The 288,358-nt window shown below is 43.2% G+C and overlaps 5 protein-coding genes, 2 long non-coding RNA genes and 1 pseudogene across 18 annotated transcripts in view; 3 read left to right on the top strand and 5 right to left on the bottom strand.

Moving 5' to 3' along the window:
* The window catches only part of LOC118402008 (adenylate cyclase type 1-like), a 69,999-nt gene extending 52,372 nt beyond the window's left edge, over positions 1 to 17,627 (bottom strand). For both annotated transcript variants that reach the window (XM_052476872.1, XM_052476873.1), the window contains exons 1-3: positions 16,703 to 17,627; positions 8,809 to 8,958; positions 8,036 to 8,154 (exon numbers count right to left, since the gene is read on the bottom strand). In XM_052476872.1, the coding sequence (XP_052332832.1) occupies positions 8,036 to 8,154; positions 8,809 to 8,958; positions 16,703 to 17,311 (878 nt within the window). In that variant the 5' untranslated portion in view covers positions 17,312 to 17,627. The remainder of the gene's footprint in view (positions 1 to 8,035; positions 8,155 to 8,808; positions 8,959 to 16,702) is intronic.
* A 37,184-nt stretch (positions 17,628 to 54,811) lies between these two features.
* LOC118402005 (phosphatase and actin regulator 1-like) lies at positions 54,812 to 140,045 on the top strand. Of its 4 annotated transcripts, none has more exons than XM_035799792.2 (12): positions 54,812 to 55,071; positions 99,438 to 99,602; positions 113,588 to 113,668; positions 120,980 to 121,186; positions 122,467 to 122,872; positions 125,462 to 125,658; positions 125,786 to 125,942; positions 129,159 to 129,223; positions 130,601 to 130,662; positions 133,222 to 133,366; positions 136,493 to 136,565; positions 137,757 to 140,045. In XM_035799792.2, the coding sequence occupies exons 1-12, from the start codon at positions 54,960 to 54,962 to the stop codon at positions 137,770 to 137,772; spliced, it is 1,686 nt and encodes a 561-aa protein (XP_035655685.1). In that variant the 5' UTR covers positions 54,812 to 54,959; the 3' UTR covers positions 137,773 to 140,045. The 4 variants fall into 4 exon arrangements, with proteins under 4 accessions (XP_035655685.1, XP_035655686.1, XP_035655683.1 ...); XM_035799793.2 differs by having other exon boundaries at positions 54,815 to 55,071; positions 129,159 to 129,214; XM_035799790.2 differs by lacking the exon at positions 54,812 to 55,071 and adding an exon at positions 85,998 to 86,734.
* On the bottom strand, positions 61,026 to 61,699 carry LOC127911025 (uncharacterized). Its single transcript, XR_008077394.1, has 3 exons — positions 61,517 to 61,699; positions 61,112 to 61,192; positions 61,026 to 61,057 (listed from the first exon to the last, which is right to left on the bottom strand). It is a non-coding gene; the product is annotated as an uncharacterized LOC127911025 (long non-coding RNA).
* A 1,758-nt stretch (positions 140,046 to 141,803) lies between the features above and the next one.
* Positions 141,804 to 218,545, top strand: LOC118402003 (PH domain leucine-rich repeat protein phosphatase 1-like). Its single transcript, XM_035799788.2, has 17 exons — positions 141,804 to 143,768; positions 194,960 to 195,156; positions 197,993 to 198,118; positions 198,664 to 198,812; positions 201,308 to 201,454; positions 203,358 to 203,585; positions 204,898 to 205,100; positions 205,379 to 205,439; positions 208,633 to 208,728; positions 213,136 to 213,291; positions 213,581 to 213,781; positions 213,927 to 214,089; positions 214,203 to 214,333; positions 214,457 to 214,570; positions 214,898 to 215,092; positions 215,216 to 215,444; positions 216,086 to 218,545. Exons 1-17 carry the CDS (start codon positions 142,160 to 142,162, stop codon positions 217,343 to 217,345), a joined length of 5,265 nt encoding a protein of 1,754 aa, XP_035655681.1. The 5' UTR covers positions 141,804 to 142,159; the 3' UTR covers positions 217,346 to 218,545.
* Positions 153,556 to 155,272, bottom strand: LOC127911023 (uncharacterized). Of its 8 annotated transcripts, none has more exons than XR_008077391.1 (4): positions 154,613 to 155,272; positions 154,409 to 154,510; positions 153,967 to 154,256; positions 153,556 to 153,919 (listed from the first exon to the last, which is right to left on the bottom strand). It is a non-coding gene; the product is annotated as an uncharacterized LOC127911023 (long non-coding RNA). The 8 variants fall into 8 exon arrangements; XR_008077390.1 differs by having other exon boundaries at positions 153,967 to 154,311; positions 154,456 to 154,510; XR_008077393.1 differs by having other exon boundaries at positions 153,967 to 154,311; positions 154,456 to 154,659; positions 154,715 to 155,272.
* Positions 218,546 to 219,151: 606 nt separating the features above from the next.
* mep1bb (meprin A subunit beta b) lies at positions 219,152 to 233,516 on the bottom strand. Its single transcript, XM_035799789.2, has 14 exons — positions 233,360 to 233,516; positions 233,099 to 233,117; positions 232,951 to 233,001; positions 232,806 to 232,849; positions 232,490 to 232,568; positions 229,619 to 229,736; positions 227,826 to 228,004; positions 226,249 to 226,467; positions 224,496 to 224,648; positions 224,015 to 224,230; positions 223,164 to 223,631; positions 222,687 to 222,869; positions 220,293 to 220,452; positions 219,152 to 219,924 (listed from the first exon to the last, which is right to left on the bottom strand). The coding sequence occupies exons 1-14, from the start codon at positions 233,429 to 233,431 to the stop codon at positions 219,699 to 219,701; spliced, it is 2,187 nt and encodes a 728-aa protein (XP_035655682.1). The 5' UTR covers positions 233,432 to 233,516; the 3' UTR covers positions 219,152 to 219,698.
* Positions 233,517 to 241,481: 7,965 nt separating this feature from the next.
* Positions 241,482 to 263,833, bottom strand: LOC118402002 (E3 ubiquitin-protein ligase RNF138-like). Its single transcript, XM_035799787.2, has 8 exons — positions 263,709 to 263,833; positions 260,694 to 260,876; positions 260,310 to 260,463; positions 253,670 to 253,818; positions 251,397 to 251,444; positions 251,175 to 251,307; positions 242,503 to 242,610; positions 241,482 to 242,160 (listed from the first exon to the last, which is right to left on the bottom strand). Exons 2-8 carry the CDS (start codon positions 260,855 to 260,857, stop codon positions 242,080 to 242,082), a joined length of 837 nt encoding a protein of 278 aa, XP_035655680.2. The 5' UTR covers positions 260,858 to 260,876; positions 263,709 to 263,833; the 3' UTR covers positions 241,482 to 242,079.
* Positions 263,834 to 270,527: 6,694 nt separating this feature from the next.
* On the top strand, positions 270,528 to 278,944 carry LOC118401674 (opsin-5-like; annotated as a pseudogene).
* The last annotated feature ends 9,414 nt before the right edge of the window (positions 278,945 to 288,358 follow it).

Below are 288,358 nucleotides of genomic sequence, written 5' to 3'. Positions count from 1 at the left end.
CAGGGGGACAGTGAGATGGAGAGAGGAGGCGGGGGACAGTGAGATGGAGAGAGGAGGCGGGGGACAGTGAGATGGAGAGAGGAGGCGGGGGACAGTGAGATGGAGAGAGGAGGCGGGGGACAGTGAGATGGAGAGAGGAGGCGGGGGACAGTGAGATGGAGAGAGGAGGCGGGGGACAGTGAGATGGAGAGAGGGGGCAGGGGGACAGTGAGATGGAGAGAGGAGGCGGGGGACAGTGAGATGGAGAGAGGAGGCGGGGGACAGTGAGATGGAGAGAGGAGGCGGGGGACAGTGAGATGGAGAGAGGAGGCGGGGGGACAGTGAGATGGAGAGAGGAGGCGGGGGACAGTGAGATGGAGAGAGGGGGCAGGGGGACAGTGAGATGGAGAGAGGGGGCAGGGGGATAGTGAGATGGAGAGAGGGGGTGGGGGACAGTGAGATGGAGAGAGAGGGGAGGGGGATAGTGAGATGGAGAGAGGGGGCGGGGGACAGTGAGATGGAGAGAGGGGAGGGGGTTGTGAGATGGAGAGAGGGGGCAGGGAGATAGTGAGATGGAGAGAGGGGGCAGGGGATAGTGAGATGGAGAGAGGGGGCAGGGGGATAGTGAGATGGAGAGAGGAGGCGGGGGATAGTGAGATGGAGAGAGGAGGCGGGGGATAGTGAGATGGAGAGAGGGGGCAGGGGATAGTGAGATGGAGAGAGGGGGCAGGGGATAGTGAGATGGAGAGAGGGGGCAGGGGATAGTGAGATGGAGAGAGAGGGGCAGGGGGATAGTGAGATGGAGAGAGGGGGCAGGGGATAGTGAGATGGAGAGAGGGGCAGGGGGATAGTGAGATGGAGAGAGGAGGCGGGGGATAGTGAGATGGAGAGAGGGGGCAGGGGATAGTGAGATGGAGAGAGGGGGCAGGGGGATAGTGAGATGGAGAGAGGGGGCAGGGGGATAGAGAGATGGAGAGAGGGGGCAGGGGAGAGAGAGATGGAGAGAGTATGAGGGGAGAGAGATGGAGAGAGGGGGCAGTGGGACAGTGAGATGAGAGAGGGGAGGGGATAGTGAGATGGAGAGAGGGGCAGGGGGATAGTGAGATGGAGAGAGGAGGCGGGGGTTAGAGATGAGATGGAGAGAGGGCGAGGGATAGTGAGATGGAGAGAGGGGGCAGGGGATAGTGAGATGGAGAGAGGGGCAGGGGGATAGTGAGATGGAGAGAGGGGCAGGGAGATAGTGAGATGGAGAGAGGAGGCGGGGGTTAGAGAGAGAGATGGAGAGAGGGGCGGGGGGATAGTGAGATGGAGGGAGGGGGCAGGGGGATAGTGAGATGGAGAGAGGGGGCAGGGGGATAGTGAGATGGAGAGAGGGGGCAGGGGGATAGTGAGATGGAGAGGGGGCAGGGGGATAGTGAGATGGAGAGAGGGGGCAGGGGGATAGTGAGATGGAGAGAGGGGGCAGGGGGATAGTGAGATGGAGAGAGGGGGCAGGGGGATAGTGAGATGGAGAGAGGGGGCAGGGGATAGTGAGATGGAGAGAGGGGGCAGGGGGATAGTGAGATGGAGAGAGGGGGCAGGGGATAGTGAGATGGAGAGAGGAGGCGGGGGTTAGAGAGAGAGATGGAGAGAGGGGGGGGGATAGTGAGATGGAGAGAGGGGGCAGGGGGATAGTGAGATGGAGAGAGGATGAGGGGAGAGAGAGATGGAGAGAGTATGAGGGGAGAGAGATGGAGAGAGGGGGCGGTGGGACAGTGAGATGAGAGAGGGTGGGGGGGGATAGAGAGAGAGATGGAGAGAGGGGCAGGGGGATAGTGAGATGGAGAGAGGGGGCAGGGGGATAGTGAGATGGAGAGAGGATGAGGGGGAGATAGATGGGAGAGAGATGAGGGGAGAGAGATGTATGGCGGGGACAGTGAGATGGAGAGAGGGGCGGGGGATAGTGAGATGGAGAGAGGGGGCAGGGGGATAGTGAGATGGAGAGAGGGGGCAGGGGGGTAGTGAGATGGAGAGAGGAGGCGGGGGGTTAGAGAGAGAGATGGGGAGAGGGGCGGGGGATAGTGAGATGGAGAGAGGGGCAGGGCTATAGTGAGATGGAGAGAGGAGGCGGGGGTTAGAGAGAGATGGAGAGAGGGCAGGGGGGATAGTGAGATGGAGAGAGAGGGCAGGGGGATAGTGAGATGAGAGGGGGTGGGGGATAGTGAGATGGAGAGAGGGGCGGGGGATTGAGAGATGGAGAGAGGGCGGGGGACAGTGAGATGGAGAGAGGGGCGGGGGATAGTGAGATGGAGAGAGAGGGCAGGGGATAGTGAGATGGAGAGAGGAGGCAAGGGGTTAGATAGTGAGATGGAGAGAGGGGCGGGGGATAGAGAGAGAGATGAGAGAGGGGCGGGGGATAGAGAGAGAGATGGAGAGAGGGGCGGGGGATTGAGAGAGAGATGAGAGAGGGCGAGGGATAGAGAGAGAGATGAGAGAGGGCGGGGGGGATTGAGAGATGGAGAGAGGGGGCGGGGGGATAGTGAGATGGAGAGAGGAGGCGGGGGGATAGAGAGAGAGATGAGAGAGAGTGGCAGGGGGATAGAGAGATGAGAGAGGGGCGGGGGGATAGAGAGATGGAGAGAGGAGGCGGGGGATAGAGAGAGAGATGGAGAGAGGGGCGGGGGGGATAGTGAGATGGAGAGAGGGGCAGGGGGATAGAGAGAGAGATGGAAAGAGAGGACGGGGACAGGGGCGAAGGTGTAAACAAATTACTTCGACATCAAAGCTGGTTAATCATATGAAAGCAGATCCGCCCACAAACCTCTAATTGATCACTGGCTGTTTGTTTACTGGACAGGGAGGGAGGGAGGGAGGGAGGAGGGAGGGAGGGAGGGAGGGAGGGAGGGAGGGAGGGAGGGAGGGAGGGAATACAGAGGGATGAGGGAGGGAGGGAGGGAGGGAGGGAGGGAGGGAGGGAGGGAGGGAGGGAGGGAGGGAGGGAGGGAGGGAGGGAGGGAGGGAGGGAGGGAATACAGAGGGATGAGGGAGAGAGGGAGGGAGGGAATACAGAGGGATGAGGGAGGGAGGGAGGGAATACAGAGGGATGAGGGAGAGAGGGAGGGAGGGAATACAGAGGGATGAGGGAGAGAGGGAGGGAGGGAATACAGAGGGAGGAGGGAGGGAGGGAGGGAATACAGAGGGATGAGGGAGGGAGAGAGGGAGGGAGGGAGGGAATACAGAGGGATGAGGGAGAGAGGGGGGGAGGGAATACAGAGGGATGAGGGAGGGAGGGCTATACAGAGGGATGAGGGAGGGAGGGAGGGAATACAGAGGGATGAGGGGAGGAGAGGGAGGGAATACAGAGGGATGAGGGAGGGAGGGGAATACAGAGGGATGAGGAGGAGGGAATACAGAGGGATGAGGGAGGAGGGAGGGAATACAGAGGGATGAGGGAGGGAGGGAATACAGAGGGATGAGGGAGGGAGGAATACAGAGGGATGAGGGAGGGAGGGAGGAATACAGAGGGATGAGGGGAGGGAGGGAATACAGAGGGATGAGGAGGGAGGAGGAGGGAATACAGAGGGATGAGGGAGAGAGGGTGGAGGGAATACAGAGGGATGAGGGAGGGAGGGAGGGAATACAGAGGGATGAGGGAGAGAGGAGGGAGGGAATACAGAGGGATGAGGGAGAGAGGGGGAGGGGAGGGAATACAGAGGGATGAGGGAGGGAGGAGGGAATACAGAGGATGAGGGAGGGAGAGAGGGAGGGAGGGAGGGAATACAGAGGGATGAGGAGAGAGGGAGGGAGGGAATACAGAGGGATGAGGGAGGGAGGGCTATACAGAGGGATGAGGGAGGGAGGGAGGGAATACAGAGGGATGAGGGAGGGAGAGAGGGAGGGAATACAGAGGGATGAGGGAGGGAGGGAATACAGAGGGATGAGGGAGGGAGGGAATACAGAGGGATGAGGGAGGGAGGGAGGGAATACAGAGGGATGAGGGAGGGAGGGAATACAGAGGGATGAGGGAGGGAGGGAATACAGAGGGATGAGGGAGGGAGGAGGAATACAGAGGGATGAGGGAGGGAGGGAATACAGAGGGATGAGGGAGGGAGGAGGAATACAGAGGGATGAGGGAGGGAGGGAATACAGAGGGATGAGGGAGGGAGGGAGGGAATACAGAGGGATGAGGGAGGGAGGGAGGGAGGAATACAGAGGGATGAGGGAGGGAGGGAGGAATACAGAGGGATGAGGGAGGGAGGGAGGGAATACAGAGGGATGAGGGAGGGAGGGAGGAATGAATACAGAGGGATGAGGGAGGGAGGAGGGAATACAGAGGGATGAGGGAGGAGGGAGGGAATACAGAGGGATGAGGGAGGGAGGGAGGGAATACAGAGGGATGAGGGAGGGAGGGAGGGAATACAGAGGGATGAGGGAGGGAGGGAGGGAATACAGAGGGATGAGGGAGGGAGGGAATACAGAGGGATGAGGGAGGGAGGGAGGGAATACAGAGGGATGAGGGAGAGAGGGAAATACTCCAACAAAAAAGCCCTCTGGAAGTGGAAAAGATACTGAAGTCCATGAAGAAGCACTCATTGAACCCACTAAAGAAATCGCTGGTCCCCCTCCAGCGAAACCACAGTGTATCGGCCAGTAACATTCTGTGCAAGCTAATGCCATTTGGCAAAAACTGACACCCACCACTGACTGAGACACAATTCCTCTCTGTCTGCTCACAAGAAGCTCTGCTCAATGCCAACGTAACCACTACAATAGTAAACCCTCCAGCAAACGCAACAGCATCCCAACTCATACATGTCTATAAATCCACTGGTAATGGTATAGTGGGTTGCTAGTGGTATACGGCTCTTTTAACTGGAGTTTAAAGCTCTAATCTAGAGGAGACAGCGTGAGCAGGTAATATGATGCTCTTATAACTGGGGAATAAAGCTCTATTTTAGAGGACACGGAACGTGAGAATTTGAGCTCAGCCAGTAGGGGGCTTGGTTTGGCAGCCAAGGCAGGATATTGCTTAAGAGCCGGAGGAGTCTACTGCTCACTGAGCGTTGCTTAATCCACCTTTCACTGGAACCTAGAGGAACTATGACTCCCCAGGCCATGTTTCCCTTCCCCAGGGACCCAAAAAGATGTGATGCTCCCAGAAGTTGTCATGCTCACCCATGGGCCATGGCATAGTGCCCTCGGTCTGGCCAAAACATGGCGGCATCCTGACCTTGGCGTGAGTTGAGGTTGGGGGAGCGTTCACTACAACTCACGTCGCTAGTTTATTATCGTTGAAAAACTGTTTCGATTTTTGCCCACGGAACCAAAACTTGCCGGTTCTAATCCTGTGAGGGACAGTGTAGCCTTAAGCAAGGCACTGAATGGATGATGGAACTACTCTATTGAGAAACGCAATATAATATTATGCAAGTGACCTTGAGTTGGATAGGGGGTGCATTTCACAGTGATAAAAAAAACACAGCAAGGAATGAAGATTACAATCAATCGTAATTCTGCAGTAACGATGGATTTGGATACAGGGTCTTTCTGGGACAAAGCACTCTGCCGTAATGTTAGATTGTGTTACTCTCTCTCCATCTCTGAGTTTAGCTACATCCACAGGGTCTTCCTGGGACAAAGCACTCTGCCGTAATGTTAGATTGTGTTAGTCTCTCTCCATCTCTGAGTTTAGCTACATCCACAGGGTCTTTCTGGGACAAAGCACTCTGCCGTAATGTTAGATTGTGTTACTCTCTCTCCATCTCTGAGTTTAACTACATCCACAGGGTCTTTCTGGGACAAAGCACTCTGCCGTAATGTTAGATTGTGTTACTCTCTCTCCATCTCTGAGTTTAGCTACATCCACAGGGTCTTTCTGGGACAAAGCACTCTGCCGTAATGTTAGATTGTGTTACTCTCTCTCCATCTCTGAGTTTAGCTACATCCACAGGGTCTTTCTGGGACAAAGCACTCTGCCGTAATATTAGATTGTGTTACTCTCTCTCCATCTCTGAGTTTAACTACATCCACAGGGTCTTTCTGGGACAAAGCACTCTGCCGTAATGTTAGATTGTGTTACTCTCTCTCCATCTCTGAGTTTAGCTACATCCACAGGGTCTTTCTGGGACAAAGCACTCTGCCGTAATGTTAGATTGTGTTACTCTCTCTCCATCTCTGAGTTTAGCTACATCCACAGGGTCTTTCTGGGACAAAGCACTCTGCCGTAATGTTAGATTGTGTTACTCTCTCTCCATCTCTGAGTTTAGCTACATCCACAGGGTCTTCCTGGGACAAAGCACTCTGCCGTAATGTTAGATTGTGTTACTCTCTCTCCATCTCTGAGTTTAGCTACATCCACAGGGTCTTCCTGGGACAAAGCACTCTGCCGTAATGTTAGATTGTGTTACTCTCTCTCCATCTCTGAGTTTAGCTACATCCACAGGGTCTTCCTGGGACAAAGCACTCTGCCGTAATGTTAGATTGTGTTACTCTCTCTCCATCTCTGAGTTTAGCTACATCCACAGGGTCTTCCTGGGACAAAGCACTCTGCCGTAATGTTAGATTGTGTTACTCTCTCTCCATCTCTGAGTTTAGCTACATCCACAGGGTCTTCCTGGGACAAAGCACTCTGCCGTAATGTTAGATTGTGTTACTCTCTCTCCATCTCTGAGTTTAGCTACATCCACAGGGTCTTCCTGGGACAAAGCACTCTGCCGTAATGTTAGATTGTGTTACTCTCTCTCCATCTCTGAGTTTAGCTACATCCACAGGGTCTTCCTGGGACAAAGCACTCTGCCGTAATGTTAGATTGTGTTACTCTCTCTCCATCTCTGAGTTTAGCTACATCCACAGGGTCTTTCTGGGACAAAGCACTCTGCCGTAATGTTAGATTGTGTTACTCTCTCTCCATCTCTGAGTTTAGCTACATCCACAGGGTCTTCCTGGGACAAAGCACTCTGCCGTAATGTTAGATTGTGTTACTCTCTCTCCATCTCTGAGTTTAGCTACATCCACAGGGTCTTCCTGGGACAAAGCACTCTGCCGTAATGTTAGATTGTGTTACTCTCTCTCCATCTCTGAGTTTAGCTACATCCACAGGGTCTTTCTGGGACAAAGCACTCTGCCGTAATGTTAGACTGTGTTACTCTCTCTCCATCTCTGAGTTTAGCTACATCCACAGGGTCTTTCTGGGACAAAGCACTCTGCCGTAATGTTAGACTGTGTTACTCTCTCTCCATCTCTGAGTTTAGCTACATCCACAGGGTCTTTCTGGGACAAAGCACTCTGCCGTAATGTTAGACTGTGTTACTCTCTCTCCATCTCTGAGTTTAGCTACATCCACAGGGTCTTTCTGGGACAAAGCACTCTGCCGTAATGTTAGACTGTGTTACTCTCTCTCCATCTCTGAGTTTAGCTACATCCACAGGGTCTTTCTGGGACAAAGCACTCTGCCGTAATGTTAGATTGTGTTACTCTCTCTCCATCTCTGAGTTTAGCTACATCCACAGGGTCTTTCTGGGACAAAGCACTCTGCCGTAATGTTAGATTGTGTTACTCTCTCTCCATCTCTGAGTTTAACTACATCCACAGGGTCTTTCTGGGACAAAGCACTCTGCCGTAATGTTAGATTGTGTTACTCTCTCTCCATCTCTGAGTTTAACTACATCCACAGGGTCTTTCTGGGACAAAGCACTCTGCCGTAATGTTAGATTGTGTTACTCTCTCTCCATCTCTGAGTTTAACTACATCCACAGGGTCTTTCTGGGACAAAGCACTCTGCCGTAATGTTAGATTGTGTTACTCTCTCTCCATCTCTGAGTTTAGCTACATCCACAGGGCATGTTTGGTTTCCTTTTGTGGAAATATTATAACATAACCAGACAGTATTTATGCTTCTGCTTTTAGCTGAAAATGACTAAGAGGAGAAAATGTCTCAGTCTGTTAATTCATGGCTAAATGAGTCAAAGAGGGTGTAGGCAATATGTGTGGGGAGTTTTGAGTTGTTTTAAATTAACCAATGCCAAGTTTATCACCCTGACGCTGGGTTGGGAGTTCGGAGATTGGGTGGGTGTCCTACCTGACGTTGTCATGGCGTTGGATGTAGATCTTGTGGAAGATCCTTTCAGGAGGCTTCAGGAAATCTTCTTTCATCTCCATTGCCACGTTCCTTGGCAACAAACTCATCAGAAGGCGCTCCTGCGTGTGTGGGAGGGAGAGAGGGAGAGAGGGAGAGGGAGAGGGAGAGAACCAGAGAGAGAGAACGAGAGAGAGAACGAGAGAGAGAGAACGAGAGAGAGAACGAGAGAGAGAGAGAAGAGAGAGAGAGAACGAGAGAGAGAGAGAGAGAGAGAGAGAGAGAGAGAGAGAGAGAGAGAGAGAGAGAGAGAGAGAGAGAGAGAGAGAGAGAGAGAGAGAGAGAGAGAGAGAGAGAGAGAGAGAGAGAGAGAGAGAGGGAGAGAGAGAGAGAGAGAGAGAGAGAGAGAGAGAGAGAGAGAGAGAGAGAGAGAGAGAGAGAGAGAGAGACAGACAGACAGACAGACAGACAGACAGACAGACAGACAGACAGACAGACAGACAGACAGACAGACAGACAGACAGACAGACAGACAGACAGACAGAGAGTTATACTGTATCAGACTTGAGAATAGGAGAGGAGAGAGTGTTGGTGCAGATAAGAAAAGTGAGAGACAAAAAGGTGGTGTATCAAACAGAATTGAAAAGGTGTGTGAATGAGTCACCAAGTGTGATAAAAAAAGAAAATGGGGGGGTGAAAGGAGCCATGCATAAATGAGACATCATACATGTGATTTTAACCTTATGCCTTCTGTTAATGTGTGTGTGTGTTTGTACCTGTTTCTCATTCTCGTCCTCCATGCGTAGCCTCTCCTCGATGCAGTTGCGTGCCTGTAGGAAAGCCTTCCTTTGGGCTCGCTCAGTCAGGATGCGCACAAACAATCCAGACAGGTTCACACTGGTAAACAGCACTGTGTTGGCCACCAGCTACAAGCACAAACAACAAACAACACAACATTATGCCACTTAGCATATGCTTTGATCCAAAGTGACATAGGATCCCTGCAGAAATTGAACGTAATGACCTTAAGAGTTGCTAGTGCCACGCTCTCACCAACTGAACTACACATGACTAGGTTCTCAAGGCAAGACTATCGTAAATAGCAAACACATGTATTGACTGTCTGATAATTGTGTAAAGTACATACAGTATGGTGATAGTGAAACTACACATTGACAGGTAGCTTGCTAACATGGCTATGCCCCCATACGATGACAATTCCCCCATCCACGGGGCACGAGTGGTCACTGAACGTTTTGATGAGCATGAAAACTATTGAAATAATATGCCACGGCAGTCTCAGTCACCAGATCTCAACCCAATTGAACTTTTATGGGAGATTCTGGAGCGATTCCTGAGACAGCGTTTTCCATCACCATCAACAAAACACCAAATGATGGAATTTCTGGTGGAAGAATGGTGTCGCATCCCTCCTATAGAGTTCCAGACACTTGTAGAAGCTATGCCAAGGAGCATTGAAGCTGTTCTGGTGGCTTGTGGGGGTCCAACGCCCGAGTAACACACTTTGTTTTGGTGGTTCATTCATTTTGAAAGTTACCTGCATTATATCTTTAAAGGGGAAATCTGTGATTGCTACATCCATTTTTGGACTTTTAAATGCACATATACTGTATATCCATAGATTTTTAAAGAACATAAACATTTTTTGTTAAATTGTCTTATCCCATCAGAACCCAAAATATTTTTTGTTTTTTGTTTTGCTTGTTTGACCTCTTTGGTTTGAAAACCATGTAATTGAAAACAAGCACTGTAAAGCTATCAGTGGGGGGTTATCCGCTTTGTTACTGTTTGAACTGCAGATTGCCCCTTTAACGCATGAAGGGCCAGGTGAAGCTGAGGTATCAGAAACCATCTGGCCTAAACACAGAGCACACTGACAGACTGATGCACTGTATAGATATAGGAAGAGAGAACAGCTGTACTGTACATTCACAAACATTATTTTGAAGCCAAAAATAACGTATTTGTTTTGTCTTGTGTCATTACACATTTGGAAACAATCAATAAATCAGTGTGTGTATGTGTATGATGAGTTACATCATTGGAAGCCAGCGACGCAGACAACTAAAGAGAGAGTCTGTCTGGGTGAAATAGTTGAGTGTTCTGCTTCATATAGGTAGGCCATCTTCCAGCTATCACACACCAAACTCTCCTTGGCACAGATGGGTCATTGTGTGTGTGTGTGTGTGTGTGTGTGTGTGTGTGTGTGTGTGTGTGTGTGTGTGTGTGTGTGTGTGTGTGTGTGTGTGTGTGTGTGTGTGTGTGTGTGTGTGTGTGTGTGTGTGTGTGTGTGTGTGTGTGTGTGTGTGTGTGTGTGTGTGTGTGTGTGTGTGTGTGTGTCAGCTGTGCTTCCAGCCGAGCATAGGACATGTAGGAGAGAACAACGGAACAACAGAACAACAGAGGCTGGAACAGTGAGTGTTTTCCATGTGGCTGGGCATGACTGGTCCTGGCACAGTGTGACCTTTACAACAACAAAACAAGGCCTGTACACAGAAGCACACAAGTACACACACACACACACACACACACTAGTCCATTAAAACTCTGGATAACCTCAGCCAGCCTTCCTCACCTGGAGCAATACTCAACATGGAATAATTTATTCCACAGACCCTGATTGGGGATTGGTCACTGGTGTTTACAAAGTCTACTCTGATATAGGTCATTGACAGAGTATGATGACTGGTGGCGAGAACAAGCATTTAGAAAACACAATACAGGCAACAGCAGCCAATGGGATAATTAGTTACACAGTACTGTACTGTGGGGTTTGTGATTGTATTTGATGAGGGCAAGCTTGATACTGTCAACCTGACTACCAACTGTTATAAACAGGGATCTGACCTGACCCCCAAGGCACAAGAAATCCATGGTCTCACAAGACTGCCATACAGACGACGACCCTCGAATATCCGTGAGTGTGTTGGTGGACTCTTATAACAGAAGTCAGCCAAATAACGGCTGCAGTGACTAATCAGGAGAGGGGAAAGAAAGAGTCTAGCTCAAGTCCTTCTCTCTCTGACTGAGGCTAGGCATGGCTATTGTTGGCTTGTTTACACCACACATAGACACACTGAGGCTCTGAAGAGAAGGTGGTCTATAGGTCCTGTACGGTTACACCGCTGAGCTCATCTTCAGGATTAAGGGATTAGCTTTCCCTCCCCAGGCTGCACTCTGCTTCTGCTAGCACTGTCCTTCACACACTGTCTTCCTGCCCCACATACAGTATAGGCTACAGGCATGAGATATTATAGGCCACATGCTAAAAAACAAAAAACACACACAACCTTAACCTGTAAGGAGAAGAACTAGAGCTGATTTGATAGAGCTCAACCTATCCAGAAAGAGAGAGAGAGAGAGAGAGAGAGAGGTAGAGAGAGAGGTAGAGAGAGGGGTAGAGAGAGAGGTAGAGAGAGCGAGAGAGAGAGGTAGAGAGAGAGGGAGAGAACGTGTTGAGATTGTCAAGACATTTTAGTTATTTCTGTCCTGAAATAACTTTTCGAGCTTTGCAATGCCCTTTATTTAACTGTCTGGTTGTCTGGTATCTGGTTCAGATCCTCAACCTTGACCTACTTTGGTTCTGCATCAAGGATGTTTTATCCTCATCCTCTGAGGCCAAAGTGGACCAGATATTCCCTATGAAACAGAGGCATATGTGAACCCTGTCTGAACACTGTCTGTCTGCTCTCTGTCTGCTCTCTGGTCCTGTTTGATTTGTTTCACTCTGTGTTGGCGGTGTAGGATGATATGAGGTTGGGTCATATTATTAGACATACACTCTCATATTAGCTTGATTTTCTATCAGACATGGCGGCTGATCACTTGATCTCAAAGGTGAGATTCCAGTAAATCTTGGATGTGCTTCAGAACAAGTATAATAAGTGAAGAGGCTTTCCATTTTCAGATAATGTGCACTGTGTTTTCATATTTGACATAGGCAGTTACAATATATAAATGGGGAATTGTACATTTGAACGGGAGTGTGTTTTCAGAGATGATCCCTATTCCCACATCTTGTGTGATATTGAAATTCATACCATAGACCCAAGTCATATCAGTCACACAGGCTATTTTGAAGTCAATGGTGTGAGACAGACACAGCTCTATAGGCTCTAGTGGATACTGCTCATTCGCCTGCCGCTACCACTATCAGGCTTGAAACTGAGTATGCATGTCGCACATGGCTAGTCGAACGCCAAACGCTTCATTGAGACAATGTTGAAACATCAATCCATGGGGGCGGAGTCAGTGGCACATTTTTATTTGTGCCGATGGAAAGCGGTTTTGACATATATTCATTGATTGATTGATTTTTTTATCGATCATTAGAATTCTTGATATCAATAATTCATTTTTTTTATTGATGATTATATTATATATATATATCAATAATTATATGATAATGACATTCATGAGAGCGGGATTGCATTTGCATGCTCCTACATACTGTTGCTAGTGAAAGTCTACACACCCCTTGCTGTCTTCCCATTTTGCTGCCTTTTAAAATCATATCTAATAAGAGATTACTAGATTTGATCATTTTCCTATAGATCTACACAAATTACTCCTCTTTTTAAAAATTGTAAGAACATTTTTGGAAAATTTTCCAAATTCATGATAAAATATGTTTTCAATGTATTGATTGAGTTTGTCTTCACAGCCCATTAGTTAATACTTGGTGGAAGCACCATTGGCAGCCATTACAGCTGTGATTAATTTGGAATAAGATTAACCTTGCACAACTCTTAGGGAATCATATACATTATTTTTGTCAAAATGACTCAAGCTCAGTAAATTTGGTCGGGATTCACTGACAGACTACTAACCCATTCAGGAACACTCAACACCTCTTAGAAAGCCATTGTGTTGATTTTTGGCATTAGCATTTGTGTAACTGTTCTGCTGAAAAATAAAACTATGGCAAGGTTAGATTTTCAGCAGACTATTGCAGGTTTTCCTCTAACTTTTTACCTGTCAAATGTATTTTGATGCTAACATACTCTCCAGCCCCTGCTGGAAACAAGCATACCCATAACATGATGCTGCCATCACAATATTAGTCTTATTCAAAATGAATCACTAATGATGTTTCCACCAAGTATTAACTATGGCACACCATTTTTGATTCATTCATTCAAAGTGTTAAAAAGAGTAGCAAAGTGCTTTTCTTTTTACGGATTTGCCTCATGATTTGTCAACTCGTGCACAATTTCTCTGTCCTTCACAACGGAGTGCTGCTGCAGGCTCTGTGCGTGTCTTGACCAATCAGATTCACAGAAAGGTCACACAAGCCGGGCAGGTCGCACGTGCCGGGCACAACGCACAAAGCTGAAGGCTCGCTTTCCACTTTCCGCCGGCATTTATTTAGCAATCGTGATAATACATGATGAATGCCTACAGGTCAGGCTACAGTCTCTATGTCTGCCCTGCTGTTAAGCAGTTTTATTGACAGGGGTACAAACTAATGTTTATATCTGTTTAGCCGGCATACAGGCACCCTGTAACGCCTCCTCGATGGCATCAGCTGGAACTCTGTGTTCAGTGCGTGAGTGGGGTCCCACATGACCTTTCTGGCCAGTCTGATGGTGGTCTCATCAAAAAATGTCCTGGAGAGAGGAGGGAAGTGTCATGCCTATAATCTTCCTTGCTGTCTTGGTCAGTCTCAAAATGTGGGCTTTGAGCTGAACTGTCAGGTTACCAAATCATGTAACAATGCCATAGAGTAGGATTGACTCAATTGTGGATCTATAAAAGAGGAGCATGATCTTCTGGTTAACACAATAGACCCTGTGTCGACAAATGCAAGTGCTGTTGGACGCTTGAGCACACTCTCCACACGGATGCACCAGCACAGCCCACTGTCAATGTGGACTCCCAGGTACTATGAGTTCACCTGCTCAAGGTGCTCTCTGTTTACCACTATGGGGCTGTGGTCCCCAATGGACTTAGGGTCAAGGATCATCTCCTCTGTTTTTTTTTCACATTCAGTTGTAGGTGATATTCATCACACCAGCTGATGAATCCTTCAATCTCTGCCCTGTGGCCAGTGGTGTCAAAGACTTTGTTTAAGAGCCTGAGGGCAGCAGTGTCGTCCAAGAACTTAACTGTGTAGTTGTTGGGATGCCTGCAGGCGTAGTCCCCTACACAGCATGATGCGTATAGGAGAACTTGGTGGAAGCACCATTGGCAGCCATTACATTTGTGAATGATTTTGAATGAGATGAATATGCTTGTTACCGGCAGGTGCTGGGAGTACTGTATGTTAGGATCAAAATGAATTTGAAAGGAGCAAAGGGCAGATAAAACATGAAGAGGAGAATCTGCCATAGTCTTCTGAAAACCTAACACTGCCATAGTCTTCTGAAAACCTAACACTGCCATAGTCTTCTGAAAACCTAACACTGCCATAGTCTTCTGAAAACCTAACACTGCCATAGTCTTCTGAAAACCTAACACTGCCATAGTCTTCTGAAAACCTAACACTGCCATAGTCTTCTGAAAACCTAACACTGCCATAGTCTTCTGAAAACCTAACACTGCCATAGTCTTCTGAAAACCTAACACTGCCATAGTCTTCTGAAAACCTAACACTGTCATAGTCTTCTGAAAACCTAACACTGCCATAGTCTTCTGAAAACCTAACACTGCCATAGTCTTCTGAAAACCTAACACTGCCATAGTCTTCTGAAAACCTAACACTGCCATAGTCTTCTGAAAACCTAACACTGCCATAGTCTTCTGAAAACCTAACACTGCCATAGTCTTCTGAAAACCTAACACTGCCATAGTCTTCTGAAAACCTAACACTGCCATAGTCTTCTGAAAACCTAACACTGCCAAAGTCTTCTGAAAACCTAACACTGCCATAGTCTTCTGAAAACCTAACACTGCCATAGTCTTCTGAAAACCTAACACTGCCATAGTCTTCTGAAAACCTAACACTGTCATAGTCTTCTGAAAACCTAACACTGCCAAAGTCTTCTGAAAACCTAACACTGCCATAGTTTTATTTTCAGCGAAACAATTTGAGAAATTCTAATTCGAAAGACACAGCAGAATGGCTTTCCAAGAGGTGCTGAGTGTTCCTGAATGGTCCAGTAGTCTCAGTCCTGATCTAAATCTGCTTGAAAATCAGAGACAAGAATTGAATATTGTTGTCTGGCAATTATTCCCAAACAAATATACTGAGCTTGAGTAATTTTGGCAAAAACAATGGACATTTTGCCATTAGAGTTGTGCAAGGTTAGTAGTATCTTATTCCAAATGATTCCCATCTGTGATGGCGGCCAAAAGTTATTCCACCAAGTATTACCTCTGGGGTGTGAAGACATTCTCAATCAATACATGCAATCAACACATTTTCATTTCTTACTTTTTAAAATTATTTTGAAAAAAGGTTCTAAAATGTTAAAAAGAGCAGTACGTTGTGTAGATCTATAGGAAAATAATAAAATGTAATCCATTTTTTGATTCATTTTCATAGCAGCAAAATGTGAAGACTGTAAGGGGTATGTGGACTTTCACAAGCGACTGTATGTAGGAGCATGCAAATGGAATTCAGCCCCTATGAAGGTCATTATTATATGATTATTGATATTTATATTTAAAAAATATTTTAATTATTAATATATATTAAAATGGCTTTCCACATAATGTGATATATTTTAACATTACTCTTTTTTTTAACACACAAACAAACGTTAATTATTAAAATATGTAATCAGTCATCTCTCAAATGAAGGGGGTGATGACGCAAACTTTGCAAGAGGGAGGGAATCTGATTTCATTGGTCCTCAACTCGTGGCTGTCATTTCATTCATGATAAGTGAAGATAGCGATGAGTTGGCCTGCCCCGGAGCAGGTTAGTTTTGAAGGACTCCTCGCCATAGAAATGTACCTGTTAAAAGGTGACACACTTTCGTATGGCCAGTTATCATGAACTGAACTCAAGTGTTGACCAAAGTTACCTCCTCAAACCTGCTTCGTGAGATACTCCTCTGCTCTACTGTCTGTAGTGGTTATCAAAATTCGCCTCACGTCGTTGAAGTCCGAGTTTAGATTGAGCTACTGAGCACCTCTCCGTTCATCATCTCGCACAGCCTTGCACTTTCTACAAGCTACTGTAGAGCCGTGCAATTTCTACCAGCCTACTGTAGGCCTACATCCAGAACACGCTCGTTATAAAAAGGAAATACATGGCTTGAGTTCACAATTGTTTCTATTCTACATACATCTAAACCATTACATATAGAAACCTAAAACATATTTCATTTAAGAATTTAACTTTGTAGGTCTTCTACAAGCGAGACATTGTAGTACGGTGTGGCTCATTTGTTAGAGCATGGCAACGCCAGGGTTGTGTGTTCGACACCCACGGGGGACCAGTATGAAAATGTATGCGCTCACTACTGTAAATCGCTCTGGATAAGAGTGTCTGCTAAATGACTGAAATGTATACGTATGAAAAGCTGCCGGTCGCTGTCCAGTTTGACGGTGCTGAACTTCATATTGACATAGGCCTACTCATTGCTTCCTCTCGCGGATGTTATCCCTAATCGGTTCTTCAAAAAAGCCGTTACCCATGCCTTGAACAGTCTGGTGGTTAACTATGTATACACACATACAAATTAGTATGCACCCACTTACCGTTCTCCATAATTTCTGTGTCTTGACTGTCACCGAGGTCGCTGTCACAATTACATGAGAGATGGCAATCATTATTCCAAACACTACTGCTAACAGAGTCCGCACGGGCAGGAGTGAGTAGGCGACGAATGTAACCAGCATGAGCTGCCACATGCCTTGCTCCGGGTTGGTAGGGGGCTCCAGCCCCACGGCTCCGAGAGAGAAGGGACAGCAGAGGAACGAGAAGGTGAAGGCGAAGAGCAAGGTCAGGTTGACGATCTGCTGGAGCTGGGTCACCTGTAGGTATTTGACGTTGGTGACAATGAAGAGGGATACGAAGACGATACAGTGGACAGGATGGGACCCCTTGGGGATGGTCAGATTGGGCCCGGAAAGCAACTCCACCACGGCCAGCGTCGATGCCATGATGATGAGCACCGCCAGGGCTTTGAGAGTGGACGTCTGCTCCAGCTTTAGGTTGTAGTTCTGGAACAGAGACTCCAGCTCCTTACAGTCGAACTCGTCCTCGCATGCAATGGTAGTCAGAGGGACGCCGGGTGGACAGTGGCTTTTCTTCCGCCGGGTTTTGACTTTCTGAAACGGAATTTCCTCCATGTCAGGGCCATTCATAAACGAGACACTGGACCACACAGCGCGCCACAGACCGACGCCGGGAAACAATCAAGCACGCTGCCGGCTAGAGGGGTGAGCGTCCCGAATCCCTATGGCTGGAAACTGGCGCACGCCACGCAATATCCACAGGTTGAAATCTGTTGTTCGTGGAGATCAGTCACCAAGGAAACGTGCAAGCATTTTCTCCCCTTTAGGAAGACTCCAAAAAGTAGGCTCTCGGCGGCTTTTGTTTCACTCCTGCGAGGAATACAGTGTGGAAACAGACTCGAGCACACGACGGTCGAGTTCTGAATCTGACAGCTTTTCGCTAGGCTTAGATTGGATCACGCCTGCGCATTATGAAGTGGAGATAAGAGACGTATTAGTAACTCAACAGATCTCCAACACAAAACAGAGATTTGAGAGGTAGCTGGCACTACAGTCCCCACACAGAGCAAATAATATCTTTCTCTGGGCTTAGTGAACTATACTGTAGCCTCTTTACTGTAGTTTTAAGTCAGAGAAGTATGTCGATTATTTCTTAGAACAATTCATTTGCACAAACTAAAGTAGACTACTGGGTTTCATATATACAAATGAAAACAGGTATGGCACTTCGGGGCCTATGCACAGAACACAATTAATGTCTGTGTATAACATGTATCAGCTAACAGGCATATACATAACATAATTTCTGTAAAACTGTTATTTATTGCAGTATAAAATGATATCCATTTTGATCCATTAATAGACTTTGTCCATTCCCCAATTAGAGAAACAGTAGCACATTCGCATATCTGTGAGCAGCTGTAAAAATAGCAATGCACAAGGGAGGCCACCTGTGTATTTTTATATAGACAGATATATCACCTCTGCCAGGTGAAGAGAGTTGTTTGGAAGATATCAGGAATGATCACAGTACTCATGGATGTGTGAATCCTTGTGCATATTGCTTGTGTGTGTGTATGTGTTTGTGTGTGTGTTCTGTGTGTCTGCGTGTGTGCGTTTGATTATGTGCATGAGTAAGAACGGAGGAGGGAGAGCATTTGTCATGTCTAAGTCATCTTTTTAAAGTTTAAAGTGAAGTTGTCATGTGTAGGAGAGCAGCTTGTGAGATCTGGAGAGGCAGAATGAACACCAAAAAAAGAAAAAAGCATGAGAGAAGGATAAATCCTTAATATCGCTTTGTCATTCTCCGTCTTCATCGCTCTCCTGTCTTGAACAAAAAAAAAGACCCAGTATTGCAGAGCTCACTTTAGACCGAACCGACAGTTCCCCTCTTCTCTCTCTGGTAAACTACAATATTATCCTAACTTTAGGTCCTAATCAATTGAATACACAGAAAATCCATAAGATACAATGTGATTCCACATGAAAAACTCCTATATTGGAAACATCTGTGAACACACAGTACCAGTCAAAAGTTTTGACACACCTGCTCATTCAAGGGTTTTTCTTTTTTCTTTTTCCTACATTGTAGAATAATAGTGAAGACATCAAAACTATGAAATAACGTATATGGAATCATGTAGTAACCAAAAAAGTGTCAATTTGGTTAAGGTCAAGTGATTGTGGAGGCCAGGTCAACTGATGCAGCACTGCATCACTCTCCTTCTTGGTCAAATAACCCTTACAGAGCCTGGAGGTGTGTTGGGTCATTGTCCTGTCGAAAAACAAATGATAGTCCTACTTTGCTAAACTTAGATGGGATGGTGTATCACTGCAGAATGCTTTGGCAGCCATGCTGGTTAAGTGTGTCTTGAATTCTAAATAAATCACTGGCAATGTCACCAGCAAAGCACCCCCACACCACCTCACCTCCTCCTCCATGCTTCACAGTGGGAACCACACATGCAGAGATCATCCGTTCACCTTCTCTGCTTCTCACAAAGACACGGCGGTTGGAACCAAAAATGTAACATTTGGACTCATCAGACCAAAGGACAGATTTCCTCCGGTCTAATGTCCATTGCTGGTGTTTCTTGGCCCAAGCAAGTCTCTTCTTGTTATTGGTGTCCTTAAGTAGTGGTTTCTTTGCAGCAAATCGACCATGAAGGCATGATTTACGCAGTCTTCTCTGAACAGCTGATGTTGAGATGTGTCTGTTACTTGAACCCTGTGGCAGTCCTCATGACAGCCAGTTTCATCACAGCACTTGATGGTTTTTGCAACTTCACTTGAAGAATTTTCCACATTGACTGACCTTCATTGCTCTTACAGCTACCCCCCTACTTTGTGCAATTTTTTTGCCTGAAGACATACCCAAATCTAACAGCCTGTAGCTCAGGCACAGAACCAAGGATATGCATATTCTTGGTACCATTTGAAAGAAAACACCCTGCAGTTTGTGTAAATGTGAATTGAATGTAGGAGAATATATCACAATAGATCTGGTTTAGATAAAACAATGAAAAAAACATACGTTTTTTATTTTTATTTTTGTATCATCATCTTTAAAATGAACAAGATAAATCAAACATTCAGATAAGATGATGGGGACGATTTCAGTGACAAATATAAGAGAGCAACAGTACTTGTGCAAAGTTTCAGAAGGATAACTTCCAAAATGAGTGTCCTACATGACATTTATCATGAAGTCACCCAGGTGTCCCACACAAGTAGCCCAAATGTACCCAAGGTATACATTTTGAAACAAATAACTACATACAAAATACCAAAATGGTATTCTAACACACCCCCCCCCAAAAAAAAAAAATTGAGAAAGAAAATGGAGAAAAAAAACATGGGGGAAAAAAGTATTATTGATTAAAAAATATGAAAAAAAAAAACATATATACATTTACAAAATAACATGGGTAACTATTTACACACTTTCAATATTTGGAAGACCCTCAGTCCCCTATCAAATCAAATCAATTTATATAGCCCCAGCCTAAAACCCCCAAAACAGCAAGCAATGCAGGTGTAGAAGCACGGTGGCTAGGAAAAACTCCCTAGAAAGGCAAAAACCTAGGAAGAAACCTAGAGAGGAACCAGGCTATGAGGGGTGGTCAGTCCTCTTCTGGCTGTGCCGGGTGGAGATCACAGTGGTTGTAGAGGGTGCAACAGGACACCTCAAGAGTAAAAATGAACAGTTTAGGGTTGAAACTGGAACAGCAGCAAGTCCAGGTGGACTGGGGACAGCAAGGAGTCATCATGCCAGGTAGTCCTGACGCAGGGCTCAGGTCCTCCGAGAGAGAGAAAGAGAGAATTAGAGAGAACATACTTAAATTCACACAGGACACCGGATAAGTCAGAAGAAGTACTCCAGATATAACAAACTGACCCTAGCCCCCCGACACAAACTAATGCAGCATAAATACTGGAGGCTGAGACAGGAGGGGTCAGGAGACACTGTGGCCCCATTCGATGAGACCCCCGGACAGGGCCAAACAGAAAGGATATAACCCCACCCACTTTGCCAAAGCTCTACACAATATTGTGCTGCTGATGCCAGGTGCCATAGCAGTCTCTTTCTGCTGTAAAGCAGAGGGTCACCAAACATGTGGCACAGGTGATGGGGGACTTAATTTGGCAAAGAACACAGCAACACCTCCATGCTGTGCCCTTTTGGCCCTGAGGCACATCCATGCCTGCAGAAATACATTTGGGCAGATGAACACCACTTGTGGCAGGAGCTGGATGAACCAGCTTCAGTGGGGGATGGAAACCTTGGCCCTGGGGGCTGCCATTATGACCTGCTAGATCTACTGTCTCTTTTATATTATGACATTTCAGCTAGATCTACTGTCTCTATTATATTATGACAGACCAACTAGAACTACTGTCTTTATTATATTACAACAGACCAGCTGTATCTACTGTCTCCATTTCACTTTGGCCGTTGTTGTGGGCCTGCCCTCCCCTCAACAGCCTCAAATAGGCTATTTCATGTGGGTTGGGGTGGGGCGGCAGACATGCATCTCTAATTTCATGACATTACATGTTTATATATTGCTTCTAAAATAAAATAAAAATAACAACTAATATTTTATATTATTAATTTCAAACAAGGGCATTAGAATGATAAGAACTTACCAGTCCAAAACGATGTCTTCTCCCATTCAACAAATATTCCTCCATTTGGGAATCGCTAAATGAATCGTCCTACAACAATCTCTGTCTCACCTTCCCAATCAATTTATTCTAAAATTGTGTGTACATCTGTATATCTAGACTTAGATTTAGCTTTCACTGACTTAGTCGCCATAATGATTGATATATAAACAGCTGAATCTGCACGTTTACCAAACAATCTAGTGCGTAATATGTGTTTCTCCTTCCAGTATGAAACTTCAATAGCGAATGACACTCGTTACGCTGGAGCTTACTACATGGGTTGGTCTTGCGACACATAAACATGACCTATTGTCGTTTAGCTCATCTCATTGGCTATCTACCCAGCTAGATTTCAAGACGATCAGTGGTCATTGGGTTAAAATACAGTCAATCAACGAAACAGCGGGCCAATCATTGGTGCACAATGATGTCATGACTTGTTGTCTTCAAATCGGTTTCTTTCAGTCAATACTCCAGCAAAATGGCCCATCATGTTTGATTGCAGTGAATTGTTACAAACAAACCAGTTTATTGCAGTGAAACCAAACATGACTGGAAAAGTCACTGTGTCGGTTATTTACCTGGAATGTGTCGTCGAAAATGGAATGAGACAGAATTCACGACACAAGCGGGTTCACAAAATGTTTCGTGTTAGGCTATAAAAGTGGATTTTATCAAACAAAAGATAATTCATTGTGTAACAATGAGCATTGGGATTTCAAACAGATGAAGATCGTCAAAGGTAAACTATTTATTTTAATGCAGTTTGTGATTATGTTACGCCTGTGCTGGTTAAAATTGTTTTTTTTTTATGGGGCTCTATGCTCAGATAATCGCATCATATTCTTTCGCAGTAAATCCTTTTTTTAAATCTGACAATGCAGTTGGATTAGCAAGATTCCAGCCTTTCAATACATGTGAGACGCTTGTATTTTCATGAATGTTTAATATGACTATTTATGTAGTGGTCACCATATGTTGTGGCATTTCAGCCCGCTTGCGGGCTCGGTGCGCAGAGAGGTTAAAGTAATGATGGACTGTCGTTTCTCTTTTCTTATTTGAGCTGTTCTTGTCATAATATGGACTTGGTTTACCAAATAAGGCTATCTTCTGAATACCACCCCTACCTTGTCAAAACACAACTGATTTGCTCAAATGCATTAAGAAGGAAAGAAATTCCACAAATTAACTTTTAACAAGGCACAGCTGTTAATTGAAATGCATTCCAGGTGACTTCCTCACAAATTTGGTTGAGAGAATGCCAGGAGTGTGCAAAGCTGTCATCAAGGCAAATAGTGACTATATTCTCATTTTTTAAACACTTGTTTTGGTTACTACATAATTCCATATGTGTCATTTAATAGTTTTGATGTCTTCACTATTATTTTACAATGTAGACAATAGTAAAAATAAAGAAAAACCCTTGAATGAGTTGGTGTGTCCAAACCTTTGACTGGTACTGTATATATATTATTTATGTCTTAGTGAGGGTGTGAATACAGTATAATTATGATTACAATATCCGGTTACTGCATTGAGCTGGCTGAGTGAAGAGAATCATTTCCTTCAAGCAGCCCCCTCTCCATTTTGCACTCTTGTATGTGTTTTATTGTATTTCATGGTCAAAAGCAATGAAACACGAAAGCTCATGTTGTAAACAGGTTATTACACAGGAGATCTAGATACTATCAGACTGAATCAGACACAGCTAGGGAATTCAGAAACACATGTCTCCTCTTTAAAATTCTTTGGGGCTTCATGGTGTTGTAGCAACTCTCTGTCTCCCTCCTCTCCATCTCCCTCCTCTCTTTCTCTCTCCCCTCTTTCTCTCCCTCTTACTCTCCTCTCACTCACCCTCTCCTTCTCTCCCCAACTGTCACTCCCCCCTCCTCTCGCTCCATCTCCTCTTATCCAGCTGCTTGGCATTCAGAAGGTAGCTCCTCCTCAGTCATTACCAGGAGAAGATTAGTCATCCATCAGAGGCAAAATGACGGCCACACACACACACACACACACACACACACACACACACACACACACACACACACACACCATGACCCATCTGTGCCAGGGGGAGGTTGGCGTGCAATAGCTGGAAGATGGCCTACCTATGTAAAGCAGAACACTCAACTACTTCACCCAGACAGACTCTCTCTTCAGTTGTCTGCATCGTTGGCTTCCAATGATGAAACTCACTCTGAATAAGTGATTATGCCATAACATGCAAACAGAGAGACGATGCACAGGATGTTGATGTTGTGGTGGAAGGAAGAAAAGAGACAAGAAAATTTGAGAAAGATGATATCTGATACTGTACGTATGTCAATGTTAGGGTTTGTGTAACATTGGAATTTCAATTCAGTTCCTTAACTGACTGTACTGAAATGGCATTGATCCCAACCCAAGTATACAGTAAATCACAAACGTTATTCCAACAATCACACACCATATGATGACCTATTTCTGGTTCACATCTAGGGATCACCAACTCCTCAGCATGACAATGAGAGGCCAAGGATGTGCCCCAAATTGCACCAAATTCCCTATAGTACGCTACTTTTGACCAGAGATATGATCAACAGTAGTGCACTACATAGAGAATAGGGTGTAATTTGGGACAGAGCCGGTGTGTGCATCTGTCAACTGCACAGACCACAGACAGCCTCTGGGCTCCTTCCCCAAAGGGCCTGGGCTTGGCACTGCTTTTCATCAGTGACATTTCAACACCTCGCTGGTCTAAAGAAGTACAAAGATGTGGGACTCAGGATGTCGACCACAAATTATTATGAGCCTGACATTCTGTCTTACATGTCTTGAACATATTGCTGCTCGGTAGTACTATACATCCTCATGTAAGAGTTTCATTATTACTGACACAGATAGATGGACAGGACGACAGACAGACATACAGATAGGCAGACAGTCTAAGTTGGGTGAACAGTATCTGATTAATCTGCTGTGTAATAAATATCTGGTATACACATGATGAATATTGCATCAATGGCTTTCATGGATTTTCAATTTTCAACCTCAATAAAAACAAAAAAATACTCTGAACTTCAATCCCCACGCATTCTATAGATGGATGTAAAACTGGATGATGACGAAGAGAACAAACAGATGCCAGTGAAAATTAACTAATTGTGTTGTGGTGCGTTAACAGACTATTTAAATGGCTGCTTCTGGTATCAGTCTAGCAGTTGAGATTGGCCCCTGGATAGAGACATACATGAGGAACTCCTTAGAAATGTTTATTTTTAGAACAACCGGTTGTCTGAGCTGCCTGTCACACTCTAAAAACATCCCCCACTCTAGGTTAGGCTCACACACACACACACACACACACACACACACACACACACACACACACACACACACACACACACACACACACACACACACACACACACACACACACACACACACACACACACACACACACACACACGTGCTGCTGCTCATAGTAATCTTCTCCATCTCCCTTCTCTAGCCCTTCCATGAACTGCCTCTGTTTATGTTATTGGGCAACAATAACACAGGTTCATTACTAATCCACAAAGTCGCTATGGAAGAGAAGGGGGAGTGAGAAAGAGAAAAACAGAGCAAGAGAGCAAGAGAGAGAGAGAGATCTGGTGAGTAAACTGATAAACTAAGGTGTCTTGTCCCCACCTGTATTTCCCTTTATTGGGCAGAGGCTAGAGGTTCTGGGTAGTGAGGCCAGGCTGATTGGGAGGGAGTTGTTTTTAAGACAGGCTGAGAATGGGGCTCAGGTGCAGGCTAATCTCCTCCAAAGCTAGGATAATTAGGATCAAGGCTAGCGGCCACCTAATTATTGATCATGGCCACAAACGCTAGCCTGCCTCAGAACCCAGTCTGGACACTCACAGGATAAAAGCAGAGCATAGGACATGAAAGAAACCGACATGAAAGAAACCGACATGTCAATTGATTCAAATCCCCCAAAAATTGTCACATGCGCCGAATACAACAAGTGTAGACCTTACCGTGAAATGCTTACTTACAGGCAGGTATTACAGACTCGGCCAGGGACAGGTTGAAAATGTCAGAGAAGAGACTTGCCAGTCAGAGTACAAGTCCTGGTAATCCGTCATCCACACCCCCTCCCAAAATGGCTGCTGTGCCATTTTTTCCCCTTACATTACTTGACATAGATCCAGAAAAACTAGATGTGTAAATCTAGTAAGTCCAGAACTGGCATAGTCCTTTAATGGGTCCTTTAAGACAACGGGGCAGATATTGTATGTTACCAGTGAATGTTGACCTGTCTTACTCACATTGGTTACCAGGAGTGTGATCACACAGTCATCCAAAATTGCTTTTGCTCTCATGCATGCTTCAGTGTTGCTTGCCTCTAAGCGTGCTTAGAAATCATTTAGCTTGTCTGTTTAGCTTGTGTCACTGGGCAGCTTGCAGCTGGGCTTCCCTTTGTCATCTGTAATAGTTTGCAAGCTCTGCCACATCCGACGAACGTCAGAGTCAGTGTTGTGTCTTAGTCCTGTATTCACGCTTTCCCTCTTTGATGGTTCATCTGAGGGCATAGCGGGATTTCTTATAAGCGTCCGGGTTAGAGTACCGCTCCTTGAAATTGGCAGCTCTACCTTTTAGCTCAGTGCGGATGTTGCCTGTAATCAAAGGCTTCTGGTTGGGGTATGTACGTACGGTCATTGTAGGGACAACGTCATCAATGCACTTTTTGATGATGCCGGTAAGTGATGTGGTATACTCCTCAATGCCATCGGACGAGTCCCGGAACATATTCCGGTCTGTGCTAGAAGAAGAGTCCTGTAGCTTAGCATCTGTGTCGTCTCACCACTTCCATATTGAGCGAGTCACTGATATTTCCTGCTTTAGTTTTTCCTTGTAAGCAGGAATCAGGATGATAGAATTATGGTCAGATTTTCCAAATGGAGGGTGAGAGAGAGCTTTGTATGTGTCTCTGTGTGTGGAGTAAAGGTGGCCTCGAGTTTTTTACCCTCTAGTTGCACATGTAACATGCTGATAGAAATGAGGAAAAATGCATTTAAGTTTCCCTGCATTAAAGTTCCTGGCCACTAGGAACGCTGCCTCTGGATGAGCATTTTCTTGTTTGCGTATGGCTGTTACAGCTCGTTGAGTGCGGTCTTAGTGCCAGCATCGGTTTGTGGTGGTAAATAGAAAGCTACAAAAAATCTAGATGATAACTCTCTTGGTAAATAGTGTGGAAAGCAAGTACAGGGAGTGAATTTAATAATAAATGTAACACGAGTAGCGTACAGACATGAAGCACAGAAACCATTCGGAGTGACAGATATAGGGGAGGTAATCAGGAAGGTGATGGAGTCCAGGTGAGTCACATGAAGCACAGGTGCGTGTAACGACGGTGGCAGGTGTGAGTAATAATGAGTAAACTGGCGACAACGAGCACCAGAGATGAGGAGCAGGAGTAGACGTGACAGTACCCCCTCCCTGACGCGCGGCTCCAGCAGCAGGACACCAGCCAGAAGGACGGTCACAAGGACCAGGAACCTGTAGAGCCATGGCTCATTAAAGAAAAAATCTTTGTACAGTTCGAGGTAAGTAATCGCTGTTCTGATGTCCAGAAGCAATTTTTGCCCATAAGAGACGGTGGCAGAAACATTATCTACAAAATAAGTTACAAACAACGTTAAAAAACACACAAAATAGCAGAATTGGTTAGGAGCCCGTAAAACGGCAGGCGTCTCCTCCAGCGCCATTCTTCTTCCATTGATAGAATGGATGGGTTGTATAGGACTTGAACAGGCTCTGTTCTATTTTCTTCCATTTTAATCTGTACATTGGAATTATATCCAGGTATTATCATGATGCATTAAGTTCTACCAGGTTTGAAAGCAAAAAAATGCATGTTAATTTGGTACATTATGTTAATATGTTACATTATGTTAATCTTGTACGTTATATTAATGTTTTACATTATGTTTATATACTGAACAAAAATATAGACACAACTTGCAACAATTTCAACGATTTTACTGAGTTACAGTTCAAATAAGGAATTCAGTGAATTAAGCCCTAATCTATGGATTTCACATAACTGGGCAGGGGCGCAGCCATGGGTGGACCTGGGAGGGCATAGGTCCACCCAGTTGGGAGCCAGGCCCAGCCAATCAAAATGAGTTTTTCCACACAAAAGGGCTTTATTACAAACAGAAATACCTCAGTTTCATCCAGGTGCCTGGTCTCAGACAATCCCGCATGTAAAGAAGCCGGATGTGGAGGTCTTGGGCTGGCATAGTTGTGAGGCCGGTTGGACGTCCTGCCAAATTCTCTAAAATGACATTGGAGGCATGCAGCATGTCAACATGCCAATTGCACGCTCTTTCAAAACTTGAGACATATGTAGCATTGTGCTGTGTGACAAAACTGCACATTTTAGACTGGCCTTTTATTGTCCCCCAGCACAAGGTGCAACTGTGTAATGATCATGCTGTTTAATCAGCTTCTTCATATGCCACACTTCTCAGGTGGATGGATTATCTTGGCGAGGGAGAAATGCTCAATAACAGGGATGTAAGGGCCTCCCGGGTGGTGCAGTGGTTAAGGGCCACCAGAGACTCTGGGTTCGTGCCCAGGCTCTGTCGTAACCTGCTGTGACCGGGAGGTCCGTGGGGCGACACACAATTGGCCTAGCGTCGTCCGGATTAGGGAGGGTTTGGCCGGTAGGGATATCCTTGTCTCATCTCGCATCAGCGACTCCTTATCTCTGGTGCAGTGTGCGCTAACCAAGGTTGCCAGGTGCACAGTGTTTCCTCCGACACATTGGTGCGGCTGGCTCCTGGGTTGGATGCACGCTGTGTTAAGAATCAGTACGGCTTGGTTGGGTTGTGTATCGGAGGACGCATGACTTTTGACCTTTGTCTCTCCCGAGCCTGTACGGGAGTTGTAGCGATGAGACAAGATACTAGCTACTAACAATTGGATACCACGAAATTGGGGAGAAAAAGGTTCATTTTATTTTTTTATTTTTAAATAACAGGGATGTAAATACATTTATTCACAACATTTTAGAGAAATAAGCTTTTTGTGTGTATGGAACATTTCTGGGATCTTTTATTTCAGCTCATGAAATATGGGACCAACACTTCACATGTTGCATTTATATTTTTGTTCAGTGTAAATTGCTCTTCTTATTTTCCACATACCTTGACAAACCTGTCTTGTTTTTGTTGTTGTCTTATTTGTCTTGTTTTTGTTGTTGTTCTGAACGTCACATTTGTTTACCTGACCCTATGACAACCAGTCTTTATGACTGTTGACCCTCATCCACTTATATCGCATAACTTCCTGCACAATCTTCTCTCGGTCTCCCTAGTCAAGGTCCCCAATATATCTACACTAGAAATAAACCATACCTGACTCATAGGTGTTACCTCTATTATTGCCATCAGACACCAATTTATAGGTATTTCCTATTCCTCCTTTTTCCTCTTACTCTATCTGTTTCTCTCTCCCTCTCTCTCTCTCTCTCTCTCTCTCTCTCTCTCTCTCTCTCTCTCTCTCTCTCTCTCTCTCTCTCTCTCTCCCTCTTTCTGTATCCCTCTCTATGTGTGCCTCTGTGTGACTCTGCGAGGGGGTGGGTGTGTGGCCTCCCATGTTCAGGGTAAGACATCGGGCACGTGGAGCAAAGCCCTGGAGGGAGGAGACAGGGCACATGGGCAAGCACACACACAGTGACTGGCCTCTACTAGATTACTTGACCTATCAGCAGCATTAAGAGGATTCTCCTGTCTATTGATCCAACCTAAGCTAGAGTACACACACACACACATGCACACAAACACACAATGTATGGCAGAGGGAATTAGTTTTGGAGCCTTTTAGGTCTACTGGTTTTTGATCATTAGCACTTCATTAGAGCATAGAAGTCCTCATACAAGTCCTCACAGGTAAAGTACTCACTCCATAAAATAATATGTTATCCTCTAGCAATAGGAAATAGCCTGCTGCTTTGGGGTCTGGAATGCACACGCTGATGTAGAATAGGCCCAGATTAATAATCCCAGTTCCCTGGCTGTTTCTCCAGATTGGCCTTTTGGACTGAAATCCTCCAGGCAATAACTAATACACAGTTTGTTAGGAAGAACAAATATTACTCTTGAATGAAAAACTGCTGCTATTTTTAGGCAGCCTATGCTTTTTAGCGAGTCACTTTGTTTACACACTGATTTCCTGCTTGGTAGCCTAATTAATCTAGAAATCAATAGAAAGTTAAATAAACAAGCATGCCCATATACTAAAAATGTATGGACTCACTGTAATGTGAATTGATTTATGGATATTGGAGTTGGCAGTGTGACTGGTACTACCATATTTAATAAAGCATCTCAGAGTAAGAGTGCTGATTTAGGATCAGGTCCGCACTGTTCATGTGATCTATTCATGTGTTCAATATTATCCTAAAGTTAAAACTGATCTTAGGTCAGCAGCACTACTACTCTCAGATAGTTCACATTGGTCTCCAACCCAGGAGCAGCAGGGTAGCCTAGTGGTTAGAGCGTTGGACTGGTAACCGAAAGGTACAAATCTACAAACCAGGTACAAATCTGTCGTTCTGCCCCTGAACAGGCAGTTAACCCATTGTTCCTAGGCTGTCACTGAAAATAAGAATTAGTTCTTAACTGACTTGCCTGGTAAAATTTGGGTTTTAAAAAAATACATCAGTCAGTCAACCACTTGAACAGAGGAAACTGGATGAGTTGAGAGATGCACAAACAGATGCCAAGCTATTAGAAGGGGTTAAAGTAGAGAACTGTGTTCATGATGTATACTACTGAAGTAGCGAGGCTTCTTTTATCTCTGGTACCTGGGATTTGTGTCATAGTCTCATAGTTTCATAGTTTCACCCGTATGTTGAAGAGCATGTGTAAGAGCTTTAAAATTGTTAATTATAATTCTGTACTTTAGTTCTAATTCCGTATTGACATTTTGTTCTCATCATCACAGTATCGAATCCCTTGCTTGACAAAAGAAAAGCCTCACTTCTATCGTACTGTTTTGAATATTGGATTGCAATTAAAATATGTGAACTGTAACAGTGTTGGATTGGCACTTAAAGGGTTTGTTGTATTGTATTAGTGTTATCACAGATACTGTAGATATCACTGTTTAGCAGTCACACACCGTTATTTAATGACAGGGAATTCATGAATTAAATATTCATTTCATCTGAAGTGTAAATTCATAATGGTTTGGCAACACATTTGACTTATGTTTTCCTTTTAGGTTTCAATTGATTTGAGATATTATGGAAATGTAATATTTTTGAAAGTTTCCTAGGCTATTGGTTATTTTGATACTCTGTCTCTGATATAATGACAGTTCTGTTTCAATTTCACAAAGTCTGGCTTTTACTGCTCTTTGTCGTTTCTCTCTGAATCATGTTGCTTTTCCTCTGCCATTGTGAAATATTGTGCTCTCTCTTTGTTCTTGTGGGTCATTCACTATCACTAAGATGACAAAAATAATTTGCACTAACGCCTGGACAATGGGCAGTGGGACTTGTATGCAACTCTGCTATAATCACTGATGATCACTTGTTGACAGCTAGCATAAACACAGACTTAGACTTAGGTCAAATGTGCAAGAGCCTGGACGTTGGGTTTTGCTTGGTATTCTATGCCCTTATTTATTCCCACCTGTGTGTGTATGAGATATAGAAATATAGAGAGAGAGAAAGAGAGAAAGAGATAGAGACCAGCCGCAGCCTCCCCTGCATAGTTGTGAAGCTGATTGACGGTTACTAAGAATAGAAGGTACCTACAGTACCAGTCAAAAGTTTGGACACACCTACTCATTCCAGGGTTTTTCTTTATTTTTTACTATTTTCTACATTGTAGAATAATAGTGAAGACATCAAAACTATGAAATAACACATATGGCATCATATAGTAACCAAAATAGTGTTAGACAAATCAAAATATATTTTATATTCTTCAAAGTAGTCACCCTTTGCCTTGATGACATCTATGCACACTCTTGGCATTCTCTCAATGAGCTTCATGAGGTAGTCACCTGGAATGCATTTCAATTAACAGGTGTATCTTGTTAAAAGTTCATTTGTGGAATTTATTTTCTTCTTAATGAGTTTGAGCCAATCAGTTGTGTTGTGACAAGGTAGGGGTGGTACACAGAAGATAGCCCTATTTGGTAAAATACCAAGTCCATATTAGTAAAGTTTCTTCAAAGGCAGATGCAAAAACCATCAAGCGCTGTGATAAAACTGGCTCTCTTGAGGACTGCCACAGAAAAGGAAGACCCAGAATTACTTCTGCTGCAGAGGATAAGTTCATTAAAGTTACCAGCCTCAGATTGCAGCCCAAATAAATGCTTTACAGAGTTCAAGTAACAGACACATCTCAACATCAACTGTTCCCACGGAGACTGAGTGAATCAGGACTTCATGGTCGAATTGCTGCAAAGAAACACAACTAAACGACACCAATAAGAAGAATAGAATTGCCTGGACAGAGAAACACGAGCAACGGACCATTGGAAATCTGTCCTTTGGTCTGATGAGTCCACATTTGAGATTTTTGGTCCCAACCACTGTCTTTGTGAGACGTAGAGTAGGTGAACGGATGATCTTTGCATGTGTGGTTCCCACTGTGAAGCATGGAGGAGGAGGTGTGATGGTGTGGGGGTACTTTGCTGGTGACACTGTCAGTGATTTATTTAGAATTCAAGGCACACTTAACCAGCATGGCTACCACAGCATTCTGCAGCGATACACCATCCCAGCTGGTTTGCACATTTGTTTTTCTACAGGACATTGACCCAAAACCTCCAGGCTGTGTAAGGGATATTTGAACAGAAGGATGGTGATGGAGTGCTGCATCAGATGATCTGGCCTTCACAATCAATAGACCTCAACCCAATTGAGATGGTTTGGGATGAGTTGGACCGCAGAGTGAAGGAAAAGCAGCCAACAAGTGCTCAGAATATGTGGGAACTTCTTCAAGACTTTTGGAAAAGCATTCCAGGTGAAGCTGGTTGAGAGAATGACAAAAGTGTGCAAAATTGTCATTAAGGCAAAGGTTGCCTACTTTGAAGAATCTCAAATATAAAATATGTTTTGATTTGTTTAACACTTTTATGGTTACTACATGACTCCATATGTGTTATTTCATAGTTTTCATGTCATCACTACTATTCTACAATGTAGAAAAAAAATAAAAAAAATAAAGGAAAACCCTTGAATGAGTGGGTGTGTCCAAATCTTTGACTGGTACTGTACATCAACTTCTGCTTGTCTGTTAGAATATTTCACAGCAATGTTGAAATGTGATTTTTTACACAAAGTGGCACCTTGTTTTGTAGGTAATTGAAATAATATCTGTCTTCACTAAGCTACTATGCTCTTTGAATGGGTCAAATTCATGGTGTGTTTTTGCTGACCTGGATAGCTCTGACAGTCTTATCAGTCTGCATAAAGAGAAACCCGCTTACGCACGCACACACACACACACACACACACGCACGCACGCACGCACACACACATACACACACACACACACACACACACACACACACACACACACACACACACACACACACACACACACACACACACACACACACACACACACACACACACACACACACACACACACACACACACACGCACACACATGCACACACACGCACACACACCCACATCACTGGTCAATTTCCTTTTCATTAAAATAGACACAAGGATATTTGCAGAACTGATACCAATGATGATGGCTCTATAAACCTGCAGCTGCCTGGGTCAGACAGGGACCTCTACACATCAACCATCTCATCCCTCCCTCAGTCCCCCCTCATCCCACTCACCTGCATCCAGTCACTGCCAATAAAACCACTCACACTCCAGCAGGCTTGCTCAATTGAGGCTTTAAAACCACTGTATCACATTATATCGAAGCAAGGAGAATCTTATCCTCTATTTAATGGCTTCTTTTTAGGATGTGAAAGGATGTTAGGATGTGAAAAACCATATAGCATTTTCCCTCACCTGACATTAGACATACTGTTTATAGAAGATAAAGAATATGAACAAAATAAATGGAAAGAAAAGGAAAAGGAAAAGGAAAGGAAAGAGAAAGGAAAGGGAAAGGAAAAGGAAAGGAAAGGGAAAGGAAAGGGAAAGGAAAGGAAAAGGAAAGGGAAAGGAAAGGGAAAGGAAAGGGAAAGGAAAAGGGAAAGGAAAGGGAAAGGAAAAGGGAAAGGAAAGGGAAAGGAAAAGGAAAGGGAAAGGAAAAGGAAAGGAAAGGAAAGGGAAAGGAAAAGGAAAGGATAGGGAAAGGAAAGGGAAAGGGCAAGGAAAGGGAAAGGAAAGGGAAAGGAAAGGGAAGGAAAGGGAAAGGAAAGGGAAAGGGAAAGGAAAGGAAAAGGGAAAGGAAAGGGAAAGGGAAAGGAAAGGGAAAGGGAAGGAAAGGGAAAGGGAAAGGAAAGGAAAGGGAAAGGAAAGGGAAAGGAAAGGGAAAGGAAAGGGAAAGAAAGGAAAGGGAAAGGGAAAGGAAAGGGAAAGGGAAGGAAAGGAAAAGGAAAGGGAAAGGAAAAGGAAAGGGAAAGGAAAGGGAAAGGGAAAGGAAAGGGAAAGGGAAAGGGAAAGGAAAGGGAAAGGAAAGGGAAGGAAAGGGAAAGGGAAAGGGAAAGGAAAGGGAAAGGGAAAGGAAAGGGAAAGGGAAAGGGAAAGGAAAGGAAAGGAAAGGGAAAGGGAAAGGAAAGGGAAAGGGAAAGGAAAGGGAAAGGAAAGGGAAAGGGAAAGGAAAGGGAAAGGAAAGGGAAAGGAAAGGGAAAGGGAAAGAAAAGGAAAAGGGAAAGGAAAGGGAAAGGAAAGGGAAAGGAAAGGGAAAGGAAAGGGAAAGGGAAAGGGAAAGAAAAGGAAAAGGGAAAGGAAAGGGAAAGGAAAGGGAAAGGGAAAGGAAATGGAAAGGAAAAGGAAAAGGGAAAGGGAAAGGAAAGGGAAAGGGAAAGGGAAAGGGAAAGGGAAAGGGAAAGGAAAAGGAAAGGAAAGGGAAAGGAAAGGGAAAGGGAAAGGAAAGGGAAAGGAAAGGGAAAGGTTAGGGAAGGAAAGGGAAAGGAAAGGGAAAGGGAAAGGAAAGGGAAAGGAAAAGGAAAGGAAAGGGAAAGGAAAGGGAAAGGGAAAGGAAAGGGAAAGGGAAGGAAAGGGAAAGGGAAAAGGAAAGGGAAAGGAAAGGGAAAGGAAAGGGAAAGGAAAGGGAAGGGGAAAGGAAAGGGAAAGGGAAAGGAAAGGGAAAGGGAAGGAAAGGGAAAGGAAAGGGAAAGGGAAGGAAAGGAAAGGGAAAGGAAAAGGAAAGGAAAGGGAAAGGGAAAGGAAAGGGAAAGGGAAAGGAAAGGGAAAGGAAAGGGAAAGGAAGGGGAAGGAAAGGGAAAGGGAAAGGGAAAGGGAAAGGAAAGGGAAAGGAAAGGGAAAGGGAAAGGAAAGGGAAAGGGAAAGGAAAGGAAAGGAAAGGGAAAGGGAAAGGAAAGGGAAAGGGAAAGGAAAGGGAAAGGGAAAGGGAAAGGAAAGGGAAAGGAAAGGGAAAGGGAAAGAAAATGAAAAGGGAAAGGAAAGGGAAAGGAAAGGGAAAGGAAAGGGTAAGGGAAAGGGAAAGAAAAGGAAAAGGGAAAGGAAAGGGAAAGGAAAGGGAAAGGAAAGGGAAAGGGAAAGGGAAAGGAAAGGGAAAGGAAAGGGAAAGGAAAGGGAAAGGAAAGGGAAAGGAAAGGGAAAGGGAAAGGAAAGGGAAAGGGAAAGGGAAAGGAAAGGGAAAGGAAAGGGAAAGGAAAGGGAAAGGAAAGGGAAAGGGAAAGGGGAAGGGAAAGGAAAGGGAAAGGGAAAGGAAAGGGAAAGGAAAGGGAAAGGAAAGGGAAAGGAAAGGGAGGGAAAGGGAAAGGGAAAGGAAAGGGAAAGGGAAAGGGAAAGGAAAGGGAAAGGAAAGGGAAAGGAAAGGGAAATGAAAGGGAAAGGAAAGGAAAGGGAAAGGGAAAGGAAAGGGAAAGGAAAGGGAAAGGGAAAGGGAAAGGAAAGGGAAAGGAAAGGGAAAGGAAAGGGAAAGGGAAAGGGAAAGGAAAGGGAAAGGAAAGGGAAAGGAAAAGGAAAGGGAAAGGAAAGGGAAAGGAAAGGGAAAGGAAAGGGAAAGGGAAAGGAAAGGGAAAGGAAAGGGAAAGGAAAGGGAAAGGAACGGGAAAGGAAAGGGAAAGGGAAAGGAAAGGGAAAGGAAAGGGAAAGGAAAGGGAAAGGAAAGGGAAAGGGAAAGGAAAGGGAAAGGAAAGGGAAAGGAAAGGGAAAGGAACGGGAAAGGAAAGGGAAAGGAAAGGGAAATGAAAGGGAAAGGGAAAGGAAAGGGAAAGGAAAAGGAAAGGGAAAGGAAAGGGAAAGGAAAGGGAAAGGGAAAGGGAAAGGAAAGGGAAAGGAAAGGGAAAGGAAAGGGAAAGGAAAGGAAAGGGAAAGGAAAAGGAAAGGGAAAGGAAAGGGAAAGGAAAGGGAAAGGGAAAGGAAAGGGAAAGGAAAGGGAAAGGAAAGGGAAAGGAAAGGAAAGGGAAAGGAAAGGGAAAGGAAAGGGAAAGGGAAAGGAAAGGGAAAGGGAAGGGAAGGGAAAGGAAAGGGAAAGGAAAGGGAAAGGAAAGGGAAAGGAAATGGAAAGGAAAGGGAAAAGAAATGGAAAGGGAGATGCCAAGTCAGTTGTACAACTGAAAACATTCACATTCAACTGAAATAAAGAGGTAAGAAGAGTAGGAGAAAGGTTCTGATGATAGTCATCATCATCATCAATGATAATCAACATTACAGTAGAAGATTCAATATGGTGGACATAAGGAGGATGTCATTTAGCCCTTAATTGTTGGTAAAGAAATGAAGCAGAGAGAAGCCATGAAGAAAGGGGAATTATTCCTTAATGAATGGGAAATGGGATGGGGTATTTTAGGACTTGATGAGTCTAGACAGGGTTGTGATGCATGTCTTTGTGTTTTGTTCCCTCGGTTTTGTGCGTGTGTGTGTGTGTGTGTGTGTGTGTGCGTGTGTGTGTGTGTGTGTGTGTGTGTGTGTGTGTGTGTGTGTGTGTGTGTGTGTGTGTGTGTGTGTGTGTGTGTGTGTGTGTGTGTGTGTGTGTGTGTGTGTGTGTGTGTGTGTGTGTGTGTGTGTGTGTGTGTGTGTGTGTGTGTGTGTGTGTGTGTGTGTGTGTGACACTCATTTGATAAGAGTGCTGGGAGCAGGGTGGGCATGATATGAACTGGGCCTGTATGACTCCCCTGGGTCGGCAACAATGAATCACCTTGCCCACACACGCACACACAAAATACACTGGGTGTACAAAACATTAAGAGCACCTTCCTATTACTGAGAGAACCCCAGCCTCAGTTAGTCAGGGAATGGACTCTACAAGGTGTCCAAAGCGTTCCACAGGGATGCTGGCCCCAGTTGACTCCAATGCTTCCCACAGTTGTGTCAAGTTGGCTAGATGTCCTTTGGGTGTTGGACCATTATTGGTACACACAGGAAACTGTTGAGTGTGACACAAACCCAATTATTTTGTGCCCTATAGAAATTAATGGTAAATAATGTATTGTGTCGTTTTGGAGTCACTTTTTTTGTAAATAAGAAAATAATATGTTTCTAAACATTAATGTGGATACTAGTGTGATTATACAGTATATAATCCTGAATGAATCGTGAATAATGATGAGTAAGAGCGTTAGAGGCTTAAATATCATACACTCCCCAAAAATGCTAACCTCTCCTGTTATTGTTTTGGTGAGAGGTTAGCATGTCTTGGAGGTATGATCTAAAATGCTTACCTCTCCTGTTATTGTTATGGTGAGAGGTTAGCATGTCTTGGAGGTATGATCTAAAATGCTAACCTCTCCTGTTATTGTTATGGTGAGAGGTTAGCATGTCTTGGAGGTATGATCTAAAATGCTAACCTCTCCTGTTATTGTTATGGTGAGAGGTTAGCATGTCTTGGAGGTATGATATTTGTGTGTATGTGTTCTTTCTCACTCATCATTATTCATGATTCATTCAGGACTATCCATAATCATGGTAGCATCCACATTCATGTAAAATAGAAGTGACTCCAAAAATGACACAATCCATTATTTACCATTAATTTCTATATGGCATAATCTGAAACACAGCCAAAACAAACAGCAAATGTAGAGTCACAAGCTTGATGTAATCATTGGATGCTAGGAATATGGGACCAAATACTAAACTTTTTACTATTTTAATATACAAAAGTGAATTTGTCCCAATACTTTTGGTCCCCTAAAATGGGGGGACTGCGTCCAAAAAGTCCTGTAATTTCTAAACGTATCCCCCGATATAGATTAAAATACCATTGAATTTAAGATGACAGTCTGCACTTCAACCCTCATAGTCATTGTATAATATCAAATCCAAAGTGCTGGAAAACCAGGTTCACCTTCCAACAGGACAACAACCCTAAGCACACAGCCAAGACAAAGCAGGAGTGGCTTCGGGACAAGTCTCTGAATGTCCTTGAGTGGCCCAACTAGAGCCCGGACTTCAACCTGATCGAACATCTCTGGAGAGACCTGAAAATAACTGTGCAGCGACACTCCACATTCAACCTGACAGAGCTTCAGAGGATCTGCAGAGAATGGGAGAAACTCTCCATATCAGGTTTCAGGTATAATCAAGATGTAGACAGTGTCGAAGAAACAAATGTTTATTTCTAGTACAGGGGCAGGCAAACGACAGGTCAAAGTCAGGCAGAGGTCAGTAATCCAGAGAGGGTGCAAAAGGCCCAGAACGGCAGGCAGTCTCAGGGTCAGGGCTGGCAGGCTCAGGGTCAGGGCATGCAGGCTCAGGGTCAGGGCAGGCAGGCTCAGGGTCAGGGCAGGCAGAACGGTGGTCAAAACCCGGAAGGACTAGAAAACAGGAGCAAGATCAGACAGCAGCATGGGAACAAACGCTGGTTTCACGAAACAAAACGAACTGGCAACAGACAAACAGAGAACAAGGGTATAAATACAAAGGGGATAATGGGGAAGATTGGCGACACCTGGAGGGGGTGGAGACAAGCACAAAGACAGATGAAACAGATCAGGGTGTGACACCCCAAATACAGTTGTGCCAAGCTTGTAGCGTCTTCCCCAAGAAGACTCGAGGCTGTAATCACTGCCAAAGGTGCTTCAACAAAGTACTGAGTTCAGGGTCTGAATACTTATGTAAACGTTATATTTTAGTTTTTTTATTTGATTAAATTAGCAAAAATGTCTAAAAACCTGTTTTTGCTTTGTCATTAGGGGGTATTGTGTGTAGATTGATGAGGAGTAAAAAACAATACAATCCATTTTAAAATAAGGCTGTAACATAACAAAATGTGGAAAAGGTCAAGGGGTCTGAATACTTTCCGAATGCACTGTATACTTAGTTTTATCCACATTCAATACTAGTTTAACGTCACTTAAGGTTCACAGTAAAACAATGAAGGCAGACTGTAGATCAGACAGAGCTGTGTCAACAGAAGGGGCAACACAATACACAGCAGTATCATCCGCATAACAAGTGAAGGTTACATTTTTTTTTCACAGACAAACCATTTCATTTGTATAGATAGTTAAAAGTACAGTACCCAAAGTCGACACCTGTGGGACACCTTTCATAATATCAAAGAAACTTGACTTAACACAATTTAAACCAATTGCATATAGCTTGACACAGGCCAATTTCTGACAACCTTTGAATTAATAATGAGTGGTCCACAGTGTCAATAGCCTTTGACAGGCCAATGAAAAGGGTAGCACAATGTTTCCTTTTGTTGATATTTTTAACTATATCATTTATAACCAGTGATGCAGCAGAGAGAGTGTTATGACCTGTCCTGATCAAAGATTGATGAGCATCTGGAATACATTTCATAGACAGGAAAGATCTTAGCTGAGAATGTATCAAAGATTCAAATATATTTTCAAGGCAGGACATTTTAGAAATAGGGAGTTAGTTACTTAGGTCACCAGGTTCACCACCAGTGTACACACACACGCACACACTTGGATGGACACACACACACACACACACACACACACACACACACACACACACACACACACACACACACACACACACACACACACACACACACACACACACACACACACACACACACACACACACACACACACACACACAACCCCCCTCTCCTCTTGTCAACCAGGCCTATAAGAACAGAACAGGCCCTGAAACAGATGGAGACTCAGCTTGATGTGAACTACTGTCTCACACAATATGAACTAACCTCAACCATCAACAACCAATTAACAGTGAGGAGACAGGCAACCCCACCTGTGATGAGTGAACTTGCCTCTTATTTTGGGATGTTTACTGTGGTCTCTCTTTTCCTGTATTTGTGTATTTGTTTTCTATAAGACATTCTAACTGATGTCATGCCCTCTGTATGACATTTCACCTTTGAACTTGTAGTTGTAAGAGTGGTCTGTCCTGCTTGGACCTTAGCATCCAGATCCTCTCCCCATACCCCATGCCTCCAAATCATGCTCTCTCTGGTTTCATAAGGTTTCTCATTCACTCAATAGATCAATAGAAATGGAGAGTAATTAGAGAATACATATGGGAACAGAGGAATAACTAAAATAGCTAAACAGGGTCATACAATGACCATGAACCTGTAGTCAATGTGGCTAGTAGTTGACGTCTACATGATATTTTTATGTTACAACATTATGATGGTTTGAATGAGCTCCCTGGGTCTGCAGTCTACTGCATTACTGCCAGTGTTAGCTCCACCTCGAGCAGAGCAAAACATTGTCGCAGGAGAACACAACTCCGTACTTCCTCTCACTCATTCATACAGTATATACATATACATATGAGATAAATAATGTATGGTATGACTGCAGCCTCTCCTGACTATTCTGTCTGTCTGTTCAGAGGAGTTTGTTATTGAAGCTACAGTATGAGGAAGAAGAAGCTAAACTGAACAAAAATATAAAGTCTTGGTCCCATGTTCCATGAGCTGAAATTAAAGAAATACCAGAAATGTTCCATATGCACAAAAAGCTTATTTCTCTAACATGTTGTGCACAAATGTATTTTACATCCCTGTTCGTGAGCATTTCTCTTTTGCCAAGCTAATCCATCCACCTGACAGGTATAGCATATCAAGAAGCTGATTAAACAGCATGATCATTGCACAGGTGCACGTGTGTGCCAGGTTGTGTGAGAAAACTCATTCTGATTGGCTGGGCCTGGCTCCCCAGTGGGCGAGCCTTTCTGCTAAGTGGGTGGGCCTATGCCCTCCAAGGCCTACACATGGTTGCACCCCCGACTAGTCATGTGAAATCCATAGATTAGGGCCTAATTTATTCATTTCAATTGACTGCTTTCCTTATATGAACTGTAACTCAGTAAAACCTTTGAAATGGTTTCACTTTGCGTTCATATTTTTGTTCAGTATACATACTGGCATCTACTGTTAGCTTTGGGAACTCCCCCAATGACTCATATCTTATTATGTAGAGACCGTTCACTGAAAGGACTGCAGTAATGATAACATTAGTGTGGATGACGGATCACCACCTCAAGCTGAACCTCGGCAAGACGGAGCTGCTCTTCCTCCCGGGGAAGGACTGCCCGTTCCATGATCTCGCCATCACGGTTGACAACTCCATTGTGTCCTCCTCCCAGAGCGCTAAGAACCTTGGCGTGATCCTGGACAACACCCTGTCGTTCTCAACTAACATCAAGGCGGTGGCCCGTTCCTGTAGGTTCATGCTCTACAACATCCGCAGAGTACGACCCTGCCTCACACAGGAAGCGGCGCAGGTCCTAATCCAGGCACTTGTCATCTCCCGTCTGGATTACTGCAACTCGCTGTTGGCTGGGCTCCCTGCCTGTGCCATTAAACCCCTACAACTCATCCAGAACGCCGCAGCCCGTCTGGTGTTCAACCTTCCCAAGTTCTCTCACGTCACCCCGCTCCTCCGCTCTCTCCACTGGCTTCCAGTTGAAGCTTGCATCCGCTACAAGACCATGGTGCTTGCCTACGGAGCTGTGAGGGGAACGGCACCTCAGTACCTCCAGGCTCTGATCAGGCCCTACACCCAAACAAGGGCACTGCGTTCATCCACCTCTGGCCTGCTCGCCTCCCTACCACTGAGGAAGTACAGTTCCCGCTCAGCCCAGTCAAAACTGTTCGCTGCTCTGGCTCCCCAATGGTGGAACACACTCCCTCACGACGCCAGGACAGCGGAGTCAATCACCACCTTCCGGAGACACCTGAAACCCCACCTCTTTAAGGAATACCTAGGATAGGATCCTTCTCACCCCCCCCCCCCTTAAAAGATTTAGATGCACTATTGTAAAGTGGCTGTTCCACTGGATGTCATAAGGTGAATGCACCAATTTGTAAGTCGCTCTGGATAAGAGCGTCTGCTAAATGACTTAAATGTAAATGTAAAAACATTGTGTGAGAAAAAAAGGACAAACGTAATGAAAATGTATTCATAATGGTGTTGACAGTATTATATTTTGAAGCATTGCATATGAGATCTCAACACCTACAATAGCTTATGGTAATTGTACAAAAGTACAAATACAATCATTGTATCGAAGTATATGCAGTGAATTTGGAAGGTATTCAGACCCCTTAACTTTTTCCATTCCTCTCTGCAGATCCTCTAAAGCTCTGTCAGGTTGGATGGGGAGCATCGCTGCAAATGATTTTCAGGTCTCTCCAGAGATGCTCGATGAGGTTCAAGTCTGGGCTCTGTCTGGGACTCTCAAGGACATTCAGAGACTTGTCCTGAAGCCAGTCCTGCGTTGTCTTGGCTGTGTGCTTCGGGTCGTTGTCCTGTTGAATGGTGAACCTTCGTCCGAGTCTGAGGCCCTGAGCACTCTGGAGCAAGTTTTCATAAAGGATCTCTCTGTACTTTGCTCAGTTCATCTTTGCCTCGATCCTGACTAGTCTCTCAGTCTCTGCCTCAGCATGACGCTGCCACCACCATGCTTCACCGTAGGGATAGTGCCAGGTTTCCTCAAGACGTGATGCTTGGCAGTCAGGCCAAAGAGTTGAAACATGGTTCCATCAGACCAGAGAATCTTGTTTTTCATGGACAACTCTCGCCAGTCTGCACAGCGCAATTCAAACCAGAGCAATTCAGACTTATTTTTCTCCATATGTCCGGATTCCTACCGCAAGCTCTGAACCCTTTTTTATTTTTTTTCCACCAGGATCGCCGCAGCTATCTAGCTGCTATTCGAGTGGCCACTCCTGGCTAATGTCACTGTCCGGAAGCAATAACCAATTAGCCTGGAGCTAGACTTGCTAGACCCATCTCCCGGCTAGCCAAAGAGGTCCATCAGCCACTACTTTGGCTACAATACCTATTTTTGCCAACTGTCTTGGAGCCCCACCGACTCATCACAACTGGACCACCGACGTGATTCGCCCGATGGGGTTTTTCTCAACTGGCTCCGCCGTCGCTTCGTCCCCTGAAATCCCATCCACTAGCATGCTAGCCGCGGCCTGCTAGCTGTCCGGAGCACATGGGACTGTTAGCTTAAGAGGCCTTCCGGACAAATTATTTGGTCACTATACCTATTCTGCCAATTGGCCTGGTTTACCACACGGAGCCCTGCTGATCTGTCTGCCGACGTAACAGCACGAGGGGTCCCACAACAGACTTTCTTCCGTCGCGACGTCCCTCCAAGGCACTTCTGTTAGCTTGCAAGCCCCGGCTTGCAAGCTACCTGAAGCCACTCACTGGACTCCCTTTAAGAGTGTGTTCCTAATTTCAGCTCGTTACCTGTATAAAAGACACCTGGGAGACAGAAATCTTTCTGATTGAGAGGGGGTCAAATACTGATTTCCCTCATTAAAATGCAAATCAATTTATAACATTTTTGACATGCGTTTTTTATGGATGTTTTTGTTGTTAGTCTGTCTCTCACTGTTCCTATAAACCTACCATTAAAATTATAGACTGATCATTTCTTTGTCAGTGGGCAAACGTACAAAATCAGCAGGGGATCGAATACTTTTTTCCCTCACTGTATATTACCCACCACTGCGACCTGTACGCTCTCGTTGGCTGGCCATCGCTCTTCACCAAACCCACTGGCTCCAGGTCATCTACAAGTCTCTGTTAGGGAAAGCCCCGCCTTATCTCAACTCACTGGTCACCATAGCAGCACCCACCTGTAGCACACGCTCCAGCAGGTTTATCTCACGGGTCACCCACAAAGCCAATTCCTACTTTGGCCGCCTCTCCTTTCAGTTCTCTGCTGCCAACGACTGGAACGAACTGCAAAAATCTCTGAAGTTGGAGACTCTTACCTCCCTCACCAGCTGTCAGAGCAGCTCACAAATCATTGCACCTGTACAGAGCTCATCTGTAATTAGCCCATCCAATCTACCTCATTCTCATGCCATGTAACAACAGTATAACCAATCTACCTCATTCTCATGCCATGTAACAACAGTATAACCAATCTACCTCATTCTCATGCCATGTAACAACAGTATAATACTTTATGATAGATATCAATATGGTACATATGGTTCAGGGACGGAAATACAATAGCACAGGTTCAAATGATCAAACAAAAGCCCAAACTCTCCCGTGTCTCTGTCCACCTCGTCTTTCCCTTAGCAATAGCCAGCTCAGTGAACTTGGCTGAAACTCTCTCTGTGGCATTGCCATGTACTTGATGTATTTGGTCATTGTTGTGTGTATTTGGTCATGGTTGTGTGTATTTGGTCTTGGCTGTGTGTATTTGGTTGTGTAAACAGTTGACCAAGCATATGGATTAGGTATTGTACTGGGTTATAGTTTATACAGTTCACAAGGGAAATAGTGTAAACATTTCCTCCAAAGAGAATAAAAACAAACATTCAGGTATATGATTACATTACTGTACGATCATATGGTATGCTATAAAAAATATATATACGTATATACAGTACCAGTCAAACGTTTGGACACACCTATTTAATCAAGGGTTTTTCTTTATTTTTACTATTTTCTACATTGTAGAATAATGAAATAACAAATATGGAATCATGTCGTAACCAAAAATGTGTTGTGATTCTTCAAAGTAGCCACCCTTTGCATTGATGACTGCTTTGCACACTCTTGGCATTTTCTCAACCAACTTCACCTGAAGGGCTTTTCCAACAGTCTTGAAGGAGTTCCCACATATGCTGAGCACTTGTTGGCTGCTTTTCATTCACTCTGCAGTCCGACTCATTTCAAACCATCTCAAATTGGGTTGAGGTCAGGTGATTGTGGAGCCCAGGTCATTTGATGCAGCACTCCATCACTCTCCTTCTTGGTCAAATAGCCCTTACACAGTCTGGAGGTGTGTTAGGTCATTGTCCTGATGAAAAACAAATGATAGTCCCACTAAACTCAAACCAGATGGGATGGCATATCGCTGCAGAATGCTGTAGAACTGTAGCCATGCTGGATAAGTGTGCCTTGAATTCTAAATAAATCAATGACAGTTTCACCAGCAAAGAACCCCCACACCATCACACCTCCTCCTCCATGCTTCCTTGTGGGAACCACACATGCAGATATCATCCATTCACATACTCTGTGGCTCACAAAGACATGGCGGTTGGAACCAAAAATCTCAAATGTGGACTCATCAGACCAAAGGACAGATTTGCACTGGTCTAATGTCCATTGCTCAAATCAAATCAAATCCAATTTTATTTGTCACATACACATGGCTAGCAGATGTTAATGCGAGTGTAGCGAAATGCTTGTGCTTCTAGTTCCGACAATGCAGTAATAACCAACGAGTAATCTAACTAACAATTTCAAAACTACTACCTTATACACAGAAGTGTAAAGGGATAAAGAATATGTAGATAAATATATATGAATGAGTGATGGTACAGAGCGGCATAGGCAAGATGCAGTAGATGGTATCGAGTACAGTATATACATATGAGATGAGTATGTAAACAAAGTGGCATAGTTTAAAGTGGCTAGTGATACATGTATTACATAAAGATGCAGTAGATGATATAGAGTACAGTATATACGTATACATATGAGATAAATAATGTAGGGTATGTAAACATTATATTAAGTAGCATTGTTTAAAGTGGCTAGTGATATATTTGACATCAATTCCCATCATTAAAGTGGCTGGAGTTGAGTCAGTGTTTTGGCAGCAGCCACTCAATGTTAGTGGTGGCTGTTTAACAGTCTGATGGCCTTGAGATAGAAGCTGTTTTTCAGTCTCTCGGTCCCAGCTTTGATGCACCTGTACTGACCTCGCCTTCTGGATGATAGCGGGGTGAACAGGCAGTGGCTCGGGTGGTTGTTGTCCTTGCTGATCGTTATGGCCTTCCTGTGACATCGTGTATCTTGGCCCAAGCACACCAAGCAAGTCTATTCGTCTTGTTGGTGTGCTTTAGTAGTGGTTCCTTCAAAGCCAAATGAGATGTGTCTGTTACTTGAACTCTGTGAAACATTTATTTGGGCTGCAGTCTGAGTTGCAGTTAACTTTAATGACTTTATCCTCTGCAGCAGAGGTAACTCTGAGTCTTCCTTTCCTGTGGCGGTCCTCATGAGAGCCAGTTTCATCACAGCACTTGATGGTTTTTGATCTTGACATTTTCCAGATTGACTGACCTCCATGTCTTACAGTAATGATGGACTGTCATTTCTCTTCACTTTATTTGAGCTGTTCTTGCCATAATATGGACTTGGTCTTTTACCAAATAGGGCTGTCTTCTGTATACCACCCCTACCTTATCACAACAAGACTGGGTGGCTCAAATGCATTAAGAAGGAAATAAATTCCTCAAATTGACTTTAAACAAGGCACATGCAGGTGACTACTGTAACGAGTGCGCTGAGAGTCGGTAAGCAAGTTCAGGGTGTGAGTCTTTTAATAATTAAATGAAACAATAAACATGTAAGACAAACAACGCACCAACATAAAAACAGTCGATAACACCTGAGGAAAGAAACAAGGGGAGTGACAGATATAGGTAAGATAATCAAGGAGGTGATGGAGTCCAGGTGAGTGTCATGAGGCGCAGGTGCTCGAGACGATGGTGTGCAGGATAATCAGCAGCCTGACCCATTTTCTTATTTCAGCTGAATATGCACTTAGCCCCTTTTCTGCCTTTCAAGAACCAACAATTACACACATAACATCTCAGTTCCAGTTAAGTTAACCTAACAAGTATCAAGTATCCAGTCAGACTATTCAGTCTTCTGCAGCAGACAGCAACACTCCCTCCACCAAGAATTCCTAGTTGAAAGTGTCTTCAGGTTTTTTGGATCTGAGAATAATTGCCATGGAATTGAACAACCCTGGAGTGGATATGAGAAGAGCCCCAGAGGTCAGACCCCATCAGACCCCGCCCCTCGGATAAATTCAGACGTTGACGCGCCAACACCAGGGGTAGTGTGGTCCCACACGGGCCCTGAAAATGGTACCTGTACAGCAGCATGCCGCGTCACACGCAAGACAAACACCTGTCAATGCATGTATAAAAGGAGTAATGTGACAAATCAGTCTACCGGTCTCCACAGTATCTCCCCAAGGATTAGTGTACCAAAGGACATTGGTTATTGATTTTGCTGCGGTACAAATTCAAATCAAATTGTATTAGTCACATGCACCAAATGCAACCTTACAGTAAAATGCTTATTTACGAGCCCCTAACCAACAATGCAGTTTAAAAAAAAAACGGATAAGAATAAGAAATCAAATAAACAAGGAATTAAAGAGCAACAGTAAAATAACAATAGCCAGACTAAATACAGGGGGGTACAGGTGCAGAGTTAATGTGTGGGGGCACCGGTTAGTTGAGGTAATATGTTCATGTAGATTATTAAAGTGACTATGTTCATGATAAGTTATTAAAGTGACTATGCATAGATAACAACAGAGCAGTGGTGTAAAAGAGGTCTGGGGGGGGGTGCAAATAGTCTGGGTAGCCATTTGACTAGATGTTCAGGAGTCTTATGGCTTGGGGGTAGAAGCTGTTTAGAAGCCTCTTGGGCCTAGACTTGGTGCTCCGGTACCATTTGCCGTGCGGTAGCAGAGAGTGGTGTCTACGGTGGCTGGAGTCTTTGACAATTTTTAGTACCTTCCTCTGACACCGCCTGGTGTAGAGGTCCTGGATGGCAGGAAGCTTGGCCCCTGTAATGTACTGGGCTGTTCACACTACCCTCTGTAGTGCCTAGTGGTCGGAGGCCGATCAGTTGCCATACCAGGCAGTGATGCTCTCGATGGTGCAGCTGTAGAACCTTTTGAGGATCTGAGGACCCATGCCAAATCTTTTCAGTCTCCTGAGGGGGAATCAGTGACACACATTTGATCAGATATAAGTCTAATGAGCCATTAAAGCTGACTGATTTTAAACCTGAACTGTGTGGTGCAGTAGAATAAAACATTTTTTTTCGCTGTTTTGATGAAGTATCCCCGTTTGATGAAATATGTTTTCCCCTACAAAAATGTACTAAACTAAATCCCAAAATAAAAACTTTTACTAAAACAAAAACATTGCATCTTATAATAGTGTCGTGGACGGCTGTGACACAGCCCGGGATCAAACCTGAATCTGTAGTGAAGCCTTAACCACTGGAGAGCGTCACTCGGGAGGCCCCTCATATATTATATCTTGTGCATAATGTATATCAAAAGTGGGTGTTTAAAGAGGGCATTTGCCACAAATAATGAATGAGATTCATAAGATACAGATTGAACATAAATTCCACAAATGCACCACGAGACACAGATCACAGGTGTCCAGTACTGTCTCCACCTTGGTCAGGATGTGCAAGTCCAGAGTTTCCCCAAACCAGGTCACATTGAGCCTGAGCAGAGCATGACAGGCTCTCTTCTCACAGCTGCACATGAAACCACCGCCAGACAACACCACCATCAGACACATGCAGGTTAACATCACACATAACAGGTATGTATGGTTACTTAGGATTGAGAAGAGGTTAAAAGCAAATAACTAAATATTGCCACTATGTAGAAAATTATTTTGTAACAAAATATGTCAACAAAGAGACACAGAACCAAACTAAATCGCCCCTACCGTGGCAGCTCCTCAGATGGAAACTTGGCATCACTGGTATCTGGGTCAGTGGAACTGTGGAACAGATTAAAACAATAAATGTTCTAAAAGTCAAGTCACACAGCCAATGCAGACAATTCACCGGACCCAAATGGAGAATGTTCATCATGTTGAGACAGAGGAATGTTCCTGCTGTGAGCGGGTGGTTGTGCTGTACTGAGGGGCTGTTTTGCAGCCGTAGTTACCCTTTCCCCTCTAGGGCACATATAGGGCTGCCCTGGTTCACAGCCACATGTCCACAGCTCACACAGCACAGACCTGATGATTCACAGGGGAGGAAAACACAGAACACCAACCAGACACTTATCGAGAAGAAAACAATGTATTTCTCTCTCCAAAGCATGCTGACAATGACATTTGTCCAAGAAGAAATTACATTAATTTTCAATTTCACCTTTACGTATACAGGTATTATTATTTACAATGATGACTTGTCAAACACATCAATAAACAACAATGACAATAAAGAGCACATCAATTACACAACACATGAAAAGCAAAACGATCACCTGAAAAACACAACACTTTCGAACACTCAATCCACCAACTTTAAGGACTTTTGGAGAGCATTCCACACCAGGCACAAAGAAACTGAAAGCAGATTCACTTAACTCGGTGGAGATTAAAGGGATCTCCAGGGTTGGCCATCCCTGAGCACGGGTCTGAAGGTCAACAATGACGTAAGGTACGTCGGACGTTAATGCAAAAGATCTTCGACAAAAAGAGTGCAATGCATCAATCTACGAGACTTCAGAGAGGGCCAGCCTACTTTCTCATTCAAAATGCAATTACCTGGTAATCGCTCGTAACAAAGCGCAATGTTAAACTGTGTCCAAGGGCTTCAATACAGTGAAAGCTGCATTCCTATAGACTATATCGCCAAATTCAATAACCGGAATGAATAACAACTCAATGATTTGTATTCTGCTATTTTTAACCATAGACGGGACCTGTTCTTATAGAAGAAGCCCATTTTAATTCTTAACTCATAAGAGTGGAATTCAACTCTAACGATGTGCATGAGAGACGCCAAGCAAGTCAGGGAGTGAGTGTTTTAATAAATAAACACAACATAATACAAAATAAAAAACACGAACAACGCACAGACATGACACAGAAACAATAACGCCTGTGGAAAGAACCAAAGGGAGTAAAATATATAGGGAAGGTAATCAGGGAAGTGATGGAGTCCAGGTGAGTCTGATGGCGCGTGTGTACGGGTAACGATGGTGACAGGAGTGCGCCATAACGAACAGTCTGGTGAACTAGAGGCCGAAGAGGGAGCACACGTGACATCAACTTTATGGTCAAGATTATTACTGACAATGCCCTTGGGAAGATGTGTACCTGTAGCAGTACGATAAGGCTGTGACATACTGGGTTACCTCAGCAGGGGTTTGGCTGTTTTTGAGTCAATGTTATGTTGGCCGAGAGAACGTATGCCCCTTTCATAATTGGATGCAAGCCATCCCTCTTGTAAAACTGGGGCCTCTCCCAAAAGTGCTGAAAATGGTCAATGTTTTCAAAATGCATCAAGGAACAGTAGGATTTAAGCCAGAGATGTTGCCAGAGGAGACAACTTAAGCATTCCATTCAGTCAGTGACCCTATGTTGGTAGAGACCCGGAAATGAGAACCCACTGCCTAGCCTGCCTATGAGCCCTCTGAAGTCCTCTTTTAATTGCTCTGATTTATGAAGATTGTTGTGGTTTGTACCAACATTATTTTTTATTTAACTAGGCAAGTCAGTTAAGAACAAATTCTTATAACAATGACAGCCTACACCAGTCAAACCCAGACAACACTGGGCCAAATGTGCACCACCCTATGGGACTCCCAATCACAGCCAGTTGTGATACAGCCTGGATTCAAACCAGGGTGTCTGTAGTGGCACCTCAAGCACTGCCTTAGACCACTGCGCCAATCGGGAGCCCGTGCCAACTGTGTGAGAATTTGGATGCTTCTCCATCACAGCATGGTCCTGGTGATCTATGTCACAAACACGGGCTCCAGGGAAGCAGTGGGTACTTGCTTCCACGTCCACCACACCCCTAACTATGGAGTTCCCTATAACTACCACTAGTAGAGGACGACGAGAATGTTGCTGCGAGCATGTGAGGCGTGTTATGATCCAGGGGATGGCCAGCTCATTAACCCAGGACCAGATACAGAGGAGCTTGCGCTGGGTGCTGAGGTGGAGTGGGAAGGGCCTCACCAGAGGGCCCCGGTGATGTCAGGGGACTCAGAGCCATAAAACGGTTAGAGAGCCGCAGGTCTGGACGTGAGGGCAGAGGGAGGATACTTTGGAATGTTCCTCCTCTTTTACCTCTAACGCCATTCCACTTTGCCTCCAATGGTGTAAAGCAAGACACAATAGTTCTCCAGTTCTCGTGTGTGAGATTTTTGACAACTAGTTTTGGAAACCACCACTAGAGCAAAGGCTAATTATCTGGCTACTGTATATCCTCTCAGTTTAGTCATAAACAATGGAGCCTCCCTTGAGGACAGGTCTGGAACCGGCCTGGCAGTGTAGATCATCTATGACCTGGGCGTTGACTACCACAGACCGGACCTGCTTCCCCTTACTCAGCATGTTTTCTCAACCTTGAGAGGTGCAAGTTCTGAAAGAAGTCCTCAGGGGTGGCTAGGTCCTGGGGACAGAGATTAACAGGGACATGGAAGGTTAGAGGTCAGCGTTTACAGGGCAAGGAAGTAGAAGTCGCATTCCCCTGCTCAAACTTTGCACGTATCAACCAATGGTTGTGCGCCACGTCATCGACTGTGTCGTGATTGCTATAACATACGGTGTAGTTAGCTGATACTTAAAATAACTATCCAGTCATTGTAAGATCTGGCAGGCGTCAGCAATGCCTGGGCAGCGGAACGCGGCCAGAGTCTGAGGGGTCAGGGTGGAGAGGGGTGGGTTAAGTTTACAGTGTTAGGGGCTGGTTGGGTGAGACTAAGTAGGTAGATATTTAACAGAGTGGGAACAAGCTCCCGTAAATAAACACTTCGTGGGCACTCAATCATGCAGGATGGAACAACCTGAGACTGTCCCACTTAGATGAACTGACACTGGCTCCAGCTTCTTGGCACTGCACACAGTAACCGTGGTTACGCAAGTAACACCCCACCCTCCTCCACCTTCTCACTTTTGTTGTCAAGATAAATCTGTTGATAGGGCACAGAGCCATATTATGTGAAGAAACAGACAGACCCCCATTACCACAATGACCCTGGAGCCACCCTGATGCTGAGATCAAAGACTAAACTTTGATCCAGCAACAAGACGGGAAATATTACCTATATTTAGCCACACACACACACACACACACACACACACACACACACACACACACACACACACACACACACACACACACACACACACACACACACACACACACACACACACACACACACACACACACACACACACACACACACACACACGCACGCACACACACACACACGCACACACACACGCACACACACACGCAGTGTGTTGATTCTACAATTTCATACAGTACATGTCATACAGTATGTGGGAGTTTATGTAGATATGAGAGAGAGTGCAGTACCAGTCAAATGTTTGGACACCTACTCATTCCAAAGTTTTTCTTTATTTTTACTATTTTCTACATTGTAGAATAATAGTGATGACATCAAAACTGTGAAGTAACACATATGGAATCATGCGGTAACCAAAGAAGTGCTACACAAATCAAAATATGTTATATTTTAGATTCTTCAAAGTAGCCACCCTTTGCCTTGATGATGTGGGGAGGCAGGTAGCCTAGTAGTTAGAGCGTTGGACTAGTAACCGAAAGGTTGCTAGATCGAATCCCCGAGCTGACAAAGTAAAAATATGTCATCCTACCCCTGAACAAGGCAGTTTAACCAACTGTACCAGGCTGTCATTGTAAATAAGAATTTGTTCCTAACTGACTTGCCAAGGTAAATAAAAATGACAGCTTTGCACATGCTTGGCATTCTCTCAACCAGCTTCATGAGGTAGTCACCTGGAATTCATTTCAATTAGCAGGTGTGCCTTGTTTAAAGTTAATTTGTGGAATTTATTTCTTTCTTCTAAATGCGCTTGAGCCAATCAGTTGTGTTGTGACAAGGTAGGGGTGGTATACAGAAGATAGGTAAAATACCAATCCATATTATGGTAAGAACAGCTAAAATAAGCAAAGAGGAATGACAGTCCATCATTACTTTAAGACATGAAGGTCAGACAATCTGAAAAATGTCAAGAACTTCGAAAGTTTCTTGCAGTTGCAAAAACTGGCTCTCATGAGGTCTGCCACAGGAAAGGAAGACCCAGAGTTACCTCTGCTGCAGAGGAGAAGTTTATTAGAGTTGACTGCACCTGAGATTGATTCAACCAATGTGCGCCTGCCCTGTACGATTGTTGTCGGATTATGCAGTCTGAATGGTTTTTACAATTGAGATGGGTTGGGATGAGTTGGACTGCAGAGTGAAGGAAAATCAGCCAACGAGTGCTCAGCATATGTGGTAACTCCTTCAAGACTGTTGGAAAAGCATTCCAGCTGAAGCTGGTTGAAAGAATGCCAAGAGTGTGCAAAGTAGTCATCAAGGCAAAGGGAGGCTACTTTGAAGAATCTCAAATATCAAATCAAATCAAATTTATTTATATAGCCCTTCGTACATCAGCTGATATCTCAAAGTGCTGTACAGAAACCCAGCCTAAAACCCCAAACAGCAAGCAATGCAGGTGTAGAAGCACGGTGGCTAGGAAAAACTCCCTAGAAAGGCCAAAACCTAGGAAGAAACCTAGAGAGGAACCAGGCTATATAAAATATAATTAGATTTGTTTAACACTTTTTTGGTTACTACATGATTCCATATGTGTTATTTCATAGTTTAGATTGTTTCACTATTATTCTACAATGTAGAAAACAGTAAAAATAAAGAAAACCCTTGAATGAGTAGGTGTGTCCAAACGTTTTACTGGTACTGTATATCTGTAGCATTGTGGAAACATCGGTGTGTACATGAGCATAACAAACATGACTATGAAATGAATGCCTGTAGTTCTATGTATGTGTGTTTTACATTACCTGAGATTGCCATTTCCTCCAGTAGCACCCCTAAAGGTAGGAACTCCACTTTTGTAGGATTATGCATTCTGAATGGGCATACCTGTTGGTTAAGGCCCCATTAGGCACAGACGTCAATTCAAGGTCTATTCCAGGTTGGTTGAAAGTAATTTCAGTGTGGAAACAACGTTGATTCGACCAATGCGAGCCTGCCCAGATGGAGTCTACCCAATGTTTTAAAAGTTCTGAATCTGAATGAGCAAACTCGTTCAAATCAGCTGGGGCTCGAAATTGTTTTTAGAAAACATTTAAATACAGCTTTTAATCAAATTAATATAATTTCCTCAACGATACATGTATAAAACTGAAAACAGTGAGGTGATGAGCCATCAAGTCAGGATAAAATGTACATGTTGGCAAATAAATTGTGTATCGATCATTACATTGAATAGCCTGTGTTCAGAATATCTTGAGTTCATACATAACTTTTGTAACACGTCCATACCGAACCAGTAGAGTTACCAGACTGCGAGGCAGAGTTTGTTTACTTTTCTTACAGTAATTAGTTTGAAAAACCGTAAAGACTCGCTTACTGTCACAAAGCAGTGAACGTTTCGCTCCAAAATTCGGCCATGGATAGAAGGGATCCCGCTTTTGTCAAATTATCTTAACAAGTATTTTTTTGTACTTTAGCTAACTCTAAACCTTTTCATAACCTGCTATGTTAATTATCCTGACCTGCTGCGTAGATTATCCTATACGAAATGTCAAATCTGACGTTAATTTACCAAAAACTGGATCCTTTCTAGCCAGACCTCAAAATCCACTGAGGGGAAAGATATAGTCTAGTTTATAAGGACCTCTGGTGGTGTTAAAACATAGAACGTGTTCTCTTTCCTGAGCTCACCCTTTCTTTCATTCTTTTTTATCTTAATTTTCATTCCACTTTGCTGATACGTCCATAAAGGACCCAATATTTCTCATTTAATTCCACAAGATGGCGTTGGATAGGCTATTTTGAAAATGTATCACGAATGTATTACACAATTTACAGTTATGTCTTTTGGTTTATCATAGTTTACATACATGAAGGGAAATAATGTTAATGTTCTCATAATGTTAAATTTCATATGTTAGTTCAATAACCTCGAATAAATGCACTGACTGGTCTGATGTTTCCATTTTAGCGATTTTCCCCCCCTCTGATATTCCATTCTCATTCCACTCTGCTGTTTGGTTATTAAGGAGCTCTGTAATAGCAGCTCCAAGCCTCGCTTCAAATCTCCCAGCATCTCCTTCTCCTGTTCTACCCTTTCTATTTATTTCTCTCCCCATCAATACCTTCCCGTGATCGGCCGTGGCTCTGTGTCTGTCCCAACACGCCAGTCGTCACTGGACGCTGCTCAAATTGATGGCGGCTTCTCCGGAAGACCATATAGACCGCCGGCGGATCAGGAGAGTCCGGTCCAAGAGCGATACCCCATATCTCGCCGAAGCCAGAGTCTCCTTCAACCTGCATACAGGTAGGTAGGTTTGTTCTCACGTGTGGCCATTGATTCTCGGAGCACCAAACCTTTATATTGTAAACTAACGGTTTTGTAAAATAGAATTATATTTTATAGTTATTTTTACTGAGACAGCTCGATCTACACTAGTGCATATATAATGTGGACATTTGGATTTGCCTATTTTGCCATTTTGGACACATTTATCATATCGAATTGTTTGATTGGTGAATTGATAATTTGCTATGAGGTTATGTAAGAATAAGAAGAAGATGAATGGTCATTGTACAACGTGTGAGATTCTATTTCGTTAGAGAACGGCATTAGGTCCTCTAATTCATTCCAGTTACATAATAGAGTGAGCATTCGACTGACAATCGAGCCCCAGCGTGATCGTGTTGTCACCAGCAAGGTGTTCAGATTATGCCGGAGATCCCTGACAGAGAGCAGATTGGTGTTGACTGTTAAAGCACTCGTTTTTGTTAGATACATCCAAGTTATTATATACAGTGCAATATTATTGATATATTATATGTTGATTATATTAAGTTTCTGGCTTGTGGGAAACGTACACAAATTGCTCCCCCCCGAGCGCCTAGGTGTATTGCATCTCTTGTTACCATGGTGACTTGGCATAATTTTCGGGCTGAGTCTGTTGTCAGCCCACGAGAGGCATTCATATTTTTTTGCATTGTAATAGCATACAACTTCAACCAAATACAGCCACATGTAGCCTAGGCATCCGATCACATATCGCAGTTAATTCGATATCATGCAAAATATGGTCTATGCGATTGCATGATTGCCATGATGAATTTGTTCAGAAATAAATAGCATTGGAGCCTTTTGCATGGTTTTAGTTGGCATATAGTCCGCGCATCAGTTCAATAGTATTGCAGCGCTTCTGTCACCTGGCCGGAGATGTCCACTGTGCTGTGGTGCTGAAACGGCTATATAGCCCAAATTGCTTTGCGTACGTGGACAAACGTCAAATAACTTAAGGTAAAGTCTTTAAATGTTTTCTTTTCAGATCTTTTTTCTGTATTAATCTGCTACATTTTGTTTCACCGTTAATGTTATGGTCACACCCACACCATTAATTATCTTCTGTGACTAAACTGCAGCATCAGTCCCTATGGTGTTTAGATGGACTTTACTGTGTTATTGGTTAACAGTCAATATTGCACCGACTTGTTGTACTTTGCATAGTTTCAGGAATAAATACTTTTCAGGCTATTGATGCATTCTGGAAATGTTTACTATCTTGTGTTTTGATTTGTCCAAACCATGTTCTTTTGGCTATCAACCGCAACTGCAATTTAAAGAGGACATTTGGAGCAGGTTACTTTCCCCCCCACCTTTCTAAAACAGTGCTCCCAATCCTATCAGGTAGGCTAAATGCTGTCTGCTATTTTGTGTGCTGTATGGGTGTGCCTTGAGGGAGAGTGAGAGGGAGAGAGGGAGGTACAGAGGGAGGGAGTGGAGGAGGGAGGGAGAGCTAAAGAGTGAGAATGAGGAGAGAGAGAGGGGGGAATGATGGAGGAAGGGAGAAAGAGATGAAGAGAAAGAGGAAAGTGGTGATGAAGGGAGAGAGCAAAATGAAGGGAGTGAGAGAGAAACAGAGCAACAGAGGCAGAGGGTTTACATATGGTTTGAGGCCAGCAGGAGGCCAAGCAGAGCTTCTATGTGGAAACAAGGTCACCAAGTAATTTAGTCCAGATGAGCCCTGAGGTAACCTGGACCCAGTTCACACTGTCTGTTCTAATGAGCCAGTCACTCTGTGGCAGGTACCATGCTGTGAGGGTTATGACTTTGCATGTCTGTCCTCCTTTTGCCACCTTTATGGGAGGTGGCCGTAGTGGAAAGGGGACAGAAGAATGGGAACCAGCACTTACAGGATTCATGGAATAGGAATGGAATGCTGCTGCTGGGTCGGAGTATGTGTTACTGTGAGTGTGTGTGACTGTGATTGTATGCTATCTGACCCCGTAATGTGACCTGTGGTGTCTGCAGCAGACAGATTGTCATACAGTATACAGTAGCAGCATGCTTCAGGTCTATTCCATGAATCCCATGAAGTGCTTATTTAACCAGGTAGGCAAGTTGAGAACAAATTCTCATTTACAACTGCGACCTGGCCAAGATAAAGCAAAGCAGTGTGAAAAAAACACAACACAGAGTTACACATGGGATAAACAAACGTACAGTCAATAACACAATAGAACAATCTATGTACAGTGTGTGCAAATGTAGTAAGATTAGGGAGGTAAGACAATAAATAGGCCATAGTGGAAAAATAAATACAATTTAGCATTAACACTGGAGTGATAGATATGCAAATGAGGATGTGCAGGTAGAGATACTGCGGTGCAAAAGAGCAAAAAAATAAATAAATAACAATATGGGGATGAGGCAGTTGGGTGGGATATTTACAGATGGACTGTGTACAGGTGCAGTTATCGGTAAGCTGCTCTGACAGCTGATGCCTAAAGTCAGTGAGGGAGATATACGTCTCCAGCTTCAGTGATTTTTGCAAGTCGTTCCAGTCATTGGCAGCAGAGAACTGGAAGGAAAAGCGGCCAAAGGAGGTGTTGGCTTTGGTGATGACCAGTAAAATATACCTGCTGGAGCGCGTGCTACGGGTGGGTGTTGCTGTGGTGACCAGTGAGCTGAAATAAGGCGGGACTTTACCTAGCAAAGACTTATAGATGACCTGGAGCCAGTGGGTTTGGCGACAAATATGTAGCGAGGACCAGCCAACGAGAGAATACAGGTCGCAGTGGTGGGTAGTATATGGGGCTTTGGTGACAAAACGGATGGCACTGTGATAGACTACATCCAATTTGCTGATGAGAGTGTTGAAGTCTATTTTGTAAATGACATCGCCATAGTCAAGGATTGGTAGGGTAGTCAGTTTTACGAGGTATGTTTGGCAGCATGAATGAAGGAGGCTTTGTTTCGAAATAGGAAGCCGATTATAGATTTAATTTTGGATTGTAGATGCTTAATGTGAGTCTAGAAGGACAGTTTACAGTCTAACCAGACACCTAGGTATTTGTAGTTGTCCACATATTCTAAGTCAGAACCGTCCAGAGTAGTGATGCTAGTTGGGCGGGCGGATGCTGGCAGCATTCCGTTGAAAAGACTGCATTTAGTTTTACTAAACATCTAGTGGAAATACTTTCCAGGGGAGGCTGTTATAGCAGCAAAGGGGGGACCAACTCCACTCCATATTAATGCCCATGATTTTAGAATGAAATGTTTGAGGAGCAGGTGTCCACATACTTTTGGTCATGTAGTGTGTACATTGACTCAGTGACTGAGTTTATCAGGAAGTGCACAGAGGATGTTGTTCCTCCTGTGACGATTAGAATCCAAAACTTGGACAGACGGCAGCATTTGCACAAAACTGAAAGCGCGAACCACTGCATTTATGCACAGCAAGGTGACTGGAAACATGGACGAGTACAAACAGTCCAGCTATGGCCTCTGTAAGGTAATCAAACAGGCAAAACATAAGTACAGGGACAAAGTGGAATTCAATGGCTCATACACAAGACGTATGTGGCAGGGACTCCAAAACAATCACAGATTGTCGCGGACACCGATGCTTTTCTCTTTGAAAAGCTAAACACTTTCTGCTTTGTGGAAAACACTGTGCTGCCGTGCACTGGCCACCGCCGCTCGCCAGGCCTGTGAGCTCTCGTTCTCCTCGGCCGACGTAATAAAGACATTTTAGCGTGTTAAACCTTGCAAGGCTGCTGGCCCAGACATCATCCCTAGCCGCATCCTCAGAGCATGCGCAGACCAGCTGGCTGGAGTGTGAACAGACATATTCAATCTCTCCATATCCTAGTCTGTTGTCCCCAATTGCTTCAAGATGGCCACCATTGTTCTGTTACCCAAGAAAGCGAAGATAACTGAACTAAAATACTATCACCCCATATTACTCACTTCTCTCATCATGAAGTGCTTTGAGAGGCTAGTTAAGGAACATATCACCTCCACCTTTATCAACACCCTAGACCCACTACAATTTGCATACCGCCTAAAGAGATCCATGGATGACACAATCACCATCGCACTGCACTGGCTTGTCCCATCTGGACAAGAAGCAGCTGATCGTGGACTTCAGGAGACAGCAGAGAGAGCACATCCCCATCCACATCAACTGGGCTGCAGTGGAGAGGGTGAAAAGCTTCAAGTTCCTCTGCGTGCACATCACTGACAACCTGAAATGGTCCATCCACACATACAGTGTGACGAAGACGCCACTACAGCACCTCTTCAAACTGAGGAGGCTGAAGAAATTAGGCTTGGCCCCTAGACCTCACGAACTTCTACAGATGCACCATTGAGAACATCCTGTCGGGCTGTATCACCGCCTGGTACGGCAATTGCAGGACATCTAGAGCACCCAGTGTTACAGGAAGGCCAAGAAGATTATCAAGGACCTCAGCCACCTGACCCGCAGCCTGTTCACCCTGCTACCATCTCAATGGTACATAGTTATTGAACACTGGTCACATAAATAATGTTTACATATTGTTTTACCCACTTCATATGTATTTACTGTAACTACTGCTGTACACACCTTTTCTATTCATATACTGTCTATATACACACCATCATATACATAGATATTTATATTCCAGACTCTGACATTGCTCGTTCTGATATTTCTTAATTCCTTTCTTTATGTTTTTGGAATTTGTGTGTATTGTTGTGTATTGTTAGGTATTACTGCACTATTGGCATTTCACTGCACCCTTTAAAAAAAAAAAAAAATTATGTTTTATTTAACCTTTATTTAACTAGGCAAGTCAGTTAAGAACAAATTCTTATTTACAATGACGTTCTATCGGGGAACAGTGGGTTAACTGCCTTGTTCAGGGGCAGAACGGCAGATTTTTACCTTGTCAGCTCGGGGATTCAATCCATCACCCTTCGGTTACTTGCCCAACGCTCTAAACACTAGGCTACCTGCCGCCCCAAAAGCAGCAGGTACACAACCAGTAGAATTTGATTTGGAGATAGAGTCTCTGCTGAGGGGCTAACTCGGCCCTGCAAGCCTGTATTACCCAGCCAGGTCACCCATGATACAAGTCAGTATTCGATGTCTGAGGACGTCAGGAGATGACGTGGAAACGAGCCACTAGGGGCAACAGTTAGCAATAATACCTACAAGTATTATTATTTTTAAAATATTTTTTTAACCCCTACCTTAACCATTCAGAGTTAATGCCTAACCTTAACCATAAAGAGTTAATGCCTAACCTTAACCATTCAGAGTTAATGCCTAACCTTAACCATAAAGAGTTAATGCCTAACCTTAACCATTCAGAGTTAATGCCTAACCTTAACCATAAAGAGTTAATGCCTAACCTTAACCATTCAGAGTTAATGCCTAACCTTAACCATAAAGAGTTAATGCCTAACCTTAACCATAAAGAGTTAATGCCTAACCTTAACCATTCAGAGTTAATGTCTAACCTTAACCATAAAGAGTTAATGCCTAACCTTAACCATTCAGTTAATGCCTAACCTTAACCATAAAGAGTTAATGCCTAACCTTAACCATTCAGAGTTAATGCCTAACCTTAACCATTCAGAGTTAATGCCTAACCTTAACCATTCAGAGTTAATGCCTAACCTTAACCATAAAGAGTTAATGCCTAACCGTAACCATTCAGAGTTAATGCCTAACCTTAACCATTCAGAGTTAATGCCTAACCTTAACCATTCAGAGTTAATGCCTAACCTTAACCATAAAGAGTTAATGCCTAACCTTAACCATTCAGAGTTAATGCCTAACCTTAACCATTCAGAGTTAATGCCTAACCGTAACCATTCAGAGTTAATGCCTAACCGTAACCATTCAGAGTTAATGCCTAACCTTAACCATTCAGAGTTAATGCCTAACCTTAACCATTCAGAGTTAATGCCTAACCTTAACCATTCAGAGTTAATGCCTAACCTTAACCATTCAGAGTTAATGCCTAACCTTAACCATTCAGAGTTAATACCTAACCTTAACCATTCAGAGTTAATGTCTAACCTTAACCATTCAGAGTTAATGCCTAACCTTAACCATTCAGAGTTAATGCCTAACCTTAACCATTCAGAGTTAATGCCTAACCTTAACCATTCAGAGTTAATGCCTAACCTTAACCATTCAGAGTTAATGCCTAACCGTAACCATTCAGAGTTAATACCTAACCTTAACCATTCAGAGTTAATGCCTAACCTTAACCATTCAGAGTTAATGCCTAACCTTAACCATTCAGAGTTAATGCCTAACCTTAATCATTCAGAGTTAATGCCTAACCTTAACCATTCAGAGTTAATGCCTAACCTTAGCCATTCAGAGTTAATACCTAACCGTAACCACTCAGAGTTAATGCCTAACCTTAACCATTCAGAGTTTATACCTAACCTTAACCATTCAGAGTTAATGCCTAACCTTAACCATTCAGAGTTAATGCTTAACCTTAACCATTCAGAGTTAATGCCTAACCTTAACCATTCAGAGTTAATGCTTAACCTTAACCATTCAGAGTTAATGCCTAACCTTAACCATTCAGAGTTAATGCCTAACCTTAACCATTCAGAGTTAATGCCTAACCTTAACCATTCAGAGTTAATGCCTAACCTTAACCATTCAGAGTTAATACCTTACCGTAACCATTCAGAGTTAATGCCTAACCTTAACCATTCAAAGTTAATGCCTAACCGTAACCATTCAGAGTTAATACCTTACCGTAACCATTCAGAGTTAATGCCTAACCTTAACCATTCAGAGTTAATACCTTACCATAACCATTCAAAGTTAATGCCTAACCGTAACCATTCAGAGTTAATACCTTACCGTAACCATTCAGAGTTAATACCTAACCGTAACCATTCAGAGTTAATACCTTACCGTAACCATTCAGAGTTAATACCTTACCGTAACCATTCAGAGTTAATGCCTAACCTTAACCATTCAGAGTTAATACCTTACCGTAACCATTCAGAGTTAATGCCTAACCTTAACCATTCAGAGTTAATGCCTAACCTTAACCATTCGGAGTTAATGCCTAACCGTAACCATTCAGAGTTAATACCTTACCGTAACCATTCAGAGTTAATACCTTACCGTAACCATTCAGAGTTAATACCTTACCGTAACCATTCAGAGTTAATGCCTAACCTTAACCATTCAGAGATAATGCCTAACCTTAACCATTCGGAGTTAATGCCTAACCGTAACCATTCAGAGTTAATACCTTACCGTAACCATTCAGAGTTAATACCTTACCGTAACCATTCAGAGTTAATGCCTAACCTTAACCATTCGGAGTTAATGCCTAACCGTAACCATTCAGAGTTAATACCTTACCGTAACCATTCAGAGTTAATACCTAACCGTAACCATTCAGAGTTAATGCCTAACCTTAACCATTCAGAGTTAATGCCTAACCGTGGAACCATTCAGAGTTAATGCCTAACCTTAACCATTCAGAGTTAATGCCTAACCGTAACCATTCAGAGTTAATACCTTACCGTAACCATTCAGAGTTAATACCTAACCGTAACCATTCAGAGTTAATACCTTACCGTAACCATTCAGAGTTAATACCTTACCGTAACCATTCAGAGTTAATGCCTAACCTTAACCATTCAGAGTTAATACCTTACCGTAACCATTCAGAGTTAATGCCTAACCTTAACCATTCAGAGTTAATGCCTAACCTTAACCATTCGGAGTTAATGCCTAACCGTAACCATTCAGAGTTAATACCTTACCGTAACCATTCAGAGTTAATACCTTACCGTAACCATTCAGAGTTAATACCTTACCGTAACCATTCAGAGTTAATGCCTAACCTTAACCATTCAGAGTTAATGCCTAACCTTAACCATTCGGAGTTAATGCCTAACCGTAACCATTCAGAGTTAATACCTTACCGTAACCATTCAGAGTTAATACCTTACCGTAACCATTCAGAGTTAATGCCTAACCTTAACCATTCGGAGTTAATGCCTAACCGTAACCATTCAGAGTTAATACCTTACCGTAACCATTCAGAGTTAATACCTAACCGTAACCATTCAGAGTTAATGCCTAACCTTAACCATTCAGAGTTAATGCCTAACCGTGGAACCATTCAGAGTTAATGCCTAACCTTAGGAATTTGGAGTTAATGCCTAACCGTAACCATTCAGAGTTAATGCCTAACCGTAACCATTCAGAGTTAATACCTAACCGTAACCATTCAGAGTTAATACCTTACCGTAACCATTCAGAGTTAATGCCTAACCTTAACCATTCGGAGTTAATGCCTAACCGTAACCATTCAGAGTTAATACCTTACCGTAACCATTCAGAGTTAATACCTAACCGTAACCATTCAGAGTTAATGCCTAACCTTAACCATTCAGAGTTAATGCCTAACCTTAACCATTCAGAGTTAATGCCTAACCGTAACCATTCAGAGTTAATGCCTAACCTTAAGAATTTGGAGTTAATGCCTAACCGTAACCATTCAGAGTTAATACCTAACCGTAACCATTCAGAGTTAATGCCTAACCTTAAGGATTTGGAGTTAATGCCTAACCTTAACCATTCAGAGTTAATGCCTAACCGTAACCATTCAGAGTTAATGCCTAACCTTAAGAATTTGGAGTTAATGCCTAACCGTAACCATTCAGAGTTAATGCCTAACCGTAACCATTCAGAGTTAATGCCTAACCGTAACCATTCAGAGTTAATGCCTAACCGTAACCATTCAGAGTTAATGCCTAACCGTAACCATTCAGAGTTAATGCCTAACCTTAAGAATTTGGAGTTAATGCCTAACCTTAACCATTCAGAGTTAATGCCTAACCGTAACCATTCAGAGTTAATACCTAACCGTAACCATTCAGAGTTAATGCCTAACCGTAACCATTCAGAGTTAATGCCTAACCGTAACCATTCAGAGTTAATGCCTAACCTTAACCATTCAGAGTTAATGCCTAACCTTAAGAATTTGGAGTTAATGCCTAACCGTAACCATTCAGAGTTAATGCCTAACCTTAAGAATTTGGAGTTAATGCCTAACCGTAACCATTCAGAGTTAATGCCTAACCTTAAGAATTTGGAGTTAATGCCTAACCGTAACCATTCAGAGTTAATGCCTAACCGTAACCATTCAGAGTTAATGGCTAACCTTAAGAATTTGGAGTTAATGCCTAACCGTAACCATTCAGAGTTAATGCCTAACCTTAAGAATTTGGAGTTAATGCCTAAACTTAACCTTAGACACTTTGAAATGTTAACTTTTGGAACAACAGAAACCTGGATGGACATGAGACTGTGAGAGCTTGCAGATAGTACCATAGCATCCAATGACTTTATGATAGGAATCACCCTATAATGGAATCAGAGTTGAGTACAGTAAGGGGTGAGTATGACAAGACGTAGGTATATTGAATTGGCCTGTTTAGCGCCGTGTGGATAATTTAGTCTCTTTGATTAGATTAACCTGAGCTGCGTCATACCGCTGGCTTTTCATCCTTAATCGAGGTGTTTGTTGTTGTTGGAAACAGCTGTTAAAATTAACCCTAGCTGTTGTCTCTCACCTCATGTTATGAAGCTCCCAGTGTGCACCCAGTGATACTGTACAATACCACAATGCCATCCTTTTGGAGGTTTTCTCAGAGCAGCTGGGGGGCCGTCCAAAGGATGTACTGTATGTGTATGTAAGAATGCATGTGTGTGTGTGTGTGTGTGTGTGTGTGTGTGTGTGTGTGTGTGTGTGTGTGTGTGTGTGTGTGTGTGTGTGTGTGTGTGTGTGTGTGTGTGTGTGTGTGTGTGTGTATGCATCCATCACTAATCTTTATATGGCTCTGCTTTGAGCTATTGGAACTACATATGTCAGACTTGTTCACTCAAGGCACTAGTGCAGTGAGGATTTCAATCAACAACCCCAACAGGAAATGACTACTAACCAAAGAAGCTGTGTGACACTTCCATAATACAGTACACTGTGCAGACAAACACAGGATGAATAGAATCCAGTCCAATCTGTACAGGATCCTTCCTGTATGGTAGACAGGCGTCAAAATCATTCAGGGAAGGTTTGGGTGAGAGCTGTGTGTGTGTGTGTGTGTGTGTGTGTGTGTGTGTGTGTGTGTGTGTGTGTGTGTGTGTGTGTGTGTGTGTGTGTGTGTGTGTGTGTGTGTGTGTGTGTGTGTGTGTGTGTGTGTGTGCGTGTGTGCGTGTGCGTGTGCGTGTGCGTGTGCGTGTGTGTGTGTGTCTGCATGCGTATGTGCGTGCCTGCGTGTACATGTGGTGTATTTGCCATGCAGTGATGTATGTGCAATGGTGTGTGTGTGTGTGTATGTGTGTGCATGTGTGACGGTGTGTGTTGCCTGCTTGCTCGACCGTCTGCTGATACAGCAGCTCATTAGATGTATTTGTTTGTTTTTGTTTGCTCATCATTCAAGCACAACTCAACAACAGTCACATCTGTTATCTCCCTCTCACACACAGATACACAGGCACACAAAGACACACATCCCTTCCCTATACACACTCCCCTCCATTTCTCCTCATTCTCCTCGTATCATCCGACACTGGAGCCTTTGATCTGTGTGTGATTACATTTGATCTGTTTTTGGTTTAAATGTAATCACATCCTTGAAGATAGCTACACTCATTGTTGATCTGTCTCACACAGTATCTGGATGATCCTGTAATGTAGTGTATTGGTCTGTGATACACTGTACATTCTACAGGGGTGGGCTACATGCTGTGCAGTAGTTCATTATCCTGTCCTGGGCAGGTGAATGCTGTGTGTGCAGACTGAGTCATGGGACAGGGGATGCTGATGGCTTTATCTCCACTACAGGACATGGGCTGAATATAAATAGCCTGTATGGGCTGGGCTGCATTGCAGGGGATGAAGGGTGTTTTTGGTGCTCCCCCTGGCTGTTCTCCAGAAGAGTAACTGACACCCATATGGAGTTGGAGCCAGTTTAATACACATATAGTCCTACAGATACAGCTACATAACAGGCACACACCTGCATGCGATGTGTAGAAAGACACACCGGTGGAGGCTGGTGAGGGAAACGTGTTTCTATCCACTCCGTTCCAGCCATTACTTTGAGCTCACCAGCCTCCACTGACTCACACCTACAGTACACACTCACTCACAAACACACGTGCACACATGCCGTGTCACAATACCCCCACGCAGTATACCAATTAACACACCTTCTGAGCACCAAACATTCTGACAGCCTCTTTACAATGTTACGGGATCATTCTTTCCCGTCTCCAGCCACCTAGTATCCTAGTGCCGTTGAGGTACTGAGTCCTCCATATTTCCCTCCCTCCCCCTCCTGCTCTCTGTAATCACTCCTGTCCTGGAGAGAACATTCAATATAGCCAGATGGATGGTGGTGGCGGCAGGGCAGGGCAGAGCCCATCCAATGCCACCCTGTAGGCGCAGGGCTCTAGTTGCCTGTTTCGCCTGGGCCTTTCTGGGGGAAATGACAGTGTGTCAAAGGAAGCACCTCACACAGCAACCTGCCAGACCAGACCCACTCCCAGCCTTAATACAGGCTGTATTGCATCTCTATTTGAGTCTGTCTGTGGTCTGCCCCGGGCAGATCAACTGTATCTTCTCTACTTCATACACTGTGTGCCTGGTTACTCTGACTGCCTCACTGCAAGGCAGGGTTTCATCTCTATTTGAGTCTGTCTGTGGTCTGCCCCGGGCAGATCAACTGTATCTTCTCTACTTCATACACTGTGTGCCTGGTTTCTCTGACTGCCTCAATGCAAGGCAGGGTTTCATCTAGTAGTAATTGCATCCCTGATATGAGCATCTATTCCTGAACAGAGATGACAGTTTAAAACACTTAGTGTGTTGTGAAAATCCGTTATGAATGTATTGTGAAATTATGAATGTATTGTAATGTTTTTTTAAATTGCATAACTGCCTTAATTTTGCTGGATCCCAGGAAGAGTAGCTGCTGCCTTGTAATAAATACAAATTCCAAAAGAACAAAGGCTCCAAAAACACCCAAATACCTTATTTTTAGAAACGGCAATGCCCTCAGTATATTGATGCAGGTCTTAAGATGTTTGTGTCTTTACAAACTTTATCCTCAACATTATATATCATTTTGTTGGACTCGAGCGTTACTTTTTTTGTGCTAGCAAGCTTGTACTTTCTCGTTTCTCATATCACCACAATGGGAATGAGAAATCTCTTTTATAACATGACATTTACATAGAAAACAGAGATTTGGTTCATAAAAGCGAACGTGTCCTTTAAATGTAAAGCATGACACGTGAGCCTATGGAGTTGCATTTCACAGAGATCTCAAGCAACACACGTATTTATTCCCACAGTGATTCACGTTGACCAGCACCGGTTGTACCCTACTGTACCGTCACTGTGAATAAAACATTAATATCATATTGAAAATAACTGTATAGTTGTGCTACACAGAGGCAACTAATGGTGCTACGATTCCTTTCAACTCTCAGAACCAACCATCCGACCAGGAAGTGTCCCATCATCCTCCACTTCAGATGAAAGAAGGAGACAGGCAGGTGTCAACCATGAAAGGCCTGGAGAGATTGCAAGATTGCTCTTCTCTCTGTCTGTCTGTCTCTCTGTCTCTCTCTGTCGCTCTCTCCCTCTTTTTTCTCCGGAAGTCTGGCAATGGCTCGAGCTGTAATGGGCATTCCATGTGCCCCTCCTTGTGAAAAAATGCTTTCAGCAAAAGCTCTCCAAGCTAGGGAAAGCTGCGTGACGATGCGGTTATTGATCATATTTATAGTCAGTGTGGAAAGGGGAAGGGGAAAGAGGGGTGGGGGGATAGGATGGGTTGAGGCACTGAATCCCAATGACAGCTCCACCACTGCCAAAAGCCAATATGCTGCCTGGAGGAGGGAGGAGGTGGAGGATGTTTACTGTGGTACAGTGCAGTGTCTCTTTTCCTACACAGCCTGTTTTATTTGATCCAATCTGAGGAAGGCCCGGTGGAGCACAGTTCGTTTATATCTGTTTGAGTTGGTGACAGGCAGGCAGCATTGTTGTGGAACAATGCGGAGAGGACGGCATAAAAGCTTGTTGGTAGTATCACACTACAGTTCCCACTGTGCACCACCAGCACTAGTTCTTTATGACACTTCTGCTGACTGGCAGAGGAGAGATCTGAGATAGAACTCTCAAAATACAATGCTATTGTTCAGTTGTAACCTTGGACTTCATTAAGTCAAAGCTACACTTCAGCATTTATTTACACAGTATACATATGGATAAGAAGCCATTGTCAAATTGCTTAATCATTTTGTACAGGTATAGTACTCTCACAGGTCGATGCTTCCACATTTTAGAATAAGACATGTGTGCATGAAAAATGAGACAGATCATGGGTATTGCTAGGGCAGGCATCATTTGATTGAATCCAGACCCTGTCTTGTCTGAACCATGACACTGGTACCAATTCCACATTTAGTACAACTAATTTCCCCCAAAAAGTAGGTTCCAGATGTGTTTTCTTTGGGGCAGAAATAGAGCAGCCAATGAGAATGGGCCAAATTTGACATGGTGGTTTGTGCGGCTCATCCATACAGACAGATCATAACGGGAAATAATGTACCCACTATTCAGAGTGACAGTTATGTAAGTCTACATTAAGCCTAGCCAGTAGGCTATGTAAGGAGGAAATGGGTGGGTGGAGTAAGAGGAAAGAGAGGTTGGATTAAGTGCCTAATATTATATTCATTTTTGTATATAATGCTCTTCCTGGAGCAATGTATGAATCAGGGGAGGCAGTATACTGATCTGGAATTCCACACACGTACACTACTACTTCACTCCCACCATGCAAGGTTAAATTGCTTCATGCATTACATTGTGTTGCCAAAGCTGCATCAGCATTAAATTGGGAGCGGTTACAGCCGTCTTCCTCCCCCCTCTCTCTTACCCCCTCCGCGTCTCCACCCTTTTCACTGTTTCCATGTTCTCCCTGGGACCCTCGGGGACCGGAGTCCTGTCACATTAGCATAATTGTTGTTGGGACTTGCTGGCGTGCTCTGTCGCCAGCGAACTCCTGGGTGTAAGCAGTTACATAAAGCAATGCTACCCGCCCATGAGATCCAGAGCAGAGCTGCGTGTATAGTGTATAATCTTCTACTGAGTCATCACAGGCCAGAGGGAATGACTGAGCCCTGATGAGAACCAGCAATCCATTCACAAAATGAGGGGGAGAGAGAGGAAAAGAGGGAAAGAGTGAAAGAGAGAGAGAGAGGGGAAGTATACAACAGGGAAAGCAGCGGCAGCTAGAGTGTTACAAATGAAAGATTTATAGATACACCGGAGGGAGAGTGATAGAAAGGAGATATGGGAAGAGAGAGACGGAGAGAGAGAGAGAGAGAGAGAGAGAGAGAGAGAGAGAGAGAGAGAGAGAGAGAGAGAGAGAGAGAGATACCTTACTACCTCTTATACACCTCCCAGCAGGCCATCATGTGCCAAGCTGCTGCCAGCTTACCTGTGAGTGTTGTTGCCGTGCTCAGCTCAGCAACAACTTGTCTCAGTGCCCATAGCAACGGTACGCTGAGAACAGATGCAGAAAGGAAGCACAGCAGAGGAGGCTGGTGGGAGGAGCTATAGGAGGATAGGCTCATTGTAACTTCTGGAATGGAATAATTGGAACGGTATCAAACAAATCCAACATATGGAAACCATGTTTGACTCCATTCCATTAATACCATTCCAGCCATTACAATAAGCCTGTCCTCTTAAAGCTCCTTCCACCAGCCTCCACTGAAGCACAGTCTATCTAGAGGAACATCAAACTCACAAGTACAGGTTTGACATACTGTTTATTTGGATATCAAACTCCATAGGCCTCATTCTAGAAGAATATCAGTCACAGATTTCAACCTCACAGAGCAAAGATTTTGAATTCTAGCTATCATTCACTGCATATCGTATGATAAAAAAGCTTGTATTGGACTGAGAAAAAATACACATGATCCTACATACATACAAAAATGCACAGATCCTACATCTCCTCACTGAGACCTGACTGTAGGGTTTACACTTCATCACACCTGAATTAGGATTGAAACATTTCCCTCTCCCTTGTATGACCTTGCTTCATTACACTAGCTATATACTCACACACACCCCTCACATATGAACGCACACACACCCACCCCTGTGCTGTAGCCACACACACACACACACACACACACACACACACACACACACACACACACACACACACACACACACACACACACACACACACACACACACACACACACACACACACACACACACACACACACACACGAACACACACACACTCACCCTTGATCCTCAGTTTTTAAAGGGATGTTCATTTTCTCCAAAAGCTACTCTGTGTCTGTCACCATCTTTCACCCAACCCGCAGTGCTATTTCATCATTAGCACACTGTTGGAAAAATCAGAAACAGTGGGATTCGGCACTGACTCTGCTGCTGCAGCAGCCTACTCTATAGGCAGGCGAATAAAGGGACGGGGAGGGGATAGGTTGAATATACTACTACACTGCATTAATATCAGTGGCGGTCAGTGCCGTTTATGATGAGGGAGGACATTTCTTTTTCATGAGCATGGCCTGTCATTCATATTCCATTCACCCAGTTCAACGTAACATCTATAGGTTTAGGCTACTACATTATACTCTAATTTTCCATATACCCATCATGAGGTTGCTACAACCTAGCCTATTAATTTAAGTTTACAACGTAGGTGCACAGGTCGAGAGATGTGTGAGATGACAGACAGTGACACATTCAATACCGCCTTGCACACTCTTGCCTGCATCTTGGTTGTCTATAGTGTAATCATTGGTCCAACAGTTGCAAATGAGAGTTTCTATTCTATTTTTATCCCAATTTAATTTGCTTCTGATAAAGAAACATTTTTCAACAGAATTGGTGGAATGAATACACCCCTAATCACGCATAAACACAGTTCAGTTTCATAGCAGCCCACATTGTATTCCTTCTCATCGCTATGCAGCTCCTCCTCTCACCTTTTCCCTTTGTTTGTGGACTTCAATGAACAACACATCAGCTGTATGTGACCAAGTGAAAAAACCTTTCAAAGCCAAACCATATCATAACCACTACACACAGCCTACATCGTTATCACCATATTAGCTAAACTAATGTCCTAGTCAACATAGCTAATAGAACTAATGAATTAGTAAATCCGCGACAATCACGCAGTAACGTTGTAGTGTATAGTCAGTAAGCAGTTACACCGGAGGACCCCAGTGGCAATAAATTAGTTAAACCAAAAGCTTACCTTGACTTGGAAGAGTTCCAGTGTTGTGTTGTGTTGGATAGTCATAGCTAGCTAGCTAACATAACATCCCTCTGTTTGAGACGAGTGTAACTAAACTAGCCAGCTGCATTTGCTAGATAAGTAAGTGAAACTGAAAGTGGCAAAAATACTACTCACATTTTATGCACTGCAGTGCTTGCTAGCTGTAGCTTATGCTTTCAGTACTATATTCATTCTCTGATCCTTTGATTGGTTGGACAACATGTCAGTTCATGCTGCAAGAGCTCTGATAGGTTGGAGGACGTCCTCCGGAAGTTGTCATAATGACCGTGTACGTCTATGGAAGGGGGTGAGAACCAAGAGCCTCCTAGATGTTGTATTGAAGTTAATGTACAAAGAGGAGGATGGAAGCTAGCTGTCCTCCGGCTACACCTGACATGGTTCTACCTGTCACTAGAGGGCGGCAGAGACCATCCTAGAGACATGAATGACACATTTACTCATTATAATTTCCCTTTTAAAAGAGGTGTGTTTTCTGTTGTCCTTTGCTGAAGCTGAAATTAATTGTGTGCCATGTGCGTTTGTCTCCTGAGTGAATTTTCTAGACTTAGTGTTTGTTGTTCTTCCAGTGATCCTTCTGTTAATATTTCTCAGTAAAGTATTATGTTTATCCTTAACCACTGATTCCTCATCGTGTCACGGCCGTTAAAAGGACTGGACCAAGGTGCAACGTGGTAAGTGTACATTTGATCTTTTATTCAAAATGACGCCGACAAAACAATAAACAATACAAAAGAAACCGTGAAGCTTAAGGCTATGTGCCATCAAACAATGTTAACTTCCCACAAACACAGGTGGGAAAAGGGGTACCTTACTATGGTTCCCAATCAGAGACAACGATAGACAGCTGTCCCTGATTGAGAACCATACCCGGCCAAAACCTAGAAATAGAAAATCATAGAACACAGAACATAGAATGCCCACCCCAATTCACGCCCTGACCAAACCAAAATAGACCCATAAAAAGGATCTGGTCACCTGAGTCCAACCTCACCATGTCACAACACCATGTTTCTACCCTACAGAGTGCTGTTGAGGCTACTGTAGACCTTCATTACAAAACCGTGTTTTAAACAATTATTTGTTGACGTGACTATATTTAGTGTAGTTTTATCTAAAAAGGGATAACTTTTTTCAATGTTTTACTATTTTTATTTTTATGAAATTCACTGAGGAGGATGGTCCTCCCCTTCATCCTCTAAGCAATCTCCACTGATATGTAGTAGCTCTGTTTATTGCAGCAACCAGTGGAATTAAAGTTTGTATGGCACTTAAAGTTATTTGGGTCATTCCATTACTCATTTTCAAATGAATCCTTTTAGAAACGACCAATGTGAACTATATTGTTCCTGGCTGTGCAAACCATGCAACTGAGTTTGACCCGTGTCTCCACCAGGGACTGCTGTACTGTACTCTCATAGACTCTCCATAAGCACCGAAGGCCATTGGTTTAACAGCGTCATAAAGATGATTTAAAAGGGAGGGTAGTGTGTTATATCTCCAAGCAGTTTAGAGAAGCGACCAATGATAGGCTGAGTCTCTAATGATGAGTCTTGTTTTTTTTGCACTATCATTCTTATTTGCATACCAGTTCGTTCAACACTCTTTCACTTGGTCATTCCAAGGACAAGAGGGAAAGTCTATGTGTCCATGTTTTCAGTGTAGAGACCAGTGTGTTCTAAATTATGTTGTTGTTGGGATTGCACTCAGATGCCCAAAATAGTAAAAGCATCTCAATAAGATGGTAATTATTTGTAAAATTATGGTCACAACTTTCGACATGAGCATTTTTGCTTTGGTGTTAAATCATCAAACACACACTGGTCAGAAGAGGCTTCAGTGACTGGGAGGTGGAAAACTACACCTGCAGCCTCCAGACCTGTTTCTGCTGTCTTGCCAACTAACTCCTATGGTCACTGCAACCAAAGTAAGACAGCACAGACAGATCTGGGACCAGACTATTTGGCACCCTACAGTTCTTGAGAGACTTGGCGCTGTTATCTCCCACCACAGAAGAAACTGGTCGAGTTCCTGCCAGACCAGATGTGAAGGCGCTGTATTGCATCACCAATTGTTGCGTGCCACATCATCGACTGTGCCGTCGGGTATCAGATTTCAATATCATATGATGTGGTTAGCTGATATGTTAAATACCTATCCAGGCGTTGTAAGATCTGGTGTGCGTCGGCAATGTAGTCAGGCAGGGACTCGACCTGAGTATTCTCTCATTTATTCAAAAGGGCTTGGTCCAGTTGTAGCACATAATGTATCACTGCTGCTCTCTGGTGGAGTACAATGCTTCTGCAACTGCAGTAGAATGAAAATGCACGTGCCTCTGGGTTCTTACATGCAGTTACTGGACCGCTGTTCACTAAACCCAAGGAAAAGGGTCACAATGGCAATGAATATTTAAAGGACATTCTGCGATTGAAACATACATTTTTGGACTTCTAAATCAATTATGTATAGACATTGATTCTTTAGAATATAACCTACAAATGCCTCATTAACTTAGTATAATTGTTTAACCCATAGAGATCGTTAGAGGATACAAAATGTTATCTGTCCTATTATGGATCTGTCCTATATCTGTAAGAGCATATGGGCAGCGCCCGAGAGAGGCAGGCGAACAGATAGCCGAGAAATCTGTCCATGTTAACCAGGTACATCATTATTAAGCAGTTGAGGAGTTTTTGTATGAGGGCAATGAGAGCGGGACTAATTTGGTCAAGATAAACTTGAATTGTTATTTTGATACCTGGGGCTTATTTGATCTAATATAAGTTTCATAATGCTTAGGTTGTTACGAGTGTACTGATATGAGTTTGATGCATGTGACATCCCAGGCAACTTTTATATTAAAAGACACTTCATATCGGAGTTCTAGACGGTCTATTCATATTCATGAGGCTAGCATATCATCTCACTTTCCATTGAAACAGGTGATTGACATCAACACGATTCATCGAATACATATCGATTTTTCAAATAACGAGATTATCCGGGCAATCCAAAGAGAGTAATAGGTGGGAGCCTGACAGCCCACTGTTCCGCTCTGTGGACAATGAATCCCATTGTTAGAGCGGAAACATAAGTATCTCATCAACGTCATTATATCCATACACTGTATCTCTGGCAGCGCCATTGAGGCCATCTCCAAGTTGAAGTGGTCAATTTTCTTCTTCGACTACTTCTATGAGTTGGTAAACAAACTGAAAGAGTGCATACTGCCACCTGGAGTGTGTTGTTGGAACAGGTATAAAGTCAAGGTTGGCAATTTACTGCCATCTACAGCTATCGAATGTTTGCTCAAATGCATAATCATTGGCTGACCACTCCTGATGATGGAATTTTGGGATCCTTCCTCAACCCATAGGAAGTCCTACCCAGTTGACTACTTAAAAATGGTGAAAGTCCTTGATGGCGTTGCCCATGCTAAAACAGGCTTTTGGGCACTAGAGTCCTCTATCTACTATACAGTTGAAGTCGGAAGTTTACATACACCTTAGCCAAATACATTTTCACAATTCCTGACATTTAATCCTAGTAAAAATACCAGGTCTTAGGTCAGTTAGGATCACCACTTTATTTTAAGAACGTGAAATGTCAGAAAAATAGTAGAGAGAATGATTTATTTCAGCTTTAATTTCTTTCATCACATTCCCAGTGGGTCAGAAGATTACATACACTCAATTAGTATTTGGTAGCATTGCCTTTAAATTGTTAAACTTGGGTCAAACGTTTCGGGTAGCTTTCCACAAGCTTCCCACAATAAGTTTGCTGAATTTTGGCCAGATTTGTAGGCCTCTTTGCTCGCACATGCTTTTTCAGTTCTGCCCACAAATTTTCTATAGGTTTGAGGTCAGGGCTTTGTAATGGCCACTCCAAGACCTTGACTTTGTTGTCCTTAAGCCCTTTTGCCACAACTTTGGAAGTATGCTTGGGGTCATTGTCCAGTTGGAAGACACATTTGCGACCAAGCTTTAACTTCCTGACTGATGTTGCTTCAATATATCCACATCATTTTCCTGCCTCGTGATGCCATCTATTTTGTGAAGTGCACCAGTCCCTCCTGCAGCAAAGGACCCCCACAGCATGATGCTGCCACCCCCGTGCTTCACGGTTGGGATGGTGTTCTTCGGCTTGCAAACCTCCCCCTTTTTCCTCCAAACATAATGATGGTCAATATGGCCAAACAGTTCTATTTTTGTTTCATCAGACCAGAGGACATTTCTCCAAAAAGTAAGATCTTTGTCCCCATGTGCAGTTGCAAACCGTAGCCTAGCTTTTTTGTAGCGGTTTTGGAGCAGTGGCTTCTTCCTTGCTGAGCAGCATTTCAGGTTATGTCGATATGGGACTCGTTTTACTGTGGATATAGATATTTTTGTACCTGTTTCCTCCAGCATCTTCACAAGGTCCTTTGCTGTTGTATTGGGATTGATTTGATATTTTCGCACCAAAGTACGTTAATTTCTAGGAGGCAGAACGTGTCTCCTTCCTGAGCGGTATGATGGCTGCGTGGTCCCATGGTGTTGTACAGATGAACATGGTACCTTCAGGCGTTTGGAAATTGCTCCCAAGGATGAACCAGACTTTTGGAGGTCTACAATTTTCTTCTGAGGTCTTGGCTGATTTCTTTTGATTTTCCCATGATGTCAAGCAAAGGACTTGAAATACATCCACAGGTACACCTCCAATTGACTCAAATGGTGTCAATGAGCCTATCAGAAGCTTCTAAAGCTATGACATAATTTCCTGGAATTTTCCAAGCTGTTTAAAAGGCACAGTCAACTTAGTGTATGTAAACTTCTGACCCACTGGAATTGTGATACAGGGAATTATTAGTGAAATAATCTGCATGTAAACAATTGTTGGAAAAAGGACTTGTGTCATGCACGAAGTAGATGTCCTAACCAACTTGCCAAAACTAGTTTGTTATCAAGAAATTTGTGGAGTGGTTGAAAAATTAGTTTTAATGACTCCAACGTAAGTGTATGTAAACTTCAGACTGTAAATGGTCTGACACCAGCAAACCCAACATATAATCTATTTGTAATCTATTTTAATGTAATTGTAAACAAACCCTGTATTGTGGTGGAAATTCTAACCAAGTGAGTGAGACTTTTTCATTTCTTCAAACAATCGTCTTTATTTAATAAGAATTGCAATAATGAAGCTGGTCGACCCCACACTCTTGAGTGTGAGGCCGAAAGTTCACAATACAGAAAAAACAGAGGTCCTATATAGCAGACCTAAAAATGCTTCGTCATGGCTGGTACCACCCCTCCCCGGCAGATCAGGGCATCATGATCTACCTTGTGTTCGTCTTGTGGTTATGTGCACCAGTGCTATTTATCACCCCCCCTCCGGCTTAGTTTCTCAAAAGCAAAGATGATTAGAAACAAATAGGTATTTGTTCTACTCCTCAGGTCATCTCTATCTCCTTGACTATACTCACAGACTATCAATATTCAGCAAAGCAGGTAAATACATACTTTTTCCTGTACAGCATAGCTTCAAAACATGGTTAAAACTATCATTTTAATATCACGTCTTGCATCCATAGCTCGGTCTATGAATTTGAGAGTGGATACATTTCTCCAGCCCCATCCCTCAGCTGTTTGCCAAATCTGTGGGAGGGTGTCTGCTTTGTTGATGTTTGAACTGCATATTGCTGCTTTAAACGCCCACACCAATAGAAATCCACTTTTTCGAGCTGAAAGACCATGGACAGAGCTTGATGTTGCACAAGTCATAGAGTCATAGTTTTCGTCAAAGTACGATATATTTGGGCTTGAAGTGATCAATCTGAACTGCCCACTTCATGCAAATCCATGTGAATGCAGTGTCTTTTCCTATGAGATGACATACACATTATTTTCAGCCTATGTTTTGTTTCAGGCCTGGGTTTTATTTGAATGTTACCACCTAACATTGTTTATTAATCAGAAACAGCTGCAAAGTTATACCTCTTTGTGCCTGAGATGAGCAGCCTTGTGTCCACTTGGCCCCCTCACCCATGGAGCAAATCAATTAGGGGGTGCAAACTTATGTTTTTGGATCTCCACTTTTTTTTACCACAAAATTATCATAATCCATTGATTCATTTGTATATTTTCACTTATTTTTGAGCTAGTCTGGATAAAATAAAATAAACATAATATAAAAATATGTATATATATATATATGGCCATTTTATAAATGGTATAATTGCATGGCATGATAGCATTTTGCAAACCCACTCGCCACAAGATGAATGGTTTTGACCACTAATGTTTTTCTTCACTACACGCTCCAATGCTTTGATTGGTATAATGTGAGATTGAAACCACAAGTGTCTATCCAGATAATGAAAAGAACCCAGTGAAAGACAATTCAAGGAACTTATAGTTACATGTAATTTGTGGCGTGAATGATCATTGTAGCCTATCATTTCACTTCCCCTGTGAGAACCATGAGCATGAACTGACTTGGCCTTGCTGTATCGCAGCCAAAGCCTGCCACTAGCCTACCAAAGGTCGCACCGTGTCCATTACAATGAAGGAAAACGCATATCAGCTATCTTTCAATAGTTATCCATATTACCAGAGCTTCATCTTATTCTTTCCAACTATTTCTATGGCGGATTCATGGCCACAATTTAATAACAATAAATGGCAAAGTCAAAGAGGTCAAAGGCCATCTGTGGCAAAGTTTTCCCTAAATCAATGCTTATGACAAATCCAGCTCCAGAATCGGCCATAGATGCAAATCTGGCTAATCTTTTGAATAAGGTGTAGTAAAACAAAAACAGCAACACAGATAACATAAGCTAGCTAGATAATGTTAGCAAGATAGCTAGCTAGCTATACTATCCATGTTTCATGAGCTGAAATACAAAAAAATCACAGAAATGTCTGATACGCACGAAAAGCTTATTTCTACATTTACATTTACATTTAAGTCATTTAGCAGACGCTCTTATCCACTCTTATCCACTCCACTCTTATTTCTCTCAAATTTTGTGCACAAATTTGTTTACATCCCTGTTAGGGAGCTTTTCCCCTTTGCCAAGATAATACATCTACCTGACAAGGGTGGCATATCAAGAAGCTGATTAAACAGCATGATCATTACACAGGTGCACCTTGTGCTGGGGACAATAAAATACCACTTTAAAATGTGCAGTTTTGTCACACAGCACAATGCCACAGCTGTCTCAAGTTTTGAGGGAGCGTGCAATTGGCATGCTGACTGCAGGAATGTCCAGCAGAGCTGTTGCTAGAGAATTGAATATTAATTTCTCTACCATAAGCCGAGTTTGGCAGCACGTCCAACTGGCCTCATAGCCACAGACCACATGTAACCACGACAGCCCAGGACCTCCACATCCGGATTCTTCACCTGCAGGATCGTCTGAGACCTGAAACCCGGACAGCTGAAACTAAAGAGTATTTCTGCCTGTAATAAAGCCATTGTGTGAGGGAAAACAAATTCTGACTGGCTGGGCCTGGCTCCCCAGTGGCGGCGCCTCTGCCCATTCATGTGAAATCTATAGATTTCCTTCTATGAACTGTAACTCAGTACAATTGCTGAAATTGTTGCATGTTGCATTATTATTTTTGTTCAGTATATATACAGTACATAGATAAGGTTAGATAAGGTTAGCATTTGTTGATGTTTATCAACTCCACATGGAAATTCCCACAACCATTTCATGAATTGGCTTGGTCATTCTTCGGAGGTAGAACCTAAATGTGCATTTCATCCCAGGACAGGAAATTACATCGAAATAGTGGCATAAACTTCCTCTGGGAGGTCCTTTAAAATGCCTAAAGGGATTCCTGGGTATTTTGGCAGTGGAGCCCTTTATATACTTCCCCAGAGTCAGATGAACTCGTGGATAAAATGTTGATGTCTCTGTGTCCAGTATGAAGGAAGGAAGAGGTAGTTTCACTAGCAGGTGGAATTGTTTTAAGATGGTCATACGAAAGATCATTTAGCTATTTGATTTTTAATTTTAGAACGCCTTTAGGTATAATTTATAAAACAATTATTTGGTGAAACATTGAATTTGGCCTTACTGCTATTACCCCATAGAAACGCATTGAATAACAGATTCATACATGGAAAAAAATGGTCAAAAAACGAATCGAACGGAGGTTTGTTTTATAGTGTCTGTCCTATATCTGAGAGATAGATTTTTACATGTTTTATTTACCCATATTTAACCAATTTCCTGAGACACTAAACTGAGTTTACAAAACATTAGGCTGCTCTTTTCATGACATAGACCATCCAGGTGAATCCAGGTGAATCCAACCCTTATGACTCTTGTTAAATCCACTTCAGTCAGTGTAGATAAAGGAGAGGAGAAAGGTTTAAGAAGAATTGTTAAGCCTTGAGACAATAGACACATGGATTGTGTATGCGTGCCATTTAGTGCCTTTGAACGGGGTACAGTAGTAGGTGCCAGGCGCGCCGGTGTAAGTGTGCTAAGTACTGTAATGCTGCTGTGATTTTCACATTCAACAGTTTCCCGTGTGTATCGAGACTGGTCCAACAATCAACGGACATGCAGACAACTTTACACAACTGTGGGACGCCATGGAGTCAACATGGGCCAGCATCCCTGTGGAACACTTTCGACACCTTGTAGTCCATGCCCCGACGAATTAAGGCTGTTCTGAGGGCAAAAGGGGTGCAACTCAATATTAGGAAAGTGTTTTGTACACTCAGTGTATACTTCCATTCATTTTTTAAACTGTTACCGGGCTACCTTCAGACCAGTATTGTGAGGCTTGTGGGTGTCCTAGAGCAAAACAACCAATATGTACGTGTTCGTGAGAGTCTCACCTTTCCATGGATATGTCATATTATTAGTGTGTAGTCCAAACGGTTTGGACGCTACAGATTTTGGGTGATGGGCGGTACTGACTTCAGATGAGCCCCGTGATGCTTGTGGGGGTCGTAGAGCAAAAGGGAAAACACCATTGTTTCTGGTAGTCTCATCTTTTCATCTTAGTTTTGTAGGCCAAACGCTTCAGATGCTACAGATGTTTTTGCGAGGAGACCGATTTTCAGGATGTCTCATGGTCTGTCAAACACTGCTGTGTCGGCAGATGTGCTGGATTGAGACGCATCCCATGAAAGATATATCGAGCTTAAACAGACGGATTTGAATGTGGATTTTTTCGGGGGCTAGTTACCATTGTATAGATATTTACTTTCCACTATTCCCTTGAACCACCTTATAAACTCTGGAATATAATGGTGTATTGCTGCCACAGAGAGGTTCAGTATGTTAATACCCATTTCTGACACTTAAGGTACAGAGTAGGCCTGTTGTAAAAATACAAAGGAAGTTTTGATGTCCCTGGGACAGCATACAGTATGACGGTATGTGGTGCACTAGAAACAATATAAAGGTATGAGATACATTTTATTGTATTTTATGATACTCCTGACCCGAATGAGGTCTGTGAAACGAGTAGGACTGATGTGAACTGAGTAACCACTAGGTGGCAGCATTATAAAGCCACAAATACGAAGTAATCTTTATCATCTTTCCACTGTAGCATTTTCACATAATGGACACAAGGTGGAACGCTTTCCACATTGCCAATGTTCATACTGTATAATTTAAGTGAAAGTTTACACCAGCTGGATTTTATGAAAACATGTATTTCAGCCATTTTACTGTATTTTTTACTGTATCTGGGCGTGGCGGTGCAGTTTGCTGTATCTGGGTAGTGGCAGTGCACTCTCCTGGAGCATGAACCTGTGTCTGTTGGCTATCATTTATTTCATGTTTCTCTCATGGGATGGGATTTATGTTATCATAGCTGCAATGTCGTCAAGGTGTTCCCCTACAGGGTCATATTGTTAACATAGCTAGTGATACAGTCTAATACCTCTGGGGTGATGGTCTCTCAGTCCTCCCCAATACAAACTCTGAGCTAGCTGAATCACCACCTCAGAAAATATAGTGTGTGTGTGTGTGTGTGTGTGTGTGTGTGTGTGTGTGTGTGTGTGTGTGTGTGTGTGTGTGTGTGTGTGTGTGTGTGTGTGTGTGTGTGTGTGTGTGTGTGTGTGTGTGTGTGTGTGTGTGTGAGTGAGAGAGAGAGAGAATTTACGTGATATATAAGAAACGGGGAGCTGAAGCCAGGGACTCAACGGGCCTCATTTATCTTTTCTTTCATAGCGTCTCAGTCAGACTTTACATAAGCGATTACGTTAGATTGAGCTTAGTTTTCAGGCTGGAGCCAAGAACTGTGTAACTAAATGGAGGAAAATTAGGTCCCTCCCAGATTATAATTGCATAACAATTCAAAACGCCAAGAGGAGACTCAAAGGAGAGAGAGAAAAAAGTCATCATGCTTTTATCATTTAAATGCCATTTCCTTTCAAATTTATGGGGAGGGAATACAGCAGATGTGAATGACCTGTGTGTGTGTGTGTGTGTGTGTGTGTGTGTGTGTGTGTGTGTGTGTGTGTGTGTGTGTGTGTGTGTGTGTGTGTGTGTGTGTGTGTGTGTGTGTGTGTGTGTGTGTGTGTGTGTGTGTGTGTGTGTGTGTGTGTGTGTGTGTGTGCGAGAGAGAGAGGGAGGGAGAGGGAGAGGGAGAGGGAGCGATAGAAGGGAGGTAGAAGGAGAGAGAGTGAAAGAAAGAGAGGGAGGGAGTGAGTGAGAGAGAGAGAGCGAAGTGGGACAAGGAAATGGAACAGGAGAAACTGAGGCGAGGTGGAGGGAGAATTCGAACATGGTGGTTGTTTGTGTCAGCGCAAGACTCATGCCCTAGTCACGCCCTCACTCATAACACAGCAGCAGGACTCTCCAGAGCGTGTACAGTGTACTGTCTCGGCCTAGGTATTAGCTCTGACAGATCAATTAATGTACTTCTCTGTCTGGATGAGTGACTATTCCAATCCACTTGGACAAACCGACTATACAGAAAAGTATGTTTTCTAATACAGGGTTTTTTGAGGGTAGCGTGCTGCGGAAAGAAACATAATCGGTCTAGGGAAACTGGAAAGGCTGTGTAGACTCATTTACATTATTACATCAAAGAAAATAACCGATTCATGAGGTGAGACATGGTAGCAGTATTACTGCAGAAAGCACAAACAATATCCAGTTCTGTCAGAAACTAAAATACACACACAATGTGCAAAATAAACTAAGAGCAATCATAGTGTCATACTCTACTTATGTTGTAAATGCAAAACTTTATCAAACAAGCTAAATAATTTAAAAATAATCTATTAATCAAAATACTGTACTTGATGAACATAGGTTTGAATGCTGGTGTAGGTTATTTAAGGCTGTGGCAGTGTTGATGTAGTGCCTGCCCTGCTGTAGAGGGAATATGTGACCAAATGCATTTCCACGGTATGGGCTTTGGTATGGGCCTTGTCTACAGCCTTTTAAATCTAAAGTATAAAATTAACTCTAAGCAAAGTCACTTCAAAAATCTCTGCCTAAAAGTTTTTTTTCCTTCAAGAAACACTACTTGTAGCTAAAAATAAACTTCCTTGCTCCGAGACAAAAATGAATATAAAACATCCTTCAGTTGTTTTCCCATGAATGAGCCCAAGTTATGTGGTTGGGCCCTATCCACAGCTTGTTGTTACATAAGAATGCTGTCATGTGTCATGTGGGCCAACAGCTAACACTGGAGCTGCATAGAGGGACACACTGACAGGGTCATGCAGCTTTAAACACTGTGCTGCTTCAAGGTTCAAGTTGAACCTTTTTAATGTCACATGCACAAGTACAGTGAAATGCTGTTCTTGCAAACTCAAAACCCAACAATGCGAGGCCTATATGTCTGTGTACTTCATCTCTCTATGTATGTGAGGGCTGGGGTCTCACTTCAATGATTCCTGTAAGCAGTGAGGTTGGCGCTAAACTAAACTATTGCACACAGATCTATCGTAGACAACACGGAGGCTACGGCTGAGGACAGGAATAAGTACAAGTCCCACTATGACCTCCACAGAGTCATCAAACGAGCAATAGGACAATACAGGTGGAATCATAATACACAGGCTCCGACGCATGTGGCCAGGGCTACAGTTCATTACAGATTACAAAAGAAGACCCAACCTTGATCTCCCCAACGATGCCTCTCTACCAGATGAACTCAATGCATTTTATGCACGTTTGACAACAACATTGTGCCTGGTGTGAGGGCCGTCACCGAGCCAGAGGATTGGGTGATCTCGCTCTCCGAGGCCGACGTGAGAAAGGCCTTTAATCAGGTCAACACCCGCAAGGCCGTGGGGCCCGATGGTATTCCAGGGTGCCTTCTCAGATCATGTGCAGAACAGCCGGCAGGCAAATTCAGAGTAATTTTCAACCTCTCCTTGTTCAAGTCTGTGATCCCCACAGGGGCTGGTTATTGTACACATTAACTCCACCATCCCAGACACCCTAGACCCACTCCAATTTGCACACCACCTCAACAGATCCATAGATGACGCAATCTCAATTGCTCTCCACACTGCCCTCACCCACCTAGATAAAAGGAATAAGAGAATGCTGTTCATTGACGACAGCTTAGCAGTCAACACTATTGTCCCCTCAAAGCTCATCACCAAGCTTAGGACTCTGGATCTGAACACCTCCCTCTGCAACTGGATCCTGGAATTCCTGACGGGCCGACCCCAGGTGGTGAGGATAGGCAACATCACCTACGCCACTCTGGCCCTCAACACAGGGGCCCCACAGGGGTGTGTGCTTAGTCCCCTCCTGTACTCCCTATTCACACCTGGAACTCCATAAATACTATCTGACAAGAGTCTGGGAGTATAGAGAACCTTACTGTCCATCGACCTAAAGGGTGGTGGGAATAGCACATGGTGAAATTCTGCAATCGAAAAATGGCCAAGGGCATTGACTCCACCGCATTGACCTGTGGCAGCAGTTGGAAAATCAGGTGCCTTTGTCCCTCATTTCAGATAGGGGCTTTGATGTCACTGGAATAATACACAGTTCATTGAGAGGAACATCAATTTTCACCCTGAAACATGATTGAAAACACCATGGAGACCTTGAGATATCTTCCCTATATTAAAGCTGCAGCTTTATTACTGCCTCATTTAACTTCTGGAGTTTAAATTTGTGAGTATCGAGATGCAGAGTGCAAGGGGAAGGGACTGCATGGCTATGGGGTGGCAGCGTTGGCCATTACGCACGACAGGCTATACCCAACTCTCCTGTTGCAAGTCTAGATTAATATATCAGAGGACAAGATCTATCTCCTCCTTCAGGATTTGAATAAACGTCATGACGCGTTGGTATAGTGCACTTGTTATGGTATGATAGATCCCATGATTGTGCACCTCCCTCCCTCCCTCCCTCCCATGACTTGCATCATGATTTACTTTCTTGACTTGTCCCCCTTTCGAGCATTGGGCAGCACTTCAAATGGGGAGGACAGTCTCATAGTAATGGCTAGAACTAAATTAATGGATTGGTCTCAAACACATCAAACACCTTGTTTTCTATGTGTTTGATACCATTCCATACACTCCATTCCATTCATTTTTATGAGCCATCCTCCACTCACCAGCCTCCTCTGGCATATACCATGGCTCTCCACTTCCTTTCACGGAGCCTAATAATTGTGAAAATATACTTAAGTATCAAAAGTTAAACTACAAGTAGAAATAATTTAAAATTCCTTATATTTAGCAAAGCAGACCGCACCATGTTCTTGTTTTGAAAATGTACAGATAGCCAGGGGCACACTCGTTTACAAATGATGCATTTGTGTTTAGTGAGTCTGACAGATCAGAGACAGTAGGGATGACCACGTGTTCTCTTGATATTTCCGTGAATTGGACCGTTTCCGCATTGAGTACTTTTGGGTGTCAAGGAAAATGTATTGAGTAAAAAGTACATTATTTTCTTTCGGAATGTAGTGAAGTAAAAGTAAATGTTGTCAAAAATATTAATAGTAAAGTACAGATACCCCAAAAAACTACTTAAGTAGTACTTAAGTATTTGTACTTAAGTATTTTACACCACTGAATATATGTTCATTGAAGGACATGTGTGATGTAGCCCAAACCCATGAAGAGACAGTAGCTGGTGACTAGTTTATTGCTAAAATGGATGCACTATAGGCCTATTGAATATTCTTGCCAGGAACTTTAGGGCTAATGACTATCTATCTATGTATATTACAAGGATAGTTGGCACAATGGCAGATAGATACATTAATTAAAGTAAGCAGGCTACTAATTAAATTTATTCTAAAATGACCAGATAATTTTGCTTCGTGCACAAACATTTTTATATCTCTCCTCTCCAGCAATGTGTGTGTGTGTGTATGTGTGTGTTTTGCTATAACGGCACATTTTATTATACTGTCTGAATATTTAACACTATCATAACAAGATCAGCAGTGAATTGTGTTCAATTGGAGTATAATTGCCTGTCCAATCAAGTATGCCTGTCCAATCAAGTATGAGAAAGCTCTCTATCCAAACTATCATGTAGGCCTATAGTTGGAGCCTATAATTTGTTTCAAACCCGTTACTTTCTTTCTGTCTGTAGACTATATTACTGCAGGGGTGCGCAATGGGTAGGTAGCCAATCATATGCTCACTTGCGGATTAGTTTTGCAGACGAGGATGGGTATTGAGGGAGAGACAGGCACAGCAATTCACTCACTCTATTTCACTATCAGTCATTATTTTGGGACAAGCTGTAAAGTAGCCTATAGCAGCAATGGTCTACATCATAGTATAATAATATCCGTGGTTTTGAATTCTGCCCTTGGCATTCCGGTGTTAGTGAGCGATATCGGAATTCAGGTCCATGTTTGGAATTTACAATATTATATCTGTCGTCGTTGATAGAAGAGAAGAAGGGGTTTAAGGAAGTGCTCAAGATCGAAAGCGTTGCGATTGGTTAAGGTCAGGTAGGAATCAGGGAGCCGTTCGTTTAAAACCCCGTCCCCGTATGCCTTGCGTTTAGATTTTCGTCTATCCATGTTCAAATCGGGCAACTATCCCATGGCGGCGGATACTGCGCCCACCACCATGCATGGGAGTTGGTTCAACAACACGGGCTACATGGAAAACAATATGCCGGTGGCGGTGGAGAAACCGAAGAAGGCATTTTACCTGGTCAGAATGATGTCTCTCAACAACAATAAGAAAGGGCAACAAACCAAGCATCAGCAAACCAACCACCAGCATCACCAGAATAACAATATGCCCTTCATGATACACTGTCACATCGGAAAAGAGATCAAACACATTTGCAGCAACTGCAGTCGCGGGAACGAAACCCAGGACGGTGAGTAGTCTTGCTGCATATGGATGCATTATGCCCATATATACAGTCATTGATTGTGGCACAGTCTCGCTTTATCTCTGCTGGCCATCAAACAAACGCTGGTTTCATTGAGCACGCTCAATAGGGGGGACACATGCGTTATTGTTTGTCCATTCCGCAAATATATATCCTAGAGGTGAAAATGTCTTGACGTATTTAATCCTGGTAACATCAATCACAGGCGCGCAACAATCCCAGTTGAGGCTTTACTGCGTTGCTCTGTGTAAATGAGGAGGCTATGCTCTGTAGGCTACCTCCTTTACCATATTATGTACACTGCCTTCATTAGTAAATCAACGTGTATTGGTGGCGTTAACGGATTTGAAGCTGTTATCGCAGATGGAGCTACAAACAACCATTTCGCTGCAACTGCAATTGTGTGTGTGTGTGTGCGTGTGTGTGAGAGCCATGACTAGAATACACGAAGTGGGTAAAACTGCTTGTAAACATGAATTAAAGTGAAGTGTTCCATTACTATGTACATTGGGCAGCAGTCTCTCAGGTGCAGGGCAGAGTACTGAGTAGTAACCAGCTAGAACGGTGACTAAGGTTCAGGGCAGGGTACTGTGCTAGACGTGACTCTAAGGGTCTGATGGCCTGAAGATGGAAACTGTTTCTCAATCTCTTGGTCCCAGCTTTGATGCACCTGTACTGTCTCAGCCTTCTAGATGGTAGCGGGGTGAACAGGCCATGGCTCGGGTGGCTGAAGTCCTTGATGATCTTCTTGGCCTTCCTGTGACACCGGGTACTGTAGATGACCTGGAGGGCAGGCAGTGTGGCCCTGGTGATGAGGATTAGCGTGGCGGAGGTGTTGTTGCCTACCTTCACCACCTGTGGTTGGCCCATCATCAAGTCCAGAACCCAGTTGCGCAGGGGTTCAGACCTTGGGCACTGAGCTTAGAGGGCACTATGGTGTTGAAGGCTGAGCTGCAGTCGATGAACCGCATTCTTACATAGGTATTTTCCTTGTCCGGGTGGGATAGGGCAGTGCAATGGCGATTGCGTCATCCGTGGATCTGTTGGGGCGATATACAAATTGTGGTGGGTCTAGGGTGGTGGGTTAAGTGGAGGTAACATGGTCCTGAACTAGCCTCTCAAAGCACTTCATTATGACAGAAGTGAATGCTACGGTACAATGATCATTTAGTTCAGTTACCGTCACTTTCTTGGGGACAGGAACAATGTTGTCCCCACTTGCTTTAAGATGTCCACCAGACCGGGATATGGTGAGATTGAATATGCCTGTAAATACTCCAGCCAGCTGGTCTGTGCATGCTCTGAGGATGTGGCTTGGAATGCCGTCTAGGTCGGCAGCCCTGCGAGGGTTAAAGTGCTTAAACCACTTACTCACTTAACTCATTCTGTTGCATTAGGTACACATTTCACAATGCAACACTTTGTAACAACATCCCATAGTGCAAAACTATGAGTAGTGGGTCAAACAAATGCATCATGAAAAACAGGCTTCTACAATGTATTATTTCTGCCAAAGAGTGGTATGAAACAATGTAGCAGCAGCTACAATAGAATAGCTACATGGCATTGTGGACTTAGAGAAATTATATTTGTGTTGTGTGTTTGACAGGTATTTTTGGAGCAGGTTCCTGGTGTGGTGTAGAATTGGCCAAGAGCCTGCCCCCCCCAAAATGCCTGACTCCACTACCCAAAATCCTCTCCTTCTACTGAGTAGCACCTGAAGTGGTCATTCTCAGTCCCCTGCTGTGCTGTTACACCCTAACCCCACCCTAACCCTGCATGAAGCCAATATGATTATGAGGATGTAATGAAACATGAGGGTCCAGTTTCCAGTACCCAGATTAATATTCTTTCAATGACTATGCTAAATCTGCCACTCTGGTTCTGGATAACTGGCCAGAGGAGTATATATGTGTTTATCAGGGAATACATGCTGGTAAAGAAACACTAGTGATGTAATAGCCTACAGTGTAAAGCCCTTTTATCTTATTCTTAAAGTCTTTGTAGCTTTCTCTTGAGAGTTTTTGTTGAGTTGGAAGAAGAGTGTAACTTTGCTGCAAAGTACTTTTTATTAATTTTGTTGCTGCTCGCGCAATATGATGAGTTCTGAAGGATGTCTGCAGGATGTTTGGCACGTTAACGGGCAGCTATGGGAGTATCTTTCACCAAACACAGATGAAAAATAAACTGTCACTTTTAATTTGCATCCCTGTCTACAAGGCTAGGAAGTGTGTGGTTGGCTGCAGTTGTCTCAAATGCAGAGTTGACAATGGTTAGTGAATTCTGTTTTTCTTATTGGACTTCATTTGAAGTCATTTGAAACATCACCTGGATTCAATTAGCATTGAATCTGATCTACAGAGACAGAGCTGTGGCTATGAGGTGTCAGACAGTGCATTTGAGTAATGGTCTGTGTTACTGGTTTCACTGCATTCATGTCTGCCTTGGTTCTGAATGAATCTAGCTAGAGAAGTGTTTCCTAAACTCAGTCCTGGTCACCCCGAAAGGGTGCACGTTTAGTTTTTTTGCCCTAGCGCTACACAGCTGACTTAAATATTCAACTCATTAGTCTTAAGATCATTTGAATCTGCTGTGTAGAAAAAAAACAAATTGTGCATCCCTCAAGGTCTCCAGGACCTAGATTTGGAAACACTGTGCTATACCATATAACCTTAACCCCAGTGGAGCTCCTGCAGTGATGTCATTTGAATTATGAACGCTGCGGTGGTGTGACACTGTAGTGACTGACGCACTGTCTCCTGTCCCCGAGCTAGAGGTCATCTCATACATCTGAACTACAGCCCCATGTAGCAATCAGTTATCACTTTTAGAGCTGAACTGTAAGAAAGTAACCTAGTGATAGCTGAAGTGGCAGATTGCATGGCTCTCATCAGGGCAGTATATAATATAATTACCACTATGGAACTGTTGTAGGCCAAAGACTGTAGGTTGGTTGTCTATGGGCTTAATTACTGCTTCTGTAGCCTGTGTGTGTAATCATTTGGTGGGTGCTTATTTCCTATTTCACACATCTACAAATGTGTATTATACGCATGTGTGAATGAGATATGCAAAAAACATTTCCAAACTCCTCCTGAGAAATCCTCCGGGATCAAGGGGTCAAGTCCAGGGTCAGCCATTTACCAACAAGAGTTTTTTTTGTATTGTAGCGTACCGTATTGGTATCCCCAATTCCCCTGCATCGTAATACTTTTTAGCAACTGTCGGGGTCTCAACTTACTGTTACTAGTTGATTACACAAGGTGCAATTTAAAAAATGTTGTATTTTTGGGGCGATCTAAACCTGTAGTAATCATGGTCGAATTACTGACCGGGAGGCCCTCCGTGATGATCAGATATCATATTAAAAATGGGTAATTTCTCTCCACCCCATGGCAAAATGAGTAGAAGTGCATGAAATTATACTGAACAAAACTATAAATGCAACAATTTCAAAGATTTGACTGAGTTAGTTCATATAAGGAAATCCGTCAATTGAAATTAATTCATTGGGCCCTAATCTAGTGGTTAGAGCGTTGGGCCAGTTACCAAAAGGTTGCTGGATCAAATCCCTGAGCTGACAAGGTAAAAATCTGTTGTTTTGCCCTTGAGCAAGGCAGTTAACCCACTGTTCCCCGGGCACCGACAAAGTGGATGTCGATTATGGCAGCCCTCAGCACCTTTCTGATTCAGAGGGGTTGGGTTAAATGTGGAAGACACATTTCAGTTAAATGCATTCAGTTTACAACTAACTAGGTATCTCCCTTTCTATGGATTTCACATTACTGGGCAGTGGCACAGCCATAGGTGGGCCTGGGAGGGCAAAAGCCCAGCCACTGGGGAGCTAGGCCCAGGCTTTATTACAGATTGAAAAACTCCTCAGTTTCATCAGCTGTCCGGGTGGCTGGTCTCAGATAAACCCGCAGGTGAAGAAGCCGGATGTGGAGATCCTGGGCTGGCGTGGTTACACGTGGTCTATGGTTCCAAATCAAATTGTATTTGTCACATACACATGGTTAGCAGATGTTAATGCGAGTGTAGCGAAATGCTTGTGCTTCTAGTTCCGACAATGCAGTAATAACCAACAAGTAATCTAACTAACAATTCCCAAACTACTGTCTTATACACAGTGTAAGGGGATAAAGAATATGTACATAAGGATATATGAATGAGTGATGGTACAGGGCAGCATACAGTAGATGGTATCGAGTACAGTATATACATATGAGATGAGTATGTAGACAAAGTAAACAAAGTGGCATAGTTAAAGTGGCTAGTGATACATGTATTACATAAGGATGCAGTCGATGATATAGAGTACAGTATATACGTATGCATATGAGATGAATAATGTAGGGTAAGTAACATTATATAAGGTAGCATTGTTTAGTGGCTAGTGATATATTTACATTTCCCATCAATTCCCATTATTAAAGTGGCTGGAGTTGGGTCAATGTCAGTGTGTTGGCAGCAGCCACTCAATGTTAGTGGTGGCTGTTTAACAGTCTGATGGCCTTGGGATAGAAGCTGTTTTTCAGTCTCTCGGTCCCAAGTTATGAGGTCGGTTGGACATACTGTCAAATTATCTAAAACATTTGAGGTGGCTTATGGTAGAGAAATTAACATTCAATTTTCTGACAACAGCTCTGGTGGACATTCCTGCAGTCAGCATGCCAATTGTCTTCAGTGGAGGGAGTATGCATCTGTGGCATTGTGTTGTGACACAACTGCACATTTTAGAGGCCTTTATTGTGCACAGCACAAGGTGCACCTGTGTAATGATCATGCTGTTTAATCTGCTTTTTGATATACAACACCTGTCAGGTGGATGGATTATCTTGAGAAATGCTCACTAACATGGATGTAAACAAATTTGTCCACAATTTGAGAGAAACTTTTAGTGCATATGAAAAAGTTCTTGGCCCTTACATTTTTATTTCAGCTCATGAAACGTGGGACCCACACTTTACATGTTGCATTTATATTTTTGTTCAGTATAGTTATACAATTGCTAAATGTTCTCGCCGCCCCATGGCAGCGTGTCAAGTCGTTTGTCTGTGCCTAGTAGTTTTTAACCTACGAATAACCTATTCATTTATGGTGGCGCAAGTCTACACTTTCCATGTGGTGTAGTGCAAATGTAGTTTTGCTGTTGTAAAGATCGTGGGTCCCCCTCAACATTTTTTTAATCACTATTTGCACTTCTCTACTTGTTGTTTACCAAAGTAACCCCCTCTCTGGCAGGCCTGGGTTCTATCCTCTGCTTTCCCTCTGTGGAGTGTCTCGTCCAAGCTGCTCCTTTTTGCTCTCCACCTGGTTGTCAGCGGCAGCTCAACAATCCCCAACCCGTTCTCTCAAATCGACCCCACCCCCAATCTACTCGCGCGTGCACACACTCCCATACAGATTACATGCTGACCACACCGCCCGCATCACGTGTGCTGAAAAATACATCTACACATACATCTTATTCAATCATTGCACCCATCAACGAGAGTCTGTGTTCCATGCGCTAAAACAGGATTGCTTCTGTTTGATGCACTGCAAGTCCCACCTCTCCACATCTCCTCATTGGTTTTTAGGAGCATATACCCACATGGGTGATTTGAAAGATGAACTGAGGGCCACACTCCAGTCCAGTTGGTGGTGGTAATGCATCTTAAAGTTGGGTGCTAAATGCCATAAAATCCAAAGAAGAAGCCTGAAGGACTTGGTTTACCCTTTTATCTCTGGATGAATTGTTGGAGTAGAGGCCCTTGTGTATTTCAGGTAAGATAACAACCCAATGTTTCTATCCCAGGACAAATTAGCGAGCAACAGCAAGCTAGCTAGCTAAATTTCCATACATGTTTTCATGCTTTTTTAATGTTCCCAAATTAATATAGTTGGTCCAGAGTTTGTTTTGATATTTCAACCTGCGTGTCCTAAGCGGATCTGTGGGTGGACAAAATCAACATGTGCACGCACGTAAGTGGTGTGGTCAGCATACAGTCAGTCCCTCTCTCCCCTTTCCTTGGCCTCTCTTTTTTTACATCTCTCAGAGAAAAATGACAATTTATGGTATTGCTTTGCGCATTGACTTTACTGAACTCTGGAGAAAATGAACATTGTCAGATGTACTCACCCATCAACAATGTGCTTTCCCCTCCATTGGACATTGTGTGTGCAGGAACTCACTCCTTTTCACTCGGTCCACTCATTCAAGTGCCTATGTGTTTGTGTCATGATGTGAACAGTACAAACTTGTTACTAAGTCTAATGGTTTTAAACGACTGTATTGTCTGGAAACTCACTTGTAGAATTCACTTGCAGTAAGTCTCTTACAGAGAAGCAGTGCAAGGTTATTAAAGAGGTGCCTAGTTATTCTTATTCTGTTGATATTAGGTGACTTGCAATCTGACCCTGAAATGCAATGTCTCCAAACCCCCTCTGATTTTATATCTACGTCTGGTCTTGGTATTCTTCATTTAAGATGTACACAGCCTGTTGTCTAACATTGGGAGTTAGGATTTAGGCTAAATCAACTGATGCTAATGTACTTTTATTTTCTGAAACCTGGCTCAGCAAGTCTGTTCTTGATAAGGCTATTTGTATAAATGGTTACCATGTGTATCGCACTGATGGAGTTAAGAAAGGTTGGTGTGGCTATATATGTAAAGACTAAATTCAAAGACGTTTCTGAGCCTTCTAGTAGTTGTTCCCCTTGCTCTGCATGGGTAACGCTGCTTCGATGGTGGCTGCTGTCGTGGTGTTGCTGGTTCAAGCCCAGGGAGGAGCGAGGAGAGGGACGGAGGCTATACTGTTACACTGGCAATACTAAAGTGCCTATAAGAACATCCAATAGTCAAATGTTAAGGAAATACAAATGGTATAGAGGGAAATAGTCCTATAATTCCTATAATAACTACAACCTAAAACTTCTTACCTGAGACTATTGAAGACTCATGTTAAAAGGAACCACCAGCTTTCATATGTTCTCATGTTCTGAGCAAGGAACTGAAACGTTAGCTTTCTTACATGGCACATATTGCACTTTTACGTTCTTCGCCAACACTTTGTTTTTGCATTATTTAAAGCAAATTGAACATGTTTAATTATTTATTTGAGGCTAAATTGATTTTATTGATGTATTATATTAAGTTAGTGTTAATTCATTATTGTTGTAATTGTCATTATTACAAAAAAGAAAAAAATTAATCGGCCGATTAATCGGCATCGGCTTTTTTTTTTTGGGCCATCAAATAATCTGTATCGGGCATTGAAAAATCATAATCGGCCGACCTCTACTTTTTACACACACACAAGATGACACTGATAAAGATGGCAGCTTCGCTTCTCGTCCTCAGGAAATTGTGCAGTATTTAATTTTTATTTTATTTCTTACATTGTTAGCTTAGAAAACCTTAAGTGTATTTACATACAGCCGGGAAGTACTATTGGATATCAGAGAGTCATCAACTTACCAGCACTATGACCAGGAATACAACTTTCCTAAAGCTGATCCTTTGCACCTCCCGGGGCATTTGAACTGATTCCAGAGACCGACCCAAAACAACGCTGCTGGAGGAGAGGGTGCCGGTCTTCTAGTGAGGCTTCGGGTGCGAGCACACCACCCACCGCTTCTGAGTATATTACTCGCTAATGTCGTGTCCCAAGTTCACATAGTCAATGAAATCAGAGTAAGAGTTGCTTTACAAAGAGATATCCGGGATTGTAACATGCTCTGTTCCACGGAAACATGGCTAGCTGGGGACATGCTGTTGGAGTCCGTACAGCCAACAGGATTTTCAGTGCACCGCGCCGACAGGAATAAACATCTCTCCAGTAAGAAGGGCGGTGGTGTATGTTTCATGATTAACGACTCATTGTGTAATTGTAACAACCTACAATAACTCAAGTCCTTTTGTTCACCTGACCTAGAATTCCTCAATCATTTCCCAAGAGAATTCTCCTCCGTTATCATCACAGCCGTGTATATCCCCCTGCAAGCGGATACCAAGACGGCCATCAAGGAACTTCACTGGCCTTTATGCAAACTGGAAACCATATATCCTGAGGCTGCATTTATTGTAGCTGGGGAATTTAACAATGCTAATTTGAGAACAAGGCTACCTAAATTCTATCAGCATATTGATTGCAGTACACGAGCGAGTAACATGCTCGACCACTGCTACTATAACATCTGCGACGCATACAAGGCCCTCCCCCGCCCTCCTTTTGGTAAATCCAACAATGACTCCATCTTGTTCCCCTCCTATAGGCAGAAACTAAAACAGGAAGCACCCGTGCTTAGGTCTATCCAACGCTGGTCTGACCAATCGGATTCCATGCTTCAAGATTGCTTTGATCACGTGGACTGGGATATGTTCCGGGTAGCCTCAGACAATAACACATTTGATGTATAGGTGGACTCTGTGAGCAAGTTTATAAGGAAGTGTATAGGAGATGGTGTACCCACTGACTATTAAAACCTTCCCTAACCAGAAACCGTGGACTGATGGCAGCATTCGCAAAACTGAAAGCACGTACCCCCGTATTTTAATCATGGCAAGGCAACTGGAAACGTGGCCGAAAACAAACAGTGTAGTTATTCCCAATCAAATAAGCAAAGCTTCAGTATAGCAACAAAGTGGAGTTGCAATTCAACGGCTCAAACACAACGCATGTTGGCAGGGTCTACAGAAAATCGTGGATTTACAAAAAGAAAACGAACCCCGTCACAGACATCGACGGCTTACTTCCAGACAAATTAATAAACATTTTTGCAAGCTTTGAGGACAATACAGTGCTACCGACGCGGCCCGTTACCAAAGCCTGTGGGCTCTCCTTCTCAATGGATGACACGAGTAAAACATTTAAACGTGTTAACCTTCGCAAGGGAGCCGGCCCAAAGGGCATCCCTAGCCGTGTCCTCAGAGCATGCGCAGACCAGCTGGCAAGGTGTTTTACGGACATATTCAAACATTCCCTATCCCAGTCTGCTGTCCCCACATGCTTCAAGATGGCTACCATTGTTCCTATTCAGTGTCGGCACTCACTGTCATCATGAAGTCATCAACTCATCCAGAATGCCGCAGCCCGTCTGGTGTTCAACCTTCCCAAGTTCTCTCACGTCACCCCGCTCCTCCGCTCTCTCCACTGGCTTCCAGTTGAAGCTCGCATCCGCTACAAGACCATGGTGCTTGCCTACGGAGCTGTGAGGGGAACGGCACCTCAGTACCTCCAGGCTCTGATCAGGCCCTACACCCAAACAAGGGCACTGCGTTCATCCACCTCTGGCCTGCTTGCCTCCCTACCACTGAGGAAGTACAGTTCCCGCTCAGCCCAGTCAAAACTGTTCGCTGCTCTGGCTCCCCAATGGTGGAACACACTCCCTCACGACGCCAGGACAGCGGAGTCAATCACCACCTTCCGGAGACACCTGAAACCCCACCTCTTTAAGGAATACCTAGGATAGGATAAAGTAATCATTCTCACCCCCCCCCTCAAAAGATTTAGATGCACTATTGTAAAGTGGCTGTTCCACTGGATGTCATAAGGTGAATGCACCAATTTGTAAGTCGCTCTGGATAAGAGCGTCTGCTAAATGACTTAAATGTAAATGTAAATGTAATGAAGTGCTTTGAAAGACTAGTGAAGGATCGTATCACCTCTACCTTATCGGTCACCCTAGACCCACTTCAATTTGCTTAACGGCCCAATAGATCCATAGACAATGCAATCGCCATCACACTGCACACTGCCCTATCCCATTTGGACAAGAGGAATATCTCATGTAAGAATGCTGTTAATTAACTACAGCTCAGCATTCAACACCATACTATCCTCCAAGCTCATCATTAAGCTTGAGACCCTGGGTCTCGACCCCGCCCTGTGCAACTGGGTCCTGGACTTCCTGACGGGCCGCCCCGAGGTGGTGACGGTAGGAAACATCTCCACTCTGCTGATCCTCAACACTGGGACCCCACAAGGGTGCGTTTTCAGCCCCCTCCTGTACTCCTTGTTCACCCACGACTGTGTGGCCACGCATCCAACTCAAATCATCAAGTTTGCAGACAACACTACAGTGGAAGGCTTGATTATCAACAACGATGAGACCGCCTAGAGGGAGGAGGTGAGGGCTCTCAGTGTGGTGTCAGGAAAATAACCTCACTCAATGTCAGCAAAACCAAACGCAATCGTTTACAAGTGCACAATTGAGAGCATCCTTTCGGGCTGTATCAACGCCTGGTACGGCAACTGCACTGCCCACAACCGCAGGGCTCTCCAGAGGGTGGTGCGGTCTGCGCAACGCATCACTGAGGGCAAACAACCTGCCCTCCAGAAGACTTACAACACCTGATGCCACATGAAGGCAAAAAAGATAATCAAGGACAATAACCACTCGAGTGTAGGTCTTTCTGAGCATGGTTTACAATCTTACAGAACTCAATTTGATGGGCTCATGTCTGTTCAATTGTCTCTCTGTAATGATGTGCCCCAAGGCTCTGTACTTGGTCACCTCTTCACTATTATAAATAATTTAGATGTGCAAAATGTGCAACTTCACTTATGCTGATACTGTTATTTTTTTATTGTGCCTCGTCTCTCACAAAAGCTTTACAGAACTTAAACGGCTTTTTATACTATTCAACATACCTTTGTATCAATTGAAGCTCAATGCTGACTAAACTAATGGTGTTTTCTAAAGCAAGAAATGGACCTGAATCTCACCTTTTACTACCTCTCAGGGCAATGAGATTGAGGCTATAACTTCATAGATAGAAATATGTATATATATATCTTGGACTTGTAATTGACTGCGTTTAAAAAAAAAATGTAATTGCATATTCAAAAAAAAAAATTGAAACTGAGGTTGGGATTTTATTTTAGGAATAAGGCCTGTTTTTTTCTTTTGAAGCCAAAAGGAGGTTAGTAGCGGCTACATTTATGCCTATACGAGACTGGTGATATTTTATGAATAGTTCCGCTCAGTGTGTGATAAATTAACACCCTTTTACCATGGAGCATTGAGATTTATTTTAAACTGCAAAACACCACTGTACATTATATACTAGGGTTGGCTGGCCTTTAGTCACTCGTATACTTTTATTTACAAAGCCATTTGGGGTTTACTACAGTCTTTTATTTGGACATTTTTATTCTACAGAAATGTGGTTGGTACTTGCTTCGTTCGCAGGACTTTATCCTGGTAACTGTTCCAAATGTCCGAACGGAATTTGGTAAAAGGGCTTTTATGTACTCTGTGCCATCGGCTTGGAACGCCTTACAAATAGTTCTAACTGAAAGAACTTGTCCTCATTTGGTGTTTTTTAAATCATTGAAGGATTTTGAGACTGATTCCTTGACCGGTCAGTGTTTTTAATTTGCTGTTTTATGATTTCGTTATATTTCTATGGTTTTTACTAGATTACTTGTAGTTTTTCATGTCTGTCTGTAATTGTGTAATGACTCTTGAAAATATATATTTCAAATCTCAATGAGGTTTCCTGGTTAAATAAATAAAAAATGGAAATGTGTTGAATTGCAGCAAACTTCTCTTAACTGCATGATTTCTGCTACGCCCCATGGGAAAATGTGTAGAATTGAACTATTTTAGGGAGCCCAAAAGGGCTAGGGCCGGCTCTGACTGCACGGGTGGGTACGAAGGCCTGCGATAGGTTCAGATTTTGTGGCCCCCATCACATTTGGCCATCCCTGCTCTAAATTGATCACATTCCTTGACTTTGTTTCTGATTAACATTTTGTATATACGCTAATCATGACTCAGCTGATTCCCAGCAAGTGCCCAGGTTTCTGTGTAACTTGAGTCAAGTATTTAATTTTTTTTTTGGTGGCGTTTGTCATGTTACTTCTACTTCTCAGTGGACATGTGCGTGTATAGCCCTTGTTTCCTACAGGATCTTTATTTATTTCTCTGCTATTGATGATGTACTGGTTTGAAATGAGGAAGGCCTGTGAATATTGTTATACTTTAAGATCTTTGATTGGTTGATCTGGAATGTATTACAGGAAATAATCTTGCTGGTCATGTTAGCATAGTAGCTAAGTGTAACACATTATCTCATGGGAATAAGCTAAATAGGTTTAAACTTTCTCAAATGCTAAGGTTTTAAGCACATTTAAATCCCGTTCAATGTAGAGTTGATGCTTATGTGGATTACAGTAGCCTACGTCTACAACACTTTAATCCGGACAAGTCTGAGTGAGTCATTTTTAATATGGATGCTATTAACTTGGACATTGTCTTCAACTACTCCTCTTGATGGTATTGAAAACAACATCAAATGAAGAGAAAAGCTCTAGTGACTATAAGGAGCTTGTAAACAGGACTATTTCTCCCTGGCCTGATATTGCGTGTCTGTTTCTTGGCAAGCTAGTACAAACTAATCCGCAGCTTCCTGCTGTTCAGATTTGGAATATATCATGCTAACACACAGGTCTATTTACCCATGCCAGATCACATCATTGAGGAAGGCCAGTTGGCATATCTTTATTTCTACACTGGAGTCTTATCAGAGACGCTTCAGTGGTTTTACTGCTGTTGAAATTTCATTTATTTGATTTGTTTGTGAGACCACGCACAACCAATATGACAACGGATTTAGCTATTGAATTCCATCTGTGGTCCCTGAATATAGCAGAATGCTAACTAACCAGCCACTCTTTCCATTCTGTGCCCTTATAGCAGAGGAGGTTGAAAGGCGGTCCGCAATGCGTTCCGAGTCTCTGGTCTCTGGCACACACACACCGCCCATCCGCCGCCGGAGCAAGTTTGCCACTCTGGGCCGTCTCTTGAAGCCCTGGAAGTGGAGGAAGAAGAAGAGTGAGAAGTTCAAGCAGACCTCTACCGGTAAGGGACACACAAACGCAAAACACACACCGCCTTCTTTCTGTCCCTCAAATTACCGCTCCCTTATAGCCTCCTAGGTATATCTCTAGTCTTTTAATCCTATATCCTCTACCTAAAACTGTCTGAATATTTAATCATGCAGTAAAGATTGAGCAACGTGCTGCTCTGAAATTATTTGTTATTGTTTTTCTAAATGCATCAGGAAAATATATTTTCTTGTTCCGCGCTTGCCAATCCAGAGGTCTGTAACAGTCAGGGGCATGTGAAGGGCACACGTTCTTCATTCTACTGCACATGCCCTTGGTTTTCTACAGCATTCATTTACTACTAACCATGGTGTGTATTCTCCTAACAATCTGACCTCTTCCCCTGACAATCCACTGCACATGAAAAGATTGAAAGATGTGTTCTGAATCAGCTCCCTTGCTTTGAATTTATATTGGGTCAGTCAGGTACAGAGCTGAACTCCTGTCTATATTTGGGTTCCTGCTCCTCCAGGCTCTGGTGATGGCTTTGTTATCCTTCTCTGTTCCCAAGAGTTTTCTTCCCTGAAGCTGTGCTGGGTAGAACTGGATTGTATGGTGCTTTTGTTAGTGGTCAAATGTCCTATGAATGCAGTTGATCTTGATCAGTCAGTAATTCATTGAGCTTGGCAGTGATGCCATATGCACTTTGATGTTTTGTGTATTTGCATGTAGTAACTTTGTAATATTCCAAACGGATATGACAGTCTCACCATTAAGGATTCTAGCTTTAAGGTTGAGGGCTGCTAAACTGTGACAGTCACCTTCCCCTCCAGTGCTCTAGCCTTGGGCCCTCCGCCTTGCCTTTCTATCCCTGGGGACACTGACACGAGTGAATGCTGACACCTTGACTTTACAACGACTCATCACTTTCTGCTGGCCACCATCTTTTTCTCACACATACTTTGTATGCATAATGTTGACTGCATATTTGAGTGAAATGTTTTGTTGTCTTTCCTTTCTCCTGAGCAAAACAGAGCAGCAGAATTTAACAAAGGGAGTTTTTTTTGTGTGTTAAATCGACAGTAAAACCCAATGGATAAGACTACTCCCTCTGTGTAGTATTATTTAGTTTAGTCTTATTCCTACTGTTTACACTAATGGCAGCATAATGGCATATTGTGACCTACTAGCTTTTCCCATTGGACTGGCTTCTGTAAGAGCTGTAAGACTTCAGTCCCTTTCTATGCTGAGGACACTTATTGTTCCAAACACAGCAGAGGACATTGTAGTTGGTTGTTTGGATACATAGTTTCTTTGTTGTAAATGCATTTTATGTTAGGATGGCTCTGTGAGGAGTTGGAACCAGGGAAGGCTATATGGAGACTGCTAAGCTCATCATGACTTACAGCAGTGACCTTGGTTGCCCCCTGACCATTGAGCAGAAGTAGTGCACCAGGTTTACGCCATCAGTCAGTTGTTCAAGGCCGTCACTGACGGATGGTTGGAAGTGTTCAGTAGGTTACACCATAGCAAAACCTTTTGCAAAAAAACTCAAATCTATGATCTTATTGGATTAGTTCAGCTATTACCAAGTTTGTTCTTTTGTGGTTGTTCTTGTTTATGATGTTCATCATGATCATTGTGACTGCAGGCAAGAAGCAGACAAGCTGCTGGGCATGCAGATGTTCTAACCAGGTAATTGGAGAATGTGCTTGTGGATTATATATTCTAGTCAGGCAGATGAAGGCCAGCTCTGGGGGGCTATACTCATAAATCCAGGAGTGGGCTAGCCACAGTGCTCAAAATCCTGAAAGCCTTGCCTCCTGTCCCTTCGGTTAGTCAGGCCACAGTGTTCTTATGGTAACATAATGCTATTGAATGGAATGGAAGTCAATGTACCTGGAGGAGGACTGAAACTAGTTGTCCTCTGGCTACACCATGGTACTACCCTACAATGTGCTGTTGAGCCTACTGTAGACTTTCATTACAAAATAGTGTGTTTTAAACAATTATTTGGTGAAGTGAATATTGTAAAATATGCTTTAGATAAATAACTATACTATTTCTATTTTTATGAAATTCACTTTTCTCCCTGGAGTAGATTTGGTGAGACAAAATCCATTCCATTTTTTGAATTCCGGCTCTAACAACCCCTTGACTAATGTGGAATTAGTCAAGGGGTATAAATACTTTCTGAAGGCACTGTTAAAAAAATGTTTTAAAAGGGCAACTAAAAGTAAATCCACCAGAGATGCCACCCACACACACTTTTTATTTAACTCGGCAAGTCACTGAAGAACAAATTCTTATTTACAATGACGGCCTACCCCAGCCAAACCCGGGTGATACTGGGCCAATTGTGCGCCGCCCTATGGGACTCCCAATCACGGCAGGTTGTGTTACAGCCTGGAATTGAACCAGGGTCTGTATTGACGCCTCGAGCACTGAGATGCGATGCCTTAGAACGCTGCGCCACTCGGGAGTGTTATCACTAGCGTACAAACCTTGTCCTGATAGTAAACACCGATGCTTCCCTTGCCTTAACTTCCAGATGTGAGAGCCACAACATCTGTGACACAAGACAGCATTAATGTTTTTTTACTTTGGTTTTGTGAGGCTAACGGGTGAGTGAATTGCCTCGCTAAAAGCCTCACTTGATACTGTAGGGAACGCTCTGTCTCCTATCTGGAGCAGAATGGATTTCTCTCTAAAGCTAAGCGTAGCACTTGCAAGTCTATGCTGTTGGAGAGTATTCAATGATGCCAGTTTCATTTAATATGCTCTGAGAAGCATCTCTCCAATGAATTCATAATCCCCTCATCTTGGTGCAGATCATGAGTAGCTAGCTTGGTCATGATTGCCAAGCTTTACTGTGAATGGACTGTGGCAATAATAACGGACTTCACATTGTCACTTGTTCATGCTCTGGGTCTGAACCAACTCACACTAGTGGAAACGTAATGTAGCCTAGCCTACTGCTGATTTTTAAAAAATAAATAAAAAATTCTATATAATTCTGGAACAGGGCAACAAGTAGTGATTTACAACATTTTGTAGTTAGAAGCTGTTGAGTGTTCACAAAAAAACATAAGTGTACAGTGATATCCTTTGTCCACATTTTTTAGAACTGCATGTTTGTGACAAACCTGCAGCCCTAGCTGGCTGAGGCGTGTTGCAAATCAGTGTTATCATGGCAATGCAAGCAGAGTTGTCATCTTTTGGTAATTACTTTTTCATTTTGATCAAATTGAAATGTAATCACAGAACATGTTACTGCAATTTCAGACACACAACCACCCTCTGACCCATTTTTACCTCAATGTTCAGCTTGGAATCATCTGAAATATTGTGACGCTAGTCTGTTCTGATTTATACATTAAAGTCATGCTAATCAGAGTAACAATGTCTCTGCTGGGTAAAATAATGTAGCTGTTTTGATAGAACATATATAAGGCTTAAAGTAACTGTCTAGTGTTTAGATTTCTATGAAATTACTTAAATTATAAATGTACTTTTTTGGGAAGGAAAACTGTTAAAGTTGCTTCTGTGTTGGAATGGTGTGGGTGTACCCCAACAACAGAATGGTGTGGGCGTATACTGGTGGTTTAAAAATATGAATTCATATTGTTGCTACCAGATCCACAATTTTTTTTTTTTTTTTTTTTCTGGTAGTGCTACATTTGGCTGGCACAGCAAAGAACTACAGAGCTTGTGATGTGAAGGTAGAGAAAGATCAGTTTACCTTGTTAAACCAACTATATAGATTTAATTTCTCACCACAGCCAACAATCACTAAACTAAATGTAGCTAGCAATAGTCTGACATAGTGCTGGGCGGTATACCAGTATTGATGCAAGGACCGGTTTGTTTTTACTTGACCTTCTATACCGGTATTTGAATGTTTGGTTTGTTAAATGTGTCACGCAGTGTAACGTCCATCTTTATAGTTTACTTCGCTACTGGAGTCATCTCTCCACTCTCTCTCTATGCCACTTTCCACACAGGTCTAGCCACGCCCCCTGTCACTCAAGGATAGCATTTGATGTTCCTCAGCCACGAGACACTTGCGTTTAGTCTGCATGGTCAATGCAGCATATGCAACACTGTTGCTGACAACTTTGCAGTTGTCACTTTGCTTCTTAATATAAATCTACTAGCATTAGTTTGTTTCTTACATCTGCAAACAGCTAGTTTCTTTTCTTAGCAAGTTGTTCCTAAATCTTGTTAGCCGCTAATGCTAATTGTTAGCAAATAAATGTACTGGGTAAGAGTAAACGTAATTAAAAATAAGGCCCAGATTACTTGCCCATATTGTGCAGCCCTACATGGCAGTGTGTAAATAATATCAAATGCAGAAATTTGAGAAGTTTCATTCAACAGTATAAAACAATCAGAATGGAGAAAGACTCATTGAAATCACTTAAATTACAGACTGCTTAGCATGTTTGTATTCTTTCTCAAAACAGCAGAAGCATCATTTCCATCAAACTTAACTGCTGGAAATGACAGAATGTGGAGGAAATTCCTGTTATTACTTTTTACATTTTAATTTTTTTAAATGGGCTTACTTAATCATGTTTTAAATTAATTTAATCTCAAATGCTCCAAGGTGTGCACAATTGGAAAACTTAAGTATTTCTTTGTGCTGTTTTGTGGCATCTTCTAAAAACAGAGGTCACCGACAAACAAAATAAATAAAAAAATGATCATATACGATACCAGGAACATCTGCAAAAAGACGGAGAGCATGTTGTCCGGTCCTCTGGCAGTCTCTATGGGGGTGCCACAGGGTTCAATTCTCGGGCCGACTCTTTTCTCTGTATATATCAATGATGTTGCCCTTGCTGCGGGCGATTCCCTGATCCACCACTACGCAGATGACACCATTCTGTATACCTCTGGCCCTTCCATAGACACTGTGCTATCTAACCTCAAAACGAGCTTCAATGCCATACAACACTCCTTCTGTGGCCTCCAACTGCTCTTAAACGCTAGTAAAACCAAATGCATGCTTTTCAACCGTTCGCTGCCTGCACCCACACACCCGACAAGCATCACCACCCTGGATGGTTCCGACCTAGAATATGTGGACATCTATAAGTACCTAGGTGTCTGGCTAGACTGTAAACTCTCCTTCCAGACTCGTGTCAAACATCTCCAAGCCAAAAATCTAATCTAGAGTCGGCTTTCTATTTCGCAACAAAGCCTCCTTCACTCACGCCGCCAAACTTACCCTAGTAAAACTGACTATCCTACCGATCCTCAACTTCGGCGATTGTCATCTACAAAATAGCTTCCAATACTCTACTCAGCAAACTGGATGCAGTTTATCACAGTGCCATCTGTTTTGTTACTAAAGCACCTTATACCACCCACCACTGCGACCTGTATGCTCTAGTCGACTGGCCCTCGCTACATATTCGTCGCCAGACCCACTGGCTCCAGGTCATCTACAAGTGCATGCTAGGTAAAGCTCCACCTTATCTCAGGTCACTGGTCACGATGGGAACACCCACCCGTAGCACGCGCTCCAGCAGGTGTATCTCACTGATCATCCCTAAAGCCAAAACCTCATTTGGCCGCCTTTCCTTCCAGTTCTCTGCTGCCTGCGACTGGAATGAATTGCAATAATATCTGAAGTTGGAGACTTAACTCCCTCACCAACATTAAACATCTGCTATCTGAGCAGTTAACCGATCGCTGCAGCTGTACATAGTCTATCGGTGAATAGCCCACACAATTTACCTACCTCATCCCCATACTGTTTTGTTATTTACTTTTCTGCTCTTTTGCACACCAGTACCTGCACATGACCATCTGATCATGTATCACTCCAGAGTTAATCTGCTAAATTGTAACTATTCGCCTACCTCCTCATGCCTTTTGCACACAATGTATATAGACTCCTTTTTTTCTTTCTTTTTTCTACTGTTATTGACTAGTTTATTGTTTACTCCATGTGTTGTTGTCTGTTCACACTGCTATGCTTTATCTTGGCCAGGTCGCAGTTGTAAATGAGAACTTGTTCTCAACTAGCCTACCTGGTTAAATAAAGGTGAAATATATATATATATATTATTTTTAATTAAAAGATACTGGAAGAAGGGAGAAGTGATAGATATCTCTGCGCTTACAAAGCGAGAACAAAGAAGCAAGAAATGGCAATGGAAATGTAACCAACGGAATAGAAGACAGACTATATAAAGAGAGCAGTTGCAATGGAGTCCTACCTATCAGGCAACAACACCTCAGTCACCAGATGACTTGCAGCCAGAACACGGGGCCATCATACCTGCCCTGATACTCCTTCCTCTTCTGCAACAGGAATGAGAATTCTAATACTTGCTGCAAGGACAAATGTTGGAAGAGGTCGCTCAAAAACAGATCTTTGCATGACAAATGTCAAACTTGATAAAGCTTAACGGAAAACTGAGAAATACAAAAAAAAAGGTATGATCAACTGATGAAGAAAATGGATAGACCAGATTCCCCAAAGACAAAACAGAAAATGAAGAGAACTCTGAACTTGAAGGATTTTATTGTTTCAAAATGCCATCATTGCAGAGTTAAAGCAAAATTATCAAAAAATGCGCAATGCCAAGGACAAACAAGTGACTTCAAAAATGCTTTGAGGCAACATCCTGAGAAAGTATGGCCTGGTCAAAGCTGCAAACAGAGAATTTGGATTTTCAGCAAAAGCAACGAGGGCAAATGAAAACAGGCCAACAAGTCTTCAATACTCCAGGAACAAGCAGTGTAACATAATTAGCACAGCTGCAAGAGAAAATCACTAATTATATGAACGTGATGTCAACAGTAGAGCAACAACTGGGGGAAAAAGGACACACTTGCGGGAACAAGAAGAAAAAAAAGCAGAAGCACTTCTTGAATGGCACAATTCAGAACCTTTATCAGGATTTTAAGAGGGAATGTCCTAATATGAATTCTTTAAAATACGTCTTTTTGGGTTGTCAAGGTTAAGGACACATGCCTCTGCAAAACCCACGCCAACCTCCACTTCAGTTCATGGCGGATAAACTACAGTATCACAAAGTGATCAGCTGCAGCAACAATGAGAACCTTATTGAGTCTTTGTGCTGTGAGAACGTGAAGAAAGAGTGCATGTACACAGTTCTCCCTTTGCCAAGCCAAAGAGCTTAAACATCTTGACTTTGATGCTGGTGAGCAGACATTGTGGTTTGAGTGGAAAAACCAAGCTGAAAAACAGAGGAAAACATGGGGAAGTTCACTGTACATTTGACAGTATAAGAAAAGGTGTGGGGCACACTGCATATTCTATTGGAGGACTTCTCCAAAGGATTGAAAAAAGTTGGAGAAACACATGTACAACATCTGACACCAATACTCCAAACTGAGAGAATTAAGAGAATCTGCGGAAAGAGGAGATCATTGTGCATATTGACTTTGCAGAGAACTCCGGGGCGCAACTTTCACTGGGGACGAGGGAATGCCCCCTCCACATTCTGAAATTGCATTTTTGTCCCATCCAGTTTCATCATTTGAATGTGAGGCAACTGTGTGCTTTAGGACCATGCGGTCGGGTAGGATGTTGAGTGTTTATCCGACTGAATAATACAAATGTATAATAATTATTTCACCCCCCCCCCCACTTCTAAAACCAAAGTTGTGCCACAGAGAACTAACTACCTGTTTAAATACACCAGTTAAATCCAGGCAGTTCACTTTGGTGATTCTCACATGCAGGTGACCCTCCACACCTGTGTTGGACATACCACAAATGATAACGTTTCACTTTGCTCACTGAGGTCTTCTATGCGGATGACCCCTCTGCAATCTGGGTTCATATCTCAAAAACACTGGCCTACTTCCTTGAGGTCTGCCCACTTTTGGAATCTTACTTTTTCTTAAATGAATTAAACACTCTATAATGGTTGTTCAAAATGTTTGCAATAAAATGGTTTCATCTTTTTTTTTTACATGTCATTTCCACCACACTCATATTCTTAGGGAAATTAGTATATTATGTATAATTTAAAATGGATTTGTTTTAGTGAAATAATATGGTTGTTATCTCACTAAGGTTGGGTGGAAATATTTTTTATGATAAATATCTTCAGCTGTCAAAGGCAGGTTTATACATTCAGGAGTTGTGTTGGATTGTTAATCTTAGGAAAACCTTAAAGCACTTGAATATTATTTTAACGCAACTTAATGTACAAATCTATAAGATGTTATAAAATTGTATGATATTTAATTTAACTAAAATGCATGTTTAATGATGCGATGGAAATGACATTTGTCTATGGCTGTCAGAGAAAAAACGACAAATATATAAATTCCTGAATAGTACAATCACAGCCATTATCAGATCTATTATTTCTAGACAAATCAAAGACTATTATAATACTGGTAAAATGGTGTTTCAATAGATTTTAATTTCTGAAAGCTTGCCAGGCCAAAGTGCCTGAAGTTGCAGAATCACCCTTGTATGTGTTGCCACCCTAGGGTCACGCCAGGATAACATGAAGCAAACAAATTGCAACTATTTCAAGCAACATGTATTTTGAAATGAAATGAACCTTAATATTCCTTTCTGCACACCCTCATTATGGTGATATTTGATACGGTCTCTGTCCTGTGCATGTCATCCTGAAGACTACCTTTATTACAAGGTTAGGGCTTTCACTAGCCCTTGATCATGACTCTGTTCCATTACATAAGTCATTGGACGACGGCGTCCTCTGTAGCTCGGTCTGAACATTAACATGCATCACGTGCGGTATGGTTATGGAAGCATAAGGACCTTTAACTTTCATATCACTGAGAAATCATTTTCAAAAAACAATGTTAAATTGATACACCTTGTTCGTGTTCCCACATTGCCATATTTCCATGTTAGAGCATTTGTTTACGGAAGACAAGAACACCTGTGCTTATTGGCTATCTAGCATGCTCCGAACACCTGTGCTTATTGGCTATCTAGCATGCTCCGAACACCTGTGCTTATTGGCTATCTAGCATGCTCCGAACACCTGTGCTTATTGGCTATCTAGCATGCTCCGAACACCTGTGCTTATTGGCTATCTAGCATGCTCCGAACACCTGTGCTTATTGGCTATCTAGCATGCTCCGAACACCTGTGTGTAAGTGTAACTCAGGGTAGTTTCGTCTGATGGAGACACCCATAGCTGTGTGGCTCTTTGCAAAACTGCTGATGAAAGATAAGGGCCATATGTTTCGAAAGCTGTATCGCAAGTGAATATTGACATTTTAGAAATGTGAACTGTAGGGAGAAGCCAATATGCCGCCTAGAGTTTGAGAGCTTGCACCAATCCATTTCATGACGGCATCTAAAGTAGGAGTCAAATCTAGTTGGCCTCAATTGTCTAATGACAATCCTACACACTGATCTTTCCAGTATCAGCCTTTTTAGTTATTAGCAAATGATTTTCCACACGTACATTCTCAGATGCGAGTGCTTTTCCTATTTGTATAATTTCAAATGAAGAAAACATCCCAATGTAAAGTGTGAGGATTTGCTAATCCTGTTTTCAGTGTAGAAATGACAAGCCACATGTACAAGTGCATTAGACATGCTCACGAGGCCAATACTAATCCCATGTCTGCATTTAGCATGTGTGTCATAAATAATATCCCATCCACTGTCACCAAAATGGTAGAGCACAGCTAGTGGAGGAAAGAGAAAAATACACTGACGAGTGACCACAGTGAATGGTCACTTTATGACTAAGCGGGCTCGGATGCAAACCCTAATCAAATATTACACTTGTAGCTAGCATGCCAACCACTGGAGGGTTCATTTCTAGATGGGATCCAGATTTTGTCCAATTTACATCAAGTTGATAGATCTTTTTTTGCATTTTAGCTAATCCTAACCCATTTTATAACCTTAACCTGCCACGTTAACTATCCTAACCTGTTGTGTAAATTCTCTAAAACCTGCTCGGAATAAGTACATTCTGACAAAAGCTGGATCCCTTCTAGCATTAACCCCTCCAATGGTTGGCATGCCAGCTACAAGTGTCATTTGATTAGGATTTGCGTCCCGGCCCACTGGAGGAGGACTGTGAGTGTAGCAGAATGAAGTAAATCAGTGCAAAATTGCAAAAGGAAATCAGCTGAGATGCTTATGCTATTAAAAATCTAGATCCATTCATGATAGACTACTACTCAAAGTATCAGGGGGATGACATCAGTGGTCACACCCCTCTCACCTATGCCATTGACTGTGACCGGTGTCAATGTAGCAGAGTTATTAAATACACAATGTATTCTGTGGGTGCTAGATTGACTCGGTTGTCTGCGCTGCTGCCTGCTGAGGTTGAAGCAGAGAAGGTCAGTGAGTGTAGCAGAGGGGTGAGTGCTAGGCTCTTTCTCAATTTATCCTCTCGATTCCTCTCCCCGCCTCCTAAAAACACATTGGAGAAAGTCAGAGGGGAGGGACCTTATCCTCCAATACATTTGCACTGGGATGCGAGTAATCAAGGAAAGACCAAGTGAGACACAGCCCTAGTAGCCATCGTGGTGATGTCAGCCGCCCTGAGACTGAAAGTACTGTTATCCTAGACCAACCAAGATAATGGATGCTGCTTTGTGAGTATGAAGTGCTGTTGTGGACAGAGGTTGTATCCTAGGTCAGCCATACAGGAATTGTTACACCCACTAATAATCAAGGACGTCCTCTGCAAATCTGTAATATCAGACAAAATGAGTGACAACCAGATAAAAAACGGAATGTTCAATGACCAAACTATTACTTTAATCAAATAATCAACACTTTCATGTCATGCAAAGGACGCTTGTGTAAATGGTTTGTGGGTTTAGACATTCATCTGACTCTTATAAGATTGAATAGTTAAAGTGTCTAATACAAATAATATGCAGAATGTCAGGGCTGGCCTGGAACTGGTACCTGCACAGAGTAGCTCGAGCTCTATAAGCAAGGTTGGCCATTCATGTTCTAGGTCTATGCATTGTTGCTTAACAGTACTTGTGTAGCGCTACAACTGACTCGTAATAGTAAACCAATAGCATATAATCCATTGGAGATATACCCTTCAATCTCTCCAGGACTTGGGACTTTCACAGGACTCTGTATCTGATGTTAGGAAACATAAAATAGACCAGGACTTGATACATTATTCTCAAGTGATAAATAACATTTGATATTTCATTGCAATTGTTTTCGTATTGCATTGGCAGTTCTCTCTTTGGGACTGTTCATTGGCTAGCTTAGCTACTAGCTAGCTAACATGGTTGTTTTTTAGCAGGTCAAGCTATTTAGCTGACGTTACCTATAAGATGGTTAACCAAATAACTTACCAGTGTGCTACACATCATGGCGCTGCTAAAAATGTTGTTAATGAGAAAACAACTAGACTATGTTAGCTAGCTGTTTACAAATGCACTTAAGTTCTTTGGGGTTCTGGGGTTCACTTCCACTCATCCTCAAAGCTGTTAAAGGTCTGCTATATACTCCAGCATTTTGGATTTGATATCAAATGTTTTATGAGTCAACATTACAGAATGTCCCCTTCTGTTTTTACCGTTTTAGAAATGAATGCACTTGATATCTTGTCCCCCCCATTTTGAAGGCGTCATAATTATTTGGACAAATACACGAAGTGTATTGGAGTATAACATATTCTAACACGCAAGGACTGTATCAAGTTTGATCGTTTCGAATTATGTTGTGCCTCAATAGAAATTAATGGTAAATGTATTGTCATTGGAGTCACTTCTATTGTAAATAGGAATTTAATGTTTCTGAACACGTCTACATTAATGTGGATGCTACCATGATTATGTATAGTCATGACTTAATTGTGAATGATTAGTGAGATCCTACCACCAAAACAATGCTAGCCTCCCCTGTTATTTGTAATGATTATAGTTTAGCATGTTTTGGGGGGTTATGATGTTGCCGTGATTGGTGCTTTATCAAATGAGGCCATTTATCAAATGCGGACACACACCCAGTATAGGGTGGGAGGCAGGGTTGTGCTCAATTCTGAATTTTCAAATTGACTCCCATTCAACTCATGAGTTGAACATTTTAATTGGCCACACTCCACAGGATGTATAATTTCAGTCACAGGAAGTAGAATTCAATTCTGTGCAATTCAAAGAAATTCCACTCAGTCGTAGAACATGCGTTTCATTGACTCTGACGGGTCACACTTCCAGATACATTATTTTGTATAACTTTTCTCTGGAAACAATGTTCTTTTACTCTTAACCTTAGTGCTTAGAATAGCCACTTATATTTCCACCAACCATTTCATTTGTTTGGCTTCTTTTGTAAGGCTTTAGGGTCAATTGGAGGGTTAAACTAATGCATTCTGGGACATGTAATATTTTCCACATATTGAACAAAATGTAGGTCATAATGAAACATAAGAATTTACAATCTTTACGTACAGGTTTTGTTTTCTTCGATCATTAATTTCCAGTTTGTCCTGAAGATCCAATATTTTATATGCATGTATGTAACGACATGTCTGTTTTGTGTACAGTATGTATTTGTATAGACTACACCTAAATATAGATTAGAAGAGGCATGTGAATTGCAATTCTGTATCCTGTTTACTACTTCAATTCAAGAATTTGAGTCTCAATTCTGAATTGAGCACAACCCTGGTGGGAGTATAAAAATAAATCTGTGCTTTTCTATTCCTCTGCCTGTCTGCTGTACTAGTAATGTAGGTGGATATCCTGCTCATGGCATTATATTTTGGTATAGTGGTCCAGTTCTTCAAAATGTAATGTTTTTTGCACACTGCCCAATTTCCACTTCTCCCATCCCCAACGAGCTTCTCTGGCTAGTCTTTGAAATTTGGATGGTGAATTAAAACATCGATGTCCTGGAAGAGCTCATAATGTTGAGAACTTTATGCGATGTGACATATTAGAACACGGAGGTTCACTCTGACTGCATGCACTAGAGACTCACAACAGTTTCTGACCTTTTTTAAATGATTCTCATGTGTGCCTTCTGTTTGGGTTCTAGGTGTATTGGCCCTGTCCCCTACTGCCGAGAGAGCTGTAGCTCCTTATTACACACACACCACATCTGCGCACATACACATAGTCTCACTTCCAGAGCCGGTGGCCTGCAGGGAGATTGTTGCACAGTGTGCTGCTCAAGTGTTTTTGCTGATCCTCATTTTACATTCTTAATTGGTTCCTTTGCTGGCGTAGATTTAAAAAAATAATAATAATAAAAAATAAAAATAAAAATATATATATATAACATGACGGTAAACTGCTTCTGTTCAGCACAGCGATAAATGGTTAAGTCCCTCAACTGCTGAGATCTAAATATAGAAGCATTAACTTTGGGACATGCCTACCCGATGTGCTCATACATAATGCATTACTCTGGGAGGTGATGTTGCACTACCTTTTGCCTTTTTTTTATTCTCATCACTCTCACAAATTAGGTTAACATCCTCCATGCCTTTTGAAGATCTTCCTTGGCTTAAGGCTAGTGCTTTACAACTGGATTAGGTGTTCGTTTTGACTATTTAGAGGCCTCTTCAATGTTTCATTTCACTGCCAATTTTACATTGCTAATGAATTTGATGGGCAGTGGTCACCAGTTCATAATATTTTAGACTAAGTGAAAAGGAATATAAATAAAAAATAAATCACCTGTTCCTCGTGTCCCCATGGTGAATGTATGACCTCTTGGGAATGTAGTGTGATGCATAGGACCCATGATTCAGTGCCCCCAGAGTGCTAATGGCGTTAGGGTTCAGTCGCAAGTGTGCCAATCAATGTTGGGAACCAAGTGAACACATTTATAGAAATAACCAGGGGAAAATGTTTCAATATTTAACATATTGATTACTGATCCCAAAATAAACCTCATCCTTGTTTTCCTAATCTTCTGATTTGGCTGCATTACAATCTGTTCAAGGATTTACTACAGGTTTGATATCGAAGATAGTTTTCCTGTTTTTCCATACACACTCTTGATTTGATATATGATTTAACAATCATGTTTCCCCTCAGCGTTGGAGAGGAAGATGTCGGTAAGGCAAAGCAGAGAAGAGCTGATCAAGAGAGGTGTGCTGAAAGAGATCTTTGAGAAAGGTGAGATGCTTTCCTCATTCACTTCATCATGTGCCATAAAGAAATAATGGTTTTGGTCATCTCTCATCGTTTTGTTGAGCTCAGTGAATGAGTGTGTGTGAACTGAGCTGCGTGAATGTGACTTGGGTGTTCTGCTCAGCTAAATGCCAAATTCCATCACTTTCAGAAAGTCATTCCCTCATGATACATACATATTGAGTACTCAAAATATAGAACATTTAGCAGATTGAGACTGTGCGTATACTACTGGTCAAACGTTTTTGGACACCTACTCAATCAAGGGTTTTTTGAAGACGTCAAAACTATGGATTCATGTAGCAACCAAAAAAGTTTTAAACAAATCAAAATATATTTGAGATTCTTCAAATAGCCACCCTTTCTTTGCCTTGATGACAGCTTTGCACACTCTTGGCATTCTCTCAACCAGCTTTGAGGTAGTTACCTGGAATGCATTTCAATTAACAGGTGTGCCTTAAATTAATTTGTGGAATTTCTTTCCTTAATGCGTTTGAGCCAATCAGTTGTGTTGCGACAAGGTTGGGCTGGTATACAGAAGATAGCCCTATTTGGCAAAATACCAAGTCCATATTATGGCAAGAACTGCTCAAATAAGCAAATAGAAACGATAGTCCATTACTTTAAGACATGAGGGTCAGGCAATCTGGAACATTACAAGAACTTTGAAAGTTAATTCAAGTACAGTTGCAAAACGGGTCAAGCGCTATGATGAAACTGGCTTTCATGAGACCATCACAGGAAAGGAAGACCCAGATAAATAAATGCCAAATAAATGCTTCAGAGTTCAAATAACAGACTCATCTCAACATCAACTGTTCAGAGGAGATTGTGTGAATCAGGCCTTCATGGTTGAATTGCTGTAAAGAAACCACTACTTAATGACACCAATAAGAAGAAGAAAAATGAAGAAAAATTAGCAATTGACATTAGACCGGTGGAAATTTGTCCTTTGGTCTTGAGTTCAAATTGGAGATTTTTGGTTCCCAACCGCCGTGCCTTTTGTAAGACCCGGTGTGGGTGAACGGATGACCTCCATTTATTTCCCACCGTAAAGCATGGAGGAGGAGGTGTAATGGGGTGGGGGTGCTTTGCTAGTTAACCAGCTTCTGGCTTCTGCAGCGATAAGCCACCCATCTGGTTTGGGCTTAGATGATCATTTGTTTTTCAACAAAACAATGACCCAACACACCTCCAGGCTGTGTAAGGGCTATTTTACCAAAAAGGAGAGTGATGGAGTGCTGCGTCAGATGACCTGGCCTTCACAATCCCCCAACCTCAACCAAATTTGAGATGGTTTGGTATGAGTCGGATCGCCGTGTGAAGGAAAAGCAGCCAACAAGTACTCAGCATATGTGGGAATTCCTTCAAGAACGCTGAAAAAGCATACCAGGTGAAGCTGGTTGAGAAAAGCCTGAGTGTGCAAAGTTGTCAAGGCAAAATGTGGATATTTCAAGAATCTCAAATATAAAATATATGTTTTTGATTTGTTTTACACTTTTCTTTTCTTGGTTACTACATGATTCCGTCTGTTATTTCATAGTTTTGATGTCTTCACTATAGTCTACAATGTAGAAAATAGTAAAAATAAAGAAACCCTTGAATGTGTAGGTGTACTAAAACTGTCTGTTTTGTTTTATCTAAACATGTTTTGGATCTGACAGAGGTTCTCCCCCCTGTTGGTCAGGATATCTTCTGAGGGAGTAGAAAGTCCATCAGGGTTTAAGAGATGCTGTTAAGTTGAGCTGATGGGTGAAGTAAGCATTCTGCCTCCCTCTCTGTGGACAACTTGTCAGAACACGAGCCAGTTTCCTAAATCATTGCTATACTACTGGTACTTACTGCTGGCTACAATAAATATAGAGCTGTTCGATCGGGTTCAATTCCGGGCTCTGGCTGGGCCACCCAAGGACATTGAGACTTGTCACTCTTGCATTGTCTTGGCTGTGTGCTTAGGGTCGTTGTCCTGTTGGAAGGTAAACCTTCACCCCAGTCTGAGGTCCTGAGCGCTCGCTCTGGTGCAGGTTTTCATCAAGGATCTCTCAGTACATTGCTCCATTCATCTTTCCCTAGTTTCCCAGTCGCTACCACTAAAAAACATCCCCACAGCATGATTTTGCCGCCACCATGCTTCACCATAGGGATGGTTCCAGGTTTCCTCCAGACATGGTGCTTGGCATTCAGGCCAAAGAGTTCCATCTTTTTTTCATCAGACAAGAGACTCTTGTTTCTCATGGTCTGAGAGTCTTTCGGTGCCTTTTGGCAAACTCCAAGCGCGCTGTCATGTGCCTTATGCTGAGGAGTGGCTTCCGTCTGGACACTCTACCACAAAGGCCTGATTGGTGGAGCGCTGCAGAGATGGTTGTCCTTCTGGAAGGTCCCCCCATCTCCATAGAGGAAGTCTGGAGCTCTGTCAGAGTGACCATCGGGTTCTTGGTCACCTCCCTGACCAAGGCCCTTCTCGCCTGATTGCTCAGTTTTGCTGGGCGGCCAGCTCTAGGAAGAGTCTGGGTGGTTCCAAACTTCTTCCATTTAAGAATGATGGAGGCCACTGTGTACTTGGGGAACTTCAATGCTGCAGAAATGTTTTGGTACCCTTCCCCAGATCTGTGCCTCTACACAATCCTGTCTATGAGCGTTTTGGACAATTCCTTTTAACCAGTGAGTATGCAGAGTCAGTGCAACAACAAATAAAGGGGGTTCAAAGCAAATAATCCAGCCATTTAATTAATAACACATCTGCTGTCACTGGAGTAGCTTGTTTAACTTTTTCCATTTTACCAATCAAGTCTCATCCTGGATAAGATGTTTGATTGTTTTTTTAGTTTATATCACCACTTAACTCTCTTTTTGGGAAAATCCACTTTCTCTTTTATGCTGAAAATGATTTGTTCTGATTGTGGGGAATAGTTGCAAGTAGTTTTTATACTCGTCACTGAAGAACCTGAAATTAAGTATGACCGGAGTTATTGAACAGAGTAGGAGGTGCCTTGCCAGTGCTGCTGGCATAAATGGTTGACGTATGTTTTCTGGATGAAGGTCTTATGAGACTTGCCATTAGCTGTCGTCCGAAAGGGAAAATAGATTGAATTGCATTAATCAGAATTGATTTAATCACATCAGTTCCCAAAACATTTGTTAATCTCTCCTCTGATTTGGCTTCTGGCGTGTAATCAGCTTTTAACTGGCTGACACTGGAGTGGTGCTGCATGTGCCTGGATTTAATGTAACACCCCAACTGTCTGTCTCCAAACCCTCCTACTGTAGCACTCACATGGGAGTGTTGGTCAATGAAAATGACAGCGATAGTGATAATATAACTAGTTTTCTACAATAGGAATGGTTATTTTTGTAGTAGCCTACTGTGTTCCAAATCACCCTTCATCCTTTGTATTGGTAGCACCTGGGAAAGGGAGAGGATGGTCTGATCCCTCTCAAACCTTGTTCTTGTATTGGAACGATTGTTTCTCAGGCTGATTTTGCTCGTGCTGTATTAGGCTTACTCATTGCATCTCAGCTTTCGTGGTCCTTAGAAACAACGGCCTCTTACCTGACAGTGTGCACGAGGAAAAGACTAAGTAAACCAAGACAAGTTGCACTACTGCAATTAACTTGTGGTCATTTGACAGCCCATATGAGGTCTCATGTGTCATACATCAGTCTGTCTCTCTACCAGGTTTCCCAGTAACACCTCCAAGGTAATTCCGTCATTATGCAACCATTTCATAACTTTTTTGATATGTGAGGATTTGGTCCAATAGAAGCCGTCAGACCTGAAGCGACGGGAACAAGGCGCTCTGGTGCGTTGCGGATGTCACAACAAGAAATGATGGGTGCAAAAACACCTGTGTGGGAGGATTTCTGTATGTTCTCACTGTATGTACAAAACATTAAGAACACTTGATCTTGCTATGAGACTGACTAGGTGAAGCTTTTACCTGGATATGATTCCTTATTGATGTCACTTGTTAAATCCACCTCAATCAGTGTAGATTAAAGGTAGAAGAGAGGTTAATGAAGGATTTTTAAGCCTTGGGACAATTCAGACATGGATTGTGTATGGGTGCCATTGAGGATGAAGGGGTCATAAAAAATATTTAAGGCCTTTGAAAGGGGTATGGAAGTATGTGCCAGGCGTACCAGTTTGTGTCAAGAACTGCAATGCTGCTGGGTTTTTGACGTTCAACAGTTTCCTGTGTGTATCAAGAATGGTCCACCACCCAAAGGACATCAGCCAACTTGACACAAATCAAATTTTATTTGTCACATAAACATAGTTAGAAGATGTTAATGTGAGTATCGAACTGCTTCTGCTTCTAGTTCCGACGAAGTAATTTAACAATTCCCCAACAACTACAAAATATACACAAATCTAAAGTTAAGGTGCAATAGATGGTATAAACTCAGCAAAAAAATAACCCATCCGTGTCTTTCAACGATACTTCGTAAAAATCCAAATAACTTGACAGATCTTCATTGTAAAGGGTTTTAATTACTGTTTCCCATGCTTTTTCAATGAACCATAAACAATTAATGAACATGCACCTGTGGAACGATTTAGACAGTAACATCTTACAAGCGGTAGGCAATTAAGGTCACAGTTTAGTACACTAAAGAGGCCTTTCTACTGACTCTGAAAAACACCAAAAGAAAGATGCCCAGGGTCCCTGCTCATCTGCGTGAATGTGCCTTAGGCATGCTGCAAGGAGGCATGAGGACTGCAGATGTGGCTAGGTCAATAAATTGTGTACTGAGACGCTTAAGACAGCGCTACAGGGAGACCGGACGGACAGCTGATCATCCTTGCAGTGGCAGACCACATGTAACAACACCTGCACAGGATCAGTACATCCAAACATCACACTTGCAGGACAGGTACAGGATGGCAACAACAACTGCCTGAGTTACACCAGGAACGCATAATCACTCCATCAGTGCTCAGACTGTCCGCAATAGGCTGAGAGAGGCTGGACTGAGAGCTTGTAGGCCTGTTGTAAAGCAGGTCCTCACCAGACATCACCAGCAACAACGTCTCCTATGGTCACAAACCCGCCGTCGCTGGACCAGATAGGACTGGCAAAAATTGCTGTTCACTAACGAGTCACGGTTTTGTCTCACCAGGGGTGATGGTCAGATTCGCGTTTATCGTCGACGGAATGACCGTTACACCGAGGCCTGTACTCTGGAGCAGGATTGATTTGGAGGTGGAGGGTTCGTCGTGGTCTGGGGCGATGTCACAGCATCATCGGACTGAGCTTGTTGTCATTGCAGGAAATCTCAACGCTGTGTTTTACATGGAAACATAATTTCCATTAAACAGAATGTTACAATCTCTGTCTCTCTGGAAGGCAACCCTAGCTTGAATTTGGCCAGGTGGCCGTTTCGTATGCCCCTTCTGCGGTGTCATTGTTTTGAATCGCCTACTGGAATTAACTCCATATTCCTGGGTGGTGGTCTGAACTAGAGGTCGACCGATTATGATTTTTCAACGCCGATACTGATTATTGGAGGACCAAAAAAAGCCGATACCGAATAATCGTATTATTATTATTATTATTATTTTTATTATTTTGTATATATTTTTTTGAAATTATTATTTTTTTAAAGCATTTTATTTATTTGTGATAATGACAATTACAACAATACTGAATGAACACTTATTTTAACTTAATATAATACATCAATAAAATCAATTTGGCCTCAAATAATGAAACGTGTTCAATTTGGTTTAAATAATGCAAAAACAAAGTGTTGGAGGAGAAAGTAAAAGTGCAATATGTGCTATGTAAGAAAGCTAACGTTTCACTTCCTTGCTCAGAACATGAGAACATATGAAAGCTGGTGGTTCCCTTTAACATGAGTCTTCAATATTCCAAGGTAAGAAGGTTTTAGGTTGTAGGAATTATATGACTATTTCCCTCTACCATTTGTATTTCATTAACATTTGACTATTGGATGTTCTTATAGGCACTTTAGTTTTACCAGTGTAACAGTATAGCTTCCGTCCCTCTCCTCGCTCCTCCCTGGGCTTGAACCAGCAACACAACGACAACAGCCACCATCGAAGCAGCATTACCCATGCAGAGCAAGGGGAACAACTACTAGAAGGCACAGAGCGAGTGACGTTTGAAACGCTATTAACGCGTGCTAACTAGCTAGCCATTTCACTTCGGTTACACCAGCCTCATCTCGGGAGTTGATAGGCTTGAAGTCATAAACAGCGCAATGCTTGATGCACAACGAAGAGCTGCTGGCAAAACGCATGAAAGTGCTGTTTGAATGAATGTTTACGCGTCTGCTTCTGCCTACCACCGCTCAGTCAGATATTTAGATACTTGTATGCTTGTATGCTCAGTCAGATTATATGCAACACAGGACATGCTAGATAATATCTAGTAATATCATCAACCATGTGTAGTTAACTAGTGATTATGATTGTTTTGCATAAGATAAGTTTAATGCTAGCTAGCAACTTACCATGGCTTACTGCATTCGCATAACAGGCAGTCTCCTTGTGGAGTGCAACGAGAGAGAGAGGCAGGTCGTTATTGCGTTGGACTAGTTAACTGTAAGGTTGCAAGATTGGATCCCCCAAGCTGACAAGGTGAAAATCTGTCGTTCTGCCCCTGAACAAGGCAGTTAACCCACCGTTCCTAGGCCGTCATTCAGTCTTAACTGACTTGCCTAGTTAAATAAAGGTGTTTTTAAAAAATGGCAAATCGACGCCCAAAAATACCGATTTCCGATTGTTATAACTTGAAATCGGCCCTAAATTAATCAGCCATTCCGATTTAATCGGTCGACCTCTAGTCTGAACAGAGGATCTGCTTCGGGAAAGACGTATTCCTAGTTGTAATGTTTGTAAGTTGAAGTTGCTCTTATATCCAATAGTTTTTCTCAGTTGTATGTAATAAGATTTCCTGGGGTAACAATGTAAGAAATAATACATTAAAAGAATAATGCATAGTTTCCTAAGAACGACCATCTCTGTGGCGCCATGCTGTTCAGAGTCTGTGGGAAGCTTTAGAGTCGACATGGGTCAGCATCCCTGTGGAACACTTTCGACGCCTTGTAGAGTCCATGCCCCAACAAATTGAGCTTGTTCTGACGGCAAAGGATAGGTGCAACTCAATATTAGGAAGGTGCTCCTAATGTTTAGTGTACTCTGTGGAGCACGATCATATATCATTCATGTTCACCTGCATGATGCAGCACATTAGTTCTCTTCACCTTTGTAGACCGTTCATTTTCCAGTTGTCTGTACATTATATTTATAAATGGTGTGTCTTTCTCCAGCAACCGTGGAGTTCCGATCCTCGATGGAGGGTGGAGTCTGCACTCGGGAGCCCTCTAGTGTGAAGTCATCCATGGTCCTGCCTTCCAAGAAATCTGTTGCTTTTCCCAGCAACGTTCAGGACAACGTCGCCAAGACCCCCATGTACCACAAACAGCCCCCTGCGCTGCCCCCCAAACCTTTCAACAGGATCCCCAACCACAGCACAGGTAAGCACACACACAAACAACTACAGCGACCCTGCCACTGATGCCCCTTGTTAGACTAATACAAAGGCACTGTTAATGTGCCAAAGACATGTGAAACCCACAATGAGATTTGCTGATCTCCTTCAACAAAGGGAAAGTGGATTGGATGGTGTCAGTCAGGCTCTTCCTGTAGTTGTCTCCCCTGAGAGTGAGGAAGGACAAACACAGGTGTACACCTAAGGCCCAGACCTGTCAACAACTGGAACATTGGGGCAAGCGTTTTTACATACAATGTAATCATGTTTGGCACTGAATACCAAGATAGACGATTGACTGAACTGGCAAATGGCTTACAGTACAGAGCTCTGAAACACACACACACACATACACACACACACACACACACACACACACACACACAGTGAAAGTTTGTTCAGTCAGGTATGTAGTTGAATAATCATAAACCTATTGTCAGTAGACACATGTGCGCACACTCAGTGTGGATGGAGAGATTAGTGTCATTAAGTCCCAGTGTAGCCAGGTCAGCTGTTGTCTGCCCGTCTGTGCTAGAAGTGGCAATCGCCTAATCTAATTCTCCCTGCTCAATCAAACCTGGGCATTCTACTGTATACTGTCATGTTGATCTGCTCTATCCAACTGTTGCCCGTCTCTTACAATATGGCTTGGTGATTGTGCTTAGAGCCCTGCGCTTTCCCTGGTCAGGACACACTAATCTGTAGTCCTACTTATACTCACCACTTACCAGTTAAGACATGGTGTAAGGGGCCTCCTGGGTGGTGCAGTGGTCTGTGCTAGCTGTGCCACCAGAGACTGGGTTTCGAACCCAGGCTCTGTCGCAGCCGTCCGTGACCGGGAGGCCCATGAGGCAGTGCACAATTGTCTGGGTTAGGGAGGGTTTGGCCGGCAGGTCGCTAGTGTCTCCTGTGGCTGGCGGGCGCAGTGCACGCTGAACAGGTCGCCAGGTTTACAGTGTTTCCCCCGACACATTGGTGCGGCTGGCATCCGGGTTGGATGTGCATTGTGTCAAGAAGCAGTGCGGCTTGGTTGGGTTGTGTTTCAGAGGACGCATGGCTCTCGACCTTCGCCTCTCCCGAATCCGTACGGACGAGTTGCAGCGATGAGACAAGACTAACTACTACCGATTGGATACCACGAAATTGGGGAGAAAAAAGGGGGTAAAATAAAAAGACATGGTGGAAGAATGAACATGTCAAAGCACTGATCAAACATGGATGTTTACCTGTTTCTGTCTTTCTCTACTCATCTGTCTCTATGTGCAGACTCTTGTCAGCAGATGAAGCTGCCTTGTATGCCAGGCCAGGGAGGCAAGCCATCTCCTCCTCTACCTCCCAAGAAATTGATGATCTGTGTGCCTCAAGGGGGAATGGACAACTCTTGCTCCTCACCCTCTCCCCTCCGCACCTTCTCCCAACCGAAGTTCCCCCCTCCACATGGCCACCAAGGCCATCCCCCCCACCATGGCCCTCTGCTGCCCTCGCATCTCACATCCCTAGCCAACCTCCACCAGGGGATCAAGGGGGGCGGGAAGCACCATAACCACGGACACGCACACAACCAAGGCCACCAGCTCCATCTGCAGTATGGCTCCATGCAAGGCCATGCCCCCAGCCGCATCATCGAGGAGCTCAACAAGACGCTGGCCTTCAACCTGCAGAGGCTGGAGAAGTGAGTTGTTGTATACACATTATTAAATAAAACCATTATGTATCTTTATGGTTGTATAGCTTTTGTCCAGGATGTTGCAGGTAGAAATTAAGAGTTTAGATGGTACAACTTTATGATGGGAGTGAAGTGTAACATCCGTTCTATATCATACATTTCTGTCTCCAACACTCACCGTAGGTAAATTAATCAAATGTGAAGACTTAGTGCGTCTTCAATACATACATCTGTCCAGTATAGCGGGTCCAGCTGGTTTGTAGGTCAGATCACCCCTGCCTGGTGTTATTGGGGTCAGGCTGCCACCATGTGACTTTGATGTAGATGTCTGACCTAGCTCGCCCCGTTCCACTGCGACAGAGTGGCCCACTTTGATAGCAGACTGTGTGTGGCACCATGGCACACAGGCTGCCTCCAGAGGCATGTCTGGCACAACTGATGCCACAGCCTGTCCTCCCTCCCCCTAGCAGACATTGGCCAAATTAATACGGAGAAATGTATTGGGGAATTGGACTTAATTTCTCTGTATTTTATGTGACACTTGGTTAAAATATCTCAACATTGGGACAAACAAAATAGACCAGAATGAATCGATCAGCTGTTCTCACTTATCTTTCAATTGAATTGAGTTGGTACAGCCAGTATTATCGTATCATTTGTATAGACTGGAATATCATGTGTAGAGGGGTAGTGTAGAATAACTAGGATCTCTTATTTCTGCAACAAAATATCAGACCTCTTATTCATTCAGGTTGACTATGTATGCATGAGTATGATACCATCTCACAGCAGGGGATCCTCTTATTCATGCACACACACAGTTCCTCCCTGGTCCTCTGATTGCTTGCTTTGTGTGTGTTATGGGGAGCTGAATGGTCCCTAGTGGGCTCTCACAGCAGGGGCTTGTGATTAGTCATAGCGTGATAGCAGTGTGGGCTGTCTGATATGTAGATTTAAAACCCCGCTCTACAACTGACTACAGTATGGAACCAGCCCCTCATGAACCCAGTTGATTGACAACTTTGTTTCTTTGAACCTGAATGGTCTGTGATGTGAAGGATATGAGCAACTATCTAATGCAGTGGTCACCAACCGCGATCTTCAAGGCATTCCTAGTCAATCACCAAACATTTCTGTAAAAAAGCCAACGATAAGGCCTTGCGTTCCTATTTTTTTGCACTGTTGGTGGCAGGTGCACTTGAATCAGAAGCCCAGCGTGCCGGGTAGGCAAGGTGTTCCCATTTTGAACCATTTCATTTATTTGAAGGGACGAACACTGCCTACCCGGCGGACCAGGAGAGCTAAATCAAGTGTGCCTACTGTGCTGGCCAATCGGATAGCTCAAATCACTGTGCCTATAGCTTCCACAACCCCACAGCAAAGTTTTATACTAGCCTATGTGAGATTTAATAACTTTTGAAACCTTGACCAGAGAGAGAGACTGTCAAAGAATACAGCAAAGAGCTGCTGTTTGTGTGATTTCCTGTTTAAGTTTTAAGCACTGTCAAAAGTTACTTTTTTAAAATTCAAGACATAATGTGCTTCTCCCTAATTCCACTCGTGCTACAACCAGCACTGTATCTGGAATGAATTAGTTATCATTAGGCCTGTGTTTTATCATTAGTAGCTCATGTCAATTTTAATATTGAGGAATATTGCACTTTCTCTGGTCATAGGAACAACATGGATTTGTGCATGAGGTAGAAATAATGTGGTGTGACTCGAGTTTCGCCATCAGGTGGACGACTGTCCTCTCTCTGGTCAGTCTCACCGGAGGAAAGGAGAGAGCAGGGGCCCTCTGCTGCACTCTCCCTCCGCTGAGACTGACCATCAGATGCTGGTACCATCAGTTCAGTAAAATAATTTATGCTCCGCTGTGCCTCACAAGTGATACAACTTATCTATTTTGTTAACAAAGCTTGAGTTTTGATACATAATATAATAGTATAGTCTGAGAATAACAAGTCTGCCAGACCAAGCATAGCCAATATGCTGTGAATAATGTATTAGACCTACTGCACAATCCTCATTCCGACTATTTTTACAAGGTAATGTTGCATAGGCTACCATTTCTTTTGAAGTCGTGTTTTAAAAAATTCTGAGCGCTAGATCTCTGCTTGCTTTTTGACGCTGAAAATGATTTTGACTCCGATCAGTGGTCACCAACCTTTTCTAATGGTATGTAGGCTAATGTGGCAGTCAGACTGACCTCCCTGCTAGGGACCTATTGCTCGGATAACCAGATATGTTTGTCTGTCTCACTAGTTCAATGGCTGCAAGTCAAGGTGGACAATTTGGTGCTAATGACCATGATCCAGAAATGGCACAGCCTCGACCTCGCGCATCGAGTGCGTCAAGGCAATTCCAGCCAGACTGCCATTTTCTCAGATGACTACACAGGAGATAGGGAATGAGTCAACCACTTGTAGAGTCATGATCATAGTGGCTCTCTACAGCACATTGTTGCATTTCTAAAGCAACCATTAGATTCACACTGGAAAAGCAAAAGTGGTAGATTGAATCTTCATATTAATCTCTTCTATCCATCATTACCACTAACATTAACACCTACCTCCTGGCCTCTTCTCCCTGCAGCAATGCAATGCATTCTGGTCAGTGTAGTCTTCTGGACAGAAGCCAGGTGCCCTCTGAGATCATCGACGAGGACGACAAAGAGAACATGCCCAACGAGTCTGACTATGAGGACCTGCCCAGCATGTACAAAAACGAGGATGATGATGATGATGAGGATGATGATGATGATGACGAGGATGATGACTCGCTCTTTACAAGTAAGATCACCATGGTGGACACACACACGTTAGGTTAATGTTGTGTTTTAACTCCTAGTGTCTGTGTCGAGGTACCCTGGGTCTGGTGAGGTCATTTCTTTATTTAACTCCTGGTGTCCGTGTCTAGGTACCCTGGGTCTGAAAGTGTTGAGGAAGGATTCTCTGGCTGTCAAGCTGAGTAACCGTCCATCTAAGAGCGAGCTGGAGGAGAAGAACATCCTGCCCATGCAGACTGATGAGGAGAGGCTGGAGTCCAGGCAGCAGATAGGCACCAAGCTCACACGGTGAGAGAGGGAGCACACGCGTGCACACACACAACCTGCCCAAGGAGGATTGAAAGGTGGACCAGGATCTTTTCAGTTTTCATCTGTTCTCGTCACAGATTGATAGTGACTAGAACAGACTCCATTGTATTTTCATAAATAGAGCGACGTGTCCATTTGATATGTTAAATATCTTCAACATCCTTAATGTAGCACTAGACCAAGCATGCCTCTTCTGCAATGCCAACAGCTCTCTGATGTGTTTTGAAAGGTGTGTCCATTTCTCCTCTATAACAGAGCTTTCAGGAAACAGTTGTCAACAGCCAAATATTGCACTGTGGCCTACTTTGGGAAAATGGTCTGATATCCCCACTAACATAACTAGCTATGACTAATCTGGCTTTTTAAAAGCGCAATGGAAGCCTCCTTTTTATCAAAACACTTTTCCATCACTTTAGTTGTATTTTCTTTCCATCCGTTTAAAGATTAACCCTCCACCTCGTTAAGAGGGGCGCTGAGAACTGAGCTGACCTAATTTCAGCAATGCATCAGCTCTCCGTCTCGCTCTACATTCTCTCCCTCCCTCTTTTCTTCCCACTGCCTGCCGTCCTCCCTCGCTCACTGAATCACCAGGGTGATATGTGCCAAGGCATTACCACACCACTCCTCCACACACTCGCTATACTGACGGCCCTCTCTCTCTCTTTCACACACACCAACAGCTCTCACACATACAGCACCAGCACACACATTCAGTGGTAAGGGAACAGACACCTTAGAAGCCCATATGAAGTGATTGCACATTCATATAAACACAGCAGTAACACTTTTCATTGTTTCCCATTCAATTTGAATATGGCAATATACAGATGGGTTCTTTTTAATCCAAGGTGAACATGACCTAGCCATGCAGTCTTTGTCAATTCATCTATGGTTTGATTTGAATCTACCATCACTGAACAGGATTCTGTTCGGACAGAACAGGCCTGGCCAGTAGGGAACCAATGAGATGGTAGTGAATGAAGAGGTGGACAGGATGGAACAGAGGGAGTAGAAGAGGGAAGAAGATGACGGCGTGTTAAAGAGAGGGAACATCATGGTTTAATGTGAAAGAGAAGAGGGCGTACTCTGCCACTATTCCATGCTGTGATTGGCACATGGTGTGTTGTTCCCAGAAGGCATTATGTTGTTTCCAAAATGCTCCCTGTCTCTCTATCCTTTACGTAGTGCCATTGTATGCATCTTAAATGGCACCCTATTCCTTATGTTTTGCAATACTTTTGGGGCCTTGGTCAAAAGCAATGCACGATATAAGGAATAGGGTGCCACTTGGGACACACTATCAGCGTCATGACTGCCAATTTCATGCCATTTGCCATGTGCATTGTGCTCCTCTGTAGCAGATCTTTGTGGCACGCCAATAAATGGATGGTTCTAATCCTGAAGGAGGTCATTGTGACCTTAGCCATCTCCTCCTCTCTCCTTATTGTGATGGAGACTTAATGGATGGTATAATAGATTTTCATATTGGTAATTTCATCATTTATTGTGTAATTCCTTATGATTATGGCAATGGCCTCTTGTATAACGATGATAAATGTATGATTTGGGACAAGCGTGGAGGTCAGTCAGACTGTCTGAAGTTGGGTTGAGGTCGGCACCGGCATGCGTTTGTGTAGATCTGCAGAACCCTGAGCAGAAGTGGAGACGTCCGGCAGACTCACTGTCTTGTTTCTCCGGGACGCGTGCAGCCAAGCGAGACACTGAGATGAGGCAACACAAGGCGAGCCAATCAGTCTCTCTGTAACTTGAGTAACTCTGGGTCCTGGACGTTGTCAACAAACGCCCGTCATGTAGGCTCCGGCAGAAACCTCAGTCTGAATAGCTACTTCTGCTGTTTTCAGAACTTATTCCCAAAAACCCAAATGTTAGAATGTCATACTATATTCAGCCAATCATGTCAGGCGCAAGACATCAAAGAAATTTGATACAAGATTTCTCGCTCTCGCTGCATAAATTAGGAATGGAATCTTTTAAAAGCGCTGACTCCTCATCCTTTAACTGCTTACAAACAGTCATACATTCTCACTCCCCAATCTCTTGCTCTACCCCTCAGGGGTGCAGAAGTCACTGGATCAACTAGAAAAAATGTAAATCTTAATGTGACTTTCCTAAACAAAGTAACTAGGAGGGGGGATAGCGAGATGGGCATGGTTGACTGAATTGTATAATGTGGTGCTGTACGCTACTGTTACAGCATATACTTTTGTGTGAATAAACCAGATTTCGTAACTGGTGTTATGTCTGGAAATAAATGAGGGTGATGTGCACATCCTGACCTTGACAATACTGATCTAAATAAAATAACTGAGATAAAGGAATGAGCCTCACTGCCTTGAAGCCAGTCAGTTTCTATTCATGTCTGTCAAAGAATAGATGTAGATTTCTGTAGTGACTGAGATGCCATCCGTCCTGACGTGCCAACTCAGCCATAGCTATCACCCTGGTGCTGGCTGGCCATCGAGCTGTCACTCAAACTGTCACTTGGATAACACTGGCTGGATGGAGTCTTCCTAAAGAGAAGTGACCGCAGGCTAGATGAGTAGGAAGAGGAACAGATAAAAAATTGTCATGTGATTTGGGTATGGACTTTGTCCTGAAACGACACGCACAGCATTTGAAAGTGAGCTGCTTAGTTTAAGTTGACTGTGAAATATGAATATTTGCATGCTTCTGTAGACTCAAATTATAAATTTGTAAAAAAAAGTTTTTTTTTGTTCTAGGTTGCGTTAACTAGCACTAGTCGGCTATACCAAAACTAGTATTTTTCATCCTATAGTTATTTATCCGTTTTTAAATAGTGAGCCAACCTGATTTTAGCATTTATTCCATGACTGAGCAAAACTTGTGTCTTCATGCTCTCTCGTCTCTCTTCAGCTGACATTTAGTGAGCAATATGTTTAGAACATCAAATCACAACACACAGAACATCTTGTGCATTGCAATGCATATCGTATCGGCACCTAAGTATCGTGAAGCCCCTGGCAATTCCTAGCCCTACTATCAATGTAAGTTGAGTTGCCCATGTTTAGTACTGTTGTCGTCTATGGAGATTTGGCGAGTTGACAAAGTTTGCTTTTGTTGTTCAGGGGGTTTATCATGTTTGTTTTTTGTACTATCCATCGAAGGTTGAGTTTGACTGTTGACTTGACCTTGTGTTTGGTTGTGTTTGTGCAGGCAGTTGAGTCAGAGGCCCAGTGCTGAGGAACTGGAACAGAGGAATATCCTGAAACGTGAGTATTGTATGTACCTCTACCTTCTGAACCTATCATTATAACATATCATCCTTTATATAGACGGTAGCAATTTACTGATAATAATCACCTCACTATTAAACCACTCTAATGTTATCCCTTTTACAACTATTCCCAGTGACTTGACTTACCCTAATGTACCATATTATTCCACATTTAATAAGTATTTTATGCAAGCTGCCTCAAACCACAGTTGCCCTGGTTATTTCAGAGGCCTACTTATCCTGGAGCCAGTGGAATACATCTTGCCTTTCTTCTCTCTCCTTCATCTGAGGAAGGCAAGGCGGTGTGGTTCCCTCAGGATGCTGGCTAGGGCCAAGGAGGCTGGTTTCTCAGCTCAAACACACTCCGTATCAGAGAGACGCAGGCAGGCGATAGCAGCTTGGGCTCCTCTGCTTTCATCAAAGACCGGTTTACCAGCAGTGCCTTGGTCTCCCAGAGGTTGCTCTGTGATTGGCAGTGTGTGTGTGTGTGTGTAAGGAGAGGATAAGCGGGGTGTGCCATTCCTGAAATGTTAGTCTCCCCCACAACATAGCCTAGGTTAAATAAATGGGGCATGCCTTTTATTTACATTTCAGCAGACACTCTTATCCAGAGCGACTTACAGGAGCAATTAAGCTTAAGTGCCTTGCTCAAGGGCACAATGACAGATTTTTCACCTAGTCTGCTCGGTGATTCATAACAGCAACCTTTCGGTTACTGGCCCAACGCTCTTAACCACTAGGCTACCTGTCGCCCATTTATCAAATGGAACTTTGGCACTCCAAACCAAGACAACAGTGGTATAGTTAGGCAATTAACACAGAACTCTGTCATGTGTTTTGGAATAGCAAGTATAGAATGTTTTCAGTCCTCTTCCTCCTTTTTGATTTTAACTTCTTCACTCTAAAGCTGGAGGGTGCTTATCTGATCATTAGTTTGGAGGGTGTCCATGGAAAAGACTAAGAGTAATCTCTAGTGAGACTGGAGTATTTTTTTCTGAGCAAAACTGGGTCTGAATATTCTAATTTGTTCCCTCGACGCATTTTAATGTAACGTACACCAGCCAACCAACCCCATGTGAGTGAATGTGGAAGAACTAGCCATGTGGGAATTGGGGATAGAGAGACAATTTCCCTTCTGTTTCTGCAATGCAAATAGTCCTACATTACAAACAGGTGATGACGATGATAAACCATTTAAGGCTTTGAGATATTCAGCGACGTGGAATATTAAGTATGTTTCTGTGCTGCATTTTAATCCACTACATTATGTAAATTAGGTGTTTTTCTCCTTCCAGTAGTGGGAAAATGTTTCCTAAGCAGCGCAGCCCACTTGTGTGCCCTGAAACACGGTATAACCTCTGAACCCTTGTGTTTCCCACAGCGCTCAACGAACAGGAGGAGTTGGAGGAGAAGAGGGAAATAAAACGCAGATTAACGCGAAAGGTAAGGCAGGAAAGGGGCTTCCAAAAAGTAGGAGCTGTGTCACTGCAACCTTTAAGGTCCTAAATGATGTCACCATTGCCCTTGATTCCAAACAATGTTGTGCTGCTATTTGTATTGCCTTGGCCTAGGTCATTCCATTCTTGTGGGCTGGCTAAGGAGTATTGGTGTCTGAGGGGTCTTTGACCTAGTTTGCTAACTACCTCTCTCAAAGAGTGCAGTGTATAAAGTCAGAACATTGCTGTCTCAGCCACTGCCTGTCACCAAGGTAGTACCCCAAGGCTCGATCCTATGCACCACGCTCTTCTCGATTTACATCAACAACATAGCTCAGGTAGTAGGAAGCTCTTTTTTATCCATTTATTTACAGATGATGCAGTCTTATCATCAGCTGGCCCCTTCCTGGATTTTGTGTTAAATGCTTTAGATCAAATCTTTCTTAATGTCCAACAAGCTTTCTATGCCCTTAACCTTGTTCTGAACACCTCCAAAACAAAGGTCATATGGTTTTGTAAGAAGAATGGTGTGATTACTACATCTGAGGGTTTAACGCTTGAGGTAGTAACCTCATACTTGGGAGTATGGCTAGACGGTACACTGTCCTTCTCTCAGCACATATCAAAGCTGCAGGCCAAGGTTCAATCTAGACTTGGTTTCCCCTATCGTAATCACTCCACTTCCACCCTAGCTACCAAACTAACCCTGATTCAGATGACCATCATAGCCATGCTAGATTACGGAGACATTATTTATGGATCTCGAGTGACTGGATGTTCTTTACCATCCGGCCATCAGATTTGCCACCAATTCTCCTTATAGGACGCATCACTGAACTCTATACGCTGTAAACTGGTCATCTCTGTATACCTGTCCCAAGACCCGCTGGTTGATGCTTATTTATGAAACCCTCTTGCCCTCCCCCTCTGTCTGAGATACCCACTGCAGCCCTCATCCTCAACATACAACACCCGTTCTCCAAGTCACATTCTGTTAAAGGTCCCCAAAGCACACACATACCTGGATCGCTCCTCTTTCCAGTTTTATCTGCATCTCTTCATTCAAAGCCTCAATCATAGACACTCTTACTGACATTTGTGGTTGCTTTGCGTGATGTATTGTTGTCTCTACCTTCTTGCCCTTTGTGCTGTTGTCTGTGCCCAATATTGTTTGTACCATATTTTGTGCTGCTACCATGTTCTGTCGCTACCATGCTGCATTGTCATGTGGTTTTGCTGCCATGCTATATTGTTGTCTTTAGGTCTCTCTTTATGTAGTATTGTGGTGTCTTGTCGTGATGTGTGTTTTGGTAGTCGCCGCAGGAGGCCTTTTGGTAGGCCGTCATTGTAAATAATAATTTGTTCTTAACTGACTTGCCTAGTTAAATAAAATATACATATTTTTAAACTTCCAATTCCATCCTGACTACAAAAATAGCTTTAAAAAAAAGACTGCATAAACCCTATGGGCAAACAGCGTGCCAACCACTGAGGCTCACAGTTGTTCTTTAAGGTGTTGGACAGGACAGACTGTTCACACAGCAATACGAACAGCACAACAATTACTCACTCTGGGTGAGAGGAGAGCAAGGTGTAAAATCAGTGTTAGTCACAGCACTACATCTCTCAGGTCATCCCAGGGGACAGTAGTGTCCTCGGTGTCCTTGGCACTGGCATTTGTGAACAAACCCTAACGATGCCCTCATACAACTAGTCATACATTTTCTTAAACAAGAAGCCCCTTGTCACTCTCAGATGCAGGTATGTAGTGTGGCTTGGGACTGTAGTATTTATTTACTAAAGTCAAACCAAAATCACTCGTTTTATTTTACATTTTTATTGTATTGATGTAGGTTTGTTTCCTGACTACAGATGCAAATGTGCTATCTAGCTATATCTGGTGCAATGGCATGTATCAAATGAATACGTTGGATCAGAAATTTGCAGTGCAACTGAGTGGCTTCAGAAACCAGGCTGTATAGATGTTTAGGTTCCCTTCAGTGGATTAGGCTTCAGGCCTTAAGTCTCCTCCTGGGTATTTCACTGTAAGGTGAAGGGGTGGCAGGGTAGCCTAGTGGTTAGAGCGTTGGACTAGTAACCGAAAGGTTGCAAGTTAGAATCCCTGAGCTGACAAGGTACAAATCTGTCGTTCTGCCCCTGAACAGGCAGTTAACCCACTGTTCCTAGGCCGTCATTGAAAATAAGAATTTGTTCTTAACTGACTTGCCTGGTTAAATAAAATTAAAATTTCCTTAAAGGTCTACACCTGTTGTCACGTGCGCCGAATACAAACTTTGATTTGATATAGGGGTCTTTGCTCTGAACAGTCTACTCATCCAAACACACTCGTCATGTGGAGTACAGTATAGCTGCTTCATAAAGAAGTTGGAGGGACCTTCAGCATACTAGCTTTCAGGCCTGATAAACTTCCTCTGTAGCGGTTGATAATGCTGTCTTTTCCAGTGTTAAGGTTCATGTTATGTCCTTTGCTCTGTGATACCAAATGTTGATTATTTGTCTAGGGCCTATACTCATCACAACACTCTGTTCCTCTCTCTTGTTCCAGCTGAGCCAGAGGCCTACGGTGGAGGAGCTGAGACAGGCTAAGATCCTGATCCGCTTCAGTGACTACGTAGAGGTGTCCGATGCCCCGGAACACGACAGACGGGCAGACAAACCCTGGACCCGCCTCACGGCAGCCGACAAGGCAGGTAGTGGTGGGGATGAGTGGGTAAAAGGAGATACATGTAGCGTTTTAGTGATCATTTCTATATCCTCGTGGAAATGCTAAATGTATCACGTTTGAGACGTACAGCAGCAAGAAGTATGTGAACCCTTTGGAATTACCTGGATTTCTGCATAAATTTGACATACAATTTGATCTTCATCTAAGTCACAGCAATAGACAAACACAGTGTGCTTAAACTAATAACACAAATGGTGGTTGTATTTTTCTTGTCTATATTGAATACATCATTTAAACATTCACAGTGTAGGTTGGAAAAAGTATGTGAACCCCTAATTGGAGTCAACTAACCTGGAGTTGAATCACTGATATGAGTTTGGAGATTTTGGTTAGAGCTGCTCTGCCCCCTAAACACTCACAAACGTTTACGTTTGCTATTCACAAGAAGCATTACCTGATGTGAACCATGCCTCTAACAAAATAGATCTCAGAAAACCCAAGATTAAGGATTGTTGCCTTGCATAAAGCTGGAAAGGGTTACAAAAGTATCTCCAAAAGTCAGTCCACAGTAAGACTAAATGTCTGTAAATTGTGAAATTTCAGCACTGTTGCTACTTTCCCTAGGAGTGTCCATCCTGCAAAGATGACTGCAAGAGCACAGCGCAGAATGCTCAATGAGGTTAAGAAGAATCCTAGAGTGTCAGCTAAAGACTTACAGAAATCTCTGGAAGATGCTAACGTCTCTGTTTACGAGTTTACAATACGTAAAACACTAAACAAGAATGGTGTTCATGGGAGGACATCAAGGAAGAAGCCACTGCTGTCAAAAAAAAACATTTGCTGCACATCTGAAGTTCGCAAAAGAGCATCTGGATTTTCCGCGGCGCTACTGGCAAAATATTCTGTGGACAAATTAAACTAAAGTTGTGGTGTTTGGAAGGAACACAACACTGTGGAGAAAAAAAGGCACAGCACACCAACATCAACCTCATCCCAACTGTAAACTATTGTGGAGGGAGCATAATGGTTTGGGACTGCCTTAGGGCCTGGACAGCTTGCTATCATCGACGGAAAAATTCAGTTTATCAAGACATTTTGCAGGATAAAGTAAGGTTCTCTGTCCGCCAATTGAAGCTCAACAGTAGTTAGGTGATGCAACACACGAAAATACACAAGGACATCAAGAACAGAAGAAAATCCACCTTCTGGAGTGGCCGTCAGTCCTGACCTCAACCCAACTTTGAGATGCTGTGGCATGACCGAGTAGTTCACACCAAACATTCGAAGAATATTGTGGAACTTAAACAGTTCTGTAAAGAGGAATGGCTCAAAATTCCTCCTGATTGTTGTGCAGGTCTGACCCGCAACTACAGGAAACGTTTGGTTGAGGTTATTGTTGCCAAAGGAAGGTCAACCTGTTATTAAATCTAAGGGTTCACATACTTTTTCCAACCTGCACTGTGAATGTTTACGCAGTGTGTTCAATAATGACATGAAAACATATTATTGTTTGTTCTTTGTTTAAGCAGACTGTGTTTGTCAATTGTTGTGACTTTGATGAAGATCAGAACATTTAATGACCAATTTATGCAGAAATCCAGGTAATTCTAAAGGGTTCACATACTTTTTCTTCCCACTATTTATCTAGTATTTTGTCAAGTGGTGTCATTTAGCATCAAGTGGCCTTTGAGGTTGTGTATACTGGTATGAGGTATGGTATTAGCTTCTTTGAAGTCGGTTCATGCTACAGAGAATCTTGTTATCCTATTGTACATAGACACAGCCCTGGGGAGTACATGAGCGACTTGACCTCACATATCTATTATCATTTAGATTTTTCCCAGCCCAACTCAAAGTTCGAAAGTCTGTTGGTCTGTTTTGTTGTACTTCCCCTTTGCTGTTATAGCAGTAACGCCGTGGTAGCAGCCCCTCTGCAGATTGCCCTGGATCAACCAATCTCCACCCTTCAGTTCAGAGCTCAAAGAAGTATAATGCAGGAGTATAATGCCAGGAGATTTCCTCTCCTTACAGCACTTCCAGGCTGCTGTTTATTAGTTCAAATAATCCCTCCCCCTTTTGTTTACCGCCCGAGAGTAAACACCCCCAAGCGATCCTCCCGGGCGTCGGAACGTGGTTCTGACTTTTAATTAACTGTGTATTACTTAGAAGAGCGAGCCGCTCTCCGTTTTCTCCTCTCTGTCATCCCTATGACGTTGGCGGCAGCGGTGGAATCCGAGCATACGGGGTCAACACCTGGGGACCATTCAGGTGCAAAAGCATGGCAGGTAGTTAGTTACACAACGTTCCTTATTACCTAAGATAATAAGGAAGGGACAGACGGGGGAGCCTCCGAAACCCTCAGCCTCCACTAACTGCAAACGCTCCGATAACATTAGATTTGTTCCTGCCGTCTACCAGAGGTCAGGGCTTTTGTCTTCCTGTTTTCAGACCAGTAGCATCGTCCTGTTCAGGCGATGAGACGTTCCCCTGTGTCATCCTGCTGATTAGACTTGTCTGTGACATCACCAGCCTGTGTTAGAACATGTCAGGGGGATTATCCAAAAGACCTGACTGAACCACCACATTTTGTTCCTGGAAGAAGTCCTCTTCGGGGATGGGATCATTTTAAGAATACATTGCATCTAGTCAGATGTGCTTGTACACAATTTTGTTTTAAGAAACTGTCTTTGTTGCACAATACAACCACCACAAAAGGTTGCTTCCGGTGCTGTTATCCCAAATGGTGCCACGAAGGGGGAGGTACGAGAGGATGCATTTCATTATTTTTGTACAGGCTAAAATGTAATGTTTTTCTAAGCACACAGCCCTTGTGAATGTTGCGATACTGATTTAACATGGTGCACAAACGAGGTGCTACTTTGAGTACAAGACTGAGCAATGAGCAACAGGCTGGAGATTATTGAAGGTTCTTTGTTGCTCCCTCAAACCAGCGGGAGGGAAAGGATGGAAAAAGATGGAGACCAAGGAAGAAGTGTGTTTTATTGGAGAGAATTTAGTTGATTCACTCTTGACCTTAAGATGAGAGTAAATTATGCATTTAAAAGGAGTCTGAGCAAGACTGAGTGACTTTTTATTTGTCTGAGCATTAACCCTTTGTTCCCCTTGAAACCTATTTGTCCTTCACAGGCAGCCATACGGAAGGAACTCAACGATTTCAAGAGCCATGAAATGGAAGTGCACGAGTCAAGTCGCCATTTAACCAGGTTAGCATGTTTTTAATGCTATTTATCTGTATACATGAACACGTCCCTGAATGGCATGGTGAAAAGCAATTTCTTTACAAACCTTTAAATACTTCATATGTACGGTGCATCTGGAAAGTATTCAGAAAGTATTTTGTTACGTTACAGCGTTATTCTAAAATGTATTTGAAATATTTTTTCCCCTCAATGTTCACATTATCCCATAATGACAAAGCAATAACAGATGTTTAGAATTTTTTGCAAATTTATTCAAAATAAAAAACGTTACTTTGAGCTCAGGTGCATCCTGTTTGCATTGATCATCCTTGATGTTTCAAGTCCCCCTGTGGTAAATTTGATTGATTGGACATGATTTGGAAAGGCACACACCTGTCTAGATAAGGTCCCACAGTTGACAGTGCATGTCAGAGCAAAAACCAGCCATGAGGTCAAAGGAATTGGTCAAAGGAATTGTCCAAAGGGCTCCGAAGGGCTCCGAGACAGGGTTGTGTCGATGCACAGATCTGGAGAAGGGTACTAAAAAATGTCAGCAGTATTGACGGTCGCCAAGAACACAATGGCCTCCGTCATTCTTAAATGGAAGAAGTTTGGAACCACTAAGAACTCATCCTAGAGCTGGCCCCCCGGCCAAACTGAGCAATCGGGGGGACATCTTCCAACAGGACAACGACCCTAAGCACACAGTCAAGACAACGTAGGCGTGGCTTTAGGACAAGTCTCAATGTCCTTGAGCAGACCATCCAGAGCCCGGACTTGAACCCGATCGAACATCTCTGGAGAGACCAGAAAATAACTGCGCAGCGACACTCCCCATCCACCCTGACAGAGCTTGAGAGGATCTGCAGAGTAGAATGGGAGAAACTCCAAATACAGGTGTGCCAAGCTTGTAGCGCCATAATTAAGACTCAATGCTGTAATCGCTGCCAAAGGTGCTTCAACAAATTTCTGAGTGAAGGCTCTGAATACTTATGTAAATGTGATATTTCAGTTTCATTTAATTTTTTATTGCAAAAACTTCTGTAAACCTGTTTTTTGCTTTGTCATTGTGATGTATTGTGTTTAGATTTGAGGCACTGTATGCATGTATCTATATGTGATACCTTTTACAGTACCCTATAATAAGGGAATTGCAATATGTGACCTTTAGAATTCGTACAAATGACAGAATATTTCTGCTCTTTTCTCCCTCAGGTTTCACAGGCCGTAGACCATCACTGTCTATAGGAACGCCAGACAGACTGGCTGTTTTCCTTCACTGAGAACCATAAGTGCTGGACAGTAAATGGTGCCCATTTCTACAATAAGGCCATGTCTTCTTCTGATTTGAAATGCCTTTTCAATACCCTGCTACTCAGTCGGTCGGTACCTTCCCCTCTAGAGACAAAACAGTAGTTGAACACCTTTAGTAGCCCCTCCAACTCCCACAATTTTCTCAATGTAACTGACTGACGAGTTCGTCCCACACCTTAGTGCTGAGCTCTCAGGAAGGCGCTCAGTGCTTTGGGATGATGATAGTGGGATGGGCTGGTTGGGATTGGACACCTGCCATCTCTACTCCACTGACTGGCTGTCATGGTTACCAGGTACCTATGCCCCGCCCTTGTCACTGTCTCATCATTGGCTTGTCACTATTGGTGGAAGGAGCCTCCACATCCTCACTCAATCAGAAAGGACATTTTTACTCCCTCTACCCATGGACGTTGCAAGAGATGGACTTCAACCACTTGTAGAATGTTATCCTTGGTCTGTTAAGATGAACCTAGTGCTGTTTGTGGATTAATCTACAGTGTTTAATTGGTTAAAGAGAAAAAGAAGTGAGGGGTCCGGTCCATAAAACGTTTCAGAATTATGTGCAATATTTTCCCTCTGTGCTCTCTCCTTAGGTCATAGCGCCCTCTGGGGTTCACCCTGTCATGGCCATGCAATCCCACCTCTACTTCTCCCCATGGTGGTCAGTTCAGTTCCCACTGTACCGACAATGTTGATCTATTGCTAACTGTGAATTTGAAAGTGCAGACAATGTTTTGTTTACACTCTCCAAATATACATTGTGTTTATACAGAGTTATGAAGTAAACATTTTAAATAGAATCACGCTTCAATACTGTTCGTTTCATGTCGGGATCCTGAAAGGATGAAAGGGTAACCTTAATGAAAAATGTAGCTGGCAGATAATGCACTGACTGTATGTGGTAAGGTTGAACAGCTTTTTACATAATTTTTATTTTTAAAAGTGACACTTTGATTTTAAACTGTGGGTTATGTGGCTTTAGGGCATGTCACAGGTCTCTGATGTTTGAATATAGACTCCTTCAGAGAAGAGCTATTTTCTGTCCCAAATCTCATCCTGTTTTCATTATAGTACACTACTTTTGACCAGAGACGCATATGGGCCCTGGTCAAAAGTAGTGTACTAAATAGGGAATAGGGTTCCATTTAGGATGTACATGTGGCTCGCCATCCAGGGATACTTTATGCTTTTTTCTGTTGACAATGAAGCTTTTCTCATTTTGCAGTCTTATGTTTAATGAACTCTGCTGACGTGAGTGCACGGCACTCTATTTATTTTTCAGTCTTTTCTGTATATTTAAGAACAAGTTATATTCCTTCTGCTGCTTGGCAAACTGTATGAAAACCTTTTTAGTTTGCTTGTAAACGGTCCTCTCCATTTTTGTGTTTTTTGTTGCCATTTTAGGAAAGGCCCCAATGGGAATATCAGGATTGAAATGCTATTGGGCACTGTTTTGAGTTGTTTTAAAATGCTACGTATTACTCTTATAGTTGCAATATGAAAATGTTTGCTTGTCATAAGATGTAGATTAGATCTGGTGAAGGGTCTGATTGGCCACCTAAGGTATTAATGTATTTGCATAGGAAAATGCACCAACAAAAAGACATCCTCTGTCATTTTTAACGTCTTTTTATAGTTGAGGCCCAATGAAATTTCCGAAAACATTAAGGAACATCGAAGGTATTGCACATATGTTTGGTTATCAGGTAAACATGGGTCATTATATTATATAAAATGTTAGTTTATTCTCCACTTATTACTTCCCAATGTCCCTGTTTGTTTTTCCTCATTTCATTGGAACAACTTAAATCAGTAGATTCTTCAAGAGATGATGGGGTCATGTTTTCTGCTCCAATCAGCATCCTTGTTGATTCCAGCATCTTGCCAACCACGTCATCATGTTCGCCTCAAACCGTTTTGGGCATTGTTTTGGATCCTAACGCTTTGATCAACATCTTGAGGGGGCTCCTCTCTCTTTTCACAGACCACTTAACCACAGAGCATAGTATGAGGATGGTGTCATGTTGGAATTAAGGAATATGAATTCAGACATAAACTTTTGTTACATGTACTTGTTGAGAAATTAATTTGAAAGTGATTTGATTTATTTTGGAAATGGGAATTCCTTTCCATTTACAATGTGAATGACTCCCTTGTCTGTCTCTCTATTAAACGTCATTATGTATTTTGCATTCTGTTCACTATAATTTAAGACACGTTTTCTCAAACCATGGCAATATTGACATCAGCTATTGGGTCTTTATGGCTGCCCAGGAATTGTAGCTAATGTGATTTAGAGTAAAATACTGCCTTACTACTTTGGCTTTCGCGTGTGTGTGTGTGTGTGTGTGTGTGTGTGTGTGTGTGTGTGTGCGTGTTATGCTTTTGGATCTTTATGTTGACCACCACAACCTCATCGGTCTATCATAAAGAAGTTATCCCACAGAGCTCCAATGAATCACCATGTAATTCTATGGGTTATTCCTTTTTCTTTATGAGTTCAGGGAAGCTCACTCTCTCATCCCAAATAGTCTGGATGTACCACTTGTTGGTGTTTTGGGGTTTCAGAGATCCAATAACTGTTCCAAGCACGTCAAAATATTTTCATCCAACTAAAAAGTCAATTTTGACAATTTATTACATTTGTAAAGCACTTTTCATTCTACAGAATAATGGAAGTAGTAATGTATAGTAAAACCTATGTACAGGATTCTCCAATGGCCTACCCTACGTCAGATCTTCACTTTGCACAGGTAGACAATGCATGTAACGGGTAGACTGATTTGTTTATGTCCAAGAAATCTTATTAAAAGGATTTTCCCAGCAATCATTCTTCACTGGTGTCAATTATTTCAGTGATCCAGTCAAACTCCATTTGTACCCAATTCCAGGATTCAAACTGTTGGTCGCGAGACATCCAAGCAGAAATGACAGCGGGCAGCACTGGTGTGATGGATAAGAACTTGCCCCAATCAGAGAAGGATGAAAGACATTTAACGGCCTGTGCTCTTTATAGGAACCAAATGCTGAAATCAAGTAAGTGCAACTGTTTGTTTTTATTAGCCTAGTTTTAACACTGTAGCCTACTTACACAGTGGGGATGGGTTATGGCTTACCATTAGACACTGTCGACGTGTGCTAAATGAGAAATTCAACGAGATCAATATAATGAGAGTTCTAGTACTGGAATGGAGCAAAAACCTGCACACCTGTCTGTCTCCATATGACCAGGGTTGTCACTAATTAGAGCTGGAACACCACTAGGTGGTGGAAGAGGACAATAGAATATCACTGAGGACAGAAAGTCGGCCAGTCAGCGTGGCCTTGTGAAATGGCGTCCTGATGAGATGGTGCTCCACTCGAGTTATTTCACCCTCGTCGTTACTGGTCGAGTAGACTCGAACTTTATTTCCCCATGCTTTTTAATGCAAGCACGCACATATCATACAGTACATTTGCTTAAAACGGCTAACTAAGTGGGGTATTTAATATTAATGCTGTGTGGGAAAAACATGTTCTGTCTCCCATTTTGATTTAGAATGGTTTTAAACCTGTCGGTCGCATCAAGCATATTTCACAGGTACAGTAATTTGCCTGCGTAGTCAGAAGGTTGAATCCCACTTATCAAAACTAGGCAACGAGAGGGATATTCCTCAGAAGGGGCAGAGCATAAAACGTGGGCGGTGCGTAAAGGTCGTTCCATATAGAAATGTATCTATGTGCATAGAACTGATAAGGCTCTCTACCAAATAACAGGGAGTTGTATTTCTGTGTTTACATATCTATTTACATCATTCTGAACCTTGCCACATTCTGTCTGCTGTGGGTATGCCCTTTATTTGGGAAATGTAGTTTTTACTTTAGTATTTCAACATGAAAGATTGTAGATATCCTTACATTGAAATACATTTCCCACAAGGCAATACAAGGTTGTTCTCACATCTTGTCACCTCATGAATATATATTGTACAGTATTTGCGTAAGAGGTCGGCCGACATTAATTTCATATTCTGCCATAGTATTTTGGTCTAAATGAGACACAGTCACGTCTCCGCCCTTGTACCGATCTCTCACTTCGAGTCCGACCTGTTTTTAGCGGATTTCCTCTGAAATGTTTTCGGGAACGCAGGGGAGATTCCAACTGGAGCGCGGAGGCAAAGAAGGGAATGAATAGCGGGATAAGTACACCACCCAACCGGCGGACATTTGTTTTATTGTGTTCCTATTGTCGCGCTTTTTTAATGTAGAAGGCTGATGTTAAGCCACGTACGCACAGATATCTAGTGTACTTTTCATTTGGTAAAATGGAAAGTGCGCGGGCTGTCGTTGACGAAGGCTTGGCAGATAGAACTGCAACTAAGTTTAAGAAGCCTAGCGGACTGTCTGTCGCCCAGTGGACGCCAGTGGATGATGGTGGTGTACATTTGACGGCCTCTCGTTTAGATATTAGAAATGGGAACAATCCCTCTCAGGCTGCAGTTGGTTCTAGTGCTTCGAATAAAAGTAATGGAAGCACATCTACGAATGGCCGGAGTTTATCCAGTAACTCCAACTCGCTCCTGTTGAGACGGAGGAGGCTGAAGAGGAACCTCTCCGCTGCAACCACATCGGCTGTCACTGCCGCCTGCGGCGCCAAGATGAACTCGACCCTCTCCTCTGCGTCTCTGCATACTCGGAGTCTGGATAGGAAGACTTTGCTGAGGCATCGGCAGAACATGCAACTGCAGCCTTCAGATAGAGAGTGGGTGCGAGTGGATCTTCACAGGGGATCCATACATGTCCACGACAAACTCACATCACCGTCATATCCTAGGCCGGTGCTGTGCACGATCGATACCACCGCTGGCGACATGGCGCTCCGTATGAGCAAACTCAGTAAGTCGAGCTCTGTATTGCGTATATTTTGTAAAGACAACCTAAAGACGGATCAAAACGGAAACTGTAACGTGAAGTATCTATATGACAGTCAGTGCAAACTTATTGAAGACGGTAACGTTAATATTAAGTGCAACCATTCGGGATCCCCAGAATTCAGGGGCGGCCTATCAGACAAGGCAAGTGACCGGTTGAGATTACTGCTTATGGAGAACGCCGATGAGTTGCAAAAGCAACAGGATGAAAAACTTTTGAGTCCGGACTCAGATTCAAAAGATAATATAACTCACTCGTTGTCGGATCAAAATTCGAATTCTAACCTGGATACTCCAAACGAGGATGATCCAGAACAGCGGCTGAACGGAGTGGACAACTACGGGCTCAATTCTGGTTCGGACGTGGAGAGCAGCAGCGCATTCGATGACCTCAGCATCTCGGGGGCTCGGCTCAGTGAGCACCGGGACTCCCTCAGCGACGACATGATCCTGGGCACAGACGCATCCATTCTGAGCCCTAGTTTTGACAGCGCCACGGAGGGCCACGACACCTATGGCAGCTCCTCAGACGAACTGGAGCTCGACTGTCCTACCACAAGCATTGACCCTATTCTCCCGAACGGCAACACAGTCTCTGCCAACTACACGTTTAGCAACGGTGGGCATTTAAACGACTTGACAGAGGATACGGGAGCAGGTAACAGACTCTGTCTAAGCAGGCTGCCACCCAGTAGTAGCGGTAGCTCATTGTCCCGGGCCTGTTCGACAGGTCATAGGCCCGACATCCAAGACCCTGACAATCGCCAGCGTGCTTTGAAAACAGGTTCGGCAGAGGCTGATGAGGATAGAGAAGCAGCAGGTGACACGAGTCCCACACTTTACGTTCAGCTCCACGGTGACGCTGTCAGGAGGCTCGGGCAAGACGAGAGGCCTCTCCAGATCCAGAATGACTTTCTCTTTAAACTGGGATTTAAGGATCCGTGGCGCGTGCAGGAGGAAGGGATGAACACCGAGATTGGCTCCCTGTTACGGTTTTACGCAGGTAAAAATCCACTTGTTACATTACTGTTGAGGTGTGCAATATGTTTGAATGTTATTACAACATACCTGATGTTGACATACTGTCAGATAGATGAATGGGCCCAAGCTACTCTTGAAGTTGGTAAGAATGATAAACAATGTATCTTGTTTATCATTGTGTGCGATTTGCTATATCATGCATTTGTACGTTTTGCGCCATTTGGTGGTTGTATGGAAATGCATTTGAGGTTAACTGTTTCTCCTCCACTTTTGTATTGTTGCAGACCACCCTACATGCTATTCCTAAGCCTACCAACTCTATTTGTATTGGTGTAGACCACCCTACATGCCATTCCTAAGCCTACCAACTCTATTTGTATTGGTGTAGACCACCCTACATGCCATTCCCAAGCCTACCATATTTGTATTTCCATGCCATTCCTAAGCCTACCAACTCTATTTGTATTGGTGTAGACCACCCTACATGCTATTCCTAAGCCTACCAACTCTATTTGTATTGGTGTAGACCACCCTACATGCCATTCCTAAGCCTACCAACTCTATTTGTATTGGTGCAGACCACCCTACATGCCATTCCTAAGCCTACCAACTCTATTTGTATTGGTACATAGACCTACCAACTCTATTTGTATTGGTGTAGACCACCCTACATGCCATTCCTAAGCCTACCAACTCTATTTGTATTGGTGTAGACCACCCTACATGCCATTCCTAAGCCTACCAACTCTATTTGTATTGGTGTAGACCACCCTACATGCCATTCCTAAGCCTACCAACTCTATTTGTATTGGTGTAGACCACCCTACATGCCATTCCCAAGCCTACCAACTCTATTTGTATTGGTGTAGACCACCCTACATGCCATTCCTAAGCCTACCAACTCTATTTGTATTGGTGTAGACCACCCTACATGCCATTCCTAAGCCTACCAACTCTATTTGTATTGGTGCAGACCACCCTACATGCCATTCCTAAGCCTACCAACTCTATTTGTATTGGTGTAGACCACCCTACATGCTATTCCTAAGCCTACCAACTCTATTTGTATTGGTGTAGACCACCCTACATGCCATTCCTAAGCCTACCAACTCTATTTGTATTGGTGTAGACCACCCTACATGCCATTCCTAAGCCTACCAACTCTATTTGTATTGGTGCAGACCACCCTACATGCCATTCCTAAGCCTACCAACTCTATTTGTATTGGTGTAGACCACCCTACATGCCATTCCTAAGCCTACCAACTCTATTTGTATTGGTGTAGACCACCCTACATGCCATTCCTAAGCCTACCAACTCTATTTGTATTGGTGCAGACCACCCTACATGCCATTCCTAAGCCTACCAACTCTATTTGTATTGGTGTAGACCACCCTACATGCCATTCCTAAGCCTACCAACTCTATTTGTATTGGTGTAGACCACCCTACATGCCATTCCTAAGCCTACCAACTCTATTTGTATTGGTGTAGACCTATTTGTATTGGTGTAGACCCTACATGCCATTCCTAAGCCTACCAACTCTATTTGTATTGGTGTAGACCACCCTACATGCCATTCCCAAGCCTACCAACTCTATTTGTATTGGTGTAGACCACCCTACATGCCATTCCTAAGCCTACCAACTCTATTTGTATTAGACCACCCTACATGGCCTACCAACTCTATTTGTATTGGTGTAGACCACCCTACATGCCATTCCTAAGCCTACCAACTCTATTTGTATTGGTGTAGACCACCCTACATGCCATTCCCAAGCCTACCAACTCTATTTGTATTTGGTGTAGACCACCCTACATGCCACCCTACATGCCATTCCCTAAGCCTACCAACTCTATTTGTATTGGTGCAGACCACCCTACATGCCATTCCTAAGCCTACCAACTCTATTTGTATTGGTGTAGACCACCCTACATGCCATTCCCAAGCCTACCAACTCTATTTGTATTGGTGTAGACCATGCCATTCCTAAGCCTACCAACTCATGCCATTCCATTCCTAAGCCTACCAACTCTATTTGTATTGGTGCAGACCACCCTACATGCCATTCCTAAGCCTACCAACTCTATTTGTATTGGTGTAGACCACCCTACATGCCATTCCTAAGCCTACCAACTCTATTTGTATTGGTGTAGACCACCCTACATGCCATTCCTAAGCCTACCAACTCTATTTGTATTGGTGCAGACCACCCTACATGCCATTCCTAAGCCTACCAACTCTATTTGTATTGGTGCAGACCACCCTACATGCCATTCCTAAGCCTACCAACTCTATTTGTATTGGTGCAGACCACCCTACATGCCATTCCCAAGCCTACCAACTCTATTTGTATTGGTGTAGACCACCCTACATGCCATTCCTAAGCCTACCAACTCTATTTGTATTGGTGTAGACCACCCTACATGCCATTCCCAAGCCTACCAACTCTATTTGTATTGGTGTAGACCACCCTACATGCCATTCCTAAGCCTACCAACTCTATTTGTATTGGTGTAGACCACCCTACATGCCATTCCTAAGCCTACCAACTCTATTTGTATTGGTGTAGACCACCCTACATGCCATTCCTAAGCCTACCAACTCTATTTGTATTGGTGCAGACCACCCTACATGCCATTCCCAAGCCTACCAACTCTATTTGTATTGGTGCAGACCACCCTACATGCCATTCCTAAGCCTACCAACTCTATTTGTATTGGTGCAGACCACCCTACATGCCATTCCCAAGCCTACCAACTCTATTTGTATTGGTGCAGACCACCCTACATGCCATTCCTAAGCCTACCAACTCTATTTGTATTGGTGTAGACCACCCTACATGCCATTCCTAAGCCTACCAACTCTATTTGTATTGGTGTAGACCACCCTACATGCCATTCCTAAGCCTACCAACTCTATTTGTATTGGTGCAGACCACCCTGCCATGCCATTCCTAAGCCTACCAACTCTATTTGTATTGGTGCAGACCACCCTACATGCCATTCCTAAGCCTACCAACTCTATTTGTATTGGTGTAGACCACCCTACATGCCATTCCTAAGCCTACCAACTCTATTTGTATTGGTGTAGACCACCCTACATGCCATTCCTAAGCCTACCAACTCTATTTGTATTGGTGCAGACCACCCTACATGCCATTCCTAAGCCTACCAACTCTATTTGTATTGGTGTAGACCACCCTACATGCCATAAGCCCATTCCTAAGCCTACCAACTCTATTTGTATTGGTGTAGACCACCCTACATGCCATTCCTAAGCCTACCAACTCTATTTGTATTGGTGTAGACCACCCTACATGCCATTCCTAAGCCTACCAACTCTATTTGTATTGCCATTCCTAAGCCTACCAACTCTATTTGTAGACCACCCTACATGCCATTCCTAAGCCTACCAACTCTATTTGTATTGGTGTAGACCACCCTACATGCCATTCCTAAGCCTACCAACTCTATTTGTATTGGTGCAGACCACCCTACAAGCCATTCCTAAGCCTACCAACTCTATTTGTATTGGGCGAATGCCATTAGCCTATGTGCCATATCATTGTAATAACAGTAAAACATGACAACCCTTGCCTAAGGGATAGATCATTAACCAAACACTTCCATGCCTCCCCCTTGGCACTCCCCCGCAATTGTAAAACATATTTTGGATGCTAAAGAAATGCATTTATTCATGTCTACATTCATTTTTGCCACATTTATTCTGTTAGACACCTTAATACATTTAAATCATATTGTGAGCTAAACATAAATTCCTTGAAATATTGAATTGAAATTCCATTCATTCCCGTGGAGGACTGCTTTTTCTGGGGAATGCCAATATGGCTGACCAGTGGCATCAAAGTGTTGGCCATTGCATATCATAAATCCAGTGTGTATATACACCATTGGTAGAAACATTTACATTTCCTCTGTAATAATGCCATGCAGGTGGAATTACAGGCCCACTCCTTCCTGTTGTCATTAGCTATGAACTTTGACAGGCAAGGTGAGTGAGTATAACAGTCCATACTTAATGCAGGAGGGTATAGATGGGCAGAGATAAGGCTCCCGGGCACAAGTATTGGCAAGGTTAGTGGGGAACTGAATATTTATACCACACAATAACTGCCTATCCAATATCATCATAGTGTGTATAGCTCACACACATTTTGAACACCTGTCCCCTATGGTGTCCAGGCTTGCAGACCAGGCCTGACTGTGTGTATCCTGGCATAAGGTTGTTTGAGAGTTACGCTTTGGTCAAAGTTGCCCTGCTGAAGGCAGTAGGATTTTTAGTGTTGTTTTTTTCCCTCCTCTCCTTCCGTCTTTGTTAAACCATGGCAGCACGCTCCACTCCCATGGACACGCATGACATGGCCACAAAGCCAGCGCTGAACTTATGGCACCCAGACATGGGCCCTGTTCCGGCTTTTGGCCCATTATCATCGTAATGAAAGGCTTGAATGCGTGGGTGGGTGGATGGAGGGAGGGGGAGACTGAGGGATAGGGGGATGGATGGGTTGAGAAAGGGATGGGGGGGGGCGTAAAACCCCAGCTATGTGGAAGAATTCATTGATTTGTGGTCGTTTCGATGCTGCACAGGCCCTGTCCTCCAGGCACCCTTGTCTTCTGGACTGTCACACTAACTGCCTTCCAAGCTGGGTTTGTGTGCCTCAGCCTCAGTTCCATCAGAGAGCAGGAAGCTCTTTCCATTCACTCTTCCACTGCTGATACCCCACCACCACCGCTTCTGCTTTAGCTGGGGGGAGAAAGACGTTTCTACAATGTTCTCCAGGGTCATGAAGGTTTTGGTAATGTGAAGGTGAGCTTTTTCATTTATGAACCTGGTACTGCACGTGAGCAGAGGCCGAAACACACTCTCCCCAAACGCCTGTCCTGCCCTGACTGAGAGAGCTTATTGTTGCAGATGTCGATGTGAAACTGAAAATGGCCACGTGGTTGTTGCTTTCCCATTCACGGTCACATGTGCCAGGCCCATAATTATTTTGTCTGTTTCCAAGGGCCACAGTGGCTTGAGTGGATACTAGTTCATGTAGATGGTTTTATATGATAGGCTGAGTGAGTGTGTGGTTTGTGTCATAGTGTGTGTGTGTGTGATATTTATGGTTAACAATCGACCTGCAGTCTACCAGTGTGGCATACATGTGCAGTCAAGCCAGCCAGTCAACCAACCAGCGGTGACAGCCATTACAGTACGGTAGCTTTGATCCTCCACCTCCAAGGGCTGGGCCAGACACCTAAAACCTCCCTCCCTGTCCTCTCCCGGTCTCCTTTCCATGTACTCTCCCTGTCCCACATGAGCCGGCTTAACTCTGGTCACCTGAGCCCTCCTCGGTCCTCCTCAGGCCCTGTGTGACACTCTTCTCCCCCCCCTTGGTTCACTGCCCAACACGTTAGGTCCCTGTCTGTCACACAGCAGCAACAGCATTCAACAAGGAAGTTAAAACCGAACTGCCCATATGCCCTTGTATGAGGCACTCTCACCACGCCCCATCTCTGATATGGTGGAGGCATGTGAGGAATGTACACTGGCTTCTCTAGAATGTCAGGCATGTCTTCTGGGGAGGAAGTGAAAGGGGAGGAGGCAGGGGAGAGGTTGGAGGGGGATACTATGTCACCATACTGCTCCTGTCACATATTCAACTGACTGACTGAGTGACCGTTCCTCTCAGATGGTGAAGATAAGAGGGGGGTGTGGTGTGTGAATGGAGTCTACTGGACTTCCTGTTAGAGGCCTCACAATCTAATCTCTGTAGTTCTGAATTAATGGCTCTTTAGGCCTGTAGCACAACATTATCATGTTTGTACATTCAACAACACCTGTTGTGAAATATATCTGTTGGAGGAATAGGCCTGAAAGCCTAGCAAATACAGCGAGATTGCCGAGGGGTAGAAAAATGGATCTGCGCTACGAAAATACTACACTGAACAAAAATTTAAACACAACAAGAAACAATTACAAATATTTTACTGAGTTACAGTTCATATAAGGAAATCAGTCAATTGAAATAAATAAATTAGGCCCTAATCTAGGGCTGAGCGGTATACCCCATTTTACAATATACCGGTATTGAAGCGCAGACTGATTTGGGTTTTTACTTTACTTTCATTAACAGTCTATGAATGTTTGTTAAATGTGATACGCCATGTGTAACGTACATTTTTTATAGTTTCTTCGATACTTCAGTCATCTCTCTCCATACCGCTTTCCACACAGACCTAGCCACTCGCCCTGTCACTCAAGGAGCGCATTTGTTGTTCCTCGACCACGAGACACTTGTCTAGTCTACATGGTCAATGCAGCACATGCAAAAATGTCGATGACAAAAATGCTGTTCGCTTTGCTTCTTAATAAAAATCCACTAGCGTTCTATAATTACTTTGTTTCTTCCATCTGTAAACAACTAGCTTGACATTTCTTAGCATGTTGAACCTAAATATTGTTCGCCGCTAATGCTAGTTAGCTGGCTAATAAATGTAGTGAGTCAGAGCAGAGCAAACGTAATTAGCTATACAGCCTGATAATACCAGTGATGGTGTAGACTCAAATCAGCATGTTTGTGTAACAGGATCTTCAAAATGAAAGAGGAATATGCGAAGCATAAATACGTCAGCTAAATTAAGGAGCTAAGAGAACATTCAATGTAGCCAAAGATTATAGGTTCCCCTAGGAAACACTTTGGTTCCTACCCTGTCACAATAACTCCTCCCTGGCATTGTCATTTGCTGTCATGTCAAACAACACTATTATATTCCAACTATAGAATTAGAATAATCATTCTATTTCCATAATTCCAACAGTTCACCCAAGTGTATGCTCTAAATCGCATGTCAAATCAAATGAGGCCTAGATTGCTTGCCCATATTGTGCAGCCCTACGTGGAAATTATCTCAAATAAGTCCAGGAAATGCAGAAATTGATGAAAATGCTGAAAATTATTTGGGGTTGAAGTCAACTTCAGCTGTAAAAAAACAACAATCTGAATGGAGAAAGACCCATTGAAATCACTTAGAATGTATGTGTGGCCACCCTCGGGTCACACACTACTCATGATGTCAAATACGCCACACGATCATAAAAATAAATAAATATTGATATTATATTTTGGCCATATCGCCCTACCCTAATCTATGGATTTCACATGACAGGGAATACAGATATGCATCTATTCGTCACAGATACATTGGATACCTTGGGCTTGGATCAGAAAAGCAGTCAGTATCTGGTGTGACCACCATTTGCCTTATGCAGCGTGACACATCTCCTTCGCATAGAGTTGATCAGGGTGTTGTTTGTTGCTTGAACAAAATTGCATTTTATCGATGGCAATTTGAATGCATAGAGATATGGTGACAAGGTCCCACGCTGTCGTACATGTCTATCCAAAGCATCCCTAACATGCTCAATGGGTGACATGTCTGAGTATGCAGGCCATGAAACAACTGGGACATTTTCAGCTTCCGGGAATTCTGTAGAGATCCTTGGCATATGGGGCCGTGCATTATCATGCTGAAACAATGGGCCTCAGGATCTCATCACGGTATTTCTGTGCATTCAAATTGCCTTCAATAAAATGCAATTGTGTTCATTGTCCATAGCTTATGCCTGCCCATACCATAACCCCACCTCCACCATGGAAAACTGTTAACAACGTTGACATCAGCAAACCGCTCGCCCACACGACGCCATACATACTGTCTGCCATCTGCCCGTTACAAATTCATTTTAATTGTCTGGCGGCAGCTCTGGTGGACATTCCTGCAGTCAACATGCCAATTGCACACTCCCTCAACTTGAGACATCTGTGGCATTGTGTTGTGTGACAAAACTGCACATTTTAGATTGGCCTTCTATTGTCCCCAGCACAAAGTGCACCTGTGCAATGATCATGCTGTTTAATCAGTTTCTCGATATGCCACACCTGTCAGGTGGATGGATTATCTTGGCGAAGGGGAAATGCTCACTAACGGGGATGTAAACACATTTTTTCACACAATTTCGTGAGAAATAAGCGTTTTGTGTGATTGGAACAATTCTGGGATTTCTTATTTCAGCTGATGAAATATGGGACCAACACTGAACTAGGATTAGCTCCTCGCTCCGGGATTTCAGTGTCCTACTGTGGATACGCTGAAATAGGATCAGCCCAGAGTCTTCCCAGGAGAATATCCTAATGAAGCTCTCCCTTGCCAGGCAGATGCCACTGTTTCCCCACTAACATACTCAGAGGTGTGTGTGTGTGTGTGAGAGCCAGAGTGCTTTATAGCAATCCTGAAGTATTTGCTGTCATTAGCCTACTAACTAGCTTTGTTTAGCAAACATCCCACATTTAGGACCAGTTAGGACTTCATTAACACCCAGCGGCCCAGTCTTGATTTTCTAAGATTTCTTTCAGTCTGTCAAACTTATTACTTCCACAAACTGCAGTGTTTTAGCTCAATGAGTCCAAATATGAGCTTACTTGACAGTGAGCATTGCTCTGATATTTTAATTGAGGATCAAATCAAATGTTTTTGGTCACAAACACATGGTTAGCAGATGTTAATGCGAGTGTAGCGAAATGCTCGTGCTTCTAGTCCGACGGTGCAGTAATATCTAACAAGTAATCTAACAAATTCACAATTATTACCTTATTTACACACACACAATGTAAGGGGATGGAATAAGAATATGTACATATATGGCCGTGGCATGGTTAAGATGCAGTAGATGGTATATAGTACAGTATATACATATGAGATGGGTAATGTAGGATATGTAAACATTATTAAAGTGGCAATATTTAAAGTGACTAGTGATACATTTATTAAATCCATTTATTTAAGTGGCCAGAGATTTGAGTCTGTATGTTGGCAGCAGCCTCTCTGTGTTAGTGATGGTTGTTTACCAGTCTGATGGCCTTGAGATAGAAGCTGTTTTTCAGTCTCTTGGTCCCTGCTTTGATCCACCTGTACTGACCTCGCCTTCTGGATGATAGCGGCGTGAACAAGCCGTGGCTTGGGTGGTTGTTGTCCTTGCTGATCTTTTTGGCCTTCCTGTGACATCGGGTGGTGTAGGTGGCAGGTAGTTGCCCCCGGTGATGCATTGTGCACATTGCACTACCTTCTGGAGAGCCTTGCGGTTGAGGGCAGTGCAGTTGCCGTACCAGGCTGTGATACAGCCTGTCTCGTCGTTGTTGGGAATCAAGCCCACCACTGTCGTGTCATCTGAAAACTTGATGATCGAGTTGGAGGTGTGCATGGTCACGCAGTCATGAGTGAACAGGTTCACTGTTATTATGTTGTTGGGTAGACCTATTCAAAAGAACTACTGTGTCACACAATACATTGCTTGCCATGCTTATCACACGTATAAGGCTACTGCTGTGCTGTCTCCACTTCAGAGAGTAGGTTACAACAGGTGAGCTAGACAGTCCGGTAAGAGAGGACAGAGTTTGAGTTTTTCCCTTCCTTCAGGTAAAGAGTTTGGTAGGGTTTTGCAACGTTACTGCGTCACACGTGTTTCTCGGCACCATGTGTCATGAGGTGTACTTTGGCGTGACGGACAGGTGCAGCATGGGAATACATTGCTCATGCGGAATTTATGACAACGGAGATATCTAGCATCCTAATCCAAGCGGTCCTGTACACACACAAAGTACAGTGAGAAAGGAGAGTGGATGCTTACAGGAGATGAATTTGAAATGATGTTTGCGTATACGTGGCCATTTTATGTCTTAACGTTTACCTTACAATAGTTAGTTTGATTAGTTTGTCCACAGTCCACACACATTTAAATAAAATACAATATATAATGTCACGTCTGGTTGCCCCATTGTCACATAGCTGGATAGTGAGCAGGATTATGGTGGTGTTGTAGTGACTCAGAACTCTGCACCTAGCTAGGGGTTTAAAGGATTATGGTGGTGATGTAGTGACTCAGAACTCTGCACCTAGCTAGGGGTTTAAAGGATTATGGTGGTGATGTAGTGACTCAGAACTCTGCACCTAGCTAGGGGTTTAAAGGATTATGGTGGTGATGTAGTGACTCAGAACTCTGCACCTAGCTAGGGGTTTAAAGGATTATGGTGGTGACTCAGAACTCTGCACCTAGCTAGGGGTTTAAAGGATTATGGTGGTGATGTAGTGACTCAGAACTCTGCACCTAGCTAGGGGTTTAAAGGATTATGGTGGTGACTCAGAACTCTGCACCTAGCTAGGGGTTTAAAGGATTATGGTGGTGATGTAGTGACTCAGAACTCTGCACCTAGCTAGGGGTTTAAAGGATTATGGTGGTGACTCAGAACTCTGCACCTAGCTAGGGGTTTAAAGGATTATGGTGGTGACTCAGAACTCTGCACCTAGCTAGGGGTTTAAAGGATTATGGTGGTGACTCAGAACTCTGCACCTAGCTAGGGGTTTAAAGGATTATGGTGGTGACTCAGAACTCTGCACCTAGCTAGGGGTTTAAAGGATTATGGTGGTGACTCAGAACTCTGCACCTAGCTAGGGGTTTAAAGGATTATGGTGGTGATGTAGTGACTCAGAACTCTGCACCTAGCTAGGGGTTTAAAGGATTATGGTGGTGACTCAGAACTCTGCACCTAGCTAGGGGTTTAAAGGATTATGGTGGTGGTGACTCAGAACTCTGCACCTAGCTAGGGGTTTAAAGGATTATGGTGGTGACTCAGAACTCTGCACCTAGCTAGGGGTTTAAAGGATTATGGTGGTGATGTAGTGACTCAGAACTCTGCACCTAGCTAGGGGTTTAAAGGATTATGGTGGTGATGTAGTGACTCAGAACTCTGCACCTAGCTAGGGGTTTAAAGGATTATGGTGGTGACTCAGAACTCTGCACCTAGCTAGGGGTTTAAAGGATTATGGTGGTGACTCAGAACTCTGCACCTAGCTAGGGGTTTAAAGGATTATGGTGGTGATGTAGTGACTCAGAACTCTGCACCTAGCTAGGGGTTTAAAGGATTATGGTGGTGACTCAGAACTCTGCACCTAGCTAGGGGTTTAAAGGATTATGGTGGTGATGTAGTGACTCAGAACTCTGCACCTAGCTAGGGGTTTAAAGGATTATGGTGGTGATGTAGTGACTCAGAACTCTGCACCTAGCTAGGGGTTTAAAGGATTATGAAGCTGGAAGTTCTCTGAAGCAGTCCTGATGACAGCCATTAAGCACATAGTTGACTTAGCCTCTTGTCTCTCACTCCACACCCCAGATTGGTCCCACATTTGCACATCAATCTTCTCCAAATATTTGACATTATGGCAGGAGAACACTTTCTGGCACTTTTTTTGTATGTACTCTGAGTGTACATAGCATTAGGAACACCTTCCTAATATTGAGTTGCACCCCCTTTTTGTCCTCGGAACAGCCTCAATTCGTTGGTACAGGGACTCTACAACGTGTCGAAAGCGTTCCACAGAGATGCTGGCCCATGTTGACGCCAATACTTCCCACAGTTGCCAAGTTAGCTGCATGTCCTTTGGGTAGTGGACCATTCTTGATAAACATGGGAAAATGTTGAGCGTGAAAAACCCACCAGCATTACAGTTCTTCACACTCAAACAGGTGACATGAATAAGGGATCATAGGTTTCACCTGGATTCACCTTGTCAGTCTGTCATGAAATGAGCTCACTGGTTTTCTTGGCAACAATTTTAGAAGCTCTCCATATTTGATGAATGCAGTAGTAGTTAGGGAATTTAACTCAATTAAAATTATAATTCCAGTGTATTGTCTCTAGGCGCAATCTGAGGTCAACTGAATGTAATTATTTTGATAGTGTCATGCCTAAATGGGATTTACCTTGATCAGAGTCAAGGTCCTCAAGGTTTCTCTAGTAGTCAAGGAGATGGAAAGTTGCTTCAAAATTAATGCCAACCAATAGTGAAAACAAGTCTCCTAATGGTGGTTGTCTACCCTCGTCTCCTCTCCTGGCTGGCAGCTAATGGTGTGCTCATAAACAGTCCATTGGTGAGTCATGTCATTTTCTAATCGGATATTGCACGTTCCATGGCTTGAATGGAATGGTGTGTGTGTGTGTGTGTGTGTGTGTGTGTGTGTGTGTGTGTGTGCACCCAAGGAGAGGAGGAAAAGGGTAAGGGGGAACTTAAAGAATGTGTTGTCTCCTCATGGAAGAAACTCACTATTACATAAGAGGTGTGTGGGGGTAGGGAGGGTGTGTGTGGTGAGATGCTTTTAGGATAGTGGTGTCAGCCTGCAGAGCCATAGGAGTATTTCTGTTTTCATTCTAATATACAGTAGATCCCTCTCTCAGCCGACCTCCCTCTCTCCCCCTCTCTCTAGCTCTCTCAATTTCTTCCCTCAATCTGTCCTCATCGTTCTCCTCTCGCTATCATTTCTCACATCTCCTCCTCCCTCAGACCATCTGACAGATATCATTTATCTCTCCATATCTTTCTCTCCCTAACAAGACCAGCATTCTTATTCTCCCTCCACCCCCAACTGTCCATCATCCCCCTCTCTCTCTGCCACCCTCATCCCTGGCCCTGATCAACTCTGTTTGTTGCCATTCCACCATAGGGGGGTCTGAGATGGGTTGTGCCTTGTTCTTTCTCACTCAATGGCTCTTAAACAGGGAGTTTGATATTTAGGGTAATGTCAGCTCAAGCTTCTCTCACCCCCCACCCCCCTCTATCCCTATTTCACCTTCTTTCTCTCTGAGCCCCATAATGAATCTGGTATCTCAACATCATATCGGTCTAGTCTTGTGGCCAAGGACTGTGATGTTACTGTTGCTGCTTGATTATAAGTATACTCCCCTCCCCCTCTCCTCTCAGCTACCCTATGAGAAAGGCGTGTGGTAGGGCCCTATAAAATCTGCCCTGCAGAGAACATGGACAGAATCACGGAATACAGACATTACAATGGAATTCAACAATGTTCAAAGAAATCAACTAAATGTATTGAACTTTCATTAATGTGCCAAAGTTAATCATAAGACATGAATAAAATGCATCAGTGATTCGTATTTTCCTGCAACCTTCTGAAACGTCACAGGAATGCCCCCCTGTGAGTGAGTGACTGTGTGTGGTGTGTGCGCGCACATCTACTTTAAAAAAAAGGGAAGGTCAGCTTTAATATTGCTGATAGTGCAACCTGTATATTGCCTCGTTATTGTTATGTAATTTAGTTACTTTTTGATTTTATTAAAACAATTTACTTTAGTTAATTTAGTAAATATTTTCTTAAACTGCATTGTTGGTTAAGGGCTTGTAAGTAAGCATTTTGATTTGACATCTGGGGAACCAGGCCTGGTATTTTGGAAATGCCTTTGATAAAGTACAACTGGAATTTATTATAGAAATGTTTGGACTATTTTAATTGAGGAGAATCTCTTATACAGTGGGTTTAAGTTATGTTTTGTAACCCTAGGTGTAAAATGGTAAAAAATGTATAATTGTCAAATGTGTTAAATTGTTAAGAGGAGTAAAACATGGTTGTCCACTATTGGCATATCTATTTATTATGGCCAATGAAATGTTAGCTGTTAAAATTAGATCCAACAATAATATCAAGGGGCTAGAAATCCAGAACTTAAAAACAAAGGTGTCATTGTACGCTTACGGTTCATGTTCTTTAAATGCACAATTTGGATCTCTGCACAGCCTCAGAGGATCTAGAAATAGTTTTCAAACCTCTCTGGATTATAACCAAATTATGCTAAATTATAATTCCATATTGCAAATTGGATCTCTAAAAAATAAAATGTTTACATTACCGTGTAGTTTACCAATAAAATGGTCAGACTGTGAAGTGGAAGTGGACGGTGAAGTGGATATAAATTCTCACTATAATACATGTTTATAGAAAGTTAGCCGAATTAGATAAGATTTTGCTACCATGGACAGGACAACACCTGTTAATTTGTGGGAAAGTCCCTCTGATGAATTCTTTAGTCATATCCCAGTTGACCTATTTACTTATGGCCCTGCCAACACCTAATGACTTTTTCAATTGTATGAGCAAAAAATATTCCACTTTATTTGGAATGGCAAGCCAGACAAAATGAAACAGGCTTATTTATATTTTGAATATGATTTCGGCGGTCAGAAGTGATTAAATATTAAAGCATTGGACGTCTCACTAAAGGCTTCAGTCATACAAAAACTATAACTATATAGAAAAGGTTCTCTAGCAGATTAGTAAGAATTGCTCACCCCGCGTTCAAGGAAGGCCTTTTACCACTTCATTCAGATTACAACCTCTCACTTTCGGTTATTTCAAAATGAAATAATCTCCAAAATAACGCACAAAAAAAAAAAAAAAAGCCATAGAAAGCTGCTTGCAATTTCAGTCTAATCCACCAGAAAAGACAGAACAAATATTAGGGGGAAAAAAGTAAAATCTTTGTAAATTATATCATAATTAGGACTGGTGGAGTTGTCACACATGCATTTAACAAAAATATATTTAAATGTCAGCTCTATCCAAAATTACAACCAACTGATTGCAGCATTGGAGGCAAGTGTAAATGGGAAAGGATAAGGGACTTGTTGGCCCTGCCCTGCATTGAAGACCAAAATTGGCTAAATAAAATTGTGTAAAATAAAAAGTATACCAGTTTAATTTAAGGACCCAACAAATGACAGGGGAAAAATATTTGGGAGATTTTCGATGTACCGACTCCATGGCACATGGTTTAAGAACTGATACACAAAATATTCAACTTAAACTATACACAATTCTTTCAACTAATATAATGTAATATATATGGGGGGTACAACCATCCCAGCTCTGCAGATTTTGCTGTGAGACACAGAATCATTGGATCACTTGTTTTGTTACTGCCCATATGTAGCTTGTTTTGGGTCGCAGGTTCAGTAATGGCTGAAAAATTGCAACATTGGAGCTAACTCTGCAAATAGCACTGCTGGGTGATTTGAAAAGTCAGTCAAGATGAGCAATAATGTAATAATACTCTTAGCAAAAAAATTAATCTTTAATTTACAATCTGTAGAAACTAAGAGAATAGTAAGGTTCAGAACTTTTGTGGAACATTACAGCACAGTGGGAAAATATATGGCAGCTAGAAGTCAAAACCAATGTGTACCTAACCATAAACATAAACTCCTTTCTTAAAATAAATACACAAATATTTTTAAACCTGCATATTTAGTTAATATTGCCTGCTAACATGAATCAGAGGAAGAGTCAGGGAAACGCTATATGCAGCATTTTGGGCAGCCTGGCTCGTTGCGATCTGCGTGAAGACTATTTCTTCCTAACAAAGACAGCCAACTTTGCCAAACTGGGGATGATTTAACAAAAGTGCATTTGTGAAAAAAAGCACAATCGTTGCACAAATGTACCTAACCATAAACATCAATGCCTTTCTTAAAACCAATTTCACAGAAGTATATTTTTTTAAACCTGCATTTTTAGTGAAAAGAAATCCAGGTTAGCAGGCAATATTAAACTAGGGAAATTGTGTCACTTCTCTTGCGTTCATTGCACAAAGGGCAGGGTAGCCTAGTGGTTAGAGCGTTGGACTAATAACCGAAAGGTTGCAAGTTCAAATCCCTGAGCTGACAAGGTACAAATCTGTTGTTCTGCCCCTGAACAGGCAGTTAACCCACTGTTCCTAGGCCGTCATTGAAAATAAGAATTTGTTCTTAACTGACTTGCCTAGTTAAATAAAGGTAAAAAAATAAATAATAATAAACACAGGCAAAACCTCATAATGTAGAATTTATAAAAAATATGTAACAGTTTGGGCCACCTGGCTCGTTGCGAACTAATTTGCCAGAATTTTATGTAATTATGACATAACATTGAAGGTTGTGCAATGTAACAGGAATATTTAGACTTATGGATGCCACCTGTTAGATAAAATACGGAACGGTTCCGTATTTCATTGAATGAATAAACATTTTGTTTTCGAAATGATAGTTTCTGGATTTCACCATATTAATGACCTCGGGCTCATATTTCTGTGTGTTATTATGTTATAATTAAGTGTATGATTTGATATTTGATAGAGCATTCTGACTGAGCGGTGGTAGGCAGCAGCAGGCTCGTAAGCATTCATTCAAACAGCACTTTCGTGAGTTTGCCAGCAGCTCTTTTGTGTGCTTCAAGCATTGAGCTGTTTATGACTACAAGCCTATTAACTCCCGAGATTAGGCTGGTGTAACCGATGTGAAATGGCTAGCTAGTTAGTGGGTGCACGCTAATAGCGTTTCAATTGGTGACGTCACCCGCTCTGAGACCTTGAAGTAGTTGTTCCCCTTGCTCAGCAAGGGCCATGGCTTTTGTGGAGTGATGAGTAACGATGCTTCGAGGGTGGCTGTTGTCGATGTGTTCCTGGTTCGAGCCCAGGTAGGGGCGAGGAGAGGGATGGAAGCTATACTGTTACACTGGCAATACTAAAGTGCCTATAAGAACTTCCAATAGTCAAAGGTATATGAAATACAAATGGTATATAGAGAAATAGTCCTAAAATTCCTATAATAACTACAACCTAAAACTTCTTACCTGGGAATATTGAAGACTCATGTTAAAAGGAACCACCAGCTTTCATATGTTCTCATGTTCTGAGCAAGGAACTTAAAAGTTAGCTTTTTTTACACTGCACATATTGCACTTTTACTTTCTTCTCCAACACTGTTTTTGCATTATTTAAACCAAATGTAACATTTTTCATTATTTATTTGAGGCTAAATTGAGTTTATTGATGTATTATATTAAGTTAAAATAAACGTGTTCATTCAGTGTTGTTGTAATTGTCATTACTACTTATAAATAAATACATGTAAAAAAAAAAGTCAGATTAATCGGTATTGGCTTTATTTGGTCCTCCAATAATCGGTATCGGCATTGAAAAATCATAAATCGGTCGACCTCTAGTGAAGACAGCCAAGAATGTTACGTTGTTCAGATGAGACTGAAAATAAGGTGACGATTGATAATTGACTGCTCTTGATATGAAAGATTTACAGGACTTTTAGAGTTTATTCGGAAGACAACCGCTCTATAAACATTCTAACGTGGTGTCCGACTTCCTAGTTAATTACATTTACATGTTTAATTTAATCCGGTCATATTAATTACAGAGAATTGATTTGATGATAAAGCATGTCATATATCACTTAATCCATAGCAAAGACACAACACGTCATTAAGGCAAAGGGGTGGCTACTTTGAAGAATCTCAAATATATTTTTCATTTGTTTAACACTTGTATGGTTACTTCCTGAATCCATATGTGTTATTTCATAGTTTTGATGTCTTCAATGTTATTCTACAATGTAAAAAATTGTAAATATAAAGAAAAACCCTGGAATGATTATATACTGTATATCCAAACTTTTGACCGGTACTGTATACACACACAAAAAAAAGTAAAACAATGTTTCTATAGTCCACGATCAGCTCCTTTGTCTTGCTCACATTGAGGAAGAGGTTGTTGTCCTGGCACCACACTGCCAGGTCTCCGACCTCCCTATAGGCTGTCTCATCATTGTCGGTGATCAGGACTACCAACATTGTGTCGTCGGCAAACTTAATGATGGCGTCGTGCTTGGCTACGCAGTCGTGGGTGAAGAGGGAATACAGGAGGGGACTCCGGCATGATGGTGTTGTGAGCCATGACCAGCCTTTCAAAGCACTTCATGGCTACCAACGTGAGCGCTACGGGCAGTAATCATTTGGGCAGGTTACCTTTGCTTTCTTGGGTGCACGGACTATGGTGGTCTGTTTGAAACATGTTGGTCTGCGCATGCTTTGAGTACACGTCCTGGTAATCCGTCTGGCCCCGCAGCTTTGTGAAAGTTGACCTGTTTAAAGGTCTTCCTCACATTGGCTATGGAGAGCGTTATCAGTCGTCCGGAACAGCTGGTACTCTCATGCATGCTTCAGTGTTGCTTGCCTCAAAGCAAGCATAAAATGGTATTTAGCTCATCTGGTAGACTCTCCTCACTGGACAGCTCGAGGCTGGGTATCCCTTTGTAGTCCGTAATAGTTTTCAAGCCCTGTCACATTCGAGGAGCGTCAGAGCCGTGTAGTAGGATTCAATCTTAAGCCTATATTGACGCTTTGCCTGTTTGATGGTTCGTCTGAGGGCATAGCGAGATTTCTTATAATCGTCTGGATTTGTGTCCCGCTCATTGAAATCGGTAGCTCTAGCCTTTAGCTCGGTGCGGCTGTTGCCTTTAATCCATGGCTTCTGGTTGGGGTATGTACGTACGGTCACTGTGGGGACGATGTTGTCGATGCACTTATTGATGAGGCCGGTGACAGGTGGTATACTCCTCAATGCCATTGGATGAATCCCGGAACATATTCCAGCCTGTGTTAGCAAAATAGCCCTGTAGCATAGCATCCATGTCATCTTACCACTTCCGTATTGAGCGAGTCACTGCTTTATTTTTTGCTTTTAAGCCGGAATCAGGAGGATAGAATTATGATCAGATTTGCCAAATGGCTTTGTATGTGTCTCTTGTGTGTGGAGTAAAGGTGGCTTAGAGGTTTTTTTTTTGTCCTTTTTCCCCCTCTATCTCCTCTGGTTGCACGTGTGACATGCTGGTAGAAATCAAGTAAAACTGATTTAAGTTGGCCTGCATTAAAGTCCCCAGCCACTAGGAGTGCCGCTTCTGGGTGAGCATTTTCTTGTTAGCTTATGGCCTTATATAGATCGTTGAGTGTGGTCTTAGTGCCAGCATCGGTTTGTTGTGGTAAATAGATGGCTACAAATAATATAGATGAGAACTCTTGGTTGATAGTGTGGTCTACAGTTAATCATGAGGTATTCTACCTCAGGCGAGCAATAACTTGAGACATTGCGCACCAGCAGTTATTGACAAACAGACACCCCCCCCGCCCCTCGTCTTACAAGACGTAGCTGCTCTGTCCTGCCGATGCACGGAGAAGCCAGCCAGCTCTATGTTATCCGTGTCTTCGTTTAACCACGTCTCGGTGAAACATAAGATATTATAGTGTTTAATGTCCCGTTGGTAGGATAGTCTTAATCGTAGATTGTCCAGTTTGTTTTCCATTGATTTCATGTTGGCCAGTAATACGGAGGGTAGTAGTGGTTTACCTACTCGTCTGCGAGACCTTCACTTGAACTCTAAACTCTGCATCCAGCAAATGATTAGATAAAGCATGTCTGGTTGGAGGGGTGTATGCCGGGCGAAGAACATTCAGAAATCTCTTCCAATACACAATGCCTGTGAGCATCAGAGATGAACCAGTTGCATACACAGCTCGAGCAAGACGTTCGTTAGCATTTCTCTGATGACGTTCCTCCATGGTGTCAAAATAAACTTCTGATTCCAGAAAGACCATGAGCTGTTGCTATCGATAAGGTATCTGGTTCATCATTTTCACCTGGGATAGAAGTAGAGGGACTTTTGTCAGAGGTTGCTTGTTGTGAGCTCTGAGGGAACTTTATGCACTTTGCCAGATGATTCTGTATCTTTGTTGCATTCTTCACATATGATTTAGCACAGTATTTGTAAATGTACACAGCTTTTCCATCTACATTAGCTGCAGTGAAACATCTCCGCACATCAGACAGTGCCTGTGGCATTTTCCTGTAAAGATTAGAATCCCAAATACAATTCTATGTACAGATAAATAGTTAACCCTTTGCAACCCTTGTCCTGTCCCATCGCTGCAACTCTCGTATGGACTCGGGAGAGGCGAAGGTCAGGAGCCGTGCGTCCTCCGAACACGACCCAGCCAAGCCAGACTGCTTCTTGACACAATGCCCGCTTAACCCGGAAGCTAACCGCACCAATGTGTTGGAGGAAACATCATACACCTGTTCGACGAGCAGGTGTCCACATACTTGTGGCCATGTAGTGGATTTTAATTTCCAAATGTATTTCCCATATCTGTGCAAAAGTGAAGACTCGCCTTGCCACAACTCCTGCTCGCAGACACCCATGGGTATCTGTACACTTTGTGTAGCCATTAGCGGATTTCCTAATGATAATCGTCTTCTGGTAGAGATAAAAGGCTTTCCCAAAAACTGTGTCAATTAAATATTTTAACTACAAAGTAGCCTGGCAGAAGGATATCATGATTATTTTCATCCTTCCAGTGGCCATTTGCTTTGCAAACTCTGCAATCACATGACCACTACACAGTTTACATTGCTAACCAAACAATGAAAGCGAGGAAGGGGTAGTGTATAAGAGAGAAGAGACATTGTTTTTGAAGTGAACACTGGTTTGTGGTAAGCAGCTAAATCTGGGCTAAAGAATGTCATGATTGTATGTCATTCCTGTCTAGCCTGCCAGCTTTCGCATGTCGAGGGAGTGAGTGGGGGACTGGAGGACGGCCTGAAGTGGGTGGGTTCCTATACACCATATGGGAGTGGCCAGCCTTTTCAGCTGTCAAACTGGCTTTGGAGGAAATTGAGGGAGTGGGGCTAACAGGGCAGTGAAGGGGCTCCCCAAAGTCAGGTCAGCCCTCAAAGCCTCAGTCCCCCTTTCTCTTCAGGCCCGTTCCCCCCCTGCTCCAACAAATCCCCTCCTCCCCTGTTCTCCATCACATCCCCGGGGCGGCAGGTAGCCTGGCGGGTAAGTGCATTGGGCCAGTAACCGAAAGGTAAAATCTGACAAAGTAAAAATCTGTCTTTCTGCCTCTGAGCAAGCCAGTTAACCCATTGTTCTCCGGGCGCCAATGACTTGGTATCCCCCTTTACCTTTCCTCCCCTCTGCTCCTCCCATCCTCTCCTCCCTTCCAGTCCTCCTTTATCTCCCCAGCCCCAGTCTTCTCTTTCAGCTTCCTCTCCAGTCCTACCTCTCCCCATTCCCCTCTTTCAGCCTTCTTCCCAGTCCTCTTCCCTCGCCCCAGTCCCTTCTTTCAGCCTCCTCCCCAGTCCTTCTCCCTCTTCCCAGTTCCCTATTCAAGCCTCCTCCTCAGTCCTCCTCCCCCTGCCCAGCCCCAGTCCCCTCTTTCAGTCTCCACCCCAGTCCTCCTCCCTCTCCCCAGTTCCCTATTCCAGCCTCCTCCCCAGTCATTCTCCCTCTCCCCAGCCCCAGTCTCCTCTTTCATCCTTCGCCCCGGTCCTCCCTCTCCCCAGCCCCAGTCCCCTCTTTCAGCCTCCCCCTCAGTCCTCCTCCCTCTCCCCAGACCTAGTCCCCTGAGCTCCACAGGCCCATGCAGGGGGGGGATTAGGTTCAGGTCAGTAGGGGCTCACTCTTCCCTCTCTCCCCAGCTTTGATCAACAGCAGCCTAGCCTAATGCCAGCCAGCATCTGCAACTCTCAGCAAAACAGACCAAAAAAGCAGCCCCAAACCCAAAACACTCTGATTAGTTGGGGGTCCTTAAATTCCATCTCAAATGTTGTTTAATCGATTCGCTCTGCCTCAAGTCTCCAGTGAGATCATTACATATTAATTGGATGAACATCAATTGGATGTTGTCATTCATTAGGCCTAGCTCTCATCTGGGAAAATTTTGTTTGGCTAGTTAGCCACTTTACCATTTATGGAGTTTTGGCATGGGTTTTGGACAGATAAAATGGCTGTGGTCGGAATGTAAACGGTTACAACAACTATGTTGGTGTGGTCCAGACAAAGATAAATAAGGTGTGTTTGGGTGGAGTTCTGTAAAGTTTATAAACGTCTGTCTCGCTGGTGGGAGGCTAAGTTTACACAAACTAAGGCTAAGTTTACACAAACTAAGGCTAAGTTTACACAAACTAAGGCTAAGTTTACACAAACTAAGGCTAAGTTTACACAAACTAAGGCTAAGTTTACACAAACTAAGGCTAAGTTTACACAAACTAAGGCTAAGTTTACACAAACTAAGGCTAAGTTTACACAAACTAAGGCTAAGTTTACTCAGGCAGTCCATTCAGATTTTTTTCCCCAGTAGTTGGTCTTTTGACCAATCAGATCAACTCTTTGCTAATAATTGGGCAAAAGACCAGAATTGTGCTGCCTGTGTAAACGTAGTGGCTGATACCAACTGACCTCATTTAAAATGCCTTTGGTAGCACTGGTACTACCAGGAAGTAGGATCAAACTAGAATGTGTGGTGTTGTCCCACATGACACTGCAGCAAAGTTTGTTGAATACACAGGATACCTGTACCGTAGGTGAAAAAATAAACACACTGCCTAGGGATGGGTATTTTAATTTGACTGACAATAACAACAAACTACAGGTGTGAAAAGTGTGTAGGCAACCAGTGCGTCTTTTTTATGGGGCGCACTCATAAAGAAATGTTTTTTTAAAAAAAATCTATCCTTGTAGACTATGTAGCAGTGGACTATGTAGCAGTGTCATATAGATCATTTGATTTACTTTGAGACAAAGCCTTTTCTTTGTTAAAATAGGCTTTTTTTTTAAACGTCTTTAAAAAAAATCTAATAATACTCTCCTAAGTAATCAAATACTAATATCCTTTCGGATATTCTAATATTCGAATAAACGTGCCCATCCCTAATACTGCTAGTGGTTGCATACCAGTTCAGCTGTGCCCTGGCAGTGGTTTTGTACCAGTACGGCTCTGCACACATGGTTCTACACTGTTCGTGGTCTTAGCTCTGGTCATTCGTTTGGTACTGAGAAAGGACAGCTCTTTGTTGTGCTGCTGAAGCATTTCGAAGTTAAAGGGCCAGTGGTCCCTGATGGCCCGTCTGCCTCCCCTCTCCTCTCTCCACAGTGGAGTCCCAGGGATAGGGCCAAGCCCAGTGTGCAGCCAGACTTAATCATTACAGAGCTGCAGGCTTAATTGTTCTCAGCTGTGGTCTCTTATAATGACCCAGGCCATGGGAAAGGAGGAGCTGTCACCCACTGCGCCGGCCGGCCGAGGAGATCCATCTCTCTTCCTCTCTCTAGCTTCCCCTTCCTCTCTGGTTGTCTCTCTCTTCCATGTTGTTCTCTATCTGAAGATCTCTCTGTGTAGCTCTTTCAATCTCTATTTCACACTCTTCCTCCACCTCCCTCACACTAGTTCTCTCCTCTGTGTAGCTCTTTCAATCTCTATTTCACACTCTTCCTCCACCTCCCTCACACTAGTTCTCTGCTCTGTTTAGATCTTTCAATCTCTATTTCACACTCTTCCTCCACCTCCCTCACACTAGTTCTCTGCTCTGTGTAGCTCTTTCAATCTCTATTTCACACTCTTCCTCCACCTCCCTCACACTAGTTCTCTCCTCTGTGTAGCTCTTTCTCTCTTTACCACTTTCATTCTCTCTCTCTCTGCCTGTTCCCCTCTGATTAGACTTCCCCTCTTTGGTTATTTTCTTTATATCACTCTCCCTCGCTCTCCTTCCTTCCCCCCTCCCTCCCTCTGTCAGTGCCACTGCATTCACATGGCCCCAGCATGTGACAGGGCGCTGAGCCAGAACACCCCGGATGCCATGCCTGCAGTTGCCTCAGCCTCCCTCCCTCTTTGCCTGCCGTTCAGCCGTTTCAACCAGGCCTCATTACATTTTAAACAAAACAAAACAAGGAAAGAAGGCAAGGTGAGAGAAGAAGAGAGCGCAAGCCACCAGAAGCACGTGGAGCCAGGGAATGTTCAAAAGCATTACAATCCCATTCATTCATTCACTCCTCTTCTCCTCTCCTGTCCTCTGGTCACTCGTGTTCGGAAGGTCTCACGGGGACATCTAGAGTAGGGCTGGCACGGCCGAAGGCCGTCGTGAAAATACAATTATCGAGATAACTTTAAAAATATCTATATATAGTACCAGTCAAAAGTTTGGACACCTATTCATTCCAGAGTTTTAGTTTATTTTTATGATTTTCTGTCTTGCAGAATCATAGTGAAGACATCAAAACTATGGAATATCATGTAGTAATCATCTAGTATCATAAACATAAAGTGTTAAACAAATCTAAATATATATTTTTAAAGGGGGGGTTCTTCAAATTAGCGACCCTTTGCCTTGATGACAGTTTTGCACACTCTTGGCATTCTCTCAATCAGCTTCATGAGGTAGTCACCTGGAATGCATTTTTTAAAATGTAACCTTTCTTTAACTAGGCAAGTTGGTTAAGAACAAATTCTTACTTACAATGACAGCCTACCAAAAGGAAAAATGCCTCCTGCGGGGACGGGGCTGGGGTGAGAAAAAAAATCAAAATAAACACTACATAAAGAGAGACCTAAGACAACAACATAGCAAGGCAGCAACACAACATGACAGCAACATGGCAGCAACCCAACATGGTACAAACATCATTGGGCACAGACATCAGCACAAAGGGCAAGGTAGAGACAACAATACGTAAATCAGCCTCAACTGTCAGTAAGAGTGTCCATGATTGAGTCTTTGACTGAAGAGATTGAGATAAAACTGTCCAGTTTGAGTGTTTGTTGCAGCTCGTTCCATTCTCTAGCTGCAGCAAACTGAAAAGATGAGTGACTCAGGGATGTGTGTGCTTTGGGGACCTTTAACAGAATGTGACTGGGAGAACATATGTTGTATGTGGAGGATGAGGGCTGCAGTAGATATCTCAGGGGGGACTGAGGGGGGAGTGAGGCCTAAGAGGGTTTTACAAATAAGCATCAACCAGTGGGTCTTGCGATGGGTATAACAGAGATCACCAGTTTACAGAGGAGTATAGAGTGCAGTGATGGCAAATCTGATGGCCGAATGGTAAAGAACTATCTAATCTAGCCGCTCGAGAGCACCCTTACCTGTCGATCTATGAATTACTTATCCGTAATCTAGCATGGCTAGGATGGTCATCTGAATCAGGGTTTGTTGTCATCTGGGGTGAAAGAAGAGTGATTACGATGGAGGAAACCAAGTCTAGATTTAACTTTAGACTGCAGATTTGATATGTGCTGAGAGATGGACAGTGTACCGTACTCCCAAGTACTCCCAAGTACTTGTATGAGGTACCTCAAGCTCTAAACCCTCAGAGTTTGTAATCATACCTGTGGGGAAAGGGGCATTCTTCTTACCAAACCACATGACCTTTGTTTTGGAGGTGTTCAGAACAAGGTTAAGGGTAGATAAAGCTTGTTGGACACGAAGAAAGATTTATTCTAGATCGTTTAACATAAAATCCGGGGAGGCGTCAGCTAAGTATAAGACTGTATCATCTGCAAATAAATGGATGAGAGCACATCCTACTGCCTGAGCTATGTTGTTGATGTAAATTGAGAAGAGTGTGGGGCCTAGGATCGAACCTTTGGGTACTCCCTTGGTGACATGCAGTGGCTGAGACAGCAGATGTTATGACTTTATTAAAAAAAGTAGCATTGTTTGTTTTCTTCCTGTATTGAACACAGATAGACCCGCCTACAATTTGATTGATTATTAACGTTTAAAAATACCTAAAGTTGTATTACAAAAGTAGTTTGAAATATTTTGGCAAAGTTTATAGGCAACGTTTGAAATATTTTGTAGTGACGTTGCGTTTTTTTGGAAGCTGTTTTTCTGGATCAAACGCTTCAAATAAATGGACATTTGGATATATATGGACGGAATTAATCAAACAAAAGGACCAATTGTGATGTTTATGGGACATATTGGAGTGCCAACAAAAGAAGCTCGCCAATGGTAATGCATGTTTTATATTTTATTTCGGCGTTTTGTGTACCGCCTGCAAGGTTGAAATATGCTACCCTCTTTGTTTACTATTGTGCTGTCATCAGATAATAGCCTCTTATGCTTTCGCCGAAAAGCCTTTTAAAAATCTGACATGTTGGCTGGATTCACAACGAGTGTAGCTTTAATTGAGTATCTTACATGTGTGATTTAATGAAAGTTTGATTTTTATATCATTTTTAAAAAATTTGCCACGCTGCATTTTCCCTGTTTTTTGCCCAAGTGGGACACAACCGTCCCCTAGTCTCAAGAGGTTGAGCTCCTTTTAGTACCTCGGACTCCGTGACCGCCTGCAGGTAGAAACTTTGTAGCGGGGCAGGGGAAAAGGAGGGAGGAGCATCGGGGCTAGTCGCATTATAAGGGGTGGTAGATGAGGAAATGTTGGACGGGCAAGGAGGTATGGCTGAGTAAAATGGGAATCCTGACTTAATGAAGTGGTGATTAAAGAACTCAGCCATGTGCTTCTTGTCAGTAACAACCACATCCTCAACATTAAGGGACATGGGCAGCTGTGAGGAGAGTTTATTCTCCAGGTCTTTAACCGTTTTCCAGAACGTACGTCTTGGGGATAGACCTACAGAGAGAGAACTGCTCCTTAAAGTAACTTTGGCCTTTCGTATAGCCTGAGTGCACTTATTTCTAATATGCCTGAACGAGAGCCAGTCAGCCTGAATATGCAAGTGCCTAGCCGTTTGCCAAATGCAATTCTTGAGGTGGAGTAACTCTGACAGATCACAGTCGAACCAGGGGCTGAACCTGTTTTTAATTATCATGTTCTTTATGGGGGCATGTTTGTTAAAAATACCACTGAAAATATTAAAAAAGAAGGTCCAAGCGTCTTCCACAGAGGGGATCATGCTGATTCTATACCATTTTACAGAGGTCAGTTCATGAAGAAAGGCTTGCTCATTAAAGTTTTTTTTACCAAGGGTCTGTGACTAATCAGGACAGGACATTTCACTGAGCAGCCATTACGAACACAGGCTGTAAAACAGTGATCACTAAGATATCAGTCTGGTGTTTTCTGTAATGACCTATCAGGATTATTTGTAACGATAACATCGAGGAGAGTAGCCTTTTCTGGGTGTATGGAGTCATACCGTGTGGGATTGGTAATAATCTGAAAAAGATTTAGGGAGTCCCATTGCCTTAAGACTTGGTCAGGTGGTTTAAGCTTGTCCCAGTTTAGGTCACCTAGCAGGACAAATTCAGACTTAGTGTAAGGGGCCAGGAGAAAGCTTAGGGCAGGTAGGGTACAGGCCGGTGATGATGGAGGACGATAGCACCCAGCAACAGTCAACAAAGAGCTATTTGAAAGTTGAATGCTTAAAACCAGCAAATCAAATTGTTTGGGGACAGACTTGGTGGAGACAACCAAGCACTTAAAGTGAACCTTGGTAAAGATTTCCACTCCCCCACCTTTGGAAGATCTGTCTTGCCGAAAAAGGTTATAACCAGAAAGGTTAACATCAGTATTCAAAACACTCTACCTTAACCACATCTCAGTACTGACCAACACATCTGGATTGGAGCTGTGAACCCACACTTTAAATTGATCCATTTTAGGTAATAAGCTTCTAGTGTTAACATGCAGAAAACCCAGGCTTTACGAGAGCAGAAATCAGTGAAGCAGATATGAGAGCACAAGTCAGAATTGGGGCTAGCATATGGTATGCCTTGTTAAAAGTTAATTTGTGGAATTTCTTTCCTTCTTAATGTGTTTGAGCCAATCAGTTGTATTGTAACAAGGACATAAAAGTCAGTCAATCTGCAAAGTTTCATGAACTTTGAAAGTTCCTTCAAGTTCAGTCGCAGAAACCATGAAGCGCAATGATGAAACTGACTCTCATTAGTACCACCACATGGAAGGAAGACCCAGAGTTACCTCTGCTGTAGAGGATAAGTTCATTAGAGTTTCCAGCCTCAGAAATTGCTGCCCAAAAAAATGCTTCAGAGTTCAAGTAACAGACACATCTCAACATCAACTGTTCAGAGGAGAACTGCCTTCATGGTCGAATTGCTGCAAAGAAACCATTACTAAAGGACACCATTGAGAAGAAGATACTTGCTTGGGCCAAGAGACCCGAGCAATGAAATCTGTCCTTTTTGGTTTGACGAGACCAAATTTGAGATATTTGGTTCAAACCGCCATGTCTTCGTGAGACGCAGAGTAGGTGAACGGATGATCTCCGCATGTGTGGCTCCTGCCAAGAAGCATGGAGGTGTGATGATGTTGGGGTGCTTTGCTAAAGGGCTCGAAATTGATCTTAGGTGCATCCTTTTCCATTGATCATCCTTGATATGTTTCTACTACCTGATTGGATGCTGCCGTTCTAGGCAGAGTGTCTGTGTCCTTTTGCCCATCTTAATCTTTTATTTTTATTGGCCAGTCTGAGAGATGGCTTTTTCTTTGCAACTCTACCTCAGGCCAGCATCCCGGAATTGCATCTTCACTGTTGACGTTTAGAAAGGTGCTTGCGGGTACTATATAATGAAGCTGCCAGTTGAGGACTTGTGAGGCGTCTGTTTCTCAAACTAGACACACAAATGTACTTGTCCTCTTGCTCAGTTGTGCACAGGGGCGTCCCACTCCTCTTTCTATTCTGGTTAGAGCCAGTTTGCTCTGTTCTGTGAAGGAAGTGTAGTACACAGCGTTGTACGAGATATTCAGTTTCTTGGCCATTTCCCGCATGGAATAGCCTTAATTTCTCAGAACAAGAATAGACTGACGAGTTTCAGAAGGAAGTTCTTTGTTTCTGGCCATTTTGAGCCTGTAAATCGAACCCACAAATGCTGATGCTCCAGATACTCAACTAGACTAAAGAAGGCCAGTGTTATTGCTTATTTAATCAGAACAGCTGTTTTCAGCTGTGCTAACAACCTGCAAAAGAGTTTTCTAATGATCAATTAGCCTTTTAAAATGATAAACTTGAATTAGCTAACACAAATTGCCATTGGAACACAGGAGTGATGGTTGCTGATAATGGGCCTCTGTGCACATATGTAGATATTCCTTAAAAAATCATCTGTTTCCAGCTACAGTAGTCATTTACAACATTAACAATGTCTACACTGTATATCTGATAAATGTTAATGGACATTTTATTTTTCAAAAACTATGACATTTCCAAGTGACCCCAAACCTTTGAATGGTAGTGTGTGTATATATACATACATTTGCAAAAAAAAAATGTTGCTTGGTCACTGAGGTATTATCTGTAGATTGATGAGGGATTTTGTTTAACCTATTTTAGAATGAGGCTGTAGAAAAATGTAAATGGTCTGTTAACAAACCAAACATTCAAATACAGTTATAGAAGGTAAAGTAATATCCCAAACTGGTCCGTGCATCAATACTGTTATATCGTAAAATAATGTATACCGCTCAGCCCTATCGGAGGGGCTGGGTTAAAAGCGGAAGGGGAATTTCAGTTGGATTCTGTTTGCAATTGACCCAATAAAGTAATCTTAATCTCTCTTAATCTCATAGAGGCACATTGATCAGGTGTAAATAATGGTTTGGGATCGGTGTCCCTCTCGCTGTTGATTGGGTCAGTGGGTTTGTGACACTACACCAAAACAATATAATAGCACAAGTTTAGTAGGGATTGTGTTGTGTTTATAGTGTAAGTGCGACAGGTGTAGGCTATGCAGTGTATTCTACTGCCTCTCCTGAAACCACAGACACAGAGACAGATACAGATAGTTTCAATGGCTTTGTTAACCTTTGGATATGTGACCTAACTCACTTATCAGGCCCTCAGTGCCGCTGGTCGCTCTGACAGACACACACACACACACACACACACTAGAGATTGAATGGGTTGCGAGAACAAACTACAGTTCCAGGGGCAGAGAGTTCATACAGTAGTTACGTCAGAGGTGGCAGGTGGGAGGAGCTATAAGAGGACGTGCTCATTGCATGGCTGGAATAGAGTCAAATACGTTGTTTCCATGTGTTTCGTACCTTTCCATTGATTCCATTCCAGCAATTAAAATGAGCCCGTCCTCCTGCAGTTGGACGTTTATATACACCTTAGCCAAATACATTTAAACTCAGTTTTTCACAATTCCTGACATTTAATCCTAGTAAAAATTCCCTGTCTTAGGTCAGTTAGGATCACCACTTTATTTTAAGAATGTGAAATATCAAAATAACAGTAGAGAGAATGATTTATTTCAGCTTTTATTTCTTTCATCACATTCCCAGTGTGTCAGAAGTTTACATATACTCAAATAGTGTTTGGTAGCATTGCCTTTAAATTGTTTAACAAAAAATGTGATTTATTTTGGCCCATTCCTCCTGACAGAGCTGGTGTAACCGAGTCAGGATTGTTGGCCTCCTTGCTCGCACACTCTTTTTCAGTTCTGCCCACACATTTTCTATAGGCTTGAGGTCGGGGCTTTGTGATGGCCACTCCAATACCTTGACTTTGTTGTCCTTAAGCCATTTTGCCACAACTTTGGAAGTATGCTTGGGGTCATTGTGCATTTGGAAGACCCATTTGCGACCAAGCTTTAACTTCCTGACTGATGTCTTGAGATGTTGCTTCAATATATCCACATATTTTTCCTCTCTCATAGTGCCATCTATTTTGTGAAGTGCACCAGTCCCTCCTGCAGCAAAGCACACTCACAACATGATGCTGCCACCCCTGTGCTTCAAGTTTGGAAAGGTGGTCTTCAGCTTGCAAGCCTCCCCCTTTTTCCTCCAAACATAACGATGGTCATTATGGCCAAACAGTTCTATTTTTGTTTCATCAGAACAGAGGACATTTCTCCAAAAAGTACAATCTTTGTCCCCATGTGCAGTTGCAAACCGGAGCCGAGCTGTTTTTGGAGCAGTGGCTTCTTCCTTGCTGAGCGGCCTTTCAGGTTATGTCGATATAGGACTCGTTTTACTGTGGATATAGATAGGTCCTTTGCTGTTGTACTGGGATTGATTTGCACTTTTCGCACCAACGTACTTTAATCTCTAGGAGACAGAACGCGTCTCCTTCCTGAGCGGTATGACGGCTGCATGGTCCCATGGTGTTTATACTTGCGTACTGTTTGTACAGATGAACATGGTACCTTCAGACGTTTGGAAATTGCTCCCAAGGATGAACCAGTGGAGGTGCACAATTTTTTTCTGAAGTCTTTTTTTTTCTGAGCTGATTTCTTTAGATTTTCCCATGATGTCAAGCAAAGAGGCAGTGAGTTTGATGGTAGGCCTTGAAATACATCCTCAGGTACACCTCCAATTGACTCAAATTATGTCAATTAGCCTATCAGAAGCTTGTAAAGCCATGACACCATTTTCAGGAATGTTCCAAGCTGTTTAAAGGCACAGTCAACTTATTGTATGTAAACTTCTGACCCACTGGAATTGTGATATAGTTATTTTAGTTATAATTCACTGTATCTCCTCCCACCAGCCTTGTCTGAGTTACATAAATACAGTGGTGTGTGTATGTGAGTGAGAGACATACTGCCCTGAAACTGCTTTGCTTGATGTGTTTTGTCTCTACCAATTTGTCCTTTGTGCTGTTATCTATGCCTAACATTGTTTGTACCATGTTTGTCCTACTCCCATGTTGTGTTGATGTTGTTGCTTCCGTGTTGTCATGTTGTGTTGCTCCCATGTTGTGCCATTGTTATGTTGCTATCATTTTGTCATGTGTTTTCTACCGTGTTGTGTTGTCATATTTTTTGCTACCATCTTGTGTTGCTGCCATGTTGTGTTATGTTTTGCTGCCATGCTGTGTTGTTTTTTTACTGTTGTGTTGCTGCCATGTTGTTGTCAATTTGTGTTGCTACCATGTTGTGTTGCTGTCATGTTGTTGCTACCATGTTGTGTTGTGTTTCTGCCATGTTGTGTTGTCATTTTGTCTTGCTGTCATGTTGTGTGGCTACCATGTTGTGTTACTTTCATGTGGTGTTTTCATGGTGTATTTGCTACCATCTTGTCATCATGTGCATTTTGTCCTACATTTTTATTTTGATATCCTCGCCCCCAGCCCCACAGAAGGTCTTTTGTGAATTTGTCCTTAATTGACCTGCCTGGTTTAATATTTTTGCATTAAAAAAATATATATCTATATTTAAGCTTTATTTAACTAGGCAAGTCAGTTAAGAACAAATTCTTATTTACAATGATGGCCTACCCCGGCCAAAGAACATTTAATACTCAGCTGTTGCTGCTGGACGTGTTGTAAATGGACAGCTCTTTGTCCCCATAGTGTTAAAGTAACACATGACAACGTTACAGCATTACATCCAGTAGGTAGGTAATAGGTTACATGAACCTACAGCTCTGCAATGATTGCAGACTCGCAGAAGACTTGGCAGACTTCCTTTCCCTGCAACGTTTTACGGAAATAGAAAGAGAGAGAAGATGGCATACAAAGGGAGACAGTGGGAAAGTGAAAGATATTAAGACAAAGATGACCAGGGAGAAAGGGAGTGAGAGGTTGAGGACAGAGACGAAGAAAGACAGCAAGAGTAGCGGCAGTCCAGCGTCTGAATGTGAAATGTCTCCGCTCTGTTTCTGTCAGCCACCAGCAGCTATTATTAATGCAGCACTGCAACTGAAAAGGGAAACCCAGGACCATATAACAGCTACAGACAGGCAGGAGTCACCCAGCGCCAGGTAACTAATCACTGAATGCATACGGAGGGACGTACACCCATACACACACATACAGACGCAAGGACACAGACACAGATGCATGGGCACACACCGACAAGCACCCACACATACACATGCACACACACGTACCATACACACAGGAAGTTGGAGAGAAGGAACGACAGTCTGAGGTCATCTTATATAGGGATTAGAGAGAGAAGTCTGGCCCGGCCTCACCCCTCACCCCTCTGCTCTCACGCTACACCCTCCCATGGTGCACTCCCTTGGGGGTCCGATGCCACCAGGGTAAACCAAAACGGCACTCTGTGGGAGGGCTATTGTATCCTATCTCAAGACAACAACAACAAGTGTTACCCCTCTCTCTCTCTCTTGCTCTCTCTCTCTCTCGCTCTCTCTCTTGCTCTCTCTCTTACTCTCTCTCTCTCTCTTGCTCTCTCTCTCTCTCTCTCTGAAGCTCTGTAAATAACCCACAAAACAGTACACCCACAAGACCTTGAAGAGGTGATATGGGACTGGGTTGTTGAGCTAACTAATGACTAGCTAATGAGCATGTTGAGTGGCAATGTGGGTGGTGAGGTGACATAGTGACACTGCTAACTAGATGGTGATGCTGAATGATCCATCTGGCATGTTGCATTTCTGTCTCCATCTAATGTTCTGAAGTGACCTATATAGCCTATACCTCGTTCTATATGCTGTGTGAAAGTGGCCTATATATCCTATACTTTGTTCTATATGCTGTGTGAAAGTGGCCTATATATCCTATACCTCGTTCTATATGCTGTGTGAAAGTGGCCTGCACACTATATCCTATACCTCGTTCTATATGCTGTGTGAAAGTGGCCTATATACCCTATACCTCGTTCTATATGCTGTGTGAAAGTGGCCTATATATCCTATACCTCGTTCTATATGCTGTGTGAAAGTGGCCTATATATCCTATACCTCGTTCTATATGCTGTGTGAAAGTGGCCTATATAGCCTATACCTCGTTCTATATGCTGTGTGAAAGTGGCCTGCACACTATATCCTATACCTCGTTCTATATGCTGTGTGAAAGTGGCCTATATATCCTATACCTTGTTCTATATGCTGTGTGAAAGTGGCCTATATATCCTATACCTCGTTCTATATTCTGTGTGAAAGTGGCCTGCACACTATATCCTATACCTCGTTCTATATGCTGTGTGAAAGTGGCCTATATATCCTATACCTCGTTCTATATGCTGTGTGAAAGTGGCCTATATATCCTATACCTCGTTCTATATGCTGTGTGAAAGTGGCCTATATATCCTATACCTCGTTCTATATGCTGTGTGAAAGTGGCCTATATATCCTATACCTCGTTCTATATGCTGTGTGAAAGTGGCCTGCACACTATATCCTACCCTCAATGTTCTCTCACTATTATATTCATTATGCAGTGTTGGAGAGGAAGCTGTCTAATGCTACATAAACAAGAGTTGAGCTACTCAACTGCCCTATGAGACGAACAGACAGAACTTGTAGGAGTCAAAGTTTGAAGTAAATGTTTGTCACTGGCTAGGTTTTCACTCAATTTGTGGCAGAATTTCATACAAATGTTCTAAAACCTGCATTAAAAAAAATGCACATTTTCCCACCAGAGATGTTTCCATCAAATAGACTTTCGATACAGTTACATATCACAATGTTATTTTAGATGATATTAAATCAATACTTTGACTTCAAGTATCAATTTGTAAAAAATATATACAGTACCATTCAAAAGTTTAGACACACTTACTCATTCAAGGGTTTTTCTTTATTTTCTACATTGTAGAATAATAGTGAAGACATCAAAACTATGAAATAACACATGGAATCATGTAGTAACCAAAAAAAGTGTTAAACAAATCAAAATATTTGTTAGATTTTAGATTCTTCAAAGTACCTACCCTTTGCCTTGATGACAGCTTTGCATTCTCTTGGTATTCTTTCAACCAGCTTCATCTGGAATGCTTTTCCAACAGTCTTGAAGGAGTTCTCACATATGCTGAGCACTTGTTGGCTGCTTTTCCTTCACTCTGAGATCCAACTCATCCCAAACCATCTCAATTGGGTTGAGGTCGGGTGATTGTGGAGGCCAGGTCATCTGATGCTGCACTCCCTCACGCTCCTTCTTTGTCAAACAGCCCTTACACATGCACAAACAAGCACACACAGATTACACACACAAACACACAGGCCTCTGTCACTGAAGACTATGCTGAGAGGTGTGTGTGTGTGTGTGTGTGTGTGTGTGTGTGTGTGTGTGTGTGTGTGTGTGTGTGTGTGTGTGTGTGTGTGTGTGTGTTCAAAGGGCTTGTGTTTCAAATGTAAAGTTTCATAACATGCTCGTTGCATAACAGTGGGAGTCAGGAGAGGGGAGCACACACATGCATCACACGCACATCACATCAACCTCCCACACTTTCATTGGAGGGAATCACTGAGGAAAATCCTCTTTTACAACCACATTTCAACCAGTTGTAATGATGTCACAGTAAACAGCTGTAATGATGTCATAGCAACCAGATTATCTCTCATGTTCGCACGCTCAAATTGGGATTCAGAACACTGTTCAGGGAATGCACGACTGTTTCAGTATCTCAGAAAATCTCGATCAGTACACACCTAATACACTACCGTGTCAGTTCAGGCACTCCTAATCGGACTACTTTACTTGATCTAGATTGATGGTCACTGAAAAGGTTCCCTTCACCCTCAGGAATATTCTGAAGAATAGACATTAGGTATATAAAAGAGCTGGTTGATCTGACGTTTTTGTACAGTATTTGAATTATAAATAGTGCTGGAAGGGACTGAAAGGTGCCTCCCTGACAACTTTATTTGTCACATGCGCCGAATACAACATGTGTTCACCTTACTGTGAAATGCTTACTTACAAACCCTTAACCGACAGTGCAGTTCAAGAAGAGTTAAGAAAATATTGACCAAATAAACTAAAGTAAAAAATTATCAAAAGTAACACAAAATAGCAAAGCAACATGGGGTTCCGGTGCCGAGTCAATGATTGGGGGTACCGGTGCCGAGTCAATGATTGGGGGTACCGGTGCCGAGTCAATGATTGGGGGTTCCGGTGCCGAGTCAATGATTGGGGGTACCGGTGCCGAGTCAATGATTGGGGGTACCGGTGCCGAGTCAATGATTGGGGGTTCCGGTGCCGAGTCAATGATTGGGGGTACCGGTGCCGAGTCAATGATTGGGGGTTCCGGTGCCGAGTCAATGATTGGGGGTACCGGTGCCGAGTCAATGATTGGGGGTTCCGGTGCCGAGTCAATGATTGGGGGTTCCGGTGCCGAGTCAATGATTGGGGGTACCGGTGCCGAGTCAATGATTGGGGGTACCGGTGCCGAGTCAATGATTGGGGTACCGGTGCCGAGTCAATGATTGGGGGTACCGGTGCCGAGTCAATGATTGGGGGTTCCGGTTAGCCGAGGTCATTTGTATATGTAGGTAGGGGCGAAGAGACTATGCACTATAGACGGACTACTATATTTTAAATGTTTCCCCTCTTCCTCTGGATGGAATAGAACTAGAATATAATCCTGTGTGTGTTCTCCAGTCCCACTAGTCAGCCATGAAGTTGAAGTCTGTAGCATGACATCCCTATTCTCTGCCTACTTCTTCTAAATGGACATAGATACATACTAGGTCAGGGAGGCCAAGTGTGTGTGTGGTAGGTATCCACGTTGTGCGTAAGTCATTGCTGTTAAATAAAGGGGTAGCCTAGTGGTTAGAGTGTTGGACTAGTAACCGAAAGGTTGCAAGTTCATATCCCCGATCTGACAAGGTACAAATCTGTCGTTCTGCCCCTGAACAGGCAGTTAACCCACTGTTCCTAGGCTGTCATTGAAAATAAGAATTTGTTCTTAACTGACTTGCCTGGTTAAATAAAGGTTAAAAAAAATAATCAGTAAACGTGAAAGTGGGCCAAAGGCTGGAGTCGAACAAAGATTATTCAGCACTACACAACACTCTGGCTTCCATGTCGTCTCCCAGGCAGGAACTCACCCCCATTCGGCCCCTACTGGCACTGCACTGACCTGCTGGGAAAACACCTCCACTGGAATAACAGGAGTCTGTTCTGTACTCTAACATGGAACCCAAACCAGCTGCCCCCTAGTGGCCACTGCACTGACCTGCTGGGAAAACACCTTCACTGGAATAACAGGAGTCTGTTCTGTACTCTAACATGGAACATAAACCAGCTGCGCCATCGTGCGCCATCATGCATACATTTATTTTGTCCCCCTACACCAAACGCGATCACGACACGCAGGTTAAAATATCAAAACAAACTCTGAATCAATGACATTCATTTGGGGACAGGTCGAAAAGCATTAAACATCTATGGCAATTTATCTAGTTAGCTTGCACTTGCTAGCTAATTTGTCCTATTTAGCTAGCTTGCTGTTGCTAGCTAACTTGTCCTATTTAGCTAGCTTGCTGTTGCTAGCTAATTTGTCCTGGGATATAAACATTGAGTTGTTATTTTACCTGAAATGCACAAGGTCCTCTACTCTGACATTTAATCCACACATAAAACCAAAGCCAACCAAATCATTTCTAGTCATCTCTTCTCCTTCCAGGCTTTTTCATCTTTGAATTTATATGGTGATCACATCTAAACTTCCATAGTATTAAAACAAAGACCGGCAAAACAGTTCGTCTTTCAATCACCCACGTGGGTATAACCAATGAGGAGATGGCACGTGGGTAGCTGCTTCTATTAACCAATGATGAGATGGGAGAGGCAGGACTTTCAGCGTGATCTGCGTCAGAAATAGGAATGACTTCTATTTTAGCCCTTGGCGTCGCAGAAGCTCATTGGCGCACGCGAGTAGTGTGGGTGCAATAATTGAATAACATGGATTTCTACATTTATTTTTCGATGCTCGCATACGTGTCCGGTCTGGTCAGCATGTAAGGGTAATGTTTTGATTGTGAATGTTCTGTTGATCTGGATGTCATTTGAACAGTTTCAAAGTTAACTTTCTGTATATTGCTTATCTATTGTTTCTTTGTACTGAATTCTAGTAAATGTATTTGTTTTGCATGTGAGTGCGCATATGTGTGTCTTCCTCATCAAACGCTGGATCTGAGTTGAGTCACCAGGATTCCTCCATGACATCCATCAAATCATTAATCATCCTCCTCTGTCCTCTTGATTAGACATGGAGGTTTCATGGTCACCTGCGCCATGGCAAATTGTCCCCTGCTCCTGTGGTAAGAGAGGAGAGGAAAGGGAAGAAGAGGAGGGGAGTAGAGAGTGGGGAGGCGAGAGCAGGGGGAGAGAGGGGAGGGGAGAGTGGGGGGGGGAGGAGAGGAGAGGAGGGGAGCACAGCAGAGGGAGGGGAGCAGTGCAAAGGGAGGGGAGGGGAGAAGAGAGCAGAGGGAGGGAGGGAGGGAAGTGAGGAGGGGAGAGGGGAGCAGAAAGACAGGAGAGGGGAGAGGACAGGGGAGAGGGAAGCGAAGAGGGGAGGAGAGGGAAATGAGGAAAGGGGAGTGGAAGAGAGGAGAGGGTAAAGGGGAGCGGACAGGGAAAAGGAGAGGGGAGAGGGAAAAGGGGAGGAGAGCAGAGCAGAAGAGAAGAGAAGAGAGGAGAGGGAAAGGGGAGCAGAGAGTAGGGAAGCGGGGATGGAAGCGGAGAGGGGGGAAGGAAGAGGAGAGCAGAGCAGAGAAGAGAGGAGAGGGAAAAGGGAGGGGAGGGGAGCAGAAGAGAGGAGAGGGGAGCGGAAAAGGGGAGCGGAGAAGGAAGAGGAGAGCAGAGGGAAGAGAGGAGAGGAGAATACTGGGGTTGCAGGGGAGAGGAGAGGAGAATACTGGGGTTGAAGGGGAGGAGCAGGGGAGAGGAGAGGAGAATACTGGGGTTGAAGGGGAGGAGCAGGGGAGAGGAGAGGAAATGAAGGGGAAACAGGAGGAGAGGAAGGTCTTTTGGATGGCATCCTAGAACATGTCTAGAGACGCTCTGAGCTGACAGTGATGCTCCCTGGCTGTAATGCTGTTCTGTCTGTGTGACAGGAGACGGGAGCTGTCAGAGCACTAAACCAAATGTCACTCAGCCTAGCCTAGAGAGACTGGGGCAGTTGTCAATGCTCTCCCAAAGAAAATAAATGCACACGTGCAAACACACACACACACTAGCATTATAGGCAACCCCCTGTAAATGTTCTGTACAGACTCTTTGTGCGAGAACATCTGGGAACTTTTAAAGAGGATGTCTAGGGGATTAAGAAGCTACTAATGAAGGATTATGGCTTTTAGAAGCTATGAAATTGTGAAGTCACAGACCTCTCAGACCCTGTTGAAAATCACTCCCTAAAAGCAATAGTGTCTCCCTAACGGTTGCCTACTTACTTAGCTATGTACTAAGTACTAGACACACACACACACAGTATGATAGATAGTCCTGAAGGTGCACACACACACAGTGCAGTATGGTGGATAGTCCTGAAGGTTGTCCCACGGTTGTGGGAAGGTTGTAAGATGTTGCACCAGCCCACCAGGCTGGCAGATGGGAGGAGGTCAGTATAATAGCGCTACCTTGGCCCACACGCTAATTGTCCCTAGCAGCCTGTCACCTTGTATGGTCTTCACGACAGCTACGTGTGCGCGTGTGTGTGTCCTACCTGAGCGCACACCCAGCACTGACAGCGGTTTTTCACAGAGAGGGAGGACCCTCTGTCTGTCTCTGCCCTGCTCCCTCTGTCCATCGCTCTCTCTATTCAAAGGGCTTTATTGGCATAGGAAACATGTTTACATTGATAAAGCAAGTGAAATAGTGAAATAAACCATTTTAAAAATGAACAGGAAACATTACACTTACAAAAGTTCCAAAGGAATCGAGACATTTCAAATGTCATATAATGGCTAAATAGATAAATATGGGTTGTATTTTCAATGGTGTTTGTTCTTCACTGGTTGCCCTTTTCTTTTGGCAACAGGTGCTGTGATGGCACACTGTGGTATTTTACCCAATAGATAGGAGTTTATCAAAATTGGATTTGTTTTTGAATTGTTTGAGGGTAATATGTGTCTCGAATATGGTCATACATTTGGCAGGATAGGATGTGTATCTGAGTATCCACTTCATTTTGTGGGCAGGCATGGGGACATAGGCAGACCTGGTTCTCAAGAGGAGGCAGGCTATGGCGGCGTCTCTCAATAGCAAGGCTATGCTCACTGAGTCTGTACATAGGCAAGGATTTTCTTAATTTAGGCTCCGTCACAGTGGTCAGGTATTCTGCCACTGTGTACTCTCTGTTTAGGGCCAGATAGCATTCCAATTTGCTATGTTTTCATTATTTCCAGTGTGTCAAATAGTTAACTTTAAATGTCTTTCTGTCCTGGGGCTCTGTGAGGTCTGTTTTTGTTTGTGAACTGATCCCCAGAACCAGCTGGCTGAGGGGACTCTTCTCTACATTAATCTCTCTGTAGGTGAGGGTTTTGTGGTGGAATGTGTGGGCGTCACTTCCTTTTAGGTGGTTGTAGAATTGAACAGCAATATTCTGGATGTTGAGAACTAGTGGGTATAGTCCTCATTCTGCTCTGCATACATTGTTTGCGGTTTGCGTTGTACATTAAGTATATTTTTGCACAATTCTGCATACAGTCTCAATTGGGTGTTTGTCCCATTTTGTGAATTATTGGTTGGTGAGTGGGCCCCAGGCCTCACAACCATAGAGGGCAATGGGTTCTATTACTGATTCAAGTAATTTTTGCCAGATCCTAATTGGTATGTCGAATGTAATGCATAGAAGGCCTTTCTTGCCTTGTCTGCACTGTTCTAGTGCCCTTGCCAATTCGTTGATATACATGTTGAAGAGGGTGGGGCTTAAGCTGCATCCCTGTCTACCCCATGGCCTGTGGAAATAAATGTGTTTTTTTAAATAATTTTAAACACACACTTGTTGTTTGTGTACATGGATTTTATAATGTGGCATGTTTCCCCCCCAACAACACTTTACATCAATGTGCATAGCAGACCCTCATACAAAATTTAGTCAAGTTTTTTTTTTTTAAATCAACGAAGCATGTGAAGACTTTTGCCTTCGTTTTGGTTTGTTTGTTTGTCAATTAGGGTGTGCAGGGTAAATACTTGCTCTGTCATACGGTAATTTGGTAAAAAGCCAATTTGACACCAGTTAGTTGAGGTAATATGTACATGAAGGTAGAGTTATTAAAGTGACTATACACAGATGATTACAACCGAGAGAAGCAGTGGTGTAAAAGAGGGGAGCAATGCAAATAGTCTGGGTAGCCTTTTGGTTAGGTGTTCATGGAGAGGTTGTTGTCCTGGCACCACACAGCCAGGTCTCTGACCTCCTCCCTATAGGCTGTCTCATTGTTGTCGGTGATCAGGCACTGTTGTCATCATCAAACTTAATGATGGTGTTGGAGTCGTGCCTGGCCGTGCAGTCATGAGTGAACAGAGAGTACAGGAAGGGACTGAGCACACACCCCTGAGGGGCCCCTGTGTTGAGGATCAGCGTGGCGGATGTGTTGTTACCTACCCTTACCATCTGAGGGTGGCCCAGGATCCAGTTGCAGAGGGATGTGTTTAGTCCCAGGGTCCTTAGCTTATTGATGAGCTTTGAGGGCACAATGGTGTTGAACGCAGAGCTGTAATCAATGAATAGCATTCTCACATAGGCATTCCTTTTGTCCAGGTGGGAAATGGCAGTGTGGAGTGCAATAGAGATTGCATCATATGTGGATCTGTTTGGGCGGTATGCAAATTGGAGTGGGTCTAGAGTTTCTGGGATAATGATGTTGATGTGAGCCATGACCAGCCTTTCAAAGCACTTCATGGCTACAGACGTGAGTGCTAGTCATTTAGGCAGGTTACCTTAGTGCTCTTGGGCACAAGCACTATGGTGGTCTGCTTAACATGTTGCTATTACAAACTCGGACAGAGACAGGTTGAAAATGTCAGTGAAGACACTTGCTTGCAGTACACGTCCTGGTAATCCATCTGGCCCTGCGGCCTTGTGAATGTTGACCTGTTTTAAGGTCTTACATCTGCTGCGGAGAGCATAATCACAGTCTTCCAGAACAGCTGGTGCTCTCATGCATCTTTCAGTGTTATTTGCCTCGAAGCAGGAATCAGGAGGATAGAATTATGGTCAGATTTGTCAAATGGTGGGTGAGGGAGAGCTTTATACGTACAGTTGAAGTCAGAAGTTTACATATACTTAGTTTGGAGTCATTAAAATTAGTTTTTCAACCATTCCACAAATTTCTTGTTAACCAACTATAGTGCTGGCAAGTCGGTTAGGACATCTACTTTGTGCATGACACAAGTTTACATACACTAAGTTGACAGCTTGGAAAATTCCAGAAAATACTGTCATGGCTTTAGAAGCTTCTGATAGGCTAATTAACATCATTTGAGTCAATTGGAGGTGTACCTGTGGATGTATTTCAAGGCCTACCTTCAAACTCAGTGCATCTTTGCATGACATCATTGGAAAATCAAAGGAAATCAGCCAAGACCTCATATTTATTTATTTTTTAGACCTCCACAAGTCTGGTGCATCCTTGTGAGCAATTTCCAAACACCTGAAGGTACCACGTTCATCTGTACAAACAATATTACGCAAGTATAAACACCATGGGACCATGCAGCCATCATTACACTCAGGAAGTAGACGCGTTCTGTCTCTTAGAGATGAACATACTTTGGTGTGAAAGTGCAAATCAATCCCAGAACAACAACAAAGGACCTTGTGAAGATTCTAGGGGGAACCGGTACAAAAGTATCTATATCCACAGTAAAACAAGTCCTATATCGACATAACCTGAAAGGCCGCTCAGCAAGGAAGAAGCCACTGCTCCAAAACCGCCATAAAAAAGCTAGGCTACGGTTTGCAACTGCACATAGGGACAAATATCATACTTTTTGGAGAAATGTCCTCTTGTCTGATTAAACAAAAATAGAACTGTTTGGCCATAATGACCATAGTTATGTTTGGAGGAAAAAGGGGAAGGCTTGCAGGGAAAGAACACCATCCCAACCGTGAAGCACGGGGGTGGCAGCATCATGTTGTGGGGGTGCTTTGCTGCAGGACAGGCTGGTGCACTACACAAAATAGATGGCATCATGAGGGAGAACAAATATGTGGATATATTGAAGCAACATCTCAAGACATCAGTCATGACGTTAAAGCTTGGTCCAAATGGGTCTTCCAAATGGACAATGACCCCAAGCATACTTCCAAAGTTGTGGCAAAATGGCTTAAGGACAACAAAGTCAATCAAGGTATTGGAGTGGCCATCACAAAGCCCTGACCTCAATCCCATAGAAGATTTGTGGGCAGATTTGAAAAGGCGTGTGCGAGCGAAGAGGCCTACAAACAGGACTCAGTTACACCAGCTCTGTCAGGAGGAACGGGCCAAAATTCACCCAACTTACATTTACATTACATTTAAGTCATTTAGCAGACGCTCTTATCCAGAGCGACTTACAAATTGGTGCATACACCTTATGACAACCAGTGGGGACACAACTTATTGTGGAAAGCTTGTGGAAGGCTACCCAAAACAAAATGGTTGACCTAAGTTAAACAATTTAAAGGCAATGCTACCAAATTCTAATTGAGTATATGTAAACTTCGGACCCACTGGGAATGTGATGAAAGAAATAAAAGCTGAAATAAATTATTCTCTCTACTATTATTCTGACATTTCACATTTTAAAAATAAGTGGTGATCCTAACTGACCTAAGACAGGGATTTTTTACTTGGTTTAAATGTCAAGAATTGTGAAAAAACTGAGTTTAAATGTATTTGGCTAAGATGTATGTACACTTCTGACTTCAACTGTATCTCTGTGTGTGGAGTAACAGTCATCCAGAGTTTTTTCCCCTCTGGTTGCTCATTTAACCTGCTGTTAGAAATTTGGTAAAAACAGATTTAAGTGTCCCTGCATTAAATTCTTCGGTACTAGGAGCGCCACCTCTGGGTGAGCGTTTTGTTGTTTGCTTGCGTTTTGTTGTTTGTTTATGTCAGACTACAGCTCATTCAATGCTGTCTTAGTGCCCGCCTCAGTCTGTGGTGGTATGTAAACAACTACGAAAAATACAGAAACTCTCTTGGTAGATTGTGTGGTCTACAGTTTATCATGAGATACTCTACCTCAGGTGAGCAATAGCGCGAGACTTCCTTAGATATTGTGCACCAGCTGTTATTTACCAAAATATATAGTCCACCGCCCCTTGTCTTACCTATTCTTTCCTGCCGGTGCAGCGTATAACCCGCCAGCTAGCTGTATGTTGATAGTGTCGGGAGAGAGGGATGTTGTTTTTTTTTTTACTGTTTTCCAGAAGTGGTTAGAGTCTATGGATTCTTCAATTACATTGATTTGATTTCCGATGTGCTGTTCCTTCATTTTCCGTACTCTATTTCGGTTTTGTTTGTGATTCGCCATAGTGAAGGCGTAGGGTCTGGGTCTTTATGTTTTTGGTTGGCTAGGTTTGTTCATTTCTTTAGGTGTTTGCAGTCTTCATCAAACCATTTGTCATTGTTATACATTTTTGCCGTTGTTCTGTTTGAAATTCTTAGATTTGAGAGGGAAGTTGAGAGGTCAAATATATTGTTTAGGTTTTCTACTGCCAAGTTTACACCTTCACTATTACAGTGAAATGTTTTGACCAGGAAGTTGTCTAAAAGGGATTGAATTTGTGGTTGTCCAATTGTTTTTTGGTAGGTTGCCATACTTCTTTACTTGCATCTATAGCATTTCTTAATGTTATTCAGTTCCTTTGGCTTTGATGCCTCAATTTCTTTTTCACTCTCCCTCATATGTTGACTGTTACTCACTTCCTCTCTTTCTTACCTTCTTCAAAATCTCATTACTCCTTTTCACTGTCAGTGGTGGAAAACAACAGTCATCAAACATAGTTTGATGATAATAAAAAGCCTCTGAAGGATGTACTACAGTAGCTGTATTATTTTGAACACTCTTCGACAGTGATGCGTCTCTCCCGCTCCTCAGCAGTGAGAAAGGCCTTGATACAACACCTCAGATCATATCAATCTCATACATGAGGACAGAGGATGTCTCTCGCCAGCTCCTCAGCAGTGAGAAAGGCCTTGATACAACACCTCAGATCATATCAATCTCATACATGAGGACAGAGGATGTCTCTCTCTAGCTCCTCAGCAGTGAGAAAGGCCTTGATACAACACCTCAGATCATATCAATCTCATACATGCGGACAGAGGATGTCTCTCTCTAGCTCCTCAGCAGTGAGAAAGGCCTTGATACAACACCTCAGATCATATCAATCTCATACATGCGGACAGAGGATGTCTCTCTCCAGCTCCTCAGCAGTGAGAAAGGCCTTGATACAACACCTCAGATCATATCAATCTCATACATGAGGACAGAGGATGTCTCTCTCCAGCTCCTCAGCAGTGAGAAAGGCCTTGATACAACACCTCAGAACATATCAATCTAATACATGAGGACAGAAGATGTCTCTCTCTAGCTCCTCAGCAGTGAGAAAGGCCTTGATACAACACCTCAGATCATATCAATCTCATACATGAGGACAGAGGATGTCTCTCTCTAGCTCCTCAGCAGTGAGAAAGGCCTTGATACAACACCTCAGATCATATCAATCTCATACATGAGGACAGAGGATGTCTCTCTCTAGCTCCTCAGCAGTGAGAAAGGCCTTGATACAACACCTCAGATCATATCAATCTCATACATGAGGACAGAGGATGTCTCTCTCTAGCTCCTCAGCAGTGAGAAAGGCCTTGATACAACACCTCAGATCATATCAATCTCATACATGAGGACAGAGGATGTCTCTCTCCAGCTCCTCAGCAGTGAGAAAGGCCTTGATACAACACCTCGGATCATATCAATCTCATACATGAGGACAGAGGATGTCTCTCGCCAGCTCCTCAGCAGTGAGAAAGGCCTTGATACAACACCTCAGATCATATCAATCTCATACAGGAGGACAGAGGATGTCTCTCTCCAGCTCCTCAGCAGTGAGAAAGGCCTTGATACAACACCTCAGATCATATCAATCTCATACATGAGGACAGAGGATGTCTCTCGCCAGCTCCTCAGCAGTGAGAAAGGCCTTGATACAACACCTCGGATCATATCAATCTCATACATGAGGACAGAGGATGTCTCTCGCCAGCTCCTCAGCAGTGAGAAAGGCCTTGATACAACACCTCAGATCATATCAATCTCATACATGAGGACAGAGGATGTCTCTCTCTAGCTCCTCAGCAGTGAGAAAGGCCTTGATACAACACCTCAGATCATATCAATCTCATACATGAGGACAGAGGATGTCTCTCTCCAGCTCCTCAGCAGTGAGAAACACCTTGATACAACACCTCAGATCATATCAATCTCATACATGAGGACAGAGGATGTCTCTCTCCAGCTCCTCAGCAGTGAGAAACACCTTGATACAACACCTCAGATCATATCAATCTCATACAGGAGGACAGAGGATGTCTCTCTCCAGCTCCTCAGCAGTGAGAAAGGCCTTGATACAACACCTCAGATCATATCAATCTCATACATGAGGACAGAGGATGTCTCTCGCCAGCTCCTCAGCAGTGAGAAAGGCCTTGATACAACACCTCGGATCATATCAATCTCATACATGAGGACAGAGGATGTCTCTCGCCAGCTCCTCAGCAGTGAGAAAGGCCTTGATACAACACCTCAGAACATATCAATCTCATACATGAGGACAGAGGGTGTCTCTCTCCAGCTCCTCAGCAGTGAGAAAGGCCTTGATACAACACCTCAGATCATATCAATCTCATACATGAGGACAGAGGATGTCTCTCTCTAGCTCCTCAGCAGTGAGAAAGGCCTTGATACAACACCTCAGATCATATCAATCTCATACATGAGGACAGAGGATGTCTCTCTCCAGCTCCTCAGCAGTGAGAAACACCTTGATACAACACCTCAGATCATATCAATCTCATACATGAGGACAGAGGATGTCTCTCTCCAGCTCCTCAGCAGTGAGAAACACCTTGATACAACACCTCAGATCATATCAATCTCATACATGAGGACAGAGGATGTCTCTCTCCAGCTCCTCAGCAGTGAGAAAGGCCTTGATACAACACCTCAGAACATATCAATCTCATACATGAGGACAGAGGATGTCTCTCTCCAGCTCCTCAGCAGTGAGAAAGGCCTTGATACAACACCTCAGAATCATATCAATCTCATACAGGAGGACAGAGGATGCATCCCAAAAGGCAAACTATTCCCACAATAGTGCACTACTTTTGACCATGGCACTATATAGGGAATAGGGTGCCATTTGGGGTGCACACTGCTGTAAGAGGCAGCCAAGACCCGGCAGCAGGAGACGGTTGTAGCCTGAACACAAACCCTCCTTTACACTACTTTACCAATACATTTCTCATCTGTCCCGGTCCACAGCACCATAGCATTCATTGTAAGTAAGTGGGGCTTGTTGTCATTCCCAGCCAGGTGTGTGGTGTGTAATATGGGTCAGAGCCCTGTAGTACAGCATGCCCAGGCCCAGTGGTGGAGGTGTCTGTGCTGCAGTGTCTTGTTTCATTAGCAGGTCAGCCTGATTATACGTGTGTAGTGAGGAGGACCGGCGGTAAGGGAAGTGGCCTGGTTATCACACAGGGGAGGGGCTTACACACTTAAATATGAGAAGTTGTTACCGGGTAAGATCTGGGATTAGTTTAAACCTCCCTGCATTACTATGCTTTGTGCCATACAAGGCATGAATATGTGTCTGGATTTGGCCATGTGTCTTGAAGTTAGTGTGTGTTGGGGTGGAAAGGGGAAACGAAGGCCTTTCCTGAGCTTGGTGGAAGGTGAAGGAAGCCGCCCTGAGAAACCGGCAACAAACACCCCAAACACACACCACTCCCTACTCACACACACGTGTCCCAAAGCACCTCAACAGACTCCTAGAACCCCCCACACGCACAAAACCGAGGCCTTGGTGTCCTTTTGACCTAAGGCCTTGCATTGCTTCCATCACCAAGGTCTACCTTTCAGTTGAATATACACCTGGCCTAGGACAACACAGGCAGTTGTCTTTGCTCCGATGGCTCGGTTGGTTAGAGCATGGTTCTTGCATCGCCAGGGTTGTGGGTTTGATTCCAGCATGAGACTAAATGCGACCACTGAATTAGCATATTGTTCTCCGCCAATGGTGATGTCAAGAAGTTTCCACCCCTGGACCCCATGTAAACACTATGCTCACATGGGAGCCCCACACAGCCAGAGTAGTGGTCTGGTCTACACACAGACAGACCCACAAAGCTCTGATGCACATGGAGACGGTTTCCCACTGTCACAGAGTGAGTGAGTGAGTGCTTGCGTCGGTGGGTGGGGACTGTGTGTTTTTGTGTGTTGAGCATGAGTGTATAGGGTGTGTGTGAGGTTTGGGTTGTTTGTGTGTTTTCACATATGCGTATGTGCAAGAGAAAGTGTTCCAGTAAGGCCCCTAAGTACAGTGAGATTGACCATGTGACATATTGAGTCTAAAGCTGATAAATCATTTGTTTATTCCAACAATGTCTCCTCCCACTCGAAAGCTCAAGAATGAAAATGAACTGGGTTGTACTGTAAAGAGGTGAGGTGCATCACAGCATCTCACTTCTGACCTGTAAACCCCAGCTAGTGAGTTACTGGAACACTACCTCTGTACTGTACTTTACCACACGCTCAGTATTTTACCAGGCAGATGTCCATTTGCAAAGTAGGTTATTGATTTGATTTCAACCTGAAAATGAGATCAAAGAATTGAGTTAAGGTCACTGAATAGTAATGATGCAGAGGGAAAACATGCTCATCACAGTAGCTCATTATTCAAACTATTTTGCCCTTTTCTCAGTTTGTTTTTCAGAACATGAGGTCTTCCTCAGTGAATGCATTTTTCAACCTTAGTTTGAATATTCTAATGCTTTAATGTCCCCCTTGATCTCTGACAATATCAGGGCTACTTCAGTATTTTTGTACATGTTTTTTATTCTGGATCCTGGGGTCCAATCACAATAACATACAACACATACCACATTATTACACACTACTCTACCACGACAATACAACACATTATTTGTCTGTACAGCAAGCCTCCTGTGTTAGTCTGTACAGCAAGCCTCCTGTGTTAGTCTATACAGCAGCCTCCTGTGTTAGTCTGTACAGCAAGCCTCCTGTGTTAGTCTGCATGTAAGAGACCGGAGTTGAATTATTCAAAGCTGTAAGAGCTTGTCCTGGTACTTAGTTAGTACTTACCTCGTAGTATGACACTGCCGTCTCTCTCTAGCGCTTTCCCTCTTAGAAAAAAGGGTTCTGTATAAAGGGTTCTATGAGCGAGAGAGTCACAGAAGGGAAATGAACAGATGGATGGATTTATGAAAGGAATAAAGACAGCTCAAAGACTGATAGAACAAATTAGTGTTGAAGTAGAGGAGAGCACCTGTCATCATCCGATCTATAATCTGACTATCACTGTTAGGGGGAAAAAAGCTATTCAGCGCCAAATGCTAACAGAGGGTGGCCTCAGACAAGTCTTCACGCTGCTGACTGTTTAGTGCTTCTGCTAACCCAGCGTTGTGTTGACTGTGTGCTGAGTTTCAGGCTGCTACACTATTAAACTATTCTTATCTCAGTGTTGAGTGTGTGCTTAGAGAGTACAGAGTAAATACAGAGTACAAACACTGAGTGAGAATATATACTGAGTGTACAAAACATTAAGGACAACTTGCTAATATTGAGTTGCATACCCTTTTTACAGCCTCAATTAGTCGGGGCATGGGACTCTACAAGGTGTCGAAAGCGTTCCACAGGGATGCTGGTCCATGTTGACACCAATGCTTCCCACAGTTGTGACAAGTTGGCTAGATGTCCTTAAGGTGGTGGACCATCTTGATACACATGGGAACTGTTGAGTGTGAAAAACCCAGCAGCGTTGCAGTTCTTGAGACAAACCAGTGGCACCTACTACCATACTCTGTTCAAAGGCACTTAAATACACTGCTCAAAAAAATTAAGTCAACACTAAAATAATACATCCTAGATCTGAATGAATGAAATATTCTTATTAAATACTTTTTTCTTTACATAGTTGAATGTGCTGACAACAAAATCACACAAAAATTATCAATGGAAATCAAATTTATCAACCCATGGCGGTCTGGATTTGGAGTCACACTCAAAATTAAAGTGGAAAACCACACTACAGGCTGATCCAACTTTGATGTAATGTCCTTAAAACAAGTCAAAATGAGGCTCAGTAGTGTGTGTGGCCTCCACGTGCCTGTATGACCTCCCTACAACGCCTGGGCATGCTCCTGATGAGGTGGTGGATGGTCTCCTGAGGGATCTCCTCCCAGACCTGGACTAAAGCATCCGCCAACTCTGGACAGTCTGTGGTGCAACGTGGTGTTGGTGGTTGGAGCGAGACATGATGTCCCAGATGTGCTCAATTGGATTCAGGTCTGGGGAACGGGCAGGCCAGTCCATAGCATCAATGCCTTCCTCTTGCAGGAACTGCTGACACATTCCAGCCACATGAGGTCTAGCATTGTCTTGCATTAGGAGGAACCCATTGCCAACCGCACCAGCATATGGTCTCAAAAGGGGTCTGAGGATCTCATCTCGGTACCTAATGGCAGTCAGGCTACCTCTGGCAGGCACATGGCGGCCCCCCCCCCAAAGAAATGCCACCCCACACCATGACTGACCCACCGCCAAACCAGTCATGCTGGAGGATGTTGCAGGCAGCAGAACGTTCTCCAGACTGTCACGTCTGTCACATGTGCTCAGTGTGAACCTGCTTTCATCTGTGAAGAGCACAGGGCGCCAGTGGCTAATTTGCCAATCTTGGTGTTCTCTGGCAAATGAAAAACGTCCTGCACGGTGTTGGGCTGTAAGCACAACCCCCACCTGTGGACGTCGGGCCCTCATACCACCCTCATGGAGTCTGTTTCTGACCGTTTGAGCAGACACATGCACATTTGTGGCCTGCTGGAGGTCATTTTGCAGGGCTCTGGCAGTGCTCCTCCTGCTCCTCCTTGCACAAAGGCAGAGGTAGCGGTCCTGCTGCTGGGTTGTTGGCCTCCTCCACGTCTCCTGCTGTACTGGCCTGTCTCCTGGTAGCGCCTCCATGCTCTGGACACTACGCTGACAGACACAGCAAACCTTCTTGCCACAGCTCGCATTGATGTGCCATCCTGGATGAGCTGCAATACCTGAGCCACTTGTGTGGGTTATAGACTCAGTCTCATGAAAGCACCACGAGCATTCAAAGTGACCAAAACATAAGCCTGGAAGCATAGGAACTGAGAAGTGGTCTGTGGTACCCACCTGCAGAACCACTCCTTTATTGGGGGTGTCTTGCTAATTGCTTGTAATTTCCACCTGTTGTCTATTCCATTTGCACAACAGCATGTGAAATGTATTGTCGATCAGTGTTGCTTCCTAAGTGGGCAGTTTGATTTCACAGAAGTGTGATTGACTTGGAGTTACATTGTGTTGTTCAAGTGTTCCCTTTATTTTTTTTGAGCAGTGTATTTTGTCTTGCCCATTCAACCTCTGAATGGCACACATACAACAGCCGTGTCTCAATTGTCTCAAGGCTTAAAAATCCTTCTTTAACCTGTCTCCTCCCCTTCATCTACACTGATTGAAGTGGATTTAACAGGTGACATCAATAAGGGATCATAGCTTTCACCTGGATTCACCTTGTCAGTCTATGGCATGGGAAGAGCAGGTGTCCTTAATGTTTTGTACTCTCAGTGTATATTATATGTACTGTATGTACATACAAAATTATTATTATTTTTCTTTATAGTAATAAATTATTACTATGTCACTTTATTAGCATCAGGCTAATATATACTTTAAGTACTGAGGCAGCACTCAGGTCTCTGAGCTACTGGCCCTGTTTTGAGTTAGCTGGATGCTAACTCTGCTAACTCCCTCTCCTCGTGTATGTTCCAGGGAAGCCCCACAGCATTGAGAGCTCGGAGCGCGTGCAGCTGTCGGGGACCTATAACGTCCGCAAAGGGAAACTCCTGCTACCAGTAAACCGGTGGACCAGACGCCAGGTCATCCTGTGTGGCACCTGCCTCATCGTCTCCTCCGTCAAAGACAGCCACACGGGCAAGATGCACATCCTGCCCCTCATCGGAGGAAAGGTACAGTAAGACACGGACGGACTGCTGTTACTTACACCATAGAAATAGAATGACTAGAATAGACATACCCATTCAGTAGAATCACAGTTTCAACAAACCTACCTTTACTGTGTCATCACCAACTTTCCTATTCCATTTCCATTTGTCTTCATTCTTGTGTCATCAGTGTGCAATCATAGAGATAAATCAACAGTCTTTAATCAACTCAGGGACAGAATCCTGGTGAAGGGCCAATAAGCCATCATTGCAAATCAATGTTAACTCTTCCAACGTCTTATTTCTTATCTGTTTTCCCCACATGATGAAGTACTCTATACCCTCAATGAATTCTCAGCCTATTTACCTTGTCTTCCAATTGAAGTCTTATCGTGGTTCTGCCTAGTTTCCCTATAAATACATTTTCTGGCTTGGCATTTCTCATTCCAAAAGGGGAATTAGGGAGGTAGCCGTTGGTTAATGGCTGTTATCCCTTTATGGCTTTATGGCTGTGTATCAGCAGCAGGGAAGCATAGACCGGCCCATTGAATCAGCCCTAAGGGCCCTCCTGAAAGAGGCTTTCGATCACCCTGCCTCACACTGTAGCTAGCTATACAAAGGACTGTCCACATCCCACCACATCCACAGCTCAATCATCATGTCATGCACAAGACACAACCTCTAGATCACCATTCATCTCCACAGTGTGTTTGCGTATGCAATTATAATCCTATCTACATGTGCATACATGTTCGTGTGTGTCTATATTTACGCTTGACGGAAAATTGCAGACTAAGGCCATTTAATATGAACATCTTAATCTCTGCTGCTGATGTCACGAAACAGAGATCTGTTAAATAGAAGAGATTCACAAATAGGGATTGTCTGGTCTACTGAAAAGTCCCTGGGTTATTATTGGTTTATTCGGATCCCCATTAGCTTTTGCCGAAACAGCAGTTACTCTTCCTTGGGTCCACAAAAACATGACAAATAACAATACACTGGTACACTGAGACAAGAACAGTCACACAAATGATCTCTCCCTCAATGTGTGGGCGTCTGTGTGTGTGTTCTTTGTTCAGTCAGTGGCCCTAAAGATGTTTAGCTTTGTGTGTCTAAACCTAAAAGGTGTGTATGTTGTCTTATGTCTTGTCAAACTCTATTTGTTTTCAGCCAATGGTTATACAAATGTCTGTTCATCTTCTATTTATCTTACATTGAGTGTACAGTTGAAGTCGGAAGTGTACATACACCTTAGCCAAATACATTTAAACTCGGTTTTCCACAATTCCTGACATCTTATCCTAGTAAAAATTCCCTGTCTTAGGTCAGTTACGATCACCACTTTATTTTAAGAATGTGAAATGTCAGAATAACAGTAGACTGATTTATTTCAGCTTTTTCTCTTTCATCACATTCCCATTGAGTCAGAAGTTTACATACACTCAATTAGTATTTGGTAGCATTGCCTTTAAATTGTTTAACTTGGGTCAAATGTTTTGGGTAGTCTTCCACAAGCTTCCCACAATAAGTTTGGTGAATTTTGGCCCATTCCTCTTGACAGACCTGGTGTAACTGAGTCATGTTTGTAGGCCTCCTTGCTCGTGCACACTTTTTCAGTTCTGCCTACACATTATCTACAAGGCTTTGTGATAGCCACTCCAATACCTTGACTTTGTTGTCCTTAAGCCATTTTGCCACAACTTTGGAAGTATGCTTGGGGACACTATCCATTTGGAATACCCATTTGTGACCAAGCTTGAACTGACTGATGTCTTGATGTTGCTTCAATATATCCACATAATTGTTCCCTCCTCATAATGCCATCTATTTTGTGAAGTGCACCAGTCCCTCCTGCAGCAAAGCACCCCCACAACATGATGCTGCCACCCCCATGCTTCACTGTTGGTATGGTGTTCTTCACTTGCGAGCCTCCCCCTTTTTCCTCCAAACATAACGGTGGTCATTATGGCCAAACAGTTCTATTTTTGTTTCAGACCAGAGGACATTTCTCCAAAGAGTACAATCTTTGTCCCCATGTGCAGTTGCAAACCATAGTCTGGCTTGTTTGTTGGTTTTGGAGCAGTGGCTTCTTCCTTGCTGAGCGGCCTTTCAGGTTATGTCGATATAGGACTCGTTTTACTGTGGATATAGATACTTTTGTACCCGTTTCCTCCAGCATATTCACAAGGTCCTTTTGCTGCTGTTCTGGGATTGATTTGCACTTTTCGCACCAAAGTATGTTCATCTCTAGGAGACAGAACGCGTCTCCTTCCTGAGCGGTATGACAGCTGCGTGGTCGTATGGTGTCTATACTTGCATACTATTGCTTGTACAGATGAATGTGGTACCTTTAGGCATTTGGAAATTGCTCACAAGGATGAATCAGACTTGGAGATCTACAATTTTGTTTTTGAGTCAAGCAAAGAGGCACTGAGTTTGAAGGTAGGCCTTGAAATACATCCACAGGTACATCTCCAATTGACTCAAATGATGTTAATTAGCCTATCAGAAGCTTCTAAAGCCATAACATAATTTTCGGGAATTTTCCAAGCTGTTTAAAGGCACAGTCAACTTAGTGTATGTAAACTTCTGAAGTACTGGAATTGTCATGCAGTGAATTATAAGTGAAATAGACTGTCTGTAAACAATTGTAGGAAAAATGACTTGGCTCAGGGACCAAATAGATGTTCTAACCGACTTTCCAAAACTATAGGTTGTTAGCAAGAAATTTGTGGAGTGGTTGAAAAACAAGTTTTAATGACTCCAACCTAAGTGTATGTAAACTATCGAATTCAGCTGTATGTCTTACCCTGAAGGTGTGTGTGTGTTTTCTCTTGCCCTAACGGTGTGTGTGCAGGTGGAGGAGGTGAAGAAGCACAGCCACTCCCTGTCGTTCAGCTCAGCAGGGCCCCAGAGCCAGACCTACTATGTCAGCTTTGACAGCTTCACTGAACACCTGCGCTGGCATAGACACGCAGCTAAGGTACATTCACACAGTGTGCAGAGGAGTACAGCTCTGAGTGGCACAATATGAGATCCACAATAGCTGCCAGAGGTGTAACACATATATGCTCACTCTCTCACGATCTCTCCTCTTCCTCATCTAAAGTGATGTAGGCCAAAGCCAGAACCTATTTTCTAAATATTATCAGGGACGAGCATGTCATGGAAGCCCAGGGGAACACTCAGAATAGAACCTGGAACTAGGAGGAGGAGTGGCACAAGCACAAATCACAGACTGTAGAGTAGCTAGTTAATCATGTTTAGTGTGGGGAGTATTGTAGAGTACGGAGGTAAGGCGAGTATTGCGGAACTGGATTAAGTATGCAGTAGGATGGGCCACTATGACAGACAGCAGTAGATGTGCAGTAGATAGTATGTGGCCTGTTTGGTCCTGTCTCACTCACGGTTGACATCCTGACTTTCTCATTTTAAAAAGCTTGACACACACACACATCCCAGCAGTGGAGATAATCATGTTTGACACCAGGTTTCCCTTTCTTTCCATCCCCTCCCCCGGTGAGTCAGATGGTGTCCCAGAGGATCAACTCTGTGGACTTGTCCTGCTGCAGTCTGGAGCAGCTGCCTCCCAACCTCTTCTACAGCCAGGACCTCACCCACCTCAACCTCAAACACAACTTCCTCCCCACAGACCACCGTCTACACCAGCTACAGAGGTAGGTGGTACCATCCAGGGGAAAGGTCTGGGCTGGAATTATATGAGATTAGTTTTATGGCCTGGTACTAGGCTTGGCCTGGTAAGGTTGCATTGCCTTGACGGATCTGGGTATAGCATGGTTTGGCTGGGCCACAATAAGGTAGGGCTGGAGCTAGACTGTGCTCGACTAGACTGGACTAGCCTAAATTGGAGTGGATTTGTCAGAATAGTGCTGGGCTTAAGATGAATGAATAGGGTAGTGTCAGTCAGTTGGCTTAGGACAAGGCCTAGTAGAGCTGGGCAGGGTAAGGCTGGCCTGAGCTGGGTTGGTCAGGACAGGTTCTAGTTGGGTTGGTTTGTCTACTAGAGTAGCCCAGACCTGTCTGCCTCTGCAGGGAGGCTTTTAATATGGCCTGCCTCTCTCCTTCACTCTCCCTCTCAGTACTCCTCAGAGGGCACCATCTGGCCCCAGATTAACCTAACATAGCAGGTGTAAAAGAAACGCCTGAAAGTAGATCCCCCACATACTGGTCTTGACCTGAAGAAAAAAATGTCTGGGAAGGTCCTGCACTGTCCAACCAATCCAGTAAATGTGAAGGAGGAGTTAAAATGGAGTGTCGCTATGTTAACGTCCAAAAGCCTGTGTCACATCCAGGCTCTCTTTCCATTTTCCCTGAATCCCAGAACGGACTCGGCAGTGGCTAGCCCCAGATTAAAGCATACAGCCAAGACATACTGTGTGTGTGTGTGTGTGTGTGTGTGTGTGTGTGTGTGTGTGTGTGTGTGTGTGTGTGTGTGTGTGTGTGTGTGTGTGTGTGCGTACACACCAGTCACAGCCCATTTTCGGATACTAGCCAGAAAATGATTTGCCATTTAACTGCACGTGCGTGTCCTTGTACTCTGAGAGAAGAGCAGAGTGGGGAATTGTATGTGTGTGAGAGAGTATATTGGGTTGTGTGTGAGAGAGAGTATATTGGTTTGTGTGTGTGAGGTTGGTTGAAGGCTGCAGAACTGGGGCCTGGAGAATCCTGAAACAGTGGGTTCCTGTTTGATCATTGCAGATTAGAGTAGTGTGTGAATTTGCCCTTCCGACTCTGAATACACATTTGCTCTCTTCATTTGACCAGCTTCTCACAGCAGGAAAATAATCTTTCAGCAACAGGAAATGTGAAATATTATGTGGATAATAACTCATGGACATTTTTGGAGGGGTTGATACATTTTTTTGTTTGGGCAAATCAAGTCTGACAATTAAGTGGAAATGAGAAACTTTAGAAGCCTTTAATATACTACAAGTTTGCATTTCCTGTTACAACAACAGACTGATCAAATGATGAGAGAACATCTGTATGTGCCAGGACCGACAGGTTCAAGATGAAATGAGGCTCTGGCATGGCATATAATGATTTGCTGTTTCATATTCTGGGGATAATTACCATTTAAAAGACAGACATGACAGATGAAAAGCTGCTAGTTTGGTGCCCAAAAGATGTGGTTGTTTATGTATGAGAGTTTAATTGCTACAGAGCATCCCTGCTGGTCAGACACAGACAGTTTTGTACTAATGAGTATTGTATATACAATAGTGGAGAGCGAGAGGAATGGTAGTAATGAAAAAAGATGGTGTGAGATGATGACTACACAGGTAGTGTCTTTTCTCTCTCTCTCCCTCTCTGTCCCAGCCTCCTGGCCTCCCTCACTTAGCTGGAATTAAATTGCCATGCAAATCAGTACCCCTGTCATCTAGCTTCCCTTTCCCTCCTAACAAATGATGAAGGGTGTGCCTGCCTGCGAGCATGTTTGTGCGTGCCTGCCTACGAGCGTGTGTGTGTGCACGTGTGTGCGTGCCTGCCTGCCTGTGTGTGTGTGTGTGTGTGTGTGTGTGTGTGTGTGTGTGTGTGTGTGTGTGTGTGTGTGTGTGTGTGTGTGTGTGTGTGTGTGCAATTGAATGCATTACCAGACTAAAAGGCAGCAGACTTGTCTGTGAGGTTATCAGCTTTGATGCTAACATGGCAAACGGCCCATGAGGGGTGGGTTATATATCCTCCCGTCCCCTAGGGATGACTTGACTGAAGGTCACTGATCTACTATAGGACATTAAGCCAAATGCCACTTGCCTCTGATGTTGCTACTGACAACAAGCTCTGCTTGTTCTCAACATGACAATGTGAAAGTTTCCACTATGATGTGCTGTTTCTATTTTCTTTTCAACTGTTGAGTCAGACCGCTGACATGGAGTCAGACCGCTGACATGGAGTCAGACCGCTGACATGGAGTCAGACCGCTGACATGGAGTCAGACCGCTGACATGGAGTCAGACCGCTGACATGGAGTCAGACCGCTGACATGGAGTCAGACCGCTGACATGGAGTCAGACCGCTGACATGGAGTCAGACCGCTGACATGGAGTCAGACCGCTGACATGGAGTCAGACCACTGACTTCTTTCTCTCTACCCACATCTCTTTTCGCTCTCCTCTCACCACCACCCCTCTCTTCTATATCTCTCTGACAGGTTCTCTCGTTTGCGGAGCCTCAACCTGTCTAATAACCAGCTGGGTCAGTTCCCCATGGCCATCTGTGACATCTCCACCCTCACCGAGGTCAACCTCAGCTGTAACTACCTGACCAATGTGGACCAAGCTGTGGGATCCATGACCAAGTAAGATTCCAGAAGTGTCTAGGGGTCAGGGGGCATATACAGAGACACAGGCTCCTTCCCATGGCACCCTATTTACCATAGTGTGTGATGCTTCAGACCAGAGCCTGCGGAGTTAACTTCATGGGGTGATATTTGGGACACATATACAAGGGGTCAGAGGGAATATACATAGATGTCGAGGTAGATGTCACCCTTAACCACAGTTCTAGGATCAGATGACCTCACCCCTAACCTCCTAAAGAAGAAGACATATTTGACCCTGTATCAGTGGTTAGGGGCAGTTTCCATCTACTTCAGACACCGTCAGGAGGCTCTCTGAAATGTTATGAATATATGAAATACAATAAATATTTTAGAGGTTATTGCCTGATGATCTGACAGGGGAAAAGGGATAGTAGTTCAGAGTTGGGCATTAATCTAGGACAGGAGAGAGAGACTGTGATAAGGTGATGCGTGCTTCCTCTCAGCAGCAGCATAGCTGAGCACCTCTCCTCTCATATGATGGAAGGATCTGGAAAACAGCCTATGGCTTCCCCAATAAGCCCTCTCGGCCTCAATGCTAATGCTGCCACCTACTGGCTGTAGCGAGGTTGACCTTAGTATCAGAATGTGGTGAAGAACGGTGTTCAAAAGGGACTTAACAGTTTAATGAAGCTCTTTTGATTTGTACTTGATCACCATGCATTGGACAGGGATTCCTGAAAGAACAAGAGAAATGTTCAGAAAAATCTGAACTGATTTGTAAAATTGTGTGTTCTCTCAAATGAGGGATTTCAGTAACAGATAGTTTCAGTCAGAAATGGATGTAATTATGTTGCAGCTTCAGCAACCCGGACAGTGTGACGGTGCTGTTATGTGGTGGTGGCTGCAGCATGGAGGAGAGAGGCAACTCGTGTTAGTAACAGTCACTCGCTGTCACTTTCTTTTTTAAACACAGCGCAGCAAGTCTGAGTGCGGCCCAGCACAATCAAATGAATTGCGGTCGGACTCCCTCAAGTAATTTGTGTCTTAATTATTTAATCATACAGTGCGCTTAAAGCATCAGACAAGCTCAGTGCATGTACTTGATTTGATTGAAACACATTGGATGTGTCTATATGGGAAAATACGCGTGTGAACAATCAGCACCACTCGGATATAACGTTTCTGAAATGCCACGTGCGTCCCCTTAATTCACTGCATTTGCAACAACCTAACCATTATGAAACTTATATTCGATCAAATAAGGTTCACGTAGAAAATTAGAGATTACATGTTTTGTTGCCCAAATTCGACACTCATCATCCACCATACCAAAATTGCGCACTTTGTGGACTTATTTTCACGAATAGATTTTGGGCAGAGTAAACCCTCTGTCATAGGAAATTAATGAATGACAGATCTCTTGGATATTGTCACTCACAAACTTGACTTACTTAAAGAGACAGTGTTCAATTTTCAATGTAATGCATCAATATATAAATAGTGCTTGTACACGATGTAGAAACCTAATATTCCACCAATGAATTTTGTAACTTCTGTGACAGGTTTTTGTATAAAAATGTCTTTACAGGGTTACATATATGATTCTAGGGTACAAAGTGCACTTCAAAAGTAGCTTTAATTCATACAGTATAAGCCTAAGAGGCTATATGCAATCAAATAAAACATGTATTATTATTTTCTGGTGCTCCGTAAATGTTTTGTTGTGCTCTTAACTTTTTAAAGCTGGGGGCACCCGCACCCTATATTATAATAATAATAATAATTATAATAATACCCGCACCCTCTGAACTATATAACGCTTCTTCTATGTGCAGAGTCATTCTGATGCATTAAGACGTTTTTCACATGAAGTTAAAGTGCTATCTACTCACACCATGCTCTCCCTTCCGTCTCTCTCTCTCTCTCTCTCTCCCTTCAGTCTGCAGACGTTTCTCCTGGACGGTAACTGTCTGAGTGAGTTACCCAGTGAGCTGGGCTCTCTCCAGAGACTGGGCTACCTGGGCCTGTCCTTCAACCAGTTTACCCACGTGCCCCAGGTGCTGGAGCAGCTGACCTCCATGGAGAGACTGTGTATGGCTGGAAACAGCCTGGACACACTGGTGCTGCAGAGCTTCAGACTGCTCCGGTTCAAACATGTCGACCTACGGTATGCGGCTAGATAGATAGACAGGCAAGCAGGCAGAGACACTCTTGCACTCTTTATTCAGATCCTATCTCCAGTCACAGTGTATCTTCATAATATGCAGATAACAGGCTTTGCACCCAGCCCAAACCATCTGGTGTCACATTTTTTTTCCCCATTGCATGTACAGAAATGGCAGATGCATGGAGACTTGGTCACAAGATGAACACCAAGCGTCTTGTGATCTGATCACAATGTATACCTAGCCGGAATCACGTCTAAACACCTGGAGGGAAACATTTCATCTCACTGATTTTGGTCACAATCCAATCACACAGTGCTTATAATCCCATCCATGTGTAGACACATTTGACTGGAGTTACAGCATCTCTATTGCACAACTCAAACTGAGAGGAAGCTATGCTGTATGAGTCGAAAACCAGACAAACGGACAGTCACTATGAAACAGAACCAGGCTAAACAGACAATCGGTATGGGACAGAACCAGACTAAACGGGCAAAGACACAGAGGTCAAGGTACATGTTGCCTTTAACCACAGGTCTAGGATCAGATGATCTCACAGAATCAGGCTAAATAAACAGTCAGTATGGAACAGAACCACCCTAAACAGACCGTTAGCTTGGAACCAGGCTAAACAGTCAGTTCGGAAAGTCTCGTAATTATTACTAGAGCGGTGTTCTCCCTCCTGCTTGGCAAAGAGCAGACCTTGAGTGACTTAACATTATTTGTCTAGTTAATACATCACTCCTCACAGTGTTAGGAGATAATGTGTATTTTCTCTAGATCATGTTCTCAAGCTCAGGACCAAAGATCACACATGAGTGTAGATAGAGATGATGATGGTGAGATGTGGTCTGTTCTGTTCTTTTTGTCGGTGGGTGCAGCTTTTTCCAGTCTTGTACAAAAAAACTTAGAAATGTGCCACGTGTCAGGTCAGTTAATGAGTAACCCTGATGGTGAATACACACTGATAGGGCCGTTGAGGTCAGACGTTAAACCTGAAGTATAGGAGAGGAGACCTCACTACCTTTGTTAAGTCACACATCCTATATGAAATATCAGACTATCTATTGAAGATTGATTCAATATACTTAATGAGTTAATTTCAATAAAACTCAGGTGTCAACCACAAAATGACAACCGGTCATCAAAGTTGATTTCAAATCGAATTCCCTTCAGTTGACAACTCGATCAAGTATCCATCCATACAGACATTGATTTTGATCTGACGTCTGTGTCCGGAGAGTTAATTATGCTACGGACCATACTGCCTACTGTACAGTTATGTGAGAGCTCTGACCTCTGTGCCATCAGGCTGAATAAGATCCGGGTGGTGGTTCCAGACGAGCCAGACCTGCTGAGACACGTGACCCAGCTGGATGTCCGTGACAACGGGCTGGAGGAGCTGGATGCCTCCCTGTTTCCCCACCTGGAGGTCCTCCACTGTGAGAGGAACCACATTGTCACCCTCAAGGCCAAGGGCTCTATGCTCAAGGCTGTCTACGCACAGAACAACGGTGAGTCCCCAGTTAGAGTCCATCTATGCCTGCTGTACTTGTAATAGTTTAGGTTTAAGTTGCCCCTAGACACTGATCTTGGGTCAGTTTAGCATTTTCCACACCAACAATTACGGTTAGGATTGGGGGAGTTGAAACTGATCCTAGATCTGTAAATAGCCTGTGCCATTCTCAATCTCCGTCACTGCATTTCTCTGTCACTACCTAGCTACAGTATCTGGTTCCATTTGTCATGTCACACATGCTGGTGGTTTAGTGCTCTTGTTTGTCTTCTACAGATCTACAGGAGCTAGATGTCAGTCCAGTACCATCCAACCTCATCTACATGGACATCTCCAGGTGAGGTCAATGCCCTCATATAAACACACTCAACATTGCTGAAAATACACAAACTCTCTTAAAACCTCCTCTGGATAGGACCCTTCATCTCAGTTTCCGCCTAAAATGACAATCTAACTGCATGTAGCTCTGGACCTGAAGCAGGGATATGCATATTATTGATACCATTTGAAAGGAAATACTTTTTTTGTGGAGACGTGACATTAATGTAACACAATAGATCTGATAAAAACAAAAGTGTTTTCTATTTTTCTATTTGCGTCATCTTTGAAATGCAAAAGGAAAGGCCATACATTGAGATAGGAAGGATACTTTACAAGTTGCCCACAACATACATTCAAGAATGAGAGAGCTACATAATATTTAGTATGAAGTCTCTCAGGTGTCCCTCACGAGTTTGCCCAAATTGGTCAATTGATACATTTTCTAGTACATAGCTGTAGAGAACATAAAAAAATGCTACCACTAGAACTCAAGTTTACTATGACTTATTTCATTGAACCTTTATTTTAACAGGGGGTGAGCCCTGCATCAAATACACAACACACATCTAAAAACATATACAGTTGAAGTCAGACGTTTACATACATTTAATCGGTTTTTCACAATTCCTGACATTTAATCCTAGTACAAAATTCCCTGTCTTAGGTCAGTTAGGATCACCACCTTATTTTAAAAATGGGAAATGTCAGAATAATACAAGAGAGAATGATTTATTTCAGCTTTTATTTCTTTTATCACATTCCCAGTGGGTCAGAAGTTTACATACACTCAATTAGTATTTGGTATCATTTCCTTTAAATTGTTTAACTTGGGTCAAACGTTTTGGGTAGCCTTCCACAAGCTTCCCACAATAAGTTGGGTGAATTTTGGCCCATTCCTCCTGACAGAGCTGGTGTAACTGAGTCAGGTTTGAAGGTCTCCTTGCTCACACATGCTTTTTCAGTTCTGCCCACAAATGTTCTATGGGATTGAGGTCAGGGTTTTGTGATGGCCACTCCAATACCTTGACTTTGTTGTCCTTAAGCCATTTTGCCACAACTTTGGAAGTATGCTTGGGATCATTGTCCATTTGGCAGACCCGTTTGCTACCAAGCTTTAACTTCCAGACTGATGTCTTGATGTTGCTTCAATATATCCACATAGTTGTTCTTCCTCATGATGCCATCTATTTTGTGAAGTGCACCGGTCCCTCCTGCAGCAAAGCACCCCCACAACATGATGCTGCCACCCCCGTGCTTCACGGTTGGGATGGTGTTCTTTGGCTTGCAAGCCTCTCCCTTTTTCCTCCAAACATAACGATGGTCATTATGGCCAAACAGTTCTATTTTTGTTTCAACAGACCAGAGGACATTTCTCCAAAAAGTACCATCTTTGTCCCCATGTGCAGTTGCAAACCGTAGTCAGGCTTTTTTATGTTGGTTTTGGAGCAGTGGCTTCCTCCTTGCTGAGCAGCCTTTCAGGTTATGTTGATATAGGACTCGTTTTACTGTGGATATAGATACTTTTGTACCGGTTTCCTCCAGCATCTTCACAAGGTCCTTTGCTGTTCTGGGATTGATTTACACTTTTTGCACCAAAGTACGTTCATCTCTAAGAGACAGAACGCATCTTCTTCCTGAGCGATATGGCGGCTGCGTGGTCCCATGGTGTTTATACTTACGTACTATTGTTTGTACAGATGAACGTGGTACCTTCAGGCATTTGGAAATTGAACCAGACTTGTGGAGATCTACATTTTTTTTCTGAGGTCTTGGCTGATTTCTTTTGATTTTCCCATGATGTCAAGCAAAGAGGCACTGAGTTTGAAGGTAGGCCTTGAAATACATCCACAAGTACACATCCAATTGACTCAAATGATGTCAATTAGCCTATCAGAAGCTTCTAAAGCCATGACGTCATTTTCGGGAATGTTCCAAGCTGTTTAAAGGCACAGTCAATTTAGTGTATGTAATCTTCTGACCCACTGGAATTGTGATTAACTGAAATAATCTGTTTGTAAACAATTGGTTGAAAAATGACTTGTCATGCACCAAGTAGATGTCCTAACCGACTTGCCAATGGCAAATAGTTTGTTAACAAGAAATTTGTGGAGTGGTTGAAAAACTAGTTTTAATGACTCCTACCTAAGTGTATGTAAACTTCCGACTTAAAGTGTGTGTGTGTGTGTGTGTGTGTGTGTGTGTGTGTGTGTGTGTGTGTGTGTGTGTGTGTGTGTGTGTGTATATATATGAATATGCAACCATTTGAACAACTGCATTAGCATGAGAAGCAAAAACATATTTTACTATCTAAAAGTGGATATTTTCCTTCCAAAAACACTTGTGGAAGAGAACGAACTGCTGCGTAACTTAAACTACCTGTTTGCTTTCACCCTTCGAATGAACACTGTTGTGCACAGCTCTAGCATGATGGCTGTTTGTCATACAAAGGGTGTTCACATACTGCTGGAATGTCCAGCTCATTGGCTATCTAGATAGCTATGTTTCAAAATGATAGGTGGACATTGGACCAAGACACTGTCAATCAAGTGACCACCGCTAGTCTCATTGGTGCGTAATGATAGCTGACCTTTATGGGCTAATTGACGTGTTGTGTAGCCAATATGTAATGTAGAATGATGAAACACGTTTGTTTGCCTTCTAGAGTGTCTGAGGATTGCACTGAAACCGAATTTGACCAGGTTAAACAATGTTTTTCCGATTAGATTTCACAAGTTGTTTTGTTGAAATTCATGCAAAACACTGTATAAAACATGGATCGTGTTAGGATATAAAAATATATTTTATCAAACAAAACTATCCAATATTTTATATCTGGGACCCTCAGGGTGACAAATCAGAGCAAGAATACTGAATGTATGTACCTTATTTACCGTCAGAGGTTAATTTATTAAACCAGTTACCTTGGTAAAAGTGTTTTGTTGTTGTGCACTATCCTCAAACAATATAATTGTCTTTTTTTCGCTGTAATAGCTACTGTAAATTGGAAACTGCAGTTAGATTAACAATCATTTAACCTTTCTGATGATATAAGACATGTTTATGTCCCTGAAAGTTGACTGTTGTTTACAACACCATTCTAGTCACATATCGCATATGGAGCAGCAACTGTAAGAGGTTAAACCCAACATTCTCACAGTCTCCTCAAACCTGACCTCTCTCTCTCTCTCGCACCCTCTCTCTTTCTGTAGGAATCGTATGGAGGTTGTCCCAGAGTGGCTGTGTGAGATAAAGAAACTAGAAGTTCTGGACCTCAGCCACAACCTTGTTACTGAGCTCCCATCACGGTTGGTCTCTCTATCACTCTCTCCCATTATATCTCTCTTTCACTCACATTCTCTCTCACAGCATAGTCAGTTTCTCTCCATGTTCCCTGCTCCCAATGTCTCACTACTGTCAAATCTATCTTTCTATTCTCCCAATGGCTCTGTCTCAATTATCTTAAACAGCTTGTCTGCTTCCATTCATAATCACTAATGTCAAAGCACTGGCTGGGTATTCCACCATGTTGATTCAACCTCTCATGTCCTGCCAGATCAGTGATCATGGAGGGAAGGACACAAGGAAAGGAAACAAGGATGCTCATTCAAACTGTTCAGACACAGCCAGTGGTCTCATTGACTCCTCCAGCCACATGGCATTGTGTATAGAACAATGAAAGTAAATGGAATATTGCATATCTGTGTGCCCTGCTCATGGACAGTACTGTCCCTCACCAAGCACAATAGATCAACCTGATAGTCCCAACCATCCCATTCTCTCTAACTCTCTTTTTCTATCCCCCCCTCCCCACATTGTGAGAAAAACATCTTAGTGCCCTCCCTCTTGACAGCGGAGACCATTTTTTCAAATTTTAGAGTTAATTTTATGCAATTCTGCACATTTTGCCATGGGGTATATAGAAAATGTTGTAGTTTAATCAACATTTTCTGCAATTCTATATATTTTACCATGGGGTAGAGAGAATATTTAGCAATTTTATAACAATTTCATGTAATTCGCTAGCTTATTTCCTGCAATTTTGCTATAGGGTGGAGAGATGTTTGCAGTTTTCTGACTGAGATTGACTAACAAAATCAATGGGGGCCCCCCCGGACGGTAATTCAACCATGACAACAAGTTTAGATAGCTGACCTCTAGCATAGCAATGTAAAAACTGCTGCTGCACAACCAAATGTAGATATTGTACTATTCTATCTCGTAACAGTAAGTTGAGAACCCCGACTGATTTCCCGGAAAGTTTCAAATGTAAAAAAATTTTTTTTTTTTTTGGGGGGGGTTGAAAATAAATATTTCGAGGGCCGTTTACTGGGGAGGGCTGGTCCAACTGGAGGTGCCCCCCAACATTTAAAATAGTTTCAAACGACTCTCCCCTTGTACTATAAAAACATGCATGTGCACACCCTTCCCCCTCATATAATGAATTGAAAATGATTTTTTACGACGACAAGTAACAACTGTAGCAGCTCTGTGTTTATAAATGTGGATATGGACTTTGCCACTTCAGCATGCTTTTGTGGCGCCGTCGATGCTGTGCGGGGCTACGGGCCAGAAGCTTCAGGTTTTGTCTGTTTAATCCATTTTAGAATAAGCCTGTAACATAACAAAATGTTGGAAAAGGGTCTGAATACTTTCCGAATGCTCTGTACACTACGATCAGAGCCTGCTGCAGAGAATGATCAGTTAGGTGGAAATCAGATTTCAACATTTTTATTAGGGCGGCGAATAGCCAGGGACCTCACGGTACAATATTATCACGATACCTAGGCGCCGATATAATACAGTATGTATTGCTATTCTCATGGTTCTATATGTATTGCGATTCGATACGGGGATTTTATTGCGATTTGGTGTTACAAACATATTGCTCACCATATGTTTGCTACAGAGGGACAAGAAAATGAGTTTTGATCAGCCATGGAAATGAATGTGCTGAAAACACATGGGATCCCTATATAAAAAGAAGATGGAGAACAGGCTACAGTATGAAGGAGTTTTGGTGCAGGTACAGGCAACTAGCGGCAAAATAGTATTGCGATATTGTCAATACTATATATCGTCAAAAATAATATCCAGATTACGTAACTGTAGCAATTTCTTCCCCCATCACAAATGTTTCTGCTATATTTATAATTATATTAAAAGATTCAACAAATTTTCCAACAACAGGCATCTGTGCCAATGGACCATAACCAATAAGCAAAGCATACCAACTTTGGCTGCTTCAACATCATGGTTTGTGTTTTCAACACCACAATCTGAAAAGTTTAGATGCTTAATTATATTTGGGACGAATGTACGCAGGTAGCCTACAGGATACTTTTTAAGTGGCCTAATCAGCTTTAAAGATTGTGACTGGTTGTGTTTATGCCACACGTAAAATGTAATACATTTTCAAAGTTAAATGACAAATATTTTGCCAATATTGAAGCGTTACGGGTTTTACAGTAGGTGCACCAGGGATTACGGGTTCTACAGTAGGTGCACCAGGGATTACGGGTTCTACAGTAGGTGCACCAGGGATTACGGGTTCTACAGTAGGTGCACCAGGGATTACGGGTTCTACAGTAGGTGCACCAGGGATTACGGGTTCTACAGTAGGTGCACCAGGGATTACGGGTTCTACAGTAGGTGCACCAGGGATTACGGGTTCTACAGTAGGTGCACCAGGGATTACGGGTTCTACAGTAGGTGCACCAGGGATTACGGGTTCTACAGTAGGTGCACCAGGGATTACGGGTTCTACAGTAGGTGCACCAGGGATTACGGGTTCTACAGTAGGTGCACCAGGGATTACGGGTTCTACAGTAGGTGCACCAGGGATTACGGGTTCTACAGTAGGTGCACCAGGGATTACGGGTTCTACAGTAGGTGCACCAGGGATTACGGGTTCTACAGTAGGTGCACCAGGGATTACGGGTTCTACAGTAGGTGCACCAGGGATAGCCGCTTGGATTGGAGAGGCAGAGCACGTTAAAGGACAAAATCCACCGAAAAAATCATTCCTATTAGTTAGTGTTAAATAACACTATGTGAGAACAATGTTTTTTGTGAACAAATGTTTCATTTTGTCGTTATAATAAGGTTGGTAGCAACATGTGAAAATCATTGTCAATCTTGTTGCAGCTCAAGTCGACTATAAAACCCACAATGCAATGCTCTCTCTATGGGCTGGCTGGCTAGCCAGCTACGTAGCGAGCTAGCTAGCAAACGTATCTACACACAATAATACCAAAGTCAATATCAGCATGTCGCTAATTAGCTGTATAATCTCCTAAACAAACTGCAATTCCAATTTAGGAGTCTACAATCTCACATTGTTCAACCTGCAGATCGATGTGCCTCAGAGTGGAGTCTGACATTCACAACGGGACCATGCAATGCACCCTGGACTGAAGAGGCAGACATATGAGAAATGTGTTATACCCTCTGTTAAATCGCTCATTTCTCAGGGTAGGAAAATCGCTAAAATATGATCAATGGCTCATTCGAGAGAAGACGACGTCTTCAAAATCTGACATGTATGATAGACGTTTTTGTGAACTAAAAGTCGTGTTCGATATTCACTTCCAGTTTAGTGAGAGCGACTTTATCTCAATGCTACGTGGTACCGGCCAAATGTCTTTATGCTTGAATGGTAATATCTCAAATACACATGGAAACATGATTTGACCCAGAGAATCTATATAACATTGCTCAGAGATGCACCAAAAACAATATAACATTCAAAATGGGTGTATCTTTACTTTAAGCTTTCCTGAATAACTGGGCCTGCTGGGAGCGTATGTGGCCAGATTATTATAGGACGATTTAGGAAAATAATGATGCAACAGCACATTTCTCAGTATCAGAACTGAAAACACAGCCAGAATGACCTTCTACACTGCCTTTCGAGACCATTATAAACTGTTGAGAGTAGACTAACAACTGATCCAAATTAAAATCACAGGGCTTTTGCCCCGTTATTCAAATAACATATTCACTGCCGTTTACAGCCTAGAGTAGAATTCTGTACTTGCTTGATAACAATAATGCAATTATTCATTGCAATGTGTTCTAGGCAAGTCTAGGTAAGATAATTGTATCGTCCCTAAACAAGATCAACAGGGAAGCTGTTTGAGCTGCGTGTCTCATGTCTTCATTGTTCTTTCATGCGCAATGACGCACCTGAACTCTACACTTATATTGGTGCAGCTTTGTAGGATTGCAAGTTAGCATATTACAGATCTGGACAAACTATCCACCTACCACTATTGTCACTTTGAAAGGTGGATAGAGGGCAGGATAGACAGTTAGACTGGTAGACTATATTGTCCTGTGGTATAGTTAGTATGTGGAGAAGTGTAGTGCATAATGGAACCTCCAAAACACCTTGATATAGGGGAGGTGTATGCAAGCAGATGAGGACATTTGTCTACAAATGAAGGAATTATACAGTAAAACCTGCAAATTTGTGAAACTGAACCCAGGAAATAAAAGCACTACCCTCCCCTGTTATTTCACCTTTCCTGTTCTTAACTTTTTTTATTAGTGCAGATGGCAGAAAGGAGAAGAGGAAGCCACTTTTAGGCTATTGAGATGCAGCTCTTGTTTCTCTCCCTGTCTGACTCTGACTATTGAGATGCAGCCCATTGTTTCAGTGACACTGTTACTGATTGTGATACTGATGTCTCTCCACTCCCCCCTACTGGCAGGTTGCTGTGTAGCAGCAGTCTGAGGAAGCTGAGTGCAGGACACAACCACCTGCAGAAGCTGCCTGAGAGAGTAGAGCGCCCACTACTGGAGGTGTTAGACGTACAACACAACCAGCTAGCAGAGCTGCCCTGCAACCTCTTCCTCAAATCTGACAGGTAACACAATATTATAGACATACACTGTGTACAAAACATTAGGAGCACCTTCCTAATATTGAGTTGCACTCCCTTTTGCCATCAGAACAGCCTCAATTAGTCAGGGCATGCTGGTATTGATGAGATAAAATATGACCTGTGTTTGTTTCAATAGAGCATGATGACAAGAGATCAATTATTACCCAGTTATTGACTAAACATGTTAATACTGACTGTGACAATTTATTACACCCGGCAGAATATGTGTAATGGTTGAAAGACTGACACCTGGGCTCACTTCCTGTTTCAGTTTGCGGTGCCTGAATGCCTCGGCCAATAAGCTCGAGCACCTGCCTCCCTCCAGCCTATCAGAGGAGAGCAACAGCATCCTCCAGGAACTGTACCTCACCAACAACCGACTGACTGATAAGTGTGTTTCCTTACTGACGGGACACACACACCTCCGAGTACTACACATGGCCTACAACTACCTGCACACCTTCCCTGCCAGGTGAGTGGATAGATGTAGGCTACATACTGTATACACACACACACGCATAAAATAACTGTTGTTACTCTCATTTTTCTTTTTCTAACACACTTACAATATACTGTCTCTTCTAGGTACATATTCACTGACTTTTCCTCCTCTGTAGTAAAATGGCAAAGTTGGAGGAGCTGGAGGAGGTGGACCTGAGTGGGAACAGGCTCAAGACTGTGCCCACCACCATCATGAACTGCAGACGCATGCACACACTCATCGCCCACTCCAACACCATAGAAGTCTTCCCTGAGGTCATGCAGCTTATGGAGATGAAGGTAGGACAGTCAGGCAGGCAGGACGTGCGCACGCGTGTGTGTGAATGCATGTATATTCATGTGTGCGTATGAGGATGGTTGTATATTTCTGTGTGTTTTAACCCTCTCCTCAGTGTGTAGATCTGAGCTGTAATGAGCTGAGTGAGATCAGCCTGCCTGAGATCATGCCTCCTAAACTCCAGGAGCTGGACCTGAGTGGCAACCCTCGCCTCAACCTGGACCACAAAACCCTGGAACAACTCAAGTAAGTCTTCTATTAGTGTAGACAAATTGTGAGTAAAGATGAATGTAATTATTTTGTTTGCCTGTGTACCTGTTCCTGCACTGTGATCTTTTTATTAAGTATCCTCTCTCCTCCTTGTTGCAGTAACATCCGCTGTTTCCGCATCGACCCGCCCCCGACCTTCTCAACCAATGAGGCGTCAGGTGGGCCGGCTGTGTGGAGTCATGGTTACACAGAAGCCTCGGGTGTCAAGAACAAGTGAGTAACATACACATGATACATAGACATCATGTGTGAACCATATGGGTCACCATGGGAGAGCTTTCATATGTGAAAAACAAGCACGGTTACCATGGCGACTAAGACGAACGCGTCAGTCTGTGAGGTCAATGTGGGGGCAGTAAAGTTAGTGTGTGAAACAAGAGGCTGGGGATGTGGGTGCATGCACACGTCCATGCGTTAGTGTGTGTGACAGATGTGAGAGAGAGATGCGAATGCTGTGGAGCTACAGTAAGTCTTAGACACTCAACAACCTCAAGGGAATATTATTAACGTTTTGCACGTGTATTCCTATCTCTCTCCCAGGCTGTGTGTGGCTGCCCTGTCGGTGAACAGTTTCGGTGGGAGTCGTGAGGCCCTCTATGGGGTGTTTGATGGAGATAGGAACGTGGAAGTGCCCTACCTGCTGCAGTGTACCATGAACGATGTGCTGGCCGAGGAGCTACACAAGACCAAGAGTGAAGAAGACTACATGACCAACACCTTCCTCGTCATGCAGAGGTTAGTATGGACACACACATACACACAACTTCTTATTTAGATAGTATCATAAATTCAACCTTATAATATAAATAATATTAACCTAATAATAATAATAACCTTCTCATATTCTCTGTGCCACAGGAAGCTGGGTACGGCAGGGCAGAAGCTGGGTGGCTCGGCGGCCCTGTGCCACATCAGACACGACCCCACCGACCCGGGCGGCTGCTTCACCCTCACCGCTGCTAATGTGGGCAAGTGCCAGGCCATCCTGTGTCGAGACGGCAAGCCAATGCCCCTCTCCCTCCTGCACAACGTAGGCCTGGAGGAAGAGTACCGACGCATCAGACAACACAACGCCATCATCACTGAGGTACATAAGGGAGGGGTGTGTGTGGCCTAGTTCTTCTATCCTTGTGGGCACCTGAAATCCCGAAAAGTCCCCACAAGGATAGTAAAACAAGGAACATTTTCCCTTATGGGGACTTTTACCACGTCCCCACGAGGACAAACACTATTTTGATCTTAGGGGATAGGGTTACAATTAGGTTTAGGGTTAGGCATAAGGATTAGGCATAGGATTTTGAATGGAAATAAATTGTAGGACCCCAAGAGGATAAAAAAACAAGTGTGTTTGTGCGTGTGTATGGAGGGGGAGGAGGAGGGGTTAAGAGTGTATTCTGCTTGTGGGTGGGAGTGTGGCAGTGTATATGAGGATCTTAATTTAAAGTACTGCTCCAAATGCTTGTGATGCACTTCAATTCCATTTCATGTTCAATTCTATAACCCCAAAGGGTATGGGATTTTGATGTCAAATTCATCATTGATACCACACTTAATGACTATTTTAATACAATTTTGGCCTGAGCTTTAATCTGTATGTGTGAGGATTGGGGAATGTGTTGAAACAGCTCCCACTCTCAACATACTGTGTGTTTCTGCGAGGGGTTGGGATACGGCAGAATACCAGTTTCTGTTGGACATTTAAGTAGGCTTCTCCTTCTACTCCTCTAGGACAACAAGGTGAATGGAGTGACAGACTCCACCCGTATCATGGGATATTCCTTCCTGTACCCGGCAGTGATCCCACGGCCCTACGTCTGCACGGTAACCCTCACCCCGCAGGACGAGTTCTTCATCCTGGGAAGCCGTGGCTTGTGGGATGCCGTGTCACCGTTGGAGGCGGTGGAGGCGGTGCGTAATGTCCCAGACGGCCTGGCTGCAGCCAAGAAGCTGTGTACGCTGGCCCAGGGCTACGGCTGCACCGACAGTCTCTGTGCCGTGGTGGTGCAGCTCTCTGTGAGTGAGGACTGCTGCTGCTGCAGAGACCATCACCAGCCGCCCCCCAGCCCTGTATTGGGCGGCTACCCCTCTTCGGGGGGTTCGTCGATAAAGGAGCGACCCACAGGGGACGGCTCCCTCCCTGTCCCCCCGTCCTCCTGCAGTGAGATCAGCAGTGAGATCAGTACTAGTGAGATGAGCAGCGAGGTGGGATCCACGGCCTCCTCTGACGAGCCTCCTCAGAGTTCCCTGGGGCTGCTGCATGAACAACCCCACCACCACCAGCTCCACCTGCACCACCAGGCCAACCAGCTCTCCCTGCAGGCCCAGCACGCTGCCCAGCCCTGCCCCTACCCTCACCCAGGCTCGGAGCTTCCTGCCCGGGGCTGCTGTGTTCTCCACCCTGCCTGTCTGACCGGATCCTTCCAGAGGCAGCTGTCCAGCGCCACCTTCTCCAGCGCACTATCTGACAACGGGCTGGACAGTGAGGACGAGGAGCCCATCGCCGGGGTCTTCTCCAACGGGAGCAGAGTGGAGGTGGAGGCCGACATCCACTGCCTTAGGGTTGAGGCCTCTTTATCATCGTCAGGACGGGAACGCTTGCTGGCCCCTCCTCCACCTCCTCCACCCTGCACCCCAGAACCACTGGAGGAAGGGGTGGAGCTATCCCTGGGGGAGGCGGATATGAGGGAGGATAGAGAAGAGGGCTGGTCAGTGGGCTGCGGCAGACCGGGTGATGACGGGAAAGCCATGGGGAAGAGGAGGGGGAACGGCTCTGTGGCCCCCCAGGAGAAGAGCCACAACCTGATCGAGGTGGCAGCAGATGTCCCATCTAAGAAGGGAGGGGGATACTTCACGGCACCCGCCCAGCCCGACCCGGACGACCAGTTCATCATCCCTCCAGAGCTGGTGGAGGAGGTCAAGGAGATCATGAAGCAGCATCAGCAGAAGCAACAGAAAACACCTAGCCCCGACCAGCCTGCAGACTACTAGGACTGCAGGGAATTAGGACACACCCCGAAATCCCTACAGTGGAGAATCGCTACAGAGTCTTCGGACTAGCTGAGTAACCTATGTATCTGAAAAACAGCACCTTGCTGAGATGTCTACAGACTACAATCACTCAACCCCTTTCCTGAGACCACAGCACTGGAGTACCAAGCACTGTAACCTGCTCCAACTCTTTCCCCAAATTGACCTATAGAATAGGACATGCAAATGAGCCCTTTAAGATAACCCATCCCTATTGGGTATCCTACTTATGGACACACCTTTTATGGTCCAAAGTAGTTCCACTACTACTCACAGACAGACTGTGCTGAACGTTGTTTTTACATTAGACAACGAACCAATGAGTACCTATGTAATCCACACTAGTCTCTCTGCAAAAGGGTTAGCCTCTCACAACACACAGTTATGGATATGATGACGTTGTTTTTTTACTTACCATATCTTTTAATGTAAAGAAAATTAAGTTGCTGAAAAAACCTTGTTAAATGAAACATGGAGAACAATCTTTTTTATTATCAATGAAATACATTTGAATGGTACACACCAATAATACCACGCTTAACTGTTGTAGATGGGGCACTTGATAAAACTCTATTTCTTCAGTAAATCATGGCTCTTGGCCTGTACAAAAGGCATAGACATTTTTGTAGAAATTTGAAAGACTAACTCTTAGGAGTTGCATACTCTTTATGGTGACCTAGTCACTTTTACTAATCTTCTCTGAGAGAAATTGTGATTTTTTTTCCCCCCAATGAATTGTAAATAAGAGAAATACTGATGCTTTTAAAGGAACTGTGTACCCGTATGTTTGGATGGATTTAGTGGTGTGGAGGGGGTGTGGGTCAGACCTGATTTCGCCGATCTCACCTTTTTCTCGTAGACACATACAGTCAGAGACATGTTCAATGCATACACAGTACACCCACCCTGTTATACAGTACAAGCACACACAATTCACCATGGTTCTTTTCATTCAGTTCTGTTGATACTTACATCTTGGTTCGTCAGCACTCCCTCTAATGTGCTCACAACATACATACACACAGTATTCCGTCCCACTGCTCTCACCGGCATGACTGTGTCCAGTTCAGTAATGCAAAAACAAATGCTATATTATCCACATGGAAAGTAAACCACACAAAACGTTCCTGTCTTTGGTATAATAAATCTTACATTTGTAAGCTTTGTTGTTCTAGTGTTATTTTTATATTTTGCAGTTACATTTTAAATTCTCTCTGTGTGCATTTGACACACGTGTAAATTTATATACAATCATTTCTCTCAGTATTCCTCCCCTTTTTCAAAGTATGACCCACTTGTATGTTGCAGATTAAGGTCATACAATTTTAAGTTCCTATAAACAGCCATAAGGTATAGCTGACAGCTTTCAATTAGACTTTACAATACAATTTCAAATGTACAATTTTTACATTACTCTTATCCAGAAATGCAGGATAATCTCTTGTTGCACATGTGTCATACTATAGCTCTAGTTTGTGTAAGGGCTCTATTCAATCGCTATAGCTGAAGTTTGGCTCTATAGCACGCTTGAAATTTAGAGGTAATTTCCAATTGAGCTTACATGTAGCGTTTACCGTTAATGCCGTGTCTACTAACGCGGGAACATTGCCTCTAAATGTCAATCTGGCTACAACACAGAACTTCAGTGCTACTTATTGAATAGAGCCCTAATTCGAAAATCAGATGTATGTGCATCTTATGACCAGAAGAGGTCAATATTGTCAAATGTTTATATTAGCATCTCATTCATTTCAAAATCAGACGAACTCCAGAACCACTTATTATATTTATGCCCCTAATGCCTTCCCTTCCATGACTGCAACTAAGAAAAATAAACATTTCAGATATCATTATCTCAATTTAAAACTATTAAGAGTCTGAAATGAAAATGACATGACAGCAACACTAATGTAGCGTATGCCCTGAACAATACATACACTTCATAGCATATTTATGATTTTTTTTTTTAAATTTGCACACAAATACAAAAAAATGGGATGTTAAAGTAAATGAAAATAATCTGTGCGGGAGATGTAGAGCACGTCCCCCTTTCAAGTGTTTGAATACAAATTTTACACAAGAAAATAGTTGGAGATTTACCTACACAAAGAAACTACAAATCATGTCAAATTAACAGGCTGATCAAAATACATGGCTGATAATGGCTGATAATTATTGGGATGAGACATTAAGTGGAATTTCCAGTAGATCTTTTGTAATTTTATATTTGAAGGAGTTGTAGCTGTTGCAGTTAACTTCTTCACCTACTTAATGCTGGCCATGAATAGTGTTGGTTCTGGCAGGGGGGAAAACATTACATTCCTGTGACTGTGACATTGGACATGGTGATGCCCCGGTCTCCTCCACCTCCGCTGTTCTTGTTTTTCCTCTTCACACACACCACACTGACTGCAGTCACCACCAACATGCCACCCAGCACAGAGAAAGAGGCTATAAGCGCTGTGGTCATCGTGTCCTGGGTGGAACCCTGATACTGACAACTCTCTCCGTAGTACCACCAGTCGTCACCAACTGCACACCTAGAGAGGGACCGAGAGAGAGAGTCACCTATCTATCCACTGCACATCTGGATAGGGAGAGAGAAATATAGCTCTAACATGGTTCACCTATACAGAGGGGAAGAAAGTGGGAGTCTATACACAGGCAACACTGGTTGTAATGATGTCATTATACAACCAGTTTTGCCTGCTGGGCTGTGTACGTGTAAAGGGTAAGACTGAGCATTCTGAGGGAATAATTTGTATCTGCACAGCTGGTGCAAGATAATAAAAGGAAAGAATCAAGCTGTGGTTATCAATGCAGAGAGAAGAACAGAGCGAAAGAGAGAGAAATAGAATTCAGACCATTGTATTGTGTAAACGACAAACCTCTAATAAAGTGTCCTCACCTGCAAAGAGCATTTCCAGCATCCACCACACAGACGCCCTCATTCCCACATGTGACCTTAGTGCAGGGGTCAGTAGGTGGCAATATGGCGGTGGTAACCGTGGTGACTGGTGGCAATGTGGAGGAGGGTACGGGCTGGGACACCGTAAGATGTGACACATCTGAAGACAGAGATTGGGGGGAGGGGGCATGTATGTAATGAGAATGAGGTACAGTACACATAGTACTAACATAGAAATTAATGTTGGCCTACAGACACTGGGATGGGATTGGGTAGCATGATTGATTATAGAAATGACGAATGGGCGTGAATTGGTAATGAATCACGTGATGACTTTGGCCACGAAAAACAATCCAACTCCGCCCCTTTCAATTTTCAAACAGAAATAAAGTGTTCCTTTGGTGGTTCGTCGATGTGTCATTCTGGTCATGCGCACTGTGACCAGCATAGCTAGTTAGTTAGCTAGCCAGTAACTCCTCCAGTATGTGTTGACGTCATTTCAAAGGATTTGTTTTTGGATGGAAGCACTTTTTGAATGGCACTTCTGTAGTCAAATATCTTATTCATACATTTGAGGGTTTAACCATTAAATTCCCTGGTATGATGGTGGATTGATCCATTGTAGTTTAAAGCCATTATTTTTGCATTTTTTCCCAAAGCCAACCTTTAAATAGATGGAAAACCACAACCCATGATTTTATTTGAATGAGTGTGATGATAATCAACAAGGCAGTGTAAGGGCTAGCTGACCCACTGCATAGCGGTTGTTTTGGCGGTGTCGGAGGTGGAACTGCTGTGGACCTCTGTGGCTCCTGGCATTATACCTAAAGTGGACATTGCCATTGGCCGCACAGAGTCGCATTAACAGAAATCCCATGCAGCCTTATTTACAAGTCTGCAATAGAATGTGAGATGTTACCTAAACCTTGATTAGGCTGATAGAAATCCTCTTTATTTTGTTTAATGATTTTCAACTTGAGTGTCATTATTTCTATACAGCCTACACTAACTTATGCAGAACTTCTAACCCGAGTGGGACAAGTGTGGCTTTGTGACAATGACCACAGGAGCAGCAGCTCTAACGCAGTAACACTTCTGACACCGCCGAAACGGCAACTTGTGGGTGTTAACTTGATCTGATTGAATCTAGGCCTTAATGGGATATGATGGTGGATCCACAGGAGGCTGGTGGCATCTTAATAGGGGAGGACATGCTTGTGGTTATGGCCTTAGAGGAATGAGTGGAATTGTATCAAACACATGGTTTGATGCCGTTCCAGCCATTATTATGAGCCGTTCTCCCCTCAGCAGCCTCCACTGGTGGGATCATACAGATGAATATATTTGAACATGATTATGCAAAAACAGAGAGACAATGTATCATGATTTCAAAGAATGTAGAGAATGCTTTTGTTTTTGATAAAAAGGTATTTTCAGTAGCCTGGTCCCAGATCTGTTTGTGTGATCGTGTCAAACGCAGCAATGACCATTGGTGGAAAAAGTACCCAATTGACATACTTGAGTAAAAGTAAAGATACCTTCATAGAAAATGACTCAAGTAAAAGTGAGTCACCCAGTAAAATAATACTTAAGTAAAAGTCTAAAAGTACTTGGTTTTAAATATATTTATGTGTCAAAAGTAAATGTAATTACTAAAATATACTTAAGCATCAAAAGTAAAAGTAGAAATAATATAAAATTCCTTATATAAACGCAAACCAGACGACATGATTTTCCTTGTTTGTTTTTAATGGATAGCGAGGGTCATGCTCTAACACTCAGACATAATTTACAAACCATGTGTTGAGTGAGTCCACCAGATCAGAGGCAGAAGGGATGTTCTCTTGTTAAGTGTTTCAATTAGACAGTTTTCCTGTCCTGTTAATCATTCACAATGTAACGAGTACTTTTGGGTGTCAGGGAAAATGTATGGTGTAAAAAGTACGTAATTGTCTTTAGGATTGTAGTGAAGTAAATGTCAAAGTTGTACAGATACCCCCCAAAAATAGTATTTTTACTTACACCACTGACAATGACCAAACAGATCTGGAACCAGGCTAACTTTTGTCAGGACTGACCATATGAGTTGGCAATACAGCACGAACAGATCTGGAACCAGGCTAACTTTTGTCATGACTGACCATAGGAGTTGGCAATACAGCACGAACAGATCTGGAACCAGGCTAACTTTTGTCATGACTGACCATAGGAGTTGGCAATACAGCATGAACAGATCTGGAACCAGGCTAACTTTTGTCATGGCTAACCATAGGAGTTGGCAATACAGCATGAACAGATCTGGAACCAGGCTAACTTTTGTCATGGCTAACCATAGGAGTTGGCAATACAGCACGAACAAATCTGGGACCAGGGGAACATTTCAGAACTTCTTACCCTCCATGGTAAGCAGGAAGATGGCGTCTCCCCCCTTGATGAAGTCCCTGCTCTTGGCCCTGCCATGGGTGAGGTACACGGTTGTCCCGGCACCCGGCCCACGGAAATAGTTGGTCCCGTCCGCCGATGACACTTCAACGCCCACCTTACGAGGGTCATCCCAGAAGAACAGCTCTGAAGTCTCTGAAAGGTAAAAACACAGATCTTTCTCAATATACTCTACATGACTTCATCTATGAAATAATTTTAAAAAATGGTAATTCCATTCATTTGAAAATGGAATTTAACTCCATATGTTAAAGTAAATCCCTGGGTTTCAAATCGTTCTGCACTTGTTTTGGTCTATATTAATTAGGCATTTCAGAAGGGCACTGACCTCGGATCAGTTTAACCTTTCAGATAATAATGAAAAAGATTACATGGAGAGAGGGAACCTGATCCTAGATCAACACTAATGAATACTGGACCTGGACTGACCACTGAGTTTCTTAGTAGGATCGGTGGTGACACTGCGCTGGTTGTTCATACGCCTCATGATGTCTGGGTTCTGATCGAACAGCATCATGGTCATCTGTTTCCATGGACATGGCCACTTCCGCACCTCTGTGTCACCGGACATGGTCACCAGGTGGGCATAGGCAGAAAGCTCCCCCGCGTAGCCCTCCTTCCCACTGGGGTAGAGCCCCATCTGGAAGGTGTAGCCCTCTCTGGACTTGAACGGGGGGCTGTAGATGGGTTTGTCGTTAGGAGTGGTCTCCATGATGTGGCTGAAGTTCTTCACCCGCCACATGTGGTCAGGGCAGGTAGTCTCAGAGAGGTTGATGTCGTCCAGGGAGAGACCACCTGTGGAGGGGGCGTCGCCCTTGATGCCCTCGAACACCACCCTGAACTTCTTGACCACGTTCAGGCTCACATGATGCAGTTGCCATAGGTCTTGAGGTGGTGCTGGGAGAAAGAGGAAACCATTAAGTTTATAAATACAGTACAGAGAATATTGTTGTGTAGAATTTACAGTATATCATATGTTATACGCATTATACAGGTTAAGAAAAACCAATATGATGGGTGTAAACTAATAACAGATTATTTGAATGTCTATAGGTTGATGTAACAGATGTTAGCTATGTTAGAGACCATATGTTAGAGATGTTAGCTATGTTAGAGACCATATGTAAAGAGATGTTAGCTATGTTAGAGACAATATGTTCGAGATGTTAGCTATGTTAGAGAACATATGTTAGAGATGTTAGCTATGTTAGAGACAATATGTTAGAGATGTTAGCTATGTTAGAGACCATATGTTAGAGACAATATGTTAGAGATGTTACCAACTATGGGCTGAATAACACGCAGGGTTCCGTTGGGGTGGGCTTCATCGTACTCTCGGACAAGGATCACCAGCTGATCGTTGGCGCCACCACCATTGTAGAGGAAGAACTGCAGGCACTGGTAGCTTCTCTTGGGGTAGAGCAGTCTGCTCTCCAGCCTGGCTGTGTCTGATGGTTTGCCTGTGGCAGTGCTCAAGTGCATGAAGTAGCCTGAGCCTGTGAACAATGGACATCAGTATACATTTTCCATTGGATTGTTAAGTAGGGTCAGCCTATAACTTTAGCCTATAACTAGGGCTCAGAGTTTTACTAACCAGGTAACAGTCAGGGAAAACTCTAGGTGTAATTTGTAACTGGACCTTGATCACCCTTTGGACTGTAAGATAAGAAGAGAGCTGATAGTGATCTGCCCTGTCAGGGACTGAGGATGGGAGGTTGATAGTGTTGTTTTGTGGTTGGTGTGTACTGAGGGGGTGCTCACCGGTGCATTTGCCCATGTTGGAGTAGTCCGTGTTGGGCCCGCCAGGCGCCTGGGTCACCCTTGTCCATTCTGCCTGGTCCCCCGGCCCCTGGATCATACCACAGATGTTCTCCCTCTCAAAGTCACAGGTGTCCAGGAAAGTGGAGGAGCGTGCTGGATCAAAGGACACGTTTATGCAATCGCCATCAGCTGAACAGCAATTATAGGAAAACTTTGACCTGCTGTAAACATTTTATCTAGGTTTACCATGTACCTATGCAGTACCATGTACCCAAACCATGTTTGATAATCCACTAGGGTTCTCAATCAAATATACACTGCAGAACGATCCTGAGTTTCGCTTTGAACATATCACCGAACTAATCACTGTAATTCAAGTTTTATAGCAGAAATGTGACATTCCAGCAAAGGAAGTCTCCTGCACTGTGGGTTTGACTAAATTACAGTCTCCATCAAATAAATCAGCAGGTCAATGTGAGTATGTCTTACTACTTACTTGATAGATCAGTCAGTCTGCTCAGACAGTCGTTGATCACTGACTGAGCAGACCGATGCTCTTAAACATGGCCTGAGTCTTACTGCAGTTATACAGCCCAATGTTCCTATACCTTACTGCAGTTGTAGAGGCCTAAAGTGACTGAGCCTTACAGGAGTTGTAGAGGCCTAAAGTGGCTGAGCCTTACAGCAGTTGTAGAGGCCTAAAGTGACTGAGCCTTACTGCAGTAGTAGAGGTCACAAGTGGCTGAGCCTTACTGCAGTTGTAGAGGCCTAAAGTGACTGAGCCTTACTGCAGTTGTAGAGGCCTAAAGTGACTGAGTCGTACTGCAGTTGTACAGCCTAATGTGCCTGTGTCTTACTGCAGTTGTACAGCCTAATGTGCCTGTGTCTTACTGCAGTTGTACAGCCTAATGTGCCTGTGTCTTACTGCAGTTGTACAGCCTAAAGTGACTGTGTCTTACTGCAGTTGTAGAGGCCTAATGTGCCTGTGTCTTACTGCAGTTGTAGAGGCCTAAAGTGCCTGTGTCTTACTGCAGTTGTACAGCCTAATGTGCATGTGTCTTACTGCAGTTGTACAGCCTAATGTGCCTGTGTCTTACTGCAGTTGTACAGCCTAATGTGCCTATGTCTTACTGCAGTTGTACAGCCTAATGTGCCTGTGTCTTACTGCAGTTGTAGAGGCCTAATGTGCCTGTGTCTTACTGCAGTTGTACAGCCTAATGTGCCTGTGTCTTACTGCAGTTGTAGAGGCCTAATGTGCCTGTGTCTTACTGCAGTTGTACAACCTAATGTGCCTATGTCTTACTGCAGTTGTACAGCCTAATGTGCCTGTGTCTTACTGCAGTTGTAGAGGCCTAATGTGCCTGTGTCTTACTGCAGTTGTACAGCCTAATGTGCCTGTGTCTTACTGCAGTTGTACAGCCTAAAGTGACTGTGTCTTACTGCAGTTGTAGAGGCCTAATGTGCCTGTGTCTTACTGCAGTTGTAGAGGCCTAAAGTGCCTGTGTCTTACTGCAGTTGTAGAGGCCTAATGTGCCTGTGTCTTACTGCAATTGTAGAGGCCTAATGTGCCTGTGTCTTACTGCAGTTGTAGAGGCCTAATGTGCCTGTGTCTTACTGCAGTTGTACAACCTAATGTGCCTATGTCTTACTGCAGTTGTACAGCCTAATGTGCCTGTGTCTTACTGCAGTTGTAGAGGCCTAATGTGCATGTGTCTTACTGCAGTTGTAGAGGCCTAATGTGCCTGTGTCTTACTGCAGTTGTAGAGGCGCCGTAGCTTGAGCAGGTCATTATCACTGAACTCCATGCGCTGACCGATGACATCAGCGAAGGCGGGGATCTTGGTGACGATTGTGGGCTCGGTACCATTCCTGAACGCAGTCTTACTGTAGTGCATCATGGAACCGTAGTCGTAGGGGACACCCAGAGAACTGGACATGGTGTCATTGTACGTGTTAAAGTTGTGTTCCTTACCTGGAGATTGATTGATTGAGGGAGGGAGGCGGAGAGGGAGAGAGAGAGTTCAGTTGGGTTGGAGGGGTCAAATCAGCCAGTTTACTCACTTCTTCAAATCTAGCCTTGGAATTTCAATTTGTCTCCTGAATTGACATGTACTGTAATAAGCCTTCAACCCCAAAATGTTAGCGAGACAAAGAACGTCTCCAATGGCAGATCTGTAGGGTTAGGGCTTCATGTGGATGACAAGATGCTGACTGGAATCTTAAGAATCATGTCGCTGCTCTTTCACCTTCAATTACACAAAATGAATGACTTGATATTAATGACTTAGACCATGCACTAATCTCAAATTTCACTTAAAATGTCCGTTGATGCTTATATGGTGCCCTTTGCCTGTTTGTCTGAGAGAATTAGGCAGTCGATCAGCACAAGAAGACATTTGTTTGTCCTGATCACATAGCTTATAGCTCTTGGGAAAGGTCAAGATTAATGAACAAGTAGTGTACATTGTGGGTGGGCCTGTTTGGTCAGGCTAACACTAATCTGACTTTATGTTGTCATGTTGACATATTGTAATATGCTTGTGGAAAGAAAACAGATTACTGTTTGTCCAGATAATAAATTATTCAAAGAAATCCAATCACCATGTTTCTGATGACAAATACATGCAGGCATGCACCATAAGAAACACCCCACTGGGAACAGACCTCAGCTCAACTTCTTGTTTTGATTTACATTTGGTTGAATTTTCAACTAACGTGAAATCACCATGTCATTGGATTTAGGTTCAAAGTTGAGTAAAAAAAAATATATTTATGTTGATGACTTTTTACAAATTCAATCAGTTTTCCACGTTGATTCAACATCGTGACGTGGAAACAATGTTGATTAAACCCATTTTTACCCAGTGGGAATAGCCTAGATTCAATCAGATCAAGCGTTAATCGGCAATATCCGACACTTGTTTAGCTGGTGTAACTGTGTTAGAGCTGTCAAATTAGAGCTTCTGCTTCCGTGTGGTTATTGTCACGAAGCTACACTCGTCCCACTCGCGTCAGAAGATCAGAACGAGAAAGAAAAAATTACATTCAAATCGAAAAACATTTAACTAAACAATCAAGGTGTAGATTACATCTCACATTACAGTTGGACTTGTAATCAAGGCTGCATGGCTCTCTTAATGCGACTCCGTGCAGCCAATGGCAATGTCTGCTTTAGGTATAATGCCGGGAGCTGCTTGTGTATTTGACAGCTCTTACCTGGTACAACCCTAACCCTAACCTTAGCCATAACCTTAACCCCTACATTTTGGGGTCAGAGGGTTAGGGGTAAGCATTATGGTTAGGGTTACCATAGGTTTAGAGGTTCAGTACCCTCAGAGATGTGGTCCCACAGGATGGTAACGTAGTCATCGCGGTCCGACCGTGACTGCTCATGCCAGAAACCCAGTGCATGGAGGAATTCGTGTTCGATGGTCGCAATGCGGTCACAATTGGTCCCGATGGACAACCTCTGTTTCCCCACATGTTGGTTACCCACAGATGAGAAACAACTGAAAGAGCGACAACCAGAAATCATTGTTGAGCGTTAATATAATACAAACTCAAAGGCTATACTACAGCCTAACCTTTTTTTCCATGGGCACATCCTTCCAAAATAAAATATATACTCTACCGTTCAAACGTTTGGGATCACTTAGAAATGTCCTTGTTCTGGAAAAAAAAATGTTTTTTTTGCCCATTAAAATAACATAAAATTGATCAGAAATACAGTGTAGATATTGTTAATGTTGTAAATGACCATTGTGGCTGGAAACTGAAGATTTTTCATGGAATATGTATATAGGCATACAGAGGCCCATTATCAGCAACCATCACTCCTGTGTTCCAATGGCACATTGTGTTAGCTAATCCAAGTTTATCATTTTAAAAGGCTAATTGATCATTAGAAAACCCTTTTGCAATTATGTTAGCAAAGCTGAAAACTATTGTTCTGATTAAAGAAGCAATTGAACTGTCCTTCTTTAGTCTAGTTGAGTATCTGGAGCATCAGCATTTGTGGGTTCGACTACAGGCACAAACTGGCCAGAAACAAAGCCCTTTCTTCTGAAACTCATCAGTCTATTCTTGTTCTGAGAAATTAAGGCTATTCCATGCCAGAAATTTCCAAGGAACTGAAAATCTCGTACAACGCTGTGTACAACTCCCTTCACAGAACAGCACTGGCTCTAACCAGAATGGAACGAGGAGTGGAAGGTCCCGGTGCACAACTGAGCAAGAGGACAAGTACATTAGGGCGTCTAGTTTGAGAAACAGACGCCTCACAAGTCCTCAACTGGCAGCTTCTTTAAATAGTTCCCCGCAAAACACCAGTCTCAACGTCAACAGTGAAGAGGCAACTCTGGGATGCTGGCCTTCTAGGCAGAGTTTCAAAGAAAAAGCCATCTCTCAGACTGGCCAATAAAAATAAAAGATGAATGGGCAAAAGAACACATACAGCATCCCGGAGTAGAAGGCCAGCATCCCGGAGTCGCGTCTTCACTGTTGACGTTGAGACTGGTGTTTTGCGGGAACTATTTAAAGAAGCTGCCAGTTGAGGACTTGTGAGGCGTCTGTTTCTCAGTCATAGTCATTTACAACATTAACAATGTCTACACTGTATTTCTGATCAAATGTATGTTATTTCAATGGACAAAAAATATGCATTTCTTTAAAAAACAAGGACAGTGACCCCAAACTTTTGAACGGTAGTGTACTGCCAGGAGTGGATCTCATAGTGAGACAATAACCCCAAACATACAGTACCTGTCAAAAGTTTGGACACACCTACTCATTCAAGGGTCTTCTTTATTTTAAATATTTTCTACATTGTAGAATAATAGTGAAGACATCAAAACTATGAAATAACACATATGGAATCATGTCGTAACCAAAAATGTGTTAAACAATTCAAAATATATTTTATATTTGAGATTCTTCAAAGTAGCCACCTTGATGACAGCTTTGCACACTCTTGGCATTCTCTCAACCAGCTTCACTTGGAATGCTTTTGACTAGTACTGTATATACATTTTATGCAGTCATGTATGTTCAGTATCTTGAAAGCACAATGTAGAAACATTATAAATCAACATAAAAACAGAGCAGTCCATAACAGCTTACAGTACCCGCTTCCTTTGAAAATGGAAATGTAGTTCTGCTCTCCCTCCCAAGGGTTGAAGTCGATACAGGTCTTCAGCCGGTACTGTTCAAAGGCCTTCAGGATAACACCTTTTGCATTTATCTCTGTGTTGTGAATAGAAGATATGTCTTGTAACCATGAAATTACACATTCAATTGAAGACTACGCCACATGACCTATTTCGAGCAATGGACCATAAAATAGTATCATTGCGTAAATTCATGTATTGCCCCTCTTAAATAGTCAACCTTTAGAACCAAAAACATGTCTCAGAAAGTGAATGTGTATTATACTAAGCAAAAATATAAACGCAGCAATCTCAAAGAGATTACAAGTGGTCTGTGGTTGTGAGGCTGGTTGGGCATACTGCCAAGTCCTCCAAAACAACGTTGGAGGCGGCTTATGGTAAAGAAATTAAAATGTAATTATCTGGCAACAGCTCTGGTGGACATTCCTACAGTCAGCATGCCAATTGAACTCTCCCTCAAAAGTTGAGAAATCTGTGGCATTGCCATGTAGGATAAAACAGCAGATTTTAGAGTGACCTTTTGTTGTCTCCAGCACGAGGTGCACTTGTGTGATGATCAGGCTGTTTAATCAGCTTCTTGATATGCCACACCTGTCAGGTGTATAGATTATCTTGGCAAAGGAGAAATGCTCACTAACAGGGATGTGCTCACCGAACGTGCTACCTGTCCCAGACCTGCTGTTTTCAACTCTCTAGAGACAATAGGAGTGGTAGCGATGCTCTTAATGATCAGCTATGAAAAGCCAACTGACATTTACTCCTGAGGTGCTGACTTGCTGCACCATCGACAACTACTGTGATTATTATTATTTGACCATGCTGGTCATTTATGAACATTTGAACATCTTGGCCATGTTCTGTTATAATCTCCACCCGGCACAGCCAGAAAAGGACTGGCCACCCCTCATAGCCTGGTTCCTCTCTAGGTTTCTTCCTAGGTTTTGGCCTTTCTAGGGAGTTTTTCCTAGCCACCGTGCTTCTACATCTGCATTGCTTACTGTTTGGGGTTTTAGGCTGGGTTTCTGTACAGCACTTTGAGATATCAGCTGATGTACGAAGGGCTATATAAATAAATTTGATTTGATTTAAACAAATTTGTGCACAAAACTTGTGAGAAATAAGCTTTTTATGCGTATGCAACATTTCTGGGATCTTTTATTTCAGCTCATGAAACATGGAAGCAACACTTTAAATTATGTGTTTATATTTTTGTTCAGTGTAGATGTACAGTGCATTCGGAAAGTATTCAGACTCCTATGTTAGAGCCTTATTCTAAAATTGTTTAAATAGTTTTTTCCGCCTTATCAAGCTACACACAATACCCCATAATGGCAAAGCAAAAACAGTTCTTTATTTTTTTTAAATTGCAAATATATTACAAATGTAAATCTGAAATGTCACATTTACATAAGTATTCAGACCTTTTACTCAGTACTTTGTTAAAACACCTTTAGCAGTGATTACAGCCTTGAGTCTCCTTGGGTATGATACTACAAGCTTGGAACACTTGTATTTGGGGAGTTTCTCCCATTTTTCTTTGCAGATCCTTTCAAGCTCTGTCAGGTTGGATGGAGAGCATCACTACACAGCTATTCTCAGGTCTCTCCAGAGATGTTAGATCGGGTTCAAGTCCGGGCTCTGGCTGGGCCACTCAAGGACATTCAGAGACTTGTTCCGAAGCCACTCTTGCATTGTCTTGACTGTGTGCTTAGGGTTGTTGTCCTGTTGGAAGGTGAACCTTCACCCCAGTCTGAAGTCCTGAGTACTCTGGAGAAGGTTTTCATCAAGGATCTCTCTGTACTTTGCTTATTTCATCTTTCGCTTGATACTGACTAGTCTCCAAACATCCCCACAGCATAATACTACCACCACAATGCTTCACCGTAGGGATGGTGCCAGATTTCCTCCAAACGTGACACTTGGCATTCAGGGCAAAGAGTTCAATCTTGGTTTCATCAGACCAGAGAATCTTGTTTTTCATGGTCTGAGAGTCCTTTAGGTGCCTTTTGGCAAACTCCAAGCAGGCTGTCATGTACCTTTTAGTGAGGAGAGGCTTCCGTCTGGCCATTCTACCATAAAGGCCTGGAGTGGAGTGCTGCAGAGTTTGTTGTCCATCTGGAAGGTTCTCCCAACTCCACAGAGGAACTCTGGAGCTCTGTCAGAGTGACCATCGGGTTCTTGGTCACCTCCCTGACCAAGGCCCTTCTTCCCCGATTGCTCAGTTTGGCCGGGCAGCCAGCTCTAGGAAGAGTTCTTGGTGGTTCCAAACTTCTATCATTTAAGAATGCTGGAGGCCACTGTGCTCTTGGGGAACTTCAATGCTGCGAAAAAATGTTGGTACCCTTGTGCCTCGAAATAATCCTGTCTCGGCACTCTACGGACAATTCCTTTGACCTCATGGCTTGGTTTTTACTCCAACTTTCACTGTCAACTGTGGGACCTTATATAGACAGGTGTGTGTCTTTCCAAATCATGTCCAATCATTTGAATTTACCACAGGTGGACTCCAATCAAGTTGTAGAAACATCTCAGGGATGATCAATGGAAACAGGATGCACCTGAGCTCAATATCGTGTCTCGTAGCAAAGGGTCTGAATACTTATCTAAATAAGGTATTTCTATTTTGTACGTTTTTATACATTTGCAAAAAAATCTAAGAACATTTTTTTCTCTTTGTCATTATGGGTTATTGTGTGTAGATTGATGAGGAAAATAAGTAATTTAATCTATTTATTAATTAATTTTAGAATAAGGTTGTAACGTCAAGAGGTCTGAATACTTTCCGAATGCACTGTATGTATTATATTGTATCTACATATATGGTCTTACCCAAGTCATCCTCAAAGTAGTAGGGAACAGTCTTTGGCCATCTGTATTGATCCCCTATCATAGAATTCCGGCCTTGTTTCTGAGTCAGCCGTAGATTACATTTGACAAAAAAAGAAATAATAAATCATTTAGTTCTGTTAAGCCTGGGCAGTGAGCTGATATCATAGAAATATAATTGCCCAAGCCCATGAGGGTGCAGTTAAATTGCTGTGGTCTGCAATCAATGGAACTTCCCCATTCTTGTCTTTCTATTTCTATGCTTGATATAACATGTCATTGTTAAAGTGAAGACCAGCAGAAGTACTTATTAACTCACCTCATCAAGCTCAATATCCCCCTCCACCAGGTTTAACCCAGCCTCTGTTAGGACCAAGCACACACACACACACACACGGCACATTGCTATGAAACTCCCATTGAGTTATTAGAAGCAAGATTAAGTAACATCCAAACTGACAAACCTTCATTGATATCAAAGATGTCCATGTCCCTTCCACCATCCACATCATATTCTGTGGAATAAATGTAAAGGACATGCAGTAAATGACAGCTTTGAATAGGTGACATTCTATTTGAAATATTGAAAAGAAAATCAGAAAATCCACTTACCTAAAACTCTTGGTGTAGGCTGACAAGCAACAGAGGGAAAACGTACCATTTTTTAGAGAAAGTGAGTGAACATTGTAACAATGCAAATGAGGCATTATACTAATTTTAAATGAAAATGCAAATTAGGTCAACATAAATCATATCTCAATAACAAGGAAAACCATTCAATACCAGTACTAAAGCTATATTGATGTTTCTTTGAGACATGTATTTCATTTTCACCAATATATAAATAAACAGATAAATGTAACATAACCTTACCGGAGATAAGACATTTTCACATAAGATCCATGAAATATGGAGGATGACTAAATATGTAGTTCTCCTCCCCATGTTTACTCCCTAGTCAAAGAATCCCTTAGTATGGAACACTAAGAATTAGTAGCCTTGGCCTCTCAGACAGACTTGTAAAAGCTGCTAAGCTAGTCCGATGGACCAGATAAAAGTACATGTGATGGCAAGATCAATAATTGACAGAGCAAGAAACAAAGTGTCATAATTCACCTACAGTCAACTCAGATGACTTGTCCACACACCTTTTCACACGCACATATACACACACCTCTACATACACACATGTACAGTCAGGTCCAGAATGATTGTCCCCCTTGATAAAGATTATCAAAAAAATAGTATAAAATACTTCATACAAATACGGAGTACTTGTACGCTCAAATAAAAATGAAAATCCTTTATATATTTAATTTTACCTTTATTTAACCAGGCAAGTCAGTTAAGAACATATTCTTATTTTCAATGATGGCCTGGGAACAGTGGGTTAACTGCCTGTTCAGGGGCAGAACGACAGATTTGTACCTTGTCAGCTCGGGGGTTTGAACTCGCAACCTTCCGGTTACTAGTCCAACGCTCTAACCACTAGGCTACGCTGCCGCCCCATATATATATATTTTTTTAAAGTATTTAGTCAGCCACCAATTGTGCAAGTTCTCCCACTTAAAAAGATTAGAGAGGCCTGTAATTTTCATCATAGGTACACTTCCAACGATGACAGACAAAATGAGAAAAAAAATCCAGAAAATCACATTGTAGGATTTTTTATGAATTTATTTGCAAATTATGAAATAACATCTACGGAATCATGTAGTCACAAAAAATGAATGAAAAACATTTTATATTTGAGATTCTTCAAAGTAGCCACCCTTTGCCTTGATGAACGATATCATAACCACCATCGATAAAAGACAGTACTTTGCAGCCTTCTTCATCGACCTGGCCAAGGCTTTCGACTCTGTCAATCACCGTATTCTTATCGGCAGGCTCAATAGCCTTGGTTTCTCTAATGACTGCCTCGCCTGGTTCACTAACTACTTCTCAGATAGAGTTCAGTGTGTCAAATCGGAGGGCCTGTTGTCCGGACCTCTGTCAGTCTCTATAGGGGTGCCACAGGGTTCAATTCTCGGGCCGACTATTTTCTCTGTATATATCAATGATGTCGCTCTTCTTGCGGGTGAGTCCTTGATCCACCTCTATGCAGACGACACCATTCTGTATACATCTGGCCCTTTTTAGGACACTGTGTTAATAAACCTCCAAACAAGCTTCAATGCCATACAACACTCCTTCCGTGGCCTCCAACTGCTCTAAAATGCTAGTAAAACTAAATGCATGCTCTTCAACCAATCGCTGCCCTCACCCGCCCGCCCAACTAGCATCACTACTCTGGATGGTTCTGACTTAGAATATGTGGACAACTACAAATACCCTAGGTGTCTGGCTAGACTGTAAACTCTCCTTCCAGACTCATTTAAGCATCTCCAATTATTATTTTTTTTATCTAGAATCGGCTTCCTATTTCGCAACAAAGCATCCTTCACTCATGCTGCCAAACATACCCTTGTACAACTGAATATCCTGCCGATCCTTGACTTCGGCGATGTCATTTACAAATTAGCCTCCAACACTCTACTCAGCAAATTGGATGCAGTCTATCACAGTGCCATCTGTTTTGTCACCAAAGCCCCATATACTACCCACCATTGCGACCTGTATGCTCTCGTTGGCTGGTCCTCACTACATATTCGTCGCCAAACCCACTGGCTCCAGGTCATCTATAAGTCTTTGCTAGGTATATCTCTGCCTTATCTCAAGCTCACTGGTCACCATAGTAACACCCACCTGTAGCACACGCTCCAGCAGGTATATTTCACTGGTCTTCCCCAAAGCCAACACCTCCTTGGCCGCCTTTCCTTCCAGTTCTCTGCTGCCAATGACTGGAACGAATTTCAAAAATCACTGAAGTTGGAGACTTATATCTCCCTCACTAACTGCAAGCATCAGCTGTCAGAGCAGCTTACCGCTCGCTACAGCTGTTCACAGCCCATCTGTAAATAGCCCATCCAACTACCTACCTCATCCCCATACTTGTTTAAATTTTTTCTGCTCTTTTACACACCAGTATTTCTACTTGCACATCTTCACCTGCACATCTATTACTCCAGTGTAAATAGCAAAATGTGAATTATTTCACCACTATGGCCTATTTATTGCCTTACCTCCTTACTTCACTTGCACACACTGTATACAGATTTTCTATTGTTTTATTGACTGTACGTTTGTTTATCCCATGTGGAACTGTGTGTTGTTGTTTTAGTCGCACTGCTTTGCTTTATCTTGGCCAGGTCGCACTTGTAAATGAGAACTTCTCAAATGGCTTACCTAGTTAAATAAAGGTAAAATAAAATATTTACAGCTTTGCACACTCTTGGCATTCTCTCAACCAGCTTCATGATGTAGTCACTTAACCTGGAATGCTTTTCCAACAGTCTTGAAGGAGTTTCCACATCTGCTGAGCACTTGTTGGCTGCTTTTCCTTCACTCTGCGCACCAACTCATCCCTAAACATTTCAATTGGGTTGAGGTCGAGTGATTGTGGAGGCCAGGTCATCTGATGCAGCATTCCATCACTCTCCTTCTTGGTCAAATAGCCCTTACACATCCTGGAGGTGTGGTTTGGGTCAATGCCATGTTGAAAAACTAATTATAGTCCCACTAAGGGCAAACCAGATGGGATGGCGTATCCCTGCAGAATGCTGTGGTAGCCATGCTGGTTAAGTGTTCCTTACCAGCAGGGCACCTGCACACCATCACCCTTCCTCCTCCATGCTTCATGGTGGGAACCACACATGCAGAGATCACAAAGACAAGGCGGTTGGAACCAAAAAAACTCAAATTTGGATTAATCGGACCAAAGGACAGATTTTCACTAGTCAAATTCCCATCGCTCGTGTTTCTCGGCCCAAGCAAGTTTTCTTCTTCTTATTGATGCCATTTAGTAGTGGTTTCTTTGCATCAATTCGACCATGAAGGCCTGATTCACGCAGTCTCTTCTGAACAGTTGATGTTGAGATGTGTCTGTTACTTGAACTCTGAAGAATTTATTTTGGCTGCAGTCTGAGGTGCAGTTAAATGCTGATTTCTGAGGCTTGTAAGTCTAATGAACTTATCCTCTGCAGCAGAGGTAACTCTGGGTCTGCCTTTCCTGTGGCGGTCCTCATGAGAGCCAGTTTCATCATAGCGCTTGATGGTTTTTGCGACTGCACTTGAAGAAACGTTCAAAGTTTTTGACATTTTCCGGATTGACTGACATTCATGTCTTAAAGTAATGATGGATTGTTGTTTCTCTTTGCTTATTTGAGCTGTTCTTGCCATAATATGGACTTGGGTCTTTTACCAAATAGAACTATCTTCTGTATACCACCCCTACCTGTGGCTCCCGAGTGGCGTAGCAGTCTACGGTACTGCATATTAGTGCTAGGCGTAATTACAGGCCCTGGTACAGAAACCCAGCCTAAAACCCCAAACAGCAAGCAATGCAGATGTAGAAGCACAGTGGCTTGGAAAAACTCTCTAGAAAGTCAGGAACCCAGGAAGAAACCTAGAGAGGAACCAGGCTCTGATGGGTGGGCAGTCCTCTTCTGGCTGTGCTGGGTGGAGATTCCAGGCTGTATTGCAACCGGCCGTGATTGGGAGACCAATAGGGTGGCACACAATTGTGCCAGAGTCGTCCGGGTTAGGGTTTGGAATTAAGAACTTGTTACATTTTTAAAAAATACCTTGTCACAACAACTGATTAGCTCAAATGCATTAAGAAGGAAATAAATTCCACAAATTAACTTTTAACAAGGCACACCTGCTATTTGAATTGCATTCCAGGTGACTACCTCATAACGCTGGTTGAGAGAATGCCAAGAGTGTGCAAAGCTGTCATCAAGGCAAAGGGTGGCTACTTGGAAGAATCACAGAAATTAAATATATCTTTGATTTGTTTAACACTTGTTTGGCTACTACATGATTCCATATGTGTTATTTCATAGTTTTGATGTCTTCACTATTATTATACAATGTAGAAAATAGTCAAAATAAAGAAGACCCTTGAATGAGTAGGTGTGTCCAAACTTTTGACAGGTACTGTATGTTTTGGGTTATTGTCTCACTGGGAGATCCACTCCTGGCAGAGGCAACCAGGTTTTTGGTTCAAATGTCCTGGTACTGAATAACGTTTATGATGCCGTTGACCTTAAAGGCCCCAGGGCCAGTGGAAGCAAAATAGCTCCATAACATCAAAGATCCAGTAGGTATGAGGTACTTTTCTGCATTTGTTCCCATTTTTCGATGCCAAAACCTCTATTCTCATAAAATATTTGATGAAAAGGCTCAGTGCCGTTGTCCTCGTAAGGTGAGGTATTGAAAGCTATTGAAAATAATTGAGCCCAATCTTTAAAAAAATAAAAATAAACGTCCTCTCACTGTCAACTGCATTTATTTTCAGCAAACTTCATGTGTAAATATTTGTATGAACATAACAAGATTCAACAACTGAGACATACATTTTATGTCTCCACAGACATGTGACTAAAATAAATGGAATAATGTGTCGCTGAACAAAGGGGGGGGTCAAAATCAAAGTAACAGTCAGTATTTGGTGTGGCATTTCTGGGGGGAATGGCCCTAGCCCTCACCCTCCGATACAACAGGTCCGGGCTCTTCGCTGGCCATGGCAGAACACTGACATTCCTGTCTTGCAGGAAATCACACACAGAACGAGCAGTATGGCTGGTAGCATTGTCATGCTGGAGGGTCATGTCAGGATGAGCCAGCAGGAAGGGTACCACATGAGGGAGAAGGATGGCTTCCCTGTTACACACAGCATTGAGATTGCCTTCAATGACAACAAGCTCAGTCCGATGATGCTGTGACACACCGCCCCAGACCATGACGGACCCTCCACCTCCAAATCGATCCCGCTCCAGAGTACAGGCCTCGGTGTAACGCTCATTCCTTCGACTATAAACATGAATCCGACCATCACTCCTGGTGAGACAAAACCGCGACTCATCAGTGAAGAGCACTTTTTGCCAGGCCTGTCTGGTCCAGCGACGATGGGTTTCTGCCCACAGGCGACGTTGCTGCCGGAGATGTCTGGTGAGGACCTGCCTTACAACAGGCCTACAAGCCCTCAGTCCAGCCTCTCTCAGCCTATTGCGGACAGTCTGAGCACTGATGGAGGAATTGTGTGTTCCTGGTGTAACTCGGGCAGTTGTTGTTGCCATCCTGTACCTGTCCCGCAGGTGTGATGTTCGGATGTACCGATTCTGTGCAGGTGTTGTTACACGTGGTCTGCCACTGCGAGGACGATCAGCTGTCCATCCTGTAGCGCTGTCTTAGGCGTCTCACAGTACGGACATTGCAATTTATTGCCCTGGTCACATCTGCAGTACTCATGCCTCCTTGCAGCATGCCTAAGGCACGTTCACGCAGATGAGCAGGGACCCTGGGCATCTTTCTTTTGGTGTTTTTCCAGAGTCAGTAGAAAGGCCCCTTTAGTGTCCTACGTTTTTGTAACTGTGACCTTAATTGCCTACCGTCTGTAAGCTGTTAGTGTCTTAATGACCGTTCCACAGGTGCATGTTCATTAATTGTTTATGGTTAATTGAACAAGCATGGGAAACAGTGTTTAAAACCTTTACACTTGATCAGTGAAGTTATTTGGATTTTTACGAATTATCTTTGAAAGACAGGGTCCTGAAAAAGGGACATTTATTTTTTTGCTGAGTTTATTAGTACGAAATATAATTTCCACATTTGTTCCAGCACACAATATAGCTCAATATTTGTATTATTTATTTTATACAGTCTTTCTTGCTCATCTTTATTAAGGGGGACAATCATTTTTGACCTTACTGTATATGCAGATGATATAGGTGAAGACACCTGATACTATTTAAGAAAACAGTTTGAGGGAAGTAAGTGTTTATTGCAAAATTATCAAAATACACTTGAACAATCACATTTGAAATCACACTGCTGCATTATTGTTCACAAAGCTCAAACAGGGAAACATTTAGTTGTGTTTAATCATGTCTCATCATTAAAAAGTGTCAGATCGTTACGAACAGTCACAACCTACATTGCAATTATCAATACTTATACTGGACGGTGACAAGAAGATATGAACATGTATATTTCACTACTTTACCACCAGATTGACAGCATTAGTTATAGTTTGCCAGTTTAGCTATATGATTTGTCTAACACATACCAGACATAAATAAATAAAACAACAAGTATGGCAGAACAGTTGCTAACAAGCATATCACACTTGCAGTTATTGGGAACCTCAAGGGAGAGAAAGTCTGTTTGGTTGATAGGTGCTGCAATAGCCTCTATAATATACACCGAGTATACAAAATATTAGAAACGCCTTCCTAATGTTATGTTGCACCTTCTTTTGCCCTCAGAACAGCCTCAATTTGTCAGGCTTTACAAGATGTTGAAAACATTCCACAGGGATGCTGGCCCATGTCGATTCCAATGCTTCCCACAGTTGTTTCAAGTTGGCTGGATGTCCTTTGGGTGTTGGACCATTCTTGATACACACAGGAAACTGTTGAGTGTGGAAAAAACAGCGTTGCAGTTTCCTGACACACTCAAACCGGTGTGCCTGGCACCTACTACCATACCCCGTTCAAAGGCACTTAATTATATTTTCTTGCCCGTTCACCCGCAATTGCACACATACACAAGCCATGTCTCAAAAGTTCGCAAGGCTTAAAAATCCATCTTTAACTTTTCTCCACCCCTTCAATTTTTTACTTTGCTATGCTGCTCCCCAGATTGCAGCTCCACTGAAATACATATTTAATTAGTCACTGGAAAGGGGGACATTTCCAAATTTATGGAAGCATGCTAAACTGTGTCCAATCCCAATAGCAAAGAACCCATTACTCGTGCCAATAGTCAACCAATTAGTCTACTCCCTTCACTCAGTAAGATATTGGAGGTTATTGTGAGTAGACACATATTTTATTTATTTAACCTTCATTTAACTAGGCAAGTCAGTTAAGAACAAATTCTTATTTACAATGACAGCCTAGGAACAGTGGGGCAGAACGACAGATTTGTACCTTATCAGCTCTGGGATTTGATCTAGCAACCTTTTGTTACTTGCCCAACACTGACCACTAGGCTACCTGCCTTGTATTATTTGGTTGTACTCCCTGACGAAGACCATGCAGCCGAAACGCGTCAGATTATTAAAACTTTGTTTCTATTGAACATGCCATACAAATAAAGGCATTTTAATTAATTATATGAAGAGTGCCTTGGTCCTTTCTTTTTGATGACTTATTCACCCCTTTTACCAAATAGCACCTTCTGTCTACCAAAATGTAACGAGTAACGAGACCCGTAACATATAATAATGACAAAGTAACAGTGAGAACGAAAAACCACAGACAACTAAATTACCGTCAAACACTCAGGGTTTATTTTTAAACACACGGCAAAGGGGGGCAGGAAAAGGGGCTGAGCTGGACCCAAGGAAAGAAACAAATATCCAAATACATCCCTAAGCTAGACTAGCCTACTTCAATACAGCTAACTAACTAACCAAAAATACAGAGGGTGGTCCGCCCAGTTCGAACTAGGGTATTTATTCCTGCGGCAACTTGTCTTGGTTCCCCCTTTTCCCACCATCAAACAAACAGTCAAACACCATAACAAAACTCACAGGTGTGGACAAAGTGACATGTAGTTGCAAAAACAAAAGAGAGCTCAATCCAAAGAGCGAGACACAGAGAGCGAGACACAGAGAGCGAGACACAGAGAGCGAGACTCAGAGAGCGAGACTCAGAGAGCGAGACACAGAGAGCGAGACTCAGAGAGCGAGACTCAGAGAGCGAGACACAGAGAGCGAGACACAGAGAGCGAGACTCAGAGAGCGAGACTCAGAGAGCGAGACTCAGAGAGCGAGACACAGAGAGCGAGACTCAGAGAGCGAGACACAGAGAGCGAGACTCAGAGAGCGAGACTCAGAGAGACACAGAGACGAGACAGAGAGCGAGACTCAGAGAGCAGAGACACAGAGAGCGAGACACAGAGAGCGAGACACAGAGAGCGAGACTCAGAGAGCGAGACACAGAGAGCGAGACACAGAGAGCGAGACTCAGAGAGCGAGACACAGAGAGCGAGACACAGAGAGCGAGACTCAGAGAGCGAGACTCAGAGAGCGAGACGCAAAGAGCGAGACGCAAAGAGCGAGACTCAGAGAGCGAGACACAGAGAGCGAGACACAGAGAGCGAGACTCAGAGAGCGAGACACAGAGAGCGAGACTCAGAGAGCGAAACACAGAGAGCGAGACACAGAGAGCGAGACACAGAGAGCGAGACTCAGAGAGCGAGACACAGAGAGCGAGACACAGAGAGCGAGACACAGAGGAAACAACTGAATGGGTTTTTAAACCAAGGGAAAGGGGATGTGATTGCGTAATGGAAACAGGAGGAGGTGTGTCTTCTGATTGGGGAATGATGATGATTGCCACCTTTGAGGGGAGAAGGAGAGAAAAGAAACAGGATACACACACAATAAGTAACATCATAGACATCATTGATGTGGCAAGGAATGGTTGAAGAGGTATGTATTGTGTTGGAACATAATGTGTAGCTCTCTTAGGGCCTTGTTGTCACTCTGTGATGCCGGTGCCTTGTCGCAGTGACTGCTGAATGGCAAGGCAGAGTTGGGTGTAATCGTCCTCCCCTACATTCTGGGAACATACAGGAGGATTCCGTAAAAAGTAGGACATCAACAAACATGAACCATCTTTGTTTATGGTATGTACAAAATACACGACACAGCAATTAGAAAGGAAATTGGCTATTGTGTTCTAGGCTACCATCTAAAGTAGACATGATGGTATGTACTGTATGTTAGAATAATGCAAAGTCAGCCTGTTGCAATTTAAAATGCATTGAGTGACAGTGCTGTCAAGAACAGGACAATGTTTTCCTCTGAAGTATTTCTAGGAATAATTTCTTGGAAATCGTGATCCATTTTCTTTTCTATGGAACTCCTTGGCATAACTTCAGAGAGATTATGAGACACTCACCATGTAGGTGTCATAGCTGAAATAATGCCTGATAGCCAGGTGACCGATGAGGTTTCGGCTGCAGTAACTAGCATTGCCCCAAACAGTGGCAGCACAGATGGGACACACCTAGAGGAGAGAGGGGGTGACTTCCCAAACAGAACAAACAGCACATCCTAATGCACATCCCAATTATTTTTACACTGAACAAAAATATAAAACGCAACATGCGACAATTTCAGATTTTCACGAGTTACTGTTACAGTTCATATAAGGAAATCAGTAAATTGACTCCCGAGTGGCGCAGCAGTCTAAGGCACTGCATCTCAGTGCTCAAGATGTCACTACAGATCCTGGTGCGATCCCAGGCTGTATCACAGCTGGCCATCATCAGGAGTCCCATAGGGCGGAGCACATTTGGCCCAGCGCCATCCGGGTTAGGAGAGGGTGACTTGCCTAGTTGAGTAAAAGTTTAAATACATTTTAAATACATAATGAGGCCTGTTGGGTTCTACTTTGAAAAACAATTTGACTATTTTCTACATTGTAGAATAATAGTGAAGACATCAAAACTATGAAATAACACATATGGGATCATGTAGTAACCAAGAAACCCCCCCCCAAAAAAAGTGTTAAACAAATCAAAAATATACACTGCTCAAAAAAATAAAGGGAACACTTAAACAACACAATGTAACTCCAAGTCAATCACACTTCTGTGAAATCAAACTGTCCACTTAGGAAGAAACACTGATTGACAATACATTTCACATGCTGTTGTGCAAATGGAATAGACAACAGGTGGAAATTATAGGCATTTAGCAGGACACCCCCAATAAAGGAGTGGTTCTGCAGGTGGGGACCACAGACCACTTCTCAGTTCCTATGCTTCCTGGCTGATGTTTTGGTCACTTTCGAATGCTGCCGGTGCTTTCACTCTAGTGGTAGCATGAGACGGAGTCTACAACCCACACAAGTGGCTCAGGTCATCCAGGATGGCACATCAATGCGAGATGTGGCAAGAAGGTTTGCTGTGTCTGTCAGCGTAGTCTCCAGAGCATGGAGGCGCTACCAGGAGACAGGCCAGTACATCAGGAGATGTGGAGGAGGCCGTAGGAGGGCAACAACCCAGCAGCAGGACCGCTAACTCTGCCTTTGTGCAAGGAGGAGCAGGAGGAGCACTGCCAGAGGCCTGCAAAATGACCTCCATCAGGCCACAATTGTGCATGTGTCTGCTCAAATGGTCAGAAACAGTGCTATTTTAGTGTTCCCTTAATTTTTTTGAGCAGTGTATTTTATATTTGAGATTCTTCAAAGTACCACCCTTTGTTATACAGAGAATAGCCCTATTTGTCCATATTATGGCAAGAACAGCTAAAATAAGCAAAGAGTAACGACAGTTGATAATTAATTTAAGACATGAAGTTCAGTCAATGTGGAAAATTTGATGTGGAATGTGGAAAAGGACTTTGAAAGTTTCTTTAAACGCAGTCGCAAAAAGCATCAAGCGCTATGATGAAACTGGCTCTCATAAGGACCACCACAGGAAAGGAAGATCCAGAGTTACATCTACTGCAGAGGATAAGTTCCTTAGAGTTACCAGCCTCAGAAATCAACATTTAACTGCACCTCAGATTGCAGCCAAAATAAGTGCTTCAGAGTTCAAGTAACAGACACATCTCAACATCAACTGTTCAGGCCTTCATGGTCGAATTGATGCAAAGAAACCACTCCTAAAGGACACCAATAATAAGAAGAGACATGTTTGGGCCGAGAAACACAAGCAATGAACATTAGACCAGTGGAAATCTGATGAGACCAAATTTGAGATTTTTGGTTCGAACCACCGTGTCTTTGTGAGACGTAGAGTAGGTGAACGGATGTTCTCTGCATGTGTGGTTCCCACCATGAAGCATGGAGGAGGAGGTGTGATGCTGTGGGGGTGCTTTGCCGGTGACACTGTCAGTGATTTATTTAGAATTCAAGTTACACTTAACCAGCATGGCTACCACAGCATTCTGCAGCGATATGCTATCCCATTTGGTTTGCGCTTAGTGGGACTATCATTTGTTTTTCAACAGGACTATGACCCAAAACACCTCCAAGCTGTGTATGGGCTATTTGACCAAGAAGGAGAGTGATTAGCTGACCTCAACCCAATCTTATGTGTTATTACACACAGCCGGGAAGAATTATAGGATATCAGAGCGGCGTCAACTTACCAACACTGAGACCATGAATACGACTTTCCCGAAGTGGATCCTTTGTCTGCACCACCTAGAGCATTTGAACTGATTCCAGAGGCCGACCCAAAACAACATCGCCGGAGAAGAGGGAGTCGGAGCGGTCTTCTAGTCAGACTTAGGATGTGCACACACCACCCACCGCTTCTGAGTATATTACTTGCTAATGTCCAGTACCTAGATAACAAAGTTGACAAGATCGGGGCAAGGGCTGCTTTCCAGAGAGACATCGGGGATTGTAAAATACTCTGTTTCACGGAAACATGGCTCTCTCGGGATATACTGTCAGTCTGTACAGCCACCTACATTCTCAGTGCATCGCGCTGACAGGAATAAATATCTCTCTGGGAAGAAGAAGGGCGGGGAGTGTATGCTTCATGGTTAATTACTCATGGTGTAATTGTAAAAACATGCAAGAACTCAAGTCTTTTTGTTCAGCTGACTTAGAATTCCTGGAAATCATATGCCGAATGAATTATCTCCCAAGAGAATTCTCTTCGGTTATTGTCACAGCCATGTATATCCCCCCTCAAGCTGATACCACGACATCCCTCAAGGAATTTCACTGGACTTTATGCAAACTGGAAACCATTTATCTTGAGGCTGCATTTATTGTAGCTGGGGATTTTAACAAAGCAAATTTTGAGGAAAAGGCTACCTAAATTCTTTCAGCATATTGACTGTAGCACTCGTGCTGGAAAAACACTGGACCATTCTTATTTTAATTTCCGGGATGCATACAAGGCCCTCCCCTGCCCTCCTTTTGGCAAATCTGACCAAGACTCCATTTTGCTCCTCCCTTCCTATAGGCAGAAACTAAAACAGGAAGCGCCCTTGCTAAGGACTATTCAATGCTGGTCTGACCAATCAGAATCCACACTTTGAGATTGTTTTGATCACGCTGACTGGAATATGTTCCGGGTAGCTTCTGGGAATAATATGGACGTGTACACCGAGACGTTCACCGAGTTTATCAAGAAGTGTACAGGATGTGTTGTACCCATTGTGACTATTAAAACCTACCCTAACGAGCAACCGTGGATAGATGGCAGCATTCACGCAAAACTGAAAGCACGAAGCACCGCATTTAACCATGGCAAGGTGATGGGGAATATGGCAGAATACAAACAGTGTATTTCTCCTATTCCCTCCGTAAAGAAATCAAACAGGCAAAACATCAATACCGAGACAAAGTGGAGTCGCAATTCAGCTCAGACATGAGACATATGTGGCAGGGTCTACAGACAATCACGGACTACAAAAGGACAACCACCGACGTCTTGCTGCCAGACAAGCTAAACACGTTCTTTGCCCGCTTTGAGGATAACACAGTGCCACCAACGAGGCCAGCTACTAAGGACTGTGGGCTCTCCTCCTCCATGGCCGATGTGAGTAAGACATTTAAAGTGTTAATCCTAGCAAGGCCCCCGGCCCAGACGGCATTCGTAGCCGCGTCCTCAGAGCATGCGCAGACCAGCTGGATGGTGTGTTTATGGACAAATTCAAGCTCCACATGTTTCAAGATGGCCACTATTGTTCCTGTACACAAGAATGCAAAGGTAACTGAACAAAATAACTGCTTTGAGAGACTATTTGTCATGTTGGTATGAAGAAATTCAGGAGACATTACGCATTCCTGCGCCTGAGGTTTTTTATTAAGCCCAAATTAAGGCCATGTAAAAGGCACGGGGACGAAGACCAAAACAAACACATAACACACAGGGTAGGAATCCAAAACAAAAGAGCGAGGGGTACCTCGAATAAATAACACACGCGCACATTGATTAACACACAGAACGAGAACCGTAATCATCTGCGCAATCCACAATGGCACGAAAGCCAAAATACACAGCACAGGTACTCAAACGCAGCAACGGACATTGTAACAATAATGGACAGCCCGATGGAAACCAAAAGGCACACTTATACAGGTACTAATCAGTGGGAATAGGGAACAGGTGTGCGTAATGAAAGTTCCAGAGGGATCCGTGAAACTAGTCAAGGATCATATCCTTACCTGTCACCCTATACCCACTTCAATTTGCTAACTGCCCCAATAGGTCCACAGACGATGCAATCGCCAGCACACTGCCCTATCCCATCTGCACAAGAGGAATGCCTACAGTGCCTTGCAAAATTATTCATCCCCCTTGGAGTTTTTTATTTTTCCCCATACACAAAATAGTCCAAATTGGTGAAGTGAAATGATTTTTTTTTTTTTTAAGTAAAGTGGTGCGTGTATATGTAATCACCCCCTTTGCTATGAAGCCCCTAAGTAAGATCTGGTGCAACCAATTACCTTCAGAAGTCACATAATTAGTTAAATGAAGTCCACCTGTGTTTAATCTAAGTGTCACATGATCTCAGTATATATACACACCTGTTCTGAAAGGCCTCAAAGTCTGCAACACCACTAAAGCAAGGGGCACCGCCAAGCAAGCGGCACCATCAAGACCAAGGAGCTCTCCAAAAAGGTCAGAGACAAAGTTCTGGAGAAGTACAGATCAGGGTTGGGTTATAAAAAAAATATCAGAAACTTTGAACATCCCACAGAGCACCATTAAATCCATTATAAAATGTTTTAAAGAATATGGTACCACAACAAACCTGCCAAGAGAGGGCCGCCCACCAAAACTCACAGACCAGGCAAGGAGGCCATTAATCAGAGAGGCAACAAAGAGACCAAAGATAACCCTGAAGGAGCTGCAAAGCTCCACAGCGGAGATTGGACAGATACTCCATAGGACCACTTTAAGCCATACACTCCACAGAGCTGGGCATTACAGAAGAGTGACCAGAAAAAAGCCCTTCCTTAAAGAAAGAAATAAGCAAACACATTTGGTGTATGCCAAAAGGCATGTGGGAGACTCAGATGAGACTAAAATTGAGCTTTTTGGCCATCAATGAAAACGCTATGTCAGGCACAAACCCAACACCTCTCATCATCCCGATAACTCCATCCTCACAGTGAAGCATGGTGGTGGCAGCATCATGCTGTGGGGATGTTTTTCATCAGCGGGACTGGGAAACTGGTCAGAATTGAAGGAATGGTGGATGGCGCTGAATACAGGGAAATTGGGGGAAATCTGTTTCAGTCTCCCAGAGATTTGAGACTGAGACCCTAAGCATACTGCTAAAGAAACACTTGAGTGGTTTAAGGGGAAAATATAAATCACTTGGAATGGCCTAGTCGAAGCCCAGACCCCAATCCGATTGAGAATCTGTAGTATATCTTAAAGATTGCTGTAGACCAGCGGAACCCATCCAGCTTGAAGGAGATGGAGCAGTTTAGCCTTGAAGAATGGGCAAAAATCCAAGTGGCTTGATGTGCCAAGCTGATAGAGACATACCCCAAGAGTCTTGCTGCTGTAATTGCTGCAAAAGGTTGCTCTACAAAATATTGTCGTGTCTTTGGACATCCTGGATTAAGTGATATGACATGCTATTCTATAAAATAATATTACCTGATTGAGCTAATCATGTAAATGTAATTAACTAGAGTCGGGCACCACAAAATAATATTTATAGAGCTGTTATCTTTCGAATAAACTCTTAAAGACCTAGTAATATTTTACATCAATAGCAGTCAATATTAATTGTCATCTTAATTCAGTCTCATCTGAAAGTTGTAAATTCTTGGTTATCTGCACAAACCCTGGCTAACAAGTTGAATCAGCAATACAAAATTGGGTTTAATTATTTATTTACTAAATACCTAACTAATCAAACAGAATTACACATACACATATTTAAATCATGACTTGATTACAAATTACGTCAAAGGAAAAAGGTCCCTAGCGGGCGGAACAGATATGACAGCTGGTTACATAAAAGAAAAGGGGCTGGGTTTGAGTGAAAGAGCGGGAAGACTGAGGAACAAAGGGCGAAGCTGTGCTATCGTAAATACAGTATCTTATGCATTCTAAATTACCGCCCATTTGGAAAAGGAAAATGCAATAAATATTTACTCTTCGGTAGGTTGGTGGTAGATGGAAGTCCGTGTTGCCCAACAGAGTCCTTTGAAGAATGTCTCTGCTGGTAAATTGAATATGTTGTAGTAACATCGTTGTGTGGTAGACGGGATACTCTGTCTGTTCCGTCCTAACTCTCGTTTGCAGCGGCTGTTGCTAACTCAACGGCTAGGAGGTATCACTTCTGTAGTGAATAAGAGTTCGAAGTTCATACCATTCGCAACCAAAGCTCACGCTGATGTTGGCTTCGTTCTGTAGTTATTATCTGAACTATTCTGACATCGGACCGTCGTCCTCACGTCCTCGGAACAGGAGGTTACATTGTCATCAAGGCTTTATATAGGAAGGGAGAGGAGGGCGTGTTTTAAAGGTTTTATAGCCCATGTCCCTTCACGGGAGCGGGCCACTGATTGAGCAGAGCACCTTATGAAAACCCAAATCTCACATTGTAGAAGCTAAAATTACATTTCATCCCATCACTAATAATTTCATATTCAAACAATTAAATCGAATAACAATTCCATGGGAATCCGATAACTCTGATGTGTAAACTTTCCACTGTAGAGTTTGTCATCTTATCATTGATGAGAATGTCTCAGATGACAACCGAACTGACATCATATTCATTAAGTACCACCGCATATGTTAAATTGGTCAGATTACCAGAATATAGTTCATTTCCCACCACCTTCTGATGTTCCCAGAATCTCTATGTTAACCAAGGGGTTTGCAAATGTAACATCAGTAGGGTAGAGAGAGGAAAAAGGGGGGAAGAGGTATTTATGACTTTCATAAACCTAACCCCAGGCCAATGCTCAAGTTCTGTTTTTTTGTCTTGTTTCTTGTTTCACAATAAAAACCCACAAAAAAACATGTCTGTCTTTTCAGCTGTTTGACCCATTTGGTGAATAAACTTGGTTTGAGCTTTAACTTAGTTCTCTGACAAACAGAGTAAAAAACTAACAGGCCCTAAAATATGGATTTCACATGACTGGGAATACAGATATGCTGTGGAGGTCAACTTCCTCTTGTAGGCGTCAATTGGGTTTACCTTGGTCTACAATCATGAGAGAATTGAGAGAACAGATACCATAGAAGAAAAAGGTAAGGCGTGGATCAGAAAACCAGTCAGTATCTGGTGTGGCCACCATTTGCCTTATGCAGCGCAACACATCTCCTTCGCATAGAGTTGATCAGGCGGTTGATTGTGGCCTGTGGAATGTGGTCCCACTTCTCTTTAATGGCTGTGAGAAGTTGCTGGATATTGTCAGGAACTGAAACATGCTCAATGGGTGATATGTCTGGTGAGTATGCAGGCCATGGAAGAACTGGGACGTTTTCAGCTTCGAGGAAATGTGTACAGATCCTTGCGACATGGGACCATGCATTGTCATGATGAAACATGAGGTGATAGCGGTGGATGTATGGCATGACAATGGGCCTAAGGAGCTCGTCATGGTATCTCTGTGCGTTCAAATTGCCAGTGATAAAATGTGATCGTGTTCGTTATTCGTAGCTTATGCCTGCCCATACCATAACCCCACCGCCACCATGGGGCACTCTGTTCACAACGTTGATATCAGCAAACCATTTGCCGACACGACGCCATACATGCTACGCTGTCTGCCATCTCCTCGATACAGTTGAAACAGGGATTCATCTGTAAAGAGCATACAGTACTTCTCCAGTATACCAGTGGCCATTAAAAGTGAGCATTTGCCCACTGAAGTCAGTCACTACCCCGAAGGGCAGTCAGGTCAAGACCCTGGTGAGGCAACGACCATGCAGATGAGATTCCCTGACAGTTTGTGCAGAAATTATTTGGTTGTGCAAACAGTTTCTTCAGCTGTCTGGTCTAAGACGATCCTACAGGTGCAGAAGCCTAAGTGCAGGTCCTGAGCTGGTGTGGTTACACATGGTCTGCAGTTGTGAAGCTGGTTGGACGTACTGCCAAATTATGTTGGATGAGGCACATAGTAGAGAAATTAGCATTCAATTCTCTAGCAGCAGCTATGGTGGACATTCCTGCACTCAGCATGCCAATTGCACACTCCCTCAACTTGAGACATCTGTGACATTATGTTGTGTGACAAAACTGCACATTTTAGAGTGGTCTTTTATTGTTCCCAGCACAAGGTGCACCTTTGTATCGATCAGGCTATTTAGTCAACTTATTGTTATGCCACACCTGTCAGGTGGATGGATTATCTTGGCAAAGGAGAAATACTCACTAACAGGGATGTAAACAAATTTGCGCACAGAATTTGAGAGAAATATGCTTTTTGTGAATATGAAAAATGTCTGGGATCTTTTATTTCAGCTCATGAAACATGAGACTAACAATTTACATGTTGCATTTATATTTTTGTTCAGTATAGATGTAATATCTAGCATTAATTACTATTCAAGACATTTTGCAGCTCTTGCTATTGAGGTTCATGTTTGAAAGTTAGGTGAAAGTTAGAATAGGCTCACTCACAGCTGGAGCATTCTCTCCTGTGTGGCTGCCGACACAGTGCTGGACCAGTCTCATGTCTGTGAGCCCCTGCAGGGGGCAGTATGGGCAGGAGTACACCCTTCCTCCCAGGAAGCCCAACGTCAACACTCTGGGCCTGAGAAACAAGTCACCATCATTAACACATGCACAAAAATACAATAATTTCACAACATGGATCCATTTTGACAGTAAGATCATACATACCTAACCAATTCAGATATCTGTGTTTGTGTGGGCTGTCCTGGTAGAATCCTAGATGAAAACATAATGAATAGTCAAATATACACCACTTTGAGAGTATAATTCTTTGATCAATGATCAACATATCTAATCTCAACTATCAGAAGAAACTCTCAAACAAATGTTTTATTAATGTCTTGGACCTCTTAACAGATCATGTTTAATGAAAGAGGAAGAGAGCTGATTTAAAGTCATGATAACATTGCATCCATAACTGTAAATCAGAATGAAGTCTGTGGCTTATAGGCTGTGACATATAGTATATCTGGCTATTTAACACACAAGTTATTCACAAATGTATTCACTATAGCCAATATATCATCAAAGAGGTGTCACGTTCGGACCTTTATTTCCTTTGTTTTGTCTTTATTTAGTATGGTCAGGGCGTGAGTTGGGGTGGGCAGTCTGTAGTTTTTTTGTATCTGATTGAGAATCATACTTAGGTAACCTGGGTTTTACTGTTGGTTGGTGGGTGTTTGTTTCTGTGTGAGTGTTTGTCGCCACACGGTACTGTTTTGGTTTTCATCACATCGTTTATTGTTTTGTATTTCAGTGTTCAGTTCGTTTTTAATAAATCGTCATGAACACTTACCACGCTGCATCTTGGTCCTCCGATCCTTCTTGCTTCTCCTATTTGAGCTAGTCAGTATGTGTAGGTAATCCTGTCTAACGTGGCTTTTTTAAAATGCTTCGTGTAGTAAAACTGCTTAAGTGTTGGTCTCCACTTTCTGGAGGACTGAGTTTTGAAATCATTGGAATTTGAGTATGATAGCTAAGGAGATGGAGAAGACACTGGTCTCTGGATTACATCTTCAATCTAAGGGCAACCATGGCATCTGTGACAGGTAGACATGTCGATCCATGATGCACATGGGTAAGATAGTCTAGCTAGCTATATTTTCAGATATTACACTTTTCTAATTTTGATGTAAAGTGGTTTCATTTCAAGTTAAAATGTACTGTTAGCTAGCTAACGTTAGCTGGCTGGCTCGCTAGCTAACGTTATGTGTATGATCTTATTATTCGTATCTCAGAGCCATTTGCTTTGCTAGTTATAGCCTAATGTTAGCTATCTAACATTGAACCTGGTTAGTTAGCTACCTGCAGATTCATGCAGGGTAGTAGCGTCATGAGTTGGGATTATGGTTCATTGTTTACCTACATGTCTTAACAAAAGACATCACTACGCACGTAACCAGTGTGTTCGTAAATTCAGTCTGGCCAGCTACTCCGATTTCAGGTGAACTCTCGTCTGAGTGTGCCAGTGTACAGAATAACTGATTATTTTACCAACGCTCAACACCCGTTGAATATGGCCGGTATCAGTAAACGTCGGGAAAAAAGCGTGATTAAATTGTTGCAAGCAGCACAGTTACAGTAACCAACGCTCTGGATAAAATAAAAACAGTTTAACCAGCTCTGCTAGGGTGAGTAAAATGGTCAGAGTGGGGTGTTCTCTCATTTGTGTCTGGAAGGAGCTAGCAAGCCAATGTTTGCCAGTTAGCTTGGGTGCTTGACTGCCGTTGTGAGGTCAGAATGCTTGGATCAACCCTACTCATCTGCCAGAGCGTCCAATTTGCGCTCTGAACGCTCCGAGTGCGAAACACTCTGAATTTATGAACGCCCAAAGCGTACTCTGGCACTCCGGATTGAATTTACGAACACACCCTTCAATAGAATGTCACTGCGACAACTGTTGATAGACGTAGCTGGTAAATTCGCTCTGGCTATCTACTCCAATTTCAGAGCACTTTCGTCTGAGTGAAACAGAGCGCAGGATAACTGTCAAATATACGAATGCTCAACACCCGTTGAATATAGGTAAATTGTTGCCAGCAGCAACGGTCTGGATAATATAAAAACAGCCTAACCATCTCTGATAGGGCAAGTACTGGTCAGTGAGCTGTTCTCTCGATTGTGTCTGGAAGTAGTTAGCAAGTTAGCCAGTTAGCTTGGGTGCTTGACTGCTGTTGGATCAACCCTAAAAAAGATGGGTGGGGCTAAAGTTTAAGAGGGTGTGAACAATGCCGAATGGGTGTAGACAAAGAAGAGCTCTCTAGTAGGTAGCAAAACATTCAAAGGCCATTTTCTCAAAAGTGAGGTTACAAGTCTTACAAGTTCCTGTGTCTCTGCTTTTATCCAATGTAAAAAAAAAATGTTTTAAATGTTGCTACATAAGCCCAAATCAAGACGGTCAGTCACCTATGATTCGGTGGATTCAATTTCTGTATACTTGCCCAGTCATGTGGATCGTATCCACAGATACACGGCTGACTTCCTGAGTCGTTGGTGTGACTGGTGGGGGTGGTGCGTCAAGAGGGGTGCCATACTCCTCAAGGTACTTCCTGCAGCTTTTGTAGTGAACCCTCATCTTGCTGAGAAACTTCTGAGAAGTGAAATCACATAGGTCTATACATAAAATGGGTGATGTGTGAAGTAACATGTTTGTTTTCAACCAATTAGCAACCATAATTAGCTAAATTGACAAAGTTATCTAATCCACCGGTGGTGTTGATAAATTAATCAAATGTATTTATAAAGCCCTTTTTACATCAGCAGATGTCAACGTGCTATACAGAAAGCCAGCCTAAAACCACAAACAGCAAGCAATGCAGATGTAGAAGCATGGTGGCTAGGAAAAACTCTCTGGGAAAGGTAGGAACCTAGGGAGAAACCTAGAGAAACCAGGCTATGAGGTGTGGCCAGTCTTCTTCTGGCTGTGCCGGGTGGAGATTATAAGAGTACATGGCAATTAAGGCCAGATTGTTATTCAAGATGTTCAAATGTTCATAATGACCAGCAGGGTCAAATAATAACCACAGTGGTTGAAGAGGGTACAACTGGTTCGTAGAGAGAGCCAGTGAGACCAGTGCCTTGTCGTTCACCTTCGCACCCCACACATTTAACCATAGGACATAATACTGAAGAGATGAGTCTTTAGTAAAGACTTAAAGGTTGACACCAAGTCTGTGTCTCTCACATGGGTAGGCACACCATTCCATCAAAATTGAGCTCTATAGGAGAAAGCCTCCAGCGGTTTGCTTAGAAATTCAAGGGACAATAAGGAGAATTGCGTCTTGTGACTGTAGCGTACGTGTAGGTATGTACGGCAGGACCAAATCTGATAGATAGGTAGGAAGAAGCCCATTTAATTATTTTTTAGGTTAGCAGTTAAACCTTGAAATCAGCCCTAGCCTTAACAGGAAGCCAGTGTAGAGAGAGGCTAGCACTGGGGTAATATGATCACATTTTTTGGTTATAGTCAAAATTCTAGCAGCTGTGGTTAGCACTAACTGAAATTTATTTAGTGCTTTATCCAGGTAGCCGGAGAGTAGAGCATTGCAGTAGTCTAATTTAATAGTGACAAAAGCATTGATGAGCTTTTCTGCATTTTTTGACGAAAATCTGTCCTTGAAATATTCTTGACATGTTCGTCAAAATAGAGTGCAGGGTCCAGAGCAACCCTGAGATCCTTCACAGTTTTATTTGAGACAACTGTACAACCATAAAGATTAAATTGTCAAAATGGTTTAGTGGGACCTAGAACTAACATCTCTGTTTTGTCGCCATCCACTTCCTTATGTCTGAAACACAGGCTTCCAAGGTAGGCAATTTTTGGGCTTCATCATATTTAATCGAAATGTACAGCTGTGTGTTGTCCACATAGCAGTGAAAGTTGACATTGTGTGTCCGAATGACATCACCAAGAGGTAGAATATATAGTGAAAACAATAGTGATCCTAAAACGGAACCTTGAGGAACACTGAAACTCAAAAGGACAAACCATCCACAGAGACTAACTGATACGGTATCTTTCCAACAGATAAGATCTAAACCAGGCAAGAAGTTGTCTAGGAGCATAAAGACAGATGGAAAGCCTTGGTCTGCCGCCATTAAAAGGTAATTTACCACCTTCACGAGTGCAGTCTCAATGCAATGATGGGACCTAAAACCAGACTGAAGCATTTCGTGTACATTATTTGTCTTCAGGAAGGCAGTGAGTTGCTGCGTAACAGATTTTTCAAAATAAAATCTGAGGAATGGAAGATTCGATATAGGCACATAGTTTTTTTTACATTGTCTGGGTCATGGTTTGGCTTTATTACTGTCACTTTTAGGGAGTTTGGTACACATCCTGAGGATAGGGAGCCGTTTATTATTTTCAATATAGGAGGGTCAAGCACAGGAAGTAGCTCTTTTAGTAGTTTAGTTGGAATAGGGTCCAGTACGCAGCTTGAAGGTTTAGAGGCCATGACTATTTGAGAGGCCATGACTATGTGTCAAGAGATAATCTTAAGTGTCTCCATTGATCCTAGGTCCTGGCAGTTTTGTGCAGACTCAGGATAACTGAGTCTTGGAGAAATACGCAGATTAAAAGAGGAGTCTGTAATTTGTCCATATAAATTTGTGAGAAAGTTTAATGAAAAAGGTTAACTGACTTGCCTAGTTAAATAAAGGTTAAATAAAAATCAAATAAAAAAAGGTATGTTCTTAGGCGTGACAACGCAGTGCCTGGATACAGACCTAAGCCGTGGTATAATGGCCATATTCCAAAAACCCTGGGGGTGCCTTATTGCTATTATAAAATGGTTACCAATATAATTAGAACAGTAAAAAGTCACGTTTTGTCATACCCCTGGTATATGTTCTGATATACCACAGCTTTCAGCCAATCAGCATTCAGGGCTCGAACCAGGTTTAAAAATAAATCCCCTTTGTGCATGTACATAACTATAGGTAAATCCGACAGGAGTGTTTGAGTGATGACAGAGGATCTAAAAAACACTTGGATGAACATAAAAATAAAAATAAACTTATGTCAGGCTATTTTCTGGCAATTGTGCTGTTATGTGCCAGATGTTAAGACTACAAATTGTTATAAATGGCCTATTTGCGAGATTGACTTGTCATTTCAATAGACATAGGCTACAGATTAAATTCTGGGTTCATGATTCTAATAAAATTGCCAAAGTTTGCTTAGATAATGGCAGGTGATGGCCCCTGATAGGCCTACATCTAATTTTATATAATATACAGGAGCCTAGAAAAGATGTTGGCAAGATGTAAACTGAACGATTTAGCAGTTTGCTTAGTTTAATTTATTCAACATGATTAGCAAGGCGATTTTGCCATAAGTCTGCTGGAATAGGTTACTGAGGATCTTGTCATTTCAATCACTGAATGAAATATTGATAATATGTTTATGAACTGAATATGCTTGTCAACAACAGCCAGTGTTTATTTTTAATTTTTACCTGCAGCCTAATCTGACTACTGTTACCGTCAATCTAATGCGTTCCTAATTACACAAGGCTACAACAGCAATAAAGTTAAGCTATTTATTAAATTGATTTGCCAGCTCCAGGTAGGCAACACAAGTGGCACGAATTGATTTGCAATGTCTCCAGTGACATCATGATTTCAACATTATTGTATTGTATCAAATGGTATACTGCAATGGCATATACATGAATAGGCTACTTGATGGCCAACAGAGGAAAATGTATAATTCTCCACATTTAGCCTAATGTCAGTTGCATTGAGGACTTTTCCCCTATTAAAAAGAACCACGTGAGGGAGCTCCATAACTTATATTTCAAATGTCTACTCTGGCAGCCCCAGAGACCCAAGAACTGAGCATGCATAAAACACTTCGCTTGGTACCGTTGTCTTTAAGCAGTCAACATTAGAATGCAGTTTAAACCACCTCTGAGCGGATTTATGTAATGCTCTCTAGTGCGCCCAAAAGTAATTTTCCAGTACTTTGTCTGCATTATTTCTTGATGTGCATCAGTTCTAGCGTATGAATGTCTTATGGAAAAAGGTTTGGAAATCGGTGTCTCCATGACAATCTAAACACAAAATAAAGTATATTTGGGTACAAAAATCAAATCCAAATGAAAACAATAGCAGGGCATAAACCGTCATTATTATTCCTCCTCATACACAGATAACAATACATTAGTCACTGGACACAAAAAGTACACCGCAAAAAAACGGATAGGAAAGAAACAAATCCAACCCTACCTACAACTGGTAAAAAAAAAAAGTTGTCACAAAGTGCCCACTTGCTGCTCTTCTCACACTCACCTGCCAATATATTATTATTATTATTATTATATTATTATTATATTATCTGTAGTGCTCCCTCAACACACACTCCTCCAGTCCTCCCAACCACTCACTCAGCAACAGCCTGCCTCACTGCCTGACAGTCAGCAGCAGGTCATCGTGAAATATATATATTTTTAAAGAGAAATGCCATGGCGGCCGCAGTGTACTTTAGAAATAGCCCAAAACCAATACATTTTCACCCGCAACATAATTTTCAAAGTGGCCCAATTTGGCAGGAAAACCACGAACATGGCAACACAGAACAGCAACACGGGAACAGATTCAACGACAGAGATATGCTACACATATATGCTAATGGCTTGAATTTACAGGACTTTATCCCAGGGCTCTGCAAAATGTTAATATAGATAGATGAAATGAACCTAATAGTAAGAGTTGTGTAATCTACCTCCACGAGACATGCTGTTATAGCCCTATTTCTATTTTGCCCTGTTTATCAAAAGTGTTGGAAAAACTTGTCAATAATCAAATGACTGGCTTTTTTGATGTCCATAGTATTCTCCCTGATATGCAATCTGGTTTCCGCTCAGGTTATAGATGTGTCACTGCAACCTTAAAGGTCCTAAATTATGTCACCATTTCCCTTGATTCTAAGGTATGTTGTACTGCTATTTTTATTGACTTGGCCAAAGCTTTTGATATGGTAGACCATTCCATTCTTGTGGGCCAGTTAAGGAGTATTGGTGTCTCGAGGGGTCCTCTCTCAAAGAATGCAATGTATAAAGTCAGAACATCTGCTGTCTCAGACACTGCCTGTCACCAAGGCATGATCCTAGGCCCCACGCTCTTCTCAATTTACATAAACATAACTCCGGCAGTAGGATGCGCTCTCATCCATTTATATGCAGATGAAAGTCTTATACTCAGCTAGCCCCTCCCTGGATTTTGTGTTAAACGCTCTACAACAAAGCTTTCTTAGTGTCCAACCATCTTTCTCTACCCTTAACCTTGTTCTGAACATCTCCAAACAAAGGTCATGTGGTTTGGTAAGAAGAATGTCCCTCTCCCCACAGGTGCGATTACTACCTCTGAGGGTTTAGAGCTTGAGGTAGTCACCTCCATACAAGTACTTGGGAGTATGGCTAGACAGTACACTGTCCTTCTCTCAACACATATCAAAGCTGCAGGCTAAAGTTAAATCTAGACTTGGTATTCTCTATTGTAATCGCTCCTTTTTCACCCCAGCTGCCCAATGAACCCTGATTCAGATGACCTTCCTACCCATGCTGGATTACAGAGACATAATTTATAGATCGGCAGGTAAGGGTGCTCTCGATCGGCTAGATGTTCTTTACCATTCGGCCATCAGATTTGCCACCAATGCTCCTTATAGGACACATCACTGCACTCTATAATCTTTGTAAACTGGTCATCTCGGTATACCTGTTGCAAGACCCACTGGTTGATGCTTATTTATAAAGCCTCTTAGGCCTCACTCCCCCCCTATCTGAGATATCTACTGCAGCCCTCATCCTCCACATACAACACCCATTCTGCCAGTCACATTTTGTTAAAGGTCCCCAAAGCACACACATCCCTGGGTCGCTCGTCTTTTCAGATTGCTGCAGCGAGCAACTGGAACGGGCTGCAACAAACACTCAAACTGGACAGTTTTATCTCAATTTCTTAATTCAAAGACTCAATCATGACTCTTATTGACAGTTGAGGCTGCTTCACGTGATGTATTGTAGTCTCTACCTTCTTGCCCTTTGTGCTGTCTGTGCCCAATAATGTTTGTACCATGTTTTGTGTTACTACCATTTTGTTGTCATGTTGTTACCATGCTGTGTTGTCATGCGTTGCTGCCATGCTATGTTGTCTTCAGTCTTTCTTTATGTCTCTCTTTATGTGTTGTGTTTAGTGATGCACCGATTACATTTTTGGCAGATACCGATATCCAATATTTTCCATGCCCCCCCAAAAAAGATACCAATAACCAATATTTACAATTTTAGCGGCCTTTTAAGCAATCAAGTACAGTTAAATAGTTAACACACATGTACGCAGCGGTCTAAGGCACTGCATCTCAGTGCAAGAGGGGTCACTACAGTCCCTGGTTCAAATCCAGGCTGTATCACATCCGCTCTTGATTGGGAGTCCCATAGTGCGGCGCACAACTGGCCCAGCGTCATCCGGGCCGTCATTGTAAATCATTAAATGTTCTTAACTGACTTGCCTAGTTAAATAAAGGTTAAATAAAATAAATAAATCCAATTAGTCTATAATCAGGGAATATAACCTTGTACACACATCCAAAGGCTTTGAGCAGGTGTTAGATATTAAAGTGAATGTTCATCATCAAAAAAGGAACACACAAACAGTGGTAATATAGTCCCAAGTGTGTTTATTAACATTTCAACCCCTCAAGGTATTCCTATGGGTGAAAAGTATACTTCATATATGGTGGAAGACTTTAGGGGGTGAAAATCATAAGCACACTTGAGTGTATTTATCATACTGTGTAGACTCCAGAGTTTTCCTCCTGTGTGTTGTCCCTTTGATCAGCGACCTGATTGTAGTGTTGGTTTGGGGAAGAACTACATGTACTAGCTATGGGATTCCCCTGGCTTGACTGGAAACGGAGGGGAAACATTGGAAGAACATGAAAAACAACGCCCTCCTCAGTATTTAGGTAAAACTGCAAAATACTGAGTATATGTTCTGTACTCCACACAGGTAAAACATTTAAGTGTAAACATTTAAGCTCATTATAAACAAAGTGTAATAAATAGTGTCTGCTACCGTAGTACCACAGGCCCTGCACTGTCCTTTCCTCTCCCTCATCTGCTGCTGGACATCTATTGCTCTCTTTTCAGTCTCGGATACGGGGCCCCTGCACAGGGGACAGTGTGGCCCCTGGGCCCTCACAGCCAGGCGGAAGCAGTTTTTACAGAACCTGAAAGGACAGAGATGGTTATTGTTTAATAAAGGTTGCATTTTATTGTAGGCTATAGGATTTCCTCATGAGTTGTTTTTTTTGTTGTTGGTAATATCACAGACATCTGGCAACTAACGTACTGAGCTAGCTGAGCCAGCCATTTTGTGGATTATTTGATCTCAAATATTTGGTTATTTGACCCTGGCTATGCCTTGGCCTGACTATGGGTTATGGGTTTGTATATTTACACATGTCTGCAGTTCCTGGTCCTGATGGGGGTTTTCAGGACATCCTGACATATGGGACAGTCATAGTCTTCCTCTGAGCAGCTGTCCAACGATCCCTCTGCAGCATCCCAGATATTATTCATAGCTCCCACAGGCTCCAGTGATGAAGAACACACACTTCCCATTCATCCCAACTCTGCCAACCTGGAGTGAGGAGAATGAGGAGGAAACCACCACCTGTTTACTGGATGTCCCCAACCAGAATGCTATTAGACCTTACTGGAAGTCCCCAACCAGGATGCTATTGAGAAACCTTTGTTATTGACCAAATACTTATTTTCCACCATAATTTGCAAATAAATTCATTAAAAATCCTACAATGTGATTTTCTGGATTTCTTTTCTTCTCATTTTGTCTGTCATAGTTGAAGTGTACCTATGATAATAATTACAGGCCTCTCATCATTTTAAGTGGGAGAACTTGCACAATTGGTGGCTGACTAAATACTTTTTTGGGCCCAATGTACCTAGTCAGTATGCTTTCTCTGACAGTCAGACCTACAATACCACTCGAAGTTTGCACACCTACTCATTCCAGGGTTTTTCTTTAATTTACTATTTTCTACACTGTAGAATAATAGTGAAGATATCACAGCTATGAAATAACACATATGGAATCAGGTAGTAACCCAACAGTGTTGAACAAATCAAAATATATTTTATATTTGAGATTCCTCAAAGTAGCCACCCTTTGCCTGGATGACTGCCAAGAGTGTGCAAAGCTTTCTCTCAACCAAGCTTCATGAGGTAGTAATCTGGAATGCATTTCAATTAACAGGAGTGCATTGTTAAATGTTCAACAACAGTCCATCATTCATTTTAAGACATGAAAGTCAGTCAATTCAGAAAATGTCAAGACCTTTGAAAGTTTCTTCAAGTGCAGTCGCAAAAACCATCAAGCACTATGATGAAACTGGCTCTCATGAGGACAGCCACAGGAAAGAAAGACCCAGAGTTCTCTCTGCAGAGGATAAGGTCATTAGAGTTACCAGCCTCAGAAATTGCAGCCCAAATAAAAATAACAGACACATCTCAACATCAACTGTTCAGAGGAGACTGCATGAATCAGGCCTTCATGGTCGAATTGCTGCAAAGAAACCACTACTAAAGGACACCAATAAGAAGAGACTTGCTTGGGCCAAGAAACACAAGCAATGGACATTAGACCTGTGGAAATCTGTCCTTTGGTCTGATGAGTCCAAATTTGAAATATTTGGTTCCAACCGCCATGTCTTTGTGAGACACAGAGTAGGTGATCGGATGATCTCTGCATGTGTGGTTCCCACCATGAAGCATATAGGAGGTGTGGGGGTGCTTTGCTGGTTACACTGTCAGTGATTTATTTAGAATTCAAGGCACACTTAGCCAACATGGCTACCACAGCATTCTGCAGTGATACGCCATCACATCTGGTTTGCTCTTAGTTTCGACTATCATTTGTTTTTTCAACAGGACAATGATCCAACACATCTCCAAGCTGTGTAAGGGCTATTTGACCAAGAAGATGAGTGATGGAGTGCTGCATCAGATGACCCGGCCTCCACAATCACCCGACCTCAACTCAATTGAGATGGTTTGGGATGAGTTGGAGTGCAGAATGAAGGAAAAGCAGCCAACAAGTGCTCAGCATATGTGAGAACTCCTTCAAGACTGTCGGAAAAGCATTCCAGGTTAAGCTGGTTGAGAGAATGCCAAGAATGTGCAAAGATGTTATCAAGGCAAAGGCTGGCTACTTTGAAGCATATAAAATATATTTGGATTTGTTTAACACTTTTTTGGTTACTACATGATTCCATATGTGTTTTTTCATAGTTTTTATGTCTTCACTATTATTCTACAATGTAGGAAATAAAGAAAAACCCTTGAATGAGTAGGTGTCCAGACTTTTGACTGGTACTGTATTCATACAAAACGTGCCAGGCATTATAATGGTAGTGTCATGAAGCATTGAAGTAATAATGCATTAGAATGTGACCGCAAAATGTTCACTCTCTCTTTGTAGAATAGCTGACCCAGAGAAGCCAAGGGAGGTGACAGGTGAGAATGAGGAGGACCCATGATTGTACAAAAAACATCCTTGAATTTATTACAGATGCAGTATTTCAGGATACATGGCTTGTCTAGAAAACAGTTGTCCATAGCAGCAATGTTCAGGATATGAAAAAGTCTAAAATGACAGCGAGTGTAAAGCTCAGCCCCTCAACAGTGTTCCTACTGCAGCTAAGACTGGGCCTAAATGCAAAATATCATAAATACAGATTACCGCTTTTCCAGTTCTAAGCAGAGCCCAACTCTCCCCTTACTGGGACTAAAGAGAGTCTACCAGAACAGCCTAAATCAACTGCCTGTACACTACAAACTGCTACTGAGCACATTGTCAACTGTTATTTAACCCTGAGCTGAGAGAAAAGGACAGCCTTTATCCCTTTGTTCCTCAAACCCACCCACACTTATTAACCAATGATAATGAGCATTTAATTAGAATAACTTTAAATTAGACCATGGAAAACATTAGACTATGGAAAACATTAGACCATGGAAAACACAAGTTAATTTCATTCATTAGTTTAAAATGTTCATATTTAGTCATGTACATTTTACTTTAAAAGACAGAGCTACATCAAATAGAACTACTATATAGGGAGACTGAAAGCATAGGTGAACAACACATTAATTCACGAACTTACCACACCTGGCTTAAACCTGCCCAACCAACTTGATCGCAAACAATTATGGTCAGGAACACCTAAAATGCTAGATTGCTATGCATGACAATGTACTAGTGCACTTAATCCAAACCACACATGCATATACCTTTAAACATTTTAGATGAAGACCTTTTAAAATGGTGATGCCAGTCTAAGGCTCTCTTAGCTCTCGCTCGCATTCACAGAAACAAGCAAGCATTATTTTAAGCAGTACATTGTCTTTTCCCCTCAACATTAAATCCATATTTATATTTTAAAAATCCACTTACCACCTGTACAATCTGCTTAGTGAATCGTAACTAATGATTGAAAATGAATTGAAAAGTATAAATACAACACGGCAAATCCCCTGACAAGTTAGTTTTCACTTTCACTGTCGACAAGAGGAAGGTTGGAAATTACCTAAATGTTTAACAGCTTCAAACATCATTCACTCACAAGAGTCATTGGCTTTGAACACTTATTCAGATGTTGTTTTCTGCGCACCGAATCTTTGGAAAATGTTCAAGTCATTTCAAAACTTCAAAGGGATCTCTTTAACGTACTGTATGCTCTCCATTATGATTGTGTATGTTTACAATTAGAGGGACTTTTATGAATTATCACAGTTTAGAAAAAGGCTCCTCTGTTCAGAAAGTGAAACTGAAATTTTCTGGCAATGTTTATTTTGTTTCACTCCCATTTATTATTCACCAGTAAGGGAATGATAACTGTTAGACATTCAGCCCACAGCCTCTGATAGATACTGTTATTTAGTTAATACCTATAGAGAAGTGACTGCTGAACACCCTGCATTGACTCCAAGCTACACTGTGCGCTTGGGCTGCTTTAAAGTTCAATATCAAAACAGTGCCCTCATTTTCAGAGAAAATATTTTACAGCTACTGTGTTATCTGCCGGCCTTGGAGTCAATATCTGGCCATTTAAGATTCCAGCTCATGTATATTAATAACGTCTTCTCTAATTGCAAGCGGTCAGTCCTGCAGTGTGGAGGCTAACTCAGCCAGGCCTCACTCGTTCCCTCTATATCGCCATTGATTGTGTGTTCAGTTCACTCTCTTTTTATTGATCTTGTGATCAGTAGATGGAAGGATGCTGGTGGACTTGTCCTCTATTCTTTCCATTAATCTTCATTTCTACATGAATGTGTAATGGGGAGTGGATGGAGGTTTCATCACCACTGCAGTTTGGTGCCATCTGGAGTTGTGGCCTAGCTCAGTGGGTAGCTGTGGTCCTATCTGCTTGGCAGTGCTGTGAAAGTTGGAAATCAAACTGCTGTGTGTTCTGGTATGGGTTAGGCCTATATAGGCCTCATGAATATGCTGTAGTCAACTGAACTGCCATGTGAAAGAAAATATTATTGGCTCAGCAACCACTGCCTACAGCAGATGGCCAACATATCAAGACCAGGTGTTTGAATGGTGATGCCCTGGAACTGTAGCACAATCAAATTGAGTTACAGAATACAAAACACTGTTGGATTGAGATATTGAGGATACTTAAGCAAAAAGGCACGCCAGGCAGTGCTGTATCATGAGTACAGTCCCATTTACCTGTGACTGTATTCATGATACAGCACTGCCTGGTGTGCCTTTTTGCTTTTATAAAACTGTTAGCAACATTTGACATATTTTCCTAAATCAATTCATACAATTTCATTTTTCCATCAGAAGATATGGGGTGCGTTCCTAAATTGCCTCCAGTGTATTAGAGTGCACTCTGGGTTGTTCGTCAATTCAGAGCGTGTTCAGATTGTCTATTCTGTAAATGTAGATAGTTTCGCTCGCTGAGCGCACACTGGGTTGATCCGAGTGTTCTGACCTCAATGGCAGTCAAGTACCCAAGCTAACTGGCTAAAGTTGACTAGCTTACTGGCATTTACTTGGATATTTCCATGATATTGACGGTCATTTGTGATTTAGTTCGGGTTAAAAAAAAAAAGTATTGTCCACAGAGTTTCGAAATTCAAAAGGAAACATTGTTTGCGAGGTCCAACAGGCAGACATCAAGGCTTTATTAATACCCACTGTACCAAAATAAATGCTAGGCTGGAAAAAAGGGGAAATCATGTGTCGTGACATTGTATTAGTTAATGTGACGACTGTTGTTCATCGAATGATAAAAAGTTTCTAATTGCGTGATTAACTGAATCAAGCAATTAACTCATTAACCTGGGGCACCATGGGAAAATATGTTTTTATTGAGTTTCTATTTTCCAAATTAACTCAAAGAATATCAGAATATCGATTTTACAACAGCCGCTAATTAATCAGTTACCTCTACAATCTCGTTCTGAACGTCGTATAATCCGAGAATCTGCACGGACCCGGGTCTCACCAATGAGTTCGTACCACACCAATCTTAGTTGAGTATTTATTTACTAGAAAGCTAAAATGATGATAAAAGATACACAAACACACATTCTAGGCTATTGATTAGAACTTAGCATAACGGGCCAACACACTATGGTGCGTGTTACCCAAAAATGGGGATTTAAAAGAGAGAAAAAGATAAAGTATACGAGAGAAATATACATTTGGGTGAATTTGTCAGCTATGCTTATTCTAACCCTAGCCTTGCCCCAAACTGCCGCTCTTATGGGTCAGAATATAAGGATGTAATTACGTGGGGAAGGTCTCTGTGGATTCTCCGCGTGGACCGTTCAGGCTGCTCAATGACGCACTTCTCCGGCGCACCTCTCTGGTCATCCTCACGATGTCAGTGTCCTTTTGGCTTAGGAGTCTGTTCCCTCGCCCTTGCTCTGGAAGGGCTCTTCTGAGGACAGACAGCTCTGTAGCTCAGAGCTCACAGCGTAGGAATGAAACAGTGTAGATACCACGATTCGATGGGAGGTGGAGGCTAGGTGGTTCGACTTGAATTCACCCGCTTAGACACAGCTACTCATCCGTAGCTTGGGTAGAAAAATATTTCTTTGTCTTCAAACTTGTGTTGTGTTCTGTGTTCGTTGACTTTTTAGACCTCGGCTACAGCTTGGGTCACGTCGTCTTGTCTGTAAATTAATTACTCACATGTTTTATACCCTCGTGTCAGAAGTGGGCATAACCACCTTTAGGGCAATTCTCTGGGCGTACCTAGTTAAGAGGCAAGACCTAGATTTGACTCAAATCCAATTTTAGACAACTAACTTCACATTTCATCTTTACCAAAACATTCTCTTTGATTTGGACATTTTCCACACAAAAACCATAAAAACCATAACAGTAAAGCCAAAGCAGGTGTTCTTAATATTGTGTACTCAGTGTAGAATAAACCACATGCAGAATTTGATAATGTACTATATAAACACATCTAGGAGAAAAACACCAACTCAGAGAAATTTGCTGACTTAAAAATACACTTGAGAACCGCAGGGTCTAGTACTACTTCAAACAAAGTCAGGTAGTTGAAATATGGACAAGATAGGCCTTCTGGGAAGGCTTTCCATTAGATGTGGGAACTTGTTTCCATTCAGCCACAAGAGCATTTGTGAAGTTGGGCACTGATGTTGGGCGATTAGGCCTGGCTCGCAGTCAGTGTTCCAATTCATCCCAAAGGTGATAGATGGGTTTCAGGTCAGGGTTCTTCCACACCAATCTCAACAAACCACTTCTGTATAGACCTCGCTTTGTGCAAGGGGGCATTGTCATGCTGAAACAGGAAAGGGCCTTCCCCAAACTGTTGCCACAAGTTGAAAGTTCAGAACCGTCTAGAATATCATTGTATGCTGTAATGTTAAGATTCCCCTTCACTGGAACTAAGACGCATAGCCCGAACCATGAAAAGCAGCCCCAGACCATTATTCCTTCTCCACCGAACTTTACAGTTGGCACTATGGATTTGGGAAGGTAGCATTCTCCTGGCATTCCCCAAACCCAGCTTTGTCCAACGAACTGTCAGATGGTGAAGCGTGATTCACCACTCCAGAGAATGCATTTCCACTGCTCTGGAGTCCAACAGCTTTACACCACTCCAGTTGGCTCTTGGCATTGCGCATGGTGATCTTAGCCTTGTGTGCAGCTGCTCGGCCATGGAAACCCATTTCATGAAGATCCCGACTAACAGTTATTGTGCTGAAGTTGCTTCCAGAGGCAGTTTGGAGATCGGTAGTGAATGTTGCAACCGTGGACAGACGATTTACACGTACTACGAGTTTCAGCAATCAGCGGCCCTGTTCTGTGAGCTTGTGTGGCCTACCACTGATGCTGAGCTGTTGTGCGTCTAGACATTTCCACTTCACAATAACAGCAGTTACAATTGATCAGGCAGCTCTATCAGGGCAGATATTTGACAAAGTCAATTGTTGGAAAGGTGGCATCCTATGATGATGCCACATTGAAAGTCACTGAGCTATTCAGTAAGGCCATTCTACTGCCAATGTTTGTCAAATCAAATTTTATTTCTCACATGCGCCGAATACAACATGTGTAGTAGACCTTAGTGAAATGCTTACTTACAAGCTCTTAAAACCATCAATCCAGTTAAGAAAAATACCTGCAAAAGTTTTTGATATAAAAGTAATAAAAAATGAAAGAGCTGGTAAACAACAATTGCGTGGCAAAAAAAAGTAAATTTTTACAAATGTTTTAAAAAATACCATATTTACAAAAGTATTCAGACCCTTTGCTATGAGAATTGAAATTAAGCTCAGGTGCATCCTGTTTTCATTGATCATCCTTGATGTTTCTACAACTTGATTGGAGTCCACCTGTGATTTGGAAAAGCACACCTGTCTATATAAGGTCCCACAGTTGACCAAGCCATGAGGTCTGGGGAAGGGTACCAAAACATTTCTGCAGCATTGAAGTCCTCCGTCATTCTTAAAAGGAAAAAGCTTGGAACCACCAATACTCTTCCTAGAGCTGGCCGCCCGGCCAAACTGAGCAGTCTGGGGAGAAGGGCCTTGGTCAGGGAGCTGACCAAGAACCCGATGGTCACTCTGACAGAGCTCTAGAGTTCGTCTGTGGAGATGGGAGAACCTTCCAGAAGGACATTCATCTCTGCAGCACTCCATCAATTAGGCCTTTATGGTTGAGTGGCCAGACGGAAGCCACCCCTCAGTAAAAGGCACATGACAGCCTGCTTGATGTTTGCCAAAAGTCACCTAAAGACAAGATTCTCTGGTCTGATGAAATCAAGGTTGAACTCTTTGGCCTGAATGCAGCCCATAAATAACAATTAACATAGTAGTGTCTAGTCTTCTTAACTTGGGGTTCATTTAACTATACAGGAGTACATTGTCTCAGTAACAAAATTACCACACCCCGCATCAACAGATCGTTATCAAATAACCTGTTAAATGGGCAATTCTAAATTGGGATTGAAACCCATCATTAATATCTATCTATTGTTAAGATTAAACGTTGACACTGTCTCCAACACATTTTGACCATGATGACAGTGTCCCACAGGAGATGTTAAACAAGGTCCCTAGTTGCCATCTATAACCTTTCCCTACTCTCATGCTGTGCGGCCTTTCACTCTTCCTCATGGACCTGTGACAGGCAGCCCTCACGGTGATCTCCCCTGTCAATGTATCTTTGTTTGATAACATTACTGTGTAGAAGATATGAATAACAATAATTTTTTATCTTGCAAATATAGCTAGCAAGCATAACTTAACCTTGCTAACGAAAATACACACATTCTCAGGTAGATTCTGTCCTATATACATCTTGAACCCGTTTTCATTCTTGCTCGCTGGAGTCTGAGGCTGATTTAACAATTCGATGTACATCATTAATATTAATTTGAGGAAAGTCCTGAAGACACTACCAACTATCTCAGTTTTTTTCTAGGTAACGTTATTTCGTTGATAATGTAGCGACCCGCACAGACAGCTGTGTGTTATGTGTTAGGCTAGGAGGTGGTTGTGTTGTACTGACCAGTACCCGGTGTTCGCGGGGTCCGACCTGTCAATCAACCTGCTATCTGCCAATCACGGGAATGCCTGGAATGTTCTGATGCCGGGCATCCTGGTGGTTGGGGAGTGGCGTGGAGGGGGGTTGGGCAGGGGGGTGGAGCATTGGAAGTTAAGACCAGGTTCAGCCTTTGTTCTCTCTCTCTTACGTCTGGGTTTCACAAGAGAAGGTCACGATTGGCTTGTGGGTTATCTGTCATCTATTTGGCGTGTGCTACGGCCCAAACAGTAGCCTGTGTAAAGTTGGTGTAATAAACCGTCAATTCGTAAACTCAAGCCTCTGTCTGGACAATTGTTCATTTATGATCTAGTCAGGTCATTACAATATGTATATGTAACGGATGTGAAACGGCTAGCTTAGTTAGCGGTGTGCGCTAAATAGCGTTTCAATCGGTTACGTCACTTGCTCTGAGACCTTGAAGTAGTAATTCCCCTTGCTCTGCAAGGGCCGCGGCTTTTGTGGAGCGATGGGTAACGATGCTTCGAGGGTGACTGTTGTCATTGTGTGCAGAAGGTCCCTGGTTCGCGCCCGGGTATGGGCGAGGGGACGGACTTAAAAGTATACTGTTACATATATATATGGTTTCACATACTCAGAGAAATGGATGTACTCAAATAGTTCTTAGTCATCTTTCTGTTAACAATACAACATTTTGGTGATGTATGGTCATGGATGTTCTCTGATTTGCTTGCATGCAACACTGAGGGGAAAAAGGTAAACTTGTCAGTAAACCTCACAGTACACCAAGGTGAAAACAGACTGGACATGTGAGGTATTCAACCTTTATCAGGATCCCCATTAGCTGTTGTGAAAGTAGAAGTTACTCTTCCTGGGGTGCACACAACATGAAACACATTACATCACTACTTTTATAAGAAACAGTCGCTCTCCTCAACTCTTAGCCAAGAGAGACTGGCATGCATAGTATTTATATTAGCCCTCTGATTACAATAAAGAGCCAGACATGCCATTGTTCTGGGCCAGCTGCAGCTTAACTAGGCCTTTCCTGACATCACTGGACCACATGACTTGGAGGATGAATGGATGTAGATAGATTTATTTTATTGAAACCAACTTGTTTTGATGTAGTCAACTCCACGTATTGGTGAGAGAGAGGGTATTGATCATGTTCAGTACACCTATGTAACTCTCTCTTCTCTTCCATTTCAGATGGGCATGTTCGCGAGCATTGATGACATTGCATTCCATTCAAACATACCTGTGGCAGCAGATATAACAGTAGCCATAGTGTATGCAGTGTTTGGTAAGAAAGCTCTCTCTTCAAAAAGTATTAACTTACACCCCCAGTTAGCCACCTGTGACGGAAAACAGAGCCACGCTGCTTTAATTGAAATAAATGTACTGTAGGCAGAAACAAGAGGATGAAGAATCTTATTGTACTGTAACATGACCTACTCTCAGTCAGCTTCCTGCTGTGAGGATAATTCTGTTTCAGCTGAGACATGTCCACCAACTCAACATGATGCCAGACTATACAGTGGGACTAAGTTTGTGTGTAAGAGTGTGGAGGGAATCTGTATTCCCCAAGACACTCAGAAATACACGTGTCTCATCTTGGGTTCTGAAAAGAGATGAGGCCGTGGGGCGTTAGTTCTGTCGATGGTTGAGTTGTGCGCCAAGGCCACAACGCTGTAGAAATCTCACCCAGATTGACTAGCTAGCTTTCCACCGACGGCTTTGATCTTGAAAGCATTACTGGAAACTTTTCATATCTAATACAGACTATAGCATTAAGCTCTGAAGAGATCTGTTAAAACATATCAGTTTCTCTGAACACTTCACGTAATATTTCTTCTGAACACTGGGATTTATTTGTATTTTTTTCAAACATGTTCCTTAACTGTACTGTTTTAGGCATACAAATAGAATTACTAGAATGGACATACCCCCAGACGATGGCCACTTGACAGTACATCCATTCCTGTTCTAGTATTTTTAGTTCTACATATGTACAATTGAAGTTGGAAATTTACATACACTTAGGTTGGAGTCATTAAAACTCATTTGTCAACCACTTCACACATTTCTTCTTAACAAACTATAGTTTTGGCAAGTCGGTTAAGACATCTACTTTGTGCGTGACGCAAGTAATTTTTGCAACAATTGTTTACAGATTATTACACTAATAATTCACTGTATCACAATTCCAGTGGTCAGAAGTTTACATACACTAAGTTGACTGTGCCTTTAAACAGCTTGGAAAATTCCCAAAATTTATGTCATGGCTTTAGAAGCTTCTGATAGGCTAAATGACAATTTAAGTCAATTGGAGGTGTACCTGTGGATGTCTTTCAATGCCTAACTTCAAACTCTGTGCCTCTTTGCTTGACATCATGGGAAAATCAAAAGAAATCAGCCTAGATCTCAGATTTTTTTTTTGTAGGGCTCCATAAGTCTTGTTCATCCTTGGAAGCAATTTCCAAATGCCTGACAGTACCACATTCATCTGAACAAACAATAGTATGCCAGTATAAACACCATGGGACCACGCAGTCTTTTTACCGCTCAGGAAGTAGACACGTTCTGTCTCCTAGAGATGAACGTACTTTGGTGCGAAAAGTGCTAATCAATCCCAGATGAACAGCAAAGGACCTTGTAAAGATGCTGGAGGAAACGGGTACAAAAGTATCTATATCCACAGTAAAACGAGTCGTATATCGACATAACCTGAAAGGCCGCCCAGCAAGGAAGAAGTCACTGCTCCATAACTGCCATAAAAAGTCGGACTACGGTTTGCAACTGCACGTGGTGACAAAGATTGTACTTTTTGTAGAAATGTCCTCTGGTCTGATGAAACAAAAATAGAACTGTTTGTCCATAATGACCAGCGTTATGTTCTGCTTTGCTGCAGGAGGGACTAGTCCACTTCACAAAATAGATGGGATCATGAGGCAGGAAAATGATGTGGATATATTGAAGCAACATCTTAAGACATCAGTCAGGAAGTTAAAAGCTTGGTCACAAATGGGTCTTCCAAATGGACAATGACCCCAAGCATACTTCCAAAGTTGTGGCAAAATGGCTGAAGGACAACAAAGTCAAGGTATTGGAGTGCCCATCACAAAGACCTGACCTTAATCCTATAGAAAATGTGTGGGCAGAACTGAAAAGGCGTGTGCGAGCAAGGAGGCCTACAAACCTGACTCAGTTACACCAGCTCTGCCAGGAGGAATGGGACAAAATTCACCCAACTTATTGTGGGAAGCTTGTGGAAGGCTACCCAAAACATTTGACCCAAGTTAAACAATGTAAAGGCAATGCTACCAAATAATAATTTAGTGTATTTAAACTTCTGACCCATTGGGAATGTGATGAAAGAAATAAAAGCTGAAATAAATCACTCTACTATTATTCTGACATTTCACATTCTTAAAATAAAGTGGTGATCCTAACTGACCTAAGACAGGGACTTTTAAAATAATTTAATGTCAGGAATTGTGAAACTGAGTTTAAATGCATTTGGCTAAGGTGTATGTAAACTTCCGACCTCAACAGTATACACCTCTCGTTGTTGTCTTCAGCTGTCTGTCTGTGGTAATTCTCACAGCAGGATACTGAGTGATATCTCTCTCTGGTCTGCAGGCATGTGCTCTCTGTTTAGCAACAGCACACTGCTATACATCTCCTACAAGAAGAAGCACCTGCTCAAACCTGCTGAGTTCTTCATGATCAACCTGGCCATCAGCGACATGAGTCTAACCCTGTCCCTCTACCCCATGGCCATCACCTCCAGCATCTACCATAGGTACTGCACACACCTGTTTACACTACATACCCAAGCCTTGCAAATATCTACCACAGGTACTGTACAAATAACAGTGAAATTAGGAAGTACCCAGGTCTGGTACTGTATGCAATTTTACACTCTAGCCAAGCCGAACTGTGCTGACCTGGTTACTTATCCACTAGAACCTCCTGGAAAGGATCAAGTGAAAAGGAAATGTCCAAGCCAGCACAGTGCAGTTCGGTTCAGCATGAAAGACCACTTACAGTACTGCCAAGCCACAGTGGAGTGCTAAACAAATTACTAGTGTTCCATCTCCGACTCTTTCTTTCTGTCTCGGTCATTCTCACACTTTCTTCCTCCTTTTCCTCTTTCACTCCCTCCCGTCTCTCTGTCTCTACCCCTTTCTCTCCTCTCCCTCCCATCTCTCAGGTGGCTGTTTGGGAAAACAGTGTGTTTGATCTATGCGTTCTGCAGCATGTTGTTTGGAGTCTGCAGTCTGACAACTCTCACCCTGTTGAGCATGGTGTGTTTTGTGAAAGTATGTTATCCTCTCTACGGTAAGTTATCAAAGAGCCTGGCCTTAGTCTTGCCCATGGAATTGACATAGTTTTGAAATGTACTGATCCTAAGTGGGTGATTTTTGATTTATTGACTGAAAATTTAAGAACTACATAATTCCACAGTGACCAAACACTCATCAGCCACTGCTTTGATGGCTAATGAGTGTCCACTAGCGACTAGCCAACACTCAATTAGTGTGGCTTATGACGTTGCCAAAAAACAGTGCTATTCAGTTTTAAATTCTGAGAATGTCCTTTTTTGCAATGGTACTGAAATTGCATCTGCGTGGATGTTTTAGCCCGAGACACACTTAACCAATTTGAACAATTTAGTTATTCATTGCTGTTCTGAAATGGGCCTAGTATGTAATATAATGGGTTAGTTATCCATATATTTAGTAAATTCCATGTGCACTATACATATCCAGGCCTGGGAATTGGGAAATAACCCCTCATAGCATTAAACAGTTCAGAAAAATGTGTACTTCTCAACATATTACCCTATGACATGTTCACTTTGAGAAAGATCATGTTCCTCCGCAAATCCACCCCAGATTCTCTAATGATGACCATGCTACCCTATTAAAGGTGCAATATGCAGAAATCACGCTGCCACTTCCTGGTTGCTAAAATGCGAATGGTTTGCCTAATTTCAGTTTATGATAATCATTGCACCAACTAAAGCACTGTGAAATATATATTTTCAATAACCCAAAATATTATATTTTCAGCTGTTTGAAGCTGGTGTACAAAACTGAAAGTAAAAGCCGTTAAAATGAAATAGAAAGCATAGAACCGATGGATGGATTCTTTCACTTGTTTTCTATGCGAATGACAGATCTATAAATAATTATGTGAATAGGGTCGGGTCGCCAAATAAGTAACATATTGCAGCTTTAAACTGACTGTCCATATCCCCATCCATCCGTCCAGGTAACCGGTTCAACGCCGTCCACGGCCGTCTACTGATAGCCTGTGCATGGGTTTGGGCCCTGGTGTTCGCCTGCTCCCCTCTGGCCCACTGGGGTGAGTATGGTCCGGAGCCCTACGGCACAGCCTGCTGCATCGACTGGCGCCTGTCCAACCTGCATCCCGTGGCCCGCTCCTACACGGCGGTGCTCTTTGTCTTGCATCGTGCCCTGCTGTGCCATTGTGGCGTCCTACACGGGCATCCTGATGACGGTCCGAGCCTCCCATAAGGCCATGGAGCATCACGAGGCCCGGCAGACCAAGATGAGCAACATCCAGGATGTTATTGTGAAGGTGAGCATGGTGTGGTCTCACAGGGGTACTGTAAAGCATGCTGTGACAACTGTTGATTTAAAAAGGGATAAATACATTTGATTGGTTGATCCATTTTGGGAAAGTAATTAAATTGCCTATTGTATACTCACAACTAGGGCCACTTCACATATTGTAATAGGAGGTTTGAAGTTGGACAGAGAATAGGAGAATGGCACTATACAGATGTATCGTGTCCTGTCTGGATCAATTGGGTTTCAAACAGCTACATTATTTAAGTGCCAACTGTAGAAAATTCCTATCAGGTTTTTGGGCCCACCACATCAGAGACAGCCTTAAAGTAAATGATCTTAGAGCCAACACTGTTGCCAAACGGCCCTCTCTCCTTGTACTTTAAGTGCTGCATTCAACACTGTTGACCATGATGTCCTTCTGGACAGACTGGAGAGGTGGGTTGGCCTCTCCGGTGCTGTTCTAAATTGGTTTCGGGACCTATTTGTTGTGTGTTGTCTCACTTAGTGAACATAACTCAAATGCATATTGCATGTGGCGTTCCACAAGGTTTGATTTTGGGTCTGGTACTGTTCAGAAAGCACAGCATTCATTTTCACTGCTACGCAGACAATACACAACGTTGCATTTCTGTTTCAGAGGATTTTAGCTCCATGGAAAAATTAGACTGTATATGTGATTTAAATACTGGAAGCTTCTCCAGCTAAATCAAGACAAGACTGATGTACTTATTGTTGGAGCCAAACCACAGGGAGAGTCAGGCCGTGTCTGGTCTATCCAAGAAAGCTATTGGTACACTGCAAAGCATACAGAATTCTGCAGCATGGGTACTGACCAAGACAAGATGGAGAGCACACATTATACCGATTTAAGGTCTCTGCACTGGCTGCTTGTGAGTTTTATAATTACTTTTAAGATTCTCCTACTGGTTTAAATCAATCCACGATTGTGCATCCCAATACATGTCAGACATGCTTTTACGAGAAAGTGATCAGTCCCCCTTGTCTTCCTCCACATTTTGTTACGTTACAGCCTTATTCTAAAATGTATTAAAAACATTTTTTTTACTCAATCAACACACAATACCCCATAATGATAAAGCAAAAACAGGTTGACATTTTTGCAAATGTATTAAAAATAAAGAACTGATATATCACTTACATAAATATTCAAACGCTTTACTCAGTACTTTGTCGAAGCACCTTTGGCAGTGATTACAGCCTCGAGTCTTCTTGGGTATGATGCTACAAGTTCGGCACACCTATATTTGGGAGTTTCTCCCACTCTTCTCTTCAGATCCTATCAAGCTCTGTCAGGTTGGATGGGGAGCGTTGCTGCACAGCTATTTTCAGGTCTCTACAGAGATGTTCGACATTGTTCAAGGGGCTCTGGCTGGGCCACTCAAGGACATTCAGAGACTTGTCCCGAAGCAACTCCTGCGTTAACTTGGATGTGTCCTTAGGGTCCTTGTCTGGTGTGAAGTTTCACCTTCCAACAGTTCTGAGGTCCTGAGCTCCCTGGAGCAGGTTTTCATCAAGGATCTTTCTGTACTTTGCTCCATTCATCTTTACCTCGATCCTGACTAGCCGTGATTAGTCCCTGCAGCTGTTGAAAAACATGCTGCTACCACCATGCTTCACCGTAGGGATGGTGTCTGGTTTCCTCCAGACGTGACGCTTCACATTCATGCCAAAGAGTTCATTCTTGGTTTCATCAGACCAGAGAATCTTGTTTCTCATGGTCTGAGAGTCCATTAGGTGCCTTTTGGCAAACTCCAAGTGGGTGTCATGTGCCTTTTACTGAGGAGTGGCTACCGTCTGGCCACTCTACCATAAAGGCCTGATTGGTTGAGTGTTGCAGAGTTGGTTGTCCTTCTGGAAGGTTCTCCCATCTCCAAAGAGGACCGCTGAAGCTCTGTCAGAGTGACCATCGGGTTCTTGGTCACCTCCCTGACCAAGGTACCTCTCCCCTGATTGCTCAGATTGGCCAGGCAGCCAGCTCTAGGGTGAGTTTTGGTGGTTTCAAACTTCAATTTAAGAATGATGGAGGCCACTGTGTTCTTGCGGACCTTAAATGATGCAGACATTTTTTGGTACCCTGCCCCGGATCTCTGCCTTGACACAATCCTGTCTCGGAGCTCTACAGACAATTCCTTCGACCTCATGGCTTGGTTTTTGCTCTGACATGAACTGTCAACTGTGTGTGCCTTTTCCAAATCATGTCCAATCAATTGAATTTACCACAGGTGGACTCCAATCAAGTTGTAGAAACATCTCAAGGATGATCAATGGAAACAGGATGCACCTGAGCTCAATTTGGAGTCTCATAGCAAAGGGTCTGAATACTTATGTAAATAAGGTATTTCCGCTTTTTTATACATTTGAGAAACCTGCTTTTGCTTTGTCATTATTGGGTAATGTGTGTAGATGATGATGGGGGGGATATTTGATCAATTTTAGAATAAGGCTATTACAAAATGTGAAAAGGGTCAAGGTCTGAATACTTGCTGAATGCACTGTGTGTGTGTGTGTATGGGTTAATTCTTATTTAAATGTTGTTGTTTTTTTACATATATTTATTTATTTTTATAGTTGTCTAAAATTCACAAGTTTTTGAAAAACTCACATATGCTTCTATAACTCTCCTCCCCTTGGAATGAGCCGAAACAAAAAAATGAATCTCCTACGTATATGGAAATGTAGAGTCAAAATAAATTGAGCCAGAGTAACACACTGGCTGAACGCAAAACTTATTGACTGCTCACCCGCAAAGCTTTTACATTTTATTTTTTTTTCAAAAATCTGTGAACTAGGCCTTTTATTAGGGGTGAAAAATGCTCCACAGCAACCCCCGGCCATGCCGTGATCCATACAACAATGCTTCACCTATATGCTTTTTACTCTCTCCATCCAATCAATGGCAGTCAGGTAGGCTCTGATGTCCCTTGCTTTAAACCTTGACGTTAAAAGAATCTCAAAGGCCTGTTTCAATAATTTAATCCTTGGGTGTCAGCCAGTTGGGTATGGAGTGCAATCTGCCAATAGACCTTGTTGAACTGTTTACATTTGTGCTCTCTTTCCTCCCTCCCCCCTTTTCTTTTAAATGTTTTCTTCTCCAGCTGAGTGTTGCTGTCTGTATAAGTTTCTTCGCAGCGTGGAGCCCTTATGCCGTGGTGTCGATGTGGGCAGCGTTCGGACACATGGATAACATCCCACCTTTGGCATTCGCCGTGCCTGCCATGTTTGCTAAGTCCTCCACCATCTACAACCCCATTATCTACCTGCTGCTCAGGCCTAACTTCCACAGGGTGTTGTACCGAGACCTGGTGAGCCTTTGCAGGGCCTTTCTGAAGGGCTGCCTGTGCTCCTGCTCCCCGGGCGCTGTGGGGAAGTGCCACTCCCACTTGGTGGTCCGCGTCAGCCTCCAATCATTCTGTAGACGTCCGGGCCACGGCCAGTCCTGTTCCCCCACCTCGTCCGCCCGCCAAGCCCCGGGCAGGTCCAGAGGTTGCACTAGCGCCTGCGAGAAGTGCAGCGATGCCTTCGAGTGCTTCAGACACTACCCAAGAGGTTGCCATGGCGGTACCAACATCCCCAGCTCCTCAGCCAAAGTTTATGCACCTCAGGATCAGCTCTCAACAGAGCCCCAGCTGCAGTCGATGATGCAAAAACAGATGCGGAAGCAGAAAAAGCAGGAAGCGTGTCATAAGAAGTCCCTGCGTGCCACCAAGCACAGCAAAAGGACCTCAGAAATCGACAACCTTCGGATCAACTTTGAGATGGTGCCGGGACACGCTAAAGTGGCCCGGCCCTAAAATGTAAAATATTCATTCTGGTTTTATAGTTTTTTTTTTTTACATCTCTGGTCTATATTTTGCAGCTGATATATAAATAAATTCCATAATTTAAAATATGTTTGTCTGTCAAGATAGACATGGACTCTTTGTTAAAACATACTACTTATTAAAAACCTGGGTTGTCCCTCAGGGATTCATGGGGGCTGGAGGAGATTACAGTGGAACAGAAGTGAAGGACCTGATGGATTGGCAAGAACCGGTACAATACTGTTTTCTGTGTGCGGTAATAATTGGTTGGACACATGACGATGGAAAGCCCAACCAACTTTCACATCAGTCCAACTTCCCCTACACCCCAATTTAAACCATTGTTTACATGTTGCTAATGCAGGTATATGGATGCTGGATTACTAATGTAGATAACAGGTTGGTTTATTACAGCTTGGCTTTACTCAACATGAAACAACTCATTCAACAACTGTATAAAAGTGCAACACGGGGGAGAGCGTGAGCAAGGCAATTAAACAAATAGTCCAATTCAACGTCAACGAGAGTGGGGAGGACAAAACAAGCAGAAACAGATGTGTTTTCTGGTATTGACTCATTGTGTGTGTGTGTGTGAACTGGTTGTTAAATATGCATGACAGTCATCTGCATGGGATGTCTTCCATCACACAGGTCCCCCCCAAAAATATCTACAAGATGTCGATTCCCTCCAATCCTGCTACAAAGCAATTGAACCTTCCTCCCGTTTTCCACAACTTAACTAACTTGCCATGCACCTTCTCTCTCTGGGTAACTATTGAACTCTGGTGTTTTAATCGTTCATTGAATTACTAACTTCCTATTTGAGAATATAATGATGCAAAGATAATAAATATTGTTTTGTAGTCTTGGTTAAAGTAAACGGTTGTACTTAGAGTGAATCATTTGGGTGCAACTGAAACAGTGTTGATTTAAACAACCTTAAAATTGATGGATGTAATTATTGGGTGGAGAAGTGACGCTAATCCACGTTTGCATTAGCTGATCTAGTCATCAGTCATTCATGCAGAGATTAATTTTCTCCTGTTTGCGTAGGGAATTCATGAAAGCAATAGGCTCCAGCCTTGATTAGAATATTAGTATTACAATAAGGGAAGGTTGCCACGAAACATAAATCAATGTCTTTAAACAATGTGTTGATCTTATCGCTTACTTATCCCTAATCCTTTTTAAAACATTAAATTAAAAGTGTTTCACAGCAGCAACCATGTGGTGGTTAGAGTTCCACTGGGGTTGGATAGATCTGGGATTGGTTGAGTCCGACACCAAGGAGAAGCTTCTTGAACACAGCTGCTCTATGGTCTTCTAATCTCATGCATCTGGGCTCTACCCAAGTTTCTTTTGCTGTCTGAGAAAACTATTTCGTAATCTGGGCTCTACCCAATTTTCTGTTTTTGCTGCCTAGGCAAACTAGTTAATCTAGGCTCTACCCAAGTCCTGTTCTGTTATTGCTGTCTGGGCACACTAGTTCATCATTAGGGGCAGGGCCAGGAGTTTGTCCGGGACAAGAAAAACAGTTGTGTTCCCATGTAATGTAGAATGGGAGATCCACATTTAACACAAGTGTTAGTGTTAAATAATTGTTAAAGGAAAAAAAAAACAATCATGCTGTCACGTTCTGACCTTTATTTTCTGTGTTTTGTGTTTAGTTAGTATGGTCAGGGCGTGAGTTGGGTGGGTAGTCTATGTTTGTTTGTCTAGGTTTTGGGAATTTCTATGTTTCGGCCTAGTATGGTTCTCAATCAGAGGCAGGTGTCATTAGTTGTCTCTGATTGAGAATCATACTTAGGTAGCCTGGGTTTCACTGTGTGTTTGTGGGTGATTGTTTCCTGTCTCTGTGTATGCACCAGATAGGACTGTAATTTGAGTTTTCACGTTTTCTTGTTTTGTTAGTTTGTTCATGTGTACCTTAAAGCATTAAAGAAGTACCATGGAAAATTACCACGCCGCGTATTGGTCCTCTGATCCGTTTCGCCTCTCCTCTTCGGAAGAAGAGGAGGAAACTCATTACAGAATCACCCACCACAATCGGACCAAGCGGCGTGGTAAAGGACAGCGACGACAGCAGCAGCAGCAACAACAACAGCGGCCAGCATCAGAGCTGAATCTGGACTACACAACTTGGGAGGAGATAGATAGGTGGGCGGTCGACCCAGGGAGAGTGCCGGAGCCCGCCTGGGATTCGATGGAGCAATGCAAGGAAGGTTACAGGAGAATGAGGTTGGCTGGGGAAAATCGCAGCCCCAAAGCAGAGCTGGAGGCAGCGCAGCTGATCGGCGGCAATATGAGGAGCCAGCACGGCAGTGCGACAGGTACGAGAGGCAGCCCCAAATTTTTTGGGGGGCACACGAGGTGTGGTACTAAGCCAGGTAGCAGACCTGAGCTCACTCCTCGTGCTTATTATGAGCAGCGCATTACTGGTCAGGCACCGTGTTATGCGGTTGAGCGCACGGTGTCGCCAGTGCGTGTCCATAGCCCGGTGCGCTATAGGGCAGCCCCCGAGAGTGCCATGCGAGTGTGGGCATTGAGCCAGGGCGTATGGTGCCTGCTCAGCGGGTCACGCCGGTACGCAGTCTTGGTCCAGGTTATCCTGCAAACCGGCTCTGCGTGCTGTGTCTCCGGGGCGCTGGGAGGGTGCAGTGCGTCCTCTGCCTGCGCTCCGCTCGTACCGGGCAACTGTGGGAGTGGAGCCTAGGGGAGATTTGCGTGTAGTAAGCACTAGATCTCCCGTGCTTACCCACAGCCCGGTTCAACCTGTGCCTGCACTTTTGAGGGTCCGGGCTCGAGTAGTTGTCCAGCCTGGGAAGTGGTGCCAAGGTTGCGCACCACAGCTCCAGTGAGCCCCCACAGCCCGGTCTTTCAGGCTCCTCCTAACACCAAGCCTCCTGAAAGTCTCCCCAGCCTGGTAGTTCCTGTGGCAGCCCCACGCACCAGGCTGTCTCTCAGTCTCCTCCCTGCAGGTGCTCCCGCCTGTCCGGCGCCGCTGCGGAGCCTCCCGCCTGTCCGGCGCCGCTAAAGCCTCCCGCCTGTCCAACCGCTAAGCCTCCCGCCTGTCCGGAGCCTCCCGCCTGTCCGGCGCCGCTGCCGGAGCCTCCCGCCTGTCCGGCGCCGCTGCCGGAGCCTCCCGCCTGTCCGGCGCCGCTGCCGGAGCCTCCCGCCTGTCCGGCGCCGCTGCCGGACCTCCCGCCTGTCCGGCGCCGCTGCCGGAGCCTCCCGCCTGTCCGGCGCCGCTGCGGAGCCTCCCGCCTGTCCGGCGCCGCTGCCGGAGCCTCCCGCCTGTCCGGCGCCGCTGCGGAGCCTCCCGCCTGTCCGGAGCCTCCCGCCTGTCCGGCGCCGCTGCCGGAGCCTCTCGCCTGTCCGGCGCCGCTGCCGGAGCCTCCCGCCTGTCCGGCGCCGCTGCGGAGCCTCCCGCCTGTCCGGCGCCGCTGCCGGAGCGTCCCGCCTGTCCGGCGCCGCTGCCGGAGCGTCCCGCCTGTCCGGCGCCGCTGCCGGAGCGTCCCTCCTGTCCGGCGCCGCTGCCGGAGCGTCCCTCCTGTCTGGCGCCGCTCTCCGGAGCGTCCTCCTGTCTGGCGCCGCTGCCGGAGCGTCCCTCCTGTCCGGCGCCGCTGCCGGAGCGTCCCTCCTGTCCGGCGCCGCTGCCGGAGCCTCCCGCCTGTCCGGCGCCGCTGCCGGAGCGTCCCGCCTGTCCGGCGCCGCTGCCGGAGCCCCTCAGCCCAGAGGCGCCGGAGCCCCTCAGCCCAGAGGCGCCGGAGCCCCTCAGCCCAGAGGCGCCGGAGCCCCTCAGCCCAGAGGCGCCGGAGCCCCTCAGCCCAGAGGCGCCGGAGCCCCTCAGCCCAGAGGCGCCAGAGCCCCTCAGCCCAGAGGCGCCAGAGCCCCTCAGCCCAGAGGCGCCAGAGCCCCTCAGCCCAGAGGCGCCAGAGCCCCTGTCCCTTTGTCCAGAGCCCCTGTCCCTCTGTCCAGAGCTTCTGCCCCTCTGTCCCGAGCTGCCCCTCTGTCCAGTGGGGTCATTGAGAGGGGTTGCCATGGTGAGAAAGCCACGGAGGCGGACAAAGACAATGGTGAAGTGGGGTCCGCGTCCCGCGCCAGAACCGCCACCGCGGACAGATGCCCACCCAGACCCTCCCCTATAGGTCAAGGTTTTGCGGCCGGAGTCCGCACCTTTGGGGGGGGGGTACTGTCACGTTCTGACCTTTATTTTCTGTGTTTTGTGTTTAGTTAGTATGGTCAGGGCGTGAGTTGGGTGGGTAGTCTATGTTTGTTTGTCTAGGTTTTGGGAATTTCTATGTTTCCAGGCCTAGTATGGTTCTCAATCAGAGGCAGGTGTCATTAGTTGTCTCTGATTGAGAATCATACTTAGGTAGCCTGGGTTTCACTGTGTGTTTGTGGGTGATTGTTTCCTGTCTCTGTGTATGCACCAGATAGGACTGTAATTTGAGTTTTCACGTTTTCTTGTTTTGTTAGTTTGTTCATGTGTACCTTAAAGCATTAAAGAAGTACCATGGAAAATTACCACGCCGCGTATTGGTCCTCTGATCCGTTTCGCCTCTCCTCTTCGGAAGAAGAGGAGGAAACTCATTACACATGCAAAAAAAAAATTCCAGTAAAGTAAATGTTTTTTCACTACAAGGACTGAGGGGTGTTTAGTGAGTCATGGACTGCAAACCACTAATGTGAGCATAATTATGACAAAACACACCTTCCTGGAACAGACTTTATTTAACAAGACAGTGAAAAGTGCCACCACCAGCTCTTTTTGAGATACCTCTCACACAAATACGAGTAAAAACACATACACACCATAATAAACACTTCACTGACACGCATGTCCAATAGCAGACATGAACCTTTTAGTGCAGTGTGCTAAATAAGGGTCACAGTTTTTCATGGTATTCTTAAACAAATCTAATTTGAAACAAAAGTATACACCTCACACACATGGTTATGGGCTTACAAAAAAGAACTTCTTGTACCATGTCAAATATAGTTGAAATGTATTCCATTTCAAATTTGCATCCCGATATTACACTTGTATATACTTTATCACAGACTCAAATAAAACAAAACTGTTTGACATAACACTGGTATTTCAGTGTTAATGTTTTATTAGTTATGAAATATATGAATAACATTCCACCCATGAGGCCACTGCAATGCATGTCTCCTGATCTGTATTACAAACACACTACAACGATTCATTTAAACTAGCCTAGAGACAGAGGATTTAATAACAGTGGCTCATTGGTAGGACCTTTAATCTGTCGAATAGCCAATTGCCTCAATTCATAAGCATTCATATTTCATTTGCTGTACACTGGGAGACAAAAAACGTCCATGGATGGAGAAGCCCATTCCTGACTGGCAGCTGTATCTGGATAAAGAGTGTAAGGTTGGAGTCCTCCGGTGCGGCTAGTGCCTCATGATTATGAAAGGAAACTGGCAGGGAATATACAGTCTACTGTCCTCTACAGTCTACTGTCCTCTAGCAGAGAGCAGGGCGACAGCAACAACGTCTATATTGGTCACATGCTTGTTGTACACAGGATGTCTCTACTTCTCTTTTCTGTTCTTAGAAAGCTACTTTACATGGTGTAATTTTGTACTAATGCTGACCCAAATAATCAACGTCTCTAATTTGAATGATTGCACGATTAGTTTAAATCAGAGTGCGTTGGTGCTGAACTAGAACAAATGGCTGCACAGCCATAGAATTAGAATGAGTTCATATTATTTCTATGTGCACTGACTGCAAACCATGTAGCTCTCCTAGACCAAGGTCAATTATACTGGCAGAATAATGACAAAATTCCACTCCTTTGGTGCTGAGACATTATTCCAATAATTCACATTTTTTGTTGCGTAATGATTATTTTCTTGTTGTAGCGAACTGGCACAAATTAAGATTCTACACCTTTTAGTAGAGTTCTCAACCGGACTGATTTTGTCCGGTCCGAACCAAGCCAGGTGAGTTGAATGCAGCCTGAGCCCCGGTCCGACATTACATAAAATAAATGAGCCCGAACCTGTAAAAAAAAAAGCCTGATTTCTATAAAACAGATTATATTTGTTTTAAACTTTTGTTGAGAACAATGCGTCAGAGGCGAGTGGCAGCAGAGTGAGGAGATGAGGAAACAGCCATTGTGCCAAGAAAAAAATGCAGAGCGAGAAACTCACTTTCGTTATAGTCAACTGAATGATGACAATATTGGAATAAAGTAGACTAATGCAATTGAAGGCATGTATCAAATTGTTGCTTACTAAAACTCCCAAAGTAATTTCCAACCGATATACTAATTTACAGCAAAGTCGTGTGTGGTTACCTCAGAACCGTTTTGGTTGGGCCGGAGCCATCGTGCTGCTTTGAGAACAAGCATGCAGACTCTTCTTGATAACCAAAATCTGACATTGATAGATTTTTCACCGAATCTCCTATTGGATATTTGGTCATAATTAGCCTGGCAAAATGTTATCTAAGTTGAGGTGGGTGCTCAAGTTCATCTTTATTCTAGCTGGCTCATACAAGCTGATCCGAACATTTTATTAGAATGTTATGTAGTTTTTAATTTTTAATTGAACCTTTTATTTAACTAGTCAAGTCAGTTAAGAACAAATTCATATTTACAATGACTGCCTATACCGGCCAAACCCGGATGACGCTGGGCCAATTGTGCGCTGCCCTATGATACTCCCAATCACGGCCGGTTGTGATATAGTTTAACAAGTGGATTTTGCTCTTCCCTCACGAAGTAGCCAGATTGGACCAATCGGCCGGCAAGATAAGACCAGTCGGCAAGCCAGATAGGGTCGGTCGGCTGGCCAGATAGGACCGGTTTCAACTTCAAATCAAATGTTATTTGTCACATATACACATGGTTAGCAGATGTTAATGCAAGTGTAGCGAAATGCTTGTTCTTCTAGTTCTGACAGTGCAGTAATATCTAATTAGCAGTCTGATGGCCTTGCGATAGAAGCTGTCTCTCGGTCCCAGCTTTGATGCACCAGTACTGACCTCGCCTTCTGGATAGTAGCGGTGTTAACTGGCAGTGGCTGATGTCCTTGATCTTTTTGGCCTTCCTGTGACATCGGGTGGTGTAGATGTCATGGAGGGCAGGTACTTGCCCCTGGTGATGCATTGTGCACATCGCACCACCCTCTGGAGAGCCTTGCGGTTGAGGGCTGTGCAATTGCCGTACCAGGCTGTGATACAGCCCGACAAGATGCTCTGAATTGTGCATCTGTAAAAGTTTCAGGGTTTTGGGTGACAAGCCAAATTTCTTCAGCCTCCTGCGGTTGAAGAGGCACTGTTGTGCCTTCTTCACAACACTGTCTGTGTGGGTGGATCATTTCAGTTTGTCTGTGATGTGTATGCCGAGGAACATCAAACTTTCCACCTTCTCCACTGCTGTCCCTTCGATGTGGATAGGGGGGTGCTCCCTCTGCTGTTTCCTGAAGTCCACAATCATCTCCTTTTGTTTTGTTGAAGTTGAGTGAGAGGTTGTTTTCCTGACACCACACTCCGAGTGCCCTCACCTCCCTGTAGGCTGTCTCGTAGTTGTTGGTAATCAAGCCCACTACTGTTGTGTCGTCTGCAAACTTGATGATTGAGTTGGAGGCGTGCATGGCCACACAGTCATGGGTGAACAGGGAGTACAGGAGGGGGTTGAGCACGTACCCTTATGGGGCCCCAGTGTTGAGGGTCAGTGAAGAGGAGGTGTCCTACCTTCACCATCTGGGGCGGCCCGTCAGGAAGTCCAGAATCCAATTGCACAGGGCAGGGTTGAGCCAGGGCCTCCAGCTTGATGATGAGCTTGGAGGGCACTATGGTGTTGAATGCTGAGCTGTAGTCAATGAACAGCAGTCTTACATAGGTATTCCTCTTGTCCAGATGGGATAGTGCATTGCAATGGCGATTGCATCATCTGTGGACCTGTTGGGGCGGTATGCAAACAGAAGTGGGTCTAGAGTGGCTGGTAAGGTGGAGGTGATATGATCCTTGACTAGTCTCTCAAAGCACTTCATGATGACAAGTGAGTGCTACGGGGCAGTAGTCATTTAGTTCAGTTCTTTGCCTTCTTGGGTACAGGAACAATGTTAGCCATCTTGAAGAATGTGGGGACAACAGCCTGGGATAGGGAGCGATTGAATATGTCCGTAAACACACCACCCAGCTGCTTTGCGCATGCTCTGATGAGGCTAGGGATGCCGTCTGGGCCAGCATCCTTGAGAGGGTTAACATGTTTAAATGTTTTACTCACGTTTGCCATCGAAGGGGGGGGGGACAGTCCTTGTTAGCGGACCGCGACGGTGGCACTGTATTATCTTCAAAGCGGGCAAAGAAGGTGTTTAGTTTGGCTGGAAGTGTGACGTCGGTGTCCGTGACTTGGCTGGTTTTCTTTTTGTAGTCCGTGACTTCCTGTGTATTCAACTGCTCATAGTGAACCACAAAGTTCAGCACTCACATCGAATGCAGATACCGCCCGATTAGGTAGATGGGGCATGTCCACGAACTTGGTTCATGGCGTTTACTTCAAATAAACCAAAACATAGTAATATCAGAACTTCTCTAGGGATTTTTTTGTTTGTTTGTTTGTCGCTAACGTTTCATCATGCCCATGTGGTGTGTCTGGCTGTGCTAATTACAAACAAGCGTGAAAATGATTTATTTTTTACCGTTCTACCTACCAGAGATTTAACCAGATGCTGTCAATGGTTTGTGGCTAGAATGCTTATGGTGAGCAAAGATTATCAGAGGGATTTGCAGGCTGAACGGATTTTAGACATCAGCTGAGAAGTAATGCGATATCTTCCTTTACCATCCTTCATGTGTTTTATTTGTTATTTGTGGGTAGATCAGCTTTAATATTGCAAATAGATTGTGGCTTCCATCAAAGTAATTGTCTGCATCATTTCCAATTCCCCATATATTTTTTGTAAATACACAGTATATATCAAATATTTAAATATATTTTCCTTTTATTTTTCCCTAACCCTACCACACCTCCCCTAACTGGAGTAAACGGATGGACAACAACACTTAGGCTTCCATTTCCATGTTATACATACTATACACATTTTACGGACACAATATATTTTACATTATTTATCTTGTTATTTTTTAGTCCCACCCTTCAGCCCCATTCAACCCCTCGCATCCATCTCTGAACACCATCCAGTTTTGATTTCTATATGCCATATATTTTTTCTTCTTCAAATCAAATCAAATCAAATTTTATTTGTCACATACACATGGTTAGCAGATGTTAATGCGAGTGTAGCGAAATGCTTGTGCTTCTAGTTCCGACAATGCAGTGATAACCAACAAGTAATCTAACTAACAATTCCAAAACTACTGTCTTATACACAGTGTAAGGGGATAAAGAATATGTACATTAGGATATATGAATGAGTGATGGTTCAGGGCAGCATACAGTAGATGGTATCGAGTACAGTATATACATATGAGATGAGTATGTAGACAAAGTAAACAAAGTGGCATAGTTATTTTTCAGCTGTGTTTTGATGTTTCACAAAAGTTCTGAACCTTTTCTATTCTAATAGTTTCTACCGATTGTAAATTAAATAAATATTTTTGCTAAGAGTA

The sequence above is a fragment of the Oncorhynchus keta genome, chromosome 23 (assembly GCF_023373465.1).
Source record: "Oncorhynchus keta strain PuntledgeMale-10-30-2019 chromosome 23, Oket_V2, whole genome shotgun sequence".
Taxonomy (NCBI): Eukaryota; Metazoa; Chordata; class Actinopteri; order Salmoniformes; family Salmonidae; genus Oncorhynchus; species Oncorhynchus keta.
This window is presented reverse-complemented; position numbering and strand designations above follow the sequence as displayed.

What these genes read in the sequence shown, in the direction of transcription:
- LOC118402005 (XM_035799790.2), top strand. Translation starts at nt 86,425, where the DNA reads ATGTTCAAATCGGGCAACTATCCCATGGCGGCGGATACTGCGCCCACC. An exon ending in GATCCCCAACCACAGCACAG is followed by an intron (nt 121,187 to 122,466) that starts GTAAGCACACAC and finishes CTCTATGTGCAG; the next exon opens with ACTCTTGTCAGCAGATGAAG. An exon ending in AACGCAGATTAACGCGAAAG is followed by an intron (nt 130,663 to 133,221) that starts GTAAGGCAGGAA and finishes CTCTTGTTCCAG; the next exon opens with CTGAGCCAGAGGCCTACGGT.
- LOC118402003 (XM_035799788.2), top strand. Translation starts at nt 142,160, where the DNA reads ATGGAAAGTGCGCGGGCTGTCGTTGACGAAGGCTTGGCAGATAGAACT. An exon ending in CTCTTCCTCAAATCTGACAG is followed by an intron (nt 213,292 to 213,580) that starts GTAACACAATAT and finishes TTCCTGTTTCAG; the next exon opens with TTTGCGGTGCCTGAATGCCT. An exon ending in ACCTTCCTCGTCATGCAGAG is followed by an intron (nt 215,093 to 215,215) that starts GTTAGTATGGAC and finishes TCTGTGCCACAG; the next exon opens with GAAGCTGGGTACGGCAGGGC.
- mep1bb (XM_035799789.2), bottom strand. Translation starts at nt 233,431, where the DNA reads ATGGGGAGGAGAACTACATATTTAGTCATCCTCCATATTTCATGGATC. An exon ending in TGTTATTCAGCCCATAGTTG is followed by an intron (nt 223,632 to 224,014) that starts GTAACATCTCTA and finishes TCTTTCTCCCAG; the next exon opens with CACCACCTCAAGACCTATGG. An exon ending in GCTGGAAATGCTCTTTGCAG is followed by an intron (nt 219,925 to 220,292) that starts GTGAGGACACTT and finishes GTCCCTCTCTAG; the next exon opens with GTGTGCAGTTGGTGACGACT.
- LOC118402002 (XM_035799787.2), bottom strand. Translation starts at nt 260,857, where the DNA reads ATGGGAAGTGTGTGTTCTTCATCACTGGAGCCTGTGGGAGCTATGAAT. An exon ending in GCAGGGCCTGTGGTACTACG is followed by an intron (nt 253,819 to 260,309) that starts GTAGCAGACACT and finishes TTCACTTCTCAG; the next exon opens with AAGTTTCTCAGCAAGATGAG. An exon ending in GATACGATCCACATGACTGG is followed by an intron (nt 251,445 to 253,669) that starts GCAAGTATACAG and finishes GTTTTCATCTAG; the next exon opens with GATTCTACCAGGACAGCCCA.